The 288358-nt window shown below is 46.4% G+C and overlaps 3 protein-coding genes across 6 annotated transcripts; all 3 read left to right on the plus strand.

Annotated features, from left to right (window-relative positions):
• The first annotated feature begins 20982 nt into the window (after positions 1–20982).
• Positions 20983–95963, plus strand: C2cd2 (C2 calcium dependent domain containing 2). 3 transcript variants are annotated; one of them, XM_057765321.1, is made up of 15 exons: positions 20983–21516; positions 31589–31687; positions 48053–48172; positions 51650–51754; positions 56444–56566; positions 62958–63081; positions 64644–64752; positions 67046–67110; positions 69541–69665; positions 70409–70577; positions 71658–71771; positions 79643–79770; positions 81427–81748; positions 86339–86373; positions 91712–91846. In XM_057765321.1, exons 1-15 carry the CDS (start codon positions 21256–21258, stop codon positions 91721–91723), a joined length of 1911 nt encoding a protein of 636 aa, XP_057621304.1. In that variant the 5' UTR covers positions 20983–21255; the 3' UTR covers positions 91724–91846. The 3 variants fall into 3 exon arrangements, with proteins under 3 accessions (XP_057621304.1, XP_057621301.1, XP_057621302.1); XM_057765318.1 differs by lacking the exon at positions 86339–86373 and having other exon boundaries at positions 91712–95963; XM_057765319.1 differs by lacking the exons at positions 48053–48172; positions 86339–86373 and having other exon boundaries at positions 91712–95963.
• A 5317-nt stretch (positions 95964–101280) lies between these two features.
• Positions 101281–164656, plus strand: Prdm15 (PR/SET domain 15). 2 transcript variants are annotated; one of them, XM_057765541.1, is made up of 24 exons: positions 101281–101324; positions 112972–113017; positions 113582–113675; positions 115048–115201; positions 117515–117767; positions 123064–123165; positions 132014–132256; positions 135800–135929; positions 137087–137283; positions 137503–137597; positions 137937–138024; positions 141925–142092; positions 143285–143379; positions 147375–147506; positions 148228–148362; positions 148823–148986; positions 149756–149835; positions 150149–150268; positions 152681–152812; positions 156154–156237; positions 156572–156747; positions 158422–158502; positions 160166–160375; positions 161303–164656. In XM_057765541.1, the coding sequence occupies exons 2-24, from the start codon at positions 112981–112983 to the stop codon at positions 161777–161779; spliced, it is 3447 nt and encodes a 1148-aa protein (XP_057621524.1). In that variant the 5' UTR covers positions 101281–101324; positions 112972–112980; the 3' UTR covers positions 161780–164656. The 2 variants fall into 2 exon arrangements, with proteins under 2 accessions (XP_057621524.1, XP_057621525.1); XM_057765542.1 differs by having other exon boundaries at positions 137087–137268.
• Positions 164657–186146: 21490 nt separating this feature from the next.
• Positions 186147–210040, plus strand: Ripk4 (receptor interacting serine/threonine kinase 4). Its single transcript, XM_057764885.1, has 8 exons — positions 186147–186354; positions 194728–195019; positions 199566–199714; positions 201452–201501; positions 203756–203914; positions 204633–204736; positions 205838–206102; positions 207717–210040. Exons 1-8 carry the CDS (start codon positions 186173–186175, stop codon positions 208874–208876), a joined length of 2361 nt encoding a protein of 786 aa, XP_057620868.1. The 5' UTR covers positions 186147–186172; the 3' UTR covers positions 208877–210040.
• Positions 210041–288358: the final 78318 nt, after the last annotated feature.

A 288358-nucleotide genomic window follows, 5' to 3' on the forward strand; every position in this document is an offset into this window, starting at 1 on the left:
TGGACTCCCATGGATGTGTGTGTGTGTGTGAAGTTGGTGCATTTCTGTAGTACAAAATGAGTAGCTTTCATTCCTTCAGATTTCTTTTTTTTTCCTTTTTATTTTTTATTGAAAAAAATTCCGCCTCCTCCCCGCCTCCCATTTCCCTACCCCCTCCTCCCACTCCTCTCCCTCTCTCCCCATTCCTCTCCCTCTTTCCCCACTCCATTCCCCCTCCCTCTTGAGTCTGAAGAGCAGTCTGGATTTCCTGCCCTGTGGGAAGTCCAAGGTCCTCCCCGCTCCATCCAGGTCCAGGAAGGTAAGCATCCAAACAGGCTAGGTTCCCACAAAGCCAGTTCATGCAGTAGGATCGAAACCCAGTGCCATTGTCCTTCAGATTTCTTTATCAATCTTACATATTAGCCTTTGTTTAGAAATTCAAAGTCAGTTTGTTAATTTCTAATTTCTGATTGGTGGTTTGGGGGTAGTTGTGAAATGCATTAATGACTTAAAGTGTTCTTTAAAAATAGATTTCAGTTTGGGTGTGATGGTACGTACCTATCATCACTGTATTCTGTTTGGGAAGCTGAGCCCAGCAGTAGCATAGAGAGACTGTCTCCAAAAAACCAGTCAAAGTATCCAAGTAGGTTCCCTTGCTGTAGCTTTAGCACTTTAAGACACTGGATATTTTCATGACTTTTTTTTTTTTTAGCAAGCTCTTCAGAGCCCTCTGTGAGGACTTCAGTTGGGAAGAAGACCACTGGGGACTTTTCTCCAGGACAGGGAGCTAAACTGGGGTTCAGATTCTAGAAAAGAAAGTTAGTGTCTGATGTTTTAAAGATTCCTTTTAGAGACAGACTGTGAGGAATCCAAAGTATTTTCCTATAAATCTTTAAAATAACTAGATTCCACATTCTCGGATCATTTGTATGCTGCCTGAGTGTCTCAGAAGGTGGCCATTTATAGCTGGCTTTAATCCAAACTGCCCTGAGAGCAGTTTTTCATCAAATTCTATTTAACTGAAAGTAAGCAGGTTTTATAATTGTGTACAAATTTTGTTGTTACATGCCTTTACAGAATAGACTGCTTGGGGTTTGTTTTGTTTTTTGTTCTTTGTGTTTTTTTTTTTTTAATAATCTTTTGGGAACTGAAAATGCATAGTAAGATAGGGATGTAATGATACTCCATTGCTTATACTATCCAATTCTGTAATCTTTCCTTTGTTTAATGGTATCAACAATGGATGGGTCAGTAAAATCTGTACTGTGCTCTGCTCTGAATTGTGACACTGGTATCCTCTGTACTTTGAAAATCACCAGTGGTGTTGGTGATAGTGAAGGGAGAGTCTTCTGTCAGGATGATGGGAGCAGCACTAGAGAGTTTGGGAATACTTGATTTCCTTACCCCATCCCCACCCCTGTTCCAAGTTGCCTATGATGTTAAGTTGCTAGAGCTCTCAGTTGTGTGGGGTACCACAGTATGTAAACATTAAGACTAGATGCATGGGCATCTGTGCCTGTCTGCTTCTTGTTATTCCTGCTCAGATTCAGTGAAACCACGGTTTTCTTTACTTTCACAAGGGTGTTCTTGTGTTAGCAAGGAGGGTGTAAATACGTGACAGCACCTGAGCACCCGTCACGTTTGAGCAGAGCAGTTGATAAGCTAGTCACATTTCCTGATTATAACACTTTTGCTGTAGGAAGTCTTACAGTCAGTGGTTACCTGCCCCCTGGGGCGTGACCTCTTATCCTATATATGCTGATGTAGAACACAGGTTCAGCCTCTTTTTCCAGCCTCTCTGTTCCAGTTGCAGATTTTGGTTTCTGATCTCCGTTCAAGCAGAGGATTCTGATTTGTGAGTCTGCTCCTAAATAAATAACCATCTATTTCTCAATTCTGAGTTAGTGTGGGATTTCTTTTAAGCATCCTTCACACTTCTTACTGTAATGAGGCTCCTTCATCACAGGGATATAGTCCTACTTTATTTTTGCAAATACCTGGCTGTGGATATGTCACCAAAGTAACAGAAAGGGCACAGAGAGAACAGGCAAACTCCTCCATTGATGGATGGAGCTGCTTTCATCCCCTCCAGTGGCTTTGCTTCCCTTGCCAGCATCCAAATCTAGACTGTGTTGGGTGCATGTGCCTAGATCTTTTCAGCATACCACACCAGAGACCAAGGATGCCATTCGTTAACCTCTTTCCTCCCCCTGCTTACCCAGCTGTTCAACACAGAACCATTCCTCTTGCCAGCCACCAGCTTTCTGGGTTTAGATTTGTTGCTCTTCCGCATCCTCCACAGACCTCATCACACACAAAATCTCTTAAGTGCCGTACTGTCGAAACCCATGTCCAGTGTCTAATGGTTTCACAGAAAGAGACCACATTTTATCTTGGTTTCTTATGGATATGGGCTATAGGGGCCAGGAGAGCCAGAAGGGCCAGGAGTACTACTCATACAGGGCGTTGGAGAGTACATCCCTGTGATGCATAGTGCTTTACAGACTAGCCACCTAAGTCCCAGCTATAGCTTTGGTTTAGAGATGGTGTAACTGGGTGCCTGCCATGTCTTCCACAGTGGGGCTGTGTTAGCTCCATGTCATGACAAAGCCCTGAAACTGACTTGTTCCATGGTGTCAGAGATTGCAGTCTGTGGTGAGCTGCTCCATTGCTTTGGGCCTGTGGCAAGGCAAAGGGTCGTGGTTGGAGCACATTGTAGAGCAGAGCTGCTTGCCTTACAGCCAGGTATTTGGTCCCCTTTGAGGTACTTGAAGTTGACTTATTTCAACTAGATCTCCCTCCCAAAGACTATACTACCTCTAATGGGACTCTGGTCAAAAAGCCTTAGGAGGACATTTTAGATGGAAACATAACAGATCCCTCAGTCCATCCACTCTAGGGGATCCCAAGCCTATAATTTGCCCACTTGAGTGCCCTGAACCCTACTTGCTGTGGGTGGCATTGTGTCCTCCAGGCCTCTTCCCATTCTTTTTTTTTCCCCACCCAAAGTAGCTCTTCTCTTAAATGACCCCATAAAGCCCTGACAGCTACTCACCTCCTACTACCTTCTGTCCTGTCCATTTCTGGTCTACCTTACTAGATGAAGCAGGCCTAGGACATGGTATTGCATCTTTAGTATTCCCATGCCTGGCATAGAATGATGCCTACGAGATATCTGACAAGCAACAAATCTGGCCACAGGCAAGGGACAGTCATGTCAACTTCTGCTAGTAATAAAAACAGTGAGTTTCTACATCCAGGTATTCAGTGCAATCCAGAGTGTATTTTCATTTCTAGATGAATTGCAGCCCCAAAAGGAATGGCCAAATTTAGACAGGCAAGCTCCTCATACTTAAGTACCACTAGATGCTAACAACACAGTCACAGGTATGTGACAAGCTAGGTGCTTCTCATGCTGCAATCCAAATGAGATCATCAGTATCCTTAAGAAGAGATGTAACAGCCGACACCAGTGTTTGTAAGTCACCAGAGCAGGGCTTTCTCACTTTACTCCCATTTCCAATCTTGGGCAGTCTAGTCATAGCTGGTCTTCTCCCATGTGGATATTTCTTAACCTATGATTCTTCTAGCATTGGTCGTTTGACAATTATGAGCTGCTCCTTTGGTAAAGTCTCCCTTGATTGGATTGGCCCCTGCCATGCATATGTTTGGAGCCAGAATAACACAGAAACTATATTCTCTTCACATCCCGCCAGGGGTCATAAACATACACAACTGTAGTGTAGTTGTCCTGTTTCTAGTGTGTTCCTTTCATTCTTACGCCTGATGCAAATGCTACCCATCTTCTCTGTACTTTTCCCCCTTTGCAGCCAGAACATAATTTATAGGAGATGTTTCAAGACTCTAAAATTCTATTTCTTTTCTCAACCTTACCCTGTAGTTTTGGCTAATACTCATTGCCTAAGTTATTTATTTTTGTAGTCACTGCCAAGTAGGGATTGCCTCATCTCACCTTTGCTTCATTTATTTATGGATTTTCTTTCCTGAAAAAAAAAAAAAAACACATAGCCCCACACTCTCCCACCCTCTTATTTTGACCTACCCATCTAATCGTGTGTGCTGTGGAGTCACTGATCCCATTCTGTCCAACTGGCTATGGCCTGCTGCCTTCAGTCTTTATTTAATGCTTAAATTAATCTAAATATCCCTTCATGTATTTTGCTTCAGGGCATAAGATGTTATATAATCTTATTGCATTCTTTTCCTCCCACATATCTGAAACCAGCCATTTCCTTAGTAAGTTCAGTTACTTTGGATAAGGGTCAGAAAGCAGAAGCATGGATACTCATTTGCACTCAAATGTATCGGATACCCTAAATTCTTCAGCAACCAGACTTAAAGGGGGACAAACACATACATATGACTGAGAAGATAGCTCGGTTATCTTTCAAATATAAGAACATGAGTTTTATTCTTAGGACTTGTTTAAAAAAAATAAAGAACCCAGCGGTGGTGGCACACGCCTTTAATCCCAGCACCCGGGAGGCAGAGGCAGGCAGATCTCTGTGAGTTCGAGGCCAGCCTGATGTACAAGAGCTAGTTCCAGGACAGGCTCCAAAGCTACAGAGAACCTTGTCTAGAAAAAACAAAAAAAAAATAAAATTAAAAAAAAAATAAATAAAGCTTCGTATTGCCAGGCATGGTGGTACTCACCTTTAATTTCAGCACTTGGAGGTCAGAGACAGGAAAATAGATCTCTGTGAGTTTGCAGCCATTCTGGATACATAGTGAAGCCCTGTGTCAAAGATAATTGAATAAATAAGTACCTAAAAGCCAAGGGTGGAAGAAGTCAGATGGTGGCTTACAGTGGTAATTCTCACACCAGGGAGGCAGACAGGCAGATATTTGGGTCTTGCCAGCCAGCCAGCCCAGTCTACTTGGTGAGCTCCAGGTCAGCAAGAGACTCATCTCTACAAACAAAATAGATGGCAACTGAGAAATAACACCTGGGGCTGTCCCCCATACATGCACACCTGGGGCTGTCCCCGACACATGCAGACACACATGAAGAGGAGGATGGGGCTGAGACATGGCTCAGGGTTTAAGAGTGCATACTGACTGCTATTTCACAGAACCTAAGTTTAGTTCCCAGCACCCACACTGAGCAGCTCAAAACTGCCTGTCCTTTCATCTGCAGGGTGATGCCCTTTTCTGGCCTCTAAGGGCACCTGTACTCAGTGCATATACTCACACATAAACTCACACAGGCACATATATTTACTTAGAATAAACATCTGTAAACAAAGAAAAGGAATAGGAGAGCTAATTAGGGTGAAAGGAAAATAATGCTTCGTTATGTATGTGGTCACAGTTTTATAGAACTTGCTTGCCAAGATAAGATACTTCTAGCTTGGAAGTGACTCATGCGTATAGGGGCTTGATACTTTATTATCTTCATAGGAAACCTGAGTGAACTTGCTTTTCACTTCCAGTGGCCCTCTAAGCCATAGCCTAGAACTTGAAATTGATAACTTGACAATGGATGCCACCTTATCTTTAGGCAGCTTTTACTTACCTTTTAAAAAAATGTTGCGTGTATATGTGTGTGGGGTGTGTGTGTGTGTGTGTGTGTGTGTGAGAGAGAGAGAGAGAGAGAGAGAGAGAGAGAGAGAGAGATGCACACATACCACAGAACACAAGTGGATGTTAGAGTATAACTTTTGTTGTGCCCAGCTCCTCAGGTGCAAGGCTACACCCTAGAAGGTAGGATAGAATGATTCATCTGGGAAGAAAGTCCCTGTGGCTTCTCTCTACCTTTGGAAACAGAGGTGGTCTATAGTTAAAACAGCAAGCACACTGACCTGCCTGATGTAATGGGAACATCAGGAAGTCGGGATAGGCATCTTTTGTCTGTGCCAGTGAGAAAGGACATTTGGCATATAAGGAGACAGAGGTTTTATTCTGTGAGACTCCATGATCATTGAGATGGGTCTACAAGTTAATTCTGTAGAGTTCATCAAAGGGACTCAGTAAGTAAAATGCTTGCCTGGCATGAGGAAACCCTTGTTTTGCTCCTTAACATCACAGTCTTAGCATAGTAGCACACACTTGTAGTTCAAGCACTCAGGGAGGTGGAGGTAAGAAGATCAAAAGTCTCCCTCTGCTATATACCTAGTTGAGGTCAGCATAGACTACATGAAATATGCCTTTTTTTTTTTTTTTTTTTTCGAGACAGGGTTTCTCTGTGGTTTTGGAGCCTGTCCTGGAACTAGCTCTTGTAGACCAGGCTGGTCTCGAACTCACAGAGATCCGCCTGCCTCTGCCTCCCAAGTGCTGGGATTAAAGGCGTGCGCCACCACCGCCCGGCTCTTTTTTTTTTTTTTTTTAAAGGCATATTTCAGCCGAGCGGTGGAGGCGCACGCCTTTAATCCCAGCACTTGGGAGGCAGAGGCAGGCGGATCTCTGTGAGTTCGAGACCAGCCTGGTCTACAAGAGCTAGTTCCAGGACAGGCTCCAAAACCACAGAGAAACCCTGTCTCGAAAAAACCAAAAAAAAAAAAAAAAAAAAAAAAAAGATGATAACTTGGTAAAGGCCACCAATCCTGACACCCGGAGTTCAGTTGATCTCCAAGAGTATGGAAACAATTTGTGTTCTGACTTCGACATATGTGCCTATTCTTATACTTATACACACACACACACACACACATACACAAACAAATGTAGTATCTTTTCAAAAAAGAAAAAAAGCCTGATTGCCCTGGAGCTGTGTGTGTTGTGGGCAAAGGGACTGCTTTCTGTAGGGACCGTCTCCTTTTAAAATGGTTTTTATAAGATATACATATTCTCTCTCCTTCTGTAGTAAGGAGGCTGCGTATTCGTTCCGTCCACCGGAACCAAAGTAACCACACAGAAACTGTATTATTTAAAACACTGCTTGGCCCATTAGCTCTAGCTTCTTATTGGCTAACTCGTATATATTAATTTAACCCATTTCTATTCATCTATGTATCGCCACGAGGCTGTGGCTTACTGGGAAAAGTTCCTGCATTCCAGCATCTATGGGGGAGGGGGAGGAACTCCATGGCTTCTCTCTGACTCTGCCCTTCTTTCTCCCAGCATTCAGCTTAGTTTTCCCTGCCATAGGCTCAAAGCAGTTCTTTATTCATTAACCCCCTTCTACTCTCTCCCGTGACCCCCATGCTCCCAATTTACTCAGGAGATCTTGTCTTTTTCACCTTCCCTTGTAGATCCATGTATCTCTCTCTTAGAGTCCTCTTTGATATCTAGTTTTTCTGGGGTTGTGGCTTATAGTAGTTATTAGGGTCAGACCCTAGACCCTGACAGCCCTCACAAGCCACACTCAGCAATCTGTCCTCAATAGGCTGCTTACATGACAAATAGCAATGGAAAGCAGAGAGAGGAGATGCAGTCAGTGTAGTCACTGGTCACAAGTGCCTTGGGGGGGGGTTGTACATGAGTTTTAGGTTTCAAAAGAGGAGAAGAAACATACATAGCTAAGTACCTGATCAAGGTGTGGTCCTATCCATCACTAGATTATAATTGTCCCAACTCTTATCACTTCTGCAAGGTGGTCTGAGACAGTTGTCAGAACTGTGTGAAATCTCCTTATGGTTCCCCCTTATCCTGGCCCCAGGCTTCAGCCTTTTCCTTCTCCCAGCATAAGAGTCTGACAGCCAAAATAAGGACACAGGTGTGTATCTCTTTGAGTATCTTCATTTCTATAAGGATGCTTATACTTAGAAGATGCAGAAAGAATCTCACAGACACAGAAGTGAGCATTTGTCAGTTGCCTTCCATCTCCTGGCACCCATTAACCTATGTTTGCTCCCAAGGATAATGTACATCACTTCAAGACCTATGAATGCTACACAGCATGGCACCAGCTTCCCTCAGAGTCAGTAAAGAGACCTGAATAGGAATCAGCCCATGGTGCAGCTGAGGCAGAATGATGCCAGGGCCCATTTGGGCACAGACTTTGCCAGAGTGAGGTTGAGTCACAAGGTAGGTCAGGAGGACACCAGCATGTGGCCTCAGTCATGTAACCCCAGGCACATTGTAACTCTTCTCAGGTATGGCCCGAACATGGACTGCACACCTGGTATTTGATAGGCTATGGCCTCTAGAATACTGAATGAAGAATGAACAGGAGCAAGTGACCTTTCTTTTCTTCATGCATTCGATGACCTTCTTGGTATCCAAGGAAGGAACCACAGCTGAGTACTCAGAATCAGGCATACTTGTGGGCAGGATGAAACTGTGTGAACCAAGCATAGGACCATCCGTGGGGAGCCAGCCTTCAGAGTGCAGGTCCAGGGCCGGTCTCTCTCACTAATTCTTCCACATCTTTGACACATCCTCTACTATCAGTACCCATCAAGATGATGAAGACTATGAAGTCACCCTGATTCCTATCACATTCGTAGATGAAATCAAGGATGGAGGAATGGTAAAAACCTGCAAAGAGAACACAGACAATTAAAGAATGGTGGAGAGACAGAAAAGAGAAGACTGGAACATACATTGGTGGGAAGTGGGAAGTTAGCAGGGACCCCAGAATCCTTGCCTGACTCTGAGTCGGGTAATAATACTCTCTCCAAAGTGAGTGAGAAGCAGTATTGGGGTACAGTAAGGGAAAACTGGCCTGAACGCATGTAGGACAGGGATGCTATAGGTGTTTGGTAAAAAACTCAGACTATAAAAACAGAAGGAAACAAACGTTGACTTTATAACAAAAGATGGAAATAAGAACATGAGAAGTGAAGACAAAAGTTAAAAATTGAGCCGGGCGGTGGTGGTGCACGCCTTTAATCCCAGCACTCGGGAGGCAGAGGCAGGCGGATCTCTGTGAGTTCGAGACCAGCCTGGTCTACAAGAGCTAGTTCCAGGACAGGCTCCAAAACCACAGAGAAACCCTGTCTTGAAAAACCAAAAAAAAAGTTAAAAATTGACTCCACACACATTTTGTTTTACAAAGACATCTTATTTTGCAGAACACTGTTATGATGTCCTCTGACCCCCTTACCAGAACCCATAGTCTCCTTACTCTTTCAGGTAACAAGCAGAGACTCAGTACCCAGTGTCCAACCTCTACCATGAGCATGTGATGCCTGAGGACCCAAGGCAAGTGAGAAAGCACCAGAAAGCCCTGATACTATCTTTATCGGCACATATCCAGCCGGGTACTTAATGGCATCTCAATTGTCAACTTGATGGGATTTAGAATACTCATGGCAACAAACTTCTAGGCATGCCTGCTATAGATTTTCTATATAAGTTAATTAATATAGTACCATCTGGTGGGCTGAGCACCAGCACTTAGCACTGTCTGCTGCATGAGCATGGATACAGAGTGACCCTCCGCCTCGTGTTCCTGCTGCCTTGGCTTCCACAGTCTGATGAACTCTACGCTCCAGAACCCTTTCTTCCTTAAGCTGCCTTTGTCAAATATTTTGTCACAGTAACAATAAAGAACTAATAGACTCAGGTTTTTTGGAGACAGGCTCTTAGACTGTAGCCCAAGCTCCTCTTAGACTCACCGTGATCCTTCTTCCTCAGCCTCTCAGATGTTGGCATTATGGGCACAAGCCACCACACCTAGCTCTGGATTTTTTTTCTGTTCATACAAATCCTCATGCTTTAATTCACAGGCTTCCTCTTTCATCTGCATTCCTTAGTATGATTCTCTTTATATAAGGATATGTACTAAACAGAGTACAGACCAGAACAATTAGCATCAAAGTCAGTCAAGGGCAGACCTTGTTAGGGGATACCTGCTGAAATCAAAGGCATCTGGGAAACAGCCAAGTACAGTGACATCTTATTTGGACTGATATGGAAGGCATCTTCAACTCAGATACCATGGCTTCTATAGGACCATGTCCCCTCAAATTCTCATGCTGCAAACAATCCTTAATGCAACAGTATTGGCAATGGGCCTTGGGGGGAGGGGGGGCTAAAGCAAAGAGGATTTATGCTGAGGCTCAGGGAGTGGCTAGCTGTCCTGAGAGAGGTGAGTCATGGATGGAGCTGGCTCAAGTGTTCTGAGGTAGATCATGCCATAGGCTCAGTCCTCTTGCTGGTTCTTACTCTCTATTGCCTCACATGGTGAGGTATGAGGCCTTCACAGATACTGGAGTTATGTTCTTGGATTCTCAGCATTCGGAACCCTAAGTGCCAAATGTCTCTTCTCACTTACCCCAGATAAAGACAAAGCAGACTATTCAAAGCTAAAGGTAGAGCTTGGGGGGAGGGTGCAACTGGTAAAGTGTTTGCTAAGGACCTGAATTTGATTCCAAAATCCATATAAAAGCCAGGCAGAGTAGCCAGTGCTTGTAATCCCAGCCCTGTGGACGGGAGACTGATGGATCTCTAGTACTCACTGACCAGCCAGTCTTGCCTACTTTGTGAACTCAAGACCATTGATAGCTCCTGTCTCAAAACAAAGTAGAGGGTGAATGAGAAACAACACCTGAAGTTCACACACACACACACACACACACACACACACACACAGAGGTGGGGGGGGAGATCTGAGAAATTCTTCCTGTGTCAGTGGGTACAGCTATTTTGAATTTTGTCTTGTTTCTCCTCATAATCCAACTTAAAAGTTTTATCCCAGAAGAAAGTCCCTGGAAGCATCTCTGTGATCCTCTGCCCCACAGACAGTGCTGTAGAAGTCACTGTAGGTCACGTTTTATGTAGCATTTCCTACCAGTTTCATCTCTAGGACTCTTGGTCTGCAAGGGAGCCTATGAGGCACCTAAGGCTCAAGGCCTCCACAGGTGCCCTGTGCTCAGCAGATGCCTGAAAACTGGCACTGCCACAGCCATGACCATGCTCCTGCCACAGCCACGACCATGCTCCTGCAGTGAATGCCAGTGAGCTGGGGGACCAAGGGCATTTCTTTCTAGGCTCTTGCTCCTTCTCATGGTGCCTTGGACTCAAAAAGGCAGGGGAATTCCAACAGAGGATTCCCGTAACATCAGTGCCAGGGTTTGGCACTCCTAGGCCAAGGCTTTTCTGACTTTTTTGTTCTCCTGACAGCTGTCAGGGTCCAATGCCAACTAGCTCTTCTAGACCAGGCTGGCCTCGAACTCACAGAGATCCGCCTGCCTCGCCTCCCGAGTGCTGGGATTAAAGGCGTGCGCCACCACCGCCCGGCTTTTCAAAACACCTTTTCTTCCCCCCCTGTAAACCAAGGTGGAAACTCATTAATATTCTCTTTCCGGGGATGCAGGAGTCAGGAGAAGTACTGTCACCCCTGCAACTCAGTCACCAGCTTGGAATCCACACCTCTCTCCAGGTGATCTACATAATAACAAAAGAGAAGGAGCAATATATCCTGATGTTTGTTAGGTAACCACAGCTCATCTGGCAGGATGATTCTGCCTTGGAAGCCAAGCATGGCCAGAGAATTTGGCTGTAAATATCTCGTATGAAATATGGGCCTACAGACAGCCACCTATGGAACCTGTCCAGGTTCTCTCTCTTTCTACCCAGAATGGAACAGAAGGCAGCTTCCCTGGGTTTCTCTCAATATGAAGTGAGACTGTGACTCTTCTGACACCTGCCTCTGAGGACATGTCCATGGTTCATTACAGAGCATCATGGCTGACATCAGTGCGGATGACTATGGAAGGGCAGGGGCCACTCCTCCTTGGCAGCAGTTGAGGGGCGACTGATTCCCAAAAGCATAACAGGTGAAACCAAGGTCCTAGGACACTGTCTGCGCTGTTATTTATTACTTTGACATAAGCTAGAGTCACATGGGAAGAGGGAACCTCAACTGAAAAGATGCCTCCACCAGACTGGCCTGTGGGCAAGCCTTTGGGCCATTTTCTTGACTAACAATTGACATGGGATGTCCCAGCTCACTGTGCGTGGTTACACCCCTGGGCAGGTAGTCCTGGGTGCTTTAAGGCTGAGCAAGCCATGAGGAGCACGCCAATAATATGCACTCCTCCATTAGCCCTTGCCTCCACATTCCTATCCTTTTTCTAGTATTGCCCTGACTTCCTTTGATAAATGGACTGTGGTGTGGAACTGTAAGTAAAAGAAGCCCTTTCCTCCCCATGTTGCTTTTCTTTGTGGTGTTTTTATCACAGCGATGTAAACCCTAAGACACTGTCCTCAGAACAGGGGCTTTGTCATTGCAGCTGCTCTTTTAAAGGTGAATTTGCAGTTAATGAAGTTGAAGGACTGTTTGTGAGAAGGCAGAGAACCTCACCTGACTGTTGAGAACCACGGGATCCTTGGTTCAGCTGGATCCCTGGACTTCGTGTTCTTTACTCACAAATGAAAGATAGTAACATTTTTTTAATATGCTTTTTTCCATACCACATTGTGTTCCTAAGAGCTAAACTCAAAGTCTGCAGCGTCTGATTCCTTTAGTGTTTCTAATTCCCTTTATAGCATCTTTGGTCAGTTTATTTATGGGCTAGTCCAAAATCGATAATGTTGGCCAAAGACCTCAGTGCCAGTTTTTGCTGTGCCTGCTGGTTTTCCCTGGGATTCTATATCTGAACCTGGTTCTATGGGATACTTTACCTAAGGAGTCTCTGGGGGTACCCACAAAATTGACTTCCAGAGAGGCTTCTGACAGGGATGCCAAGGACTCTCAGTCTGACACCCCTGCATGCCTCTCTCCCCAACCCAAATACATCCATTAAAATTCCAACCTGATGTGATAAGTTGAGAAGGGGGACCTTTGGGAGTAAACTAGGTGTGGTAGTGATGGGGGTCTGATAATTAGTGCCCTTATAAAAAGGATCCCAGAGAACTGGAGATATATAACTCAGACGTAGAGCTATGCCTAGCATGCTCTAGGTACCAGTTTATATCCCCAGCACCACAAAAAAAATGTAATAAACAAATTATTAAATGTACAGGGGATCTGAAGATCTCTCTTTACCACATGAGGACATCTGAGAAGATGATCATTTACAACCAGTACTACATCATGCTGCACCCCACCCTTGGGCCTCAGGCTCCATACTACAGACATTTCATTAATCAGCCACAGGTCTCTGATATGATACTCCTACCCAAGACACTTCCTTTCATAAGACTGACAGAGTTTTGAGGTTGTCAGTTGGTGTGGGTGTGACACCAGAGCAGTACTCTTGACTGTGACCTAAGTCCCCACAGTGTTCTTTCTCTTGCTTCTCTGGGAAGGTTCTGTTGGGGTAGGGTCTCAGGTCTATCTGCCCCTCTGTGGTCTTACACACTTGCTCCTTAGTAACAAGTGACCACTGTGCCTGCTTCAGAGCAATGAGAGCACAAGCTCCCTCCCACTGTTTGCTTGTTTCCGGTTCCTTAACAAGCTCTGGGACTTAGCCAGAGGATACTGGCTGGATTCCAAGCAGCTCAGCAGGTGGGTGGGAGTACAGCTCACCCCAGGTTATACTGGCTCCCTTTGTGACCCTCAGTTACCTCTTCCCTGATGCCTGATGTTTCTGCAGCCTAGAGGAAGAGCCTGGAGATCGAAGACTGGACCACTTTCCTCCTGACACTGTCTTCCTGGATCTGTGGCGTGGAGAGTCCAGCAAACTCAGCGACAGAAACTTGGGGTGTCTTGAAGACCCAAGGACCTGCAGGTGGTGACTGATCAATAAGGCTCTTCCCTCCCCTGGGTGCATTCCAGAGGGCACATGCCTCTGTGCAGAATGATGCTCTGGAGATGTCCTTTGACTCCAAAACTCACTTGTGTGGTCACACTCCACTCTGGAGATGCCCATCAACCTCCAGGAAGATGAGGTGTCATGGGCCACCTGTATGTCTGTGCCTCAGGGGCTGCCATCTCTGCTGCACAAGGTGACACAGACTGACTTCAAGCATGAGCCTTCTCCAGACTCTTGTTTTGATTTAGTGTCCTAAGCCTCCAGCTTCTCCCTAGAGCAATGGTACTTCATACTTCTGACTGGGAGTAGGGTAATTGCAAAGTGCCATCATTATACAACATAACATAAATTTGTGATTGGTGTGTACCTTTAATTGTCAGTTCCTTCATCCATTTATTTATTTATTTAGACAGAATCTTGCTGTACAGCCTAGGCTAGTCATGGACTCAAGATCTTGCATCAGTCTCTTAATTAAGTTCTGGAATTGCAGGTGTATACCACCACAGCTCATTCTGATACTGTTCTTATTTGTTGTTGTTTGACAGTCTCACTAGAGAGCTCTGGCTGGCCTTGAACTTGCAACTATCTTCCTGCCTCTGGCTCCCCAGTGCTGGGATGAAAGATGTTCACCACTACATTTAGTATGCTTTAACTCTTAAAGAGAGTAATTTTATACCAAGAGGACGGGGAACTGGGATTGGTATGTAAAATAAAAAATAAACAAAAAGAGACTACTTCCTCTCTGGATTGTTTCTATATTCAAATAGGATTTTTTTTTTTTTAAAAAAATGCACAGAGGAAAACATTGGGTCCAGAACTGAGGACAAACATCAATTATAAGGAATGTACACTGTTCCCTGGCAAGAAATGCTGTCCCATGCCCCAAGTTGAGTGGCCGAATCTGTGCTGTCCAGGCTTTAGGAGTTGACGCCTTTCTGATAAAGCCATTAGGCTTGCCTAATAAATCCAGCCAAGGTTTTATTCTAAGGTCAACTGCTGAGATTAGGGAAGCGAGTCCAGATTGTATAAAACAGTGTTTTTCAGGCTTCCCTGGGAGACTGCATTTCACAAACTGCTCTGACTCCATTTTGAGGGAGGATGAGGACTGCAGCTCCTGGGTGGACCACAAACTGCGCTATCTGCAAGGCACTACCCGTATATCATGGACTGATAAATGACTTGTTCCTGAGACCAGAAAGGGAGTCAGCTTCCTGTTGGGTATATTGGGGTGAGGTAAGACTGTAGGGACACAGTGGGGGGTAATATCAAAATCATATCAAGAAAACCAGGCCCAAGAACTTATTAGACATGCCAGACAGAAAAAAGGAGTACAACTCCCTTGACTGGACCCCATACAAAGATGGACAGCTAGCAGAAGGATGACATACCCCCACCTACCTGACCCCAGTGTGTGTCAGGGACAGACAGATGTAGCACGATTAATAAAAACCCAGAGACAGATATTGGGGTTCAACTTGAAGGTCACAAAAGCAAAACAGCCATCACTGGCTCTTACCTCTACCACGGTCCAAAATGGCGATCCTGCCTCCAGGAACCGTTAGAATGAGACTGTGTTTGAAAGCTGTCTCTTCCCATCTCATATTCGTCTCCAGTGCTGGGTTTAAAGATGTGCACTACTACCTAGCCTCTAAGGCTGTCCACTGTAGTTGTTTTACTCTCTGATCTTCAGGCAAGCTTTATTTATTAAAATACAAATAAAATATCACCACATCAACAGACAGGAAAATCCTGACTCTCCTTGGAACTTTAGCTCACATTTGGCTCCAGCTGCTGATGTAGCTTGCCTCCCCACCGTTTGTTCACCTAATTTGGATCTGAACCCACTGTTTTACTGCTCTGGTCTGCTCTGCTCTTTCACCTTGCAGATAGCTGAATTCCACCCTGAGCCTTGCTTTCAAACCTGACTCTTGGAACTAACAGACCTCTTTAAACTAAGAGCTCCATTGCATCTTGTCTGGGTTCATGCCCATTATCTTATCTATAACAAATTTTATTAGCATTTCTATAAGCCTACTTCTTGGACCTTTTGAACTCTACTGCAGCTTTTTAAACTTGTATACATTATATAAACCACATATATGGAGATTGATGGTATGTTTATTGTAGACTTATGATATGACTTAATATTAGTAATTAATATTAGGTAAAAAGAACCTGTATCTGTCTGTGTCAGAATTGAAACCATTAAACTTGGTTATTAAATATTAAATTGATTATTATTAGTCAATTAATTAAATGTAATTGAAATAATTGTATTAAGTAAAGTCTGATATTGTGGAAAATACAACCATGCCCATCTATAGTTCTAGCATAGTATGATCACAGCATCAACCCTGGAACAGCCATGGCAGCAGGGCCACAGAGGCAGATCTAGTGGGCACTGGGAAGCCGGCCTTCAAGACCTTCCCCAACAAACACGGATGTCAGTTCCCAGGCCAGCTTCAGTTGTACATGCACAGGAGGGGCTAGTACTCCTTGGAGTTGGGAAGCCCAGAATAAAGGGACAGTTTTAGAGAATTATCTTAACATGTTGGCTTCCTGCTTTTTGCTCTTAAGGGTGTTCCCACCCAATCAAACAAGCAGTTGCTCCTGAGAACTTCTGTGGGAAGCTCATTCAAGCTATCTGCCAGAGGCTGGCTGTCACCCAGCCACATTCCTTTGTAGTTCAGCTTCAACAGAATCATGGACATTTCCTCAGTCTGCCCAGGGCAGGTGGCCCTGCTCGGATCCTGATAACACCTCAATGTTTCTGTGACTCAGGCTCATCAGTAGATATCACTTGGGTGGAAATGTGGGGGCACGTCCTGTTGTTTGATGGGTATTTGCACTAGGATGCAGACCCATCAAGATGATCATGTGATTGCCTGACCATCTCCACAGAGGTACTGGGACTGGATTCATCTAGATATTTCTCAGATCTGGCTTGAAGGCATGCAGATACTCTCTACTGTTGTTAATTGGGTTCCTGAATGACTGATCTCTCAGGTTTAAGAGCCCCCGTGTTTCATTTAGATAAGTTTCTACCTGTGATCAAGAGAAAGGGACTCCTTTACTTCCAGCTTTTGAAACTTGAAGTATAAAATTTGCTTGCCTCTGTCTTTATAAAGTAGGACAGGACGTTGGGTTTGGTCACAAAGAACCCAACGGGGTTAAACCTTAGTTCAGTCATTTTCTTGTTGTTACCTTGGACAAATTTCTCCTCCTCTCTGAACAAAGTTTCTTTGCTAACGTGGGACAATGTTTTCCTTCCAGTGTTTCCATGAGTAGAAAGTGAGTCTATAAAATCCCAGAGTCTTGGGCAGGATCTGATGGCAGCTGAGGTGACCTTCATGAGTGCCTACCAGGTGTCTCACCTAGCTGTTATATCTTTGTGACTTGGAGTACCATCCCTGTGAAAGGGGTCCTGCTTCATAATATTGCTATTTCTGTTGACCACATTCAAGGGAGATAGCTGACTGTTCTCCACCCATAAAGGCTGCACTTTTTCTTACTGAAAGTTCTGGAAACAATCGCTACCCCCAAGAAAGGCCACAGGAAAAAGGACCCAGCCACAAGCTCAGAAAGTGACATGATAAAAGAAAGGGATGTTTCTATTGGGATTGGGACTAGTTCTGATAGGAGGGGTGTGTGTATGTGTGTGTGTGTGTGTGTGTATGTGTGTGTACCTTGCCTCTTTCATTGGCTTCTTGCTTGGGCTCTACAGGCATGACAAGAAGCTGGCCTAAAGTCAACTGGAGACAGGATACTGAGCCAGATGCCTTCCCACACTCTGGTTACTACCTCAGCATAGCCCTGGGTATTGCACCACAAAGTCGGATGAAAGGAAATTCTTGGGGTGACAGGGGCATCAGAGTAGAGGCCCTGCTGGCTTAACTGGCCTGGGAGGCAACCATGATAGCTTCCCCAACAACTGCTATCTGCCAGGGTGCTGGGAACAACTTGATAATTCCAGTAGGTACGTCTAGGAGAAGAGACAAACTAGAAAGTTCCTGGAACCCGCTTTCCCTTTTGTTTAGACATTTAAGATAATTATATTGGAAATTTAACAAAAGTCCCACTCCTTTGGAAGTATGTTTATAAGTCTTTAAGTGAGCTGGGGATGTAGCACAGTTGGTAGAGTGTTTGCCTGGCATACATGAGGACCAAGGTTCCATCCCTTAGTATCACATAAAGCTGGGCATGGTGGTATACATCTATAATCCCAGCACTCAGGGGTTAGAGGCAAGAGGATCAGGAGTTCAGAATTACCTACATGGCTACATGACTAGTTAAAGGTCAGCCTGGGTTTAATGAGACTGTCTAAGAAAAAAAAATCCCCACAAAATAACTATTCAACAATAATGAATAATTTCTCATATGAATGAGGATAACTATGTACAGACACAAAACTTATAACACTAGATACGTTTATTTCTGAAAATACAGCATCCTCATATCTTCTGAATTTGAAGATGGCAAAATATGCCCAACCTTGACATGTAGATGAGGAAATTGCCTTGAAACAGTGATGTGGGATTCCCCTCTGTATGCTGTGAATACCATTGGTTAATAAGGTAACACTTGGCCGGTTGATAGGGTAAAACTTAGGTGGGGAAAACTAAACTGCATGCTGGGAGAAAGAAGGTAGAGTCAGAGAGAAGCCATGTACCCCCACTGGAGCCAGGCGGAACTTTAGCGATTAAGACACAGCCATGTGGCGATACACAGATTACTAGAAATGGGTTAAATTAAAATGTAAGAGCTAGTCAATAAGAAGTTAGAGCAAATAGGCCAAGCAGTGATTTAATTAATACAGTTTCTGTTTTATTATTTTGGGTCTGAGCTGCTGAGAAGTTGGGAACAAACTAGCAGCCTCCTCTAACAAAACAGGGTGAGTCAGCATAAAACATTCAACAGGTAACTCTTGACTGGGTGATGAGCATCTCAGAAATGTCTGGAATGAAAATTGGAACAGTGGGGCCTTTCATTCTAGCCTCTGTGGGGGGCTAGCTCTTGGAAGCATGCTGGAGAGGAATTCAGAACATGGGTCCTCTGCTTTCCTCCTCTCTGCCACTATATCCAGCACACTAATGAAGGGAGATCCAGTTTAAGTTCAGAGTGAAGCCTCTGGAAGTCCTCCTGGTAGGCAGCTGATTCTGGTGGCTCCTGTGGTTTGATGTAAAATGCTAGAAGCCCAGGCTAAGCAGCTGGGAAATGTTTCACCATCCACTAACTACCACATGGGAGAGTTGACTTGGGGGCAGCAGCCAGCACGCCTAGGGTCCTCCTCCACGTACAGACCCCTACCCCACCTACTCATAGCAACTCAGAGTCACAAACTTTTGCATTGAAGAGTATTTCCACCTGAACTAGGGAGATGGATCAGTGGGTAAGAGCACTTTCTGTGTAGGGCCTGAGTTTAAATCCCTTGAACACATGTAAAAAGCCAGATGTGGGGGAAGCCTGCCTGTAACACTGTAACACCAGAGCTGGGGGAAGGGGACAGATAGAAGAGTGCTGGAGCTTGCTGGTCAACAACCTATCTCCAGAGTCACTAAAGAGATCCTGTCTCAAGGGAGTAAGGTTGAAAGTGGAGTGGGACACCTGATGTCCTTCTCATCCTTTCCTGCTGTGTATGGGTGCATGGACCTGAAACACACATAGGCATATTACACACACACAGTGGTTAAACTCATCAAACAGCAGTCACAGCCAAATGTGACTGAAAACTAGACCTATCAAAATCCACTGAAGTGAGGCCAGGTGCTCCTCACAGAACTGTATTCTGCTCCCCAGGTCAAAGTGCGGCCTCATGGGGAGCAAAGAATGTCATGACAAGGAAGGTGTGTATTACTTTTGCCAGAAAACTAATCTCTTTATGAACTTACAAGGTGTTTCTGCTCTAGTTGCATGCATGTTTTGACTACCTGCATTGTCCCATAAGCCCATGTTGTTTATAGAAGCAGATATTGACACCCTGTATATCTGTATATCAACAGTGTCTTTGTAGACACATATGAAAATATGGCTCATCCCAGACTAGAGGTGGTGGGTAATTTGCAGTTTGTTACAAGCCTGTAGCTGTGTCAGTAGGGTGAGTAGTCCCTGAGACATGTCAGTGGAGGAATGAGACTGGTTGCACCAGTCACACAGGATGGATGAGCTCCTCTTCATCCCCACCCACACGGTAGCAGCCAGCATGCACGTGAACTCTCATGAACACACACAGGAGGACTTGGGTATGAACATGCACAGGTAGATATGGTCTAGACTTTCAGGTGCCTGATAAGACCCGCACCACTCAATTGCATAGACCTAGCTATAGGTCAGAAAATAATTGACCCTTTCTTCAAATGAGAACAGATTTCATTTACTTTTGCTTAAAATACCAGGTGTAAAGAGGGGAAATAGGAATAGGTCAGAGCCTCTGGTCTTTGGACTATACCAGTGCTCATCAGCCTATGGTAACTTACATGGTTTTTAATCCCATATCCTGACTAGGAAAGGCTCAGGTTCAACACCAGCAGCCTTTAGAGGATTCCATTCTGTTCCCACAAGTTCCCTCTGTCCAACTGCCACCCAGTCGTTCTCCTCAAAGATAGAGGTGAAGGGGACACTGATTCTAGGTTCAATTCTCCACCCCACCCCCACCCCCGTGAAGCCAGTCATTGGCTAGCAGACTTCTACATAGTAAGAGAATACTGAATGTTAGGCTCACCTTGCCCAACTTGAAATCTAGTTCCATTGACACAGCTGCAAATAACACAGCTGAACCATGTTAAGAGATAAGGCTGTGTCAGGTCTTAGAGAATCTGGCTACTCTGTTTCTGACAACTTTCTTAACATTTCTTTCTCAAATTGAGCATGAAGAAGTGTGTCACAAATACACAAAATAGACACAGGGTGCACCCCCCCCCCAAAAAAAAAAGTCAGTGATCCATCCACATCCTGAACTAGGACCTGGGTTTGACAAGCACATTCCAGGATCTAGAATTAGCACAGGCGTTGACCCCATATGGCAGCCCATAAGCCTAGTTTAGGGTGACAGCTACGTGCTGCCTTTGCTGGCTGGCCTTACAAAAACCCAGTCCCGGTGGTCGAGAAATTGTTGGAATTCTCACTTCATTGGGGCATCGCTTACCAACGCGCACGCGCGCACAGACTCCAGCCAGGGCGCCTGGCAGTAGCCCTTACGGTTGAAGGCGCCAAACGCGGCTCCCCAGGAGATCACCATCTTGCTACCACTCAGGGTTGTGGTGGGAGAGGCCCTGAGCGCTTAGCCTGTGCAGGCGCCCGGGACCTTTAAGGGGCGGAGCTGTGAAGGGAGACTCTGCTTCTGCCCGCCCCCAGGCCCGACCTCCAGCGGCTACTGCAAGCGGCCGGCTGGGAGCCCCGGGCTGGGAGCAAAGAGGAAGCGCCTGGCCCCGCACTTCCCTGCCGCGCTTGGGGAGAGGCCGCCTCTGTCCTGCATTCCAGTTCCAGGTGCGCAGTGCTCTATTCGGCACCCAGACCGGTTCCCGCCGCCCTCCTCGCGGTCTCTGCCTCTCAGCCCCCGGACCCCACGCCCCTGCGCCCCGGCGGATGTCCTGAGTCGCCACCCGTTCGCTCCGCGCCCCGGGGCCACGGCTGCTCGGGGAAGTCGGGGCGCGCGCGCCGGGTATGCGCCGTCAGCATGGGCTCGTGGCTCGGCGAGGTACAGTGGCTCATCCTGGTGTCCCTCTTCGTCGCGGCCCTGGGCACGGTGGGCCTGTACTTGGCGCAATGGACGCTGACCAGGGCGCGACCCCCGCCCCGGCGGCGGGCGGAGCCGGACGAGCGACGGCGCCGGGAGTCAGACACGCTCCTGTCCTGGATACTGACACTGGATAGCTGGGAGAGCCAGTGGCAAATGGCCTGGGTGACCGCCCTGAACTACGAGGCCCAAAGAAGAGGGGTGAGTTCCTAGGAGGGCGTGGTGTTTAAGTTTGAGGGGGGCATCAGAAAGAGCCCAATCGATTGGAGGCCGGCACAGCTCCTGACCGGCACCCAAGGAAAGGCATTCCATCCCTGAAGTTAGGACCAGGGAGAGTGCAACACCAGCAAAGGGGAATCAACAACGTGACTGTTTGATACACTGAACATCAGTGGCTGCCTAGTGTGGGCAGTTTGTGGGAGAATTGCCCAGAGGACCTGAGCCCACCCAGTTGGTCCCTGGTGGATTCTGAGTGGACATTTATTGATTTTGAACCTGATAAATGAATAACTGTGATCCAAATATGCTTCTATGTTGAATTTGTTGCACTATGCCTAGAGCTTCTCAATTCAAAAGGGCTTGCATTTCTGAACATATTGCAGAATAGTGACCATTTGTTGAGATCTCACTGCTTGACATATGTGGCCCTGGGGACTGTAAGTGCTTATTCCACTCCCAAATCAGCATGGCATCTTCACCATCATACAACAGTCTTTGGTTGTTAGACCCAGGATGTGGACCCAAAATGTGCTGACCTTACACCTTGGGCTTATTACCTAGCTCTGTGCCTCACACTCTTGTGGTTGTTTCTTTCGTTATTAATTGCTTGCTGACTTATTTTTACTTTTAAGAGATGCTAGTGTCAAGTTCCCGGCGTCTACAATTTGAAGGCATTCCACAGGGAAATTAGGAGTTTGGTGGGACAGAGCTGGCACCTGTCAGCACTGCATCTGTCCCTTGACTTCAGGTACACAGGCACCCACACTTGCTGTGCAGCCCAGTGGATACTTAGACACAGTGAATACTACAGTGTTTAGTCACTGTCGTGGCTGAGCCTGTTCACTTTTAGAATATTTCACAGTGGGCCCTGAGCCAAGATTTTGTGCCATGGCCTTGGTGCATGTGGCCACGGAACAAAAAACAAAACAAAACAAAACAAAAAAACCCAAAAAAAAGGAAGGAAAGAAGGAAGAAAAGGAAAAAAGTTTTAAGTATAAATTAGTATAAATTCAACAGTACAAGAGACTTTGCTCTGGACTCTTGGAAAAAGATTTCTGGATACAAAGGCTACAAACTTAGTTGACATCTTCTTGATACCTAGAATAGGTGCCCAGTCATCGGAGCTGGACCTTTACCCAGGGTCAGCATGCAAGCTGTGTACCTCGTATGTAGGCGTAAACACCATCCCACCATGGAGCTGCTGTCACTGACCCCCATTTGATTTGGTGTCAGAAACCTGGCTTCAACAAGAACACTGAGTTGCCTGAGCTGATGCCGGTCTTGGCCTCTTTCTCTGTAGGGTGCTATTGGGTGTTTTGGTTAATGATCTGTAGGAGGTGGACACTAGTGGCCCAGAGTCAGTGACCCTCCCTTTTGTGAATTTTGGATGTTTTATTTCCTGTCATTTCTTGTTTGACTTCGTAAAATATGATCATGTTCTCAGGGTTCTTTGTGCCTGGAGGATTGACTAGAAAGGAGAGGAAGCCCCTCCTTAGCACTGGGCTTGGTTGGGCAAGTGAATTCCCGTGGAATTAATGGCAGGTGAAGCCTCTCACCTGCAACCCTGGCCTTTGTGGTTGGGGAGGACCATGGGGAGGGGGGCTGGAAAGACACTGGCTTGTTCGCATGGTCCTGTCTCCTCTCTACTCTTCCAAATTTAGCCATTTATCCTAGGAGAGCCCCTGCCTAAAAGTACCAGTACTGTATTAGGTTCAAGCTCAAAGTAACTGGTGGCTCCTGCTGGGGTTTTGTGTGCACTTTTGCACAGGAATTGGTGTTGGAGTATCTCTTGGCACAGTCTTTGTTCTAGCTGATTGGCAGTTGCCAGGGAATGCTGCTTGATTGAATTCAAATGAAGGTTTTGCGGCAGATAGGAACTCAGTCATTTACCTCTCTACCACACCCCAGTATCTTGGGCTTTTGCTGTTGTTACAGTTATGTTACGCAGGGAACAGATGCTGGCATTTATACTAGTAAGAGCCTGACCCCAGCGGCCAACCCTGCTGGAGTTTCTCCCTGCTCTCCCCTGCCTTTGAATTCCACTAATCCCTGATTAGGGCTGATATTCCCAGACTGCTTTTGGCATAGACAGCCACAGTTTAGAGGTCCCCTACCCCTACTCTGTCCTGAAATCCCTTTGCCCTAGCCAGAGTGACAATTCATATTTGGAAGTCAACCAATACTTGCTCTGTCATTGGTGGAGAGGCACTAGGAATATTTGATCATGTCCAGCATCTCCTATGACAAGGGAAACCTTCTACCAAGGGGGAAGGAACAGTAACCTGTCCCAGTCTAGGTTTTACCCTAGATTTGTATTTGTGTGTGTGTCCTGTGTGTGCAGTTGCACATGCACAAGCATGTGTTCCTGTGGTGACCAGAAGACCACTTCAAAGACACTATTCACTTTGTTTTTGTGAGACAGAGTCTCTTATTGGCTTGGAGATCACTGATTCAGTTAGGCTGGCTGGCCAGCAAACCCCAGGAATCCACCTGTCTCCACTCTACAGTGCTGGGATCACATCCACCCTCGTCCTCCACACCTAACTGGTTCCCTGGGTTCTAGGAATCGAACTCAGATCCACATGCTTACACAGCAAGCATTTTCTTACTGAGTTATCGTCCTAACCTCATCATAATTGTTTTAAAATGGAAAGGAACTCTAAACTTTTCTGCCCAACCCCCCTCTAGAAGTAAGGAGCTGAAGCCTGGCTAGCTCAAGGTCAGCCTGGACCTTGGTCTGGCTTCTTCGTGGTCCTGTCTCACCTACTGCCATGCTTGTGGGAAATGAACTCATCCCTGAGCCCCAATTGTTTCTTCTGAATGAGGTGCAGTGAGGAGGGCCTGGGTGATGGAGCTAAATTTCTGTGATACCAGGACTAAGCCGTGACTCGTGGTGGCTTCTTTGTGCTCTTATAAGTGTAGCTGGGCCAGTTCCAACCCAGATATAGTTTATAGGGTGATTAGTTGGGTGGGAAAGAGGGGAAGCTATCATGTCCCAGACGCTGGTCAGCAGTTTTCCAGTGTATAGGGATTATGGGAGTCGTTGGAAATACCCTTGCCTGCTTCTGTATCACAGTGCCACATTCACAAGAAGGACTTGGGTTAGCTGAAGAGTAGAGAATAGGAAATACTTTCCTCACCTTGGGTGAGAAGCCACTGTGCACACCTGTCTCTAAGCCATCCGTCAGCCAGAGTTTTGCTGTGCCCAGCAACACGTCCAGTTGCTGGTTTTAATGTTAAGTCTTGCTTCTCCACCAAGTCTGATATTACAAAAACCCACACTATTGATGGGGCTGATGGAGCCAGAGGACCCAGGAAGTCTTGTATTATCTGAAGGTAGCTGCTCAGGGTAACGCTGTGGCTGACCTTCTGTCACATGAACGCTTTGGCTTGTGATAATAATCAGTTACACCGGTGATGACCCATTCCCCTACACCACCCAAGATTACCCACGGTTGCTGTTTCACAGCCCTGGCTTGGGATGCCATCATGCTGGTGACAGGAGGCCTCACCTGTGGCTGCAGTGCTTCCCTTCCACCCTGATGCTCTGTGTAGCACATGCTGGTCTCAGTCCATGTTCTGCTGCTGGTGTTATGGGCTTCTCTGGTGTTTACGTCCTGCCCTCAACTGGCAGTGACTCTAGATTAGAAAGATTCTCAGATCTGTTCATTTCTGTAATCCTTCAATCCATGATTTCTTCCAAGGAATGCTCTAACACAAGTGAGTAAGATGTCAGTTTAGTCTTTAGAGGGTGGGTAGTCAGTGTGAACTTAGAACGTGTTCTGAATAGCACTGACTTCTCTGAGATTCTGTAACTTGCATGTAAATAATAGCCAGTAACTGCAGTCTTCCCATCACCTAAGGACTTTCATGTTGTACTTACAAAAACCAATGGCAGAAGCTGTGCAAAGCAAGGCTGATAGTGAGACTCTGACAGTTACTCCAAGTAAGGGCCCTGGGTCATCTTGTTCTTTCCACTGAGAAGAAAAATGGGCTTGGGGCAACTCTGTGAACTCTGCCTTGTCCCTACACCCCAGTGTACACTCTCTTTAAACTCAGACACTAAGGCTTCTTCCCAGTTCAAGGGCCTTCTCACAGGGCATCCCAGAGTTCCTTATGTGTGCATCTCTTTTCTCCTTCTTGAAATAGCAGAAGTGCCTGAGTCCTCTTCTGTAAGGATGCTGCCCTACCCCACACACTCCGCAGTCTGTACTTATTCCCCTCTTGGTCACTTGTGCCTCCAACTGCTCTCTACATTGTGAGCCTAGGCAGAGCTTGGGTCTGTCCACACAGAGGTGGACATCATGCCTAGCTCAGAAGTGTCTGGGAGCAAGCCCTGTGCATGAACGGTGTAATGGCACCATGATGTCTGGATGCAGACCTCAGACTTGGGAGCCAAAAGGCCCCAAGAAGAACAACAGGCTGTTTAATGTGCTCTGTTGTAGCATTCTGAAGAACAGAAATGGAAAGGAAGCTAGCCTGTGACTGTGCAGTTCTCCAGAGTGAAGCCCAGGACAAGTGCCAGTGGAGCTGATCTTTATACTCGGCTGTGCTCCCAAAAGACAGGAATTCAGGAAAGAGTGGGTGTCTTATCCACACCAACCAAAATCAGCCAAAGCTAACCCCAACCCCCTTCTGGTGGCTGAGGAGGGAAGAGGGCTCCTCAACCATATGGAAGATAGGTGTGAGACACTGTTGGAGTTTGAGTCCCAACTCTGTACTCACTAGCTGTGTGATCTTGGGCAAGTCTGGTTTCTCTTTATTTCTGCAGAAGGGAGTGGCATAGAGATTCGTGAGCTTGTATGAACAATGCCTAGCATATTGAGGGTCAGGGCTGCTCTTTTGTAAGCTCTTACTTGAGAGCTGTTTGACTTGCTTTTGGATTTGTAGAAAAGTTGGAAAAATAATTGAGTTTCTATGTGTTTCTCACCCAGCCTCCCTTAACTAACAGTCAATGATTAGAGCAGAATGACTGTTGGCACAGGGTTGTTATAACTTAAAACTGGAGAAATTTAGTTAGAATAAGGTGTTAACAGTGTAACTACAACCAAACATGCAATAAAATTAACTTTGTGTAGAACAAGGTGTTAACCTGGGCACAGTTACATTACCAACTGGAACTACTGTAGCTACAACGAAAAACAAAGTGAAATTAACATTGTAACCGTACAAGACATTAACATTATCACAATCCCTTTAATAAGAAAACATAGTATTCCTTAATCTCAGCAGCTTCCTCTGTGCATCATCTTATTGCTCAAGGTCCTTGCAGGTCTCCTATGACCCTTAATTGGTACTTCTTAGTCTCCCACAGTCTGTAATGGTTTCTCATTCTATCTTGTTATTTATGAACTTGATAAGATGGAGTATTGTTGACTGTTATTTTGCTGAGTATCTGTCTGCTTTTCCCTGCTGTTGTGTTGAGGCTGTACATACAGAAACAGTACCCCATGACTGTTTAGTACTGAGAGTTCATGGTATTGGTGTAACTTGCACTGGGTCCTGTGAGATGCTTTTGTGCCTTATGTCTCCACATGTGGTTGTAGTTACCATGACTTGGGAGATGGATGTTTCTGCTCTCAATTTAGTGTCCTTAGTGTGGCTTACCAGCAACAATTGCCTCCATGGTGTTTCCTTAATAGTGATTTGCTATTTCTTCCTTTATGTTATTAACTGAACCTCTACGGAGAGAGGCAATGACCACTCCTTTATGTATATTTAACTGGTTGCATACATCACTGTGAACTTGTGTTTTGTTTGTTCTCTATATTGTTCTATGGGTCCTAACCCTGTACCATTCCTATTACTCTGCTGCCTAAATTGCTGCTGTGTTTTTTCTAGCCAGCTGTGTTCTTCATCAGTCCACACTTGTGTTTCTTTTCTTGCTTTATGGTTTCACAAGGCCGTGTGTGTGTGTGTGTGTGTGTGTATGTGTGTGTTTTGCTCATCTTGTATTTTCTCTTCCTCTGACCCTGGAAATTTCAGTTCCATTTATTGGAAAAGGATTTAGAGTTGAGGATGTAGAGTTTGGGTATGCATACCACTGCTCAGCTCTGAGTATTTTAGACCCTTCCAGTGGACAGAGCTTCAGCAGAGCAGTGAGCATGAAAGTGTGTGTTTTTTCATGTCTGTCAGTATTTGACTTCTAAGTCACGAGTGCATATCAGTACTCTGTTTTTTAGTTCAGCAGCAGGGTTCATCTTAGTCTCCTCTCTTTTGTTGTGTGGATGTATGGGTCTCCCACCCTCATGTGTATGTTTGTGAGTGCCAATGGAGAATCTCAGCTGTCACTCTTCAGATGCCATCTCCTTGTTTTTTGAGACAGAATCTATCATTGGCCTAGAACTCATTGTCAGCCTTTAGTAACTTCCTGAATCTGTTAGCCCAACCTCTCCTATTGGGATTGCGAGCAAGCATTAATACACCTGACTGCTTAGGCACTAGGGATGCAATTCAGGTACTCATTTTGCACAGCAAGTGCTTTACTCTCTGAGATATAGTTCCTTCTTCACTTTTAGTTTTTTTTTTTTTTCCGCTTGGTCAGTTATGTGATCATATTGCTAACCCACCCATTGCTAACCCTGTAGAAACACTTGTGCTGGATTACAGGTTCTGTGCACAGTCAGGATGGTCTTCTGAATGTTCTTAATATCCATCCTCCTACTCACTTTGAGTGGTTATGTAGTTCATGTGTCATGTTAGGCTTCCTTGTGAGTGTTTGTTTTTCTATCTAGTTTCTTCCACATCTTGGTTTAAATGTGCTTTTAGCTAAGTCTGCTGACTTGAGTTCAGTCACTGGAATCCACTTTGTGGAAGAGAATTAACCCTTTCAGGTTGTCCTCAGACCTCCACATGCATTCTGCTGCATGCACATACCCTCTCCTACACTATATATGAAAATAAAATACTAAGGAAAAAAATCAAACTGGAGAGAAAACTCAAGGGTGAAGATGCTTACCACCAAGCATGATGCCCAGAGTTCAACCCCTGGAACTCACATGGAGGACTTCTCCAAATGTGCTAAATTTTAAAATTAACCACCCCTCTTCCCAGGGCCTTGGGATGTTACTGTTGCCACATGCAATATTCCTATTTGAAATTCTTGGACCAGATGTTTTCTTGATGTCTGATTCTGAAATATTTTCATATGCATACTTAGATAACTTGGGGATGGGATCTGAGCCTAAATATGAGCTTCTCTTCTGTTTCATATGTACTTTAAAGAGTGTGCATGGTGTCCACACTGAAGGTAATTTGACACATATTTAAACAGTCCTGTGCTTGAAACAATACTTTATGGTGTGGCGCTTTCCACTTGTGGCCGCGTGACTGAGCGTCTACTTCAATCAGTCTGTTCTGGATTTTCCCCTCATTGCCCAGAGCCACAGTTCTAATCACCGAGGCACTGTAGCATGGGCCAGGGTCCAGGGCCACCCACCTCACTTCTCAGGTTTTTTGTTTGTTGTTTCAATATATGTGTTTGTAAGGGTATGTGTGTGAATGTGTGTTTTCTGGTAGTTTCTACATGAGGTTTTCCTCATGTGTGTTCAGAGTCTTTTTGTTCGGGGCAGATGACTGTGGTCTGGTGTTGCTAGTCTTGGGCAGAACATCAGCAGTGCAGGAATTGGTTGAAAGCTGTGAGTTCACTCTGCTCCAGAGTCCACAGGAGGCAGGTGGATTATAGGTAGAAAGGTAGTCTTCCCCATCCTTGTTTTAACTTACAATGTATGTCCTTTGTAAGGCCATACCTTGACATTAAAGATCTTTTCAAGGTTTTGCCCAAAAGGCACCACAAGAAGGAGTATCCACCCTACCTGCTCTGCTGTGGCTCTGGGGCAGTGTCTGTGTCCAGGTGGAAGGAAGGCATCCCTGTGTTTCTCGGCTTCTCTGGGATGCTCTGTTCTGCTGACTTACCTCAGCATCTCAGCACCCTGCTAATGGCACCTGCTTGGCACTGGCCTCTGTGCACAAGATCAGCTCATAGTGCAGTGGTTTCAGCAAGTTCATAGGGTCCTTAGCCAGCTGCTCCCACCAACGCCAGTTCAAACTCCAGATGCAGCCAGCACAGCCTGGATGGAGATGGTGACTTCATCCCTCCTGCAGTGTAGATTTTTACCACTTTTCATGATGTTTAAGGAGTGAGGTAGGTGCTGTTAACACAGGGTAAGGTTCTAAATCCTAAATAAAAATGAACTATGTATTTTATGCTTGATTTTGATCTCTGGGAATTCTTTTTTTTTCCCCTTTTATTTTATGTGCATTGTTGTTAAGGTGTCAGATCCCCTGCAACTGGATCTTTAGACAGTTGTGAGCTGCCATGTGGGTGCTGGGAATTGAACCCAGGTCCTCTGGAAGAGCAGTCAGTGCTCTTAACCACTGAGCCATCTCTCCAGCCCCTGATCTCTGGGAATTCTTAAGAAATAGGGAGAGAGTTATGTCACTGCTCTTCTGCACCAGGCCTGCCTGAGCACCTTTGGTCCCCTTACATGTCAGTTCTGTCTCCTGTCTTTCCTCATACTCATATAGGTAACTAGCTCACTGCCATGGAGTCCTGACTTATAGGACACACATAGGACAGCAGCTTCTTGTCCCTCACTCAGAACTTTAAACAGGAAAGACTATCTAACAGGAGAAGGTAAAGAAGGTTTCAGTCTAAGGGCATCTTGGTATGTAAGCTGGGACTTCCCAGAAATCTCATTTTAAAGAGGATAGTCCTTGGCTTGCTGTCCAAACCCATATTTACTTTTATAAAGTATTGATTTTACTGCCTTGTAGTCACATTGACTATACACACACACACACACACACACACACATATATAGACACACACAAACACATACACACATACATACATACATACACTCAAACCAGGAGAAGATGAGCTGTGTGTTTTGGAGATTTGAAAAACAAAACAAAAAACAAAATAGGGTCTCATGTAGCTCTGGCTGCCATTAAACTGAATATATAGCTAAGAATGTCCTTGAACTTTGGGTATTTCTGCCTCCAGCTCTTTTGTGCTAGGATTTCAGAGATGTAGTCCCGTGACAGTCGAATCTAAAGCTTCATGTATGCTGGATAAGAACTTTGCCAGCTGAGCTATATCCCCAGCCCTCACTTGGAAATGTTTAACTTGGAAGATTGCTCCACCCCAGAGAAAAGGAGAGTTGGCTCAGTGAATAAATTGCTTGCTGTACAAGCATGAGGATCTGAGTTTGAGTCCGCAAAACCCGTATAAAAATCGTGTGTGGTAGCATGTGTCTTTATAATCTTAGAGTGAGATAAGAGGCAGGAGAATATCCGGAAGTTCATTGGCAGCTAGCCTGGTGCGTATAGACTGTCTCAAACAAGGATGGACAAAGGTGAGGACTGACAATTCGGACTATGACTGGAATGTGCATGCATTCACATACACAGATGTTTACATACACATAATAAATATACATACCTGAAAAGAAATAAATAAAAAATAAGAGAGACACAGCCTTCACTGGAGAATGTATGACTGTGCGGCAAAGACTGAGGACACAGTCCGCAGACAGGCTCCTTTCCAGCCAGCAGTATTCTGTGCCATTTCACATCCCAGAGAGATACCAGGCCCTGGGTTTCTGCCCAGCAGTGGAAGAGGAGAAAGGAGATGGCACCTCAAGTAGCAGTGCCTCTACAACTTCACAAAGCAGAGCGGTAATTCCCTCCACCCAGAGAAGAGCACTTCCTTAGTAAGGAGGAGACATAGCTGACTCACAGCCTGCCCTGGGGCTGCACTTCTCTCCCATCCTGAGTCTCGGGACTCAGCATGATGCTTCATTGTGTTATCTTTGAGTCAGTTGTCCTCTGCATCCTTCCCTCATCACAGGGTCCTGCTTGCCTAAGTGCTGGGCAAGTCCAACATTGGCTGGTTCTCAAGGGTGTAAGCCTACTGATACTTAACCATTGCTAGCATGTTCTGTTACAGGTTGTTTTTGTTTTTTTAATTTTGTAGCAAATGTATATTTGAAAATAAACAAAACCCAGGGTTCATTTATGCATTTGTCCTCACATAGCTTCTCTCTTCCAGGACCCACTGCATCTCTCTTTCCAGCAGAACCCACAACCCCAGTCCTTGCAGCTGACAGTTAGAGAAGTCTCCAGTGTGGTCAAGTCAAACCAGGAGAAGGTGAGCTGGGTGTATGAACTATGTCATCTTTCCCTGCATGCTGAGTGAATGCCAAGCTGGAGGTGAGCCAGGTGCTTTGCTTCAGAATTACTGAAAATACAGAACCATTATTCTGGGGAGAAATGGTCAGCCTATAATGGTCTGCACATAAGAGAATATCATTCAGCAGTGAGATGGACAGAAGCACAAACACATGTGCACACCGTCAGTGAGCCTTGAAAACATGTTACTGGGGGCTGGAGATAGAGTTCAATAGGGAACATGATTGCCTAGCATACATGAAGCCCTGCGTTTGATCCCTAGCATATAAATTAGATATGGTAGTGCATACCTGTAATCCTAATACTCAGAAAGTAGGAGCAGGAAGATCAGAAGTTCAAGGTCATCTTCACCTACATAGTAAGTTCCAAGCCAAACTGGGCTCCGCAAGACCTTGTCTCAAAAGAAAACAAACGTCATGCCACATGCATCCCCGTCTTATGTGATTCCATTTATCTGAAATGCCCACAGCAGATAAGAGATGCCATGACCTGGTGTGTGGAATGACCTGGTGGGCACTGGAGTGGTTCCCAAGAGACAGAGGGTTTGTTGGTGATGATTGCTGCCCAGCTACAAATGTGTTAAAAGCATTTGAGTGTATACTCTAAAAGGCCAAATTCTATGACCTCTCAGTAAGGCTTGTGTGCGTGCGTGTGTGCCCGTGTGTACATGCATGTGTGTGAGTTTGTGCATGTGTGTGTATTTGTGCGTGCGTGCCTGTGTGCATTTATTTGTGTGTGTGTTTGTGCATGCGTACGTGTGTGTTTGTGCGTGCGTGTGTGCATGTGTTTGTGTGTGTGTTTGTGCATGCGTGCGTGTGTTTGTGTTCATGTGTGTGCGTGTGCTGTGTGTGCTTGTGTATGTGTGTGTGTAGTCAGCCATGAAAGGCAGTTTTTGAGCCAGTGAGGTATGGAATAGGATTAGTTCTATTGCTTAGAGTTTATAAGCCAGATGCACACATGAGACTGACCAGAAAGTCTAAGGAGACCTCAATATTGAGTCCAAGAAATATCAAAAATCAAAGATTAACTTTAGCCTGCTGTATTATCTTGTATTTACTGCTTTATTACTAATGATTATTATCATTAATACTATCCATTTTATATCCTTGGACCCTAAATGTGCCCCATGATAAAAATGACTTATCTGCCTAATAGTCAGCTTATCTTCCAAACTCAGAAACCTTCCCCACATGGGTAGTGGGACATCCTTGCCACTGTGGTTCCCATGGCCATCAGATGGGAAAGTCTTCTTATGAGAGGAAAAGGGACCCTATCAGTGCCATTCATTACAACTCTTCAAAGTGTACTTCTGTATACATAAAAAGAATATGGATTTGGGCTAGAGAGCTGGCTCAGCAGTTGAGAGTGCTTGCTGTTGGCAGAGGACCAAAGTTTGATCCCCAGCACTCAAACTGAGCAACTCACAACTTCCTGTAACCATAGCTCCAGGGATCTGACGCCCTTATATGGCCCCAAGGATAGGTGCACACACAAATAAAACAAAAGTAAAACAAAAAAAGAAAAACTTGTTAAAAATAAGAATCTCCTCCCTGCTGTTACCTTGGTCCCCTAAACTGTTCTAACAGTTTAGCTTATGCTTGTATGTCATATTATACACATGTGATTCTGTGTGTCTATATAAAAATCTAGGAACCACAAATTAGAGAAATAGAAATATTTATTCTTCTGAGTCTGGCTTAATGAGATTCTGTCTATTTGTGTCCATTTCCCCATAATTGATATGGCTTCATTTTTCTTTATGGCTGAAAGTAATTCCATGTGTATCTAAACGGCATTTTCTTTATGCATCCCTCTGATGTTGGACATCTAAGTTGGTTTTATGACTTAGCTATAGTGAATACTGCTGTAGAAACTTTGGTATGCAGTGTCTTTGTGACGAGAACATATTTTTTAGGCTGTGACATAGAAAGTAGTCCTGTCCTCTATCCTTGCTTCCCGCCCACAGTGGTGACCGTCCTGAATTTAGGCTGGTTTTTTCCTTCCCAGTCTTCTGGGTATTCCTCACCCCCACATGTGAAAGACCAGCATTTGCAGATCTATACTCATTTTATTTTCAAGTTTAATGTACAGGGCACATTTAGCAGACAGCTTGGAGGGAATCTCAGGTTGGAAGAGAGTGCTACCATCCCTCAGCCCCACATATCTTTGTCACCTTCACAGCAAGGATTGTTTGTATTTATTAACTTCTATAAACTTACTATGCATACTTTAGTACCCATATTTCTCTTCATGGAACTTGAAATTCATCTGATTGGTTACAGCTGTGTTTCCTTAGCTGTCATGGGTCAGGCTCTGAACAAGCTGGCTTGTATATCCTTCTTGCTTGACTGTCATTAGGGTTAGGATCTTGTAGAATCAGATTTATTTATTCCTCTTTCTTGGCTAGATAAATAGCTTGCTTTCTTTTCCCACAGGCGTGAGTGACAGATGCCCCAGGGGCCTGGTTGTTTTTCCAACTTCACAGGTGCACATTCAAGTTGTCAGGTTGGGGTTGACTAGGTGGGTCCAAGATATTCTGTTTAAAATTGGCCAGATGCTCCCCACATTGATTACTGTGGTGTTATGCCGTCAACCCAAGGAAGTTCTTATCCTTACAACCCTTGCTAATACAGAAGTCAAGTGTCCATGCTACCCCCTTGATGAGTTCAGAGAACTCTCTGGAAGATACTACAGTAGCAGTAGGAACTGAAACCTGTGGCAGACATTGGAATATAGAAGCTGACAGTCTGTGCAGTTGGTAAGGATAGAGGTAGATGACCCTGTAGCCACTTTCACAGGGTAGAAACTGAGACCTATGGAGCAGAGGGCCCAACTTTCCTGACACTTCCTTGGGAAGTGCCTGTTCCAACAGCCAGCACTGTCTCTGTCCGTGACCAATAAGGAGTGTACTTCTGGGGAGGTGGGCAGCTTGTGTTTTTGTTTTGTTTTGTTTTTCTGAAACTGCCAAGTCTGAGGGGCAGTGGAGTAGTGCTAGGAGCTGTCCTCACAGCTGAGCAGGGAAGGAGTCCAGCTTCTAAGGTCTTCACATTGCCGAAAAAGCAACTTAGGGAAGTGGGTAGGTGAAATGCACCTATTAGTCACTAGGGTGAATGTTCAACCTTTGGGTGAATAGTGTTTGTACATCCTGTTCAGAATCATGTCATTCACCATAGACAAAAGGGAAAAATGGTCCAAGCTGCGTGAATACATCAGTATGGACATAGAGTATTACTTGAGCTATAAAAGAACAAATACTATAGAGATATTAGGTGAGGCTGTGGATGTGGTCCATAGAGTCAAGGGCACAAGCAGAAAGCGAGATGGGTGTTGGAGGGGGTAGGAGGAACTGAGTACAGAGTTCGTATTTTGTGTGACAGACCTTCTAAAGAAATGGTCCACAGCGATGTGTCCAAGTGCTGTTCTCTGAGGTCAAGTGGGATGGCCAGGCAGGTAGGCAGACCTGCTCTTCACTCCCAGAGTGGTTGCCTTCTGTTGACTACTGGCTATGGGTGTAGGAAGGGTGGGACTTTGTCTTTGGGGCCCCTTAGTGACTCTTAGCTACCTTTAACCTGTGCTCGCCTATGGGAGTGTGTGTGTGTGTGTGTGTGTGTATATATAGGAGGGAAGGGGGGGCTGGAAGAGTGTGTGTACACTTATGTGTATGTGGAAGAGGTGGCTGGGATGCTGGTGTGTGTGTGTGTGTGTGTTATCTTCCTGAGCTTCTGGGAGGGTAAGACCCTTCATGTGCTTGGTTTCTGTATGTGGCATTTTCATTTTGAACAGGCGCCATGGCCAGCCATAACAAACTCACTTTTAGAAAGGTCTGGGGCCAGAAAATAAGCTTTTCTTGTAGCATGTCTCAATTTGGACATTACATAACTCCCCCAGTAGATGAAGACCTGGGATTGAGTGTAGCTTCGCTGTATTCTTCTTGACCATTCCCTGTAGGGTGCAAGTTTCCAGTGAAGTCTTTGTCAGTTTTCCCACAGTCTCCCTGCTGTGCAGAATTCTTGAGAACTTGAGGACCGCAAGTCCATGGTGTATAGAATTGAAAACGTTTGATTCCAAGAGTGTTTAAAAGCCTTTCCCTGCCAGCTTCCTCCATGACTTCCGGGGGTTTTCTTTGTTGTTTGCTTTCATCATTTTACCATGACTTTAGCCATGTTAAATCTTAACATGGCCTAAATGTTGTTAAATCTTAAATGTTATCTTGTGCTAAGAAAAAGACAGGTCCTCTTAAGCCCAACTTGTTCCATGGTTTAATATCTTCTCCCAGCTGAATAAAAGTAAGGACTGTGTACTTGTGAACTTATACAAAGGGCTTTGAGCTTGGACTTTCTCCTGCAGTCTTTTAAAAACACCTGTGTGTCACGGTTGTTGTCTTTGCAAACACCGGTTCTGCAACCCACAGTGAAATCTCTCATGGCTGCAACAGAGAAAAGTACCAAGGACAGGGGTAAGATTCAGGCCATGCCCAACCCACTGAGCTTGGAGCAGTCTGGTTCATGTAAGGCACTTTGAACATTGAACATGTGCATTTATCTTAGTGTCAAAGACTGAGTATCTTCCCATTCGGTTCTGACTCTCACAGCTAGAAGTTAATGTAACTGGCTGGATTCCTGGCTGAGGCTCACAAGCTGGGCCCTGCTGTACACCCTATTTCTGATTGGCAGGGGACAAATTGGGACTTTCCAGGACCCCTTTAGTTCAACAGATTGGAATGGCACACAACACAGGAGCACAGTTTGTGCTGTTTCCAGTTTTTAAAGCTATAGACAAGTGAAAAATGTGTACATGATGTGTGTGGAGTAGGAATAGTCCCCAGGACCCTTTGAATTTGGCTCCTCCTGGGAACCCCCTTCTTTGCCTGAACTTGGATGGAGGCTTCAGCACTCTGAATGACTGATTATTGTTTGGCTGCTCATTGATGTGAACCTCCAGTTCCCTGACTTCCCTGACCTCTTAGTCTTTCTGACGAGTCCCATCTGGAAGCTGTCTAGGGACTCCCAGCCACCACTTGTCTCATTAGCCACAAGAGACACTTGCTTATCACCCACAGCAAGCTCTGAGGAGTAGTGGCATTTTCCTGTGGTAACTCTCTTCAGGGGGCATCCTGTTAGATGAAACTTCCTTTAGGCATAAGCCTGGCCCTGCTGTCAGGCACTGGCATAGACGGCCTGTCATACAGAGATGCTTCCTGGGCCTGGGCTCTGATCTCTGCAGGCCTTCCTCCCTCCTTGGCTAGTCTCAGCATGCACCCACTGGTGATTTCTCCTAGACTTAATTACATACTTACAGAGGAACTAGTTCCTACCTACAGTCTCTTTCCTCACATCCTGGGAGAGGTCTGCTCGAGAGTGTTCCACCCAGGAGACGCAAGACTCTATTTCCATGCAAGAGTGGCCTAGATCCAGTCAGTCCTCCACAGTGCACCGTGGTCCTCCTATGTCTCTCAGCTGGAACAAAGGCTTCCCATATGTCTTGACAATCTAGGTGCAAAACTATACTTTGGCCACCCACTTAGTCACCTTCCTTTAACAGGTGGGATGGGTGTTGTTTTAAATGTTACGCAACCTCTGACAGAAGAGGAGAAATTCTAAAAAGACACTTGTATCCCTCTTGTCTACTGTCAGCCTAGTGAAACAATGAAGCCCAAAGAATTAAGACTTCTCTAGGAATCCAATGCTCAGGGAAAAGAAAGGCTGAAGCCTGGTGCCAGTTAAAGGAACTTGGCTCTTAGGAAGAGATTTCACAGTGCTGACAGGTTATCGGACTTTCTGCCAGGAGAGACTGAAGCTAAGACAGTGATGGGTCAGTGATGGATGAGATAGCACCTTGACAGTTGCTTAGCTATAACACACCCTTTGCCCTCTATTTAAACAGCACCCTCATGTCAGGACCCTGCAGATAGACTTGGGACCACTGAACCGTTTATTGGTTCCTCTTTCCAATATGGCTACAGTGGATACTTCTTTCTCTGCTTTTATCAGTATTTATCACTTTAATAGGTATATTGGGACATGCAGCTGAGCCAGGATATTAGATCTGCCAGCCCCACTTTGTACCCTGAGAACTCAATTCTGCCTTAACTTGTGTTTGGGAAACTTACGAGTGCCGGCAGTGGTCACACTTAGAACCAAACTTGGAGATTGCAGATGATGTCACCTTTCTGGATGAAGGGCCTGCTGCCCTCTGATAAACATTAATTGACTCAAGCCAAGGTTCCTGATGGTAGAAGAACCACCTTAGGCTCAAGTTTTAAATGAAAGTTTGTGTTTGCCCAGCATTCAGGAAAGACCCAGTCAGGCAGCTGGGTTTGGAGGGGGTGCTTGCTCCTCACTCCAGGCCACAGGGTCTGTGTTTGTCATTTGCAAATCCTTCCCCAGTGGGGGAAGTATTGAAAGCAGGGGCAGGATTCTATAGCGCCCCACAACATCCTTACGTGTGGTTGCCTTACGTGTGGTGAGCCTGGGTTGTGTTTCTTTTCATTTGGGCTCATGATACTCCGCTCTTAGAAGACAGGCACAGTGCCATTGGTTGGAAAGGAAACTGAGACAAGAGAGTAAGTCACTGGACCAAAGAACAGTTTCCAACTGGTGGCACCCTGGTCACTGTGCACAGTATCCTCTGTGGCTCCTGCACCCACCCACATCCATCAATAGATTTGAGAAAGGGAGATACGACAAAGAACGAGGCATTCCATGAGATTGTGAAACCATAGTAACAGTGTAGAAAGTGGGAAGGGCACAGCTACGCAGGGTGTGCAGCCAGTGTTGTGCACTTATTTTTACCTGCACGGCTGTTGTCCTTTGTGTGCTGATATCTACCCCGAGAACATCGTGGTTCTTGCTCTGTCCGGTATCCTCTAGTTTGCAGGACAGTGAATCTGGTGAATTTATCTTTATTTCTCCAACAGAAATCTCCATTGACTTTTTGTTTGCTTTGTATGACTTGAAATTCCAGTCGTGCCATTAACCTGGTATGTATGCTAAAATGCTAATAGGTTGTGCAATTGTTTTGAGGTGGGATCCTTCCCAGGGCAGGTGAAAGCTCCTGCTGGGAGGTCCCACCCTCTGAGTACCGCTGAATGAATGTGCTTGTTGGGTATTGATGTGTGGCGAAATGACCCTTGGGAGCTGCTAGATAAGTTGGTTTATTGGAATATAGACATATCATGAATAGATGATGGAATGACCTGGCCCTTAATAAGAAGTACTAAGTGCCAGCAAGGAAAAGACCCCGTTCCTTTCGGCCTTTTTTTTTTTTTTTTTTTTTTTTTTTTTTTTTTTTTTATATAGGAAACATCTTTTCCATGTCTTTATGTAGAGTCCTTGAGGGAGAAAGCTTATACACAGATGCTTCTGTGTCAAACCATATTACATAGTCACAATTCCCCCAAGCCTGTCTCCTTTTTGTTATATACTATTCTGATATGATCAAAAGCATGCTGGAGTGGGAGATGGAATCCAGATCAGAGAACCAGTGTGGTTCAGGCACACCCCATGTACCCAGCATGCCTTGGACTTGGCTGCCACCTTGTTTCCAGAATTTTTCATTTTAGCACCCTGGGAAAGTTCCTTATGAAATAAGCCTTCAGATCTCTATACTGCAATTCAGTTGGCATTCATTACTTTCCCATCAGTGTGACAGAATGCCTGACAAAGGCACCTTAAGGGAGGAAGGGCTTGTTCTACTTATAGTTCGAGGGGATATAGTTCTTCGTGTTGGGAAGGTGTGGTGGCAGGAGATTGGGCAGCTGGTCACACTATATCTGCCCTCAGGAAGTAGGTAGAGAAGAATGCTGGATCTCAGCTGGCTTTCTCCTGTTTTAGGTGCCCAGCCCATGGGATAGTGCTGACCACATTCAGATTGGGTCTTATCACCTCAATAAACCCAGTCTAAAAACTCCTTCCCGGACATACCCAGTGGCTTGTCTCCTAAGTCCTGTCAAGTTGACAGTTTGTGTTGACCGTTATACAGGGCGAATTGTGTAGATATGATGGTAGTTAACTCACGTTTGTTTTGCATTTTAAACTGAGGACCCTCTGTTTCAGAGTAGATGTTGGGTTTGATATCCTCCTCCCATTGTTAAGAATGTTTATAGAGGTGAGAATAGATTACAGAATTGGGAAAGACACCTGATTTGGGAACTGGTGCTAACTGGTCTATAATCTGGTAGGAAATATACTTTAATGAGAGAGAGATAGCCATGAACCTCCCGTACCCTAAGTAATTGCAATTTCCTGAGGATCTTATGCTGGAGAAAGAAAAGACTAAAACTCTGATGCCAGCTAGAGGAGGAACTTGCCTCCTGAAAAGGATTTCACACAATTGTCAGATTATATACTGCAGGAGAAAAGACAGCCAAGACATTATAGGGCAGTGATGGGCAAGACGCCATCTCCATTAAGACTGCGTAGTTGTGCATGCCTTTTGTCCTCTACTTGAACCTAAACCTCCTTTTAGCTCCCACTCCAGGTGCAAGACAGACTTGGGGGGTAACTGAACCTCTTTATTTTCCTCTTCACAATATGGCCACACGAATAAATCGTCTTTCTATGCTATTCTGCCATTTGTTTGGCTTATTGAAGATGCATGGTCTTAGGGCTGCCAGACTCTGCTCTCTGGCCTGACAGCCCTGGTAATTTCTTTTTATTTGGTGGCTCCTTTCTTACAACATGTGAGCCAAGTGAAAAATGCCCCCTAGTAACTCTTTAGGTGCATTTTCTCAGCTGTGCCCTAATTCCTTTAGAGGCAAAAGTAATAAATGATTTTGAGTTCTAGAATGTTTTGAGATGAGGTACACCGCAGGTGAGTTGGAAAGGAAAATGAAACAGTGGTGAGATTTTAAAGGATTTGGGGCTTCCTTGTTGGCAAGCAACAGCAGTAATTTGGGAGGACCTTTGGCGGGAGTCTGGGTTCCTGTTATACACAAGGAACATCTCCTAGCACTGTGTGTGGGTGTAAGGTCTCAAAGCCAGAGAGAAAGAAGGAAGGGAGGGAGGGAGGGAGGGGAGGGGAGGGGAGGGGAAGGGAAAGGAGGGTAGGGAGACAAAGGAAGGAGGGAAGGAAGGAAGAAAAGAAGGGAGGGAAGGAGGGAGGGAGGGAGGGGAAGGGAAAGGAGGGAAGGAAGGAAGAAAGAAAAGAAAGAATAGAAAGAAGGAAGGAAGGAAGGAAGGAAGGAAGGAAGGAAGGAAGGAAGGAAGGAAGGAAGGAAAGGGGTGAACAACAGGCTTTGGCTGCTTTTTGGGTTTTTTTGTTTGTTCGTTTGTTTTTGGACAAACTGTGTGACAGGATGGTGCCAGTAACCTATGTCTCTCTTCTTCACTCCTGGAAGCTACACTCTTTCATCCAAGAGTACCCTTGACAGATTCTTCCCCAAGCTGTCACCTGCCTACTGTAGCCGCCTTGACCATTCTTGTCCTTGAAAAGAACAGCATTTAATGGGAGGTATAGTTAGTCTTCTCTTCTGAAATGATGGTGTCATTGAGGCTTCTGTGGGCACTTTGGCGAGAAAAGATCTCAGGACTCAAGCAGATCTGTGGATTATTTTATTTTTATCTAGGAAGCCATTCCTGGGAGGCAAGTGCCGGCTTGAAAATAAATACTAGTGACATTTAACCTTTCAAAAGATACTGCTTTGCTTGGGAGATGTGACTGTTGGTAAAATGTTTGCCTTTTTTAAGCATGAGGACTCGAGTTCCATTCCCAGAATTCATATTGTTGTTTTTTGTTTTGTTTTAAATGTTAGACATGGTGGCATGTGCTTGTAATTCCAGAGCTGGAAGGTGGAGACAGGCAGGCCACTGGAACCACTTTCTGTACAGCCTTGCCTAAGGGTTGAGCCCTAAGGCTCAGTGAGAGACCTTGTTTCAAAACAGGAAATAGAAATCTTTTAATCCCAGCACTCTGGGGGCAGAGGCAGATGGATCTCTGAGAGTTCAAGGCCAGAATGGTCTATACCCAAGGACGCGTGTAGTGAGACAGTTGAGAGGTTGTCTTTAAAATCAAAACAAAACTGAAAAACCAGGGTGGGCTGGGAGATGCCTCAGTTGGAAAAGTGCCTACCGTACAATCATGAGGGCCTGAGTTTAGATCCCCAGAACCTCCATAAAAGGTGTGGGAGTGTCCATCTGTAACCCAGTGCTGGGGGCAGACGGGCAGATCCTTGGAGTTTGCTGACCAGCCAGTTCAGCAGAATTGGTGAGCTCCAGGTTCAGTGAGAGATCCTATCTTAAAAAATTGGTAGAGAAGCAATTGAGAAGGAGAGCAAGCATCAACCTCTGGCTTTCACACTTGCATGCGTAGGTTAGCACTTCTGCACATATTCATACACCCACACATGCAAGCTTGTATGTGTTTATGCACTGACATTTCAGAACACGTGCTTGGAACCCAAGCCAGAAGGACCTAAAAACTATACTTAGGTCCACATAATGCCACTGAAGGGCTAACTAGAAAGCATAGTTACCACCTAACTAGAAAGCTCTAGATTCACAACCAGGTCTCTGCTCCTCATAGGCCCTAAAGTAGGTGTCAGCTCTGTGGGCATTCTGAACCTTTAAGATGGCTGGCAAGTTGTCAGGGTCCCTCAAACATGTACGGGATCCTGCTTACTACTGTTCACTTGATAGGCCTAAAAGTGAAGCCTTCTGTGTGGGTTGGGGGAATTCATCCTTATTGTGGATCGCCATTAATATAGGTAAAGAAGATTACCAACTTAAAAATCATTTTGTAGTCCTCCATTTGACAAATGAGGCATTGTGGCTCTCGGGTGGCAGAGGTGGAACCCTGGGGAGGGGTTCAGTCCTGCTGGCTCTCTGTCCATTGAGAGCTGTTTGATTTGACTAGCGCCTCAGAATGTTGAGGTAAGCCAGGTGTGGTGACCCATGCCTGATAGCTACTCAGGTGTGTCCTGGGTTTGAGATGAGCCTGAATTACACAGTGAGCTACAAGCCATGCTGAGCTACAAAGTACTCTTAATTTTTTTTTTAAAAGGTCATGATTAAGAGAGGTGTTGTGATATGAACCTGTAATCCCAGCATTTTAGGCTGAGGCAGAAGGATGGAGAGTTCCGTTGCCTGCCTCAGCTGTGTAGAGACTTTAGGTTAGCCTGGACTACAGAGTGGGGCCCTGTCTCAAAAAAAGGGGGTGGGACAAAGTCAGTTTTCTGCTCCCACACAACTGATGGTGGGCTCAGATGGTTTGTTTATGAGCTTTGGGGATACACACTGAAGGCAATAACAAAGGCTAGTGTGCATGGCTGATGGGCCACAGTATGGCTGGGGAAGATCTGGGATGCCAGTGAAAGACCTTCCAACCTGAAGAAACCCCATTAGTAATTTGCTAGCTCTGGGGTTAGAGGAGGTGAGTGGCATCTCAGCCCCTCTTCCTCCGACAAAAACAACGTAAGGGAAAGAGGGTTTGTGTGTGGTTGTTTGGCATCTGCATTCAGAAAGCAGAGTGGCAAATCCTCTTTTCATGTTGTTCAAGACTCAAGCCAGGGGTCCCTCCTGGTCTTCTTTATAATGGGTCTTCCTGCCTCAATTAATTTAAGCACCATATCCCCACGGGCATGCCCAGGGCTAACCTAATTTAAACAATCCCTCACAAGTGTGTGGGGGATGGGGCGGAAGAAGCTTGTCTACCGTGGTGGTTCTTGATCCTGTCTAGTTTACATCTGACATTGACCATTACAAGTGGCGTATCACAAGCTTTGAGGTCTTGTGTTCTAGAAGGCCTCAGGTTCCTTGAATTTAGTTATTGGCCTGATTGCTTCCTAGCTTTACCCAAGTGCTAAGATGCTCTGTGTCCCTCAAGGGATGACTGTTGGGTAGCTTTATGTGTCCTTGGAAACCAAAGCTTCTTACGAGGTTTAAAGCACACTTTCCCTCCCCAAGCCAGTGTTCTTAGTACAGTGCTCATGGGCTCCGTGTAGAATGTTCTAGAGCCCCTTGATAGTGGTGCACCAAGCCCTTTTCTGTTTTATTGTTTTATTTCGAGCAGTAGAAGGCACAGGCCCTGGGAACAGTGACATTTCCCTGCGTCAGTCATTGGTCCGTGGAGTTTCTCTGCTATCAAAATTTCCAGAAAGGATTGTTTATAGAACATTTATTTTTAACATGAATCAGCAACATTTCTTATCCAAACATTTTTGTTTTGTTTTGTTTTGTTTTGTTTTCGTTCCAACCATCTGTGAACTCTGGGAATGGGGAAGACATAACTAGACCCTGTCATTCATCTTTTGAGAGCAGTGTCAAAGGAATGGATGAAAGAAGGTGAATCGGTTTCTTCCCGAATTGAGAAGCAAGGTGAATTTTTTATTTTAGATGAACTAGTGCTAGAGCTGTGGACTCAGGACTTTATCCCTAGATTCCAGAAGTTGCCTTAATGGGACTCAAAGCGCACCAAGGATAGGTTAGAGTATGTGTGTTCTGTGGCAGCAGAAGAGGTCTGTGTTTGGGAGGTCAAGGATGAGAAAAGAAAGAGGGTGGATGGCCTAGCTCTGAACTTTGGGCAGCAGGCCGAGCAAAGTATTTATTTTCATAATCTTTCTGATATGTGTTTTAGATTCTGAGAAATACACCAGAGAATTGAAGAATTTTCTGTCTCCTAATGTGAACCTCAGGGTTAGGGTCAGCCATTCCTTAGGGGAAGGCAGAGGTCTATGCTGTGTCATCTTCAGACTTCCAGTGACTAGATTCTGGACTGCCTAGCCACGCTATGGTGTAGTACCTAACATGCCCTGTTGCTGCAGCCCCTATATACCTGGCATCTAGCTTTGGTGTGACCTGGGCATGGCTGGAGTCTGACTTAGAAGATCTGCTCCCCCCCAAAAAAACCACTGTGATTTGGTCATAAAATCACCCCTCTGAGGTGACTTAGAACATATTAGATTGGGGTTTGGTTTATTGTTGATGTAATTACCTATCTTTCTCTTCTAGAACTTTGTTCTAAAATGCAAGTTCATTTTATATTTGAACTCAGTTATAATTCTATTTTCATTAGACTAATTTAATTTTACAATTATTTAATATGTATGTTTTAAAATTTTTTCTAACATTAAAAATAACAATATGCTAAATTATTTGTATTGGAATAATTTTTGTGTTCTGGATAAATCTGTAATATTTTTCTTTATCAATTCATGTTACATTTTTTGGATTTTTTTTTTTTTTTTTTTTTTTTTTTTTTGCTTTTTGAGACTGAGTTTCTCTGTGTAGCCCTGGGTGTCCTGGAACTCTGTCTGTAGACCAGGGTGGCCTTGAACTCAGAGATCTGCTGCCTCCTGAGTGCTGGCTTTAAAGGTATGTGTCACCACACCCAGCTAATTTTTATTTTTTTTAACTTTTAATAACTTATGACTTATTTTCTTTTTTAACCTTTTTGTTTATTCTTTGTATCTTTCATATCATGCATCTTGATCCCTTTCATTTCCCTGTCACTTTATATCCACCCTCTACCCTTGCAACCCCCACCTATAATACAATAATATAAAATTTAAGAGACCAAAAGGGAAAATCAGTCTCATCATGGAAGCTGTAGTGTGACACAGTGAATTACACGGTAAATATCCATATATCTTTACTTGCAAGTGTGTACTACAAAGAGTCATTGGTCTGGCTCAAGGCTTCTGGTTTCTACCACACTATCGATGCTGGACCCTCACTTGGACTCTTCTTGGATGTCCTGTTGTTGCCCTGTGTCATGGAAATCCTGCAGCTTTGGGTCTGTAGGACTGGCCCCTTCATGTGCTCCAGTATATCATAGATGGGTTGGGTGTTGAGGTAGGCCTACTCATTATCCTGGTTCTGGGCCTGGGTGGTTGCAGGATTGGTCAGCCTGCCATCTCACTACCGAGGTGAGCTCTCCAGCATTGTCCTGGCTAGTTTACCCCTTGCAGTGTTGAGCAAAGGGCAGAGCCAATTCTTCTGCCCTCAGGATCTAGTCCCACACTTACCCATCAGGGCCAACTCAACTGTGTTGTCCAGGTGAGGTGCACGGCCACTATCCTGAGTGCTGCAGCTGATGAGGAGCAAGGTCAGCTCTGCACTCTTATGACCTCAGAGACAGCTCCTCCACCTGCCATAGGTGGTGAAGGGTGGGGGCTCATCTCCCCTCTGTACATCCATCATATGGCAGATGAGGGAGCAGGTCCAGATCTCTCATGCTCATGTTCTCAGACAACTCATCATATACACCACACACACACACACACACACACACACACCACCCCCCCACACACACACCACCCCCCCACACACACACACACTCATAAAGGTCAGCTTTGCTGTGCAGCCCAGATAAGGTTCAGGACCCACTTGTTGTAGTGTTGCAGCTGATAAAGAGGAGGGTCAGCTCTCTTGCCAGCTGGAAGCAGTAGGGGTGAGGAGGGAGAGCATTTTTCCCTCACCCCTACTGATGGAGGAAGGTCATTGGTTAAAAAATAAAGAAACTGCTTGGCCCTCATAGGTTAGAACATAGGTGGGTGGAGTAAACAGAACAGAATGCTGGGAGGAAGAGGAAGTGAGCTCAGACTTGATAGCTCTCCTCTCTGGGGCAGATGCGATAAAGCTCTGACCCAGGATGGACGTAAGCTAGAATCTTCCCGGTAAGCGCACCTCAGGGTGCTACACACATTATTAGAAATGGGCTAGTCCAGGTGCGAGAGTTAGCCGAGAAGAGGCTAGATATAATGGGCCAAGCAGTGTTTAAAAGAATACAGTTTGTGTGTTGTTATTTTGGGGCATAAGCTAGCCAGGCGACCAGGAGCTGGGGTGGCAGGAACACAGCCCGCAGCTCCCACTACACCCTACCACTGCACCACTACACACAGAAGGAGGTGGACCAGCTCTGATCCTCTCACACCCTCAGGTCTGTCAGGTCTGGCTCACCTGTGCCCCTGTCTACAGGGTCAGCTCTACTACAGTGCCTAGGTGAGGTGCAGGACCCTCTCTCCTGAGTGCTTTAGCCAGTGAGGGTGCAGAGCAAACTCGGTACAGCCCTATCCTCACAGCCTTTGGTGGTATCAGGAGTCATGGACTTCAACACCGACTGTGGCTGTATCAGGGCCATGAACCTAGACATAGGGCCCAGCAGCAGCCCAGGCCCAGACATCACACCAGCCTACTCCTCATTGCTTCTATCTCTTCAGATATGCCTCTGTCCCCAGGACATAAACCATTCTGTCTCTTTCTCCCATTTCATATCGTACATTTATTCACCATCCGCCAGGCACCACAAGGTGCCAGGTGGGCCTGGGTTTTCTTTTCTGAGCCTGGGGCAGACCACCCTGTCGTGGCGCTGGGCAGGACCATGCTTCCTCTTTGGAGCCCAGGGCAATCCACCACATTCCCGCTTGTGGGTCTTTTTGCCCCACTCAGTCCGCCATTGGTTTGTTTTCTTTTAAAATTTTACTTTTAGCAAAAGCCAGCAAGTGGCTTTTCTCTACATGAGGGTAGAAATGTCTAGGGCTTAACAAAATAAGTTCATTTATTATTTGTGTGTGGTGTGTGTGTTTGTATTGGGGGAGTGTGGTGTGTTTGTGTGTCTGTGGTGTGTGTGTGTGTAGGTCAGAGGCAACTTGATGTGTTTTATCTAAGACTTGAGAGTCAAATGTTGGGGTGAAAACCTGATAGATAAAAAAAGTAGCAGAGGAGTGATCAGCTGACCTTCTCTCTACATTTCCCAGATTCATGAGATTCAGATTCTCTAAGTCCCTCTCTGCTCCTTTCATTGCGTCTTCTCTATCCGTATTTCTGGGTTCTCTATGTCTAATTCCAGTCTGCTAGTTGCTGGGTCTGCCGCCTGATTCAAGGTTAACTATTAACCCAGTCTCGGGGTGTCACAGTGTGATCAAATAACCTGCAACAGCAACATGTAAGATGTTGGTTCTCTGCCTACACCATGTCAGTCCCGGGTATGGAACTCATTGTTAGGCCTGGTGGTAAGTGCCTTCACATGGTGCCCCATCTCACTGGCCCTGTCTAGGGAATTTGAAAGCAGTCATTGTGAAAAAAATATGTAACAGTGTCTTTAAAAAAAAAAAAAACCTCTTCATTATATATGAAAAAATCATGACAATTAGATTTAATCAGGAAAGAATTTGGCTCTTGAGACTCCATCAGGAATCGAACATCTGAGACAGTATCTGTTGTTTTTTTATGGTATAAAAGGTGTGAATCTGAATATTTATCTGAGGTTGAGACTCGGAATTCTTTCCTTGATCACATAGAAAGTCTAGGTTATTCAGTGAAATGAAGGTGTCCATGGTAACCATTGTCCTTGCTGTCTCCTGAAGACTCCTTGTCCCTTGTCTCTCTAGATGGTGATCTGTCATGTGGTGGGCGAGACCCTTCAGTTCCTGGTCAGTGCAGGGCCTGCCTCTACCACCAGTTCAGAATGCCAGCTGTATGATGTCCAGCTTTCCCCATTTCATTTAAAGGTAAGACTGTGTAAATGCCATCGGTCACAGGAAATCCGTGGTAGATATAACCTCGTGTTCCCTGCCATAGGAGGGACACAGGGAGAATTTGTCCATGCTGAGTTACAGAGTGCTGAATCTCATGGTGTTATTAATTATGAATTAGGTCACCCATTATCTTAAACTCACCATGAATATGACTCAGAACAGCACAACACACTGTAGTAAGGTCTGTACCCAGCATGGATGATGACTCCCCAAGCTATGTAGATGGAGATCCCCCTTCTCTAGTTCCTCTCAGCCTATATACTCGCTGAGGCCATGTGGAATTAGGACAGAATTGTGTAAAACTGCTTTGGAGAAGTAAGTAGATTCTGGGTGAGGGTCCTGTGACCCACCCTGCCTCTCCAATGAGGAAATGTCATTATTCTGCAAGCCCGGCTTTGATGATCCTTTGTAAGCAGATTCAGATGATCTGATGAAAATGGTGGCAGTTTGACTCTGAAGATAGCCTTCTTCAGTAGGGTCCTTGAGGGTTGTAGGACTGTGGCGTCATGCTCTTGTTGGCTATACATTATTAAGAGCTCATATACCACCTCACTCTGCATGGTCATTGTGCCTTATTCGGCTTCAGCTCAGTCACCATGGGTGTAGTTCCCAAACCATACCTATTGTCCCGTTCTCCTGCCAGCCACCTGGAGACATAAGCTGTTCTCACCATCTTAAAGTCCAGCCCTAACCACACCTACCAAGTCCCCTTTACTATGCCTGGTCCTATATCTGAGGCTGTCCAGGATGAAGGTCTTTCCCATCTTTCCATGATTCTGCCCCATCTACGTGAGTAGGACTCTTCAAAAGCAAACCAGTTGAGGCTTCTGAAGTGGCTCAGGTGAGAGGGTACCAATCCCAGGGACATGTGAACACGGGTACTGCCCATGGCCAGCACTGAAGACAGGGTGCCCTAGGTCTCTTCGCTCCCTCCACTCTTGTTTCCCTTGATAACAGAAAGAGAAGCACAGAGCACAGTGAGTTCCTTATTTAAATAAGGGTGCACAGTGTCACTGACACTTGGCCTGGGCAGAGGAGAGGCTGGAAAAGAGTTTGGGGGGTGGGGACGTCTTCACATTCATTCTGAAAGAACATTTTAGACTGAGGGAGAAGCCGAGCCACTGTCTGTAAGAACGTGACTAAAGAAACACTCAGAGGGGCTGGAGTGGTGGCTCAGTAGTTAAAATCACATGCTGTTCTTGCAGATGACCTGGGTTTGATTTCCAGCATCCTCATGGTAGCTTACAATCTTCCATAACTCCAGGTCCAGGGGCATGTCACCTCTTCTAGTCTCCAGGGGCTCCAGGCATGCACACAGTACACTTACATACACATAGGCAACTCATACACATTATCTGAATTACTTTCCTATTGCTGTAATAACCATGACTAGAAGCAGCTTGGGGAGGGGAGGGTTCATTCTAGCTTATAATTCTCAGGTCTGAAAAAGGATTTTTCCATCTCATGGCAACAAGCCAAGGAATTTATAAGAAAATGTCCTACTTGTTCTTTGTATAACCAAACTCCACTACCTGCAGGAAGTAATCCAAAGGGTTCTCAAAGAAATGAAATTTGGAAAATGGATGTGTTTCATTTTGCAGAGTTTTTGGAAAATTAGAATATGTATACCATACCATAGGTACATATCAGATGTCTTATTGTTTGTTTGTTTGTTTGTTTTTTGTTTTGGTTTTTCGAGACAGGGTTTCTCTGTAGCTTTGGAGCCTTTCCTGGAAATGAGTTCTTGTAGACCAGGCTGGCCTCAAACTCACAGAGATCCGCCTGCCCCCGCCTCCCAAGTGCTGGGATTAAAGGCGTGCGCCACCACCGCCCAGCAATCAGATGTTTTTTATCTGCTGTTGTTCCTTCCTCAGCAGTCAAACAATTCAAGGATAACAAATACCTGTACAAATTAAGACTGAACAATGCTCCAAGATTTGTCCCTAGTAAAAAGGAACAGTTTTTTGCATATTACAACATAAAGCATATTACAGGTACGTCACACAACCCTACAGGACAAGCAGTAATAGAAAGATCTAATCACACTCCAAAAGATATGCTTAATAAACAGAAAGGACTAATAAAGACCCCCCACTGATAGATTACACAATGCTTTATTGACTTTAAATTTTTTAATGGTAATAAGAAAGGAAGAAAGAATGGTAATAAGACAGGCTGGGCCGTGGTGGCACACACCTTTAATCCCAGCACTCGGGAGGCAGAGGCAGGCGGATCTCTGTGAGTTCAAGGCCAGCCTGGTTCCAGGACAGGATTCAAAGCTACAGAGAAACTCTGTCTTTTTTTTTAAAAAAAAAAAAAAAAAAGGAGAGAGAAAGAAAGAGAGGAAGGAAGGAAGGAAGGAAGGAAGGAAAGAAGGAAGGAAAAAAAAAGGAACAACAGCTGAGAAGAGACATTAAATAATGGAAAAATGCTGAATTAAATCACTCTCTATACTTCAAAGATATATTGACTTTTAATGGAAACCAGGATATGTGTTATATTGGGGAATGGGTTTTGCCTTTGTTTCCACAGGAAAAGAAAAGCTATGGATGTCATCAAAATTTATAAAGATTCCATCTAAACTAATGTATAAGACTAACAAATGACTTTCATTTGATCAATATAACCTGCAAAAAGGAAACTCCCGGGGGCTGGAGAGATGGCTCAGTGGTTAAGAGCATTGCCTGCTCTTCCAAAGGTCCTGAGTTCAATTCCCAGCAACCACATGGTGGCTCACAACCATCTATAAAGAGGTCTGGCGCCCTCTTCTGGCCTTCAGGCATACACACAGACAGAATATTGTATACATAATAAATAAATATTAAAAAAAAAAAAAAGGAAACTCCCCAAAGTTAGGGTTAGGATGGGGTTTTGTTTTTGTCTTTCCAGAAAATAAAGGCATCCAACTAAGGAATCACACTGCATCACAGAGGAGGTCAGGGCAGGAGCTGATGCAGAGGCCATGGAGGAGTCCTGCTTACTGGCTTGCTCCCCATGGCTTTCTTGGCCTGCTTTCTCATATAACCTAGGGCTACCTACCCAGGAGGGGTAACACTGCCCATAATGAACTTTGCTCTCCCACATCAATCATTAATCAAAACCCCCACAGACTTGTAGGCTAATCTGATGGAGGCATTTCAAAGTATGTCTAGGTTTGGGTCAAGTTGACAAAAATCAACCAGCACATACATAGAATAAAAGTAAATCTTAAAAAATGAATACACAGAGAGCATCAGTACACATATACACAGCACACAGCATATACATAGAGTATGCATGCATGCCTTGTAAGACACAACACAGTGCACACGTGCAACATGCACACACATATAGCATATATACATAAAATATGCATGTACAGGCACAGATGCATGCACGTATGAGCTTATTAAGGCTTAGGTGATGAGCTCAGCCACCCAATAACTGTTTCTTGGTGGTTTGTTCTCATAGATAGAATTCCACATGGAAGAGAAGAGAGAAGACATTCAGATCAGGTGGTCTTTCACCCATGTACCAGAAACAGCCATCAAGATCCAGCCCCAGACCCCAGGGCAGGTCAGTCCGTAAGTTTTTGTTGTTTTTTTCACTGGTTTACGGATGCATGGCTAGGCATGTCTCAAACTGGGCAGCTCTAAGGTGGGTAGCCCCTGCTAGTCATTCTCCTCATGCTGGCGCTGGCCACAAGAGACAGGGCGCTGTAGGGGACGGCTTTGATGGAGAGGACACTTTCCACTTTCTGGGGCCTCAGTGTGCAAGCTGCCGTGAGTGTGTGAAAAAACCCCAACTTTTCTTTTCTGGTCAGGGAGTTCTTCCTGTGGTTTTCACAAAATTCCCTTGTAGTTCTGCTCTGTTTCAACTAGATCAGCTACTGAGGCCTCCCCACAGTAGAGATCTGTGTGGGCTTTGTAGTGTGTCTCCAGCAAGAGACTTGTCTTTTCCTCCTTTCATCTCTCTTTTGTCTTTTCCTCTCCATTTTTTCTCTGGTCCTGGGAATGGGAACCCAGGGCCCTGAACGTGCTTGTTAGTGTTCTACCCCAGTCCTGCCAATATTTTAGCCTTCGTATTTTGACATAGATGTGTGCAGTGTGAGGGTTAAGGTTTGGTTGGTTTGGCTTTGGTTTGGTTTTAGCTGGTGAGTTTCACACACACGCACACACACACACACACACACGCACATACAAATTCTGACTGAGGCAATTAACTAATATCAGATTGGTAACACAGCCATGGGGTGTGGGGGAAATGACTCAAGGAATCTTGAATACAGAATGGTCTCCTTCTCAGCAGAAGAGACTGAACATGTCAGGGCTTGTCTGTGTGGAATGAAAGTCTGGAGAAATGATGTCATTGTCTGAGAGAAACAAAGAGCAGAAGGAAGGAGAAAGAGAGAATGAATTGGGGTGGGGTAGCCCTTGCTTCTCTTTCCTTCTGCTGCTTTCTTCTTTCTGATGATGGCATAATTTATGCAGGCCTGCAGTACACACAGGGAAGCTCAGCCATGTTGAATTTCTCAATGCAAAGAAGGGCACAATTCTGTGTGATTCCTTGAGTCATTTTTCCCCATGAGTAGCTGTGTTACCAATCTGATACTGACTTATTTGTCTCAGTGTCAGGTGTAGGAGATCCCTATCTCTGTTGATTTGTATATTTATTTTATTTTTTATATAATTTATTTTTATGTGTGTGGGTTTTGCCTGCATGCATATCTGTGTATGATGTGTGTGCAGTGCTTACAGAGGCCAGAAGAGGGCACTGAATCTCCAGGGATTGAAGTTAGACAAGGTTGTGAGCTATTTTGTAGATGCTGGGAATCAAACTCAGGTCCTCTAGAAGAACAGCCAGTGTGCTCTTAACTACTGAGCCTTCTCTTCAACTCCTTGTATATAATTTTGACAATTGAAAATTTGATGGTTCTGCAGTTAAGAGCACTAGCTGCCCTTCCAGAGGTCCTGAGTTTAATTGCCAGCACCACATGGTCGCTCACAGCCACCTGTAATAGAATCTGTTGCCCTGCTCTGGCCTGCAGGTATACATGCAGAGCACTCATGCATAAAATATAAATAAATTAAATTTAAAAAATAAAGAAATTTGATCTAAAGTCAGCACCACTGACAGACTGGGAAAAAGCTCTGCTCCCTTCCATTTGGCCTTAATAATAACCTACACAAAAGTGACTTGTGTCATTTTATGACGATGATCTCATTCATTCCTCCTCCTGAAGTCAACCAGCAGCATGCTGCCTACACTGTATACTCCCTGTTCCTCATCCTCTAGGCACCCACAGATTCCCCTGTGGAGCATTCTGGGGACCACTTTGTGGCTCAGTGCAGACCCACAGCTCCCTGATGAATGAGAACAGCACTGGGGATGGGGAGAGGCTGTGAAAGGAGGTTGTCCTGGTCACTGTTCTTGAGCTTGTTAGATAACACCTGCCATCAGGTCAGAGTTCCTGTCTACTGAGTAAGAAGCAATTGTGCAGGTCAGACAGAGAAGTAAGAGCCCATCCTGAGGCACAACCATGCTGTGTGGCAGCCAGAAATGGGGTGACATGTTGGTGCATGCTGTGTCCTGATTAGCTTTGCAGATGATAAAAGAATCTTGATGCAGGAGACATAAGTGTCTGATGCAGGAGACATAAGTGTCAGTATCATGACATGTCTCGTCCAGAAAAGGCAATCCACAAAAAAGGAAAGATGGATGCCAGGAGTTAGGGATGACTCCTGATAGGGTGGAGTTGGGATTCATCTTTAGGAAGTAGTTAGAAGGTTGAGAACATATTTAGTAGTGGGTGCTTAGTACTGTGTGTGTACGAAGGAGCAGTGAAAGGTACATTTAAATAGTTATTCTATATCATATGACTTTTATTTAACTTAAAAATGAAGGCTAGGCTATCAAGGAACCATTGAGGGGATAGGTGATGGGCTCCTGGTTCAAAGCACAGACCCTTAACCGTTCTAGCCAGTGGGATTTGATTCGTGGCTCTCCTATTTATGGACTCTATGGCTCTGTGAGTGTTAATTGACTTTTCTATGTCTTCATTTTCTTATCTGTGAAGTGGAGGGAATGTGATGTGAAGATTAAACCAGTTAATACATGTGTATATGGGAGGCTGGCCCCCAGGGAGAGCCGTGGCATCAGCCTTTTGGGTTTTGGCATTTAGAGACCTTACATTTTAAAGATTCCAGTCCACTTTTAATAGATACAGGCCAAGTTCACTATAGGGAGGCCTGATCAAGCAGTGGGCAGGCAGCCATTTCTCTTACAACAATACAGATTGCTCCAATATGCTTTCTAAAGTCAGTTCCTGCTGTACAAGTTGCTAGTGTCCTATAAGCCAGTGGGAACCAGTGTCTATAAAGGCCTTGCCTATACAGTCAGATGTGGCCCTCGGTGAGGGGAAATGGCATTCAAGGTGCTTTCAAGCTGCCCACCACAGTAACTGGAACCAAGGTATTAGATCTTAGCAGAACTTGACCATCACAGCTTTTCTTCTAAAACCTCACAAGGGTAGCATGAATGCCTAGGCTGCAAGCAGAGCGAGACCCATCATCTTAGCAAATATTCACTCAGCCTTTGTGAAAACCAAATCTATAATACTGAAACAAGACTCAGAGAGACCATGTTATCCTTCACATTAATTGAGATTTTAAAAGTTTATCCTTTAAAACCAACTGTGGTGTCATAGGCCTGTATCCCAGTCTGTGGGAGACAGAAACAAGAGGATCATGAGTTTAAGGCCAACTTGGGACACACTGTGAGAATTTGTCTTAAAAACCCAAGGTCCACTGATAGAATGTTTGCCCAATATTGGCAAAACCCTGGGCTTTATTCCTAATACTGAAAAATAAAATAAAACCCAAAACCTGTGCACTAAAAACATTTATAGTGTTGGTTCTCAACCTTCCTAATGCTATGACCCTTTAATACAGTTCCTCGTGGTGTGGTGACCCCAAGCATAAAATTATTCTGTTGCTACTTCATAATTGTAAATTACTTTATAATTTTACTACTGTTATAAATCATAATGTAAATGTCTGATATGCAGAATATCTGATATGGACCCCTGTGAAAGGGTCATTCAACTCCAAAGGGGTCACCACCCACAGTTAAGAACCTCTGATTTATAGAACTCTGCTGCACAGAACCATGCACACATGAATGGGTGCCGTACCCACGCCAGTACCAAGCTAGGAATGGTGCAGGATGAGTCCCAGGAAGGTTGTTGTGGTCCCTTCACAGGCTTCAGTGGGGTACTTTCACCTTGACATCTTGAATATGGGAGCTATCTGAGCTGCAGAATGGTGACAGTTAAATCTTGATTATTTGTTTGTTTGTTTGTTTTTCAAGCAGGGTTTCTCTGTGTAGCCCTGGCTGCCTTGGAACTTGCTCAGTAGACCAAGCTGGGCTGGAACTTGGAGATCCACTTGCCTCTGTCTCCTAAGTGCTGGAACTAAAGGTATGCACCACCACCACCCAGCTAAATCTTGATTCTTAACTTGAAGGGATCTACCATCACTGTGTAAACAGACTTCCAGACAACTCATTGAGGGAGTTTCAAAGTTAGATTAATTGAGGTGGAAGACCCACCTGAATGTGAGCAACATTATCTCATAGGCTAGGGTCCCAGAATGAATAAAAAAGAGAAAGCAAATTGAGCACCGGAATTTATCTTTCTCTGCTTCCTGATATTCTCTATGATCAACTGCTTCACATCCCTGCCACCTCCCATTCCCTGTCATGAAAGATGGTTCCTTAAAACTGTGAGCCAAAATGAACCTTTTCTTCCTTAAGTTGCTTTTGTCAAAACAACAAACCAGATAGCCAAGACAGGTACAATCAATAGATCCAACAGTTGGAAGCAGGATGCGTATTGCTGTGTAGTGTCTGAGATCTGGAGTCTTTGCACACCTTGTCTGGTCCTAAACCCTGACTCTCTCTGCCTTCCATCAAGTTCTTGCCTAGACTGTGCTTCTCTGCAGCTCAGGGGCCTCTTCAACCTCACATAGTTGTTAGCACAATTGGTTCATTATGATCTGAGGTCTCCATTTCCTCACTGGCTGTGCTCCTGGAGGCTGCTGCTGTTCCTAGCCTGTCATGGGCCAGCAGGACAGTTACAGTCCCAGTGATAAGAGCCAGCATAGCCCTCACACCAAGGTTGCTTAATGTAATCTGATGTAACATCTGGCATGCCTGTCAGGTACCTGCATCTGGCGTGCAATGATCTGATGGCCTTTCCCTCTCCAGAAGCAGGTGCTTGAGGTAAACATGCTTTCTGAGGCCCTTGTGGATCTTCTGAAGTACCTAGTTGGTGTTGCCTCTCCATCTGTGTTTCTGAGCACCAAGCCTTCACGGGCCAAAGAAGCTCAGGTAAGCCCAGATCCCAGGACGTGGGGTGATTCTGACTTGTGTTTCCAGTGATTTCCCTTCTCACGGTGGGGCTGATACTGCACAGGCAGATATTGTTCTTGGTATTAGATCAGAGCCCCATGTGAGAGAGGTCGCCAGGGTGTTCTTCTCATGAGGGTATGGTCCCCTACATTCATCAGGCACTGTCAGCTGATGGTAGCGTTTGGTACTAAATTCTAGGTGACTAGGGTCACGGGGATATGAGAAGTCATCTTTCCTTTGCTTGGAGGGTGACAGGAACAGCTCAGCTAGCAGATGAAAACACGGGGTTATAAACTTCCCTCAGGCCCTCTCAGAGGGATAAGATATAAGGTGACTCCCAAATACTGGAGTCAGGGAGTCAGTCATACATCCACAGAGGTTGGAGCAAGCCCCAGCTACTGCATCTCCCGGTAATCCTGTTAACGGTAGATTCTTGAAAAGCAGAGGCGATTGGTGACCATAAATTTATATAAATTGGAGACATTCACAAAATGGTATTGTATTTTCATAATTTACAGATTGAAAAAAGGACCTATGCTATTAAATCCAATCACATTCCAAAATGAAGTTGTCCAATTTAATGAAGTACTATACCCATGACAAACCTTTCCAGAGAAATTAAGCACTTGGGCATGGGAGTGAGAGAGACTTACAAGATATATTATGGTGTTGTGACTGATACATACACAGTGTGATTCCAGCCCGTATCTGAAGCCTTGAACACCAGGAGAGTTGATGGTTTGGCCTCAGTCCAGACTGACCACAGGCTCAGAGCTCAAACCAGGAAGACCAGTGTTTCTGTTTGATTCTAAGAGCAGAAAAAGACCATGGCCTGGCTGAGGTGTTTGGAAGGAGGAATTCCTTCTCATTTGAGGGTTGCTCATTTTCCTACTCAGGCCTCACCTGATGGGGATGAAGCCCATCCTATTAGGGATAGCCATCTACTTCACTCCGTCTGCCCCAGAAACGTTGATCTCTTAGGCTACACTTTACTTTGAAGAGTGCTTGCCTAGCATGCAGCATGCATGGAGTCCTGGATTTGCTTTCTAAGACCATATACATTAAGCATGGTGGCAAATACCAGAGGCCAGAGGATCAGAAGTTCAAGGTTATCCTCCACTGAATAATGAGTTTGAGGCCAGTCTGGGTGACATCATACCCTGTCTCAGGAAAATAAAAATCTGTCCTGAACATTGAACTCATCTCAAGCCACCATCATAGAAACACCCAGAATGGTGTTTAACTGAGTTGCTGGGTATTTATGGCCCAGAAATGGAACCCTCATAGCTTAGGGGTTAAAGCACTTTTGTGCTAGTATGGAGACTGGAATTTGGATGCCTAGAACCCAAAGTAAATGCCAGGTGGACATGGTGATCTGCCTGTAATTCTAGCCTCAGAAGGCAGAAATCGGGGGTCCTGGAGTAAGCTGGCTGACTGGACTATCTGTATTGGTAAGCTTTGTGTTCAACAAAGAGACCCTGCCGCAATGAATAAGGTGGAGAGTGATTAAGGATTACACCTGCTGACAACCACAGGCTTTCATATGCATAGACATGTCCATGTTCACACACACACACACATGTAAAAACTCATGTATACATGTACACATACACAGTAATGAAAGAAAAATATAGCCACACACATACAACTGACAAATTATCAAATCTCCATCCCATCCCAGTGCTTTAGGGAAGTTTACAGTCCTTCCTGGCCTCACCTGGTTCAGAACAGTGTTTGTTGGGTGTTACCATGAGTGTCTCTGGAGATGTTAGGAAACATCCCCCAAGAAGTAGCTCAAGTCAGCAACCAGGATAGCTGCTGCATGGCTTTAACTGTCCAGCACCTCTCAGAGAACCTTAGGTTCTTGTGCTAAGTTTAAGAGCCCCTGTGAGCACCGTCATGGTAGCTAGTGCCTGGTGCCCTTCTGAGAATGCAATAAGACTGCTCCTGCCTCTTTACATAGATGTTCTTCCTGGAACGGTGGACTCTGCCTGGAGGCAAGAGATGATCACATGTAGTAGGAGCTGCGGGCCTCTTCCCACAGCCCGGCTCATGGCTGCCTGGCTAGCTTATGCCCCAAAATAACAACACACAAACTCTATTCATTTAAACACTGCCTGGCCCATTTCTATTCATGTGTGTAGCACCCCAAGATGCGCTTACCAGGAAGATTCTAGCCTACGTCCATCCTGGGTTGGAGCTTCATCGCGCCAGCTCTGGAGAGGAGAGCATGGTGTCTGTCTCTCAGAGGAGCTGCCCTGCATCTGAGCTCACTTCCTCTTCCTCCCAGCATTCTATTCTGTCTACTCCACCCACCTAAGGGATGGCCTCTCAAATGGGCCAAGGCAGTTTGTTTATTGACAAATGACCTTCCTCCATCATTTCCCCTTTTTCTGTTTAAACAAAAAAAAAAAGCTTTAACTTTAACATAGCAAAATTACATATAACAAAACAGTTATCAAGTAAAAATTAGTTACAATATTTACATCTACTTTATCTTTTTTTTTTTTTTTTTTTTTTTTTTTTTGGTTTTTTTCGAGACAGGGTTTCTCTGTGGCTTTGGAGCCTGTCCTGGAACTAGCTCCGTAGACCAGGCTGGTCTCGAACTCACAGAGATCCGCCTGCCTCGGCCTCCCGAGTGCTGGGATTAAAGGCGTGCGCCACCATCGCCCGGCCTACTTTATCTTTTATAACAAAGGAAAACTATAACTATAACTAACTATTCTTCAACTCTATCAAAGACTCCAGAAAGATACAATATTACCTAAGCAAACAAGAAATAAGCAACTTACAAAACTCTAGAAATCACAGAGACATCTCGCTGCCTGGACAGTCACCCAAAGTTCCTCTGTACTGTTGGGGCATCCATCTTCGGCCTAAAGGTTCATAGTATCCAGAGACATTTCCATGAAGCAGGAAAATTCAAAGGCAGTCAGTCACTATCTGCTGTGTCCTGCAGAATGTCTCGCAGACTCTTTCATGAATCAGGAACCCCGAAAGATCATCTCACCTTTAGGCAAGTTCAGTAGTCCTCTCTGTGGGTTCTCTGTGTCCAGTTTATACAATAGTCCAGGCAAGAGCAGTTTCTTGCCCAAATGGCTACCAAACTCCATAAGGTGCCTCTTCGATGCCCATCTTCTTTCTTCTTGAAGTAGATTGGTGCTGCCAGGAGCAGACGTGTCTCATTGTCATGAAAAACCTTAAGTTATTAAAACACTTAAAATGCCATATTTTATAATCTTTGAAAGATATGAAGAATGCCTATCTAAAATATATCTATGTACATCTAGAAAATCTAACTAACATGACTACAAGCTTGACTATTATTGATAATTATCCATTAACAACCTATATACATTACATTTTTATTTTTTATTTTATTTATTTTTTTTTTTTTTGGTTTTTCGAGACAGGGTTTCTCTGTGGTTTTTGGAGCCTGTCCTGGAACTAGCTCTTGTAGACCAGGCTGGTCTCGAACTCACAGAGATCCGCCTGTCTCTGCCTCCCGAGTGCTGGGATTAAAGGCGTGCGCCACCACCGCCCGGCTACATTACATTTTTAAATGAACTACACAATCACAATACCTTAATCAAGGTCAGAAATACATATACATATAACAAAATTGACCTTAAAATCTATAGCAATGCAAATTATTCATACCTATATCATCTCTCCCTTTAAATGTAAAAGAACATTTATAAACAATATTTGGGAATATGGACATAGTTATTTCTCTCCAAACTGCTTCCTGCTGAATGGGGGCGCTGTTATTCGGGTCTTTTATGGGATAACCTGTCTGCTAGGTTCATCACAGTCGGCAGTTGAGCAAAGTAATTTTCTGAAGGTGTTCACAGCAACCTTTCAGGAGGGCGTGGTCTATCATACCATATTGAAATAGAAGCAATACACAGGATCTCATCCTCTGTGAAAACAAAAGAAGAATCTCTTTTCCAAAGTATCATATCCTTAGATCCAAATTCTGAAGTCAAGGTATTTTGAAAATACCTATCTTGGATTAGTTCAGCAGCATTTATAAACAAATATCTTTTAGCATCTGTTGCTCCTTCCTCAGCATTCAAACAATACAAAGAGAGCACAATAGCATACAGTATCAAGATTCTTTGTGTATTTTCCATCTTTGTGCAGCTTTATTTTAACTATTTTGTTTATTTTTACTTTTGTTTTATATTCTCTGTATATATTTGTCCTGGAATAACTCTGTAGACCAGACTGTCCTTGAACTCTCAGAGATCCTTCTGTCTCTGCCTTCCAGGCATTGGGATTAAAGGCATGTGCTACCACACCTTGAAGTCACAGAGGTCAATCTCCTCTGTCTCCTAAGTGTTGGGATTAAAGGTGTGTACTACCACACCCAACTACTTTCTTCCTTTCTGTCTTTTAGCCAGCATATATTTTTTACACACTGTAAATCATTTAGAAATTTTCTTTTGTTTTGTTTTTGAGTCTCTCTTTACTGCGTATCTCTCTTTTTTTATCTGACCACATGAGCCTTCAAATTACTGAGCAATATGGGTAGGATTAAAGCCGTGGCTTTGCCAGCTAAATCCAGCCCATTCCTTAGCTTTACAGCCTCATGGCAGAGGTACCGGCTGTAGCAATGTTTATCACCACAATTCTGTGGCGTTTCAAGGTCCTTGCCAGCAAACAAGCTGCAACAGACAACACTCAAGTCCTCTCTCTGTAGCTGGCCCTCCTGCCTCAAAGAATCAGAGTTTGCCCTGGCAGGATGGCCCAGAAAGCCGGCATTTTAAAACAGCACAACTTTTTTCCTGCTACGGCCGAAAACAAACAAGCATTCGGTCAACTTTTTATCAACACTATTTAAGTGTTTCTTGACAGAACCTCTTAAGAGCTGCAGAGTTTTGCAGCTAAAGCTGAGTCAGGAAGCCTCTCTTAGATGAGAGCGCTTGCTTGCCTCTAGCAAGCAGAACAGAACCAAGAAATTGCTGCTACCAAGAAAATATGCTTTACTCTATTCTTTCCCAAGCTTTCTGTGGATTCAGTTGTCCACACGTTGGGGGCCATCTGTAGTATGAGCTGCGGGCCTCTTCCCACAGCCCGGCTCATGGCTGCCTGGCTAGCTTATGCCCCAAAATAACAACACACAAACTCTATTCATTTAAACACTGCCTGGCCCATTTCTATTCATGTGTGTAGCACCCCAAGGTGCGCTTACCGGGAAGATTCTAGCCTACGTCCATCCTGGGTTGGAGCTTCATCGCGCCAGCTCTGGAGAGGAGAGCATGGTGTCTGTCTCTCAGAGGAGCTGCCCTGCATCTGAGCTCACTTCCTCTTCCTCCCAGCATTCTATTCTGTCTACTCCACCCACCTAAGGGATGGCCTCTCAAATGGGCCAAGGCAGTTTGTTTATTGACAAATGACCTTCCTCCATCAATCACAGACTGATGGCCATTCATATCTACATATTGTCTTGTCAAGCACTGCAGCATGGAGGCCAATTCACTACCCCACCTGGGTTTAAGCATGGAACCATGTGCTGGCTAGTCTTCACTGTCCTTGGAATTAGATGACAAAGCAGAATTTGAAAAGGGACATCACATTCTGAAAGGTTCTTCAGTAGGGATAAGAAAAAGCTTACCATGGGACTGGAGAGATGGCTCAGTGGTTAAGAGCTCTTGACTACTCTTTCAGAGGTCCTGAGTTCAATTCCCAGCAACATGGCGGCTAACAACCATCTATAATGGGATATGACCCACTCTTTTGATGTGCATAAAAACAAAGCACACATATACACGAATAAGTAAATCTCTTAGGATGGAAGGAAGGAGGGAGGGAGGGAGGGAGGGAGGGAGGGAGGGAGGGAGGAAGGAAGGAAGGAAGGAAGGAAGGAAGGAAGGAAGGAAGGAAGGAAGGAAGGAAGGAAAAGGCTCACTTAAGAAGCAACAGAACCTTCTCATGAGATAGAACCGTCAAGTCTAAGTTGATCCTGGCAGTCAGATCCCCTGTTCTAGTATCCCTGAAGACACTGGTGTCAAAGATATCACCCATATAGAAGCTAGTGCCCCTGGCTGTCCTATTTCCTTATAAAAGTCAGTGCCCATCATGGGAATTCATTTAGCCAATAGCCTTTAGGGTACTGACCCATTAGGGCGTGGTCTGAGGTACTGTGTGTGGACAGGAAGCATGCTTGCTGTCTTGGGTGGTGGTCAGAGTTCTGTTTGCTGCTTCCAGTGCAGAGGATGACAGCTCTCTACCCTTGTGAGTTCTTCCCCAAATAAATATTTGTTGTCCTTTATTCTAGGCTCTCATGAACTTCCTTAATTATGCCTACATTATGGAGCCTGACCCCTCATATCTTCACAACTATTACCCTGTTTTTTTCCTACAGACCCTACAGTGCACTTCCTCCACTGCTCAGGAACCCTGCCCTCCCAAACCTCCAAGGGCTCATGAACTAAAACTGCAGGTGAAGAATATCCGAGTCTCCCTGCTAACCCACCCTGGTGCTTCAGGTGAGTGTTGAGGCCACCAGGGCTTCATGGGGCTTCCCACTGCTGTGAGAGGGACCGTCCTTGGCTTGGGCTGGTGAATCCTTGTATGGCAACCTGGTTGGGTCTGCAGTATGATCTCTGCCTTCCTTGGCAGAAATACAGTGAAAACCTTGGTTTTTGGCTAATGGGCTTGGGGTCCAGATGCCACAAACTGTAACCCCTTAACATGGTAAGCAACTGTGTTTTTCTGTGCATACCCAAAGACTTTGTGGGAAAGATTCTAAATGTTCCAGATGCAGAGAAAGGGCAGATGTTTGAAACAGTGGCAAGGCTAGTAACAGAATCTGACCATTATACAGGCTATACGTGCCTTGACTGTCATACTGCACCCCGTAAGTATGCAGATGTTATAATCTAAACTCATCTCGTGCACGTGAATGCCAAGGGAGAGCAGTGTCCTGGTTGCTCTGCTCTCAGCAACTGTTGCTAGTCTTGGCTTTCTTTTTTTAAATGAGCCAATAAATTCATGTAGAATACCTCCTAAAAAGTGGAGTATGAGGGTGGCTGATGGGGGATCAGAGGACTTAGGCTCACTGATGTCCCTGGTGCTGCTGATGGAAAGAAGGTAGCTGTGAGCCCTGGCCCTTTGCAGTGTCACTGAGCCCCATCTCCCCAAGCTTAGCAGTCTGAAGCAGGATATGACTGTCCAGTTGCAGCTTGACGTTGATGAGAATGGAAGTACAGTTCTGGTCATTGTCTAAAAATGTTAGGAATTCTGGTTACTATTTGCAAAGGTTCTTTTTCTCAGTTTACAAGGCACAAAGAGACTTCATTTGAGTTGTCTCTACAGGTACTTGCATGTTGCCTTTCACACCTGTATCAAGTAGTGGGCAAGTGGATCCCCTGCACTACCAGCCAGGGCTGGGAGTCCCAACTTTGGGGTACACATGCTATGAAACCAGATCCCATTCCCTCTCCACACTAACATGCCCACATATGGAAATGGATCAGTCTTCCCTTTCACAGGAGACTGTGAAAGTTACCCTGACCTGATGCACTGTAGTAGTTACTAACCACCAAAGACCTCAGGACTGATCTGTAAAGGAAACCTTTTCTCAGAGCATGAACGGCTGTGAGATGTCACAGTGCCTATACCAAGTACCCCAGAAGAGCTTTGGGTTAGATGAGGAATGAAAACACCTGCTTGTTGTAAGTGAGACATGGGTTGTCTGTGAGATGTGGCCACAGTTTAAGCTTAGGACCGGCTATCCTTTAGGCAGGTTGTTAGTCTCAGCACATTGCCATGCTGCTTCTGGGTGAGACTCCATACCTGAGAGTCTTGCATGCTGTCAGAGTTGATCGACTGTTGGAAGGAAGCAGTGCATTGGAGTCAGTCCAGGGCTGTTACCACCAAGGTATTGCCCAAGCTGTGAGAGTGTATAATGGCAAGTGAAAGAAAGGTCTCGTAGTTGTTGGTAAACTGAGATCCTTGTCAGTTAATTTACCATTCCTTGTGTGGGTAAGCAAAGACTTGATGCATTAAAAAATAAAAGCTAATACAGCCTTGCTTCATTTCATCACAGGCAGCATTAGCCACGTGTGTGTGGCCCAGCTGAATGAGCCTGCACAGCAGTTCATCAGCACCCTAGTGAGAAACACTACAGACCTCTCTTGGGAGGAGGAATTGACCTTGTGAGTACAGCCTGCATCCTCAGGGGCCTGGTGACCACAGCCAGGTCTGCTCAAGATGGACAGACCCTGGAGTCGTTGCATAGTACTATTTATACTAAAGATTAATTAAATGAAAGCAAGCCCTGAGTGTTTGAAAGACAGCCAGCCTTATGTCCAACATGAACTTCTTTTTAAAGGCAGTTCTGGGCATCACCTTTCTCCTCATTCCCTGTTATGATGAAGGGCCTGTTAAGGGAATCCCTGCTTCCCTTAGCAGCCAGTCACCCAGAGTGGAAGGAAATCTCCAACTAATGCCAACCTCTGGTGTGAAAAATAGAAAAAGGACATGCAAAACCACTTATAAATCACAATGTAAAGATCCTAACTAATACATGCCATCACATAAGATCCAGAATACATTAAATATTAAAATACATATGTTTGGAAGCTGTGGCTCTGGTCAAGGGCATCGGCTGCTCTTGCAAAGGGTTTGGGTTTGGTTCATTGTAACCATATGGCAGCTCATAACCATTCCAGGTGATGGATGCCCTCTTCTGGTCTCTGCAGGAGCCAAGCATGCATGTGGTATACATACATGCAGGCAAAACCTTTGAACACAAAAATCAATCTAAAAAAAAGTTTGACTAGCCATTCTAGCATAAATAAATTAATAAATCCAAGCCAGATTTGGTAGTACAATGTTTTCAATCCTAGTACCTGGAAAGTAGAGGTAGGCAGATCTCTTGAGTTCAAGGTCAGCTTGGTTTACATACTAAGTTTCAGGCAGCCAGAGCTATGTAGAGAGCCTGCCTCAAAATAAATAAATAAATAAATCTACTTGAGTTTGCACCAGAAATATAAAGGTGGCTTGATATAAGAAAATCTGCTGAGCCGGGTGGTGGTGGCGCACGCCTTTAATCCCAGCACTCGGGAGGCAGAGGCAGGCGGATCTCTGGGAGTTTGAGGCCAGCCTGGTCTACAAGAGCTAGTTCCGGGATGGGCACCAAAGCTACAGAGAAACCCTGTCTCGAAAAACCAAGAAAGAAAGAAAGAAAGAAAGAGAGAGAGAGAGAGAGAGAGAGAGAGAGAGAGAGAAAGAAAGAAAAGAAAAGAAAAGAAAATCTGTCAATAACTTCCACTTTGTCACTAGATAGATCATAGGAAGAAGTAAACTTCCTGCCTTCACATCTTCCCCAAAGACAGTTTGTAGAGTTTAATACTGGTTCCCAGTTTTAAAACACAGATCCTTCTGTAATAGGAGTTTAAAATCTCACGGTGAATGATCAGTCCCAGGAGCAGACCACTGGCATCAGGACAGGGATGGTCCAAAAGAACTGGTTAATGCACTTAAGAGAAGGAAATGACAGAAGAGATGGCAGATCTCGGAGAGGGGGACAGTGAGTAAAGACACTGCTGCCAAGCCTGACACCCTGAGTTCGATTCTCAGGACCCACTTGATGAAGAGAACCAACTCTAACTAGCTGTGCTCTGACCTCCAACTGTGTGAGGATGTTAATCTCGGCTTGTTTTCTAGAAACAACTCTAGTTTTAAATTCTATTTTTATAGTCCTCAATCTGTAAGGACTTGGCTGAATAAAATTCCTTAAGGTCAAGGCAACTGAGCACAAGCATCTGTCAGAAATGAAGTTGTTCTGCAGTCTGTGAAAATCACCTAAAGCTGTTAAAGGTGATGGTGGAAATAGCATGAGAACAGGAATACTACATGTGTCTCAAGTAAAAGGCATCTTAGAAAGGAGGAGGGAGGTTTGTTGGATATTCTGTGTTCTGTACTCACTTAATTACACATAGTCGTTGTTTTTAAATGGTAACAATGACGTCTGACTTTTAATTTAATAAAAATTAACCTAATGAAATCAAGGTCTCCATGGCTGATGTATTTATTAGCTTGTCTAATATACGTCTTGTCATGAAGGGTCTTCCATGGATCCCCTCTGAAAGGCCAGTCCCTGTACATCAGTGGCTATCTATGAACTGTCAGGCTGCAGGCAGTCTGCCTTTTAGGACTGATAACTCTGTGTTCCTTTGCATAATTAAAAATATACACTGGGCCGGGCGGTGGTGGCGCACGCCTTTAATCCCAGCACTCGGGAGGCAGAGGCAGGCGGATCTCTGTGAGTTCGAGACCAGCCTGGTCTACAAGAGCTAGTTCCAGGACAGGCTCCAAAACCACAGAGAAACCCTGTCTCGAAAAAACTTAAAAAATAAATAAATAAATAAATAAATATACACTGGAGGGGCCCAGCCTGGTAGCATTGAGCTTTGAAGTATTCACAGGGCTTTGTTCTTTCCACAGTGAACTGAACGCCAAATCTAAGGAGCTGCTCTTGCAGATCTCAGAGAATGGGTGCTCTCCAGAAGGTGGGTGGAGGATGCTCCAGACTAGCGCCCTGACCTGGACTCTGGAACGGGGAGGGGAGAAACTGCAAAGGAGGTGGCCCCCTCTGCTGAATCACAGGTCTCCCAGTGAAATGTTTGGTACACAGTCAAACGTCAATAATGGCTTTCATTTTGAGGACATGCTTGTCTGGTTTTTAAATTTTTTCCCCTTGTTTTTGTGTATAAGAGTGTTTTACGTGTATGTCTGTGCACTGTGCGCATGTGGTGCCTTCAGAGATCATAAGAAGGCGTCAGAGTCTCCAAGACAGAGTTTCAGATGTTTGTGAGCTGCCACATGGTGCCTCAGAACTGAATTTAGGTCTTCTAGAAGAGCAGCCAGTGCTCTTAGTACTGATTCATCTCTTGTGTGCCTGTTTCTTCAAATTTAGAATCTTTCTTCGATAATTTTTAGTTCAGAGGAGCAATTTTAAACCATTTTATACTTAATGGACTCCCTTCAATTTATTTATTTATTTATTTATTTATTTATTTATTTATTTATTTATTTAAGATTTCTGCCTCCTCCCTGCCACCGCCTCCCATTTCCCTCCCCCTCCCCCAATCAACTCCCCCTCCTTCAGCAGCCCGAAGAGCAGTCAGGGTTCCCTACCTTGTGGGAAATTCAAGGATCTCCCACCTCCTTCCAGGTCTAGTAAGGTGAGCATCCAAACAGCCTAGGCTCCCACAAAGCCAGTATGTGCAGTAGGATCAAAACCCAGTGCCATTGTTCTTGACTTCTCAGCAGCCCTCATTGACCGCTATGTTCAGCGAGTCCGGTTTTATCCTGTGCTTTTTTTAGACCCAGTCCAGCTGGCCTTGGTGAGTTCCCAATAGAACATCCCCATTGTCTCAGTGTGTGGGTGCACCCCTCACAGTCCTGAGTTCCTTCAATTTTAAATTAAAAAAAAAAAATAGTAACAAGCCAGGCAGTGGTGGTCACACCTTTAATCCCAGCACTCAGGAGGCAGAGGCAGGCAGATCGCTGTGGCTTTGAGGCTAGCCTGGTCTACAGATCTAGTCCAGAACAGCCAGGGCTACACAGAGAAACCCTGTCTCAAAAAACAAACAAAAAAATGAAAAGAAAAAAACTGAAACAAACTTTACCAACATAGCCATGGCAGCCCCTTTCCTAATACCTCTCTCTATAAGTTTCAGCTGTTTCCCTATAGAATAAGCCCCTTGGGCTTAATTTAAAGTATACACATGATTCAGACACAGGAAAGCAACAATTGAGGGTAAAGTCACCAACATAAACGTGGGCTTGAGTGTGCACTTTGGTATACATTGGTAGTGCCAATGTTTGCTAGATTCTTCTGTTTTTACATTTAGTGCTGTGTCTGTATAGGTCAGAGGACAACTTGCAGGAGGAGTTAGTTCTCTCCTTCCCATCTTGTGGGTCTATCAGGCATGGTGACAAGTACCTTTACCTGATGAGCCATCTCACTGGCTCTTAAATTAGTTTTTCTTTTTGTGGTGCTGGGCTTTAAGTGTTGTACTACTAAGTTACATTCTCAGACCTCTTGGGTGTTTTAAAAGCCATGTGAACATTAAAATTGGGAAGGAAGAGACCATTGGCTTATCTAGCTGTGCCACTGAGTTTCTTTGTGATCTCCTGAAGGGAAGCTGGAAGACAGGTGACTGACCAGGTGATCCTGCCCTAGTTACCTTCAAGAGGTCTGTGCAAGCCTCTTTGAGTCTGCCATCTTTAGATGCCTGCATTAGTAGTAAGAAAAACCTTCTTTGAGTGAATATATGTGAGACACCCTGCATTAGGCTGCCATTGGCTTCTCGTCCTTCCTGGTTCATGCTCCTGGTGACTTAACCCCCTCCATTCCCGGTTAGCCTGATGGAGCCTCTGAAAACTCTGCGCAGCTTTACAGATGCCGTGCAGAGTGTGCCCATGCAGCCTGTGTTTATATTCTTGTTCTGAATATTTGCCCTGTTGCCCATAATCTTTATGTTCGGTTAGCTATTGCACCCCATCTGTCTCCCTTTTCCTCCTTTCTCATCCTGTCTCTCCCTCTTTCTTACTCTTGCTTTTCACACGCAGGCACATATTTGAGAATAGGTCACTGTCGTTATGACCCTGACCCCTCCATCCTCCCATACATGCTTTGCCCAGGGCATTCAGTAGCTTCTTCATTTTTGTTGATGCCATTCCCCCTCCCATCCCCCACTGCCCCACTGTTTTCCTGTTCTTGTCAGTGGTTCAGGGATGGTTGACGCAGTTCCACACTCTGTGTGGTTTAGAAATTGCTCTGCCAAACATGGCAGAAGTTGCTCTGGAATTCCTGCAGTCTCTTTTTATTTGGTAACACTTGATTGGCACTGTGTAGTGGAGCTAACGGGACATCCCTTAGGGTGTATGACTGTGGAAACATCACCATTGCTCCTTTTTGTCTTCCACTCTAGGTCTGCTGGGAACAACAACCATTCACCTAGACTTATTTAGGAAGCAGCCTAATGGCCCACAGACGTTCAGACTGGTCAGCGGGACAGAGCCTGACAGCTTGGTGTTAGGTTCAGTCACCGCAGAGGTATGATAACATGTTCTGCTACAGTTCTGTCTCCTGCCTGCCTCAGCTCGCTGTTACTTCCATCTGACATGCTAAGCTCACCCAGGAAGCCCTCTTCTCAGCACAGCCTTCAGGCTCAGGTAGACACATCTTGCCACAACTGGCTTAATCTGGCTACTGTAGGAGATGACCTTTCCTAGTGTCATTTCAGCTAACCCAGCTGCCTTCCTTTTAAAAATTCCTCTTCTGAGTCATGCTTAGACTTTGATGAGTTTGAGCTTTGCTCTTCTGAGTCTTTGTCAGTCCGGGTTGATAAAACAAACAAAAAACCCTAAGGAACATAGGTGAAGTAGCGGAAACCAGTATACCACTGTTAAGTCAACTTGTTGCTGTTATCTTCAGAGTCTATCCATATCTGCAGGTTCAAGTTGCAGCTTGTGCCAGCCAACCTGAAAATATTTAACAACAAAAAAACCACTCAAACTGCATCATATTGAACATGTACAGACATTTTTTTCTTATCACAATCCCATGGGCAGGACAGAAAAATAGCTAGTCCCTTGCATTTGTATCATATTTAGTATGAGGAGTCCTATAGAAATCATTAATACACCAGGAAAGGAAATGGCTATTCTGTGCTCTCATGACACCATGTTCTGTGAGGGGCTCATTTGTGGGTATGGATCCAGTGAGTGTGGGAAGCAACTGTCCATGGAAGCCTTGGCTCTACTGTGTTTCAAAATAAATGTCTATCTTTGCCACAGTTTTCTTACATAGAACCTGGTGAGCCAAAGTCCTGGCCCACTCCTGTTTCTGCTGCAAAGATAGAAAAGGACCGTACGGTGATGCCATGTGGGACTGTGGTCACCACTGTTACTGCTGTGAAGACCAAGCCTCGCTTTGACACTGGGAGGGCATCCCCTCTGAGCTCAGGTGAGACCCCAGAGTGCAATCTCATTGCAGGAGATGCACAGGTTCTCATCCTCTGTGGGGTGGGTCTCATCCTGCAGCACTGAGCATTGTAAGCTGCAGCACCAAGCTTTGACATGAAAAGAAAGACATTGGGATTGAGCAGTTATTTTTATACTCTATGAAAAACAGTTGGTAACGAGCCAGGCATGATGACAAATGCCTTTAATTCCAGCAGTTAGGAAGCAGAGGCAGGTGGCTCTCTGTGAATTCCAGGATAGCCAGGGCTACAAGACCCTGTGTCAAAAGAGAAAGTGGTTAAGGGGCAGAGATGAGGTTCTGCCTGGAAGGTTCGCTAAAGATGCATGCAGTCTGGTTCTAAGACTCCAGCCACATGGGACTCATGATGGTTAAAAGTCTAGTTAGTTGAATGTAAAACACTGCTGATAAGACGACATGATGTAGGACTGAGGATGTGGCTCAGTTGGGTAGCGTTGGCCTAACATGGATGGGTCCCCAGCATTGATTGTATCAAGTAGGCATAATGGCACACATTTGTAATCGCAGCACAGGGGAAGTGGAGGTAGGAGGATCAGGAATTCAAGGTCATTCTTGCCTAATGTGAAATTTAAGGCCAGCCTAGGATATATGATGCTGTGTCTCAAAAAAAAAAAAAGAGGTAGTTTTGTTTTAATGGGAGCAGCACTGACCTTTCTATTGCAATGTAGCTGGGCATTGTTGGGAGACAGGGAGAATGAAAAACACATTTTATTGGTATATTGTTTCTGTTTGTGTAAAGGAATTATCTTCCCAAAGTAGCTCCCTTGGCACAGATCAGGGACCCACAATTCACATGAGAACTCCAGTTTCATTAAAATGGCTCTGAATTTTTACTCCAGTTTAGACTCCCAGCTGTACTTTTGCCAACATGGTAAAAGAATTCAGAGGGTATAAATCTTAAAACCCAGCCCTGGCCAGTAACAACTGCAGGGCCTCAAGGTGCAATACCTTCTAGAATCTTCTCACCTTCTAGAATCTTCTCACCTTCTAGAATCTTCTGTTGGGTGTTCGCATGCCCTTGGTGATAGAGTCTTGTTCTTACAGAGTCCCCCGTGAGGACACCCATCAAGGTGAAGGTCATTGAGAAGGACATCTCTGTCCAGGCTATTTCGTGCCACAGTGCTCCCGTCAGCAAGACGTTCTCCTCTTCAGACACAGGTAAGGTGTGATCTGTTCTCCATTTCTGCACTTCTGAGCGTTAGGAGTGAAGGTTTTCTTTACTATCTTTGGGGAGTCTTTGTTTTAGTTGCAAATAGAAAGTTAAAGAGGAGCTGGGACTGTCAGAGGAAGGAAGATGGAAGACAGAGCAGGGTCCCTGCTAGGTCTGTGGAGCACTTTAACAAAACAAGCAGGTCACGGGGCCCCACTTTGTAACTTTCTGAAAGCTATCTTTCCTATCATTTGGCACATGGGTGATGTCAGTACCATTGGATAGGCAACACAGGGAATAACATGGGCTGGACACTGTGATTGGTTTATACTGTGTGCTCAAGAACTTGAGAACAATTTCTGAGCTCTCTGGGTGTTTCTTTTAGCTATTTTTGTATAGCTGCGGTGAACAGCTGACAGGCACAGCTTCATGGTGGGAAAGATTGTTTCAGCTCCAGTTTCAATCCATCATTGTGGGGGAAGGGGGAACATGGCATTTTAAACATGTCATGGAGTCAGTATTGCTTAGCCCAGGAAGTAAAAAGATTCTAAAATCAGGGGCCAGGCTATACCCTTCAAACGCCTGTCCCTAGTGTCAAATGTCTGCCAGTGAAGCCTCCACTTTCTAAAGGTTCCACAGTCTCCCAGAATAGTGCCACTGGCTGGGGAACAAGTGTTTAGAACATGAGCCTGTGGGAGACATTTGATATCTAAGCCATAGTATTACACCCTGATTCCAAAGGTTCATAGTCGTCTTATAATGCAAAATGCATTTGGGCCAACTTCAAGAATACTCATAAACTCAATAGTTCCAACATTGTTCAAGGATCGGATGTAAGTCTAGAGTTTTGTTTTTGAGACTCAGGACAGTCCCTTAGCTGTGAGCCCCTGTAAAATCAAAAGGAAAGTCATGCATTTCTAGACTACAAAGGTACAGAGTAAATGTTCCCATTCTAGAAGGGAGAAATGGGAGGATGGAAGGAGAGATTAGACTAGAGGGAGACTGAACCTCAGCAAGGCACTGGGTGCTCTGGCCCTGTGTGGCCTGAAATGCTCGTGGTGGAATGATCTGAGTACCAACAGACACAGAGTTCCACTCCTGTGGTCTTGCCATTTGCAGCCCATGTGGCCTCTCTGGGGCTAGCTCTACCTACAGCTTTCCTTGGGAGATGCCCCATGATCCAGGGGTCTCTACTGCAGCTTAGCCTTCATCCTCGGAGACTCTGCCCTATGAGATGCTCCTTACAGGAAACACAACCCTGAATTACACGGCCTCACAAGCTTTCCTAATCTAGGCATATTTCCTTTCATATTCCATAATTCTTGTATACTGCATGTATGAAAATCTCGTACCATGTGGTCAACACTAAGTTTCACCCATTGCTTCTTACGTATCATGACCACAGTGACTTCTGAGTGTCTGTGTGGGTGACCTGTGACAACACTTCTCTAAGCAGCCCCATTCAAGCAGGGTGCCCTGCAGCTATGTCCTTTAAAGAGAACTCTTTCAAATGAGCAAGCAGTTTTATGTGCTGGAGCCTGTGATGTCTGGGGCCTCACCAAATCCCGAAATGCACTAAAAGCATCCTCTGCATCCCAGTGCAAACTATTTGACTTCTTCCTTAGATAACTATGGCAACCTGTCACACTTGCTTTGGCAGGTTGAGATGTTTTTCTTTATTGGTCAAATAGTTTATTTTCCCTATCTCGCTGCTGTGATTTTTATTCTGACTCCACAGTAAGCCTGACTAAAGCAGTCAGCCATAACCATACCATAGCCTGAATGCTGTGCTGCCTTGAATTACTTTGGAATTCAGCTTCTTTATAATTTCCAGAAATAGTTTAAATATAGGCAAATTCTGTACCAAAATATGTACATTTGTGTTCTGGCCACCCAGACCCAAATAATCACACAGAAATTATATGCTTCATGTATATGTCTAGCTAGCTCTTACATCTTAAATTAACCCATTTCTATTAATCTGTGTATCACCACAAGACTGTGACCTGCCAGTAAGATTCTGTGTTCTGGTGTCTTTCTCCTTTGGCAGCTACATGGCGTCTCTCTTACTCCACCTACTCTCTCTCTATATCTCTGTTCGGATTTCCTGCCTGGCTCTACTCTGCCAAGCCATTGGCCATAACAGCTTTATTCATCAACCAATAAAGCAACACATGTAGAGAAGGACATCATCTCCCCTTTTCTGTATAATTAAAAAGGAAGGCTTAAACTTTATAGTAAAATTACATATAACAAAACAGGTATCAAGCAAGAAATACAGTTACAGTATTTCTTTATGAGTCTAAATTTTCATATCTAATTTATCTTTTATCATAACTAAGGAAAACTATATAACTGTCTTCAACTCCAGCAAAGACCCCAGAAGGATATAATATTATCTAAGTTAACAGGAAGTGCATTGTAAGCAACTTCCAAAACTGTAGAATTGACAAGAGACATCTTACTGCCTGGACAGTCACCCAAAGTTTTTCTATAATGTTGGGGCACCTATCTTTAGCCTACAGACCCATAGTATCTGGCAGACTTTTTCACGAAGCAGGAAATTTGAAAGACTGCTCTGCCTGTATTGGCAGTTTGTCAGTCACTTTCTTCTGTGTCCTGTAGAATGCCTGGCAGTTTCCTCTGTGAAACAGGAACCCCGAAGGACCATCTTGTCTTTTGGAAAATTTAGCAGTCATTTTTCTGTAGGTCCTGCATGTCCAGTTCATACAGCATACTATCAAGCAGTCCAGGCAAGAGCAGTTTCTTGCCCAAATGGCTAGCAAACTCCATAAGGAGCCTCTTTAATGCTCATCATCCTCTTGAAGTAGGTTGGTACTACCAGGAGCAGATGTGTCTCATTGTCGTGAAAGTCCTAGGTTAACATTTAAATGCCATATTCTATAGGTCTTTGAAAGGTTTGAAGAATACCTACCCATGAAAACTAACATGACTACAAGTTTGACTGTTATAAAAGGCTATCTATTTACCTATAATTTTTAATTATACAGTACATTTTTAATGAGCTGTATAAACATGCCTTAAACAGGAGTAGAAATATGAATATAACAAAATTGACCTTAAATTGTATCAATAAACCAAAGTCCATCCCAGTGCAAAGTATTTATCTCTATATCATATCCCCCTTATTGTTTTAAAAATTGATTGTGACCATTAATCAATTATAATCAATCCTTTTAAAATAAAAATAAACATTTATAAATAGTCATTTTGGAAATTTGGGCATTGTTTTCTCCAAACTGCTTCCTGCTGTTTGTTAGGCAAAGTATTTTTAGGGTTCATGGAGACAATTCAGGTGGAATCCTGTTCCATTGAACCACATTAGCCTGGAAGGAATCCACAGGTTCTCATCTTCTGTGGAAACAAAAGCAGAACCTCTTTTCCAAAGCAATATATTCTTTTTTTAAAAGTTTTTTTAGATTTATTTATTTATTTATTTATTTATTTATTATATATGCAACATGCCAGAAGAGGGCACCAGATCTCATTCTAGATGGCTGTGAGCCACCATGTGGTTGCTGGGAATTGAACTCAGGACCTCTGGAAGAGCAGTCAGTGCTCTTAACCTCTGAGCCATCTCTCCAGCCCCCAAAGCAATATATTCTTAAATTCAAAATTTGAAGTCAAGATACCTTTATGTTGGTTTAACTTAGCAGTCCCCAGAATCAAATGTCTCTCTGCAGTCAAAAAAATCAAAGAAAACACAATAATATACATAATCCAGACTCTCTGTATATTTTCCATCTTTATGTGATTTACTATTTTACTCTATTTTTAATATTTAATTATCTTTGCTTCTTTAATCTGTTAATTTCTGTACTCTTGTCTATACTTTTTTTACTCTCTCCCAAGCCTATGTACATATTTTAAACACACTGTGACCTGTTCAGAGGTTTATTTTTGTCTAAGTCTGTCTTTATCACATATATGTAATCATTTCCTGACCAGGAGTGTCTTTTTCTTTTAATTCCTAAGTGGGTATGGCTAGGACCAACTCCATGGCCTTGCCTGTTGGCTCTGCCCCATCCAACATGGTGGAGGTATATTCATTGCTTCTGTGGGCCATGCTCACTGCCTCAGCTCCAGGAGTGCAGCAGGTCTATGTCACGATTAACTGAAACCATATCCAGCACACTGCTCACAAACCCCATTTAAGTGCAGGACCTCCCAAAAGAGCCAGAGTTCCTGCTACCAGCTTGAACAGGAATCTGGTTCTTAAAGGAGCCAGCGGTGCAGTTTTTGCTGCTAAGGCCAAGTCAGGAAGCCTTCTCTTAAAGGAATCATACCTCTGCTCACTGCCAGCAAACTGAACCTATCTGAAAAAAAATGCTGCTACCAAGAAGCTTAACTCTGTTCTTTTGTGTCTTTAATTCCTTCCCAAGCTCTCTCAGGTTTTATGTGGATGTAGCTGGTCCACATTGGTGCCATTTTGTAATCATACCAAAGAATTCCACAATATCCTGAAATGGAGTATAACAAAGGTTTATTTATTTGGGGATAAACTCAGTAAGAATAGCAATCCACAATCCTCTCTGTGCACTGGGAACTGGAGCCAAAACCAGCAGCAAAGAGAGCTGGGCACGCTTCTCGTCTGCCTTTATAGTACATGAGACCACACCCAAAGTGGGCTGGTGTCTTAAAGGCTATTGGCTGAAGGAGTTTCTACCACAAAAATGTGGCACAAATAGTCTCTAGTCCTTTCTCAGTGGAGTCCTTGTTCCTATCCCAAACAGCAGAAGCTCAGTCTCACTGACTGCATTTCTCTCAGCACTCAGATCTCCACACACCCACAGGAATGAACCCAAGGCTTACTTACAGTGTTCTAGGGCTTTTCTTCCTTTTTAAAAATTATATTTTTATTTATTTTTGATAATGTCATACTTATATACAAGATATATTGTATCTTGATCATAGCTCCCCACAGCTCCCCACTCCCCCTCTTCTCAGTTCTTCCCTAACACAAACACCTCCCACCCCCATGTCTTACTCTTTTTATAACCTACTGGGTCCCTGCATATATGGGGACATCTATCTATTGGAGCATGGGTAACCCACTAGTGACTAAAACCCCTGAAGAAAAATGACTTCCCCTCCCCCAGCAGCCATCAATTTCTAGTAGCTCTTCAGATATAAACCCACTCATCCATGTTGAATATTGTGGCTTGATCTTGTGTAAGTAATCACTGCTGCTGTGACTTAATGAGTGTGATGGCCATTTCCTATCCAGAGGACAGCATTTTATAGCACTCTTTCCTACCCTGTATCTCCTCTTTCCTCTCCTTCTTCCAGAATGTTCCCTCAGCCTTGGGGAAGTTACTTGTTCTCAGCATTTTTATTAGTTATGAGTCTCTGCTTAAAGGGGGTGGGCTTCTCTGAAAAGCAGTTGAGATTAACACTAGTCTATGGATATGAACAAATTTTTGACACCATGTCTATTTAGCAAAATAACAATAGAGGGCTCCTTCTCGTTGTTTTGTTTTTTTCTTTTACCAGTTTATACGATCAGGAGTAAATTCCTATGCAACAGACTTCAAATCCAATCAGAAGCAGTTGGGTTATTTCATAGTAGCCATGGCACTATTGTGCTAGTAGATACATCTTGCCTGTTAGGTCAGTATCATAGGGTGCAGGGTCTACTGCTGGGTAAGCCCATTGATTCTTTTTCTCCCCCAGCAGCCTGCATAGCACCTTCCAGCAGGGAGGAAGTTTTCAGGTCAGTTCCAGATTTATCTGTGTTCTAAGCGAAAGTGTGTGGTGTCTTCAGCAATAGGTCTTACCTTCTAGTTATGGTGGGCAGCAAGAGCAATGGCAGTAGCCTGTGTCATTTGGGAGCCTCTAGAGCTTCTGGAAGGGTTTTTCTAGTCCACATTTCCAAATTCTCCCATGTTTTTCCCACAAGCTATTTCCAAAGACCTAAGAACCACATATCCAGGTTTGGCAGAAGCAACAACCTCACTTCTCCGCTACCAATTTTCTGGATTAGTTATTTTGTATATTTTGTATCACTGTTACCAAGGAAGCTGACAGAAACAGTGTAATGGGGGAAAAATTGTTTTGGCTCACTGTTTCAAGAGTAAATTCATGTTAACCAGAGTGTGTAATAGAGCCTACTCACATCATGGCCCACCAGGAAGCAGAGAGGGAGCTCTGGAACCAAGGCCTGGGCCTTGACATTCAGTGGCAGTGGTTCCATCCCTGAAGATATTATAACCTCCAGAGTAGCACCCTCATCTGGGAAGCAGGCCCTTTAAACACTGTGGGGGACATTTCACATTCAAGCTGTATCAGTATCAATTCTCCAATTTTAGGATTGTTTTCATGTAATCCACATCTTGAAGATACATTTCCCTTTCTATAAGTCAGTGTGGGGACTTAAGTTTTATCTCCAACATCCACTTAAAAATCGGGAGTGGCCAAACAAGTCTATAAGCCTAGCTCTGGGGACGTAGAAAAAAAAAAGGTCCCTGGGGCTTGCTGGCAGCCAATCTGAACCAATTGGTGAGCTCCAAATTCAATGAAAAACTGTGTCTCAAAAAACAAAATGGAGATCTGTTAAGAAGAGATCCATTGTCAACTTCTGGCCCCTACCCATGTGCACAGAATTGAATGAATACATACATATGCACACACAGAGACACATGCATACACACATACAACATGCACACATACTCATACACACAAATGTGGCTTATAAACATCACAGAAAGTGTCAAGGTTTTAGGAATTTTGTGCCAGGCACTAGGCAAGACTAAGTGTGTCACTGACTGTGGAAACCAGACCCTGTGACCTGCGGCCATGGCCATTCTTAAAGCATTTTTGTTGTATTTGTTTTTTCATTTGCTTCTCTAGTCCTGGAAATCAAACCCAGGGCCTTGTGCATACTCTGTAAGTATCTATCATTGAGCTACACCACCATCCCTCTTTGTCATGTTTAATTTTGCCTTAGCAGAACAGTGTAAACTTTAAGTACACGTTTTCTGAGGGAGAGACTCCATTAAGCACCTCCACTCCGCCACCTGCCTGATAGCCTGGCATCATTTTCCTTGTCAAGTGGAGATTATTTTTTAAAAATAAAACAAAAAGAGAGAAGAACTTGCCTCACGGAACGTGCAGGCTCTGTCAGCAGTACTTGGTATATTTATGACACAGGAAGGGCCAGCTCTTAATTGCTTTTATTAGCTGCCTGTAATTAGTGTTGTGTGTCAGCTACCTTTGGGAGGGAGAGTTGTGTGCCTTTGTGAGGCAAATTTTTCCCAGTGTTTAAAGAATTTCTTCTTTTTTCTTTTACTTTCTTTTTGTTGTGTGTGTGTGTGCGTGTGTGTGTCAGTTACTGCATGCATGTGGAGGTCAAGGGGACAACCTGCAGGCATCTGTTCTCTCCTTCCCCCCACTGGGTCCCAGGGATCAAATTCAAGTTAGAGAGTCCGACATGGTGCCTTTACTCACTGTACCATCTCATCCACCTACAGTTTATTTGGTTTTTGTCTACTGGCTTTTGCCACTTTGCATAGTCTTCTTGACAAAAAGTAATCAACTCGTAAACAGTAAAACTCGAGTTTTACGCAGACACATCATTGAGTAGCTCATAACTGCGGGGAGTAGATGATGATGACCCTCCCTCGTTTCTAAAGATGAAGTTTTACAGGACCTAGACCTTGCCTATTCATTTACGTTTGGCTCCTGGCTGCTTCTGCTCTATGGAGAGATGAGTTGCAATACCTCAACCCCTTCCTTTATCCCTCTTTCTCCAAAATGTTTGACATCCTCTGCTTATAGACCATTCGTGCCCCCTCCTCTGGGAGTTCCCTCCGAGCCTTTTAATCTTGCTACTGAACTCAGTGCTTCCTTCTCCTGGCAGAGCTACTGGTGCTGAATGGCTCAGATCCTGTGGCTGAAGTTGCCATTAGGCAGCTCAGTGAATCCTCAAAGCTGAAGCTGAAGTCCCCACGGAAGAAAAGTACCATCATCATTTCAGGGGTCTCCAAGGTAGGTGAAGGCAGCACCCCAGTCCCTCATCCACCCAGATGGTCCCCTCTACAGAGTCTAATACAGTTCCTTCCCACCAGAGAGGTAGTTACTTTGGGACCACAGTAGTCATTTCTCCTGTTGACACAGGAAGGTAGCAGCCATCTGCTTAGTGATGCTCTGAGGCTTGGGAGCTTGGTAAGTCATTTCTGGAATGATTACTAAGAGAGAAAGAAAAGCACATGGTACAGGCTCTACCTCGCTGCCTCCCAAGTTCATTTTTTCCATATTACTCATTTCCAAAACATTTAAATATTTTATAATAAATATGTATATTCCTTTTCATTACTGATAGAAACAAAGATTGTTCTGCAGAATGTTCTAATTCAGCTCCCCTGCTCTTCCACTCTATGGTAACTTTTGAGGAGCAGAAGGAGGGTGTGAACTGCCTCTGTTTGCAGCCATGCCCCTGGAGCACAGAGCAGGCTAGATCTTCATTGCCAAGGGCCATGGGAGAAACTCTGGTTCTTTCTAGACATTTCCAAATGTAGATGGAGAGAGAGCACTGCAGTAAGCTACAGATTCGGTAGTTGTAGCCATGACTAGGGAGGATGGTTGGGTCTTACAAGGCAGGCAGGAGAGCATGCTGGAAATCACTCTCTTAGTTGCTGGCAGGTGCCAGTGATGAGTCATGATAGGTAGTGATATACACAGTATTGTGAGTATCCTGGATCCAGGACTTCAAAAGAAAGCTCATGATGACCTTGAACACCAAGGCAGGGGGGAGTCTCTTGGCTTCTTCAGTCGCCAGAGTATGAGGGGCAGATCTCTGGGGCCAACAAGGCCAAATAGTGGAAGCTTTTATTCAGTCTGGGTTAGTAAGCAAGACCCATGATCATCTCTCTACTTTCTGGCTTTGTCTCAGAATCATCAGATGATCTTCATATTTAATACCTGTAGGCCACTTTGATTATTAGTTTTTATTGGCATACAGAATGTTGTATTGGTATCATACCATGCACTTCTGTAAGCTGGTTCATCTGTCAGCTGTCACTTAGCAAAGCTACTTGTGTGACTGCCACCCAGGTTGAGAACAGCCTGGGTGCTGCGTCTTTCAGTCATTCCTGTTGAGCCACTGTCCCAGCTTTCCACATTACCTATTAGTTTAGTGCCTGTAACTTTACAAACAAATACAGTCCTTAAGAGGACCCATCATCTTCTGGTTAATCTCTACTTTGAGATAGAAAGGTGCTTAGTAACAAAAGTGTAAAAGACTCAATCTGCCCAAGTTTATGCTCTTTGCTGAACTATACTTTATCTACTTTGAAGAAAGTGATAGTCCTTGCCACTCACCTTCTGGGGTTCCCTTACTGATAGGTGTGCAGTAGGAAGTGTGTTAACTCTTCTCCAGCACCCTCAGCCTGTGCCCTCCAGACCACCTCTGGATGCCTTGTGGCTCTCTGTCTTGGCTAAGATGGAAACGTATTTTAGAAGCATTTACCATGTAGTACAGGGGCCTTTGGGGGCTAGCTGTCCTTGCTACTGCTTGATATTTCTAGTCAGAAAGCCTTGGGAGGCGATATTCAGGTGGTGTCAAACCCTCTTTGTCTTCCATGTGCTCTTGTTACATCCTTGGGCTGGTTTTTCATTTGCCCTGTTGTACATCTCCCCTGACAGACCTCACTGTCTCAGGACCACAGTGCTGCCCTCATGCTGAACTATGCAGCTTCTATGGACAGCACCAACCAAGGGGATGCCCCATCCACTCTGTGCCCTCAGGAGGCAGTTGTAGCCTCTTCCACCTCCCCACCTGAAGATGAGCCAGCCCAGGCCCTACCTGCCCTCAAGCCTAGAGAGGATGATCTAGACTCCTGGGACCTGGAGAAGGAAATCCCAGCAGCAGCATGGAGCGGTCCAGCCCTACAGGAACCGGATGGGGACGAACTGTCAGAGAACTCTTTGAGTGCTTCAGAGCTTGGAGCCATCAAGAAGCATAAAGGTACCCGTTCCCAAGCCCCCCAGCTTCTCGCTTGGGCTTCCCTCTCTATGTCGTTGCTCCCACACTGGCCTCCCTTCCTTTTTTCCTCTCTGAGGCTGTCCTGGCTTCATCCCCTCCCTCCCAGTATGCTCAGACACTGAGAGCTGGAAGGCAGGTAGGAAGCCTGTTTGTGAGCAGCTGGGGCTTCATCTTCTCATCTGGGGCCACTGTGTTTTCATGCCTCCAAGCACCCTCCCTGTCTGGCTCTCTCCATCTGGAAACAGCTATCTAAGGCATCAGAGTACCACCAGGAGTTAGGTGCCATAGTGTCCAGGGACAGAGCAAAGTGAGCAGAGATTGGCATCTAACCTTACTTGCTCCTCTAAGTCTCTTCCTCCAACTAGAACCAAACCAGACCTCACTACCTGGAATCAGCAAGATCTACAAGGCAAGAATCCCCCCCAGAATAACTACTCACTGACTTGATACATACATAGTAAGAAGTCATTTGCTAGCACAATCAGTTTGTTTTCCCCTTGAGCAATGAACCTTTCAGAGCCTGGCATTTCTTGGGGGTGGACACTTGGACCTAGACCTTGTCTCACCTTTGGGAACAGACTCACTGAGCTTCACCTCTAAGACCTAGAGACCATCCCTAATATCCACATCCTCAAAAAAATGAGTGCTGAAAGAGGCACCTGAGTCAACCCAGGAGCTGTGGTGGAACTCAGTATCCACTCCTAACTCTGCCTTGTATCTGGGGCTCCAAGGCCCATTTACCTCCAGCAGATTTCTCAGGACCCTCTTGGAGTTCACTGGGCAAAAAGCTTAGCCATCCCAGGTGTTAAGAATCCTGGCCAACTACTTCTGCTAGAGACAGGTGGGGTCTTCTGCTGGGCAATTTTGCCTCATGGAGGACATAGGTGATGTTTGCAGACAGCTGTGGTGTCATAGCCAGGAAAAGTAGTACTATTGGCCTCTATGGGGTAGAAGCTACAGGTACCACACTCTTTAGGGAGCATGGCACAGACACCACCACACAGTGGAACACAAATCCCAGGTGCTGAGGTTAAGCTATTGCTGTTTAGCTTCTTGCCTGTGGACTTGTGCCCTTTACCAAATGGATAGGGGGAGGAATTGAACATTAAAAGAGGAAAGAGAGAAAGAGGGTGTTCCTGGGGAAGATTTCATATCACCCCAGCCTCTGTTTCCCACAGCTTGGCCTTGGGGACCCTCGGTTGAACACTGTATCCTCTCTGGGTGAGCTGTGTCCCAGGGTATCAGGGGGACTGTCTGCTGACTACCCCATGTGCATACTCTGACCTGAACTTTGTTCTGGGATCATAGAAGCCTCTGGAAGGTTGCTGGGAAAGTCAGTGAGCAGGGGAGAACAAGGAATACTAGGGTATATCCTGTCCTCTACTTGTTTGAGTTAATAGTCTATATATTCATGTCCCTGCAGAACCCAAAGCTCCCTCTGTGCCCTCCAGGTTTCTAAGAGATGCCAAGCCTACCACCCCTGAGCATCCACCCACCACTCCTTTTCTTCCTTCAAGCCTTTCCTGCTCCTGCTACCTTTGGTATCCCTTGGGGTATCCTCCTTGCTGTGCACCTAACATCCTTCTCCCTTCACTGGCCAGACGGATGAATGCCTCTTAGGAGTCTGGATGTCTGTCACATCTTCTGGGGGCTGGAAAAGCCTCTTTGCATGAGAGCTTCCCCAGAGGCTGGGCATTGGGGGAGGTCCAAGCATGTTTGACTGATCTGGGAGCTGAGGTTGAACCTGCCCTCGGGTACTTGAAATGCCTTGACCTAAAGTTTTCTGAAAGAGAGTATTTGGCAACATATTAAAAAATTATTTTGTAGAGCTCAGGCATGGTAGCGCACGCCTTTAATACCAGCACTTGGGAGACAGAGGCAGGGGAATCTCTGAGTTTAAGGCTAACCTGGTATATATGGTGAATTCCAGGCCAACCAGAACTAAATGGTGGAACCTTGTTTTGAGTGTGTGGTGGGGGAAAGGGGGGACTAGGGAGATGCTCAGTGGGCAAAGTGTTTACTATGCAAGCATGAAGAAACAAGTTCAGATTCCCAGCACCCATGGAAAAAATATACATCCGTAATCCCAGTACTAATGGGAGACAAAGACATAAGGATCCCGGGAGCTCTCTCTAGCCAGACTAGCCAGTCAGTGAGCTGCAGGATTAGTGGGGTATTCTGTCAAAAACTGTGGTGGAGAAAAATAGAGGAAGAGACCTCATATTAACCTCTAACCCCCACACAGATGTATAGGTGACTACACCTGCAATCCCCCCCCACCACCACCACCACACACATACGCTTAGTCTTTATCCTGCAGTTTCTAGAAGTTTTGTACTTAGCCTGAGATGTTGGCAGAATGTTAAATAAGTCTAAGCTGGGTTGTCAATCCATTTCATTTCATGATATTTTTTTCAATACTGGTACTACAGGAAATGGCTTGGTGGGGTTTAGTTGTTTTTTTGTTTGTTTTTGTTTTTTAAATTTATTTTATGTGAGTGTTTTTTTAAAATTTATTTATATGGGTGTTTTGCCTGGATTTATATCTGGGTACCACTTGCATGCCTTCAGAGGTCAGAAAATAGTATCCCATTCCCTGGAATTGGAATTATAGGTGGTTGTAGGCTACCATGTGGGTGCTGGGAATGGAACCTGGGTCCTCTAGAAGAGCAGCCAGTGTTCGTAACCTCTTTTTTAAATTTTACATACCAATCCCAGTTCTCACTCCCTCCCCTCCTCCCATTTCCTTCACCTATCCCCCACCCCACCCCACCATCCATTCCTCAGAGAGGGTAAGGCACATTGCTTTGGGGAAGGTCCAAGGCCCTCCCTACTGTATCTGGGCTGAGCAAGGTATCCATTCAAAGAGAACAGGTTCCAAAAAAGCCAGTACGAGCAGTAGGGATAAATCCTGGTGCCACTGCCAGTGGCCCTGCAGTCTGCCCCAGCCATACAACTGTCACCCACATTCAGAGGACTAGTTTGGACCTATGCTGTTTCCTTCCCTGTCCGGCTGGAGTTGGTGAGTGTACTCTCTCATAAGTGGATACTAGCTGTAAAGCAAAGGACATTGAGCCTCTACAGTTCATGATCAGAGAGAAGCTAAGTAGCAAAGTGAATCCTGAAAAACATACATAGATCCACCTGGAAAGGGGAAGTAGACAAGATGGCCTGACAAAGTTGGGATATGAGGGTGGGGGAGTAGGGAGGACGGAAGGGGAAGATGAGGGGAGAAGTGGGGAAGAGAACTTGAGGGAACAGGATGGTCTAGATGGAGGAAGGGCAGAGATGTGAGCAAGGAAAGAGATATCTTGATTGAAGGAGCCATTATGTGGCTAGCAAGAAACCTGGCACTAGAGAAATTCCCAGGAATCCACAAGGATGACCCCAGCTAAGACCCTAAGCAATAGAGGAGAAGGTGCCCAAAGTGGCCTTGCCCTGTAGTCAGACTGATGAATATCTTAAATATCACCAAAGAACCTTCATCCAGCAACTGATGGGAACAGAGCAGAGACCTGCATCGGAGCACTGGACTGAGCTCCCAAAGTCCAGTTGAAGAGTGGGAGAAGTGAGAATATGAGCAAAGAGGTCAAGACCGTGATGGGTTCACCCACCGAAACAGTTTACCTGAGCTCTTAACTTCTTAGCCATCTCTACAGCCCCCAGGGATTGGTTTTAAACCAAGATTTACATATGACTTGTAAACCATCTGCATTTTCTAGTATAGTTAGGAGAGTGTTGGAGGCTTTGGATTTCCATGGAACTGGAATTCTCCTGGACTCTTGCTGAATGGGAATTTATATATTATGATATTTCCCAAATTCAATTTAAGTTTTTATTTTATTTTATTTTATTTTTATTTTCTAGACAGGTTTCCCTGTAGTTTTTGGTGCCTGTCCTGGAACTAGCTCTTGTAGAACAGGCTGGTTTCAAACTCACAGAGATCCACCTGCCTCTGCCTCCCAAGTGCGCCACCACTGCCCAGCTATTTTAGGTTCTAAAAGCACTGGCAGGACTAGAGATGTAGCTCAGTGGTACAGTGCTTTGTATGGCATGCATGAAGTCCTGGGTTTGTTCCCAGCACTTGAAAAGAAAGTACTGCTGCAGCTGTGTGATAATAAGCCCACTGGAACTGTGCAAATGGGTCTGGGTGGTAAATTTTGTCCTGTGTTCATCACAAAGGTCCTTAGAAAGATTTGAGAAAAGAAACGTTGCCAAATATCTTGGATGGCAACCTTGCATGTGTACATGTGTGTGCTTAAAAATGCATATACATGTACATGCATGTACAAATATGAGCTGACTGCCCATGTTCACATATGTATGTATATACGCATGTAATGTATGTGCATGTGTGTATGAGTCTGTGCTTGTGTGTGCATGTATACAAGTGTGAGCATGTGTGTGCATCAGTGTACTCAGGTGTGCATGTGAATGCGTGTGTGAGCATGTGTGTGCACTGTGATATAATGACTCCAAGCTCTAACTTTCATTCTGACTCTGTTCTTGCGTGCTTTTCTTTTTGCCTCTCAACATCTCTGCATCTCGTGCTCATTCCCTTTAACTTAAGAGGATCACTATGCCAACCAGAATTAATTATCTGCACAGTAAGTTATTTTTCATGTTGCATTTTTAAAACATTCTGTGTAATTGACTATGTAGAGAGTGCCAGCAAAGTGAGGGTTTCCCACTGCCTGACCTTTCCTGTGGCTGGTTTTCTGTGTTTTTGACTTCTAAGTAAATTGTCACCTTCATCAATCATCAGACAGGACACTTCCTCTGTCCTCTGATGGTGCAAAGCCACCCTGCTGTGATGGCTTCACCTGGGCAGCCTGGCTGGGATGAGGGAGCCTGGCAGAGCTTTACTGATTTCTTGTCTCTTGAGTTGTCTCTTCTATGCATGGTCTGTCTGAGACTTCTTTTGAGATCTGAGGTTGCTTTTGGACACCAGAGAACATACTTTCAGGTTGCCAGGGCCATTGTCTTCCTACATGCAGATTTTAATACAGATTCTCCCATTGGCTATTTATATCTGCCCCTCCACAGAAATAAATAGGATAAATTTAGAAATGTGACATCAGGGCTAGAATTTAGAATAATTTTCAAATTCCTTTCTGTGTCTATCCATGCTTCAGTCTTCTTGGGGGTGTTTTTAAAGGGGAGACTAACACCAGGAAGAGAATTTTCCCCAGTGCCAACTCCCCATTTAAAAACTATGTGATTTGCCTCAGATTTCACATAACTTCAAATGAAAGTTTGAAAACCCAGTGTGTGAAAGTAAAACCAGTGCAGCCAGGGCTCATGTCTCCTTAAACACAGGAGGCTTTTTAACGTATCATAGACTTATGCTAAGCAACACCCCCAGGAAGGCCAGTGTGATATTTTAGCATGTGGACACTCACATAATGACAACTCAGGAGAGTTTCCTTCTTAAGACTTTGTGCATGGAGCCTTCCTGCTCCTACACATATGCTCCTTCATATGACTTCCTGTGAACTGTGGCCATCTGATGTGCTAGAAAGCTGAAAAGCTTATCTCTGTGAGTGACCTCCCTTTATCCATTCCTCAGCTCCTAGCAGACTCTACCCTGTCTTCTGAACCCACTTCCCTCACCAGTGTCTCTGTGCCTCTCATCCTGACTGATATGTATATCTGTGGCCATGGTTCTTCCGGAATTATTTGTCTCTAATGGTAATTGTGGTGATGAGGTTTAACACATAGTAAATGTGTTAGTTAGTTCATAACTGGGAGTACGATTCTGTGGTAGAGTTTATCTGGTACCTGTTAGATGTGAGTTTGATATCCAGCACCACAAAAGAGAGACAAAGATCTTTCTCTCTCTCTCTCTCTCTCTCTCTCTCTCTCTCATACACATACACACACACACAGAGAGAGAGAGAGAGAGAGAGAGAGAGAGAGAGAGAGAGAGAGAGAGAGAGAGGAGAGAACTTATTTGAGTTATTCCTCACAGACACAAATGAACTTTCCTTGTTGGAATGTCCCATCCTCCCCACATCCTGGTATCCTTCTTTGGAGACGGGATTCTTGTCTCCACTGTGTCTGTATGCTCCTCTCTGAGACCATGAGGCACCCTTTGCTCTAGACACCTGGCAGCCATTTCTCAAGGGGTGGGTCCCATTGACATTCAAGGCCAGACCCTTCCCCTAGCAGCACAGAAAAGCTAGACCTGGGAACACTGGTTTCAGGAGCCAGTCACCTTAGGCCCACACATATGTCATTGTGGGACCCGAATAGTCACTTCTCCAACGCAGTGAAGGTTTCCCCAGACTCGAGAGTGCAAGCCTGCTGAGACAGTATCAGCACCCATATCAAAGGAATTCCCTTCAGTCTGGAAGACCATGTCATCCTCATAGAAGTCATAATTTCCAAGGTCTTACAAACCAGTGCAGGAAGATTGTCATGTCAGTGCATAGCATGGGATAGCATCCATTTCTGACGGATGCTGGAAAGTGAAGTTTAGCACACCAGCAGAGGGACTGCAGTGATCGTGAGGGAGGCTGGAAGAACAGAAAACAACATTGCTATAGGCCGCACCATGGTGTGGGACCCGAGAACAGGTGCACGTCTGCTGAATGCAGCTTAAACCTTGGACATTTGTAGAGATCACAACAAACACACACTTAAAGCCTTCCTTTTTCTTCCTTCTAAATCTGTCTGCAGTTGATCTTAGCCAAACAGCTGAGAAACAATAAAACTTAAGACCCTCAAGTCAATCATTCTTACAATCTTGTTGAAAGTCTTTGACACTTCAGGGCCGGAATTTGACTTTAGGTATTCATGTTGCAATTTCTCTTGAGGAAATTGTAGTGTTGGCCAGGAAGTGTGACGATTACCCTTTAAACCTGTTTGATAATTTAAAAAAGCTGTTTGAATATAGTCACCCTGTGCTTGTCTTCATGGTCTGACTTCCTGCCTTAACCCGGACGAATCCATGTTTGTCCCTTGTGAGTGAGGTACCTGTGTTGTCTTAAATGGTAGCTTTATGATCTTTTATTTCTATGCAAACCTGAGATTGGAGTGTCGAGTGAACTGGCTTCTTCTGAGGACAGGAGGAAGAAACTGCCCTGGCCTTTCCTAGCTTCAGGGCTTTGCAACAGTCCGTGGCCTTCCTTGCTTTATAGATATCTCTATCTTTACCTCCTGTCCTCCGCATCATTTTCCCTCTCTGTGTTTCTTCAAATTTCCCTTTCTCATAAGGCCACCAGACATCAGGAATGTCTCAGGAATTAGGCTCATCTTAATTATCACCTTTTAATTTGATCACCTCTGGAATGACTCCATTTCCAGAGGGTACATTCTGAGATTCTGGGGGCTAGGAGTTCAACACAGGAACTTGAGAACAACACAGTTCAGCTCATAGCACTATACTGATCCAAAATACAGTCCCCACCCTAGGCTAGGCTTCAGTCCAGGGACATGCAGGGTCCGTCCTACCACAAGGGTTCTGGGGTCTACAGTTGGCCCAGGGCATGGATTATTATGTTTTTTCTCTCAGGCTTCCCTTTACCCTCCAACCTCCTCTACTTCAAGTGCGAGTGCCCCAGCTGTTTGTGCTCTTTGGGAACTCCAAAGCTAATCTAGAACAAAATCTAGGAGGTGCCTGTAAGTCTGAAATCCTCACAGACCCTCCTTCCCACCTCTAGCCCAGGTAACCTAGGGCTTGGAAACCACTCAAAGCCAGGAGGGCCTATGCCTAGAGCTCGGTTCTCTGCCTGCCTCATGCTTTTGATATGACAGAATTACCCACAATAGTGTCTTTGCATTCATGCATAAACCAGCTTCAGTCATGCCCAGATGGAGGTTAGTTCCCAGCCATCCAAACACTAACTGGTGATTGGCCTCTTGCTCAGAGACAAGACTCACTCTAGGAACAATCCCTCTCACCTGTGGCAACACCAGGCTGTGGCTTGGAGCAGAGTCGTTTTCTTGACCATATTTACCTCCTTTTCCTTCTCTTTCCAGCATCCCCAGACCCTAGCAATTGTTCTGGGATAAATGTGAAACTCTGTCCTAACTGCGCTTTGTGACAAGCAATTTGTTTGTTAAAGGAGAGGTTTTTAAACATTTTCTGGCAAATTTGTGCAGATTAAATTAGCTTACTCCTCTGAGGCAGTCCAGCTTTTCTGCTTCCGCCAACAGGACAAGGCAAACTCATCACTAAGGTCAGACTGCCAAGGTGACTGTTTTTGTTTGTTTGTTTGGGGGGTTCTTTTATTTGTTTTGTTTTTGTGGTTTGTTTTTGATTCGGGGTTTCCCTTTGTAGCCCTGGCTGTCATAGAACTTGCTCTGTGTACTAGGCTAGCCTCTAACTCAGAGGTCTGCCTGCCCTTGTCTCCCTAGTACTGGGATTAAAGTACACCCCACCCACCCAAGGTGGCTTTTTAAAGTAACCAGCTTCTTTCTCCATTGTGAATATGGATGCTAAGGAGATCCCTACCAGGTCTCCTCCCCACCCTCAGATGCTAACATGTTGGCATGTGTTTTGTGTACAGAAGCACATCCAAGCACACCCTATTCATGAGGAACACAGGAGGCCAAGTATGTGTATCAGGATTGCTGAATGTGGCTCATATGCCAAACAAACCGTCAAATTTGGGACAGATCTCCCTGACTCCGTGGCCAGGCTTTTCTTTTGAACACAACTCCTTTTTTTTTTTTTTTTTTTTTTTTTTGGTTTTTCGAGACAGGGTTTCTCTGTGGCTTTGGAGCCTGTCCTGGAACTAGCTCTGTAGACCAGGCTGGTCTCGAACTCACAGAGATCCACCTGCCTCTGCCTCCCAAGTGCTGGGATTAAAGGCGTGCGCCACCACCGCCCGGCTGAACACAACTCCTTGAAGTAAACAATAATGAACTTCATGGGCTAGCCTGGTACTGCCCCTGGCCTTGCTGGGCCTGGGTTAATAGGATGCTAAACTAATTGGTGAAAAGGTGATGTTGAGCTTCCTCTCATCTGCGCTGTGCCTGCACTTGACTTTCAGGGACTGTTTTAACCCCACAAGTGCTACCACTCTTTGTTTTCTGTTTTCTGTTCCATACACCATACTCGGCATCTGTACCAAGGAGTTGAACCATACAAAATCAAGGGCTTCTTTTCATTTTGTCTTGCCCACTTCTTTTTCTTTGTTTTTACTATTTTCTTTTTTCTTTTTTTTTTTTTTTTTTTTTTTTTTTTTGGTTTTTCGAGACAGGGTTTCTCTGTGGTTTTGGAGCCTGTTCTGGAACTAGCTCTTGTAGACCAGGCTGGTCTCGAACTCACAGAGATCCGCCTGTCTCTGCCTCCCGAGTGCTGGGATTAAAGGCGTGCGCCACCACCGCCCGGCTTGTTTTTACTATTTTCATTGTTGGGTGAATGTGTGCTGGGAATTGAACCCAGGACCTTATGCACTCTGGGCAAGTACTTTACTACTAAGTTACATTCTCAGCCTAGCATGAGACTTTCTAGGTTGAAATGATCCACTAACAAGTTTCATATGGCTTAGTCTAGTGTGGGTGAGCGTATGAACAGACTGGTAGATAAAATAGATATAATATCCTTGTGCAAGTCTAAAGAATGATCTAGAGTTAATTTTTAAAAATAAACCCTATTCCTCAAAGAACAATACTGTATTAAGAACACAAGCTCCATGATTTACAGGGCTCTAAGCTTGCTGTTAGGAGCATATCCTTCATTCCTGGGCATACAGCATGGCCTTGCTTATCACAGAGTTCCTAGTAAAGGGGAGGGGTTGTAAGGGACCCCCTGCCCACCAACTCGACAGTGCAGGCTTGCCAGTCTTGCTGTTGTAAGGGTCTTACTTTAACTCTGCCTCTGTGGGAGTGCCTGGTTTTGTCACAGGTTGTACAGGTGTCTGAGAACTTTGCTTCCCCCTTGGCCTGGGTTCATTCTCCCACAGCCCTGACCACTCCTGTGCTCCCCTCTTGCAGGAGGAATTCTAAGGAAAAGTGCCAAGCTCTTCTTCCGCCGGCGACACCAGCAGAAAGACCCAGGCATGAGCCAGTCACATAACGACTTGGTATTCCTGCAGCAACCGGAGGGGAGGCAGAAGAAGGGGGCAACCCTCAGCCGGCTCCTGAACAAAAAGCTGCTTACCAGGCACAGAGGCAAACACACCGTGAATGGAGCGACCAGTGAGGCCTGCACGTAGCTCGAGTTACCCCATCATCAGAGCTGGAGAATGGGACCACAGAGACCCCCACCAGAAGAGCAGGAACCAGTCCCATCGGATGCGTGCTTTGTCTAGCTTGGGGTTTTTTTTTCTCTCTCTCAATAATCTCAGTTTTTAAAGGGAAAAAAAATCTGCCTGTTTGTCCAGGACGCTTCCCCCGAAGACGGCTGATAATGCCGTCCAGTTTGCCAGCAGATATTCAGGGCTCGAGCTGTCACCATGTAATCCAAGTGTTGAGGTGGACTATTAGATAGATATTTACATCAGTAAAGGATGTGTGCTCTGATGGACTATTGATAGTAGGCAGGAGGGAACCCAGTCCACCTACTTCTTTCTCTCTCCTTCAGGGACTATTAGGGTTCATGTCTGGACCATGTCATGAGGGAAAGGTGGGCTGTGGGCTGTTGCTATGAGCAGAATGGGCCACCTCACATATCTTGCTATTTAGAATTAAATACTGCATCTGGCCCAGGGGACAGTGGTATAGATATAGGCAGGATTTTTGAGCCATGAAGAAATTATAATAGGAAAAAGATATGCTTTGACAAGTATTAGAAGGTGTTCGCTTTTGATATTAGCCATAGAAGTTAAAAACTTATGCAAACACTAAATGTGTCTTATGCAGATTATGCCAGACACTTCCAGATTTACTTGAGCCTTCATGCAGGTAGAGGTGTAGAAATTCAGATATGTTTATTTCTTATGCTAGGGTTCTGTTTTTTCCCATGGCACAGGCAGCACACTAAGCTCAAATATGCCGAGGCTGACATTGGGAGCAATGACTGATATCTTATAGGACATGATCACAAACATATATGGTTCTTGCCAAATATAGTCAACAACCAAAACAAGGAACTTTTAGGGCAACTGAAGAAATTATTCTGTATCTTGGGTACCAGTTAGTGTTAGGCATAGAAGTTTTATAACAATGGGCCAAACTTGCAGGAATTCTTTTTATGGGCTCTTCAGAATTCTACTGTGAACAGGGACTTCTGGTCACATTTTGAGGTATCCTGGTTTTTCTTTACTGTGGGAAAATGATAAAGTTGGCACCTGGGTTCAGTATCCCCTGTATCCATAAGGTAGTGTCCCCGTCTGTGTGCCTGGCGCTGTAGATTCCCTGGGTCTCACATTCCTCCAGAGCCATTGTTCTTGGCGGTTTTGACCTGTTAATAACATCCGTTTTCTTCCTATAACAATGGAAGGGCTGACAGGAAGACCTGAGTTCTGTCACTGATATGAAGTCAGGAAGCTCTGTCTGGCCTCTTCTGTTCATTAGAAATATCAGAGCAAAGTCACTGTTGTTGACCAAAGATGTCTATGAAAGCCAAAATTATAGTAATATGTTCTTTTTTTTCTTCTTCCTGTTTTAGCAAGAGAGATTGGAAACCCGTATTAGAAATCCTTTTTCTTTCTTTCTCTTCAGTTACTTTGTTCTGGGGATTAAACCTGTGGCTTCTTGCACACTGGACAAGCCCCTCTCTACTGAACTATTTCCCTGGCCCTCTTTTTACTTTTTTATTATTATGAAGTTAGCTGGGCTGCCTTGTGATTCGCTCTGTAGCTCAGCATACCTTGCGACTCTGATCCTCCTGCCTTCATCTCTCAGGTAGCTGGAAGTACAGGCCTAAGCCACTAGGCCCAGTGAATTTTACTTCCAAATAAACATAGAATTAAAATGAATTTGAAAATTCTTGATGGGTGTGGTTGGGTAGGCCTGTAATCCCAGCATTTAGAAGGTGAAGAAAGGAGGATGTTAGCTTCTAAGCCAGCCTGGGCTACATGAGACCCCCTTCTAAAAACAGCAACAGAAATAGAAGAAAAAGAACCTGGAAGAATCTCAGGTGGTTTTCAGGTGACTTTGAAGAGACACTTTAGTATATTTTCACCTTTTGTTAAGTCACTGCAAATTTCCAGAATGGAGCCATCAGTACCAAATTGGTTCCCAAAGCCAGTAACCCTCAGTACTCTTTTTGGGAATGGATGTGACTTAAATGCTGTGCTTTACTTGAAGTGTTGATATTCCGTACAATGCACAGAATTGTGACACATAGCTGTCCATTTTCAGAGACTGGTGTGTCAGGAATTCTGATTTTGATGCTGTATTTTCAGTGTGGAGTTGTAGCCCTCATCTAACATGCGTGGGGCTAGAGGAATTTGAGACACCTTTTGGATCTGGGAATATCTTGATAAGTCTTTACCATCTGAGCATCCCTGAATCCCACATATAAAATTTTCAGAAATATGAAGCTCTTTGGACACTATGGTACACACAGAGTTTTGCGGTTTAGACTTTTGTGTTAGGGATGCTCAGCTTATGCAGATTTTGTTGGTTTGATTGGTTTTGATATTTATGTTCAGTTTTTCTTTTTTTTTTTTTTTTTTTTGGTTTTTTCGAGACAGGGTTTCTCTGTGGTTTTGGAGCCTGTCCTGGAACTAACTCTTGTAGACCAGGCTGGTCTCGAACTCAGAGAAATCCGCCTGCCTCTGCCTCCCGAGTGCTGAGATTAAAGGCGTGCGCCACCACCGCCCGGCCTTATGTTCAGTTTTTCAAGTGTGAAGGCATCAGAATTTTAGGTTATACTTCCTCTGTCAGCAATGACAATAAAAAAGAACAAATGGTTTTTAGCCATCCTAGCCTCCAGATGACCCTGTGAGTATCCTGCTCCCGGCACCCTACCCACAGCTCAGACCTGTCCTGTAGGGGCTCCATTGAGCAGCCTTTGCTAATTGAGAACACCATCACAGCAGAGGGTGCAGAGATGGGGGACACAAACAGGTGGCTTCAGGACCTTCCTTGTACTGTGAAGTCTCTTCTCCAAGCTGTTTATCCTCTTCTGTTTCTTCATGGTATAGGGCTGAGCTGAACGTCCTAAGATTATGTACCAATTGCCCACAGCACACATGTGTAAGTCACCTCTCTCCTACTATCTCCACTGCATTCTTTTGTGGCTTCAGGTTCTGTCTTGATTTTTGGCAGAGTCCTGGTTTTAAAGAAATTTCTCATGAACACTAATTCAGGTGTCTGTAAATGTAGAAGCAGATCTCAGGTTGGCTGGAGTGAGCTGGCCACATTTCCCCTGTCCTCATGCAGGGACTAAATAGAGGTGTTTGTGTGTGATGTTGGTGTAGCAGTAACAAAACTAGGGCTCTCTTGCTCTGGTTGAAAACCTACTATGAGCAAGAGGATTTAGACAAAGCACTTTATTTTAAATTTTAGTTTCACAAGTTCAAAACCAGCCCTGCTTCCTGGCTATGGAAGGAAGCCAGCTATTTACTGCTGACCAGTTCCAAATCAGATTTTTGCTTGGGTTTTCCCTGGCCACATTTACAGAAAAGAGTTGCAAATGTTCTTCTCAAGCAGAAAGGGAAAGATTAATTCATATTGCTGCCACCCAAAGTGGTTTTTGTTTTTTTTTTTTTTTTGGTTAATAAGCTCAGGGCTGACAATCTTCAACTTTCAAAATACAAGTTGATAGATGGTGGAAGGAAAACGTGTCTCTGTCACACAGAAACAGGTGTGGGTACTGACCCTGATGACAGGCACTGTCCCCACCATCTCAACAGGCCAAGACCTGAGGACCAAAGCACCTGCATGGAGACAAAGACACTGTTCAAACCAGCAGTACAAGCTCCCTTCACCTCTGGCTATTTATGTAAAATGTCCCTGTTCTGTGTATAAATAAGTATTGGAATCACCAAGCTGCCTGGTTCACTTTGCTGATGGTGGAGAGGAGATGTGATTATCCCCTGGGCTGTAAGCCATAGTTTGCTGCCCACTGTCATGTCAAACCTCTACTGCAAAGAGAATAAAAGTAAAGGCTTCCCAGGTGTGCGGTGAGCCTGATGCTGGTGAGTAGCAACTGGCATCTGTGACAATGATTGTATTTGTTGCAGCACTTTGGATGTGGTTGTCACCCTGCACCACCCTCGGCAGCGAGACATGGCTGCACCTGTACTGACCTCTCAAGAAATAAATGTGCTCATGGAAAACATTGAGCTGAGTGGTTTCCAAGTCCTGGGTTGTCCTGAGAGTACCAGGGGCTTCTCTAATATTTGAATTGCTACCGTCCTTTGTCCCTTTGTATGACTGGCAATTGCAGCCAACTGACTGAAAATACACACGGATACCTTCTTTGACCCTCATTCCTGTCAATGGACTTTTCATCCTCGTGTTCCTATATTTTGTGTGCTATTGAGTTCCACCAAGGCTGGGGTTAAAATTTACTGTAGGATTTTAGCGGCTTCAGAAACCTTCTGGGGAGTGATGAATTGTGGGTGCTGCAAGCCAGGATCTGTCTTGGGCCAGGTCCCCCAAAGCAGTGCCTGTGAGACACATGTTTGGGGAGTGAAGGCTGGGGAGCGTTCATCAGTCTGGGTCCCTGCTATCGATATCCCAGATGAGAGCAGAGGGAATAGGCAACAGTTTAGCCATGGGTATGTGACAGCATTTATGCATGCACAGGATCTGGCAATGGTTTCTGGAGTGGGATTGAGGCAGCCTTGTCCCCTGCTGCAGGCATCTCATCCCCTTTGTGTTCTTCAGTTTCTGTGGTCTCCTTCACTTTGCCCTGCCACATGCACAAACAAAAGCATTGTCTTTGGAGCTGTGCTGCACTGAGGAACCACCAGGGAAACCACAGGTCCCACTCTCAGAAGCCCTCACTCTTCAGCTCTACTTTCAGCCTGCTTGTCTATGGGACAGCACGTGAGGTAGCCAGCCACTCCTGAGCCAAGCCCCATCCATTTTCTGCATCAAAGGGGGCTTCTACTGTGGAGATGTCGCTGAATACCTTGACAAAAAATACCTTGACAAAAAACAGTTTAGGGACGAAAGGGTTTATTTTGGCTCATAGTTCCAGAGGGATGATAGTCCATTATGGCGGGGAAGGCATCGTGGGCAGGAGTGTGAAGTTAGCCGATCACATTTTTATTCAAAATCTGAACAGGAAGTGGGGCAAGGCTATAAACCCTGAAAGCCCAGTGGAGTACTTCCTTTAGCAGGGCTGTACCTCTTAAAGCAGTGGTTCTCAACGTGTTAGTCACAACCCCTTTGGGGGTTGAATGACCCTTTCACAGGGGTTGCCTGAGACCATTAGAAAACAGATATTTACATTATGATCCATAAAAATGGCAAAATTAGTTATGAAGTAGCAACAAAAACAATTTTATGTCTGGGGTCACAATAACATGAGGAACTGTATTAAAGAGTTGCAGCATTAGGAAGGCTGAGAACCTCAGTCTTAAAGGTTCCATAGCCTTCCCAAACAGCAGCATCAACTGGAGATCAAGGGTTCAAATACTCCAAAGTCTACAGAAAACTTTTTCAAACTAAGGTCTGTTTTGTGATTACATTCCAAGAGAGGACTAGGGGACCAACTGTCCAGGCTTATCTCTGCTGGCACCTCCAGAGGAATTCTGGGTTCCTGACAGTCCATCTTCCCTGCCTGGGTTAACCCATACCAGCTACCCTTGGCCACTCTAGAATGCACACCTTCGGGCCCTGACTTCATGAAAGGCTACCAAGGGCCCACAAGGACAGCTGCCTACCATGGCTAGTCCCCCATCTATCAGGCTCTACTGCTGTGACTCATCTCTCTTCCCATCAAAAATATCACTGGCATGAGGATGGGCATCAGCTGGCGGCTTCCACCCATCTTGTCTCATTCACCTCATGTCAGGACTGAGATGCTGGAGGGAATGTAGGTAACATATTGTTTAGGCATCAGACATACCTACAAGTGCAGGGTGCTGGAGGTATATCAACCAGTGCTTCATAAAAAAGGAGCATGCAGGGTGACTCACAGGCTCAACACCAAAGTGAATAACCACATAGTAACCTTGAAGAGAAGGCACCAGGCCAGACTCTTACGGGTTTATCCTCTGACCACAGCACAGCACAGCTCTAACATTTCCAAGTCATCCTGCATGCGACAGATTCAAAAGTGTGGCCTCTCTATATTGGTGCCATTGACATACTATGGCCTCCAGTCCCCAACTCTGCCTGTGTTAAATGCAGAGATTAAGGACTATAGTTTAATCTGGCTTTTCTTGCACTCTAATCTTGCCTTTTAGCTATGGATGCTATCATGTGGAATTCAGTTGGAATTACCTTACTTCTTGATTAGATTTCCCTCTTTATCTGTATAAAAGTATCCTGATGTGTCTACATACGTGTTCTTCTTGCTTGTGTTCATGGAGACCAAAAGAGCATGCTGATGTCCGCTATCACTTTCCACTGTATTCCCTTGAGACAGGGTCTTACTGAACCTAGTCCTGGGATGGACAACAAGCCCCAGTGTTCCTGTCTCCATCCTGCCCCATACACGGCTCTAGTGCTGGGGCTGCAGGCATGCACAGCCCTGTTTGTGTGTTTTTACATGGATGCTGGAATTCAAACTTCTGCCCCATGTTTGCACAGCAAGCACTTCCCCAGAGTCATCTCCACAGCCCCTGATCAGAGAGGTGGCTGGGATGATTGTAATGCCTTGCAATGAAGGATATACACACACACACACACACACACACACACACACACACACACACACACATGTATATGTATGCATGTTTGATTTTTTGAGATAAGGTTCTCTGTGTAACAACCTTGGCTGTCCTGGAACTCACTCTGTAGACCAGGCTGACCTTGAACTCACAGAGATCTACCCGCCTCTGCCTCTCAAGCCCTGAGATTAAAGGCATGTGCCACCACGTCCAACTAAGAGTTTTACATTTATATTAACACAAAAACCAGAACTGAGGAGGTATGTTTTCTGGGAAAACATATATCTCAGGTGTTGTGTTAGCCTTTGTTACTGTGACAAAATGCCTAACAAAGATACTGGGCCGGGGGGGGGGGGGCGAGAAAAGGGATAAGTGATGTTTTGGGCTTACTCATACAGGTTCCATCCATGGTCACTTGTTTCTGAGCCAGTGTTGAGGGTAGTATATCATGGGACATGAAACACAGGAAGAAACCTGGGACCAGATATAACCTTCAGAGGCACACCTCCAGTGAGGCTCCACATCCCAAAGTTCCCACTATCTCCTAAAAATGGCATTGTCAACTTGGCACCAGGCATTTGGCACAGGAACCTGGGAGGGCAACTCATGTTTGTCTTGGTTGGTATTTTTGTTCACTTGACACAAGCTAGAGTTATCTGAGAAGAGGAAACCACAATTAAGAAAATCTTCATAAGATTTACCTGTAGATAAACTTGTGGAGATTTTCTTAATCAGTGGTTGATGTGGAAGGCTTTGGCCCAGTGGTTCTCAACCTTCCTAATGCTGTGACCCTTTAAAACAATTCATGTTGTGGTGACTCCCCCAATCATAAAATTTTCATTGTTACTATTATGAATCATAATGCAAATATTTGTGGTTTTGATAGTTTTAGGCAATCCCTGTGAAAGGGTTGACCCCAAAGGGTTTGTGACCCACAGGTTGAGAACTGTTGCTTTAGGCTATTGTGGGCCAGGCCATCCCTGGGTAGATGGTCCTGAGTGGTATAAGCCATGAGGAGCAAGCCACTAGGCAGCATTTCTCCATAGCTTCTGCTTTAGTTCCTATCTCCAGGTTCCAACCCTGACTTCCTCAGCGATCCAGTGTGATCTGAGAGTTATAAACTGGAGTATATCCTTTCCTCCCTAAGTTGGTTTTGGCCATGGTGTTTTATCAAACAATAGAAAAGTAACTAATACAGTATTTAGTATTTAATCCTTAATGTCCTATCTCTGAACCCTTGGGCATCTTCTTAATGGAAAATACATTTAGTCGACCTTGGGAGTCCCAGATATCTTGGTTTAGGTTTAAAGTTTCTTCTAAGACTCAAATGCAAAGTCTTAGCTGTAATCCCATTCCAGAGGAATGGATGCAGAGAAAGCAAGGATGGGATCAAACCAAGACCAAAGCTCAGCAGAATAGACATGAAGTTCTGTAGATCCATGCTTCTACATCCCATTGTGGAGCTACGTGAGCCCCAATGGGCTTACACAGCCATGTTGCTCTCTGGGCTTAACTTGCTGAATGTAGCTATTTTAGCAGGTATTCCCACACTCTGGGCATCTCTAACTTCCCAGCCCCTTCAGCTTTTACTCTGCTGGCTTCAAACATTAATCATCCACTCAGGGGCTCCCCACAATTATTTTGATCCTATGACATATCATTTGGTCTCCAAGATATTCCTCTGAAATTTGGGTGACCCCATAACTTTTGTATCTTGCATGTGTGCAAAACCAGTATCATGTGGATACCACCAAGGACTCTTGCCAGCTCAAAAAAATAATAGAATAAATAAATAAATAAATAATAAAAAGCTGGCTTATTGGGTCACCACTGACAGTGGCCTGAGTGCCTAGGCAGCTAAATATGATGAAAACAATCATGAGGTCAGGAGCAGGGTAGGTCATGAGGGTAGGAGCAGAGGACCCTGGCAATGAGAGCTCTCTTCTCAGTGTAAAGTCTTTCAAGTAATTTTGCTTTCATAACTTTGCTCCAAGGCAAAGTTCATAGCTTAGTAATCAATAATCCATTCCACTTCCATGTCTTCCTTAGCCCCAAATTTACAATGGCTTTTCTTGCTGTGACCGGTCACTCCCCCCCCGCCCCCCCCCCCCCCCCCCCCCCCGTAAACTGCCTGGTTTTATTTAGTCCTATTCATGTGTAGAGGCCCAGAGAACTGACCCTTTGGGCACTTTGGAATGAGTAAAATCAATGAAAGTGGTGTATGGGATGGTGGGGTTGTGTTTTAAAGGTGTCTTGAAGGTCAGAGATGCTCTTTGTCTACCTACTCATATCACTCCCTTATTCACACACAGCCTGTCTGCCTAGCTCCTCAGTCCATACACTGTCTGGCCAACTCTCATAGACCACACAAGCCCCTCTCCCCAGCTTTCCCGTCTACTCAGTCCCTTCCCCTGGATCCTCATAGCCTGCTCCACAAACTCTCCATACTTTATTGCCTCTCCTGTTCCCCATCCACACGGCCAGTTAGTTACCCGCTCCCCGTGCAGGAAGGCAATCATCCTCCATCTCTGCAACCACGCATCTCTGTCCCCGGGTGCTTCAATACACGCAGTCGTTTCCTACTCTCACTGTCCACAAAACCCCTGCCAGCTACCACTCCACACAGTCCGTCCCAGGTTCCCCTACTAAGCCGCCAATTATCCCTGATTCTCTGTCTGTGAAGCCGGTAGTCTCCAGCTCCAGGTCCCAGCAGCCGGGAGTCCTAGGCCCGCCCCGTCTGCCCGCGCTGCGCACTACAACTCCCACGATGCCGCGCCACCGCCCCCCCGGCTTCCGGTGCTGCGCAGTTTCCGGAGCGGATCGCAACCCGGAGTCCGGATCCGACCCCGCTCTGCACATTCCACAGGCAGGTAAAGCCCCGGGCCCGGGCCCGCCGCGGTCCCACCGCGTGCCTCCCGCCGCGCCCCGCGCCCCACGCCCGGCCCAGGCTCGGCCTTCACCCGCGCCCCCCGCGTCCGCCCCGGTCCGGCCGCCGCGCCGCCTGTTCTTTGTTACAGTCGCGGGCGCCGTGGGCGATCGGAGTCAAAACCCGGCTGGATTCCGGAGCCGCTCCGGGATCGCCCTGCGCCCGCCGGGTTCCGCCGCCGCGGGCTTGGCCTCCGCCCTGGGTGCCCGACCTCGGTCCCGCGCACACGGCCCGCGCCAACTGCCCGCCACGAGTCCGGCCCACGCCAGCCCGCGCCCGGCCGCCCACTCGCTGGCTCGGCGCCCCCCGCCCGGCCCAGGCTTGAGCGATGCGCCCCCGTTGCGCCAAAAGTCAGGCCCGGCGTGGCTGCGGGCTCAGGTCCCTACAGTCCCTTCCCAGCCACCCGGCCGCCTTACCCGGTTTTCGGGCGCAGCCCAGGGAGGGGCCTTGTTCTCCAGCCCCTTTGGCGTTTAAGAAAGTCCGAGGCTGCGCCACGGCTCCGAGGCCCAGGCGTTTTACTTGTCGCTACCTTTTGGTGGCCTAGGAACCACAGTGGAAAGAAAGGCTGGAGACGTGCCCGCCTCCTATTTGGGAAGAGGGTGGACAGGAGGGGCCCAGGGTCAGGTGGAGCCTGAGTGCTCCAGAGGTGAGTTTTGAGAGGTCAGAGTTAGAACACCAGCTCGTGGTGGGTAGCTCGTGCGCACTTGTCCAGCCGAGCCCTTCTTGCAGTGGATGGAGAGCCTCTTCACACATGCTCACAAGCGTCCCCCTCCTCTGAGGTGGATTAAAATGGTAGAAGCAAGTGTGTGAACTGAAGACACGTGGACCTGTGCCTGAATTTAAAGCTGCCAACGCTTCTTTCAAAAACATATGCTAGAGCCAGTCAGAACCCTCAAATGGAGGTGCTAGTGCAGAACCCCACTGGCCTGAAGGCGATTTAAGGGTAAAACCTGAAGAAGTCTCTGACTCTGTGGGAACCTCTCAGAGGTGGCAGGGACATTACTCCCTGGAGACTGCAATGATGTAGTTGCTGAGATATGATCCCCTACACACCCTGACCATATTTTGCTTCAAACCTATAGGCTTTCCACATCTTACCTGCTGCAACCTCTTTCTCAGACTTCCCCTGAAATCACTGTCTTACTCCGAAATAAAACCTATAGATCAGATTATTCAAGGGAAAAGTGTTAAATTTTCTCCTTACTTTTTTTTTTTTATTTCTGTGATTTGTGTTTTTACACAAATGTCAGCAAAGAATATACTAATTGTTCTCTTTGGGGAGCAGACAGGGTAGTTTATTTCTCCAGGAGACAAATGAGTAAATTAAAACATAACCACAGCTAGGCTGATGGCAAGTGCTATGATCCCAGCACCCAGGAGGCTGAGACAGGAGGATCTTGAGGTGCAGAGAAGCCTGGGCCTCTTAGTGAGACCCTGTCTAAAAACAATGGCTATCTTAGTGTGATTACCTTTGAAAATTACCTTTGTTACCATATCCTCCTGTCTTTTTCCCCTCTCTATGGTTATCTGTGCAGAAGGCAGGGAAGACACTGCTGCATTTTGCAGGTGTGATGGAGCTTAAAACTGGTCACCAGCTGTGGCTTAAAAGGCTGTCCAGACTCAGTTTATCATTTGTAGGCTGATACTTGTTTAGGGTGCCTTACCCAGGCACATTTACCAGGCCATTTCTGTGGTAAATGTTGCATCACCCAGGGAGCCATGGAAGAGGTGCAGGAGGCAGTGTAGACCATAGGAAACGCCCGTTAGGAGTGGTTAGGACATGAAGGAGGCAGGCGGCTGGCTGGGTGTGCAGAGGTTGGCACACTCAGAACCGGGTCAAGAACCATCTGTCTAGGAAGTGGTGGTTGGGTGAAAGACCAGTGCTGTGAGGGAGTCTAGCCTCTGTAGAGCAGAGTGGGCTCAGGTAGACAGGCAGATAGTGTACAGTGGCCTGGGTGGGCACATAGTTGGGATCTCAAGCTGGGGAAGGCCAATGGATCGTGGTGGAAAAGCAGCAGGAAGATACAGAGAGATTTGATCAGGGATGACACAAGGTCCCTGTCCTTAGAGCTGAACCTGTGGCTGCCGCCTTGCAGAGCCAGGGCATCACACAAGTACAGGCCAGAGTAGACAGAAACACTGAGACGGTGATCCAGCCGTGAAGGATGTCACTAAAAAGCACATAGCTGCTGTCCTGGAGGCACCAGCTGGCCCTACCGTCTAGGCATCCTCAGCTGTTCTTCAGAGAGGCCATGGGCATGGGTGGGACCTGGCTGACTAGCCCAGGGCAGGAGACCATATTGATCCATCCATCCTCTGACTTAGTATAGTTATGGCCCTAGAGAATGGGTGTTTTCTTCCACAGGTATGGGAGATACAAAGTCACTGTGGGTGGCCACTCTCCACAACTTGAAGCCCTCCCTAACTGGCAGTTTCACCTCTTAACTCAGAAGGATAGGCATGAGGCCCTGCTGTTTCCAGCCTGTGCTCCATCTCCTCACCCGTGTAACTCTGTTCTCGTCTCCCAGGAGAAGAGCCACAGTGGTCATTTATCCTCAGCAGGATAAATGCCCTGTGTACTTCCCTGAACCAGCTTCTCAAAACTAGACCTTTTTTGGTGCTCAGTGACAGTTCAGTGAAGGCTGCCACAGATCACTCAGAAGAAATGAACGCAGCCTGTGGTCCTGTGAAATCATGTCTGATTCAATGGATAGACATACTTGTTGCGAGAAGTTACGACAGGGGCGTCAGGAGAGCAATTGCAGGCAGCAGTGTGTAATGGACAGTTTAGGATCTCCAGGGAAGGAGGCAGGAGCATACAGAGAAGAGGCGGGATCAGCTTGCTGATGCTTAAAGAGAAGCTGATTTCTGTGAGTTGGAGGTGACTGAGGCCATTCCATCATGGGGCTTAAATTTTAATAGCTGTATTTACAAGAGTGACATCAGGATCTGTTTTAGAGGTCAGTGGTACTTTCATATCTTGCTGTTCTTTAAAACCAGGCCTGGTCAGGTAAGCTGGTACTGAAGTACGGGGAATGGAGAATGGTAAAAACACTTTTGTGGGGATGTTGGCAGAGAGAGTGCTGGGCCTGGTGACAAGCATTAAGTAGCTTCAAAGTTGGGTCCAGGTCTAGGGAGGTGTGATCCTGGCTTAGAGGTGGCTTTCTACTTTGTGCCAAATCTAGGGGAGGGGGGATGGCCAAGGAGACACTGCAGGGCCACTGCATGCGGACAGAGGTACAGACATACAGATGTCACAGTGAGAGAAGCAAAGCAGGATCTGGAGTGGAGGGGGATGTAGGCAACAGAGAGAGACCTGGGGAGCTGTGTGCTGTGCAGCTGGCTCGCCCATTCCAGAGCCCATAGAAGTAGTTCTCAACTAGTGGGTTTCAACCCTTTTATCCTGCATAAGATATTTACATTATGATTCATAATAGTAGCAGAATTACAGTTATGAAATAGCAACATAGTAATTCCATGGTTGGGGGTCACCACAACATGAGCAACTGAATTAAAGGTTGCGGCATTAGAAGGATTGAGAACCACTGCCCCAGGAGGTGAGGAAGCCAGCAGTTTTCCCAGGACTTATACAGGGGGAGGAAAGAGAAGTCACATGGGTGACCTCCAGGCAGAGTCCTTTTATTTCAGTGAGTTCTGGGTGTCCATAGATGCTGCCAGAAGAGGTGCAATAGGAAGAGTTTCCGGGGGAAAGTGGGGAGGCATCTTTTCAGTGTGTGGTACTTTCTGTTGTGAACTTGCAAGGAGAGCCGTGTTAGGACAGACCTTAAACAGTAGGTAGGAATTTGACATTGGGGGGAAGGTTTCTGACTTAGTCTGTTTGCTGGTAAGATGACAGAATTCCCCAGACGATGTAATATATAAAGAGCGAGACCATATGGAGGCTGTCCCCAGCTGGGTTAGAGGGCACCGGGAACCCCATAGACGGGGTATCCTCAGGTTACCTTTCCGGGTTCATGAGACTGGGCGATGGGGCCTTACGTTTAGGCACCGGCCATCTTGCGGTGTCATGTGGGAGAGCATCAGTAATGAGGAAGTGGGGGAGGACCATGTATATAGGTCCACGAGAAGGGATAGCATCTTGTGACCCACCCACTCACCTCCTGATAACGTCACAGTGACAGCCATGTCACAGCCAGAGTTTTGAGACCACATAGCAACTGGTGACATGGAGGCTGGGAAGGGAACCTGGGTAAATCCTTAGGAAACCTGTACAGGTGAATGCCTTGCTGAAGTCCCTTATCTTCCAACCTCTGTCACATGGGGTGGGAGCAGGCACTGAGCCCGTGGGATCTAATGAGCTTTATTGTGTAAATTAGACCCAGAGTGCTTTAAAGACCCCACAACCCTGCTTCCCTCTGCTGAGATATCCCCTGGTCCAGGCTCTGTTTGATAGGAAGTGTCAATATCACAGGATCCCTTGGATGAATGGCATGGCCCGAGGGATAGTACTGAAGCCAACTGTGTCCTAAGTTCTTGGCAGTGCCAGGGGTGTGCAGGGGTTGACTTTCATGGCCTTCTGACTGGGAAGAAGGGATCATACCTACTGTGTCAAGAGACTGCCTTTGAGTCTACAGATGTGTGCAGACTCACCACATACAGTTGAGAGGCTGCCTTTGAGAAACATATCCCTGTATCCAGTTCCCTCTGCAGGTCTTTGACATTTTGTAAGTTTGATGAACACATGCTAGTTAGTTATGGCAAGTTTGCCTTTTACCGAGATGGTTCACAGTGCTGCTTAGCTTAGCGCAGTGTTAGGCAAGATTCTTCTAGAACTCCTTCCTCACAGGCTGCCACATTCCTGCTGTCATGACTGGCTGAGCTAGGATCTTCAAGTTAAACACACTGCCTCAGTTTCTGTTTTTATGGACTAGGCTGTACACCTCTTTTGGCCAGAAACCCCTTTGCAAGAATCAGAAGTGAACATTGGAAATAAAACCTAACCGTAGATGAGCTAGGAAGGGTGTAGAAGTTAGGAAAGAAAAAAATCTAAGCAACTTCAGAGCCAAGGACTCCAAGCTACCAGAGTGGCAGGCCCAACCCTAAGAACTCAGATACAGGGGCTAGACCAGACTTGGAGGGTTCTGAAGATGGAAGTTGCATACAAGTACATTGATTGCTGGAAAGAAATCAGACATGGTGATGCTTGCTGGAAGCTGTAGGCCAGAAGGGTTCTATCTCGCATTCTGAGTGAGATTGCCATGCCCTGGCAGCTTGCTATGCTTCAGGGTTCCAGTAGGCACACTCAGACCAGAACCAGAACCAGGCTTTCCAGGGAAGCTGCGGTGGGGGGCGGGGCAGGAAGTGAGTAGAAACACAGGAAACAATGCCCGTAAGAGCAAAGCAAGATGTCAATGCTGGGAAGATTTGGAACATGCAGGCATCTGAGAAGGGGGTCAGTGAAATGGGTGGACGTGGGGCCCAACTCATTCATTTACCTTTCTAAACAGCTAGCTGAAGCCGTGGAGAACGTGGGAGTGTGCGGCCTCCCCTCCTGCAGCAGCAGGATCTCCACGTAGGTATACTGGTAGCAAACCCTACACACGCTCAAAACAAGAGAATCAGGTGGAGGAGCAGTATCCAGTCACAAGCCCTGTCTTGCAGGTTGTGAAGTTAGGCCAGGTAAGGGCTGCAGGAGCTGATGTGGGAGTGGAGCTGGTGAGCAGAAAGTGTTGTATGAAGACAGTAGGCTGTGGGGTCCTTGAGGCTCAGAGGACACAGGCCCAGCAAGACACCCGTGTGCCTTGGAATCAGGCCTGGGTGTCTGTGGTGGTAAGCGCAGGACCTTCTGCAGAGCAGTCGTTCAGCAGGGAGGAAGCTATAGCTTGGCTACTGTGGTCCTCTGTTTGCATTGAGCATTTTCTCCTGTAAAGGGTCGGGTTGGTGACACTGTCTTCAACTCTGTGCGGGTCCTGCTGTCCACTGCTCTGTGGTACAGGAGAACAGTCTGAATTTTAAAGATGGGTGGAGAGAGTGGGATTAACAGGGTGGTGAGCCCGGGCTGAGAGCAGAGTGCTGAGTGTAGAAGGCAGGCACAGTGTGGTGGCTAAAATTAACTGTCAGCCTGACGGAATGAAGGGGCACCTGGGAGGGGCCTCTGGGCAAGCCTGGGGGGGCTCGTCTTGATTGTACTTAATGATTTGGGCATATCTTGACTGTGTAAAATGGAGGAAGTCAGCTGAACATTGGGAAGTATTTATCACTATCTGCTTCCGGACTGGCCCCTTCAAGCTCCTACTGCCTTGACTAGACTACCAAGACTGAACTATGAACCAAAATAAACCCTTTCTTAAGTTACTTTTGTCAGAGTATTTTATCCCAGCATCAGGAAAAGACACTAAATAAGCAGGTAGTTCAGAAAAGAACAATCATTTAATGGTAGAAAGCATCGCGCTTCATAGGAAACAATCTTAGGAATAGCTCACAGACCAAAAAGCCAGATATGGGAGCTAGAGCTCAGGTGACCAAGAGGTCTAAGTAAGGGGTCCCTTCTGGGTTGGTGGTCGTGCTGATCTTCTGGCATGGACGGCATGCTGGAACCATTCTGCATCTGCATCTAGGTATGCACCTGCCCTCAGGTGTCTGTCTTCACACAGGAATAGGCATGGGAGGACAAGGTGATAGGACTAAGGGTGGGAAGACCCTGCAGGCAGTTGTTTGGAGCAGACCAGAAAGGAACTAAGAGTGTATAGTCCATTGAGGAAACCAAGGTCCAGGAAAGGGTGATGATCACCTGCAGCGTCGCAGTGGCAAATACACTGGAATCTGGCATCTAGCCCTCCTGTACTAGTGCAGGACTGATGCACTAGTGACTCTTCAGCCTGTCCATCACAGAGGGAAGTTCCCTCTACCCAGCTAGGCTGATGAGCTGCTGCTGGCCAGGCGATCTTTTCTTTTCTTTTCTTTTTTTTTTTTTTTTTTTTTTTTTTGGTTTTTCGAGACAGGGTTTCTCTGTGGTTTTGGAGCCAGTCCTGGAACTAGCTCTTGTAGACCAGGCTGGTCTCGAACTCACAGAGATCCACCTGCCTCTGCCTCCCGAGTGCTGGGATTAAAGGCGTGCGCCACCACTGCCTGGCCCAGCCGATCTTTTCTGAGAGATTCCCCAGACCTCCAATGCCTGATGTGTATCTTGAGTGGAGTTTGTAGTGCTCACGAGTGTTAGCTCAAGATTCTCTCTGCCAACGCCCGGCTCCTTTCTGACCTATCAAACCTAGATCCCAGTACAGAGTTTAAGAAACTGTTCATTTGCTTTTTCCCTATTGAGGTTTCTCCCCTATTGCTATTAATATAGCCCTAAAAGCTTGTGCCAGTGGGCCTTTTGTTTAAACAGAAATCCCTAGGGCCTCTAAATCGAGATGACTTTCAAATCCGTGAGCTGTAACTATTCAAGCTAAGGTCCATTGTAAGTGAAGAACATAACTAGATCTCCAAGACTTAATGTGAGAAAGTTCCTTAAACGTGAATTACGTACATGAGGATCCTTGGGGTATGAGAGTAAGCAAAGGGCAGCTAAGACTATGTGTTTGAATCTTCCAAGAACTTTTCACAGCTGTGAACAGGGTTGTCCTAAAGTTTCTATGGAGAAGCCCAGCATGGGAATGCATGCCTTGAATCCAACACTCAAGTCTTGAGTCCAAGACCAGCTTGGTTTACACAGCAAGTTTCAGGGACACATAGTCAGACCCTGTCTCAACAAAACAATGCAAAAAAAAAAAAAAATAGGACGAAGAGAAATTCTGTGGCGAGGCAAAGGAACTGGAAAGACTAAGGCTGGAAGTCATGAAGCCTCACAGTAAGGCTGAAGTGGCGGGCTGTTGAGTGCCCTTCTCATGTGTGCTGTCAGCAGCCATCAGAACAGAATCCTTAAGAATCCTGAAATAGCCATGTGGACACGTCAACAGATTTAATGGTTTATGTTGAAACAGGGTCCTCTATATAGCCACAGCTGACCTGGAGCATGTGATTCTCCTTCCTCAGCCTTGTTATCCTGGGATTATCTGCTCACCACACCAGTTGTACTATTTTTTTAGTAAGATGTGGGGTCAGAGTTAATTTTTTGCATGTGGATGTCCAGCCATCCTAGTACCATTTGAGGGAACAAGGCCCTCCCTCTTCTTAACCACTTCTGTCATTGTGGAAACTCGACCGGGTGTGTGTGGGTCTGTGTCTGTTGAGCTCTTTTCTGCCCAGATCTCCATCACCGTAGCTTCATGGTTAAACTTGGGGTAGGTAGACTGAATGCTCCCATTAACATGCTTGTCTTATTTAATTTTTCCTATTGCTGCAATAAAATACCACACAAAAGTAACTTACAGGAAAAAAAAGCTTATTTGACGGAATACAGTCCAACAGTGGGAAAAGTGTAATAGCAGGAGCATGAGGGAGATGAACACATTGTATCCTCATTCCAGAAGCAGAGAGTGAGGAACGCTGATACTCAGCTTGCTTTCTCTTTTTTACTCAGTCCAGGACCCCAGCCCACGGAATGGTGCTGCCCACAGTTAAGGTGGGTTTTCTTCCTTTAGTTATCCCAATCTAGATAACCATGGACACGCCCAGAGGTTAGCCTAATCTACACAGTCCCCTCAATGATTGTAGATCCTGTCCCTTTGAGAGTGAATATTACGATTACACTTGTCACCTGGTGCAAACTGTGTCTGCTAGGGAACATATGCCCGGAGTCCACCCTCACTTGTATCACCAACCAGTTAGATTCAAGAGTTCCTTGACAGACTCTCCTAGACACTGAAAATGCATTTGGTTTCCTGATAATCCACAGTGGCCCTTTGCCACTGTAGCCAAGTTTAATTGGTGTGCTGTAGGCATGGACCAGGTTTGGGCTACAGCTGAGTCAGCTGAAGGGCACAGAAAACCTGCTGGGCCCTAGCCAACTGCTGGGCGGGTGTTTGAGCATCCAGTAAGCATTCAGTACTGGTGCTGCCTCCTGGTCCATGGAACATACTTTGAAACACTGGAGAGAGGCAACCTTTCCCCTTCTTCTTTTGCACTAGATAGTACTTTATAATTCCTTCTTTGGGGATTTCCTTCTCACTTTTGGTTTTTAGACAAGCTATCCCTGTATAGCCCCAACTTGCCTTGAGCTCAGTTTTTCTGCTTTAGTCTGCTTTGTGTGTGTGTGTGGGGGGGGGTCATAGATGTATGTTACTACACCAACACTGTTCTGTTAATGTGGGAGAGTCATAGAAATCTGAGGACAGAACTTGGCTTCTACAGCCAAGCACATTAATGGATGTGAGCAAATTTTGAGAACGTGCGCCATCACTTCACGTGACCCCGGCTTGGAAGAAGAGTCTAGAAGCTGTGCTTTGGAGACCAGATACTACTAATAAAGAATGCCCAGGATTCCTATGTTGAGCTCTATGAAAGTGACCAACCTCACAACATTTCCTGTGCTCTCACTTTCTACAACAACATCTAAAGCCTCCTGGCTCAGGGTTCCTGTCCTTGTACTGCTGGGAGGGGTAGAACTGGAGCCTAGGCTGCTACCCTAGGGAGAAGCACCCTACCACACCTCTGTGTACAGATTCTAGTTCCAAAGCAAGCAGAACAGAATAGATTCTTTTTCCTCTGCTCTGCTCTGATGAGCTTTGTGGGCTGTGTCCTGCTGGGATCTAGCCATGGCTTGGGGTAGCCTCCTGTTACCTGTTCTGGTTACAGAGCCCTCTGATTTGCGTGTAACTGGTGTGTAGAGTTGGTTTCTGCTGTAGTACACAGACCCTCAAGCTCTTATGACACGAGTGTGACCCTGATGCTTCTTGTTACGGTTGTGACTCTTACGCCCACCTGCCCACCTGAAGTTTGTAGATTACAAGCTTGGACTCCAGCTGATGGTGCTAGTGGGTGATGGCATAACCTTTAGGAGGAGGAACCTAGTGGAAGAAAGTTAGGTCATTAGGGAAATGCCCCTCCCTGAAGACATTTGCTTCTCAGCTGCCATGAAGAAGGTAGCTTTGCTCATCTTGCATGCCCCTCTGTGATGCTCTGTTTCCCATAGGCCTCTAGCCAGAAGCACTAACCACAGAATGATTCCCTGGAACTAAGCCAATCCCTCCTTGCCTTCTGCTCAGTGACCAGCCACTATCCCCATCCTGGGTTGGTACCCACTCCACATGGTACCCACCTGCCAGGAGTTTTGAGGCCAGACGGAGGCGTAGAACTGGGTTAGAGTTAGTAGGCCCTTGAGCCAGCTTAGATACTGATTCAAGAAAAGGAAAATGTTATGCTGAGTTTGGGGATTAATGTGCCTAGTTTCTTTTAGCATTTTAAGGCAGTGTGGAAACCTTGAAAACTGGGAATTCATCTGCCTGGATTGTGTATAGCTCCCATCCTGATGTTCTCAACCCTTCCCTTCTTTGCTCAGTAATAGCTTGTTCAGCTGCTCTGATTTTTCACTGGAGTGTTAAGCTACCTGTGTTCTAATCTTCAAGTTGCTGGGGTTGGGATGGGTTTGGAGAGCAAGAGAGACTAGCGTTCAGGAGGTGCGTATCAGCTTGCATCCTTTCCTGAGATGATGATCAGCAGTGCGCACCAGAGAGGCAGAGTGATCAGGTAGCAGGAAGGATATGAAGTGGGGAGGATTATTGGGTGGGACATGCTGAGGACCCCCCACTGTGTTTCTCTCCAAACTGCATGGAGTTGATGTTTTTATATCTATCTTAGAGCTTAGGCATCTGATATCCCAGAATGAACAACACCTGCATCACTCTGTCTGAAACACATGTCTGTGCTTAACTGTCCACTATAGAGATGGCTTTTGAGACAACCTTCAAAGGATGCATGGGAAATAGAAGTAGCTTGACAAAGGTCTATGTGGGAGCAGGAGAACCCACCGTGCTATGTGTCAGACACTACTTTTTACCCACTCAGGATGATGAGATCATTGGCACGAGCTAGATACTGAAGGACAGATTGCAGTAGAAATGCCTCTGTGCAGAATCAGCGGCAGCAAGAAAAGTGGATTCTAAAATACAGTGTATATTTTATAAATGACAGCTGCTGCAAAACAATGGAGATCTGAGTTCATTACGGCCCCCTTGTCATGAAGGCATTCAAATCCATTGCTCTTCCTAAGAAACAGTATTACTGTAGGTGAGAAAAGTTAGAAGTAGGGATTCCAGTGTTTGTTCTCTTGAAAGCATCGTGTTATATCCCTGCACAGGACCAAGGAGCCTTAGAAGAGATTATCTAAAAACTGTTAGTGATCTGAGGAGATGCTCACTAAGTGCTTTCCAGGCAAGCATGAGGACCTGGGGTCGATACCCAGTACCTACATTTTAAAAGTTGGGCTTGTGGCATGTACTTGTAATTCCTGCACTGGGGAGGCAGTGACAGAATCCCTGCTCCTCCTTGGCCATCCTTGGCCTCACTGGCAGACCCTAGGCCCCAGGGAACGTCCATATCTTAGAGAACTAGGTGGATAACTCCAGAAGATTGGCATCTAACAGTGACTTTGACCTTCACACACCTGCACACATAGGTGTATGTGCACCTGTACACATAGGGAAACCCACACATAAACTATGTTGTAATTGATCGCTCTTGTATCTTGACAGGTGTTAACAATGGCTGAAGATGGCAATGAGGAGATCATGTTTATCTGTAAGTGACCCATAGACCTCTCTGTGGCTAGTATGATGTCATAGAATGCAGATGGGATTGACTCTTCCTGTCTAGGGAAAGCTACAGCCACATTTTGTTTGTATAGCACGACATGCACTTCTATAATTTGTTCAATTGCTTTGAGAGCCTGGGTATTACCTGTCTGCTACAGTGCTGTGGCCTCAGATCACTTCTCTTCAGTACTCCGTTAGGGGCACATGACTGGCTGACCTTTAACTCAGAAAATCACCCAAGGTTTAGAAAGAGTGAGGAGTATGAGATTTAGGGTAATGGGTTAGTACTATCCTAGATTCTGGTTTTCCTAACCATGGAGATGATGTGTGGGGTTTGAAAGTGCCATCGACTGGGGCTCTTGCTTGACATTCTGTGCTTTTAGCAGCACTAAGAGGTAACTTCTGTGACCAGGCCTCCTGTATCTACTGTACCCTTGCTTGTCTTTGTGTTAGCACATGTCTCATGAACTTCATTGCATTAGAGTCCCCTTTTCCAGGTTTGTGATCTTTGGGTTTCTCTTTCTCTGAACATTCAGTGTCTGTTTTACAGGGTGTGAAGACTGTAGCCAGTACCACGACTCAGAGTGTCCTGAACTGGGTCCTGTGGTCATGGTCAAGGACTCCTTTGTACTGAGCAGGGCAAGGTGAGTGATTGCCTAAGCTTTCACAGCAGTTCTGTCTGTGAAGAAGGGCTCTTTACATGTCTGCTGTGGCCATGGTGCAGAGGCCCCAAATGTCTACAGATAGAAGGAGGCTTGAGAGTCAAAGTGAAAGACTGTGTGTTGGGGGGGTGGGCAATCCCCAAGAGGCTGGGATGAGTCCTAAGAGTTTCAAAGCATGAGGATGTGTTTCCTTGGTATGGTCAGGAACCTTGGCATCTGGGCTCTGTCAGCCTGGACTTCATCAGTTTATGCATTGAGCAAAAGTGGCTAAATTCACCAGGTAGTGATGGTGCATATTTTTGATCTCAGCACTCAGGAAGTACAGGCAGGGTGATCTCTGTGAGTTTGAGGCCAGCCTGGCCTACAAAGTGAGTTCCAGGACAGCCAGGGCTATACAGAGAAACCCTGTCTCAGGCGGGGGATGGACAAATTATTGCCTATTGGGTTTCGTCTGTGTTCTGAATCTAGGCCTCTGTGAACAGGTATGCACTGTGGACAGAATAAGCTCAGTCGGGTAAGGGTTCTGGGTAGGTAATCCAGGGAACAGGTCAAGCTTCTGTAGCTACCAGGAAAAACAAACCTTGCAGATGTACCGAGACAGCTTAGTAGCCAGGTATTGTTCTGCACGCCCTTGTTTTCCTGTGAGGTCTGTGCCTTCAGAGATCTAGGGTAAGGGCCCATAAGCTACTAAGTAGCTTGAGACTTGGAGAACCTCAGTTACCCCTCTGAGGCTCTGATGGTGCCTGATTTGGTCTGATGCTAAACTAAAATACTCAGTGTCTCATCACTGTTTCTAGAAATCTCCCAGCTGGTATGTACCCCCATTTATTCATCTTTATTTGTGGCTTAAGTTTTCAAAATATTTTTGCCCAAAGTAGAGAGCTGATCAGATCTTTTGTGGGGGTGAGGTGCCAGCTGCCCATCAAAATCCAGCTGAAGACATTGAGTGCAGAGCCATTGACTCTCCCAGCATCTGCTCATCCCCAAGGAGGATGGTCTATCTCTGTCTGCTTCTCGACATGTCTCCCACTAGCCCAACCTGAGGTCCCAGCTCCACGACTTCCTTTCCCATCATTTTCTTTGACCTTATAGTCTGGCTAATAAGGCACATCCTCAGTGAAGCTGATCCAACCCTCCCAGACCGAAGCCCCCTTTGTTCTCCAGCCTGACATGCTCTGTGCCCCTCTCTTTCTCCCTTCCTCCACCTTCTCTACAACCTGGAAGGTCATAGCCTTGTCTGATTTAGTTCTTATATACCAGCCCCCACATTGGAGCATGATGGGGGCTTGTAGGCACTGCGCTGCTCTGATCAGTGGGTAAGGTGGCATGACCTCTTTGAAACTTCTGCTTTCAGGTCCTCCCTCCCCTCTAACCTGGAGATCAGACGCCTGGATGATGGGGCTGAAGGTGTGTTTGCAGTAACCCAGCTAGTCAAGCGCACACAGTTTGGTCCATTTGAGTCCAGGAGGGTCGCGAAGTGGGAGAAAGAGTCTGCGTTTCCACTGAAGGTAAAGTTGCATGAGCAGGGACTTTGTGGCTCCCTCAGAACCCGGGGCTGCATGACTCCTGATGGGAATGGAATGAGGACATCTGAGGGGTGGTGATTTGTAAATCTTTTCTTCACTTCAGTTTGCGTTATACCTCAGAGTGTGAGGGTTAAGACAATGCCTACTAACTTGTAGGCCTTTAGGGAGTACATTTAAGAGCACACAGGAGTGACCCCATGCTGGTGTGACCCTTGTCCACCCCAGCAGGTGCTGTGGCTGCAGCATAGCAATGATCTCTGTAGCTTCCTACACCAGTGTGGCAATCTTACTCATGTATGAGTTGCAGGAGGCTCTCTGAGACTTGAGTAACTGCATGGGGCTAGGTGGCTGCACAGAGCATATCTGGCTGAGGGAGAGTGGGTATCTCCAACTTGGATATAACACCAAGAGAAACAAACTGGACGTCAGTTACAGGGATGACTGAGGATCTAAAGTAAACCCCAGGAAGCCTTCTGAGACTGAGGAGGCTCACACATAGGGCAAACCTTCAGAAATAGTTAGGACCTAAACAAATGAGGGCTGAGCTGCTCCTCAGCAGTCCTAAAGACAGTGTGCTTCTTCTGAGACCGGAGAGAAGCAGCCACCAACCTTAGGTGTTATAGCCTCAGAGTTTGGCACTCCTGGGATATTGAGCTTATGGGACAGACTTCAGCCAAAGAGGAAAGACAAATTCCTGATGGCAGATACTTTAAAAAAAAAAATGTGTAAGGAAAGTATAAAGAAAGATTCTGTGCTAAAGAATGATTGGAAAGGCCTAAATCTGAGCCCAGAAAGGCAGATAGCTTAGTGCCTTCTGTGGGCCCAGGTTATGGGTACACACTGGTGTCATCACATGGCTGGGGAAACTCCTTCATGCCTGTTCGACTTCTTTTCACCTCCTCAATTCTAAAGGTTATTTTCAGGTGCCAACTTGTTCTTAGCTCTGAGCACCTTTGTGTCCCAAGGGAAGCCCTGTATCCCTGAGAGAGGGTGGAAATGTGCCTTCCACACCCACTAGGGGTCACTGAGCAGCTGGTGGCCTCCAGGTTTTTCCCTGCATTTCTGAGGGTCTCAAACTTAGAGGGTCTGTTCAGGAAAAGCTTGGCAATGGAACGGGGTCCCTAAGGAAGCAATCATCATTCCACAGGTAGAGAACAGACCCTGCACTTGTGCTAACTCAAACTTAAAGTCACTAAGGGCTCTTTCTGCCTGCTCTCAATTAACCCTGAAGCCGTACTGATGCTGCAGACCAGGGACAGCTTACCTGAACTGAAGAACTCGGCTGATGCCGTGCTTGGAGCAGAACCAGGAGGAGAATTCCAATTTCTGGATATCTACCTGAGCCATGGGGAGAACTCAGGTGTCCCATTCCCAATGAGGCTGGGAGAAAATCTCATTGTTATGCTGGACAGGAGGAGAGCTCGGGGTCTTCATGATGTCTGCACAGAAGGAGAGCTCAGGGTCCCCTTTATATCTACACAGGAAGAGAGCTCAGGGTCCCCTTGATATCTGCACAGGAGGAGAGCTCAGGGTCCCCTTGATATCTGCACAGGAGGAGAACTCAGGGTCCCCTTGACGTCTGCACAGGAGGAGAGCTCAGGTTCCCCTTGACGTCTGCACAGGAGGAGAGCTCAGGATCCCCTGGATGTCTGCACAGGAGGAGAGCTCAGGGTCCCCTGGATGTCTGCACAGGAGGAGAGCTCAGGGTCCCCTCGATGTCTGCACAGGAGGAGAGCTCAGGGTCCTCTCGATGTTTGCACAGGAGGAGAGCTCAGGGTCCCCACAACATCTGCACAGGAGGAGAGCTCAGGATCCCCACAACATCTGCACAGGAGGAGAATTCAGGGTCCTCTCAACTTCTGCACAGGAGGAGAGCTCAGGGTCCCCACAACATCTGCACAGGAGGAGAGCTCAGGATCCCCACAACATCTGCACAGGAGGAGAATTCAGGGTCCTCTCAACTTCTGCACAGGAGGAGAGCTCAGGGTCCCCTTTATATCTACACAGGAGAACTCAGGGTCTCCTCAATGTCTGCACAGGAGAGAGCTCAAGTGTCTTCTTCCCCATCTGGGTCACAAAAGTACTCAGATACTCCAACGAGGAGGGACCTGCTGCATGTCTTCAACTTCTTTGCTGTGCCTACCACCTGAGCCATCTAAGCCACAAAATCTTTCTCTGATCCCCTGACTGTGGCAAACAGCTCGTCAGCAGGTCCTATCAGAAGCAGTGTTGTCTCCCCACGGTCCTATGCCACACTGATAGAATGGTCAGTAACGTCTATGATCCTCCCCTCAGGTATTCCAGAAGGACGGACATCCTGTGTGCTTTGACACTTCCAACGAAGACGATTGCAATTGGATGATGCTGGTGCGACCAGCACTAGAGCCTGGGCACCAGAACCTGACAGCCTACCAGCACGGCAGTGATGTGTATTTCACCACCTCGAGGGATATTCCTGCAGGCACTGAACTTCGTGTGTGGTATGCTGCCTTTTATGCCAAGAAGATGGACAAGCCCATGCTGAAGCAGGCCTGCTCTAGCATCCAGGGTACATCTTATTTTCTTCACTGTGGTTGGGCCCCTTGCCAGAGATGCTAATGAAGGTGCCAGCAGCTGAGATGGGGGCAGTGGGATGGAATCAGTACAGTGCTTGGCCCCCATGCCTGGGCCTATGGGGTGACAGAGACAGTGTCTCTCTGTCTTTAGGTGATTTGAGGCACTTGGGTATAAAACAGGTTGGCACTTGCTTTGGTCTCAGGGCTCCCACAGTGGCACACCCTCCTGGCGCTGTGAGGAAGCACAGAGGCCCAGGGATGGCCAAATGAAGGTGAGGTCCAGGACAGGCTGAGTGACAGTGCAGAACAGCAGTTCTCAACCTTCCTAATGCTTTGACTCTTCGGAACAGTTCTTCATGTTGTAACCCCAACCATAAGATTATTTTTATTGCTACTTCATAACTATTTTTGCTACTGTTATAAATTATAATGTAAATATTTGGTTTTGAGTGGTCTTAGGCAACTCCTGTAAAAGGGTTGTTCAAATCCCCCCCACCCAAGGGTTTGTGACCCACAGATTGAGAAGTGCTGGTGTAGAAGGTGAGGGAACCAGGGACAGTATAGAAGGTGAGGCTCAGAAAGCAGCCACATCACAATGTAGAAGGTGAAGGAACCAGGACTGGAACAACAGATCTGGCTGCTGTGCTGTCAGTGTGCTGGTACTGCCACTGTGTACTGGATAGCCACTCCTCCCCAAGTCATGTGTGTACCCAGGCAAAAGTGTGGGATGTCTAGACAGATGCCTTGGTGTGTGCATGTGTTTGTTTTAAGCTGCAGAGCACATGCTCTTGTGTAGTAACAGATGCACAGTGCCTTTGTGTGTTTACAGATGTGTGTGTGCAGGCGCACCAATCTGTGCATTTGTCAGCATGTATGCAATTCACAGTACACATTTTGTATTCTTCTAGATGTATAGGTTTGTATATGTGTTAGAGTGTATGAATCGATGGGACTACATACATGTGTTAATATATGTAGTCATTTAGAAGTACATATATGTATACAGATGCACAGGTATGTACCTATATTAGCATTGTGTAGATTTATAGGTCTGTGCCTGTATATGCTCAGATGTACAGATGTGTGCATATGCTTGTCTGTAAGTACAGATGTACAGGATTGTATGTATATACATATACAGAGGTATATGTATGTGTTTGTGTGTGTCTTGTCCATATGCATTCAAGAAATGTAGTTCTGCATGGAGGAATTATTTCGGTGAGCCACTAGGTTCAGGATCTCCTGATGGAGAAGCCAGTCACAGTGCTTGCCCTATTAACCTGCATCTCCCAGGGCAGCAGCCTTGCTCATTGTTGTTACTAAGGGTTTTCAACATCCAAGTGGTTTCTTCCTGTGGTGGGATAGAAAGGCTTCACGGGGCAGTTCAAGATCTTACAGGTGGAGGTTCATAAATCAAGAGCTCTGTCCTGTCCTGTGTTTCTAGTCATTTGTGGTTTAGATGAATGGAAGAGCCTAGGTGCATGTCTTGGGCCCTGCCTCATAAAGCAGCACAAAAGGAGCCAAGCACAGATATGGCTTCTCCCAGCTCTGGAATCTAGAGACACTTCACTGTGTGTTGGAACAACTTGTAAGTGGTGCAGGTCACTGGCTACTGTCACCCAGATGGCAGCTTGAATCTTTGTCTTTCTATCTTTGGAGCACTTATTTGGCTCTTCCAGGCTGGCTGCTGCTAGCATATGCTCCCCTGGGCTTCCCCACTGACAGTTTAAGTGGCAACTTCCATCACACCTTGCCACCTACCTCTCTGGCCACCGATCTGTCCTTTCCCTAAGTCCCTCTCCGCATTACCCTCACAGAGCTTGGGCTATGTACCGAATGCATCCCCCCTGCAGAAACCATGCATTGCAGCCCTCCTTGCCCACGTCTCAAAAGCCCACAGAGAGCAAGGCCTCTGAAGACAGGAGGGAAGCATCTACAAAGGAGTACTGATTGATTAGTTCCCTGGTTGGACCTGAGAGGGATGGACTTTTCATTCTTCTTAGCGCTAGTCCTTGTGTGTGTACCAGAGAGTTTGTCACCCCAAGGTGGAGTGAGTAAGTCTTGTGGACATCACTTTGTCCTCTCCCTAGGTGGGTGAGATCTCAGGAGCTGTACTGTGGGCCACGCTTTGGCCTGGAAAGCTCATTTTATTCTCTTCCTGCCCCTTTCAGATTTCACCCTGGATGGGTGTCTTTGTTGCACAAATCAGTTTGTAGACCTCTAAAATCAGGTCCTAAATATGGATGGACTCCAGCTTCTGATGGTTCAATTTAATGATTTTTTTTTTTTTTTTTTTTATGATGGATGGCATGGGTGGAGAACATTGACTAGAAAATCTCTACTATAAGCTATAAGCTTTGGTCTTACCTCACCCTGTGATGGGTAGGTGGTAGGATTCTCTCGAGGCTGGGCAACTGCAGCTCTCAGTGGCCACATGACCACCAGGAGAACAGCCACACTATTCACTGTCACAGCGGGGGTGCAGTAGGCTTGGTATTTACACTTAACAGCAACTTCACCAGGCAGCTCTGTGAGTTTAGGAACATCTGCTTAAAGAACACAGGTTTCAACCCAGATGTGGAGGCTCGCACCTTTAATCCCAGCACTCGGGAGGCAGAAACAAGCAGATCTCTGTGTGTTCAATGCCAAGCTGGTCTACAGAGTGAGTTCCAGGACAGCCATAGAGAAACCCTGTCTCGGGGAAAAAAAAAAAAAAAGGCAAGAAAAAGAAGAGAGAGAGAGAGAGAAGTTATACAGGTTTCATCCTGCTTCAGCTATGATGCCCCTGAAAATGGACTTGGATTCTTTGTTCTGCTATTCTGGGTTCATGTTTCCCTGAGCCCACATTGAGTGGCTTGCTTTCCTCCAAAGGGCATGAACAGGTAGGTGCAGTGGGGAGCATGGGCTCAAAATCACCCTTCTGTTGGGAAAGACAGAGGGTAACATCTTCTAGTCCCTGGGAAGCCGTGTTATGCCTGCAGTCTGGCCTGCTTGTCTGTCTGTCTGTCTCCCTCTCTCTCTCTGCCTCTGGCTTTGTGATTAGTGTTTTCTAATTTTCAAACCAGTTTCAATGTATTCAGTTGAACTCAACGTGTTGAGTACTCACTTCAGGGGCTTTCAGTAGGTGTATGCAAGTGTGTGACTCTGCCACAGTCTCCTGTAGATTAGCTCATCCTCCCCTCCTGATTTCACCCTCAGTGACCCTCTGCCCCAAGCTGAGCTGCTGTGTATCCTGCTGGACTTTTCACAGTTGGCCTGTGCCTGCCCTTCTGTTACTTGGTTTTAACTGTGCTCACACCTGAAACTTCTCTTCTTATGCTGTCCATGTTGCTGTAAACTTTGTGACTGTGTCACACTGTTTGGCTGAGCAATTTCCCTATGTTAGGAAATGTCAGGTGGTACTTAGGGACTCATCTGCTGGCTATTGCCTCTTGGTTTTTTTTCTTAGAGAATGTTTTTATCTTGTAAAGTTACCTTTGGGCAAATCTTCTGTCATGACTGCCTGGTTCTTTCAATGAGAAGTCTTCACTCAGTGCCAGAGCAGCAGGTAGCCAAGATTAGGGGCCTGTTTGGGGCAGCATAAATTCTCTTGTGTGATTATTGTAGGAGATGATGTGCCTCTTAGACGAAAGGAATCCCAGCCCAGTGTCCCAAGGGCTCCTTTTAAAAAACTATTTGTGTGTGTGTGTGTGTATGTGTGTGTGCACACTATGGGGCTAGAGTCAGCTTGTGGGATTTGGTTCTTTCCTTCATCTCATGGGTCCCATTGAACTCAGGTCATTGGGGTTGGTGGCATGTGCCTTTTCCTGCTGAGCTCTTGCTGGACCCCAATGATTCCTTTTTTGAACCCCTTCTTGGGAACCTCTGTATGTTTGGGAACCTGGATGAGAAGTGGGAATTTGACTCATTTCTATTTGTTCCCAATTTCCTGGGAGTCCCTAACCAGCAGAACCCTAGAAAGTGGCAAAGAAGAGTTCAGACGTAGGGTGGGACATTCAGGATGCAGTTCCTACCTGCCACCTCTTTGTTATCTTTTTCTATCTCTGATTTCAGTCTGACAGGTTCCACATTGCATATGCTTCTTCCCCAGCTGTGATTGTCTGCATCCCCATCTCTATTCTTTGTGTTCTTGGCACTAGCTTAGGATGCAGAGAGACGGAATGTTCTCTTTCCTGGTGCATGGTGGGTATATAGTTGAAGATCTGGGAGACTGTCTGGACTCAGGCACTTCCTCTGTCCGAGTGGCCTCTGGTGTGTTAAGCTACATGGTGATGGGTCTGGATATAACAGGCAAGAAGGGTAGCTGTAAGCTGGCCGCATGGACAGACTGGCTAAGCCAGATCTTGAGGAGCGCCCAGTGCAGGTCCCAGGAGAATGCCTGTGACTTGGAAAGGAGCCTGCAGTCCCCTCCCCATCTGCATCGCCAAGGTCAGTCTGTGTTCCTTGTCCTTGTCCCTCCTTGGGTTCCTAGTGTCATTGGAGGACTAGAGACACTGTCCGGGTGGTAGCCTTCTGCCCCAGGTGGGGATTATTTTTAATTGAACATTTTAAAGTTTACTCCTGCCCAGGTACCAGGCTTCCCTGTCACACAACAGTTATCACAACTCTTATCACAAAAATCTCCATGGGATATGTTGGGCTAGGACCACAGCCATTTCAGTCTCCAGCACTGTGAGGTGTCTGTTTTAGGTCCCACATACACTGTTATGTGAGCCACTGAAGATTTAAACATGAGTTGTGTATGCGTGTGTGTGTGTGTTGCTATAGAAAGAACACAGGTAAAGTATTCTGCTTCTGAGCTACACACCCAGCCCCCCTTTAAAGCAAAACAAAACTTTGAGACAGGGTCTCACGAAATGGCCAAGTTGTCTTTGAATTTGTTCTGTGACCAGAGTGGGGGCCTTGGACTTCTGGTCATCTTGTTCAGCCTAAGTAGCTGGTATTACAGGTCATCACAATGAGGCCCAGCTCAAGTGTGGGTCCTGAAGGCTTGTTTTTCTCTCAGAGAATCTGAAGGACTCTGCTCCCACAAGGCTAGTGATTGGGGGGGGGGGGGCACATTATGCGTCTGGTGACAGGGCTGACCCTGTGGTAGTCACAGGGATACCACATCTGCCCAGATTCCTCATCTGTAAAATGGGATGAACGTGGTCAGTGTGTGTGAAACTGAGGACAGTGCCTAGAATATATGTGCTCATGAGTCTGGGCATCTCTGTCCTTGTCATCATCACCTAGGGATCAGACCTTACTCAGCTGCAGTAGCTAACCCTTCTGTCTTGTGTCTTGCAGCTACAGGCACCCCTGAGCCCAGTGTCCCCGCAGAACCTGAGCGTGGCCAGTGGGTGTGTAAGGTGTGTTCCAGCACCTTCCTGGAGCTTCAGCTCCTGAATGGTAAGGAGAAAGTGGCAAATGGGGGTTACCCAAGGTGGACAGACTGTTGCATTGAGCTCGCTCTTTTTTTCTTCTTTCTCTTTTTTTATTTCTTTTTGTTGTTGTTGTTTGTTCATTTTTTGGTTTTTCTTTTTTGTTTTGGTTTTTAAAAATTGTCTTTATTATATATATATTGGGATTTTTGCCTATGTTTATGAGAGTGTCAAATCCCCTGGAACAAGAGTTACAGACAGTTGTGAGCTGTAATGTGGATGCTGAGAATTGAACCTGGGTCCTCTGGGAAAGTAGCCAATGCTCTTAATTGCTTAGCTATCTCTCCAGCCCATGTGCTGAGCTTTTTCATTCATGTTGACTCATGCCCATGGTTGTCAGGATGTCCCAGGCTTAGTATTGTCTGTTCCCATGGCCCACAATGGTGGAGCTGCTGCTCAGAGCTCCTTCACTTGGCCTGACCCTCCCTACTGTTCTACTGACCAAGCTCTGGATATGGTGGACACAAGCAAGGGCCAGAAACCATGATGACTTGCCTCTTGTAGTCCTGCCAGGTTTCTGTATCTGACGGTTCTTCCCCCTGTGTGGTGACAGGGCAGACCCTGTGGTAGTCACAGGGATACCACATCTGTTCATCTTCCTCATCTGTAAAATGGGATGAACTTGGTCAGTGTTTGTGAAACTGAGAACAGTTTCAGGGAATCCCATTACCTCAGGCTCCCTTACTAATTGAAGGTGACAGGGAAAATTTGACTCCATCCCCTAGTTACCTAGTTGTACTGTATCCAGGGAACCTCTCTGGTGGGCAGTAGAGAAAGATGCCAGTCACAGAAGCTACAAGGATGCTAGGTATGAATGCTGTGACTTTTATCACATACAGAACATGCTTGAGAGCCAAACCTCAAGGGGGCACTGCTTTCTAAGTTCTGAACAAGTCTGTGATTGGAATGTTCTGGAATCTATGAGAACGTTCTTTCTAGGCAGATTTTAGCAACAGAAAGGCTAATGGAAGCATTTCTGGAAAATATCTTGGGCAGTCCTTGTTCTTCTAAGGAGTGAGGCTGTTCTTATGTGCCTGGGCCATCCTCCTAATCTTGTCCTTAAGACTTTTGCCCTCTGCCTGGGGAAAATCACCTGTGTTCATCACAGATAGGAGCAGAGAGCACCTGCCAGTTTCTTCTTCCTTCTCCTCCTCTTTGTATTTATTTTTATGTGTGTTATTGTTTTGGTTGCATGCATGTCTGTGCACCACATGTGTGCAGTGTAGAGACCAGAAGAGGGCATTGGAGCCCCTGGAACTGGAGATGCAGAGGGTTGTAAATGAACATGTAGGTGCAGAGACATGAACCTTGGTCTCTGGAAGAGCAGCAAGAACTCCTAGCCAGTGAGGCATCTCTCTAGCCCCATCTTCTGCTGTTGCCAGGTTTGTGAAAAACATGCCCCCTAGATGAGGGCAAGGCCCATCTGTGGAAACCAGAGGGTGGGGACATCATACAGATATGGTCACTCAGCCCCAATCAAGAAAGGCTGTTTGGTTTGCTAGGTCATTTTCTTTGGTGACTAGTTTTAGTTGAGGGAAAAGCTTCCCCTCACTTTGGTAGTAGAGCTAGGCCAGTGTTCCCAGGGGGTGAAGGAACTCTTCTTTCTGCTGCAACCCTTGTGTGGGTGTCTGGTGGGTAACCTGATAGTTACCCTAGGTCAAAACTGATTTGAGACACACACACACACACACAGAGAGAGAGAGAGAGAGAGAGACAGACAGACAGACAGACAGACAGACAGAGAACCGAGAGCTGGGTCTCTATGAAAGTAGGCTACAGGGCAGGGGTGCCTTTTGTCACCCCCCACATACATACACACAGACTGGCTTTCAGGGCATCTCAGGGCCACATGACATGGCTGCGATACACAGATCTATGGAGAGCAGGCTTCATTGGGTAATACTTTGTCCAGTAGGAGAATGTTAATCAGTGATCCCTCGTCTTAATTATGCTCACACTGTGCCTGAAGCTGCCTTCTGTAGAGTTTGTCTGACAGGCTTGCCTCAAGCAGAAAGGCTCTGCTCTCTCAACCATGTTACTACCATTGGAAGTAATACTCGGTCATTTTGTTTCTGGTATCTGCTGGTGTGTGGTGTACCGAATTCCCCCAGCAGATAGTAGTAATAAAATGACCAAGGATAGCAATCTGTGTGTTACTTCCATTGGCAGTAACATGATTGAGAGAGTGTCTGGCCTGACTGTGGTTGGCTGAATTCTAATCAGATGAGTCCTTTGAACTTGAACTTACTTCATGCATTTATTTGTGACTGAGCATAGAACATAATATAAACTGTGGCCAGGTAAGAGTCAACCTGTACCTTTTAAAGTCAGGCTCACCACTCAGAGCATCAAGAGACAGCTGAGGTTGTTGGATAACATGGGAAGCACAGGTTGTTCTTCTTGACCTTTGACCTGATGCTCTCATTTTCTGTGTCCCCTTAGGGAACCCTGCTTCTGTCTCAGGAGGCCACTTAGGAGTATCTGATTAAACATGAGGCAACAGTGAATGTCCTGGCCTTGGTGCCCTCCTGGAATTCTGCTCCATGTAAATGCAAAGACAGGGAAAAGTGGGGAGCACTGAGCAAGGTTAAAAAGATGCCAGGATGTGTTTGCAGCAGCATTAACCCAAGCATGCCAGAGAAGCTGAAGCCAGCAGTGGGATACCCAGGAAACATGTCTGCTCCTGCAGAGCTTAGAAAGTACAGGGAAGTACAGACTGGTGGCCTGCTTAGAGCCCTGGTCTCTTGGTCTGCCCCTGCCCTGCCCGGGCCCCACCCACCTACATTTCTGCTCCATCAGCAGAATGTTGGGTCTCTTGGGAGAGACTTGAGACTGAGGACAGGGACTCAAGAGTCAGGTGTTGGAATCTGGGCAACTTCAGACTTCTTCATTTCTTCTTAGAGTGGTGGAACTGGCTCAGGCCCCAGATAGGGAGGATGGATTTCTCTATAGAAACTAACCAGGGAGAGCAAGGACCCAGCAGTGGGACTGCTCAGCCCTTAACATCCTGTACAGTGAGGCTCTAGATGCTGGAAGAAAACTGAATGTGAGCAAGAGACCAAACAACTTGTCTGAGGAATCTGAAAACAACCCCCCCCCAAAAGAAAAAAAAAACCCTCCAGGCTGAAGTCTCACTCAGGTACTCAGGTGAGAGATGGCAGCACGGCAATGCGTCCTTCAGTAAGAGCAGGTCATCGTTGAAGATATCAGAGGACAGTAGTTACTAAAAATGAAAGCTGGTAGCAGACATAAAGTTACTAGGAAAGTTTTCCATATAGAGGAGCATATGGAGGACACAAACAGAAGAGATATGGGAACTGGAGGATGGTCTGAGACTCTGCAGGTGTCTAGGAGTATTCTGTAGGGAAAAGGGAGAGGACTGCGCATGTAGCTCAGTTGATAGGATGATTGCCTAGCGTCACAAGCTCTGAGGTCAATTCCCACCATCCCTAAAACAGACATGGTAGCGCATTCCTGTCATCCCAGTCTTCAAGAGGCAGAGGCAGGAGGACCAGGAGTTCAGAGTTATCCTCAACTGCATGGCAAGTTTGAGTGTACCTTGGGTAACACAAGATCCTATCTCAAAAACAAACCAGACAGATAAATAGCAAGGACATACTAAAGGATGCAGGTTTACAACCCAGACGGGCCCAGCAGGCCACCAGTATGACAAATCCACAGATGCACCTGTACCATCATGAGCCCTAATCACATGAATTACAAGAAAGAAAAAAAAACTGTGGGAGGATAAGCCATTAGGGCATTGTTAAGACAGGAAGGCAAACTTAGCCATCAGATTTTTCACTGTCAGTAACCTTGTGAAGATATTTAACAAATCCAGAAATTTCCAAGCAGGACCAAAAAATCTAGTGAGGAGAACCCTGGAGTATGCAAGCTGTCCCCATCAGACCACTTGACGAAGACTTTGCCAACCACACAACACTGGACTCCAGAGCTCAAATGCGTGGCTTCTGAGATCCCAGCACCTCTATTGAGTTTTACAGTGTTGGCCTGCCCAAAGCAGTGTGCCTGTTCTCTACACATAGGGAACGGGAAGAGGGTCCTTTGTGGGGAAGGAAAGAAGATTACGCAGGTCACCAGCCCAAAGTAGTGAGAGCAGAGAGCACTGGGAAGAACAGGTGCCAAAGGAGAGAAATCAGAAAGTAACTGAGAGGAGCCAGGCAGGAGACATGGGACAGCGACTAATGGAAGGAAAGGCTGTAATTAACTCCAAAGGAAAATGCTAGCCACAACTTCATGGCCAAGATCTTGCACCAAAATGTGATCTGAGTCTGTTGGTGGGATTTAGAGGAGTGTGAGGTCTGAAAGGAAGCAGCATGTATAAGCAAGTAGAACCCTTTTGTTTCATTTTAAGTCGTCAGTAGGCACTGTCTAATATAGTCAGACCTTTTTATCCATGGCACCCTCATGCCAGCTTTTAAACAGCCACGTACCAAAAATGATTTGGAAATCATGAGTCTTTATGAACTATATACAGTATTTTTTTCTTGCTATTATTCCCTGAATATAGAGCAGTAACCTTTTGCATAGCATTTTTACTGCATTTTTATATTTTGAGTGATAATATGTATGGTATGTGTGTAGGTAGCCTTGGCTTCCTGGAATTATCCTCTGTAGTTGTGGATGGGTGACTGGAGAATACAGAGGAATGGATAGGCAGAGTGGGGCAGGAGACTGCTGTTTTCTGTTATGAGTCAATTACAAAGTTATTTGTACCTTTCTCATTGGATTTTTTTTTAAAAAACAACATTGTGAGTCTTTTCAAGGCAGCAACTTTGGGCTTCACTTATTTCGTACTGCATTTTTATTTTGAAAAATAAACTTCTGCTTATTTATCATTTCTTTTTGGGCTTTGGAACAGGGTTTCATGTACCCCGGGCTGGTTCTGCACTTGCCTGTAGCTGAGGACGACCTTGACTTCTGCTTCACTTCCTAAGTGGTCTCCACGCCTGGCCCCTTTTTATGCTTTGTTTGTTTTGTTCTTTTCTCAGCTTGAGTTGAAGGCTTCACTCAGTCATTATTAATTTTTTTTTTTAATGGAAGCATTGACTTTTTCCTGAAGAGCTGTGTTAGCTTCCTTCCGTGTTTTATTCTACATTGCATCTAAATTCATATGCACACCATAACATAGTCTAGAAATTCATAAAGCAAAGACTGACTGCTGTATGAGGAGAAATCGTACTACCTCCTCTGACTGTAGAATACTTCTACCATAAGCAGTTAGTTAATAAATCAAGAACAGATTTGAGGAGCGTGCTGGGCAGACTTCGTGGCCTGTGTGAGTGCAGCGTCAGAGTTGGTGTGCTTCTCTCATGCAGTTTTTAAATGATATATTTATTTTTATTTTATGTTCATTGGTGTTTTGCCTACATGTATTTCTATGTGACGGTATCATGGACTGGAATTAGTTGTCATCTGTCGTGTGAATATTGGAAATCAAACTCTGGTACTCTAGAAGAGCAGCCAGTGCTCTTAACCGCTGGGCATTAATTTACTGATTTCTGAGACAGGGTCTCACCTTGAATCTGAACTCTTGTCCGTCTGCTTTACCCGTCTGAGTTCTGGGATTACACACGTGACATCGCATTGTTTGTGCTGGGCATCAGACGCAGGGCTTCATGTGATCAAGGCAAACTCTCAGCGGCTGCACTTACTCCTAGCTCTTGCTCTCCTTTTATTTACTCTCCTTATTTTGGACTTTGGACCTGAGGAATCACAGCTTCTATCTACTGTGGGTGACTCTGGCTGTGTCTAACACGTTGCTTCCCTCTGCTTTCTATTCTCCCTGTGAGAACTCTGAAAACCTCCTTTAGACCATTTTCTAGTGTTACGCCCACATCTCCTGCCCTCCCTCTCCTGTTTTTAGGTCCTTGTCACTTGTCCATTTTGGGGGTTTCTACTTAAAAGATTCCTTTTTCAATAGTGTCTAAGTCATGTTTTTAATTTGTATCTATGAGTCTTAGTCTTATAAAAGATTTTTTGCTTACTTTTCTTACTTGTTTGCTATTTTTCAGTCATCTTAGTCTTTTTCCCAAACTTTTTTTTCTCTACTTGGTTATATCTGCCCCTTCACTCCAGTTTGTCCTTAGCTTGTGCTGTGATTTTGGAATTCCAGTCATCTGGTTTTTATGTCAGCTGATACCCTAACATGATACCCTAACAGTTGTTTTGTTGCTAAGCTTTCTCGGGTGTGGTGGGTCACTACTTTGGGTTCTGTTGCTTTGATGATGTGCTTAGCAAGAATTCTTCCCTTTTTCCTCTCCATTGTGTGCTTTTCCCATTGCCTGGGAAAGTGTTAGTATAGAGTATAGGGTGCTTTTTTAATTTTATTTATTTTTTCTTTTCTGAACTTCATAGTTGAGGTTTTATTTCTTATAGGACGTGAAGGCTTTGGCTTCAAGGGGTTTGGTTTGTTTAGCTTGTTTAGCTTGACTGGTGTGTATTTGTGTTATATACCCCCCCTACTGGGGCTTTGGTTCCTTATGGGAGTCATTTTATACCACCTGCTCTTCCTCTCTAACACCTCAAGGTGACAATAGTTGCCCTAGCAGGTAAAGTTGCTTGCTTCCAAGCCTGACCTCCTGAGTTCCATCCCTGGGACCCATGTGGTGGAAAGAGAGGACCAGCTCCCACAGTTGTCCTCTGATCTCCACTTGCGTGCCATGACCCAAGCACACCTGCACACACAATAAATAAATAAGCATGAAAGTAAATAAATGGATGATGAGACCATTGCAGAGAACAGCTTTCTTTCTGTTTCCCTGGGTCACTTAAGCCCAGAGGAATCTTGATGAAAACCAGGCTTTATTGACAGTCCCAGAGCCTAAGCCATATGTAATATTCAATCTCCGTTGTGCCAATACATGAGCCTAGTGTAGAATGAATCCATGTCTCCTATCCAGACTCCATGTAAATTCTATGTTGCTCTTTGCCTGGATTTAGTGTAGACCCAAGTCTGTCTCTCAGTCCCCAGACCCTGTGATGACTTGTGTTCCTGTCTTTACAACCAATGACCTGAGAGACCCCAGGGCCTCAACTTTCCCTCTTGTATGTCCTTCCCTTCCTTTTTAAGTTCCCTCTGTGTAGTTGGCAGAGTCTTCTTTGCTTTCTTTTAATACTGCTCAGCTTGTATTATCCGGGTGTGTGTTCTGTTTTGTCTCACCTTCCCCCATTCATTTTTAGTCAGTGGGCTTGGTGTAAGCTTGTTCTGCTAGGTACCAGATCATGTCAGCCTTGGGGCCACCCACCTAGCATAGAGTCTCTAATGAAGGACAAGTCAGGAATAATGGCTACTGGGCTTGATACTGGTGCTGAATCAACTTACATTTGCAGAGAAAGGAACCACCAACTCCAGGCACAGTGGTACTTTTGTCATATGTGTGCTTAGTTACCCACTTCCTCTTCCCGTCACCTGGTACCTGTGACCTAGCCATATTTGTCTACTATCTCCCAAACTTGACATTCCATGTGGTACCTGCCTGTCTGTTCCCAACATCTGTCTCCATTACCTTTTCATGGGTGGTCTTGGAGACTTTCTGTTAGCTATAAATAAGCAAAGCATTTTGCTTTAGTGTAGGGTTTATAAAGAAATGTTTAGCTGTGCAGTGGTGGTGTACGCCTTTAATCACAATACTTGGGAGGCAGACACAGGTGGATCAAGACCAGTCTGGTCTACAGAGAAAGTTCTAAGACAGGCAGGGCTACACAGAGAAACCCTGTCTTAAGGAAGGAAGTTAGTTTACTGTGAGTGCTCTGGAGGTGCTTCTCTGTCTTAGTGTGTCACATTCTATGGGAAAGTTAGAAAATACAAACTATCATGGAAGCAAGTCAGAGTTGCCCATAGTTTCATCAAGCACTGCACCAGGGTGTGGACATTGCCTCATGCACTTCTGGATTTACAGACTGCCTCATAGTAACACCATGTCCTGCCTGTGTCTCATTTACTTCAAGCAGAGTTCCAGGGGGATGTGGCCCAGGTGGCAAGAGGATGTCTGGTATGCAGGAAGCCCTGGGTTTGAGCTGCAGCACTGCATAAAACTGGGCATGGTGGCTTTGCTTAGTTTTAACACTTGAAGGTGGAAGCAGAAGGATCAGAAGTTGAGGACAGTCTGCCAACACGGTTTAAGCTGACAGCCCAGGGGGCTGGAGAGATGGCTCAGTGGTTAAGAGCATTGCCTGCTCTTCCAAAGGTCCTGAGTTCAATTCCCGACAAGCACACGGTGGCTCACAACCATCTGTAATGAGGTCTGGTGCCCTCTTCTGGCCTGAAGACATACACACAGGCAGAATATTGTATGCATAATAAATAAATATTTTTTTAAAAAAAGCTGACAGCCCAATTTAAAAGTTCAAAATCTGGCCAGGCAATGGTGGCACACAACTGTAATCCCAGGATGCAGAGGCAGGCAAATCTCTGTGAGTTCAAGGCCAGCCTGATCTACAGGGTGAGTTCCAGGACATCTGGAGATACACAGAGAAACCTTGTCTCAGAGAGAGAGGGAGGGAGGGAGGGAGAGACAGTTTAAAATCTGAAGCACTAAAAATTTCTAAAATCACAGTCCACCATGATCCAGAACCATCTAATCTTAAACATGTCAGATGAGAGATACTTATTCTAAAGCTCTATGCATGTGGTAGAGCCATTTCTCTTTTAAAACAGTGACGATAAAGTTTTTTACCTGTGCAGAGAGAGGCCACACTCAAAAAATACAACAAAGAAAGCCAACACTGGGGAAGGTGCTGAGCAGGCAGGTGCATGACTCCTACTGTCATCAGCAGCCCTCTTCCTCTTGCAGAGCATCTCCTGGGCCACCTGGAGCAAACCAAAAGCCTTCCTGCAGGAGGCCAGCAGCATGAGGCAGCTTCTGAGAAGGAGTCTGATACACCCAGAAGGGAGCCTCCCACCGCAGCTGAGAGCAAGAGCATCCAGAGTGTCGTGGCCACCAAAGAGCCAAAGAAAAAGCCTCGAAGAGGGAGGAAACCAAAAGCATCCAAGGTTGAGCAGCCTCTGGTCATTATCAAAGACAAGGAGCCTGCAGGTGAGAAGCTGATGGGCTATGTGCCAGGGTGGGAGGTATGTACCTCATCATCTCTTAGTTTTCTGAGTGGCCATGTTGGCAGGGAGGGCTCATGAGATAAGGCCTTATCTCCTCCACAGTCCCTCAGAGTGGGATTATCTTGCAGAATATTTCACACTAGAATTCAGAACGCAGATTTTAAAAATAGACATCTGACTAGGCTTTATCGCATCAGTCTGTTTTTGTTCGTTTTGTTTTGTTTTGTTTTTCTTTCTTTTGATATATTTTGGGGGGAGGGGGAAAGCTTTGTTTCCTGACAGTCTTGCTATGGCTGACTTCAAGCTCAGTATGTAACCCAGGCTGACTTTGAACTCTCAATCCTACCCACTTAGCCTTTTGAGCTGGGATGGCATGCCTGTGCTACCATACATGGCTTGTGTCTGTGTGCTTCACTGTCTCAGGTGTACGCCTTGTACATGCCATGCTTGCCGGGCCCAGCTCTTCTGTTTGTCCAGCAGGACTTAGTCCTTCATGTGAGTTCCCAGTATTTGTTGCCCACTGCTTATGGGTGGACATGTTGCTGGTCATGGCCCTGGCTATTTCTGTTTTGTGTGTGTGTGTGTCATATACAAAAGCCAGAGGATAATTTTGTAGTTCTCTTTCACCTCTGTAAGGGCTCCAGGGATGGAACTCAGGGTTCTGGCTTGCACAGTAGGTATCTTTACCACTAAAAATTCAGTCTTTTTTAAAATCCAAAGTGTCTGTAAAATTCCAAAATCTCTTTAAAAATCCTCTGAACTGTGGGAGCCCATAAAATCAAAATTAAGGCCGGGCAGTGGTGGTGCACGCCTTTAATCCCAGCACTCGGGAGGCAGAGGCAGGCGGATCTCTGGGAGTTCGAGGCCAGCCTGGTCTACAAGAGCTAGTTCCGGGACAGGCACCAAAGCTACAGAGAAACCCTGTCTCGAAAAAACAAAACAAAAAAAAAACAAAAACAAAAATAAAAAATCAAAATTTAGTTAAATACTTCCTTGCTTTGAAAGGGAAGAGCCAGGGCACAGTCATAATCTGAACAAAGCAAAACTAAACTCTAACAGTATAAATAGTTCAATGTCCAATATCTGGGGTTCACTCACAGTCTTTTGGTCTCCTCCAAAGGTCTTGAGTAATTTCTCTGCTCTACCCTCTGCAGCCTGTCTTCCTGCTTCTAGCAGGCTCCACTCTATGGCTATTATTCTTGCATCTCCAATTTGCTGGGTCTCTTGCTGCAACTGGGCCACACTTTCACCAATAACCTCTCCCAGGCTCTCGTCATGTTGGCAAGCCTCATCTTCTCTTCCTGGCCCCTTCAGTTCTGGGGCTTCAACCACTGCTGAGGCTGCACCGTCACCAATGGTGTTTCCTGGTCTCTTACAGTGCCAAGCCTCAACTATTCTCCATGACTCCTTCATATCTTCAAAACCAGTGTCTCACACTACCCAAGTTTGACTGATAACAGGAAATACAACCTTGCCTATCTCTGAAACACAGCTTCTGTGTCCTGACTCTGAGGGATACTTCCCAGATTTCCCCTCAGTGATGCCCGTTTCTTCCTTCTCGTCCTTGTTTCATTGCTCCAGCTGACTACCATCAGTTGTCCCAGTAAAGGCAAAGATTTTACTTCAGTGACTCTGATCCCTGATACAATTTTTAAGGGACTTTCAAACTTCCTCCAGGAACTCTCAAGCCAGTCGTCCATCCTCGGCTTCTCTCTCAACATTCTTCCAAGTTCCCACAGAAAAGCTCACCAATCTCTGAACGCTCAATGACTTTTCTAGCCCAACGTTCCAAGGTCCTTCCACAACCCTCCCCCAGACAACATGGTCAGGTCTGTCACAGTATTACCCCATGATCCTGATATCAGTTTATGTCCTAGTTAGGGTTACTATTGCTGTGATGAAACACCATGACCAAAGCAATCTGTGTGTGTGTGTGGGGGGGGGTATTTGACTTATTCTTCTGTATCACTGTCAATCACTGAAAGAAGTCAGGACAGGAAGTCAAACAGGGCAGGAAACCAGAGGCAGGGACTGATGCAGAGGCCACGGACGAGTGCTGCTTATTGGCTTGCTCCCTATGACTTGCTCAGCCAGCTTTCTTAGAGAACCAGGACCACCAGCCCAGGAATAGCACCACCTACAGTGGGCTGGGCCCTCCCTCATCAATCACGACTTAAGAAAGTACTCTACAGCAGGATCTTATGGAGGCATTTTCTCAAATGAGGGTTCCCTACTCTAGCTTATGTCAAGTTGACATGAAACTAGCTAGCGTGCTGCTTTGAGCCATTTCATGAGCCTGAACTTGTTCTTTGACTGTGCAGAACCCTCAGCTGAGTTTGACGGGATCCACTCCATAGCATTAACATGTCTCTGGAAAACCACTGTCTCTGTGGTCCTCATGTAACTCCCTGTCCCAGCTGCCCGCCCCTCTGCTGCTAGGTCCACCTCACATTCAGGATAAGGTGTAGTGCTCAGATGTCTCCCCCTTCTGCCTGCGTTACTGGCACCGGATGCTCTTGTCATTGTGGAAATGAGAAGCAAGCTTGAAATGAAAGGGAATAGAAGAGCAGCTTCCGTGGAGCATTCCCCCCACATTTCCTGTTTCCTACTCTCTGGTCTCTAAACCATGTGGGAAATACTTGCACATGAGCAGGAGTGGTTTGAGCTCCCTCTGGGACTTCCCTGCATCTACAGACAGAAAGGGACAGGAGGAACTACTTCCTGGCTGTCACTTGCAATTGATGATAGTAGATGAAACAATAGAAACCAGTGACTCCAATTATCACAGAGAGGCTCCTGCCGGCAACTGATGGGAGCAGATGCAGAGACCCGCAAGCTAAACATTATAGTGGGTGAAGAGAGAGCCTGAATTGGAGAGCTCCATTGGGTCCCTCCCCTTGGTACCAGGGGAACCCCGAGGAAGAGGAGGAGGAAGAATTGTAGGAGCCAGAGGGATCGAGGATACCAGGAAAACACAGCCCACAGAATCATGGCTAGAATTTTAGCTCTTGGGAGATAGAAGGATTAAATATCTTACATAGTAAATTCAAGGGCAGTCATGGCTACATGAGACCCTATTTCAAACAACAACAAAACTCACAATGGCTGAAATTTTCTTCTGTATGATCTTCCTGTGTGTGTATTTTTATCCCATTTCCGGCATGGCCCTGAATAGAATGTTTACTCACCTTTGGATATCCTCAAGATGACTTGTCATACTTGTAAATCTCTGCCAGAGCTTAGTTAGTAAGCTTCACGGTCTGGCTGCATACCCATCTGCTGTATGTCAGTAGTGTCCCGGGCAGGGTCGGGAGACGCTTGGGCTTTGCAGACGTGGCCTGTAACTTTGGCTTCCATTAAAAGCATACTTTCTTTGTATATAGATAAACACTTAAATTCTGAAATGCTCTGTTTTTATCCCTGTTGCACCCACACTCAGGATGTGCGGCCAGGGGCAGTGCTTCTCCTGGATTTGTCACAATCTGTCCCTACGCTGGTGGTGACCCTTTTGTCATACCCTTCACAGAGCACGTGGCAGAGATCATTACCGAAATACCCCCCGATGAGCCTGTGAATGCAACGCCAGATGAACGGATAATGGAGTTAGTCTTGGGGAAGCTGGCCACCCCCACAAATGAAGTCAGCTCAGTGCCAAAGTAAGTCCCGCTTGTGTGTGGCTGGTGCTTGGGGACGGAGCACAGGGAACAACTAATTGGTACTGCAGGGAGAGCGCCTCCCACCTCTAATCCCCACAGATGCCGCGCTTCATCTTTTCAGGCCAGCAGAGTGTGTTCTGGAGCCCGAGGGTTTCATAGTTCATTCACTGTGAAAACTTTTTTTTGTCTTAAAACACACATGACAGAAAATTTGCCATCACAGCTCTTTTTAATGGCATGGTACAGAGACATCCCCCAAGCCTTTATCTACCCAAACTGGAACAGCTCCCAGTGCCCACCATTCTGCCTGCATTCATTCCTAGTCTGTGTCCCCCATGTCAGTAGGGCACACAGTGCTTGCCTTCTGTGAATGGCATATTTTATTCAGCACATGCTCTTTCGTGTCAGTGCGTATCCAGATCTGTGAGGCTGACTGATGCATGCACCTGCTTTGTCTGCTCCCCCACGGGGGCTCCTGGCAGCTTTGCCCCAGCAGTGTGAGCGGTGCTCCTATGGTTCAGCAGTGGCTTGTGTTTGAATTTTAGTCAGTTTCACACCTTGCTCTACTTTCTTTTTTGTGAGCAAGGGAAAGAAATGTTTATGCCACAGTTATGATTCTCTGGTGAGTTTTTACCCTGAATTTGACTCAGCTGCTGGTGTTTTCTGTGTCCTTTGGAGTTAGTAGAATTCACCTGATGAACCTGTGAAAATGTGGACGTGTTTATTATTTCTTTTCTGTGTTACTGCCCAGAGGATTTCAAGCACTTAACAGAAAAAGCACACTTTTTTCTGTGGCATGAAGAAATAGTTAGAAATCAGGTTCAGAGTCAACGTAAAACAGTAGAATTGAGACCAACTAAGGGCGAGAGCCAAAGTCAGTACTGCCTAGTTTGGGACAAATGGAGCTCAGGCTTCCTGGCTGAAGCAGATGAGCTGCACTGCTGTTAGATGGCACTGAAGCTACCATTCATGTGCTCAGAGTGTCTGTGCTACCTGGGAGCGGGTGACGTCAGGTTCTGCCTTCCTTCTCTTTTTCCTCATGGACCAAGTGTAGCTGGGAAATGACCAAGGAACTTCCCAGGTGACTGTGATCAGAAACTTTCACTCTGAGAACTCAGCCACCACTCTCCTTGACCCTCTGTCCATCTCCTGGACAGGTTCACACATCATCCAAGCAGCGCCATTGCCCTCAAGAGGGGCTTGGTTCTGTCCAGCAGACACGGCGTCAGGCGGAAGCTCGTACGGCAGCTGGGTGAGCATAAACGAATCCATCAGTGTGGCACCTGCAGCAAGGTCTTCCAGAACAGCAGCAACCTGAGCCGGCACGTGCGCTCGCACGGTGAGTGCGTGCACGGTGAGTGCCTGCCCAGCCCAGAGGGCAAGGCCAGGAGAGAGCATGGCCACTGCTGGGTCCTTGCTGCAGAGCTGCTGCAAGGGATAGCCCTGTGGCTGCCGGTGCTCTTCAGCATTGGGGGCACCCAGCCCAGGCAGAGGTCTTATGTTTCAAAGATGGGTGCAGCTTTCTGAGAAAGGCCAAAGCAGTGAATCTGCCTTCTGCTGGCTGATTACTTAGGTGACAAGCTGTTTAAATGTGAGGAATGTTCGAAGCTGTTCAGCCGTAAGGAAAGTCTAAAGCAACATGTCTCCTACAAGCACAGCCGGAATGAGGTAAGTGGGCACCTAGACAGCTGGCTGAACAGCTGTTTCCTAGAGGAGGCGCCATGGGGGACGTCCTGTCGTGCCCCCCAATGCATTCTTAGCCCAGCTTAGGCCAATGCTTACAGAAGCAGTTGGGAGAACATAGGTGACTGGCATTTGGGGTGCACTTACCTGAGTGTGGGGTTCTCTTTCTCAGGCAGTTGGACAGCAGGAATTTTTCTACTAGAACGGGGGGGGGGGGACTGTGGCGCAGCTACCTCTAGAAGTTCCTAGAACAGTACACACCAGGGGGGCCTCTATGATGAACTCATGCAGTCTTCCTTGCTGACAGTGTGCCCCTTTGAGCAGGTGGATGGTGAGTACCGTTATCGCTGTGGCAGCTGTGGGAAGACCTTCCGCATGGAGAGTGCCTTGGAGTTCCACAACTGTAGGACAGGTGAGGCCCCACCCCCAGCCACCTGCCCTGCATTTTGTGCGGAAGGGTCCCATTGAGCAGACAGCTGCCTTGGCTGGCTTCTCCCTGATCCTCTTGCCTCCAGGACTGTGAAGAATAAAATGGTTCAGCCGTTAGAGAAGACTTAAGCAAGTTTCCGTTAGTCAGGAAGGGATGGGTCGTCTCATGTCCGTTATGCATTCTCAGACCCTGCCTGAGGGGGACCTTCATCCTTGCTGACAGGGTGAGCAGCAGTGTTGGGTTTGTTCTCGAAGCATGTGAGAGAAAAATGCAGCAGCATGGCTTAAAATGGGAAAGCCTTTCCTCCCACATAAGCACCCAGACAGGTTATTACATCCTGAGCCTGCTTCCATCTGCCACTCTCCAAAAGGAAAGTGGAAGCCATCTTTGTACGAAGCCAGAAGCTGCTGTGTTTTGAACTGTCTGTCTTGGCGAGACAGCTGTGGTTGTAGAGCCCAGGGTGCTCTCAGACACTGTCTCTTGCACAGTTTATAGTTGGCAAGTGTAAGTGAGCAAGCAGCAAGTTGGCCAAGGGGGGAAGCTCCCTGAGGCCTGGATGCCCTGTGCTCCAGAGAGGGAGTCCTAGGTCCACTAGTTCCCATGCAGCCAAATCACCAGAGGAGGGTAGAGGGAAGATCACCAGTGCCTTCGTGTTCTCCCTCTTTCTAGGACTTAATAAATCAAGCAGTAGAGACCTAAAAAGTCAGCCTGTGACACTCTCCACTCCTGCGGTCGTGTGTCTGTCCATGCTTTTGCTCCCTTGTGGATATCAGAGTGTCTATCAAAATTGGTTCCATGTCTGACTGGTTTCTTCTGTCTTCAGCGTGATGCCTTGCTTACTATGACAAGGCTGTTGTGAAGGCCAGGCCAGGCCAGGCAGGTTTCTGGAGGACACTTGTCAGTGACATGTACCACCTAACCAGTTCCTAAGCAGCATCGGTAGTGTGCCTATGAGAATCTGGGCATACTCCTAGCTGTTTCCATTTGGTGCAGCCTCAGGCATACTCTTTGTTAACTGGGATTAGCGCCACCTTCCTATTGTTCCTCAAGGAGATGCAGAGTGGGTGAGAGTTAGACCAGCTTGATATTAGGTTGCATTAGAAACCGAAAAGCACTTGTTACATCTAAGTTAATGATTCTTTTTTTCTAAACGAGTAGAACAGAAAATGAAGAAGCACTTGCTGTGTGTTGGTTAGAACTGTCACATCAGACGCTTGTCTCTGCTAGGTGGTCGTGGCAGTGATGAACGCAAGCAGCTTCTCTCCTGAGACAGATTTCAGGGCTGAGAGACCCCATGGCGGCCTGTTTACATACGCTCATGCCTTTTGTGGTATGAAGTTCGTAGAAGGATTTATACAGCCGGGGCTGGGTACTTCAAGTGTGCAGTGGGCAGACATTTCTCCAGCCCATTCTGTCAAGCCTGTTTCTGTGCCCCCAGTGCATTGGTATCTCTCTCATTCACATGTTTGCTGTGCTACCATTGACCCTAAAGAGGGTCCCAGCAGTCTGGCTCCCCAGCAGTCCACTCTTGTCCTCTCAGTACAGGAGCCTGTTGTTTTCTTTAACACAATCGCAATTGTTCAATTTTACCAATAAAGACTTGTGAGACAAGTCTTCCTGGGGTGAAAACTTGCCAGCTCAGAGAGACAGAGAAAGCCCTACCTGACCCTCTCCACCAGCATCCCAGAAGCTCTGTTTCTACTCCATATCTGTCCTCCCGATTCCCTCTTACTCTCTCTGTTTTGTTTTGTTTTTTTCTTAATAATCTTATGTTGACTTCCTGTCAGCTGGTTGCTCCACCACTTGACCTTTAATTAACTTTAAGCTCTTGGACTAAAGGTGTGTGCTAGGGCTGAACAACACAACAACTAGAAACAGGTTTTTCCAGTAAATAATGCAATCTCAGGGTTCACAGTGTGGTCAAGTATTCCACAACATTAGTCCCTCGTCCTTTACCAGATTCCGAAGCACTACCTTCGGGCCTTTGGTGTCACTACATACCTCCATAGTGACTGGATTACTGGGGGAAAGAGGGGACTAGATGTCTGGGTTCTTGCACCTCAGAATGTTATTGAGGTGTGTGTGATGGATCATCTTAGTTGACTGTGTAGGCGGTCAGCACAGAAAACAGTTGGAAGTATGGTGTGGAGGGGCTTATAGGGAGAACATGAGAGCCCAAGCCAGCAGTGCTGCTTTCCATGGTTACACGTGTTGTTCAGAACCTATAAGAAGGCTCACCTGTGATGTTCAGAGATGCAATTGTACTGTGAGCACCTTCCCGGAAGGGAGGCCCATTTCACCTGTGCTGCAGACCTAACTACTCTGTAATTCAGCCAAACAAATGAGAAAGAGGGTTGGATCTTATGAATAACATTTCACCTTGGGAAATTGAGTTGCATAGTAGGATTGCCAGAAACAGGTCCAGGTCTCCTGAGACTTACATAGGATTTCTGGTCCATGCCTTTGCAAGAGGAACCAGCATGCTGTGGAGGAAGCTATAGCTAGGACACTGCTTCCTGGGCTGTGCTGCCCTGTCCCCACTAAGGCCTTGATTCCTTCTCCCACCCCTCCCTGCGCAGAGGCCAGCATATGGCCCTGCCCTGTGTCTTTCTTACCCTAGTAGGAAGAGATAAAGATGGCTGATTTTCTTCAGAATTTAGGTGGGTTGACCTCTAGCTAGCTACACATGGAATATGCTGAGTGGGGCTAGAGACTTCCTGCAGCCGTAGAGACTCACTTCAGTAATTCTACTAGTGGACCTCAGCTTCAAGGGGCATTGGCTTCTCTCGGCCACATCTTGGTTATCAAGGGTAGAATCTAGGAGAATGTATGGAGTCCTGGGATATAACCCCCTGGGTCTAGGCAGCTCCTAAGCAGAGTGACTTGCTCAGATGTCAACAAAAAATGCTTGATAAGTGAGGTCCCAAGGTATCTGTAGGGACTTCTTTCCACAGACAGGAGGACCAGTGGTGGATGTGTAATGGGTAGTGGCTATGGATACTAAGGGCTTTATAGGAAAACATTTGCTGGGTCTAGAGGCATTCTAACCTGGGGCCTTTGCTCCTCAGAGAAGTAATGACACATTTGTCATCTGCTATCATACACGTCTACATTCATGATTCAGGAAAGAGCAGGTGATTTTAAGAGGCAAGGTACTAGTGGGTGTGGAGCAGGGGCTGCGGACACCACACAGAGGGGACGGGGCAGATGGTAGAGTGGACTTCCAGAGGCAAGAACTGCAACTTGCCTGGTGCCTTTCAGAGGTACTTGAAGTGGGGCTAGGATGCAGGGATGCTGACTTCTTGCAATGTGAACATGTGTGTTTGTGTGCTGTGTGTTGAATAGGGATGGAAATGGGTGTGAATGCAGTGTGTGTACATGTGTATGCATACATATGCATGTATATTTGTGTTGTATGTGTTGAATGAATGGCGAGCATATGCTTCTGTTGTTGAGTAAGAATGAAATGTGTGTCCACTAAAGGGAGGCCTAGGCCCAAGACAGTTCTTCTGGAATAGAGAAGCTGGGAGTGTTGCTGTAGAGGATGCTATCAGAGGTAATTGGGCATAGAAGAGGCGGGGCAGCCAGTGACACTGTGCTGGAGGAGCAGGTGAGCATGCTGAGGACACCAGGAGGAAGCTTGTAGTGTGCATAGAGAGAGAGGAGCCTGGAGAGCTGCCCAGGCCCTTTTACCCAGTGAGGAACTGGCACACCGGTGTACATTTATGTCTAGCTGAGCACACACAGCAGATGAGCTCTGGGCCACAGTGCCCTGCTGGTCTCCTGCCTTGACTCCACTTTTTACTGTGCTGAGGCACACTTGCTGGAGCCTGGTCAGGGGTGATTTACCGCACATTGTGTATTTGTTTACTCTCTGGACAGATGACAAGACGTTCCAATGTGAGATGTGTTTCAGATTCTTCTCCACCAACAGCAACCTCTCCAAGCACAAGAAGAAACACGGGGACAAGAAGTTTGCCTGTGAGGTCTGCAGTAAGATGTTCTACCGCAAGGACGTCATGCTGGACCACCAGAGGCGACACCTGGATGGTGAGCCTGAGATGCCTTCCTTCTGACCTGGTGACCTTCTTCCCAATCCCGGGGGTTCTGGGGTGCTGTTAACAGTGCCATGAGCAGCAGGAAGTGGTAGGAACAGTGGGGAACAAATACGCACAGCTAGACTGCTCTTGAGTGCTGGCTGTTAGGAAGTTATTTGAAGTATTTCTTTAGAGAACTTTTGAATCCTCGAAGAATGATTTTAGTGTGATGGAGTGTAAGAAAGGCAATGTGTTGTCATGTATGCCGCAGGCTCAGTCATGTAAACAGTGGAGTGTGCTGGTGTGTACTGTGGGTGGGGGCCATCCGTCTACACAGTCTGAGGTCAGCTCTCTCCACACACGTGAGGCAGAAGCCAGGGCAGAATGAGAAGTGGAACAGAGGTTAAAAATCAGCATTCTGACTGAGGCTGTCCTTGTTTTCCCCGCTAAGAGTCAGTAGCACTCACTGATGCAAACACTCTTTGGTAGTGTTTGAGAACACCATTTACAGAACGAATTCAGGCTGTGTGGAAAACTTAACTGCTAGATATATGGACATGAGTTTGTGGAAACAAGACCCAAGACCCGTCACATCTCTTCTAAGTTCCTGCACTTTGCTTCCCCCTGCCCTTTGGTTTGTAAAAACCTACAACATGGTCCCATGAGATTCTTAGGAGGGTACTCTGGGCCCCACTGAGAACCATGGACAAATCACTACACCTTAGTTCTCCTGCTTATATAGTGGTGGTGATAATTGTTTCTTTTGAAGTCAGTGTCATAGTTGGACCTGACCTTGCCATGAGGTTTCTTCAGGCCCAACACAGAGCAGTTGCTCAGAACCAAGGATGCTCACAGCTCTGCTTAAGCCACTGCTTTCTGTGATGCATCTATCTGGACTAGGGTTACCATTCACATTTGTTGTTTATTTGTTTGTTGTTTTTGGGGGGGTGGCTTTGGTTTTTGGTTTTTCAAGATAGGGTTTCTCTGTGTAATAGCTCTGACTGTCCTGAAACTCACTTTGTAGGCCAGGCTCAGGATTAGACCACCACCATGAGCCTTGCTATGTTGCACATGAGCTCAAACAATCCACCACCAGCTTCCTGCATATCTGGTACCACAATACTTTTCAGCATAGTTCCCAAGCAGGTCTAGGACCTGACCCGTACCATGTGACTTCACACTTCCTGTTTGATCTGGGATTTCAGGTGTGCGGCGAGTGAAGAGAGAAGACCTGGAAGCCAGTGGGGAAAGCCTGGTTCGTTATAAAAAAGAGCCTTCTGGATGCCCAGTGTGTGGCAAGGTAATGTTCCGCAGTTACTGTTGGTGTTGTATGGCATGTACCCACTCTCTAAGCTCAACCTCAGAGCTACAGACAGGGAGCTTGTAGGCATTTCCAGCCTACAGCCCACAGTCCCCTTGCACTCCCAGATAGCTGTAAATGCAGCCCAGTACAAAATTAGACATTTAAGGCATAACACATGTCCTAGTTAGGTTTCTGTTGCTGTGGTAAACTGTGACCAAAAGCAACTGAAGTGGAAAGAGCTGCTTAGAGTCCATCATTGAAGGGAGATCAGGGAAGGAACTCAGTCAGGAACTGGAGGCAGGAACTGAGGCAGAGGCCATGAATAAGTGTTGCTTACTGGCTTGCTCTCCATGTCTTGCCCAGCTTGCTTTCTTGTAGCACCCAGGACCACTAACCATCAGTAATTAAGAAAAAAATGACCCACAGACTTGCTTACGAGTCAGTCAGATGGAGGTATTTCTCAGCTGATGCTCCCTCCTCAGAGTTGGCTCTTGCTTATGTCAAATTGACCAGAAAACTAGCCAGCACAAAAAGATCTGTTTTTTGACTTTCAGTTCTTCTGTACAGTTCTTAAGTGTGAACTTTGTAGACAATAACCATCTTTCTGTGTCAGAAGGTTAGATACATCTGCTAGGGCAACAGTGATAAGGTACATAAGACAGGTTATGTACCACCTGTCTTTAACTAAGTGTCCCTCAGGGTGCACATTTGGAGTTTTGCTCTCTGGGATGGGTTTCCAATAAATCTGTGGAGAGTTTTTTGTTTTTGTTTTTTGGCCCTTCCACTCTGTGAGACATGTCCTCTTTAGTGTCTGGAACTTGTCTTCATATCCACATTGAAGAGGCAAGATGCCCTGGGACTTTATGCTGTCCATTCTGGCCACCTCTGCTCAGTGTCCAGGTAGTATTTGCTAAGTTAGGGGTAGCCCATCCCATGATGGCCGAGGTTAGTTTGGAGATGCTAAGTATTCTTGCCTGGACAGCCTGTGCTACTGTGCAGGTGCCTCGATATGATGTACCCTGGCCTTGGCCATGTCTCTAGTGTAGACATCTAAGACTCCCAGCCCTGTCCTGACTGCCACATACACATTGCCCCATTCTTCACACATGAACACCTGTTCCTAACTGGAAATGCCATTGCTTGTTCATCAGACTCAGCTCTGACAACTCAAGTAACAGGAGGTACAAGCTATATCCCCAGAGGACTAGAATTGTGTCCCTTACTGCATAGAGTACATACTGGGGATACAGGTTCTTGAGAGGCTCCTGTGTATGTGGCCCAAGCAGCCTCTGGTGTTGCTGAGCCTGGCAGAGCTACACAGGGAGCTCCTGGCATAGAGTAGCACTGGCTCCTGGGCACCACCACACTGGGAACCCAGCCCCACATGGCTGGCCACTCCTGACTGAACATGTGGCAGCACTGCCGGATCCAGAGATGCCTTCAAGAGGAAATGAAAAGCTCTGCTTTTATGATATTTCCTGGTTTCTTTGAACCCACAGAGCCAGCCAAAGCCTGTGGATCAGTGAAGCCATGTGCAGCCATTGACCTTAAACTGTAGATTTGGAAGCAAGATGGTGCAGGGACAGGGAGGTGCAGCCCATGGGAATAGACAAGTAGGTTCCAGGGCCCTCACCTGCAGAAAGTCCTGCCTTTGGATGCTCCATGATCAGTGGGGCTCCTGGGACACTGGTGATTGTTGCTTATCTGCCTTGTAGACTCCATGTTCCTAGCCCCAGCTCAGGGTTGACTGGTAAGTGGTTCTTGGAAGACTAGTGTGGATGCTTGAGTGAATCTACACCCATCCCTCCAGACTGGAAATAGAAAGCAGCATGAAACGGTGCTCAAACTGGATTGGGTGTCTTCTTTGGTATTTACTTTGAGAAAAACTGCAGGTGTATCTGCATGGCTTCCCAGTAGGCTCTGTGCCAGTGAGCTGTTTAACTCAGCGTAAGCACTCTGCTATACTCTCATTGCAGCAGAGACTGGAAACAGTGTCCTGTATTGTGGTGTGAGTGGGTGTCTAAATCACCATAAGTTTAGCCAGGTGTTGGTGGTGCATGCCTTTAATCCCAGTACTTGGAAGGCAGAGGCAGGTGGATCTCTATGAGTTTGAGGCCATCCTGGTCTGCAGATCAAGATCCAGGACAACCACTGCAGTTACAAAGAGAAACCCTGTCTCAAAAATGAAAGAAGGAGGCCGGGCGATGGTGGCTTAGCCTTTAATCCCAGCACATGGGAGGCAGAGTCAGCTGGATTTCTGTGAGTTTGAGCCAGCCTGGTTTACAAGAACTAGTTCCAGGACAGGCTCCAAAGCTACAGAGAAACCCTGTTTCGAAAAACCAAAAAAGAAAAAAATTAAAGAAGAAAGGGAAGGAAGGAAGGAAGGAAGGAAGGAAGGAAGGAAGGAAGGAAGGAAGGAAGGAGAAAAAGAAGAAAAGGAAGGGAGGGAGAAAGGAAGGAAAGGAAGGGAGGGAAGGAAGGAGGGAGGGAGGGAAAGTGGAGACTGCACTTTTGCTTTCCGGCCATTCAGATCCTGAAGCATGATTAATAAAAACTCAGGGTCAGAAATTGGGGTTCCACCTGAATATTCGAAAAGCAAAACAGCCCCACTGGCTCTTACCTCGACCTCAGTCTGAATTGGCGACACTGCCTCCAGGAACCTCAGAATGAGACTGAGAGTCCGAGAGTTGTTCCTCCCATTTTACAGTTCTGTCTGGGGCTGGGATTAAAGGCGTGCACCACCGTCATTAAAGGCATGCCCTGCTCAGTTTCTGGGGCAGCCAGTGTGGCTACTGGGATTAAAGGTGTGTATTATTATAGTTACTGATATCAAAGGTGTGTGTCATTATGACTATTGAGATTAAAGGTGTGTGCTACCATAAACTGGTCTGTAGGGCTGACGAGTGGGACCGTTTTACTCTCAGATCTTTAGGCGGTCTTTATTTATTAAAATACAGTTGAAATGCCACTACAAGACCCAAATAATCACACAAAATTACAACACTGTTTGGCCAATGGCTCAGGCATATTCCTAGCTGGTTTTTGTTTTGTTTTGTTTTGTTTTGTTTTTTTTTGGGGTTTTTTGAGACAGGGTTTCTCTGTGGTTTTGGAGCCTGTCCTGGAACTAGCTATTGTAGACCAGGCTGGTCTCGAACTCACAGAGATCCGCCTGCCTCTGCCTCCTAAGTGCTGGGATTAAAGGTGTGCGCCACCACCACCCGGCCCTAGCTAACTCTTATATCTTAAAATAACCTATTTCTGTTATTTTATATTTTACCATGAGGCTTTTGGTTTGTTACCTCACATCTTGCTTCTCGGGTGGCTACATGGCAACACCTGGCATCTCCCAGACTCTGCCTTCTTTCTTCCTGAATTGTTGCTTGGATTTCCTGCCTGGCTATTGGCCAAATTAGCTTCTTTATTAACCAATGGTTGTAGGCAGAGACCTCTCATTTGTTCCCGGCTGCCTAAACCCAAAATAATCACATAGAAACTATATTAATTAAAACACTGCTTGGCCTATTAGCTTAGGCTTCTTATTACCTATCTCTTACATATTAAATTAACCCATTCCTATTATTTTTATGTTTTATCATGAGGCTCATGGTTTACTGGTAAGGTTCTGGTCATCTGTCTCCATCAGCAGCTACATGGTGTCTCTCTGATTCTGCCTTCCTTCTCCCAGCATTCAGTTTAGTTTTTCCACCTAGCTCTATTCTGCTGTGCCACAGGCCAAAGTGCTTCTTAATTAACTAAGGATTATAAAACGTATTCACAGCATACAGAGGGGAATCCCACATCAAATGGTAATAAATCATATTCACAGCATATAGGGAGATATCCACATCAAGGAAGGGAGGAGGAAGGCAAGCACCATAAGTCTAGAAGAACAACTACTAGATGTTTAGGCCTGGTGGTAGCTTGTCCTGTAGGCCACAGGATTTGGCTCCCTGTATGTCCTAGCCCTCACTGCTCTGGCTCCCTGTCGCCAGGTGTTCTCTTGCCGGAGCAACATGAACAAACACCTGCTGACCCATGGTGACAAGAAATACACCTGCGAGATCTGCGGGCGCAAGTTCTTCCGAGTGGACGTACTCAGGGACCACATCCACGTCCACTTTAAGGTGCAGGCTCCACGTGGGTGACACTTAGTGACCTGGCCCACCCAGTGTCATAGATGAGGCACTCACCAACAGTAGACCAGATTTCACAGTTCTGGTGCTAGAAGGTTCCGTATCTGTTGAGGGCTTCCTCATTCATACATCTCCTTGCTGTGTGCTCACATGGGGGAAAGATGAGGAAGTTTCTGGGATCTGTCTTTTAAAGACTCTAATCCTACTGATGGCACCCCACTATCGGACCTTGTCATTCCCCAGAGGCCCTCCTTCCTCACACTGTCACCTTAGGTGAAGTTCTAGCACATGGGCACTGGCATTCAGATTGCTGACATGTCCTTCCATAGCTGTCAGCATGCTCGTTGGCAGGCTTTTCATACAGACTCCCACTGACACGCCTGCTGCAGGGCCCAAACAGATCTCCCCGTGTAAGGAGGGTGGCGTTCTGCTGTTTCCCTGCCTTTAGGGAGAGGAGCTGTGCAGGAGCCCCAGGTGGAGAAAACTGGGTATGAGGGCCGGTGGGAGAAGCGCCTGTCTGAGTCAGAGGCCCAGAGCAGTGCTGCAGCAGCGGGGTGTCCTCCAGGACTCCGCCTGAGCGTAGGTGGGATTGCCTATGCCACAGGATGGCCAAACCCAGCGCCTTCCAAAGGGACATAGGTATAGCTCGCTAGGCAGACAAATGATTCCCCAATATACTGCAGTAAAGGCGGGGTTTGTGACTGTCCTGCAGGACATCGCACTGATGGACGACCACCAGCGGGAGGAGTTCATTGGCAAGATTGGGATCTCCTCAGAGGAGAACGACGACAACTCTGACGAGAGTGCAGACTCCGAGCCGCACAAGTACAGCTGCAAGAGGTGCCAGGTACTCAGCACTGCCTGTGAGCACGGGCGCGGGTGGAATTGGTGACCATGGGGCGGAGAGGATCTTACAGCACAGTGTTGTCAGTCTCCTTCACTAAGGAAGCTTGTCCTGTATCACTTGGGCTTAGGGATGGTAGCTGTGGGACTCACCCATCAGAACCCACTCGTGACTTGGTGTGCACATAAGCAGGACAGCTGATGGTGGTGGGGCCTGTGTCCTGGAAACTGGCCTAAGACTGGGGATGCTTGGCCCCAGCCAGCCTGAAGCTGGTCCATACTACACAAGGCAGGGTGCATGCTTTCAGGAAAGCAGCTCATGGCCTGAGTTTCCAGCAGCCTCTCCTATAAGTCACCACTCCCCCATGAGGAACTGGCCCTCCCGTGGCGTCTGGTGATAGAAGTGCAACAGAGATGCCCAGAGATGGCAGTGAGTCATCAGCTTTCACCCTGTGTGCCTATAGCTCACCTTCGGCCGTGGGAAGGAATACCTGAAGCACATCATGGAGGTCCACAAGGAGAAAGGCCATGGCTGCAGCATCTGCCACCGACGCTTTGCGCTCAAGGCCACCTACCATGCCCACATGGTCATCCACCGAGAGAATCTGCCTGACCCCAACGTGCAGAAGTAAGAATCCAGGGTTGTGAGGAAGAGAGGGACTCTGCAAAGCCACAGTGCTTTTTTTTATTTTTCCACAGTGCTTTTTCTAGCAAGTCACAATCACTGGGTCATCTTTTGTCAGATATTTGAGGCACCTGGCCTCTAAGCCTCATTTCTTACCATAATTTTTTTCTCTACAGGATCCTAAAGTATGTTGGCCTACTTGACAAGCCAACACAACGTTTCTGCTATAGCTAGGTTTTGTCAATGCTGCCCATGTCAAAGGTCAGCCCATAACCAGAGCTATGTTGTGAGCAACTAGATGACTGAATTCATTGTGACCAAATACCTCATACTTCATAGTCCTAGAGCCTGGGATCCCATATCAGTTATATCAATCAGGGTTGGCTCCTTCTAAATTCTCCTTGACTAGCCATGGCATCCTCAGTGCCCTCAAAGGCTCAGCCTTCTCTACATGTTTAACTCTTCTCTCATCTTAAGGATTTGGGTCACCACAATGACTTCATTTTACCTTGATTTGCTCTGTAAATGCCTGTCTTCGTAAACAGCTGCATTCTGGGTTAAGACTCCAACAGTTTGAGGGACACAGTCAACCTATTACAGAAGCTGAGATATGTAACATCGTCTTGCCTCACCTCCATTGATAAAGGAGCTTTCACACATGCCCTCCACAGCTGAACAGACCCTCACAGCAGATGAAGCCTTCTCTGTGGATGAGCCCCTCAGATGGTAAACCCCCTAGAGGGGGCTCCTGAAGAGTTGTCTCTACTTTCAGGTACATTCATCCCTGTGAGATCTGTGGGCGGATCTTCAACAGCATCGGGAACTTGGAGCGCCACAAACTCATCCACACAGGTAGCGTGCTCCTGCTTGCATCTCACCACCCACCCAGCAGCAGGAATCTGCATCACTCTCCCTGGCTCCGTGCACAGATAGCCATGCCTTGGCTCCTCACACTGCATCCCTGCTTCTCCCCCTTTCCTCCAGGCCTCCCCTGCCACCTGCAGCACATCCCTTCCCATACCTATGTCCAGCTCAGGTTCTCAGGGCCTTCTCATGCCAAAGACTCCCATGGAACACACTGGAAAAGCACCCCACGGTATCACTGTGCTTCTAGCTGAGACCCTTGCTAGCTAAGGCTTTCAAGCACTGCTGTGTTTGTTTGCAGGTGTGAAAAGCCATGCTTGTGAGCAGTGTGGAAAGTCCTTTGCCAGGAAAGATATGCTGAAGGAGCACATGCGTGTGCATGACAACATCCGAGAGTACCTGTGTGCCGAGTGTGGGAAAGGTGAGTGTGTGTCTGGAGCCCCAGGGGGTCTCTCGTAGTCACAGGGTATTCTGGAGCGGTGAGTGTGTGTCTGGAGCCCCAGGGGGTCTCTCGTAGTCACAGGGTATTCTGGAGCCATGGGACATCCGAGCATGTTCAGTCAGGCATCCTGCTTGCCTCTGATCACTAAAATGTAGACCTGAACCTAGACATAGTCTGTGCCCATGACAGTGGGGGCTGCTGGGAATCATGAGTTTTCTTGGCAAACAGGGGCCAAAATCACATCATGTATCACAAAATTATCCTTTAAGACTTCTCTATAGCCAGGTGGTGGTGGCGCACGCCTTTAATCCCAGCACTTGGGAGGCAGAGGCAGGCGGATCTCTGTGAGTTCGAGACCAGCCTGGTCTACAAGAGCTAGTTCCAGAACAGGCTCCAAAACCACAGAGAAACCCTGTCTCGAAAAACCAAAAAAAAAAAAAGAAAAAAAAGAAAATAGTAAAAACAAAGAAAAAGAAGTGGGCAAGACAAAATGAAAAGAAGCCTGGTCTACAAGAGCTAGTTCCAGAACAGGCTCCAAAACCACAGAGAAACCCTGTCTCAAAAAAAAAAAAAAAAAAAAAAAACCTCTATAGCCTAAAAAAAACTGGATGTTTCAACTTCTATTATTTGAGACAGGGTCCATGTAGCCCAGGCTGGCCCCCTGCTCAGTGTGTAACCAAGGGTGACCTTCCATACAACCTCTCTCCCCGAGCCCCTTCCTGCCAGGTTCTGCCTCTCTGTTCTCATTCCACACACTATGTAGGTTCTCTTACCCCCCAGTCTCACTTAGAACAGAAGTCCTATGAAGCCGAGGGCTCTGTCTAGCATACCACCTCGTCCCTAATGCCTGGCACTTAAATAGTCAAAGCATAGCAGTTATGAGAGTGACCGAAAGAGACGATGAATAGGTGTTGGAACTGCAAGGGTGAGGTTTGTACCAACTGGGTTCAGTCCTTTGCAAGAAAGACAAGCAGGAGCAGACAGCAGTACTGGGTAACACTGTTTTGAGTAGAGCCTAGATGTGATAAGCCAGAGAGAGATCAAGAACAGGCCAGTTACCTAAAGAATGCTGGGTGGCCAAGCATTGACTGGATCTCTTATCACCTGTGGTTTTTGTCCCTGGATGGTGGGGGTATACAACATTTTTATTTGGAGGGTTGGGAAGAGAGGGAAATTAAGGTAAAATTGTTCTTCCATAGTCAGAAAGGCCTGGCACTTTGCTCAGCCAGGGACTGACAGCCGAGAGACTCGGGGTGGAACTTGTGTGCCCTCTGCTGTCTGACTTGATGGGCCCTATGGCCCAGCTGGGTTGTCACTGAGATGGGTGAAGATGGGTAGTGACAAGGTGGGACTGGGGGAGCTGTTGTCCAGCTGAGGTTAGAGCTCTGAACCCTCTGAACTTGCTTAACATGGCACCACTGCTGGTTTGTCCACTGGGGGCTGTGGGAGGGTGGCCCAAGGACTGCAGTCTGCCTGCACTGGTGTGTGAGCACTCTGGGCAGACCATGCTGCTGCCACTGCCACCCACCCAGCTGGGCCTTGACTGGTGAGGGTGCTTCACCACTTCCCTCATTGAGTCCTCAGTCACAGCTTTGGATTATTTCAGACCTAAGATTGGCAGCAGTAAGTTAAAACTTGTGGTCTGACAAGGTGGCGTGGCGAGTAGAGGTCTTTGCACATGGTTGTAATGACCTGAGTGTGATCCCTGCATCCTGCAGTGTGACAGGAACTGACTCTGGGGAGTTACCCTCTGATTGTACATGCTCCTGCACTCACTTTCTCTGAATCTCTCTGTCTCTCTGTCTCTCTCTCTCTCTTTCTTTCACATACGCACACACAAACATACAAAATATTTTTTTTAAGAATGGCTTTTTTTGTTTGTTTTCATTTTTGTTTTTCGAGACAGGGTTTCTTCATGTAACTCTAGCTGTCATGGAACTAGCTCTTTAGACCAGGATAGCCTCAGACTCACAGAAATCCACCTGCCTCTGCCTCCGTAGTGCTAGGATTAAAGGTGTGTGCCATCCCCCCACGGCAAGAATGGCTTTTTTAAAAAAATAAGCATAGATCTGGTGTCCTCATCTTAGTTGCCGTCTTGTCATCAAGACAGACGGGAAGCCCTAGTCACCCTGTCCATCTCATTACATCATCTCAGATGCTGTTGTTGACATGCTGCCATCTGAACGTCACAGTAAATCTCTAGTGGCCTCCTGAGGTGTTAATTTTGTGGGCCTTTCACCATCTGAGGTGAGGCCCTAGCCTCTTTCTCCCAAACACATTCTGTGTCTGTGTCCACTGGGTTCAGAAGGGCGCTTCAGGGGAGTGGATGGGACACAAATGCCTGGGCAAGTTCTGGTGAGTCTGGCACTCATGCGGATCTGCCTCCTCTAGGCATGAAGACGAAGCATGCACTGCGCCACCACATGAAGCTGCATAAGGGTATCAAGGAGTACGAGTGCAAAGAGTGTCACCGCAAGTTCGCCCAGAAGGTCAACATGCTGAAGCACTACAAACGGCACACAGGTGTGTCAAGTCCCCGTTCTGCCAGGTCTGCGAAACCAAACGGCCCTAGTGTGGGTGGTGAAGATCGGTGCCAGGCACCTTCTTATGAGTCCCTGGAAATCAGAGCCACTTACAGAGGTTCCCTGTGTCTGCCAAGGATCACAAGTCCATCCCACCACCAGTGTCAGATCTTTGTTTTCCATATCTCTCTAGTGTTTTGTTTTTGTTGTTTCGGTTTGGTTTTAGTTTTAGAGACATGGTTTCACTGTGTAGCCCTTGCTGTCCTAGAAGTCACTCTATCCAGGCTGGCTTCAAACTTGCAGAGATCCACCTGCGTCTCAAGTGGTGGGATTAAAGGCAGGAGCGACCACTGCCCAGTATGTTTTTTATTTTTAATAATAGTCATAACTAGGGTGAGATGGCTCCTTATTGGACTGTTGGTTTTCAGGTCCACGGTGGCCAATGATAGTGACCACTTTTCATGTATTTGTGTCTATTCTGACCAGTTCTGGTTTTAGCTGTGTTGTTTATTTCTAAATAAAGTTTTGGTTCATTATACATTGTTCGTATTAACCTTCCATCTCATGACTCACTGACGGGTGTCTCTTTCATTGTATCTGTTGTCTCTTTGCTCTGTGAGCTGTTTCCTTTGTTCTGGAGAAGTCTCATGGTTTGATGTGCAGGTTTTTTTGTTTGTTTTTTGGACTTCAAGGATCATTTCAAAGCCATTGCTGTAGTGTTTCTCCTAGGTTTTCTTTTAGTACCAAGGTCTTATATTTAATCTTTGACCCGTTCTAAGTTGGTTTTTGTAGAGATAAAGGTCAAGTTTGAAACTTCTGAATGTAGACATGCAGTTTTCCTGGCACCTTTGTTGAGATTCAGTTGACTGTACGTGCATGTTTTTATTTTAGGATCTGTTCTGTGGATGTGTGAGTTTGTTTCTCATGCCAGTACCGTTGTGGTTTTGTGCCTGTGACTCTGGTACCTGCAGCTCTGCATTCTGTTCCAGGTCACTTCTGCTGCCCTTCAAGATTGTTTTCCTGGCTCTGTGAAGAAGTCATTGGTGTGCTGTACTGAATCTGTAACTCACTTTGTGTTGACATTTTAACATTCTTAAAGTCCATGAATATGGAACATCTCTCCACCATTTGGTGTCCTCAGTGGCTTTATGATTTTCATTGTAGGAACATTTCCCAGCTTTTATTGTATCTATTCGAGGTTTTTTTTTTTTTTTTTTTTGTAGTTATTGCGTCTAGAATAGCTTTCATGATTCTTAAATTAAAATATACTTTAAGCCAGTCAACACTGGCGCTCACCTTTAATCCCAGCACTTGGGAGGCAGAGCAGTTGGATCTCTGTGAGTTTGAGGCCAGCCTGGTATACAGAGTGAGTTCTAGGACATCCAGGGCTACACAGAGAAACCCTGTCTCAAAAAAACCAAAAAATGAAATAGACTTTAAAGACTTCCTTTTAAATAAAAATGACTTGTATTTTGTAATCTGAGGCTGTGGTGTCATCAGTCTTCCCAGCGTGTTCCACAGGCTTCAGCAGCCAGTACTCTAAGACTCCAGTGCCTCTGGGGCACATGACGGATGACTCTGTTCAAAATCCCTGCGGCAGCTCCATGGCCTGGGCTCTATCAGGTGTTTGACTACTTTCAATTTAGTATTACCTGAAGGGATGTTCTTGTGAATTTGAGGGCCATGTCCTTCCACTAGTTCCAGCTTCTTGATTGTATCTTTTTCCCAGTATTGATACCTTTTTTGTACTAATTATTCTGGTAACAGTGTGTAGCTCATGTGGGCACCAGGGATCCCCACCATATTTTTCATATCTTCAGGTGATTTAGAAGTCTTAATTTGGTAAATTTATGGTGAATGCAGTGTGTGCCAATGAGAGATTGTACACCATTCATCGTGATCTGTTGTATATCTGAAGACTGAACAACAGCACAGAATCCTTGTCCTGAACGGGGAAATTCTTAGTTTTAGAAGCGCCTGCTAAAAGTCTGACCTGAACTTTCTACTGACTGTCAGGATTTGTTTTTTAACTTTACAAAATGACAGGCTTCATAACGTTTTCCTGCATGTAGGTGATGTATATTTTCATGATTTCCTCCCCAACAGATAAATATTAATGGGGTGTGTGTGTGTGTGTGTGTGTGTGTTTCTCCCCTCCTCCTCCAGAGGTTGGTCTTGAACTAGTTGTGTAGCTAAAGGTGACCTAGAACTCTTGGATCCTCCTGTCTCTGCTGAGTGCTAGATTACAGGTGTACACTGCCACACCTGGTTCATGCAGTACACAGGTCATACCCAGGGCTTTGTGCATGCCAGGTGAGCACTCTGCTCACTGAAACATCCTCATCTTCAGTTCTTTGTGCATTTCTGTGTGTTGGGTATTTTTGTGTTACGTAATTCTAATTCTTACCAGTTCAGATCTTGGTGGCGTCTTCTTGTTTCCCCACATGAAGTTATGCTTTGTACAAATAGAGATGATTTGACTTCCACTCTTCCTGCATGCTTGTGTTTTGCTTCTCTCTTGCCTAATGGCCATGCTAAAACTTGAGGTGCTATCTTGACTACCAGCATGGGAACTGACACCTTGTCTCCTTTCAGACTGTAGTAGAGACTGCTTTAGTGTCTCCCTTTTGGTATAGTTGCTGGCTCTGGGTTTGCCATGCATAACCTCATGCTGAGGTATGATCCTTCTGCACCTGGTTTGTTAACATTTTATTTTGAAGGGACATTTGTTTATCAAATGCTTTTTCTGCATCTATTTGAAATGATTGTGAGATTCTCTGTCTGCTGATACTTTGGCCCTTTTTTATATTGATGTACCATATCACATGTGCCAATTTATACAGATTGAACCATCCTTGCTTCCTGGGATGGATTCTGATTTATCTTGTTCATCCTGTGGATAGTGGGAAAAAAAAATCCCTGGTGTTTGTGTGACCACAGCTGCTCTGCTGTCTCTCCTTGTCCTGACTTTCTCTTGCTGTTTAATCTCTTAATCCATGTCTCAGGAGCTAGCCTTTTGAGGCTAAGAAGGGATTTAGGTGAATAACCCTGCTTTGAGAAACTGTTGATTTCTCTACCCATGGGTCTCTTCTCTACATCTGTGTTTTCAGGCCTTCCCAATCTCTTCATTTTAAAAAATATGAAATGTCATATAGTGGGCTGTTTTTGAGGCCACAGTTTTCTAGGTAAATCTGAGAATAAATACAAATTTTGTCAAACTGTCTTCTGACTATTTACCATTCCCCTGACGTGCTATAAATCCTGAAGCATGAGACATCCTCTGTATATACTTAAACTGAAAACCCACTAAGTATGTGACATTGAACTTGACTTTTCCTGCAGGAATTAAAGACTTCATGTGCGAATTGTGTGGGAAGACATTCAGCGAGAGGAACACCATGGAGACCCACAAGCTCATACACACAGGTAACTGCGGCCCAAGGATGGTTCAGGCTGTCCAAGTGTGTAGGGATGAGAGCACCAGCCCAGTTATAAACACTTGCAGAATAAAACTCCCTGGTTTAATGCAGCCCGTTGGCCCCTAAACCCCACTGTACCTTTCCAGTGTGTATTCTTCAAGGACGAAGGCCAGTTGTTCTTGCTAGTCTTAGGCATTGGTGTCCAACTGGTCTGCCCAGGTAATGGCTCTCTAGAGGAGCAGAGGGAATGGCAGGTGCTTGGCTTGGGAGATGACTTAAGCATTAATGGCTGTCTGCTGACTTGCATTTCTCTTTTCTACCCCATTTATGTGTGTGCGAAGTGGGCAAGCAGTGGACTTGTTCCGTGTGTGACAAGAAGTATGTCACAGAGTACATGCTGCAGAAACATGTTCAGCTTACCCACGACAAGGTGGAAGCACAGAGCTGCCAGCTGTGTGGCACCAAGGTGTCCACCCGGGCCTCCATGAGCAGACATATGCGGCGCAAGCACCCTGAGGTCAGCCTGGGGCTCATTCCCATCTCTCCATAGCATAGCCTGGCCCCACCGTGGGACTGGAGTACCTGTTCTGCTCTGAGACCCTTTGTTTGGTGCAGTGTGAGTTTAAGGTCGAGCCCTGGTCTTATGTCGAAACTATATCATCTTTTTTATTTCCTTCCTAAGGCAGGTCATGTGTAGCCCAGACTGGCCTAGAACTCACTATATATCTGAGTAATGTTTTGAACTTGGGGTCCTTCTACTACTTCTCTGAGTGCTGGGATTGCAGACATGCTTCACCACATGCAGGTTTATGTGGTTCTGAACCTTGAACCCAGGGCTTCATGAATGCTAGGCAGGTACTCAGTCAACTGAGCCCCAGCCCAACCATCTTCTTCTCACGACAACAAAACTAGACAAATAGTTACTAGACCCCTAAGAAGAGAGACTTTCTGAGCACAAGGGTCACAAAAGAAGTTGTACCCAAAATATTACTAGGTCTGAGCAGGGAAGCTCTTGGGATTTCTGTAGGTTTATAAAGTGAGGGGGGGGGGCGTGTAAACTGAACAGCTTTGTGAGCTGTATTCCCTTTAACAGATACAGACTTAGTGTCAGCTGTAACAGTGGGAAAACCCAGTGTGTAGGGAAAGAGAATTCATGGGAGAAGAAATACATACAAGTATAAGAAACACCAGGAAGACTTCTACTTTCCTCTGGGTCCCTGAAGTGCTAATGTGAGCAGGAGACGCAGTCCTCAGAGGCCCATTAATGTTCTGTTGGCTCAAGCATGGTTCAGAAAAGGGCACAGAATGGGCTTTTGTCTAGAGATCCAAAGATGGAGCTCCCTGACACCCCCACGAATAGTGTACATTTTTCCACTTCAGATTTAAGGGCCATTGGGGCGAGGTCAGATGTGTAACCTTCCGCAGTCTTACAGTTTCTCTACACCTTGTTTCTTTGGCAGCTCACCTTTCTTACACCTTCCCAGTGCATTCATTTCCTCCCTGTGCTTGTGTCTATTGCCTTACGTAGGACTTAGTCACCAGTTACGAGATAAGCAGTGAGTGTAAGCGGCTGACTAGTGTTGCTCACCATGGTGGGAGGCTGTTTGGGCTCATAGGACAGGTCATGGAGTGAGTGTTGCATGCTCAGGACCCTTGTGAGTGGGGCTGAGAAAGGAAAGGCAGGACTAGGCGGACATGCACATAGCTGCATGCCTTAGGCCAAAGGGTACAGTGTTAGACCCACAGAAACCTCCATTGGTGGTTCCTGTAGGACAGGCGTATTGCTCTGTGTCTCAGCTCCCTGAGCTCCCTGTGATGACAGAGGGCACACTGATAGCTCACTGAGAGCACGTGCCATGGAGGCCACAGAAGGAGGACGTAGCCTCCATCTAAGGACAAGAGCCACAAGATGACAGACAGGTACCAGATGTCCCCACCAGGCCAGACAGCAGTGTAGAGACTCGAGATGGGGGTCAGAAAAAAGGGTTCGAGCATCCTCTGGAGAGCATTTTAGAAATAGTTTCAGAGTCAGACCTGACCTAGGAGTCAGAAGCAGAGGTGAGTTTGTCAGTTAGCTGCCAGTCTCTGACAGCAGTGGCCCTTGCACAGTGAATTTGGGCTCCTAGTGCATGATCAGGGCAGCCATTGGGTGGCCACAGCAACCCTGTATACTGCCCTCTGCCCCTTTCAGGTCCTCGCTGTGCGGATTGATGATCTCGACCACCTCCCTGAGACCACCACCATCGATGCCTCCTCCATTGGCATTGTCCAGGTGAGCAGCACAGAACGTATGCACAGGGCTGGGGTGGGGTGGGGGGCAGACGACTCCAGACACACACCATTGACCATGCCTTACACTTCACAGAACGTACGCACAGGGCGGGAGTGTGAGGGGGGCAGAGGACTCCAGACACGCACCATTGACCACGCCTTACACATCACAGAACGTACACACAGGGCAGGGGTGTGAGGGGGGCAGACTCCACATGTAGGAACCGACTCCAGACACACACCATTGACCACACCTTACACATCACAGAACGTACGCACAGGGCTGGGGTGTGAGGAGGGCAGACTCCACATGTGACATGCACCGTTGACCACGCCTTACACATCACAGAACGTACACACAGGGCGGGAGTATGAGGGGAACAGACCTCCACATGTAGGAACAGACCACGCCTTACACATCACAGAACGTACGCACAGGGCAGGGGTGTGAGGGGGGCAGACTCCACATGTAGGAACCGACTCCAGACACACACCATTGACCACGCCTTACACATCACAGAACGTACACACAGGGCAGGAGTATGAGGGAGCAGACTCTACAGACACGCACCGTTGACCACGCCTTACACATCAGCACAGTCTCACTGGGATTTGGTTGGCATTTATTATGATTAAATTATCTTAAGCAAAATTAACAATGTTAGGCAAACATAGAATTTTTTTTTTCCTTTTGAGACAGGACCTTGCTATGTGTACCTGGCTATCCTGGAACTCTGTGTAGACCACACTGGCCTTGAACTCACAGAGCTCCACCTGCCTCTGCCTCCCCAGTGCTGGGATTAAAATGTGTACCACCATACCAGGCTAAATCTAGATTTTAAAGGAACTTTTACTCAATTCTTTTTTGTTGTTGTTGTTGTTTGAGATAGGATCTCATATAGTCTAGGTTGATCTTGAGCCTGCTGTATAGCAAAGACTAGCCTTGAACTCCTGCCTCTGCCTCTCAAATGCTAAAATCCCAGGCATGCACCATCATGTCTGGATGTACTGAATATTTTTATGACGCTTTTTTATTTTTAGTCACAGAGTATGTTACGCTGTGTTTAGGATATCTGTACCCAAGTGCTTTGACTTGTGTGATGAGTGTCCTGTGAGTTCAGGTGGCCATGTCTTATGGAATGTATAGAATCCACATCTAGCCCCTCTATAAGCCATTTATGTGCTTGGCAATTCACATGTGAGGGTGAGGAAAAATCCCTCCATCATTTACTCTGACCAGTTCCTGGTATGTCTGGCTGCCCCAGGACCACACAGGGGCACTGAGTACCAGTGACAGGACAAAGCCGTACAGCCACTGTGCCCCTGACTTCCAGCCATGCTGGCCACGGCCCATCATGCTGACACTCTCAGAGCTCTGTAAGGGAAAGGATAAGCCTGAACAGAAGGGAGCAGAAAATGCCTGCATAGTTTTAATCAAGCATTTACGTCCAGTGTTGTTCCTGCTGTCGATAGTGGCTCACAAGCCCTTTCTTTGAGCTGAACTCCCCACAAGCGAAATACTTCTCCTCTAACGATGTTTCTGTTTGAACACAAAATAGCCACTTCCTGTGACAGTTTGATGCCCCGTGGGTTGTAAAGGAGTAAATGATCCATCCAGACATAACCCACTGTCCTGGTGGTTACTAACGTCAATCTCCTTACAGCCTGCACTGGGCCTGGAGCAGGAGGAGCTGGCAGAAGGGAAACATGGGAAGGCTGCCAAGCGCAGCCACAAGAGAAAGCAGAAACCAGATGAGGAGGCTGGGGCTCCAGTGCCCGAGGACACCACCTTCAGCGAATACCCCGAAAAGGAGCCAGAGTTCACAGGCAGTGTGGGTGATGAGACAAATTCTGCTGTGCAGAGTATCCAACAGGTTGGTTGGTGCCTTTGTGTATAGGGTGACAGCCACCTCTGCAGGGGCAGCTCCTCTGGGTATGTGGGTGTGCACCGTGGTTCCAACTCTCACTTTCCATGTAGGCGTTGTCTCGAGAAGCTGTGCCACCTGTGGCCTCCAGACCACACATGCCATGTCAATAACAGTGTGACACTTTAGCAGTAAGAGCCTGAGACTTGGTTCCCAATTGGGTGTCCCAGGGGGCCTGTCAAGGAGCAGGAACTGGACAGCCGCGAGCCACTGAGCTGGCCTTTCTGTGCTTATCTTCGGTCCCTTTGTCTGCTGAGACCCCACTTCTGCCTCGTATTTGTGGGTGGTGAGTCTGCAGTAAGCCTGCTTGCGTCTGTCTCGCCTTTCAGCACTAGGTATGAGGAAGCCACAACTGTGGCGCCTCCATAGCTATACAGGTTTTACTGGGCCACAAGACAGGCAGGTCAGAGGGTAGATGAAGGTAAAGTGTTGACTTCCTGGATTTTCAGACTTGTTTTACTCACTATATTGTGATCTGACTCTTGTCTCTGCTGCTGCACCTGGCTTTCATGTTGGTACTGGGGTAGCATGCAGGTCCTCATGAATCAGCAGCCAGCCCTTTATCAACTGAACCGTCCTCCTCAACTCTGGGCACACTTCACTCTTTGTTCTGGCCAGTGACATTCACTTGATTTTTCCATCCCAGCATTGCCTCTGAGAACTGTCCATATTTCCTTTCTCTTTTCCACTGGTATAATTCTCCGAGGATGCTGTGTTCTGCTTTTCCCAGTGGAGGCCTTGCTCTAGTTCTTTTGCCTGAGCATGCAATTCCATCACAGACCGTGGCCTCCAGCAGGAAGGTACTGTGGGGCTTTCTGCCTTCCTCCTTTTTTGCAGAAATAATTCATTGTCTCTTTTTCTATGTGACTCTTGCAGGTGGTGGTGACCCTAGGGGACCCCAATGTGACTACTCCATCGAGCTCTGTTGGCCTGACCAACATCACCGTGACCCCCATCACCACTACAGCTGGGACTCAGTTTACCAGTCTACAGCCAGTGGCTGTTGGACACCTTACCAACCCTGAACGCCAGCTACAGCTGGACAACTCCATCTTGACTGTGACCTTTGACACAGTCAGTGGCTCCGCCATGTTGCACAACCGCCAAAATGATGTCCAGATCCACCCACAGCCAGAAGCCTCAAACCCTCAGTCAGTGGCCCACTTCATCAACCTTACCACACTGGTGAACTCCATCACACCCCTGGGGAACCAACTTAGTGAGCAGCATCCACTCACATGGCGGGCCGTGCCCCAGACGGACGTGTTGCAGCCACCACAGGCTCCTGCAGCCCCGCCACAGGCAGTGCAACCCCAGGTACAAAATGAACAGCAACAGATGTACAGCTACTGATCATGCAGCTGCAGAGCTGGCTGAGCTTCAGGGAGGGCTCTGCAGCCTAGAGGTTTATTTGCTGGGTACCAAACAGGAAGAGTATGCACATGACAGGATCACTGAGGTTGTGCTAGCGTTGCAAAGTTACCACCTCAGCTGGTGACATGGCCTTTAACCGGCAGGAGCTTAAAGCACTCTGGAGTTACACCATGTGCTTCCCCTAGGTGGTGCTGTCTGGCCAGACCACAGTGTCACCCTCAGAGGTCTGCAGTTGTCATGGGGCTCAGGGACACAGATAGAAGGGTCCTAGAAGTAGGTGTGATATCCCGAGGACCAGGGAGATTTGATCTGTTTTCTTTAGCACTCCAGTGATGATACAGAAACATGGGTAGCCTTCTCAGGCAGCACACAGAAGTAAACCCAGGTTTCTCCTTGCTCCCGAATTCACAAGCAGGGAAAAAGAAGTCAAGTAGTTCTTCCTCTGAAGTCTCAATTTGTTTGTCACAAGGCTGTGACCTGAGGCCTTGTATGAGAAGTTTCATGACCTTCATGGGAGGCCCCTAGGTCAGGCACAAAGAGCATCTTGGGAACAGTCTGTTCATTTTATTTCATAACCACTTTATGTATTATGGCCCTCTTGTGGCCAATATTGATTTATTTTAATATGATAAAGTCGTTTGCACTGTAGGGTGTTGGTCCCTGTCTTGTGCACAGGTGCCTTGTGTGAGGGCACACACAATTGTGTGCAAAGTGAACCCTCATGCTCAAATCCTAATGCTCCTCAGAGCCATCTCAGGATTCTGCCATCCAAACATACGTATTACATTGCAGCTTAGCCACACCCCTGAATGGAGGATGGGGAGTGAACTCATGTTTTCTTTCTGTGTAAGCCTTAATTCCAAAGGTGTTTGTGTCTGACGACCAATTTCCTATGAAATGGAGGAGTTCAGCTCTTCAGGAGAGAAGTGTAGCTAGTGATTTAAGAACCCCAGTGAAGGTAAGCTGGCCACACCCAGCTCTGGGAAGACATGGCAGCACCTGTACCATCCTGGGCAATAGGCCAGGCTGTCATCATGGTGTCCACAGTCCCAGCACAGGGACGCAAAGAGACAAGGTGAGAGGAGAGGAGTCTGGTCTTGCTCTTCTTACCAGTTTTTAATATCATACAAAAGAAGAGGTTGAAGACAAACTTGCCTTACTTTGTCCTTGGTCCCGTGTTTCCTGGTTATAGCCGGATGTGGGCAGCTGCCCTGCAGAGACCCTGGCAGCTAACCAGCAGGGCAAAGGAAGCTGCAGTCAGCCTGGTGTCAGACGAGATGCTACTTTCTCAGCATCTCCTTCCATAGAGCAAGCTTTGAGGATAGGGCTGGCGCTTGTGTTATACAGTTGGAGCCTAAGGAAGAGATGGCACTCAGACGGGTCCTGCAGGTCTGTGGATTACTTGGCCCACACCCTCTCCATCACACAGGCCAGTCTCACCGCTCAGTTGTTGGTGTGGTGGGAGATTCTTGGACTGCTTAATTTATGACAGTTATTTTTATGTTATTTATGTGTGTAATTAACTGCTTTGTATACAGTACCCTTATCAGATGAACTTGGGCGAGGGGTAGACTGTTTTCTAAAGTATTGCCTTCATTTCCCAAATAAATGTAACTAGTGTAGGAACCACGGAAGCAGTGGGCAGTCCACAGTTCCTCTTTGCCTTTACAGCCTCTCAAAGATGAACAAGCTGAGCCCAAACGACCGTTGAACTTAGTCAGACACTTACTAACATTTGGCTTTTATTCTCTTCCCTCTGAAATAAACACTTTTAAAATCACATTTTTATTTTATAAAGATGTGTTTTTGTGCCTCCAGTCAGGCTGTCAAATCTTGTTGAAAGACAGAGCTTAGGTTGCGTAGTCTCCCCTGCTGCCACTGTTTAAACACACGGAGGCATCTACTTCTGCTGTTGTAAGCAGGAGCTCAGATAAAACCAGCCTTGTGACACATGGTCTTACCAGAGTCACTGACTGGGGCAAGCAGGTTGTCTTAGCATGGTTACAGCTACTCTGCAGACTGAACTGTAAAACAAAGGCATCTCCACACTCCAGCTGCCCCACATACATCATAAACATTGTTGATTGGTGAGAAGTCTTTTTATTTTAAACTGGTCTAAGGTGGGCAGGTGCATAGTTATGTGTTCAACAAGCCCTGTGACTGTCTGGGTTCACATAAATAAATGTATAATGGGAATTTGCTTAAACCTTGTGAATGGTAATGTTGTAGGTAATGTCATGACAGGATAAAACTCACAGTTGGAGCACAGAGCTCCCACCCTCTAGGATGGTGTCAGCAAGTGATATGGTCTCAGGAAAAGGGTCTGTAGCATGAAAGCCCTCTGCAGAATGCCCCCTCGTGGAAGGCAGATCTTTTGTCCTTCACACCATTCTCATTCAGTATACAGAGTCAGAAGCAACACCTGTGGCTCCCATAGGTTTTGAGGGCCGTGAAGACCATTCTGCAACTCGACGGGTGTTTCACGTCACATCTGTTTATGATGGTGAATAAAGGTGCTGTGACCTGTGTTTTTCAATTGCTGGCCCTCTGCTCTCCTGCCTGTGAAGAAGCTGTGCCTGGTAACCGTTGAGAATGGCTCTAATTCCTGTTGTAGGTGATGTTCTCATTTCCCTGCAGGCCTGAGAATATGTTTGGACCATTTGAAATACTCTGAGATACTGAGTGTTGGAAACTTCCCCAAGAGTTACAGATGGCAACAGAGAAAGTACATATGAGCTTCTTTGTAAAGCTGAGATCAGAAGATGGGCACCAGGCAGTACTTGGCAAAGCTTTTCCGTGGGCCTGTGATCTCAGATGGTTCCTTACTGATACTGATCAAATATTAGATGGTGTGTTCTAATTTGTCCCTGTGGGTTTTATGTTTGTTTTGAGGCAGAGTCTCATGTAGCCCAGGCTGGCTTTAAACTCTGAACCTTCAGTCCCCCTGTGTGTACCTCCATATACTATAATTATAGGCATGCACCACCGTATCGAGTTCTTTTAAAGCCGTGAAATGCCTTTATTTTCAGTCCTCTAAGGAGCTGAACCATCAGGACTACGTTTCACGTATCTTAGCATCTGGTAGCAGCTAGCTCCCCGCTGGTAAGACTTGTGGATCCAAGCCTGTATATCCTTTTACATTCAGAGCAGACTTTGGATATACCAGTAGGAGAGATAAAGAAGCCTTTATTATTTTCACAGCTGACGCACTAGCACCATGAGGTACCACACGGTGCTCTGCTATCAGACACATGATCTGAAGATACCTGACAGAAGAACTTAAAGGAGGGCTTACCTGAGTTCCCGGTTTCACATGACACAGTCCCTCTTGTCAGAGAAGGTTGGGTGGCCGGAGCAACTCCATCTGTAGTGTTAGGAACTTACGATAGTAGTTTTTCCCATGAGTCTGTGGGAGACTGCAGATTTGAACCGTAGCATTTGTGTTCCTGGTCCCCTTCCACTCTTGAGTACCTCATAAATGCAACTACATTCAACTATCAGAGTCCCGGATCTTCACAACTTCACTGTTGCAAAGTGTCTACTGAGATTCAAGGCAACCTCTTTGATTTGAAAGAGTAAAGGTGCATTGTAACAGGTCTTTCTCTGTCCCCCAACCAGCTCCCAATAACGACACAGATCCGTCATTAATTATAAAAGCTTGGCCTTATCTTGGACAGAATTACCTGGGAGATAGCAAGGACATAGCAGACCAGAGGGTAAATGTTAACCCCTGTAGCATATGGGGCTTACGAGGACATCACCTGTGTGCCAGTGGCTGGAATAGCTCCTGCTTTATTTGCAGCTTCTTCACCCAGCCGGGACCTGTGGCTCTTCTGGGAGGATATCTTGTTTTCTTGGAATTTCCAACATCCAGGTCTCTCCATTGGAACTGAGATTTCATCTTCACAGATTTCTTGCTTGGGAACTCCCTGAAGGAAACACAGTCCTGCTATGCATTGCCTGACTCCCTTGCTTTCCTTTTTATTATTATTTTTTTACTTTTTTTTTTTTTTTTTTTTTTTACCAATTTAAAACCAGTAGCATGAGGTGTGTTCCCTTGAACTATGGCTACAGAAGCCTCTGAGTACTGTGTGGCCAGACCTTAGCTGTTGGGGGGTTGTGGATACTTAATACACAAATCTTTACATGCATATCTGTTAATTCTCGTTCCACATGCAATAAAAACTAGACCCCAAAGAAAAAGAATGAACTGGGTCATTGGCTTCTCTCACCAGTTTCTATATGACTTGAGTACATCAGGCACCCCAGATCTGCAATGACAGGTTAAAATGAACATGCTGGTCTGGCTGAAACCAGCCTTGCATCCCATTCCCATTTCAGGGACTGACTCTCCTGAGACTGAACCCTGGTAACATGGGAGTGCCTAAGCTGCCTCAGACCCCAGCAACTTGCTCCTCCCTGCTGACATGCTCACTCTCACTTCCACGGACGTATGAGCGAGCACCCTTTTCCGCAACACAGACCCACCAGTGTCTCCAGAGGCTCCTTGAAGAAAACAAGCTTCGAAACCCAAGAACTGCTTCTTTAGGCATAGCTTGTTTCACGCAGGTGGGATTTGAATCCATCCCAAAACTGGTAGTTGTTCACTTGTATGAAGCCTGGAGCTTAGCTCGCAGATAAACCCTTCCTTTCAGAAGGAAATGAAGCTGCTGGCCAGCCTAGGAGCTATCTTCTAATATACCATGGGTAGATCATTATGATATAGATCCATCTTGGATATTGCAGTCACAGGAAACCTGATACAGTGGCATTTCAAATGTATTTTAATAAATACTGTCTGAAGATCTGAGTAAAACAGTCCCACTGGTCAGCCTTACAGACCAGATTATGGTAACACACACCTTTAATCTCAGTAGCCACCTTAGTTGCCATAGAGATTGGGTGGCACATGCCTTTAATCCCAGTGGTGCACACCTTTGACCCCAGCCCTAGAGAGGGATATAAGATGGGGCAAGACAGCTCTCAGAGACGATCTCGTTATGAGATTCTGGAAGGCAGGATCACCATTTCAGACTGAGGTCAAGGTAAGAGCCAGTGGCTGGCTGTTTTGCTTTTCAGATCTTCAGATCAAACCCCAGTTTCTGACCCTGAGTTTTTATTAATCGTGCTTCAGTGTGGGATCTGTGTTTTGCTGTTCTTCATTGGATTAAGGACTGATCTATCCCCACACAGACCTTGCCCTCTAGCCACTGTCCTCACACTCAGACATCAGTGTGGCCCTTTATTCTTCAATGTACAGCTGAGCTCCTAGCATCATCTTAGACCAAGACCTATTTCTTACATGACATCTTGAGCGGTGTACATGGAGACTGCTTGTTCATTCCTAACCACCCAAGACGTAACTAATCATGCAGAAACTATATTAATTACAACAGTGTTTGGCCAATGACTCTAGCTTATTCCTAGCTAGCTCTTATATCTTAAACTAACCCATTTCTATTCATCTGTGTATCAGCACAAGGACTAGTAAGGGTCTGGCATCTTTCTCCTTGAGCAGCTACATGGCATCATCTTTGACTCTGCCTACTTTCTCTATTTCTGTTTGGATTTCCTGACTGGCTTTACTCTACTAAACCATTGGCCAAAACAATTTCTTTAATAACCAGTGGTAATAAAAACATATTCATAGCATATAGAGGGGAATCCCAAATCATCTCCCCTTCTATGTCTATAGAAAAAAAGAAAGTTTTAACTTTAGCATAGTAAAATTAAATATAACAAAACAGAGCCAGTTACCTAGGCCAGAGCAGGCCTGAGGCAGCAAACTCCACGGGAGCAGAACTGAGTCAGTGAATCATAAACACTTTCAGTAATATAGCAGAATACAAGATTAACTCAAAAAAAATTAGTAGCCCTCCTGTACACAGATGATAAATGGGCTGAGAAAAAAAATCAGAGAAACATCACCCTTCACAATAGCCACAAATAGAATAAATTATCTCAAAGTAACTAACCAAACAAATGGCAGTATTGTATGACAAGAACTTTAAATCTTTGAAGAAAGAAATTGATGAAGACACCAGAAAGTAGAAAGATCTCCCATGCTCTTGGGTAGGTAGAATTAACATAGTAAAAATGGCAATCTTAACAAAAGCCATCTATAGATTCAATGCAATGCCCATCAAAATCCCAGCAAAATTCTTCACAAACCTCAAAAGAATGGTACTCAACTTCATATGGAAAAACAAAAAACCCAAGATAGCCAAAACAATTCTGAACAATAGAAGAATTTCTGGAGGCATCACAATCCCTGACTTCAAACTCTACTACAGAGCTACAGTACTGTCTGGTATTGACATAAAAACAGGAGGACCAATGGAACAGAATTGAAGACCGAGATATTAATTCACATACACCTGATTTTGACAGAAAAGAAAAGAAATATCAAATGGGGCTGGAGAGATGGCTCAGAGGGTAAGACCACTGATTGTTCTTCCAGAGGTCCTGAGTTCAATTCCCAGCAACCACATGGTGACTCACAACCATCTGTAAAGAAATCTGGTGCCCTCTTCTGGCCTGCAGGCACACATGCAGACAGAACACTGTAAACAAAATAAACCTTTAAAAAACAAAAAAATCAAATGGAAAAAAGAACGCATATTCAACAAGTGGTGCTGGCATAACTGGATATGAACATGTAGAAGAATGAAAGTAGATTCATATTTATCACCTTGCACAAACTCAAGTCCAAATGGATCAAAGACTTAAACATAAAGCCAGTCACATTGATCCTCACAGAAGAAAAACTGGGAAGTACACTTGAATACATTGGCACAGGAGACCACTTCCTAAATATAACTCCAGTAGTACAGACACTGGAGAAACAATAAATGGGACCTCCTAAAACTGAAAAACTTCTGTAAAGCAAAGGACATGATCAACAAGACAAAATGACAGCCTACAGAATGGGAAAAGATCTTCACCAACCCCACATCAGACAGAGGTCTGATCTCCAAAATATACAAAGAACTCAAGAAATTGGCCATCAAAAGAACAAATAATCCAATAGAACAATGTACAGACCTAAACAGAGAACTCTCAACAGAGGAATCTAAAATGGCTGAAAGACACTTAAGTAAACGCTCAACATCCTTAGTCATCAGAGAAATGCAAATCAAAACAACTCTGAGATTCCATCTTGGACTGGTAAGAATGGCCAAGATCAAAAACACTGATGACAACATATGCTGGAGAGGTTGTAGGGTAAAGGGAACACTTCTGCATTGCTGGTGGGAAAGCAAACTGGTACAGCCCCTTTGTATCAGTATGGTGATTTCTCAGAAAATTAGGAAACAACCTTCCTCAAGACCCAGCAATACCACTTTTGGGTATATATCCAAAGGATGGCCAACCGTGCCACAAGGCCATGTGCTCAACTATGTTCATAGCAGCATTCTTTGTCATAGCCAGAATGTGGAAAAACCTAAATTCCCCTAAACCAAAGAATGAATAAGAAAAATGTGGTACATTTACACAGTGGAATACTACACAGCAGAAAAAATAATGACATATTGCAATTTGCAGACAAATGGATGGAACTAGAAAATATCATTTTGAGTGAGGTAACCCAGACCCAGAAAAACAATTACCATATTACTCACTCATAAGTGGTTTTTAAATATAAAGCAAAGAAAACCAGCCTACAAATCACAATCCCAGAAAACCTAGACAACAATGAGGACTCTAAGAGAGACATACATGGAGCTAATCTACATAGAAAGTAGAAAAAGACAAGATCTCCTGAGTAAATTGGGAGCATGGGGACCATGGGAGAGAGTTAAAGAGGAGGGGAGGGGAAGGGAGGGGAGCAGAGAAAAATGTAAAGCTCAATAAAAATAAAAAATAAAAAAGTTGATTCTTCAAGATCTCACATCAACATTTAAAGGAGACCATAAGTATGAAGACACAGGCTTTTGACAACTGTTTTAATAAGGAAATAGATGAATAAAGTATATTCAAAGTTAATAAATATAATAAAACAGGTATCAAGCAAGAATTATAGTTACAATATTTAGTCCATTTACATTTAGAAAATTAAGGAAAATATTTTATCATTTATCCTATCTTTGTGAGTCTAAAGTTTCATCATATCTAATTTATCTTTTGTCATACTAAGGAAACTTATAACTATCTGTCTTCAACTTTTCAAAGACTCCAGAAGGATATAATATTATCTAAGTAAACAAGAAGTGCATTGTAATCACCTTCCAAAACTCTAGAATTGACAGAGACATCTTGCTACTTGGATAGTCATCCAAAGTTCTTCTGTAACATTGGGGCATCCATCTTTAGCCTACAGGACCATAGTATCTTGCAGACTTTTTCATGAAGCAGGAAATTTCAAAGACTGTTTTGCCTATATTGGCAGTTTGTCAGTCATTTTCTTCTGTGTCCTGAAGAATGTCTGGCAGACTCTTTCATTACGCAGGAACCCTAAAAGTCTGTCTCACCTTCTTTAGGCAAGTTCAGCAATTACTTTTCTGTGGGTCCTGCATGTTCAGTTTATACAGCAAACCATCAAGCGGTCCAAGCAAGAGCAGTTTCTTGCCCAAATGGCTAACAAACTCCATAAGGAGCCTCTTTGATGCCCATTGTCTCTTGAAGTAGATTGGTACTGCCAGGAGATGTGCCTGATTGTCATGAAAAGTCTAAGTTCTTAAAATGTTTTAAATGCCATATTCTGTAGGTCTTTGAAGTGTTGAAGATTATTGGTCTAACTGAAATATATCTCTGTATATCTAGGAAACCTAACTAACATGACTACAAGTTTGACTATTATAAATGACTACCTATTAATCTGCAAATTTTAATTATACATTACATTTTTAAATTATCTATACAAACAATACCTTAATCAAGGGCAGAAATATACATAAAACAAAATTGACCTTAAATTTGTGTCAATAAACCATACCAATGCAAAGTATTCATCTCTATAACATATCCCCCTTTAAATGTAAACAAACATATATAAACAATCATTTATGGAATTTGGGGGTTGTTCTTTAGACTACTTCCTGCCGATTGGGGGCACTGTTAATCAGGTCTGTCATGGGATATCCTGTGTGGTAGGTCCATTTCAGCCAGCAGTCCTGAAGCTGTCATGGATTTTGGACCATTTGTGCCATTGCTTCAGGGGGTCTTGTTTGATCAAACCATATTAGCCAGTAAGAAATCAACAGCTTTCTTTCCACTGTGGAAACAAAAGCAGAACCTCTCTTCCAAACAGCATATTCTTCTTTTGTTTTGTTTTGTTTTGTTTTGTTTTGTTTTGTTTTGTTTTTCGAGACAGTGTTTCTCTGTTGCTTTGGAGCCTGTCCTGGAACTAGCTCTTGTAGACCAGGCTGGCCTTGAACTCACAAAGATCTGCCTGCCTCTGCCTCCAGAGTGCTGGGATTAAAGCTGTGTGCCACCACTGCCCAGCCCAAACAACATATTCTTAGACCCAAATTCTGAAGTCAAGATAACTTTAAAATATGTGTGTTGGTTAAGCTTAGCAGCCTATACAATGAAATGTCCCTCTATACTTATTCATAGTAAAAAATTCAAAGAAAACAAAATAATATATATAATTCAGATTCTCTGTATATTTTCCATCTTTACATGGCTTATTTTTCTTTATTCTTTTAATCTATGACTATCTATATTCTGTTTCTTTTAAAGACTTTGTTTTATTTTTTAAAACCTTTTATAACTGTGTATAATCTTTTTCTTCTTTCTCTCAAGCCTATGTATATTTTTAAACACTATGACTCGTCAGAGGTTCATTTCTGTCTGAATCTGTCTTTATCGCTTACCTGTCATCATTTTCTGACTAGGAGCGCTTTCAAAATGGTAAGCAGGTTGTTTGCAGCAGCCCTGGATGCTGGCTTTGTCTCTCAGCCTTTTAATATGGCAGAGGTACCTTTACCACCAGCTCTGGGACCCCAGGGTGGGAGCCATCTTCACCACCCCAACTCTGGGAAGCAGTTGGCCCATGCTGCCACCAAGTAACTTGCAACATGCTGCCCACAAACCCCATTCCATTGTTTGGCCTCCTGAAAGAGCCAGAGCTGTTCCTGCAACTAGCACAAACCAGGAAGCCTTCTTAAAGGAGCCATGCAGTTTTTGTTGCTACCACTGAGTTAGAAAACCTTCTCTTAAAGGAATTGTGCTTCTGCTAGCTTCTAGCAAACAGAGCCTACCTAACAAAATGCTACTACCATAAAGCTGTGCTTAACTCTGTTTTGTTTTGTTTTTGTTTTTGTTTCTAGAATTCCTTTCCAAGCTCTCTCAGGATTTATGTGGATATAGCTGGCCCACATTGATGCACCATTATGTGAGTTCCACTGATCATTTCTTCCTGGCTGCCCAAGACCCAAATAATCACACATAAACCGTATTAATTACAACACTGGCCAATGACTCTAGTGTGTTCTTCGCTAGCTCTTACATCTTAAATTAACCCATTTCTATCAATCTGTTTATTGGCACACAGCTGTGACTTACTAGTAAGGGTCTGGCAAATTTCTCCATTGGCAGCTTCATGGTATTTCTTTGATTCCGCCTACTTTTCTCTCTGTATCTCTGTTCACATTTCCTGCCTGGCTTTACTCTACTAAACCATTAGCCAAAAAGAGCTTCTTTAATAACCAGTGGTGATAAAACATATTCATAGCATACAGAGGGGAATCCCACATCATTGTGGGTTTGGAAATGGCCAGGTTTGCCCATCTTTCCACATTCCCCTAGTTCATATCTTTAGCTCTCACCTCACCTCCAGAAATCCATCAAGTTCCTCATCCTTCCCCAGACACTTTATCACTGTGTTGTCCGTGGCACTCAAAAATAGTTTATTCCATTACGGCACCTACAACCAAGACCAGTACCTCCTGTGAGGCCCTCAGTGCCATGTGACTGCCACCAGATCCCCCCAGACCCCAAGGCTGTGAAGAAGGCTCTGGGGGTGTTCAGAATGTGTCTGGTGGCATTCTGGACTCTAGGTGACCTCTGAATGTCAGCAGTGCCTCTCCATAGCCCAGGGTGCTCAGGATCTGCCTGCTTTCCTCCCACTGGTGGCTCATGCTGTTCTAGCTTTGAACCCACTATCCACACTGAGCACTGGCCCTTGTCTCTCCCCTCAGTTGATGCCTGTGCACCTCTCACATCATGGCTCAAATACCTCTTACGGTAATCTTCTAGAAGCTCTCGTTTCCCACTCGGACAGTGGCCTGTCTTTTATCACAGCACTCAAGACTATATATATAGTCACACCCTGTGTCAGAACAAAACATGACAAAATTTTCCAGGGATAGCCAGCCTGTGGACGTGGCACTAATAATATATACCTGCAAAGAAGAAAGGGGAAAAAAAAGCACTCTTCCTTTTTAATTTGAGAGATACCAACACAGATTTCAGAGAGGTGTCAGACCAGGAGTCACCTCAGTCAATAAACAACTTGTCATGCAAGCATAGAGACCTGAGTTTAAGAAACCTGAACATGAGAGTGCATGCTTGTAATTCCAGAGTCAGAGAAGCAGAGTCAGGAAGTCCCTGACTATCCAGGCTAACCAAATCCATGAGCTCCAGGACAGTGTCTTAACAAATACGATGGAAGCTGGGCGGTGGTGGCGCACGCCTTTAATCCCAGCACTTGGGAGGCAGAGGCAGGCGGATCTCTGGGAATTCGAGGCCAGCCTGGTCTACAAGAGCTAGTTCCAGGACAGGCACCAAAGCTACAGAGAAACCCTGTCTCGAAAAATCAAAAAAAAAAAAAAACTGTATATATGGAGGCAGAGGCAGGCGGATCTCTGTGAGTTTGAGGCCAGCCTGGTCTACAAGAGCTAGTTCCAGGACAGGCACCAAAGCTACAGAGAAACCCTGTCTCGAAAAAATCAAAAAAAAAAAAAAAAAAACAAACAAACAAAAAAACCAAATACGATGGAAAACAACTGAGAAAAACACAGTGTCTATCTCTGGTCTCCAAACAAGATGGATACTTGTGTACACACATACCCTATCCGTCAACACACACACACACACACACACACACACATACACAAATAGGAGGACACACGAAAGAAGGAAAAGAAAGAAAGAAAAATGTCGCAGGCTCCTGTACCTGACTGGTGGTGATGATACCACAATCCAGCATTCCCAATGGGGTGCAGTTCGCTGCCTCTACCACACCTGCCTTCAGATGGAGTCAGAGATCACATATTTTAACTGATTCATCAGACAAAGTCAGGCTTCTTACTCTGAGGCTTAGCATATTGTTTTGTAATACAGTCTGTGTGAGAACGTCTCTCGGGTGGACAGCTCATGCCACCTGCACTGACTTATGGCTGAGCCTACCCTACCATCTTTGCCTTCAGCTAAGAACAAATCACATTTTTTTACAGCCCTCTGCTATAATTTGAGGGCCATTATTTGAAGCCAAGAACGGAGACATGGCTGAACTACCCCAGACATAATTTATTCTATCATGAAGGGAGCAGATAGAATGGATTTCTCAACGTCCAATCCTCCCACGGCATTTCTTCCCCCAAAGCAGCCTGGTGTCAGATAATTGGCGGCACCCACTCTTGTTCTTGGTCATGGTCAAGATCAAGAAGAGCTGATTATAGCCTTCTGCCTAATAGCCTTTCACTTCTTAGACCCCTAGGCTATCTCAGCAGCAGCCAGTGCTTCTCAGACATTTTCTCCCCTCTGAAATGCTAGCGGGAAGGGCGGTAGGGCGAGGGCTCTTCTGAGCATGCTCAATGTAGTCTCTGGAAGGACTATATGAGATCAGAAGCTAGTGACCCTAAGACTCCAGAGCATCATATTTCATTTGCATATGACTCAAGTTTACAGGGATCTTCTAGAATGTATTGTCTTGTCCATTTTTATCAGTAGAATGTAGAGAAATTCAGAGATACTGTTTTTTTAATACAGTCAGGTTTGGAGCAGTTCCAAGTTATGTAAGGAAATGGCACATGTACACACACACACACACACACCTGTTGGATGACTTGGGTTCAGGTATAATAGCAAGTAAAGAATTCAGGGGCTGGAGAGATAGTTCAGTGTTTACCAGGACATAATCCTCTTGCAGAGGACCCATGCACACATGTCAAGTGGCTACAACCACCTATAACTTCAGCTTTAGGGGAGCCGCTGGCCTCTGCAGGCACCTACACTCATGTGGACATACCCCAACACAGACATATTACATATAATTAAAAATAACAAAAAATCTTTTTTAAAAAAGAGTTGTTTATTTATATGAATGGGTGTTTTGCCTACAAGTACATCTGTGTAACACACATGTGACTGTTGCCCCTGGAGATCAAAAGAGGGAACTGGATTTCCTGGAACTGGAGCTACCTGTTGTGAGCCATCTTGTAGGTGTAGGAACTGAACCCTGGTCCTCTATAAGAGCAGGAAGTGTCATTCACCACTGAGCAGTCTCTCCAGCCCCTGAAAATACAATCTTTGCAGAAATAAAAATTAAAAAGTCAGCACTGTCTTCAGAAGCATTCAACCCATGCATCATAGAGGGGCCAAACGACAACCTTCAAGGGTTGGTTCTTTTCCATGGTAGATTCCAGGGACTGAATTCCAGGCCTGCTACACCATCTAATTTGCCCCAGTTCTTAGGAACCTGAGTTTTGCAAGTGTGCGGGGAGTTCAGGACTCTTACACCATAAACTAAGGCCTGGGTTGTCACTGTCTGCTTTAATTAGCACAGGCTGTGTGGCCTTGGGTTCTGTTTCTGCAGAGAAGCAGACATTTGAGAACATCGCAAGACTGAGCTGTGTGTGCTGACTCCTAACCTGTAATGTGTGCTTACAGACAAACTATCAAGCTCTCATAAGTGGTTGGAATAAATGTTTTATTTTCCCCCTCTCCTTGTTGTGTGTGTGTCCGTCCTTGTACATCTCAAGCTTAAGGGTTCAAAGTAGATTTTATCTTTGATATTGACTTTGCCTTTCCAGGTGAATGCCAGGTGTTCATAACTAATCCAGGTTGAAGTGTACTGGGTAGTGTTTTTCAGAAGTTTTGTTTGCTGAGTGTTCTTAGGTTTTAAGCAGGTCTTTCTTACATGTTCTGGATCTTCACTGGGTCTGTAGATATCACTCTTATTTTTATCTTACATAGATTATCCAGGGAATGTATACCAGATTTTTATTTATTTATTTATTAAAGATTTCTGCCTCCTCCCCGCCACCGCCTCTCATTTCCCTCCCCCTCCCCTGATCAAGTCCCCCTCCCTCGTCAGCCCAAAGAGCAATCAGGGTTCCCTGCCCTGTGGGAAGTCCAAGGACCCCCCACCTCCATCCAGGTCTAGTAATGTATACCAGATTTTTTTAAACTATTTTACCCAGCCACAGGGTTGTCCTTAGCTCCGAAACAACAAACAAGCAAACAAACAAACAAAACACCAACAATGCTTATGGATAGAAATAAGTGATCAGCATGGGGGAAGAGGCTAAGTAACCAGATGTGACATACCTTCAACGGACTGAGTTCAATTCCTAGCACCGAGAATTAGGTGGCTCACAACCCTGTGTAAGTCCAGCTCCAATGTCTTTGGCCTCCAGAGGCACATGCATTCTCAAGCACACCCACACAGGTATACATAATTATATATATATATATATATAAATATATATATTTAATAAACATTATGCATATATAAAAGCTCAAACAGTGGAGACAGAAGAATCTCCCAGAAGCTCGAAGGCCAACTAGCCCAGAGTATATGTGTAGCAGCAGAAAGACTACCTCAAAAACATGGTGGAAGGAAAGAACTGCATCCCTAAAGTTGTTCTCTGACTTCCACATGCTGTGTCATGAGAGATACCCTCACTTACGTACACATCAAACACACACACACTAATAAAAAATCAACTGGGAAGATCACAGAGACAAAAGCTGTGCCAACAGATGTATAAATTGTATTTCTGAGGAAAGACACAGGATGAATGAGCCATGACTTTTTCAGACATGAAGCTGTCTTATTTCTTGGGTCTCCACATAAGAGCAAGCCTATGAGATAAAGTGGGAATTTAGCACCAAAGTAGACAGCTGGGCCTTCTCAGCTCCACATTGATGGGGGCCTAACAAGCTACCAATGAAGTCCTGTGGAGAGAGAAAGCTGGGTACTGAAGCTGTGATAGTTTTTTTCCCCTAGAGATGTGTCCAACTCAGCCAGCTGTAGTTAGCAAGGATTCTGTTTGGCTTGATCCTTGTCCTGGGGCTGCAACACCATAGACTGAGTGTTTTATAAACAGTAGGAGTTGGTCTGGCAGGATGGCTCAGAGGGTGAAAGCATTTGCCTTATAAGTTAGAGAACATGAGTTCGAGATTGACACCTGAAAGATGTCATCTAACCTCCACACAGGTGCCATGGTATCCATGGACCTGCACTCACGCCCACACACACACACATACACACACACACATACACACACACATCATAGATCAAAAACGAAAATTAAAAACAACCAAAAGTAACAGTCTATTTGCCTCAGTCCAGAATGGAAGGGTCACATCTGCTGAGGGCCTCTGGCTGCTTCCTAACATAGTAAAAAGCATCATACAATGGGGTGAGACCCTGGTGTAACAAATCCACTGAGCGGGGCTGGAGAGATGGCTCAGTGGTTCCAGAGGATCCCAGTTCTATTCTCGGCACCCACGTGGCACCTCACAACTGTCTGTAGGTCCAGTTCCAGGGGATCCAACACTAGACATACATGCAGGTGAAACACCAATGCATATAAAATTTAAAATGAATAAATTTTAAAGAAAAGAATGAAAACCAAATCTACTCAGTTATGACGGTATCCATCTGTTCCAGAGGGCAGAGTTCTCCTGATCTGGTCATCTCATAAAGGCTCTGCCCCTCAACACCATTGCCAAGCCAAAGAGATTTTCTACATAAGTTTAGAAGGAACATTCACACCCTTGTTGTGACATACTAGATTAATGTGGCCTTGTCAGGGGCTCCATCCTTATAAGAAGAGGGAAGCTGGGACACAGATGGGCCCATGGGATAAGCTAAGTGCTGGAGAGATAGACTGGAGAAGTGCAAGTATAAGTATTTTTTTAAGATTTTTTAAATTGATTTTAATTGAGCTCTACAAGTATAAAGTATTTTTAAGGACTTGGGAGCCAATAGGAAATCCCAGGACCCAAAATGCCTGGGTTTCAACCAGAGATTACCAGACATATGAGAGGCTAAAAGAGACACAAAACAAGGAGGAAAAAAAAAATCTATTCCCGGCAACACATGAACTATGTGATGGTACACAGCTGCAGACTCAACACTCAAGAGGCAGAGATCAGAAGCCCAAAGTCACATTTAAAGATGCATTTCATAAGCAGTCCAAATGCAGGGCTGTCACACTGCAGGGCAGACTGCCCCCACAGATATCACAACACTGAATTCTGCAAAGTAGGGATGTGTTCTGTTCCCGCTTACAGCTGGGTTCCAGCGTTGTTACTGAGGCACAGAGGAGAGACCCAGAGACAGCAACGAGGCCACCACCAGCAGGAGCCGGGGTCTTTTGTTTGGTGAATGAGAACTCTGGCTGGAGTTTGGTGGGCTCTTTAGGCCACTGTGCAGAAGGCCAAGCAGCCAGTCTGCATTTCTCAGCACAGCCGGCAGGTGGTGCCCAGTGGGAGGACTAGAAACTGGCACAGCTGTGTGGGTTGTGCATGAGAAACAGAACCCTGAGAGCCTTCTTTTCCAAACAGAGGGAGAAAAGTCTTGGCCATCGGTGTGTGATTGAGCATTGATATGAAGGACCCCTCTGGCAGAGCCACTGTGCTGAGGACTCAGCAGGGTGACTCACGCTGGGGCAGGCAGACAGCCTCCTTTCCTCAGAACAGCAGTGGGCTCGGGAGAGGAACAGCACACCTAGTCTCGCTCCTGCAAGGCGGTTCTTCTCTTGATTACCAAGGTTGGAAGACCTCTGTACTTGTGCGCACGTTGTACTGCTGCAGCGAGGCTTTTACTGGGGCTTGTAAATGGATTTCCAAATTCAAGGAAAAACTGATGGAGGAAGGTCATTGGTTAAAAAAATAAACTTCTTGGCCCTCATAGGTTAGAACATAGGTGGGTGGAGTAAACAGAACAGAATGCTGGGAGGAAGAGGAAGTGAGCTAAGGCGCCATTTTCTCTCCTCTCTGGGGCAGACGCCATGCCACTGTGCTCCAGAGCAGACGCGATGCAGCCAGCCGCCAGGTCAGACATGCTGAATCTTTCCCGGTAAGACTGGTGCTACACAGATTATTAGAGATGGGTTGATTGGGATATGAGAATTAGCCAGTAAGGGCTAGAGCTAATGGGCCAAGCAGTGTTTAAAGGAATACAGTTTGTGTGTTGTTATTTCAGGGCATAAGCTAGCCAGACGACCAGGAGCTGGGGCAGCAGTAATACAGCCTGCAGCTCCCCACAACAAAAAAACAGTCACAAAACAGGCTGCAAAGGAGTAAACTTAACTATTGGAAGGAAGTAATGGCTCCATCCCTAGCATCCTATAAAATGGGCATTCAGGAGGTAGAGACAACAGAATCAGAAGTTCAAGTCATCTTTGGTACTTCTTTAGAGGTTGCCAGCCAGTCTGGGCTACACAAAAACAGCCTCCCACCCCAGATACAAATGAGTCTAATCAGTTCAGGGAATAAAAGGCTCTTTTGGTTCTAGAAATTGTGGTCCAAGCAAAACAAAACCCTCAAGATCCCATGTTCGCTGGGGCTCTCTAGAGAAACAGAACCAATAGGAGATGTGCCTATGGAACACGTACATATCACACATGCTCCTGACTTACTGTGAGAATGTTCCAGGGAAAGCACAGGAAGTTGAAAAATACCATACATGTTGCAAGTGTATTGAATACACCCTCCCAACCTTCCTAGCTTAGCCTTGTCTTAAACATGCTCTACACTTAAATCAGCCTACAGCCAGGTAGAGTTATCCAACACAAAAAGCCTGCTGGACGGTGAGTGTGCAATATTTCATGTTATTGAACAGTGTCTCTCCCTGTACTCAGGGACAAACAGGTGCACTGCTGTGTGCTTGATTCTGTTCTGTGATCTTACCAGGTCCCCCATCCCATTCCCATCAAAACCAGTTTAAGGCCCATAGAAACAGCTTGCCACTCAATTCTCTCCTGTATTCCCATCTGGTCAGTCATCAGAACACCAAGGAGGCAACTAGGAAGGCACATGGTTACCTCCTGTGCTGCCAGCTCCCAGGAGTAGGGTCAGCCATCTTTAGAGGACACATGACCTTAGAACTCTACACTAGTGAAGAGAAACCAGGCTCACTAGACCACTCGAGATTGGACCCAATGAACCTGCCCCTTGTACCTGCCTGAAGTCTTCATGCAGTACTGGCTGGCCCACTGGGTTAGATTCTGGACCCTGTGCTGGACTGCTCCAGTTGGAGATAGAACTGCAACCCTTTCTTGGCCACTAAGAACACCTTTGATGGTAGACTCAGACCCGTTCCCCACTACCCAGGGTGGTTCCCTGAAAAGTAAAGGGGCTTCTAGGGAACTTCTGTGGGTGTGTGAGGGGAAGGTCTCACATACCCCTTATTTGCCCTGTTTTGATTCCCCTCACATGTAGGTAGTAGGCCCATCATCAGTCATATTAGCTATTGCCACCGCTAAAACCTTCTTGTTCCCCTTTCTCCTTCTTTCAAAGTAATAGCAGCCGATGTTGAAAGCCTGTGTCATTTCTCCTCTGTTCATCTTGGTATCACACACACTGGGATGAGGTTTCCAGGGTTTTCTCCATATTTTCACTGATGCCCTGCAAGTGCCCCGTGCTTCTCTGTCTGTCTATGGAGCCATGCTACAGCTTTCATGGTTTGTGTTCCTGCTCTGGAAATGCTAGACCCTGTTCCCTGAATGGGCCCTGAGCATCCTGTGTGACGCCAGTGGAGGTGAGTATCATGGCCTGTCCTCTGCTGCCACGGTGAGAGTGGGTGTTCGGAAGTATGAGAAAGCCTTCAGGGCACACGATCATCCTTCCAGAAGTGTGTGTCTTTGGGAAGCAATTGGTCAGGTATTTACAAAATCACTTGAAAAAGTGACAACAAAGAGAGGAAGGAGAAGCTGCAACCATGCAATCAAACAGTGTTTAAGGATACATTTGAGCATTGGCTTGGTAGTCAACTGAGTCATACAGGCAGATGAGGACAGCCCAGACTTGCGATGAACAGCAGCACAGAGAACTCACATTGAAGTAGTGGGAGAGTTCAAATCTGGGAGAGAGTCAGTTATGCATGCTAGAAACATATAAACTTGGCACTTTCAATGTTAGGTTGAGATAATTTCTTGTTTGGTTTGGGTTTGTTTGTTTGTATATTTATTTGGTTTTGAAGATGAGGTCTTGCCCTATTGCCCTGTCTGATCTTCCTGCTTCCATCTTCTGAGAGCTGGGATGCTAGGATTGCAGGCATGCCCCACCATGTCAGGCAGTATTAACGAATTCCTTTTGATGATGTCATCTCTTTGCATAGTTGGGTTTTCAGAGATTGCTGTGATACAGAATGAGTGCAAACTAGTGTGGGGTAAGAACAGGCCCAGTGTGGTTCCCACGCTGGGAGAAAGTATGCCTGCAGCTCTCTCGCTATGAAGCCCTGTCTGGACTAGAGCTTGCTGTGTAGATCAGGCTGGCTTTGAACTTGCAGTCATCTTCCTGCCTCTTCTTCCGTGCTGAGATCACGTGTATCATCTGCCCTACTGAAAAAATATTAATTACCAAGTTTTTTATTTTTTTAGACAAAGTCTCACGTGGACTGGACTGGGGCCCAAACTCACAGCACAGCTAAGGTGGCCTTGAACTCCTGATCTTCCTAGGGCTAGGAGATAAGTATGCACCACACGGGATTATTTTTTTCTTCTTTTCAGGGTTAGAGATGGACTCCAGAGTTGAACACAAACAAGTCAAGTACGCTCACACTGAGTTGCACACAGCTCTTCCTTTAAGTTATATGCATTAATTTTGTGACGCCCTACTAAGTGGTTAAAGTGTAATTTTATTTTAGTAGTGGTAAAATTCACAGAATACAAAATTAACTAATCAAAAATGAGCAACATCTGGTGAATTCAGAGATGTACAACTATCACACTCTCAAATTCCTTTTCCTTGTTGTTGCTTTTCAAGGTAGAGTTTCTCCGTGTGGCCCTGGCTGTCCTGGAACTTGCTCTATTGACCAGGCTGGCCTTGATCTCAGAGACCCATCTGCCTCTGCCTCTCAAGTACTAGGATTAAAGGTGTGCACCATCACTGCCCGGCTATGCTCTCTAAAACACGGTTATAGATATAAAGGAAATCTCACTCCTCCTAAGAAGCAATTCTCCACTCCTAACAGAGCTTACTTCCTGCCCCTATGAACCCATCTACTGTGAACATGTTATCTGAATTGGTCATGCAAATCATGTGTGTGTGTGTGTGTGTGTGAGAGAGAGAGAGAGAGAGAGAGAGAGAGAGAGAGAGAGAGACTCCTGTCACCTCATTTCTTTGAGGGTCACCTGTATGGCATACATTAGAACTTTAAACTTTTTAAATTAATTAACGCATGTGTATGTATGCGTGTGTGCGTGAGAGTGTGTGTGTGTGTGCATGTGTGTGCACGTGCGTGCGCGCACACGTGTGTGTGTGTGTGTGTGTACATCGTTGTGCCGTGGCACTGGCATGGAAGTCACAGGACTACTGTTGGGAATCGGTTCTGTCCTTTCATTTTGCTTTTGAGGCAGGGTCTCTCTTGTTTCTGTGCTGTGTGCTCTGGCCTAACTAGTCCAGGAGCTTCTGTGAGATTTTCCTGTCTCTGCCATTTACTTACTGGGAATACAGATGCAGGTCACATCTCGGCTTTTATGTGAGTTCCGAGGTCTAACTCAAGCTGTTAGGCACTACCTAGGAAGCCTTCTAGTCAGCCCCAGAATTTACCTCTTTTAGTAGCTGTGTAGTTATTTCAGTGTGGAGATAAGGCAGTTGGTTTATTCACCCAAGCATTGTTGGACATGGAGGTAGTTTCTACTCTATGCTGCTATGGATAATATTGTTGTAAACATTATATTCATATTTTTGTTTTGGGGAACTATCTCACATAGCCTAGGCTGGCCTCTAGTTTGTTATGTAGTTGAAATGGACTTCTGATACTCTAGTGTGGAGGAATTGGTTTATATAGATCTGGGGGCTCCATCCTTGAATTTTATACACATGTTAGCACTCTACCTGCTAGGTTTCTTCCCTAGACCTGGGATGAGGACTTTAAAAAACCCATCTTTAAGGAGGCATAGGTGCGAAAGAGGCTGAGGAGTGGGACATTGTCGGCATGGCTATAGCTTCACACCACCCCGTGCAGGAGACTGCAAACTCCTAGGAGAGCCAGGCTGTCTTCTGGGGTTAAGGCTCTGGGGCAGGGAATGAATGAAAGTTCTCTAGAAGATCGTGGGAAAGACAGATGGGAGTGGTGGTGATCTGGGGCCAATGAGGGTGGAGTCTCTGAGGGGGGAGTGTTTGTGTAAACAGAAAGTATTTGCTTGACAAAGAAGTGGGGTGTCCAAGAGGGTAGTCTCAGTGCTTAGCCCCAGGGGGGGCTCCTGGACACCTACCCAGACCTCTCCCAACCCAGGTCTTTAGAATTAAGCAGACAGAAACCCTGCCAAGAACAGGCTGGATTCTTTTAGAAATACCATACTGCTCAAAGCAAGCCTAGAAGTCTCAAAGACAACCTTGCAAGTTGTGGCAGGAAGGGAGCTAGGGGTGGGGTGGCTTCAGGATGCTTCTTTAGCTCCAGGATCCTGGGTTTTCAAGACTAACTGCATCCCAGAGCTGTGATCACTCTAGAGAGCCTGAAGTTCACAAAGTTGAAAATTACTGTTTAAAGCCCCTTAGCCCAGATATACACCAGGAGTAGGAAATGACTGCCACTGTTTAGCTGCCATCTGGTTGTGCTGGTGTTCAAACTATCATCTCAGGGCTACATGTAGACCTATCCTGAAGCAGGTGCTATTCTCCCACATCTGAGTATCTGAGGGGTGTGGTCATTCTGTTGCTGTAACATTCTTGGGACCCTATTCCAGGTAGGATGGCCACAAGCCCAGAATTTTTTGCTCCACTACCCTGGACCTGGAAAGCTTAATTGTGTCCTTCCAGGAATGATGCTAAAGGCAACTCCCTGTCCTCTTCAGGATCCTCTGCCTGCCTCATTGGTTTGGGCATAGTGATAAATGGTCCAGATGAAGCAGAGCTCACATTGAGACATGTCACCCACTTTGGCAACTAAAGGGTAGGATAAGCATTGGGAGGGAGGGGGAACTTTAAAACGTGGGCAGCACCCGCACCTCAAGTGCCTCATTGGTGAGCAAACTCTCCTCTGAACATGGTTCTGTCCATATCAGATTCATTAATGTTTCAGAAATCCTTCAGCCGCCTCCCAGTTCTGGAGCACAGAACTCGCATTATTGCTCCCTGAGTATTTTTCTTCTAATCTGTGCATTTGTCTTCAGACCCACAGTGTATTTAACTCACAACTTTACCTTCCCACTTGGAGATGTCAACTTCACCTTCTGGTGAGTGTTCCTCCAGCAGGATCTAGGCCCTGCCTTCCAGAGACAGTCCCCTTTTACAAATTAGCAGACTGTCAGAAGGGAGGGCTAAACCTAGTGACATATCTGGAAGAGGGAGGATCCGAAGCCAGTTCCATGCTGTGATCTAGGTCCTGGTGGGGGCTGGCTGTTTTGGTCTCCCTGGGTTCCAGTTTCCATATGCAGCCTGCAGCAGGCACTCCATAAATATTTGTTGAGTGATGCACACAGATGATTAAATAAATGAAATTGGAGTGTTTTATTACTTGACTGCTATGGGCTGTTAGTCACCCCCTCCCTGGTGTTGAGAAGGCAGGGTGAGACTAGCAACTCGGGGAGAAAGGCACCCAGGGTTGTACCCCGGAAATGGGTGCCATGACTCATTTTCTAGTCAATTCTTTTTTTCTCACGAAAATAATGACTATGTTTACTTCCAAGTTATTTTTATCTGTTAAAAAATTATTCTTAAAGAGTTAGCTTAAACATACTTGTATTTGCTACAGATGAGTTTAAAATAGCGATCTGCTGCCTTGGATTCAGAAATTTGTGGAGAAGGAAGGCTGTGTCTGTAGCTCCCAGGAGACCCATCCCCACCCCCAAGCAAGCATGTGGTGCTAGGGCTGTGGGCTCTTCCACTGGGAAGCCAGATGCGAGGTGGGGATCAGGGGAGAAGGCTCAGTCATCAGCTATAACTTGGGGCGGCCTCCCTCTCAGATGAGATTCTCCAGCATCATGTCCTTGTAACGCCCCCTCTTCTCTTCCTGTGAGGCCATTATTCATCTGCTTTGGTGAGGAATAGCATGAGTGTTGCTGAAGGTGGGGAAGTCACGGGCACTTCCACCTCTGACCCAGCGTCTCCCCAAAACTGAGACTTTTCCTGAAGGTGAACAAGTCTATACTAGCCTTCCTTTCCCAAGCCATCTGTTTACCTTTAAAAAGTCACTTTTTTCCATAATGAACTTTCTGTATTTGAAATGGAGAATTATTTCGTACATTTGTGTGTGGTGTGTGTGTGTGTTTAAACCAAGGTCTCACTCTGCAGCCCAGATTGATCTCAAACTCGAGGTGATCCTCCTACCTCAACCTCTTCAGTACTGTGATTACAAGCTTGAGCTATAGGGTAGGGATGATTGAATTTTAAGGAGCCAGTTGCCTCCTAAGAGGAGTTCTATGAAAAAGCAAGACGCAAGTGGAGTGGAAAACCAATTCAAAAGGTTGGGTACTATATAACTCTTTAATATAAACAAATGCTTTCTAAAAGAAAGAAAGAAAAATAAAAAAGAGGAGGGAAAGAAAAGGAAAGGAAAGAAAGATTAGTGATCATCAGGGACTAAGACTGCAGTTACAAAAGGTCCCCAGAAGGGCACCGAATGCCCTCTTTCTCGACTGGTGTCGGGTACACGAACTGAACAAGACGGTAACACTGTGTAGGGCTCAGCGTTCGCAAACGAAGACACACACAACCGTGGAAACCTGAGCAAGCTCGGCGATCGGATCTAAGTCCACGTCCCAGTTAGAGACTCTATTTTCTTCTTTGCCGTGTTTCACGGAGTGGCAGCACTGTGACTAGCGAACTCCGTACGTACTGTACTACACCTTCCGTGAAAAGCCGGCCAGCCGCAGCACCCGGCGCCGGGTCCCGGGAGGGCGTCGGGGGTGGACCCAGACCCGGCGGGGCGGGACGGGGACGAGCGTCGGAAATGACGTCAACGGGCGGGGCGCGCACCTGAGCACCTGGGCGGTCGCGTTAGAGCCAGGCAGCGGCGATCCGCACGCGATGGAGGGCGAGGGCCGGGGCCGGTGGGCTCTGGGGCTGCTGCGCACCTTCGACGCGGGCGAGTTCGCAGGCTGGGAGAAGGTGGGCTCAGGCGGCTTCGGGCAGGTGTACAAGGTGCGCCACGTGCACTGGAAGACGTGGCTTGCGATCAAGTGCTCGCCCAGCCTGCACGTCGACGACAGGTCAGCGGCCGGGTGGGGCCGGGCTGGATGGGGGGCTGCGCGCTACGCGAGGATCCGGGGAGAAGAATTCGCGGCCCTCAGGCCACCGGCACCTCGCAGCTCCGGAGGTTCTGGGATCCGGAGCTGGCCCGGCGTGGTGGCCCCGAGCCCTGCGAGGCGCGTCGGGCTCTCCCGGGACCCACCTAGGCGCTGCGGTCCGCGCCCGGCTTAGAGAAATTGCCGTGTGGGCCTCCGCGCTTTGTGAATGAGTTAGATTTAGTTCCACTTACTAATTTTCGTTGGAGAACAAATTGATGTAAGACCGTAATTATTTCAATCGGAAGCACCGGCTGGGCTCGTGTGAGGCATCCGCAGCGCGCAGCCGCTTCCAAGGGCTCCAGGTCCATTTTGGGTCCGGGATCTGATTCCGCCCACCGCTTTTCTCCGCAAACCTTCGTTTTAGGGGACTTCGGGTGGAAGCCGAGGGAGGACGTCTTGCTTTGACACTGGCAGTTGCTCCCCCTCCGCCCCCGGCACCCTGGACCTTTGTCCCTCCTAGCGGATTGTAAAGCGATTGTAAAGGACTCAGAGTTGAGCCCGGTAAACCCGACGGCTATTGTGGTCTGTGCGTGAATTCGGAGATGAGGTGCGAGGCAGATTCTTCAAAAGCATTTTCCCCAGATTGCACTGCTTACGTTGGGTGTTGATAGTTTATCTATGAGCCACAAAACAGCACATTTTAAATGGCTTATTTTTTAACCAAGCTGACATGGACGTAGTATTTGCATTTTACCAGTTTAAGATCCCTTCTAAACCCCATTGAGCCGTGACTGTCTGCAGGACCTGCCTTAAACCACAGGAACTCTGGACTCCAGCTTTACTGCGGAGTGGTGACCATGGCAGTACCCGAGTGACACTAAGGAGGATGGTTTATTATCGGTATATTACTCCATTTACACCTTATCCCTCTCCCGACTGTGTCAGAAAGCTCTTGGGCGTTTTGTTGTGTGCTTGTTTGCTTTTTGCTATAAGCCAGTTTTTCTTAGAAACTGGTACAGTGAGGACTAGTGTCTTAAATCACCGTGTACTTTGCCATGCTGTGTAAACCTTCCTCCAACCCAGCCTTTGGGACCTTCAGGCCAGGAGAGACCCTGTGGTTATTTTGGTGAAATCCAAACCGTTTTGAATAGCAGCCAACAGTTACTTTCTCAAAGGTGAAATAAAAGAACTCTTCAGGGGTGATTTTTATGCCCTTAGAACTTGTGGGGAATTGTGTTTTCTAGGCAGAGTAAATATTATTCACCGTCAGAGACAACACAGATTTTGGATATTGCAGGGTAAAGTTGAACCACCCCAGGTATCAATGTACTGTGCAGTCATCCAGTCCTCAGGTCTTGCTTGTCTTTTGGGTGGCCAGGTTGCAGGGAGGGTTTTTCCACTTGCAGAGAGACTGTGTTGAACTGTGTGTCCTTTAACTGCAAACGCCTTTCTTCCCTGCCTGTGGTTGCTTGTTCGCAGCACCCAGCAGGAAGTACTCGGCCACCACCAGGTCGGGCTGGCTGCTTTGCGCTTTTGTTATGTGGAGTTGACTTCTCCCACCCAGGCCACATTTAGGTGTTTAAGCTCCTGTGGTGTGAGGAACTCACATCAATTCCCAGGCTGGGAAATGTTAAGGAATTCACTTGGTTCTGAGCGACCTGTTTTGCCTTGCAAGCTAGCCAGCCTGTATTTGAAGCTTGAAACAGCTGTTGAGAGAGGCTAACTTTCCCTGGGCCGTTGTGGTGTATAGTCCTGCTTTTGTAAAGCGTTACCGAGAGGAAGAAACAGAGTTTTCCTAGGGGCTTTGTGTGCAGCCCCCAGCCAGTGAACACAGCGTCTTCTCTGCAAGATCTTAAGCTCAGAGATAAGAGGATATAAACATGGCCTTGGAGGATAATTTTATTGAAGTTTGAGAGAAGAAAACAACAGGACCAACAAGCGTCCATCTGTCTGGCAGCTTAGACAAACAGAAAGTCCTGCTCTCTGAATTAAGAGGTCATGCGGGCAGGCTCCGCAGTGGACCTCCATAGTGGGACCACTTCCTGGGCAAGGGGTGAGAGGGGAAGGACTTCAGATGGAGAGTGGGAAGGTGGCCAGCATGTCAGCACGAGCAGGCTTAGTATATTAGGATGCCAGGGAAAAAAAAAGAAAAACTGGAAGGCACCCAGTGAGGACCTACAGGCAGCTGCCCCAAAGGAGGGGTTTCCTGGGCATCACATCCATCTCATTAAGGGGGTAATTATTTCCCTCGTCTCCTTAACATGCTTTCAGGTGTCTCGTGTTTCTTAAAGTTAAAGCTTTCTGAGGGATCTTTTTCTGTCCAGATGCTTGACAGGCCCTTTTGGGTTAATTCTAAAGGGAAGGACAATAGTTTGTATTTGCAGTCTTGTATTCTTTTGGTCATTTAGCAAGCGTCTACGGACAGGTAGAACTTAGGTACAGTTCTTTTGAACAGAGTAAACTGAAAAGAATTAAAGAACCTGGCCGTGGTGGCGCACGCCTTTAATCTCAGCACTCAAGAGGCAGAGGCAGGAGGACCTCTGTAAGTTCAAGGCCAGCCTGGTCTACATAGTTCCAGGACTCTGTACAGCAGTGGTTCTCAATCTTAATGCTGTGACCCTTTAATACAGTTCCTTGTGTTGGTGACCTCCACTCATAAAATTATTCCGTTGCTACTTCTTGATTGTAATTTTGCTACTGTTATGAATCGAGTGTAACTATCTGATATGCGGGATCTCTGATAAGCAACTCCAAAGGGGCCTTGACCCATTGGATGACAAACGCTGATACAGAAAGACCATGTTGTTGTTGTTGTTGTTGTTTTTAAAGTTAAAGAAAAATACAATGTAAACCAGCCATAGCTGCCAAGAGGAAACAGCTTTTTTTCCCCCTCTGTGGGTCTCAACAAAGCTCTGCTTACTTTGCTTCTAAGGAGTGGCTGTTGTACCTCCCCAGGGGTACTGGAGGTGGTGTCCAAAGCTGATTGAGGGACAGGGTCCATCCACAGTCACCTTCAAGCCAGCTAACATCTACCTCTGCTGCATAGTGTATAGCTGGGAGTCATTTATGTCCTTTACCTGCTGCTTGGGGGTGAGGGGGTCACTTTAGCCACAGCTGTGGGCCAGTCCTGTTTTCACTGGCCAAGGCTGTTCACCCTGCAGGATGACTGCGAGTCTCTTGGCCCTTAGCAGCTGCCCAGGCAGGTCCCAGCCTTTACCCGTTCTGTGGTTCGTGACCCTCCATTTCTGTTCTGGGAAGGTGGGGCTTTAATCAGGTCTGGGACACTCATAAAGCCTCTTGTGAAATTTCTGCCAAGGCAGAGACATTTAGAGGACCTTGACACAATTCATGAGTGACCTCCCACTGATCAGATTTCTCCTCTTGGGAGAAAGTCCCATTGTTTGGCTTTGGGGAGAGGGCTGTCTTCACTTGCTGACTATCACTTGTGAGGTCACAAGTACCGGGAAGCAGGCCTGCTGGCACCCTTAGAACAAAATGATCCAGAGGCCCCATGCGTCTCTCTGATCCCAGCTAAGGAGCTCAGAATAACAAAGTCCCTGGCACAGGGGCCCAGGAGCTGCTAAGGCAGAGTTGGGCCTCAGCTAGTTAGGGCGAGCCCGAGCAAACCCCAGCTCTGTAACTACAGAGCTGACAATTGGACAAGCCTGATTCTTGTCAGTTTTAAAAATAGCAGTGTGGGAACCCCTCTGAGGCTCCTGGGAACGTAATTGGAGTGGTGTGCAGGAGCCTAGCAGAGAGGCTGAAATACTGTTCTCCCAGTAAAGCTTCCCAGGTTCCCTGGCAGCTGTTACTGAATCCTCCTCTACTCCCCTGTTCCCTGAAGGCATCAAGCTCATTCATGGCTGGTCTTAGGTTCGCTTTCCCTTTTTCAGTAATGGAATACTCCCCTCTTACCATCCCAGGGTCTTTGGAATTTCTTACTGAGCTGGGAGGCAGAGGTATGGCTTCTGTAGAACTCCTAGAAATGATGGGTGTCTGCTATCATTGACTTTCTTCTGTACTCTGATTCTGTCTCTTGGTGGGAGACCACATTATGCTATTATGCTATGTGTACATGGGATGTGGGAGAATTATTGTAAATGCTTTTAAAAAGTTTCTTGGGCTGTAATCTTAGTAATCAGGAAACTGAGATGTGAGAATTGCCATGAGTTCAAGGTCAGCCTGAGCAAAAAAAGAAACTTGTGGGGGAAGCTGGGACTACCACTTTCTGGTTAAGTCCTTACCTGGCCATGTGAGCTTCTGGATTTAGGAACCAGTGCTGCCCCCCAAAAAGTGTCTTTAGAGATTGTAACTCTAACCTGGTCCTGTTTGTGCCGAGGTTTTCTAAGTAGAACCCCCAGATGGGTGAGAGTGGGGCAGAGGTGCCCTTCTCTTTCCTCTCAGAGACCGAATTAGCGCCCCTCTCCCAGGGACAAAAGAGATGAGGATGTAACCCCAGCCTTCCTGCACCATGTAGAAGCAAAGATCAAGTTGTGTTTTAAAGAACCTGGCGTTAGTGGGTTCCTTGGCCCAGAAACATTTTGTTCACTGTGAGCAGAAAGAAGAGAATGTAACAGAATGGCGACCAGGAGCAGGCCCTGGACTTGCCATCCATGATCTCTGCCCCACCCAGGCATCCAGGCTACGACAAGCTGGAAAATCCCTCCAGGTTTTAAAACAATGGTAACAATTACAAATGTACAGTTCCTTCTGTGTTATCAATACTAGTCAGAAATACTCCTTATGAGAAAGATGTATTTTAAATGATAAGAACCAATAACACAAAAATGATGAATTCTAAAGAGTCCTTTGGCCTCTCCCAGGCTAGGAGCTTATGGAGTGGCAGGTGCTCCTGATAACACGTAAAGGCTGGAGCTTCCTGCCCCAAGTGGTGGCCCAGGTGGCATGTTGGTGTTTGAGTTCAGAAGACATTAGATAATAAATGCTTTGAAAAGTTTTTCTGGATATCCCAGGACTCTGCCTCAGTGCTAGGCTCTGATTTTTGTCCCAGCAAACAGTGGCCATTTTCCAGTGAAGCACTCTGAGGCATGTAGCCCCGGTCCAGGGTGTGTGTGTGTGTGGGGGGGGGGGTGATGTCACGAGTTCCTTCCAGCCTTCTGTGTAGACTTAAGTGTGTAAATACAGCAGGGGTCAGCTGATTCTCTAGCAGACCTATGGCCCTTGTTCTTTTTAAAGTGAGGCTTGTGTTCTGGAAAGGGCCTGGGCAGAGAGGGAGAACTTGTTGGATGTTGAGTGGTGGGAAGGGTAGTACTAGCTGCTGGGAGTTGATTCTAAGAGCTACCAGCAGAAGCTGCTGTGTGTATTAAATCCTTTGGGCAAATAAAGACATTGGTTAGGTTGACTGAGTAAGGCTGCCCACTGGAGGGAAAGTGGCCCATGCTGCAGCCAACCTGCAGACATGAATACTGCCAGCTCCTTAGACTGGGGATGGACAGGTGTACCTCTTCGTATCACTTGCTGGTGGTTCCCTATACTCAGAAGTGCCGTTGTCTGGGCAGGAAGGACACACCAGAAGGTGCAGACTGTCTACTTTATAGAATAAAATGAAAGTAGTGGGGTGATGGGGAGGGTCACAAATTATAACTTTCATCCCCCCCACATCCTGAGACAGGGTTTCTCTGTGTGTAGCCCTGACTGCCTTAGAACATCTTATGTAGACCATGCTGACCACGAACTCAACAGAGATCTTCCTGTCTCTGCCTCCCTGGTGCTGGGTTTAAAGGTGTGTACCACCACTGCACCGTTTATAACTTTCTTTCTTAGCACAAAAGAGAGCAAAAGCAGTTGCTGATAGCAGGTCTCAGTTGTTTGTGGGACTGACCAGCCCAGTCCTTAGGAGTTCAGCTGTCTTTTCCTTCAAGTACCAGCTTTATTTCGATAATGCTTGACCAGAGCATCTAACTTTTCAGGGGCCAGTTTTTCAGATTCTTATGGAGTATAGGAATAGGACTGCGAGTTTCCCACCGTTTTAAACTGTTAGTGTTAGGAGTCTGCCTCCTGTTGGGGTTGGACCCTTGAAATCTTCCAACAAAGAAGGGAGCAGTGGACAAGATCCTAGTGCGAGATCAGTGTATCCACCCAGCTCAGGGGCTCATGGGCTGGCCCTGCACACCTGTACTAGTTACTTTGGGCAATGTCTCCAGAAGACCGGACAGCACGCCATGTTAGACTCTGTTCCGAAGCCATTTAGTGACTCATTCGAGATGCTTCATTAAAGCCAGAGGTCTGCCGCCTGCCACCCCAGCATAGGCTCAGAGTGGGTGCTCATGGGGACTAAGATCTGCCTGTAGGATTGACACTGGTTGGCAAAAGGCTGAGCTCTTCAGCCCTTAGAACTTGTGGCAATTTCCCCTGCCAGAGTGCAATGCTCAGAGGAGCTGCTTTTTGCTGTGGTTTTTTGTGCCCACCGCTCTGCCTGCCCTTGTCCTCCCCCCCCCCAGAAGCCTGGGAGACCCCCTACAGTTTCAAGGGGGAGGCCAGGTTAGGAAGTGACTTTTTAGCACCATTCTGGATCTTCCAGCAGGCTCCTGGTGATTTCCCAACAGGCACTTTAGACCCAGAAGAGCCCCTTTGGGGGAGTAATGAAAACCCAGCTAGTCTCAGGTTACAGGTAGGACTTTGTGCTAAACTACCTTCTGGGGAGGCCCCAGGGCACCTCAGCCCTTCCAGGCCTATGTGTGGACACTCGCAGCTCCAACGTGTCTCTCTGGAAATGGTTCTGGAAGCTTCCTTTAAGGAACTCTTTATTTCTAGAAAGCAGATTTCCTGGCATGGGAACCTCTTCCCAGCTTCCTTGGTGCTTTCTTGTGTGTATTTGGAGAGACACTGACCCAGATCCTATGTAGCTTGGTCACACCCTCTTGGGATGGCACTTTTTACCCTGAGCGCACTGAGACTTTTGACCCTTGTTGCTGGCACAGACTATTACACAGCAATTCGCATCTGTACAAACATCAAGAATTGACCTTTGGCTGTGGCTGGTGAATACAGTGAGTGCTTCAGCTGTCTCTGTGTGAGGAACCAGGAAACAGCACTGCAGCCTCTCTGGACATTAGGCATAGACCTGCCACATGATCTAGCAACTCTGCTTCTGGGCAGATACCCGGAAGAACTCATACAAGGGCTCTCTAGACATTTTTCCCTGAAGGTGTAGCATTATTTTCAGGAGTCAGCAGGTAGGAACAGTGTCTTAGTTTGCTTTCTGTTGCTGTGATAAAACACTGACCGAAAGCAATTTGTAGAGGAAGGGTTTATTTCATCTTACAGGTTACAGTTTGTCCTAAAGGGAAGTCAAGGCAAGACAAGGACCAGGACACAGAAACTGAAGCTGTGGAGGAGTATTGCTTCCAAGCTTGCTTCCTATGTTTTACTCAATGTGCTTTCTTATGAAACCCAGTACTGTCTGCCACACTGTCCTTGAGCCCCCTACACATTAATTGTAAATTAAAAAAACACCCCCACATGTACACACAGGCGCATACGCCTACAGGGCATTTTCCTAATTGAGGTTCTTTTTCAGATGACTCCAGATTATGTCAAGTTAACAAAACAGAAACAAACAAAAAACAAAAACAAAAAAAGCTAATCAGTACAAGCAGTCTTGGCCATAGCCATATGGCTGAATTAGCAAAATGCATATATTCCCACACCATTCTTGGCCACACAAATGCAACTTGGTTGTGTGCAACAATATAAATGAGTTTTGGAAACTCCTCATGAAGAAAGGCAGACATAGAAGGGTGATGGAGATGATTCCACCCATTTGGGGCACCTGGATTCAGAAACAGAAGGATGTGGGGGCCTGGTGGGTGTTTAATGGGTGCAGTTTGTTGGGGATGATAAAAATATCCTGGGCGTAAAGGTGATGGTTACATATGGAATGTCTTGTTGTCCACTCATGGGTAGTTAGAGGAATATAGACAAGCTCAGTGTAACCAGTGTGACCAGTTGTTCGTGCCCTTGGCCAATCTCTGTTAGATTCAATTCTGTTAAGTGTGAGATTAGATCGAGGAGTGATTGAGCCAGTAAAAGAGTTGGACTTAGAACATAAGGTGAGGGTGGGTTCTTGGATAGTTTATAGCAGTTTTCCATCCTGACAAGGGATGTGATGTTGCTCCTAGGTATCCAGATAACTGCTAGGCTCTGTCCTCACAGTGACCCCATTGCAGAGGCGGGTGTGAACAGCATAGGACTACAAGCTCTGGAAGGCCCAGTGTTTAATTATGTGACAGTGAACTTTGCACACGTGTGCATTTATCACTTGTATCCTGGCCAGTGGCTCTGTGTCCTGCTAGGTGACAGCTGCATGCTCTCACACCTGTGGATTTTTTTCAGGGAGCGCATGGAACTTCTGGAGGAAGCGAAGAAGATGGAGATGGCCAAATTCCGCTACATCCTGCCTGTGTATGGCATATGCCAGGAACCTGTTGGTTTGGTCATGGAGTACATGGAGACGGGCTCCCTGGAGAAACTGCTAGCCTCCGAGCCACTGCCTTGGGACCTGCGCTTCCGCATCGTGCATGAGACAGCTGTGGGTATGAACTTCCTGCATTGCATGTCTCCACCACTGCTGCATCTAGACCTAAAGCCAGCAAACATCCTGCTGGATGCCCACTACCATGTCAAGGTAAGGGCAGCGCGTGCCCTGGGGAGTGAAACAAAGTGGTTGTCCCTGGATCAGAAAGCTTGAAGCCAGGGCCTTTCTTACTTGTAAGACCTACTAGAGTGCCCAGCTGGTTACACTTGATCCGGAAGGGTGACCCTTATAAACCCATGGGATTCTCCCCATATCCTGGCATGTCCTAGGTTCTGAGCACCCTGAAGCAGACCAGGGACTTAGAGGTCCCAGGTCTTATAGTCTTGTGAAATCAGAAGTTGGGCTGTGAACTAGAGAGACCTTGTGTTCTTTGATAAAGGAACGTGTCTTTCCTCAGTGGTCTGGGACTCCATAGTGGTGGGGTCTGCTGTGATCCTGACAGTCTGTGAAGAGGACTCTTTTACCTGTTTGTCCTGTTAGGAAGCTGTGGGCAGTAATATTGATTTGAGGCCTATAGGGTTTGCTTCTTTTTAAGTTGATAAAATACAGTATGAAGAATGAATGACACAGGAAACACGTGCCATATGCCTGGAAAGTTTTGTCAGTTTACACTAGGTTGTATGGCTTTGGACATGTTTTTTCCTCTCGATACCTCTGTCTCAACACCAGGGGCAACACATCTGTCAGGGCCTTTTTCTCATATGACATGCACATGACCTGGGCAGCCCAGGCCATGGACCCACAGTATTGGGCACAACCGCCTTTTCTCTCGATGCAAGAAAGTAGATGGGCGTGAGCGAGGGAATGGGACCGAGCACCCTGGATCAAGCAGTGTTCATACAAGGAACAGTGTCCCCAGCCTATGTCACTGTGGTAGGTCTGATTGCCTGACACTTCCAGATCCAATCTGCTGGCCTGTCCTTTAGGAGGCTCAGCGTACCACTGGGCTTCTCAGTACACAGTGGCCTGTGGAGCATGTGTTGAGGGTATTTGTAGCACTCAGACTCAGCCAGGCAGAGAAACTGATTTCCACTCTGGGCAACAGCTATGGGTTGTGGCTTAGATAGACGTTGCTCAGTCATGGCCTTTACATCCTGAAAAGTGAGACAGGATATCACACAACTTAGCATGAGCCAACTCCAAGGTGGCTTCCAGCATCTTCTTGTGATCTGAGTTTCCTGGCCTTTGTTTGCTTGTGGCTGGCAGGAATTGGCTTCCATTTTTCCTGGGCAGAACAGGACCTGTGGGCTCAGGCACATTCTTAAGATTGTGGCTGTCCTGTATGTAACCTATACCAGAAAAAGAAAACAATAACAACAAGCCTCTTACCTTGGACCGGGACCTCACCACAGAGCAGAGGTGTAGTACAGTCACTTGGTGGCCACAGAGTGGTTAGATTACTCTAGCTGTGGTTGGGAGCAGAGGTTGAAATGATGGCCTCCAGAGATCTTGGCTCGACCCACTGCCATCCATTCATGACAGTGTTCAGGAAACCTGCTTATTGACATACCACTGTCCCAGGAGGCCAGAGTGGTTTGTGAAGAGTGGTCGGGTATGCAGACAGCCCTTGGATACGTGGGACTGGCCTTCACAGGGGCAGGCTCTGCTTCTGTATGCAGTAGGGAGGGTAGCCTTTAGGTGGAAGAAAGAGCTCAGAAATCGTATAAAAACTCTGGGCGTTTGAGAAGAGGTAAGGAAAATAGCAGGCAGTGCTGGATGGTGTATGAAAACTTCTGTGTCTTCAAGAACTACTGAATGGGAGCTGCCTGACACGTAGTCTTCCCTAGGCCCTTGGGGTCATGAGTCTGGTATAGCCCCCAAGTCATTCTACCCAGGGTCTCTGCAGAGTCCCTCAGCTACCCCAGGTACAGCCAATGTTTCCATCTCGTTCCCTTGCATGCTGCCCTCCTCTCCTGACAGGGATGTGGGTGTCTGAGAGAGCTGTGGTGTGCTTCTGGGGTGGGGGGGCACAGTACTGTTCTTTTCCAAATGTCATCCTTGTCAGCCAGGAGCTGGGACAAGGACACAGCTCCCCAGCTCTGTCACTTTGCTGAGAGGTATGGTAAGGAGACACTTCACTTCTGGGTTGTCATCTGGATCAGTGAGAGTGAGTGTTCACACAGTGCACCTCTGGGAGTACAAAGTGATGCCCCAGTTGTCACGAGTAGGTTGTCCTTTGTAGGTCTGCGTGCTGACTTCTCTTAATGCTTTCCCATTGAAGAAGTAAGCTGTCTTTGACAAATTCTGTGCTAGCATTCCCTTATAGGCCATTGTCCCCTCAGCCTGATGACGGTTGTAGTTCTTACAATGTCAGCTGGATGACTGGACTGGAAGCTGTGGAGTCATGATGAGAAGGTGTTTGTTTGTTTGGTTTTGTTTTTTAGAGATAGAGTTTCTCTGTATAACAGCCCTGGCTGTCCTGGAACTCTCTTTGTAGACCAGGCTGACCTTGAACTCATAGTCATCCACCTGCCTCTGCCTCCCAAGTGCTGGGATTAAAGGCATGCGCCACCATGACTGACTGAGAAGGTGTTTCTTTAGCATGAAGGGATGCTGTCCCAAAGCTGGGATGCTGAGGCCTCCCCCTAACCTGTGCCACCCCACCCTGAAAGGCTCTGCAAAAGCTGCTTTTGGGTGATGCCAGGCTGTTATCACAGAAGTTAGCCACTGACAAAAAGCTGAAAACAAACAGAAATGTTCTTATACAATACAGTTTCTTTATCATGTACAAACAACCTCCCAGGAGGAGCCTGTGGTGCTGAGGGTTCTGCACCTCCTGCGCATGTTGGGACCCCGAGGCAGGGCCCGCCTCATTCCCTGTGTCTGGAAAGGCACCGCTGCCCTGAGCCTGTGCTCAGTGTGAGTACTACTGATGCTTCACAGCCTGATTGTGCTGATGCCTGGGGTCAAGTCCATTAAATTATTTCCTATGTCACTCTCTGTTAGTATGCTAAATATCCAAGTTAGAACCAGCTCCAGATATTCCCAGACCCCTTATTCATTGCTAGAAAGGTTCTTCCTGCTGCTGCGTCTAAAGAAGCCTTTCTGAGATAGCAAGAGGCCTTTGGTAGCTTGGTGTAACTATTCTGAATTAGAGGGGCTATGATCCTGTACACTCTGAGCTTTGGGGTACTGAGTCAGGTGCCGGTGTCAGGGCATCATGAGACCTTGGGTGTCCACTGTTGAAAGCTGGGGGAGGAGGCCACCTTGTCCTGGGCAGGAGGATAAGAGAGAAAATTCCCTCACTCAACTCCCGAGTACCTCACCTTGGTGTGCCTTCACTGCCAGGCTTTCTACAGTACTGTTTTTCTTGAAATGAATTTTGAAGCTGTGCCCAGTGTTCATGAGAGAAAAAGAAATGGCTCAGTGCTAAGGTTCCCCAAATCTCTCAGCATTTCAGGTGCTCTCCTTGAATTTTTTTGAGAGGTACAATGCATGAGCCCTGTCTCCCAACTCTAAGCGGCATGAACAACCTGCGGGACTTTGCCGTTGTTGCTGGCAGCTTTTCCAGAGTTCTTGTTTCTCCTGAAGCCATGGAGTCTTTCAAAGTGGGCAGACCTGAAGGGCCCTAAAGGCCTGTTGAGCCTGAACACTGGCTTAGTGTGAGCAGAGACAGACAGAGGGCCATGCCAGCTCTGAAACATCCATAGCCAGCACCAGTCTTCTGCCGTTAGGTGTTAAGCATCGATGACACCAGGCCTGTGGGCTCCCTTCATGGGCATGGCCAGTCTGGAAACAAGAGTCCTGACTCAGCCCATTTCCTGTTGCTACCTGGGTGTGTTTGAAGACGAGCCCAGGAGTGAATTAAAAGGCTTAAAACCACATCAGCCTTGGAGGAGACTAGAAAGGAGCCTTTTCTCTGTACACTGGAGACTGTTTAGTGCTGAATTGGGGCTTATGTACACAGTGCTTCAAAGGGTCTGGTTTGCACCGGGATGTAGTGCCAAAGGCAGAAAAGGGAGACTCCCAGAGATGGCTGCCAAGTTTACAGTAGTGGTGTGAGCTACAAGGACACCTTCGCCACTGGGGGACCTGTGAACTCTGGAAACAGAGATGGGGGTTCCTTGCAGTGACATCATCATCAAGGGAGGGGACTCCATATCTGGAGTAGACCGGTGAGCCCGGAAGGTGATGAGGCGTGTGTTTTGCTCACTTTAAATCCCTCTGAAGGTGTGTTGTGCTTTAAAGGACCTGCTGGCACTTGTAGCTGCCCCAGCTGGAAGGTTGCATAACCGGACTGACTGTGCATGATAAACGCCCCAGCCCCAGCCTGTCACGTGGCTCCCTTTGCCTGAAAGCTGAAGGCTGTTTTTCCCTTCATGCTGACTGTGACCATCAGCTACCAGGGCAGACATGAAGCCTTACAGTCATAGGGCCGGCTGTCATTTCTGAGTTCTGTCTCGAAGTAAATTCCATCAAGTTTATACTGATAGGGCATCCAGGCCTGACCCTTTATATCCCTATGCTTCCCGCCTTACTGGAGACAGGGCTGCCTGGTGCTCGGCCTCTCTGTTTGGGGGTGAGCCCCTATAGCATGTGTTGGGGAACCATCATCTGTTATGACAGAGGGAGACATGCCATAACCTCTTCTGGCTCCCTTTAAGGCTGACATGCTTCCTTTGGATTGCTTTTACAGATTTCCGACTTTGGGCTGGCCAAGTGCAATGGTATGTCCCACTCCCATGACCTCAGCATGGATGGCCTCTTTGGCACAATCGCCTACCTCCCTCCAGAGCGCATCCGTGAGAAGAGTCGGTTGTTTGACACCAAACATGATGTATACAGGTGTGTGACATGCCACCATGCCCTCTGTGCAGGCAGGGAGCTCTGTCCTGTCCTGAACAGCAGTTTCCAGTACCATTCAGCCATGGAGTTTGGTCCACATGCAAATGGTGTGTGCCTGTTGGACTTGAGGGTTTTAGCTGGTGGCTACCTGCTCCCCGGGCACAGGAAAGACTTCCCTTTCCTGTGGGTGGTGCTGGCTGAGAAAGAGGCTGTTCTTGGCTGGTGCTAGGCAGAGGCAGTTAGAAAAAAGTTTCCAGCTCAGTGTTGTACATGATGAGTTATTTCCGTAAAATGGGATTTTATTACTTGTCTGACAGAAGAACCTGCTTTGAGTAGTCCACAGATCCATAAGTGGGTGGGTGGGTTTGGGCTCTTAAAGCTCACAATCCTCTGAATCCCAAAGTGAGCAGCTCACACGTATGGTTTACTTGCCTCTGAAGGAGGACATCGACTTCTTCCTAAGTCACCAGTGTACAAGCTGACAACATGATTGCTCCATGGTCTGGTTAAGGAGAAGATTTTTATTATAGATATGAGAGAGAACAGCCAGAGGCATCTGGAAGATTCCAGAGCAGAGAAAGAAAATAGTAGACTGAGCATGGCCAGCAGACTGGACCTGGCCAGAAGAGAAGAAGCAAGAACAGAGCAGAGGAAAAGTGGGAGAGAGAGAGAAAGAGAGAGAGAGAGAGAGAGAGAGAGAGGGAGAGGGAGAGGGAGAGGGAGAGGGAGAGGGAGAGAGGGAGGAAGACAAAGTACAGGCAAAAAGGAAGATTAGAACCAGGTTATAAGGAGAATGGGTAGCTGCAGGGAAAGGAGTCCGTCCGTGAGCTGGAGAAGTTTAGGGTGTGGGGAGAGGCAAGAACTGAGAAGAGCTAGGATGCCAGCATGGACTTTGAAATATGTAGCAGGTACTCGTGATACTGCATGAGCTTTGGTATGCTAATAGGCACCATGACAGCCACTTTCTTCTTCCAGTGATGGGGGAAATGGCTTCTTCTGGTAGAGGGGCACTGATTCCACAAGTTCCTGAGGAATGCTGGCTTTTCTAACCATCAGAATTTGGGGAAATGGAGTTTCCTTTGGACCTGATATCCTTCAGGATCTGAGTACCTGCCTCCTTTTCCTCCTCAGATTGTGAGGGCTGCATTTCAGCCAGCTCAGTCCTTTGTCACCAGGCCCAGCTGACTGGTTTGACAGAAGCAGTGAGTCCGCTGGGAATGGCCCTCTGGGGACTAGTCAGGGCTTGTAGAGTCTGGGGAGACTCCAGTACTTTATTTTAAAGTTGGCTTTAACTTTCGAACCTGCATTTTCCAGTTGATGAGTTAAGCTCAGTTTTTAGTCTTTATTTTTTTCTTTTCTTCTCTCTCTCTCTTTCTTTTTTAATTAGATAAATTGGGCTATTTCAGTGTATCTAGAATAATTTATCTAAACATATGTCCCCAGTAGCTAAGAGAGGCTTCTGGGCTCAGCTGGTTGCTTTTTACTACTTCCTGTACATTTTCTTTAGCTACTCTGATGAAACCTTCAAGGGCCTTTTAGAGCATCTTAGTCAGAACCCAACTTAGATTTGAAGGACTGAAGCCACAGCAGAGAAGAACAGGGTTGAAAGTGCCCGTAGATGTCTGAGGACTTGACCTGCGCCCCTGTGAGACAGCGGCTCAGAGCTCAAGAATGCTTAAGAACTCTACCAAACCCGAGGCTCCAACACCAACTGATACCTCACCATTTCTCTTTCAGTTTTGCCATTGTCATCTGGGGCGTGCTCACACAGAAGAAGCCCTTTGCAGGTAAGTGGCTCTGCCTGGAAACAATGGGCATGTCCTTGAACGTTCCCAGCCCTTCCACAGTGCCTCTGGTTCATGCTTGAGACTCCCAGGGCTTCAGAGCCAACCCTCTGGTAGACCCGTTACACATTAGAGGCCACAGCCAGCTTACCTTGCAGGTGGCTTACATACAGGACAGATCAATTGTGGGACCATCAGACTGTGCCTTGTTCTTTGATGCCACTTAGTGTTTTGTCCTGGTAAAAGTCTACATCTACACCAGTTTTTTGTTTTGTTTTTTGAGACAGAGTGTCTCTGTATAGCAGCCCTGGCTGTCCTGGAACTCACTTTGTAGACCAGGCTGGTCTCAAACTCACCGAGATCTGCCAGCCTCTGCCTCCCAAGTGCTGGGACTAAAGGTGCATGCCACCACTGCCCAGGCAAGGCACCGGTTTTAACATTTAAAGTACCTATCTCCTTGAATTCAGTGCATTCTCCTTACCACCCCAGAGGATCTCTGTCTCCATTAGCTTTTCCTATCATCCAACCATTAATTTCTTCTGCTCTCCCTCCACCTTCCTTTCTCTTTTTCAAAAGCAAATGTTATAAAACATACGTGACAGAATCTACTGTGTTAAGCTAACCATTCTAAACACACTGAGCAGCAGTAAAAACGTTCATGTGTTTGTCCTCCCTAGAACTTATACCACATCAACTCAAGTTCATAAAATTTATTTAAAAAGTTGACTGGGCGGTGGTGGCGCACGCCTTTAATCCTAGCACTCGGGAGGCAGAGGCAGGCAGATCTCTGTGAGTTCGAGACCAGCCTGGTCTACAAGAGCTAGTTCCAGGACAGGCTCCAAAACCACAGAGAAACCCTGTCTCGAAAAACCAAAAATAAATAAATAAATAAATAAATAAATAAATAAATAAATAAATAAAAAATAAAAAGTTTATAAAATTTGAGTCACTTTTTAGCTGCATTGGTAAGAGGAGTCTCTTTGCTTTTGTGGCGTTTCTGGATAACCACACTGTGGGAAGTGACCAAAGATATTTGAAAATATAGACCATGCTTGGTATATATAGGCTCTGGGTTCAGTCTTCAGCACCAAACAGACAGATATCAGTGAGTGAGAGCCCCTTGCTGCCTCAATCACACACTCAGGCCAGGCATGGGGAAGGTTAAGGGTAGAGACAAGATTCTCCAAGCAAAACTTCGGCTATGCTGGGAGCTTATTGAACACTTAGCAGAGTGGTTTTCTTATGTTTCTGTCCTCCATTGTTTGTTCTTTTAAAAAATATATTTTATGTATATATGTGTGTGCCTGATTGAGAACATGTGTGCAGGAGTCTGTGGAGGTCAGAGGAGGGCATTGGATCTTCTGCAGCTAGTGTTACAAGCAGTTGTGAGCTGCCATGTGGGTTCTGGGAACTGAATCAGGGTTATCTGAAAGAGCAGCCAGTGTTCTTAACCACTGAGCCGTCCCTCCATTCATCCCACCTGCCCCCACTGCTCGCTCTTCCAACTGTGTCCCCCTCCCCAATGGAGGTCCACCATGGAGGTGTAACAGTCTGCCTGTTGGATGTGAAATTGTCTGATAGCAGTGACTCAAGTCGGGTGTGTGGTGTGTAAAAGATCAGGCACTCAGGTTTAGTTGTCTCTTAGGTAGGAGAATCAAGGTGCAGGATGTCTTGTAGGCTCCATCTGGCTGGCTTTGCCATCCGAAAACCTTTTAGGTGTTTTCTTGACTTTTGTTGCATTTGGAAGGCTTGCTGGGTTTGGAAGGCTGGATTATCGTGGAAATAACCTGCAGATACTGAAGAGATAGGCATTGCCCAAGACTTAACGGGAAAGCGAACAAAGCGTCAGTGTGGAACCCTGGCAGCCGGTGGTGACTGTGGGCCAATTTTCCATACCTGCCAATCGGCTCCTGCTGCTCCGCAGGGTGTGCTTGGAATGCAGGGGTGGGGAAAAGCCCATGGGAACCAGCGGCTGATGGGCCGCATGGTATAAGATGAACAGAAGATAACCCACTGAGAGTCGCCTTGAAGCCCTTCCTGTGCAGGGCTGGTAATAACAAATAATGGCAGTCTGTGCTGTGCTCATGAGACAGTTTTTAAAACTTGTAGAAACAAGGATATGGGTTAAATAAAGCTCCAGGGTTAGAAAGGGAAATGGTATTGTCCCAGGTGATAGGCATGCCACAGCGTGTCCCAAGCACTTGTCCGTACATATCTCCTGCTCCTCAAAGTCCTGACGTGTGCCTCTCCTTTGCAGATGAGAAGAACATTCTGCACATCATGGTGAAAGTGGTGAAGGGCCACCGCCCAGAGCTCCCACCTGTCTGCAGACCTCGGCCGCGCGCCTGTGCCAACCTGATAGGGCTCATGCAGAGGTGCTGGCATGCAGACCCACAGGTGCGGCCCACCTTCCAAGGTGAGTGCCCCTGCCTGTTTCCCTGTCTCATCATTACCACGTATTGGGGCTTCCAGTGACACGGGCCATAGAGTCAGTGCCCATGGCAGGGTTGAGGGCCAAGCTCAGGTGGGGAAAATGTGCGTAAAGACAGGGATGAAACAAGCCCATCATCCCCTACTTTGGGGGCCCGACACGAGCAGTGTTTGGGTTTGATGGCTTGTTAGAACTATGGTTAGAACCAATGTCCACCTCTGCTCTCAGCAGGCTCCATTTGCCTCCAGGTAGCTTGGAATCCTAGATTTCAAGTTCAAGTACAATGGTATAGCTTTAGATAGCTAGGGGTGGCTAGTGGCCTGCAACCTTTCTTTTAGGGTCTTGTTCTCATGGACAGATGTACCTTTGGGATAAAAAAGTGAACCTGATAGATTGCTTTTCAATGAACCTAGGGAGACATGAGTGGCCTGGAGCTCACCTGCCAGTCCTGATAGTTTTAACCCTTTGGGTCTGGTAGGTTACTGAGAACCCATTTTGATCCTAATGAGACCTTACAGATGACTGCTCACTCAGGATGGTGGTTGGGTTGCCTTCTGGTGATGCCTGGGGTTTTCCTACGAACCAGCACTGATATTGGGCATGTCCTCCACTGGTTAGAAACTGGGGTGTCTCTGTTTCTGTCCCCATAGAATTATGTAGGAGTCATATCTAGGTGATAACTCTCTATTTTCTCCCCTCAAAGAAATTACCTCTGAAACTGAAGTCCTTTGTGAAAAACCTGAAGAAGAAGTGAAAGACCTGGCTCACGAGTCAGGTGAGAAGACTTCTCCAGAACCCAAGAGTGAGGTAAGCATCTCTAACAGGCCTCCTCAGGTCTCCGATCTGTGGTAGGATTTTCCAGTCCAACCTCTTTTCTGAAAATTCCTCCCCATTTCCCTCTGAGCCTGTTCTACACACCTCCTTCCAGAAATATAGGCCCCATAGGGGTCCCCCACCTGCCCAGCACACTGGAGATCATGGAAGGGCAGATGGCCCCAGATAGATGGTCTGGCTTGAGAATCTGAGTAATCTATCTTTTCATATATGATTTGAGTTACAAGTACCACACAGTTACTAAGAGGTGGTGAGACACTCCAAAGGCCAGTGCTAACTGAATGCATGAGGGTAATGGCTGAAGCTAAGCCTGGGGGTCAGGGAACTGTTAAGAGGGTTGGGAGTGATGGTGGTGGTTCATCTGGCACTGGACAGCTTCTCCTCAGGAGAATAACTATGGGACAGGTGAGAGCTGGGGACAAAGGTGATCCTGACAGCAGGAAAGGGGCAGAGCCAACTCTGATATGCTAGTGGCCATCAAGTAGACATGATATAGTACACAGGTGACAAACTTAGTAAGGCCAGTGGTTCCCAAAGGGAGGAGGAACTCAGAGCTGTGAGCAATCCTCATTCTTAGTCGCTGGAAATCTGATTTTCTTGCACCAGCAGGACCTGTAAAAGCCCCCTATTTTTCTTGTTCACACAGCCCCAAGCCAGCCTGACATATTTGAGAAGTCTGAAGCTTTGTTAGAGCTGTGGAGATCCCCAGCCTGACTCTTCTTTGCTTTTTGTTGGGCTGCCTGTTATGGGTGAACTTGGCCTAGCCTGTTCTGTGCCCTCACAGCTTACCCATGGACTGCCTTTGGTCCTTACACATGGACAGTGCCCCTGAGTGAGAGGCAATATCGTGCAAATTTTTCTATTTTTGTGAAGGTGTTGGAGGCCCATGAGGTTTCCTTGCAGCCCTGAGTTTCAGGGTTTCTTGGTGCTGTTTGTCTATGGTAATGCACAGCTATGGGACCTCCACCTCTGCTCTGTGGTCAGTAGTTTCTTGTCCCCTTTTCTTATTCTCTGTACCCTGACATGAAGGCTGGAGGAGCAGAGTCCTCACCACAATCCTCTCCATCTTTGCAGGCCAGGCCCGAGTCCTCGCGCCTCAAGCGTGCCTCTGCTCCCCCCTTCGATAATGACTGCAGTCTTTCTGAGTTGCTGTCACAGTTGGATTCTGGGATCTCCCAGACTCTTGAAGGCCCTGAGGAGCTCAGCCGGAGTTCCTCTGAGTGCAAGCTGCCATCCTCCAGCAGTGGCAAGAGGCTCTCTGGGGTGTCCTCGGTGGACTCAGCCTTCTCTTCCAGAGGATCACTGTCACTGTCATTTGAGCGGGAATCTTCAACAGGCGGTGAGTGGCTGTGCGCACTGGTGAGCTTGCACACAACTCTTTGTGCGTTACGTTAGCTTCTGAGCAGTTGATGCATCCGGTTCTTTGCCCTGATGATTCCTGTGTTCTTTCTGTTTTCTCTCATGAGTTTTTGGCATCATCAGCATAGTTGGTGCTCAGAGCACAAATCCAGAAATTCCCACATCAGTAGTGTGGTTCTGCTGGGCATTATGTAGCATGCAGGGAAGACAGGCCACATCATCTGGCTGAGCCAACACTGGGACAGATGCTGGCCTCAAGCCTGCAACCTGGAAAGGCCAAGTTAGATCCAGTGGACCTAGTGACAATGGGAACTTTATTTGTGCCAGCCATGTGCCCCGTACTCAGACACTTCCAGATAATCCCTGTCCCAAGCTTTTGTGTTTATGGGCCCCCTCGGTTACTCTTGCATAGCCTGACATCAGTCTTGGTTGACTGTCCTGGGAGGTGGTGACACTTGAATGCTGTGGCTCCTTTGTAAAGCACAGCCATTCCAATCTAGGTTCTAGCATGAGGGAGTCGAGTTCAGGTCGCTGTGCCAAAGATCTTACTAGCCTTCAGGGATGTTTCCAGTAGCATGTTGGGTAACAGAGCATTGAAGGTTAAGGAAATGTCTTGCAAAGATGGGTAGGGAGAACAGAATCCAAGTCGTGGACAACAGAGTCAAAAAGGACAGTCAGGACTAATTTCACAGCAGCCATAGAAGTATCACTATTTGCCCCAGAGAGGTATATTTCTAAATCTTTTCTTCAGATTTAGCTGTCTCTGGTGATGTCATGCCTGAGAGATGGTACCATCTTATAAGATGGCATGGTGGTTCATGTCTTTAATTCCAACACTTGGAAGGATCTCTTTGAGTCTGAGACCAGCCTGGTCTACAAAGCAAGTTCCCGGATAGCTAGGGCTACACAGAGAGAGACCCTGTCTTAAAACAACAGAAGAATGCAGTTTGTACCACCTATACCCACACTGCTGTATAGAACAACTGGAGAATGTTCTACCTGCAGAGGGAGAGTCTTTTCATGGGACTCAGGACTCGCAGTAATGGCAGTGGACTTTTAGGTTCAATAAAAAGTTCCATTGCAAATACCTAATAGTGTGTCCTGAGAAACCCAGTATTGAGGATCCTTCCTGAAACCCCCTATGTGATGTTTCCTTGAATCCTCTTCACGTTCCAGAAACCAGCTCTACAGACCAGTAGAGCCCCAGGAGGAGAGTCTTGGAGTCTCTCTAAGTCTTCAGGCAGATTGTTTTCCTGTCTGGCTTTCATTTTTTGGTGTACCTTTTTAAAAATGATTTTCAGCAATCCTCCTGCTGCTGGGGGAGGAATGTGGTCACTCGCCTTTTCCAACCTTGGAAAAGCCAGATTGGTTTTATTCTGCAAATTGGCAGAGGAACATTGGAAACATTAACTGCACTGCCCAAGGTCTCCCTAGATTAGATCTGAAATAAGCACACAGGGTGAATGCTTAAAGGCCTGAAAGTAAAGGATGTACCCTGAATGTCCTTCAGCATCCCTGAAGATGTGGTCCACCTGACTGTCCTGCAATAGTGGCCTTGCTCAGACCTCTGACATTGCACCCCCTCTCCCTGCAGATCTGGGCCCCACGGATATCCAGAAGAAGAAGCTAGTGGATGCCATCATGTCAGGGGACACCAGCAAGTTGATGAAGATTCTGCAGCCTCAGGATGTGGACCTGGTTCTGGATAGCAGTGCCAGCCTGCTGCACCTGGCTGTGGAGGCAGGACAGGAGGAGTGTGTCAAGTGGCTGCTGCTTAACAACGCCAACCCCAACCTGACCAACAGGAAGGGCTCCACACCACTGCATATGGCTGTGGAACGGAGGGTACGGGGAATCGTGGAGCTCCTGCTGGCCCGGAAGATCAGCGTCAATGCCAAGGATGAAGACCAGTGGACTGCCCTGCACTTTGCGGCCCAGAATGGGGATGAGGCCAGCATGAGGCTGCTACTGGAGAAGAATGCTTCTGTCAACGAGGTGGACTTTGAGGGCCGAACACCCATGCATGTGGCCTGCCAGCACGGACAGGAGAACATTGTACGCACCCTGCTACGCCGTGGTGTGGACGTGGGCCTGCAGGGGAAGGATGCCTGGCTGCCTCTGCACTATGCTGCCTGGCAGGGCCATCTGCCCATCGTCAAGCTGCTAGCCAAGCAGCCTGGGGTGAGTGTGAATGCCCAGACACTGGACGGGAGGACACCCCTGCACCTGGCAGCTCAGAGGGGTCACTACCGTGTGGCCCGCATCCTTATTGACATGTGCTCTGACATCAACATCTGCAGTCTGCAGGCACAAACACCTCTGCATGTCGCTGCAGAGACTGGACACACGAGTACTGCTAGGCTGCTCTTGCATCGTGGTGCTGACAAGGAGGCTTTGACCTCAGAGGGCTGTACTGCCTTGCACCTCGCAGCCCAGAATGGACACCTGGCCACTGTCAAGCTGCTGGTAGAGGAGAAGGCTGACGTGCTGGCTCGGGGGCCCCTGAATCAGACAGCACTGCACCTGGCTGCGGCCCATGGGCACTCGGAGGTGGTGGAAGAGCTTGTCAGTGCTGACCTCATTGACCTGTCTGATGAGCAAGGCCTCAGTGCACTGCACCTGGCTGCCCAGGGCAGGCATTCACAGACTGTGGAGACGCTGCTCAAACATGGAGCCCACATCAACTTGCAAAGCCTCAAGTTCCAAGGAGGCCAGAGCCCCACAGCCACACTGCTCCGACGCAGCAAGACCTAGCTTGCCTCTTGCAGAACCAGGGCTCCCTGTTGGCTTCTGGTCCATCCTTGTGTCCCTCATGGGAACAGAATGGTCCTGGGACACTCTGTGCACCCTGTTGGTGGCCTGCCTATAACACTGACCAAGCAAAGGCTAACGGACAAGGCAATAGTAGCTGTGTCAAGGCAGAGGCTGCCACTGGCCACTGTGGCCGGCCATGGTGTCTAATGTCAGATGGGACTAGGTCAGTGTCATTTCATTGTGATCTTGATTGGCGGCTGATGCGGGTCGTTCATGACAAAGCCTATATAAGGATAGCTGTTCTGTCTCAGAGCAAGTCACCTCTACTTTGGTAGAGGCGTGAAAGGGGCAGTGTCCTTCGACTTCTCACTATGTGGGCAGAGCATCTTGTCTTTGGAGACATAGTGGATTTTTATATGAGTGACATGCTAGCTTTGCTTGAGACCTGTGAGATTATAACTGGCACTGGCCGATGGAGTCTAGAAAGGGAACGATTATAAAAATCATAAAGCTGGTCTTAACATTAAACAGCCTTACCAGCATTGAACCGCTGTTTTGTTTGTTTTGTTTTTGTTTTTTTGCTTTTTTTTTTTTTGGTGATGTCTAGGTTACCACATCTCTTCCTGACAGTTGCTGAGTTCTCACCTAAAATGTCAGAGCCACATCTCTAAAAGTTAATGGAAAATCCTTTATAAATAGGTTTTATACTAAAAATCGTTTAATCAAACAAATCTCTCTTTCAGGCTCTTGTCTTTTGGTGAGGTGGTGGTTTGCGCCAAGGGCTCTGCTGGTGTGCCCTTTGGGGACTCCCGCTGGTTCCAGCCTCAGCAGTTGAATGTGGCCTGGAGATGGTTGTACTCCGGAGGTTTGATGGCCTCATTGTTATACCTCTCCCATTCGCATTCTGAGTATCGTCTCTGTAGACATGTGTTGCAGAGGTGCCGGCCCTGTGTGCAAACACATGCTGTAGCGTGGTGTGTGGCACGAGTGTCATTTATGTACTGTGTACTTTGACATGAATCACGGGCAGGATCGTTTTCTGTGACAGGAAGTGGTGGAACTGGCTATGTTTTAATATGCCTCAGTTTGCCTTCACTGTCTTCCTCCCCTGTTATGTAAAACACAGAGACCATAGGAGATCTGTGTGATGTCAATAAAGGACTCGCCTACTTTTGGAATTCACTAAGACTGTTTGTTTGTTTTTTTAAAATTGGTAAACTCTAATCATCTGGTCCTTGAAAATCAGAGATCTGAGACAGTAACATGGCATTTGGAGATGTTAACTTACCGAAACAACTCAGGGCCTGGGAAATGTGGGAAGCAGAGGATGGCCACAGGCCAGATCCGGAGGGGAGAAGCTCTCAACATCAATGTTTGCATTTTTAAATTGTTAATCTCATGTTAACTTTACATCTGAAATAATTTCAGTTATGATAACTTCACATTGTCTCTGGGCTTCTTTTTCATTTACATTTCACCTATTTTCCTGACCATTCTTTTTTAGCCACTGCCTTTCCATCCAACTGTGTCCATCAACCCACCATCCACCACTATACCTATCCTTAGCCGTCCACTTGTCTACCCAGCTGTTAATCCTCCCTGCCTGTCCACCCACCCCTGCACTTGTCTGCCTTCCTCTCTGATGACCTCCCGCATACCCTGTTACTTCTCAGTCACTCAGTGTGTACTTCCCCCAAACCAAGGACTTTAATTTCCTAACAGCCGGAAGTTAGCGTTGACATGATGCTATCTAGTCTGTAAGTGCTGACCTCAGAGAGCAGAAGAGACTCCTCCTACCTAACCTTGGGGTCCCGGATTCCATCTAATTCCCTACATTTAGCTGTCTCATCTCCAGTTCTCTGTGCTCAATTCCAGCTTCTCTGTCTCACACAACCTTTACATTTTGTGATGCATGTAGCACTGCAGGTTTGCCTGACTACCCATGATAACTTAGGTTCACCCATTTTAACCAGCACACAACAGACTCGATATTGTGTTCCCATCTCCGTTTAATTTTCTTTTTTTTCTTTTTTTTTATTAATTAATTTATTTAATTATTAAAGATTTCTGCCTCTTCCCCGCCACCACCTCCCATTCCCTCCCCCTCCCTCTGTTTAATTTTCATTGGTGTTGATACACAGTCACATATTACTGTATAGCCAATGGGTCAAATTCCATTATTCCTTAATGCTCAGTGATCCCCAAGTTGACCAGCTTGAAGCCCTCTGTGCCCATTGGCTATACGAGGGAGGACTTACTGCTTTGACTGAGGCAGTACAGGTTTGCCATATGTGCAGCCCTCCTGCTGGGAGCAGTCTATGTTTGCTGGAGTGTCTCATTGCTAGACCCTCAGCAGAGAGATCGGGAAGGGTGTTTTGTGGACTCCCATCTGTGTCATAGGTGGATTTATGAATCTTGCTTTTGCCAACAGTGCATCCACTTATAGTCCTAGTTCTCCTGATGGCTAGAGCTTTCATGTCCTCTCTCACAGCCTCAGGGTTCCCTACTGCTCAGTTCAGTGGAGAACCTTTCCTGCCTCAGCCTATTACACTCAGACTGCTACACCCAGCCTGCTCAGCAGCCCAGAGCCTTCATCTTGTCTTTATTCAGGCGTGAAGGCCAGTGAGCTTGTCTTCCCAACACTACCCTTTGTCTTGAAACCTCACCCTTCCTCTGGGGCACGTACACAGTTCTCTTCCTATCTTTAGGTTGGAATAACGCACCTGGTTGATCATACTTGCTCCTGCTTTTCCTCCACGTTCCCTCTGGCCCTGCTCTTTGCTCTGGAATGGTTTCCTGGTCTAAGGATTACTTAGACTTTCTACTTTAGAAGTGACCCCTGGTGTCTCAGAGCTCTGAGTTGCTCCGGGCAATATCCCTCAGGATGCTTCAGCTAATCCTCCCAGATCCCCAGCCAGGCAAAGGGCTTCTGGCTCAGTGAGCAATCCTGTCTCAAGACAGTAAGGTGGAGAGTGGAGGAAACCATCTGATGGCCTCCTCTACCTTCTGCATGTGTGCACATCTGTGAGCATGTGCAAGCACCACACAGATCACACGTAATGCACAGATATACAACATACAACACACTACATTTGCAATATACTATACACACATACTTAATATACCACACATACATACCACATACACCCCACAACACACCATATACACTATACATGCATCACCCGAAGTACCCCACATACAAACAGACCAATAGATACAGACTACCTATCACATTTATACCATACACACAAAATGACTCCACCCACTGAATTCTGCCTGATGGGGTGACATGGGGGCTGGCATAAACAGAATTGTGATGAACAAACCTCACACTCTGAGTGACCACTACAGCTGGATCTTGAAGTGAAAACACTCTGGAGCTTGCTGGGTAGTTGTCCTGGGCCACTATGAGGGTAGTAAGTTGTGAATTATTCTCTGGTCAACGGCAATTGTTGCCACGGTAAAAATATCTGCACTGAAACAAGGTTTTACTTGAACAAAGCCCTTCTGTTACTGGATTAAGGAGAAGGCTGCAGGTGGGTATTTTCTCTGCTCACTGTCATAGGGTTTATATGTAATGAATGGTATATGCCTGTTGCTGAGGGGCTAACTCTTTGGGAAGATTCCCCACAGTGTGAACTGACCCTGAGTGTAGAATTCTGGGTGAAGGGAAAGAGTCCCTGCCCCAGAGGTTTTACATTGTAATGTCTGATGTTGCCTTTTGGAACAGAGCCTGGAGATTTCAGCAAGCCTTGTCCTTTATGGCAACCCAGAAAAGAGAGGTCTTGTCATGGTCTCTTTCTGTGGCTTCAGCTCCTCTTCCTCCTGGAGTCACTGCCAGGAACAGCTGAGGCAGTGGAAAAACAAGGTTCAGTGAGGTGGCAGCTGGGCCGCAGGTGTGGCTGGTATGACAGGTGTGGCTGATGGGAAGTGGCCCTTGGGGAACAGGGCAGTAAGCTTCCTCCACGGCTGCAGGCTGAGCTGTCCTTCACTTCCTTCTCTACCTTCTTCCCTGGGGGCTGAAAGAGAACCCCTGCCTTCTCTGCATTGAGAGGAACAAATAAGGACCCCATTTTTGCTTCAAGGAAAGGACAAATTAAGAAGTGGGGGCGGTGCTGGCACTATCAGTGACAGAAGGTGGCCATGTGCTAACCACGCACCCAGGCACAGCATCTCTGAGTTTGGGGACCCAGCCAGGTCCAGATTTTCTGAAGGGTCAGCTGCGCTTGTCTTCCTAAAGAGATGGAGAAGGTAGATGGAGGAGAGACAGGTGATGGAAGCTGACTATGAGAAGGGAGATGGGAGGAGGAAAGGGTTCTATCTAGAGAAGACATGGGAAATGCCTTCACTGATGGTAGAAGGAGACCAGCTTGTCATGGCTTCCTTCCGTTGACAAAGTACCCAGACAAAAGCAATTTATAGGAGAAAGGATTTATTTTAGTTCATAATTGCAGGATAAGATCCATCATTGCAGGAAAGTCAAAGCAGGACTTGAAACAGCTGGTCATGGCGCATCCACAGTCAAGAGCAGAGAGAAATGTAGGAATACATGCATGCTGTGCTCACACACACACACACACACACACACACACACACGCCCCTTCTCATACAGTTAAGGACAAAACCCAGGAAATAGTGTGATTCCCTTTTAGGCTGGGTCTTCACGGATGAAGTGATGTAAACAAGACTGTCTCTCACAAACATGCCCAAAGGTCAACCTGATCCAAACAATCCCTTGATGAGACTCTTCCCAGGTGATTCTAGATTGTGTCAATTTGACAAGGTGCAAGCTAGCCATCACAGCTGGTATCTAGTGTCTGTCTCCCTTTAACTAATAAATGACCAGGCAGGGATGTATGATTGGACAAACCACATGGTCTCTCTCAGGAGATACTTTTCAACCTGTAGGAGCAACATCTGGAGGCTACCTTTGAACCTGTCATGGGCTTGATACAGACCATGTGTGGGTCAGGTTGAGGCTGAGGCTATGGGAACTTTCCCTTGTACACAGAAAATCCATAGCAGTTACAATGAGGCTATGTCTGCTGACTGTAACACTCACCCATGTCAATCAAGAAGGCATCAGACACAGGGGAACAGTCAGAGTGGGACAAGAAAACTGAAGGTCTCCACCAGGAACAGTGTGACTCTCCATCAGTAGACAGGAAAAGTTTGGACCACTTGTGCCTGGACCTCAGGACCCCAGGCAACCTGGAATGTTCCTGGGAGAAAGAGCTAGGGGAAAGAAGACTAGCTAACTAGCTACTTAAAGTGCAGCCTGTTCCACCACACTTGTCCAGCCTCTCCCTTCTCTCAGCACCAAAAACGTGTGTGGACCTAACATTTAGGTCTATCATCTTACAATGACAACCACTGATAAACCCACTCATGCACATGGGTCTTCAAATACCTGTCACTAACTCACTGTGCAGAATGAACTGAACCCACCAGACAGAATGTCTGTGTTTCCCACTGGGAAGACAAACCCCACAGTTTCCCCAGTCAAGCCAAGAAGCAGGTTTTAAAAAGCAGAAGAAACAGAATGTCAGCAAGATGCCCCAGCTGGTAAAGATGCCTGCTACCAAGTCTAATGACCTGAGTTGAATCCCTGGGACCCAAACGGAGAAGGCAAGAATTGACTTCTACAAATTAACCTCTGACTTCCAATAGCACACCATGGCATACGTGTACTCATGTATGTGCTTCCAGACACATGAATAAATTTAATCTTTAATCTCAGCACTTGGGAGGCAGAGGCAGGCAGATCTCTATGAGTTCAAAGCCAATCTAGTCCTATAAAGTGAGTTTCAGGACAGCCAGGGATGTACAGAACCCTGACTCAATCAATTAATCAATCAATCAGTCAATCAATCAATCAATCAATCAAACAAACCTAGAGAAAGCAAAGTTTTAATCATAAAGCTTTCAAAAGTCTACAGTTATCTCAGATTTTAAGTAGAGTGTGTAGAGTAATGATATGAAACTCTCCAAAGAAGAAAATAAGCTTTGAACATTACCATGAAATTGTCACAGAGACTGATAAGATGGCTCAGTTGGTAAAAGTGCTTGCTGGGCAAGCCTGGAGCCAGGGCCCAATCCCTAGAACTCACAGTAGAGAACTGGCTCTTGAAAGTTGTCCTCTGAAGTCACATGCACACAGAGGTACGCCCGGGTGTCCCCCATCCATGCTAATAATAATAATAAATAAAATGTTTTTAAAGAAAGTCATTTTCACAGAAAATATAAACAAAAAAAGGTAGAATTTGGAAGAGGGGAGATGAGAAAATGGGAGTTCTGTCAGAATCCAAATATTTGCAATACGGAGCTACGGAAAGAAGAGATTGCTCCCCAAGCTGAAGGTTAATGCGGGGTTGTGAGAACACCCACTCAACGCAATCTTGGGGATCTTGGGAGGGTGCTAACATGGGAATCCAATATATCAGTTTTTTAGAACAACACAAAAGCCAGGAGATAAGAGATCATCACCTTCAACACTAAGGAAAATGATTTTCAGCACAGAACTCCTTTGAATATGGACTTGCTGTCCCTAGTCTCACTTTCTGGTCCCTGTGGTCTCCCTCTCAACAGGAACTGTCCATTCTAGTTGCCGAGCTGTCCTGGCTCTAGTGAAAATGAGGCTGCATCTACTCTGCCGTAAACGTATCTGCTGAGATTTTTATTTCACTCACTTTTTTTCCCCTCCTCTTCAAAAGTTATCCATTCTTCCCAAGCATGTCTTGTTTTTACAGTACTGTCTGGAGTTTATTTGTTCTTTATGACTGTAGTAATTTAAACAGGTATGCCCTTCCCTATTACCTCAGGTTCTCAGGGAAATTAATTCCTTGGTTTGTTGGGTCTGCTGGTAGATTGCTTTCCTGCCTGTCTTATCTTCATGGACTCATTTTCAATATTGTTCTATCCATGGAAATCTTTTATGCCTGGGAGGGATTTTTTTTTTTTTGTGAGATCCACAGCTGGGCTGCCAACCTATGATTAGTTTTATGCTCTCTTCAGGGTTCTATGGATCACTCTGTTAGTATGATTTCAGACGGCAAGAGCCAAGAATGCAGAGGCTTGACATGGTGCTATTCAGGGGCATTTTAATTTCTCCCCCAGCACAGGCTGAGATACACTTTCAGGTCATCCCCCTTTGCAGGTAGATGGGATGTTTTCCCCCAGAGGCGGCTTCAGGATTTCCTTCTTAACAACTGCATCACATGGGCCTCTGGCCTTCCTTCTGGTCTCTGAGTGATTTTACCTACACCCCTTGGTGCTGAGTTTAGCATAGTCCTTATTTCAGTCCAGGGACAGCTTGTGTCAGCCACAATTGTCTTCATTCCTTTAGCTCTGGCCCTGGAGTTTTGTCCCCTCTCCTTGTCTACTTACAGTCACTTGCAAGGGTTCTGGTTCTTTGGCCCACAGTCCAGCTATGTGACAAGGCTATTGCCAAAAATGAATATATCTCCAAGCCAGGGGTCAATGTCTCACCAAATCAGCAATGAGGGGTGGGTCTAATGACCGTGGCCTAGTCATAATGATGTCTAAACAGTGAATTTGGATTCCAAGGACAACAGTGACACAACCGTAACCGCCCTGTGGGTGTGAGAGGGTTGTTGTGTAAGAAGCAGCTCTGCATGCTGTACAGCTGGAAATTCATTCGTTAGCAGAAAAAGCAAAAGGTAGAGAGAGCATGGGACAGGTGGACACGGGAAGCCAGGCCTCTGATGGGCCCTAGCTGGGGTAGGGGACGGGACAGAGAAGCTGTTACGGTTTGTTTTCTCCATGTGAGTCTTTCAGTTTTTACATTACAGCATTTTTACTGTGTTAGTTTAAAAACGGACAAATTAACATGGAAAAGACTGAAGATACTGTCTATGCTTGTGCGCAGGCAGGAGGGTCTTGGGTGGCTCAGCACAGGAGCACAGAGTCTGACTCTGATGGGCCTTCCTTGGAATCACAGGAACTGAGAGCTTCCCCTTCTCATGGTAGTGGCCTGGAGTTCTAAGGTGGGTTTCTACAGCACCATGTTTTCAGTCCCCAGGGGCCAGTGAGTGGCCCAGGAGGCTTGACAGCCTCCTGAGGCAGAGGGGGGAGATACAGAGGTGAGACAAGGAACCTGGTGGGCGGGCAAAGCTGCCCTGGACTTAGCACTCACCAATTGGTTTTCTCAATACTTCACATCGGGCCTTTTTTTTCCCCCCTTGCAGCCAGCCTGCAGAGGCACCAGTGGCTTCCCAGGGATGGAGAGACAGTGCTCTGAGATCTTCCCTGCCCACTGCTTTGGGCCCCAGTGAGAACATTCCATGTTTCCTCTGTTTCCTCGTCTGAGTAACTGGGCAGAACAACTCTGAGGAGCTTGTTTCTCCTGCTTGGCTCCTTCCACCCAGCCTCCTATTTAGCCTCTAGAGGATGTCGAGGCCTCTGACCCTGGGTGGTTCCCACCCTGATCTTGCTTCCAGGCCCTAGCCAGGTGCCCTGCAGCTGCCTCATGTGTGGGCGAATGTGCTGCTCTGGAAGGTGACTGAGGCCTGCTTTCAGCAACACTATGTGAGCCTGGCCTGGTTGGTGTTGCCCAACCTAGAATGGAAAATGAACTTACTCTATCGCCAGGATGATTGCAGTAGAAAGAGCAGAGAGGAGTGGGTCAGGCCTAACCGTGTTGTCCTGCCAGAATGTGCTTGGTCAAAATTGATGCCGAAAACTGAGGGAGAGGGGATGTAGACCATGACAAGGTGTCCTAGTTTGTGTTCTGTTGCTGTGATAAACAACAGTATCAAAAGGAACTTAAGGAGTAAAGGGTTTGTTTGGCTTACAGATCACAGTTCATCACCAGGAGAAACCAAGACAGGAACTCAAGGCAGGTACTGAAGTAGAGACCAAACAGGAACATTGCTTACTGAATCGCTCAACTTGCTTTCTTATATAGCTCAGGACCACATGCCCGGGGGATAACACCACTCTTCTGGGCGCTGGGCCCTTCTGTAAGAATCATCAATCAAGAAAATTCCCCACAGACTTGCCTAGAGGTCATTTTCTCAATTGAGTTTCCCTCAATTGAGAAAGTTGCGTTAAGTTGACAAAACTCACAAACACAAAGGGGTGGCAAAGCCATATCCCCTTTTCCTCCCCACTACACTTGGGACTCACTTTGAGCCGTACAAGCATTGTGGACACTACTTAGCATACAGAGGAGTCCAGAGGAACCGGCTGTGACATATTTCTCAGGATGCAGGAGTCTCAGTGGCCCCACACAGGGCTGGGCCATACTCAGGAGGCAAGGGGGTTAGTGCAGGGTCTGTGCAGTCCTCATAGGCTGCCAAGCCACCAAGAGCCACTTTAACTCATCGGGGAACATTTTTCCTTCATTTCTCAAAGCCAACAGCAGCTTGTTGGGACCTGCCACCGGAAATCATTACCTGCCAATCTGCACTGGGTGGGGCCTTGTGTTCTGGGTGGATCCATCCATTGTCCATGAAGTAGACTGTCCTTTGTCTTAGACACAGGGGAGGGCTGCAACCTCCCACCATCTGGCCAGGGGAAACTGGCAAGGGGAGTAAAGATGACAGCCAGAGTGAGCAGCTTCTCAGAGGGAATGCACAAGTGTTCCCAAAGAGCATGGGGGGGGGGGGGAAGGGTCCAGAATCCTTTGAAGGGTTTGTAAACGGTGCGTCCATCAGGGTCAGGTGTGAGCAGGTCTAGAGTCCTTGGCCTTTGCTTCTTTCAGCTCTTGGATGCAGAGCTATTGCCAAGGACTTGGTGTGGGAGGGACTGGATCTGAGTCTGGGTCTGTGGGGGGCACTTTGTGTCTGCAGGCCAGGTGCTCAGGGTCCCAAGTCACTGTCAACTGTGAATGTCAAGATTGTCTCACCTATCTTCCCAGTCCTGCTTAGGCTCTCTTGCCTCTGACCATAGCACTAAACCTCCAGCCCCTGGCTAGAAAACCTGGGTCTTCTTGGACTCTCCAGGGTCTTGCTCTACCTGAATTTGCTGCCCCCAACTCCTTCTAGAACAGGCCTTTCACTCTTTGTCCTTCCCATGTCTCTGAGTCCACCTCTACTAAAGAACATCTCCTGGGACCTCATAGAGCCGTACTATGTGTTGTTGGCTGTCTGAGTACATCTGTGAACAGCTGTCCATGCATCTTATACCCTGTGGTGGGACCATAGCCATGCATCACCAGGTTGAGGAAGCTGTGTAGCAGGTTCAGCCGGGGAAAGTGCAGGATGACCCCACCTGATTACTAGCCAGTGTAACCAGCCAGCTACGTGCAAAACACCAGGCTGGGCAGCCCCTGCCAGAGTGTACAGAACCCTCCACAAGGATGCCCTACTTCTGCCACACCCTTTCCAGAAGCAAAAGGCTATGAGGGCAACCCTGGATTTATCCTGTTTCCATGTTATTTATGATGCCTTCAAGAAGAACTAACTGAGCTGGGCAGTGGTGGCCCATGCCTTTAATCCCAGCACTCGGGAGGCAGAGACAGGTGGATTCCTGTGAGGTGGAGACCAGCCTGGTCTACAGAGCAAGTTCCAGGACAGCCAGAGGTACACAGAGAAACTCTATTTGAAAAACAAACAAACAAACAAAGAAAAGAAGAACTAACTGGCTAGGCATGGTAATGCATAACTTAATTGCAGCACACAGGAGGAAGAAGCCAAGCATATCACTGCAAGTGTAAGTCTAGCCTGGTCTACATAATAAATTCTAGGCCAGAACTACCTAGGAAATCTGTCTCAAAACAAACAAACAAACAAACATACAACAACAAAAATAATCCCCAAACTGTAACTTCTCTGCAGGAGTGTGAGGAGAAATTGTATATGGGAGAGAGATGAAGCTTCCTCTAGCTTCTCACGCAGAGAATGAGACTAGGGCTGCAACAGAGGCGGGTTGTATTTTGAGCATGGTTGGGCTGAACTTTCATTTAAATTTGCAGAGTAAATAGAATCCAAGATGGCCCGTGAATTTCAGATACATATTGAATCAGTTTTCAGTGCATATTCCAAATACTGAATGAATTATACACCATATATCTTATTATATTTTAATATAATTTAGTTTTGAGATAAGGTCTCACTCTACAGCCCAGTCTGTCTTGGGATTTACTATGTACCCCAGGCTGCCCTCAAACTTGTGACCAATTTACCTACCTAATCTGCCTCATGCTAAACAATCATGCCAGGCCCATATTTTATTGTTGTTGTTTTGGTTGGGGTTTTTTTTTTTTTTTTTTTTTAAAGATTTTATTTTGTATACAATGTTCTGCCTGCATGTATGCCTGCAGGCCAGAAGAGGGCACCAGGTGTCACGATGAGATGGTTGTGAGCCACCATGTGGTTGCTGGGAATTGAACTCAGGTCCTCTGGAAGAGCAGCCGGTGCTCTTAACCTCTGAGCCATCTCTCCAGTCCTTGGTTGGGGTTTTTGAGACAGGGTTTTGCTGTGTAGCCCTGGTTGTCCTGGAACTTGTTCTGTAGACCAGGTTCATTTAACCCAGGCTGAAGAGTGCCTGATCTTTTGCCTCCAACTCCTAAATTCTGGGATTTCAGGCATGCATTCCAATGCCTGACTATGAATTACCTCTTTTTCTTGATCTTCAGTATCAGCAAAGCACTTGTATCTTATCCAGCAGCTCTTTTGGCTTCTAGCCTTTCTTGACCATACAATTCTATTTTTAAATGTTCCTGAATTTGGAGTTCTTCACAAATAATCTCCTCTGATTTTGTGCCCACAGACACTGTAATTGTTAGTGGGGAGGACCTTACTTGCTTTTCAGAGCAAAGCTAGGTGCATTTGGGAGCATGCAGGAGGTTCCCACAAAATGGCAAATTGCCTACTTCAAATTGTCATAGCCACCACTGGTGAACCAGCTAAGGGATGTTGTGTGGTGACCCTTCCCAGCTTGCAGGAGCTTACAGTTCCTCAATGAGCCCGGAGACAGGTGGCCGAGGTCATGAAGAGGCCTGTGTCAGGCATCCAGTGTATGCAGCCCCACATTGCTCAGTTCAGTGTGATGTGGATCCCACAAGCTTGGCTAGTACTGACCACAGAGGGTGTGGCGGGATCAGGAGAGGTTGGATGACTAATGTGAAGACAAGCATCTGGCACATGGGCCACTCTCCTTGGTAAGCCACTGGTGTAGGGTGTGTCTCCTGGCCCGAGGGATCACCAGCCTCCTCCTATTAGTCTGGATTAACTGGTGAGGTTGGTGTCAGCCTTTGGTAAGGACTGGGATTTTCCTCCGAGGCAGAGGGAGCTTGGAGGCAGGGATGCAGGAAGGAAGCTGCTGCTTTCTCTGGGTCCCAGAGAGTTTGCAGAATGCAGGCAGTAGAGTCACCTGCAACAGTGAAGAGGAGGATCTGAGTGCTGAGCAGCCCCACAGGGAGCCGAGCATCTTGGCTCTGGGAAGCAGAGGGAGGTATTTTGGCACCTGAACCAGCTGAGCCTGGGTCCTCAGGCTCTGGCAGGCTTTGCTACCCTCAAGGTTAAGCAAATGTAGAGATGCCATTCCCCAGCCCCAGGACAAAGCTGAATTTATGATCCTCAGAGTAGACTGGCTTCTTTCCTGGTTCCCCAGACCCGAATCCCCTTCTTGTGTTACACAGTGCAAATGGCTCTGATGGACTTTGGGTCCTAATTTGAGTTCACCCTGTTAGAGGAAGCAGATGATCTGTGGGAGTCACTTTCAATTTTCTTTACATTTAATTATTTTGTGTGTGCCACAAATAGATAGATAGATAGATAGATAGATAGATAGATGATAGATAGATAGATAGAGAGATGATAGATATAATTTAAAAAAGAAAGAAAATTCAGTGAGTGATTGACTATTGTTCTTACTCAGAGATTCCTCTTTCAAGAGGCTAAAATGCAGAACAGAAGTCACATGTATGCTAGGTACTCAGAGACCCCCAGGACCCCTAAATCAAGCAGTAGAATGGGGAGGACTCTGTTCTTTGACACCTCTAACAGATTTTCCTCTAGCAGAGCCCTTCCTCTGTCATAAATCTGAGTGGGGATAGGGCAGTTGCCCTCCCCTTGACCTCTCAGCCTCTCCAGATCTAACCAAGTCCTGGATTCTCTCTCTAGCTCTTCCAAATCCAGCACCTGACCCTGCTTCCCTCATCTTGAGGGATGCTCTATAGGTGAGACTCTCTGGGATCCTGTATCTGGCTCTCCCTTGCTTTTCTCTACGGTAAACGGGGGCTCTAAGTGGCCCCTAGGCTCCCAGGTCCCAAGTGCTGTAGGCAGTCAAGACCTCCTCCAGGGGCCTGGCTGTCTGATACCTTGGCCTGCCTATCCTTCTGTTCCTAGGTTTTACTCACTCCTTGCCTCTGAGCCCACATGCAGATTTAACACACTGGCCTGTGGTGCCTGAGACAATACCCTGAGACACATGGCTGAAACTTCCAGTAGGACTGACCCCAGGAGGCATCATCCAAACCGCCAAAGAGGGTCCCATCATGGTTGACACCTCTCATCAGGGGAAGGTCTTGTTTTTCTCGGGAACTTTCCAGGTAGAGCTATACAACAGGCTAGAGAATTGGGGGGTGTTGGAGAAAAGGAGGAAGAAGAAGTGCTGAGAGCAGGACCTGGACAGTAAGGACTGGGTTAAGGTTCAGGCATTCAGTCCACATGGGTTGGTCTAACTCATTGAAAATGAGAAGGTATGTGGAGAGTGTTGTACATGTTTCTGTTCCTGACCCCATCTTTCCAAAGTCAAGAGCGAACTGCATCTATCTGGAGTCTAAATCTCACCTTGGTCTTTCTGTACTGAGGTTGGAGGTTGGGCAAGGCAGAGTGGATGCTGCCTCTCTTCCCTCTGTGCGTCCAGCCTGGGAGCCAGGCTTGCCTGTGGTCCATACCCTGGGATCTGTGAAACAAGGCCCAATGAAGGTGCAGCCCAAAGATTTCTGATATGCCCTTGAGATTTCTGTCCCCGTAGCACATGCAACCTTCTCCCAGACAGTCAAACAAGAGCCACTTCTGCAGGCTGTACCTGCTAGACTTTGGGGAACGAAAGGGGAGGAGGTTCTACAGAGAGAAACCAAGTTGAAAGTCCTTCAGACAAGAGCTTCATTAATGACACCAGCTTTGTAATAAGAGGTCTGAGGGGTGTTTTAGCACCTCATGACACAACAAAGTATCTTTAAAAAGTTTCTGAGGTAGAAGGAGGTCTTGCTTCTAGAAGAAGTGTGGTGAGTTAATGTGTGACCTGTGCTACATGACCAAGGCAGAGCAGGGGGTCATGCTACGTGACCGGGGTCAGTCTTTCTCTAGGTACGGGAGAGGAATTTGGTTAATGTGTGAGTTATGCAATGTGACAGAACTCAAGATGCCTCTTTTCCCCAGACACAGGGAGTCCTGGTTATCTGGAGGGCCTGGGTTTACCCACAGTGTTGAAAAGATCTCCGTCTCAGCCTGGTGAAAGAGAAAGGGGCGGTCATAGCAGGGGCTGAGTCTGATGCAGGGCAGGATCTCTTTCCATGAGGAGGAGGAAGACAAATCTTCAGCATGAGAGTTCAGGCTGCAAGTGAACAGAGTCCAAAGGCAGTCACAGTAGTTGGAGGAGATGGATGAGTGGGTAAAGTGCTTGCCAAGCAGGTGTAAGGACCTGAATTTGGATTCCCAGAACCTATGTAAAGCCAGGTGCAGGAGAGCATCTGAAATTCTAGTATTCTTGTGGTGAGACGGGGCATGAAGACAGGAGAATCCCTGGAATCTCGAAGGCCAGACAGCCTGGGGTATTGGAGAAGGTGGTAAGCAGTCGGAGGAGACCCTGTCTCAAACAAGGTGGAAGGAGGGACTACCCCCAAGGCCGTCCTCTAACCACCACACATGTGTCATGGCACATACATGCCTGCTCACACTTAGGAATGCACACACACACACACACACACACACACACACATCTTTCACAAATGCCTAAAGGTTGTTTTTGTTTGTTTGTTTGGTTTTTAAGAAAACAGACTTATGGTGTCAGTCTGTTAAGCCTCAACCAAATGAATAAGTAGCCAAAGGGGAGTGTGAAGGAGAGGGTCTCAGATACATGTGCCTGATACCAAGAACATTACTCACGATCACGAGGACCAGTCCTGTTCCAGTGTCACCGTAACTCCCGCAGAAAACAGTCTAGAAGGACACCTGGCGGCTGACTGTCCACCTTCTGACTGACCCTGTGGCTGAGGAGGACCCTCTCGTGGAGGCCGCTTGTGCACCGGCTTCATTCAGTCTTTGCAAACTTCCCAGCCACCATCTCCTTGAACACATCACCATATGCTCTCCCATTGCAAGGTTCTACCAGCTCCAGATGAGCTTGCTCTAATCCCTCTCCCTGCCCAGTGCAAATCCTGGCAGTGGATGACAGGGGGCACAGCTGTGCTTGGGGCAACCTTCCATCTCGTTTCAGCCGAACCATGTTGTTAGTCTGTGTTGGTGTGGAAGTGGCTTGCCTAGGCTTCCAGGGCAGCTACTTCTATTACCTTTTCTGGATAGTCAGTTGAGCCAAGTTTGTACTGTATTCTCAGGCAGAGTTTGCTGAGATGGACAGAATAATGGCCCCTGCAAAGACGTCGGCATCTTTTCCATTTTCAGAGAAGCTGGGTAGTAGGTGGGGCTAATGAGGGAATGCTAATAAAGAGAAAGAGTGTTCGTTTACAGTGTACGTAGTAGGTGCTTCACGAGTGCTTCTGCCTGTCTGGTTCCATTTAGAACTTCTGCCCAGGTCTGATCTTTTCAGAGGGCGAGACCATTTCCCCATGAGCTCTGCCTTGCCAGTCCTGGGCTTGCTGAGTAAGAGCCCTGCCTCTGCCCTGGGGACAGCTTGGCAGTGGCCTGAAGGTTCCTAGGAGCTGAGACACGTGCAGGGGTGGGAAAGGCAAGGCTTGTAAAGACAAGGAAGGTGACCTGGGGCAGGTCTGTCTCCTGTCCTTAGGGAATAATTAATAAGTAAACCATTGTGTGAGAACGATAATAATTAGTTTATTAGGAAGGACCCAATCTGCCCTCTCCACTCCCTGCCCCAGGGTTGGGCCCTGGACCCACCTGACAATTTACCTCTACTGTAGGTGTCTGGTCTCCATGGAAACTGGGAGTCATTTCACAAACAGAAGATTAGGCCTCGTGGGAACTGGGAGGTGTGGAAATCTCAAGGGGCAGAGTTTTCATTTACAGTGTTATGAAGTGAAGGTGTCAGGCCAAGGTCTCTAGCCAAAGTCTACTCACTGACTAAGGGCAGAGCACAGAGCACAAAGGCTGGTTTTCTGGCCCTCTTCCTGCGAGCAGGATGACTCCGCACTGGGTTTATGTGACACCAGAGATCAGACCCAGGTCTTCATGTGTGCTAGGCGAGCTCACTTAAGTAACAGAGGGAGTTCATGGCAGAAATGTTAGGCTCCTCTTGTCAGAGTTTTCCCAGGGAAAACCAACATTTCTTCTGCCTGAAAATGCAAATGATTAAATTACCAGGAGGGCTGTAATGTGGCTCAGGTGGCAGAGTGCTGGGTTCCGTCTCTAGCCCTGCGTAAGTGAATGTGATAGAGCAGGCCTGTAATTCTGGTGTCTAAAGGAAGAGTATCAGAAGTTCAAGGTCGTCCTTGGCTACCTGGTGAGCTCAAGGTTAGCCTGTGCTACCTGAGGCCTTGTCTCAAAACAAACAACCCCAACTTAAACAGCCTGTAGGTTTCTTGCTCTGATGATAAAGCATCCCCAGGTGAGTGAGTGGTGGGCTCTAGCAGAACCAACTCTGGGATCAATGGAATTGGCTCTCCCTTGGCCCAGCCTGGCACAAATTCAAAACTGACATGCAAGAGAATCCTTAAGAAAGCACTGAGCTGTCCAGTGGGTGGAAGTTTCCTTCCAGCAGGGCAGGACCCCAGCCGATTAATCCCACAACGCAGTACAGTGAGGGACAGACAATAACCCCAGAGAGAAAAAAATGTCTCCTTTTAGGTCCTCAGGTTCTCCAGCATCCTAAAAGTTACTACACACCCTGTATTGGTGGTGACCATTTCTACTTGGGTAAAGGCAAGTATGTGCATCAAACCCACAACCCAGCAGCTCAGATAAGCTATGGTCTAGGTGGTGCTAGACAGGCACTTGGTTTGAGTGAGTGGCTATCAGGATGACTGATGCCTTGCTGGTCTGAAAGGTTTTAAAGGCTGAGCAAACAGAAAGTCTTCTGGAGACTTCAAGCCCTCACAGGAGCATGCCTGGTGGCTCTCTGGGATCAGAAGCAAACTAAAAAACTCTCGTGGGAACTAAAAAACTCTTGTGAGACTGGTTTGGATACCACAGTCTGTTCAGTGGTTCCTGATGGTTTAGAGGTTCCCTGGATGCTGGCAAGGCAAGTTCTAGTTCTGCTGCCAAGAGGCACATCTCCATCATGCCTTCAGTGGTTTCAGTGTGACCACTCCAGGGTCAAGGGCCTGCTCCTGATTTAGATCTTTGCCAAGATAGACAGCTGAACTGAGGTTAGAAGGAGGAGCTGTTCAGAAATCCATAGAAAGATGGCCTCTCTATCTTGTAGCTCCATTGCTACTTTAAAGAGCTCTTGACCTGAGCTTGCTGTCCTGTGTTCTGCTGTCTAGTAGGTTTTCTGGTACAAAATACCTCAAGGTAATTCAGCTATCTGGAAACAGTTTCCCCTCCTTCTTCATCCCTCCTCTCTTTCCTCCTTCCTTTATTCTCCCTCCATCCTCCCTATCCCTGCCATCCCTCAGGAGATGCCTGATTTCAGAAGTTCAATTTCTGGGACTGTCACAGGGTCACTCTGTTGTTTAGAAAACCCAGCCCATAACAGTTTGTCAGCACTGCCCTAATAGACTAAAACAGGGAGTCAAGGTCCACATAAACGGGGAAAAAATCATTTCAAGTTCTGTTCAGAGCAAGGGGCCACATTATACCACCCACCTACCTGTCTCCTGTGTGAAGTGGCCCGACAGTGGTGGAAACTTAAGTGATGTTTCCATTTTGAGTAAAATGTGAGCTCGCTCATGGCTTCTTTTGCAAAATGAAGAATATAGGGTGGGCCATGCTTGCTGGTATACACCTTTAATTCCCGGAAATATGGAGGTAAGGACAGGTAGATCTCTGTGAGCTTGAAGTCTACATAGTGAGTTCCAGGACAGCCAGGGCTATGTAGAAAGACCCCAGACAACAAGAATATGTGGTAGGCCATATTTATAGATTTTTTTTTTAAAAAAAAGATAGGGTTTCATATAGCCCAGGATGGTCTTGAACTTACTATGTAGTAGAGGATGACCTTGAACTCCTGATCCTCCAGTGGTCTCCACATCTCTAGTGCTAGGATTAAAGACATGCACTATATTACACATGGTTTGTGTGGTGCTAGGACTAAACCCAAGGTATCATGCACGATAAGGAAGCACTCTACCAACTGATCTACATTCCCAACCCATATTTATGGACTTCTTTTTATTAACACCAATGCCTCTCAATTGCTGTGTTGTAGGGGCCATGGATCTCATTGTCTCAGGATCTGAAAGCCCTTGTTGGGCCAGTTCCTTTTCAGAGTATATTGCTACCATGCTTCCATTGCACCTACCCTCAGAAAAAGTGTGGAGCCCAGAAAGTTCCCAGTGCCCACCATTCAATTTTCAGATTTCCCAGGATCCATAATTGAGTTTGTAAAGCTTCGCTGGCTACTTCTGCTTCAGGAGCAGTGGGAGCCATAATAGACTCCATTGTCACTGGGCTAGTGCCTGGAAAGAATGACATCAGACTCTGGCTGAAAGTTAGGGCTATTTTTAGCAGCTTATTGGTTGTCAGAAGGCTAGCAGCCTGGGTTTAAGGTGAGGCAGAGGTGGGGCCCTGAGATTCCAGTCTGGCAGAGCAAGAGATGCCAGCCCTGTACAGTGGCCTCCTTTCTTCCCAGCTTGAGTTCCAGGTATGGCTCTCCTGGGAACCAGCATCCACAGAGCTGGGCTTGGCAGCAACTGAATGTACTGATATAAATACCCTACCCTGTCTGACTGCAAGGGCAACCCTGACAAGGATGGTTCTGTACTGCCTGGTATGGGCCCCTTCCCCAAGTCATGTGGAAGTAACATCACAGTGACTTAGAGGGGTCTTGTACAATTCAAGGGGAAATGGGCATCATACTCAACCCACCAGGACACATTGCCCAGCACCAACCTCTTTGAAGGTGACTGAGGCTATCAGGGCTTTAGCCTTCTAGCTGCTCTCAGGCCCCCAGGGTCCTTGGACTTCGGTCAGGCTGAAGTTACCTGTGGGAGTTACCTTTCTGGGATCGTAAAGTACTGTAGTCAATGTGTGCAAAGGGAGAAGAGACCACTCCCTCCTCAGAGAAACCTCAGGCAGATTCAAATAAGCCTCACCTGAGCCCTCAGAGAGGCCAAACAGCCTCAAGATCAGACGGTACAGAGGGGTTCAAGATAGTCCCTCTGGATAGCTGTCAAAGCCTGTTCCTTGGAAAGCTTTAGAGCAAGAATTATATTGGATAAGTGAACTGCAGGACTTCTCAGTCCTGATTAAGGTCCCTGATTAAGCCTAATCCTCAGGGACTCTGTGAACAGGGCCATGGGGTTCAGCATTTCCTGGGCTTGTTGGACTGCAACCTTTATTTTAAAAGTCAGGTTCCTTGTACTGGGATGTGGCTCAGTGGTAGAGTATTTGCCTGCACAAGACCCTAGATTTCCTAAGCTGCATCCCCATCACAGCAGCAGCCACAATAATAATATGATAGGTTTAAAAGGTGAAGCTTTCTGAGATAGAATGGGGTACACTGTGAACTCACACTTACTTGGGCAGCTACCACCGTAGTGCATACAAGGATGCACAGGGAACCCCAAACTGCCCTCACTTCCCTTGGCATCCACATCATCCTCCTTCCCCAAACTCCTTTCCATCTTTATACTTTTGCCTTTTCCAGAATGCTGTACCCCGAAACCCCTGGAAGGAAGTCATTCCCTTCTTCCCAGGAGTTCCTGTGTTGGCTTCTGGTAATGATGGACTGTAGCCTGTAAACCAGATAGCTCTTATCCTCCTTCAAGATCGCGTTGGTCAGAATGTTTTATCATAACAACATAAAGCAAACTAAAACTAGGGGTTTGACAAAGTTTTAATTATTGAAGTTTTAATTATTAAGAAAGTACTTAAGTAACAGCAGCAATAAAAAAGCAACAGTCAACTCCAGGAAAAATAAAATGTTGCACAAAAATAACCATAGCATCCTAAGTGTTTTAGTTGAGACAACATTTATAGGTCATAATGACACTAAAAGCAAACATGAATTTGGTCACAGGTTGTGATAATTGTCATGATAATGAGTAGGGTATTATGTAGTGAGGGTATATGGAGATTTATATGGTATACATGAGGAGAAAACTAAAAAACAACAAGAAATAATATTATTACTAATAGCAATGTGAAAACAAAAAAAAATCAAGAAGTAGCTGGGAGGGTCGATAGCAGGTGACTCCATGAAAGGGAGCCAGAGGTGGGGAGGGAGTGGAGTGCCCATGCATCGTGCTACAGCCTTGAGGAACCATGAACTTTCTAAACAATGCCATAAAAATCACACTTCCAAAAGGAAAAGAATCTGGCCAAAGACGTGACCCAAAATACCATCCTGAGCCTACCAGGTAACATGCTTGCCAACAAGCTTGACAACCCGAGTGCAACCCTTGGAGCCCGCATGATGGACAGAGAGAACTTATTCTTGCAAAGTGTTCTCTGAATTCCACATGTGCACTGTATCATTTATGGACCTACACATGTACACATATTAAAAATAAATGTAAGGGAGTTTTTAAACAATAATAACAAACTGTCATCTTAGTGACCATCTAATCCTCACACAGCTGTTCAGAGCTTCCTGCCCTGGGGTATGTTCAGGTGGTGTGGTTGCAGGTGGAACCCCTCTCTTCAGTCAATCCTGAGGCCCCGTTGTTGCATCTTCTTCCCTTGGCACCAAACTTCTGGAAAAGTCTTCACACTTCAGCTTTCCCTGACACGGCCTCTCCCCATCCCTGCTGTTCTACCTACATTTTCTGAAAGTTCTCCAGCAAAACTTTCTCTTATTCTTGGCCCTTCTCACCCACAGTAGTTTCTGAGAATGCCCCTTGCTCCAGCTTTGCTACCATCTCAGGAGAACCTGCTGCTCCCTCCTTCCTCAGGCAGCCATAACCACTGCTTGGGAAGAAAGCACCCAGTCTTTGACAAGACTTTTCACCCCATTTTGTGACTCCACGCTTGCCTGAGTCTTTGGAGGGAGGCAGAGCATCAATCACAGTTTTGTATGCAGCCTGGCCATTGGTGCAAGCAAGTCTGAACCTCAGACTTCCTGGGCCGTGCTGCAAAGACACAGTACTTCTCTGCTACTGCAGCCTCGGTTCTGCTATCAATTCCTGCCGCCCCTTATCTCTTCCCTGCAGCAAGAGCCTATCTGCCTGGCCTTCTTTCCCTGACATGGGCAGATGAATGCTATTGATCTTCCCTCACCTGCACCCACTGTGCCTTGGGAGCCACTTTCAAAATGACTTTCCCAGACTCAGCCCTCGCCTGGAGCTGTGGCTTTGCCTCTGTTAGGCTGGTGGATGAAAGACTGCCCCCAGAACTCAGTGCAGCTAGCAGTGACCACCTGCATTGTTCAAATCCTGTGAGATGGGAACACCAGATCCATTCTGATAAAGAGGGGGAGCCCCTGGAAGACGCTGTGGACTTAAGTCTGAATCCAGTGTCCCAGCTTGTGAAACAACTCTGCCTCACTGCCAAGCTGTTGCTGCTTCTAGCTCCCCAGTACATCTGCCTCTTCTCTGTGTTATTTTTTCCCATGTGAGGGTGGAAGGGGAGGGAGGAGGGGATCCTAACCAATCAGTTCCATAGCCCCCAAGCAGGGCAGCCCTATCAGGAAGAGCCTGGACTGCACAGAACAGCATCCTATCTGCATGTGGAATAGGTTAAGGTCCTCTAAGTGAGAAAAACAGGTTATTTTATTTGCTAGAGCAATGCAGCCGGGCCCTTTGCTTGTCTTTGCAGGTGAGGAGAAAATTTTGTCATGGACAGAAGGCACCAGGTGTGTCTTGGTGAAGATTGTCATCCTGGGGAGGGAGGAAGGGTTTCTAGAAGTAGGTGTGGCCTTCTCTGGTTGACCCTAAGTGAGACAGAAGCAGGGATGAGAAAAAGCAAGGATGTTTGTCTCCACAAGCGTCAGTGATGGGCAATCTTTATCCGTCACAGGAGAGGATTGAATGTATGCACCACCAAGTCCAGTCAACTTTAAACTTCTTCTAATCCTCTTGCCTCCGTCTCCTGAGTGTTGGGATTATAGCTGGGCACCACCCATGGTATATTAGGTGCTGGGGATCAAACCCAAAGAATCAGGCATGGTGGGCAAGCACTCTCCTCTCAGAAAGGATTGTGGGTGTGGCACTTCCTGGGAATGCTCTTCATGGTCTTAATCCCAGCATCTAGTGAGACCCTGTCTGAGAGAAAGAGGGGAGAGAGAGAGAGAGAGAGACAGAGAGACAGAGAGACAGAGAGACAGAGAGACAGAGACAGAGACACAGAGAGACAGACAGAGAGAGAGAGAGAGAGAAAAGAAAAAGTTGTTCAATGTTATCTTTGATTGAATAGTGGAATTTGAGGCCAACCTGGGCTATGTAGTTCTTTGTCACAAAACAAAACAATCTAAGCTTCCTGTGCTAGACCTGTGACCCAAGTTGTAGTACCTTAAAAACTCCAACCCTCTCCATGAAGCTCAACTCTGTGCTCTCACCTAGGTTCTTAGCAGCCTTCTGAGTTTAACTGCAGGACACACGCACATACACACACACAGACACACATAGAAAAAGAAAGAAAAGGAAGGAAGGAAGGAGGGAGGGAGGGAGGGAGGGAGGGAGGAAGGAAGGAAGGAAGGAAGGAAGAAAGAAAGAAAGAAAGAAAGAAAGAAAGAAAGAAAGAAAGAAATCGTGAAAAGGAAAGAGAGTAGCAGTCAGGGTTGCAGGAATGAGCTGAACTCACCGTGACCCTTCCACATTCAAAATACCTTGAAATACCTTGGCGTGTTAGCAGAGGCCAGGGGACAAGAGGTTACTATAACACCAGATAGAGCATTTCAAACATGAAAAACAAAAGAGTGAGGTGATCTGGAGCCTCAGAGTTTAATAGGCAGCCTCATAGAAACACGTGTGTGTATGTGTGTGTGGGGAGAGGTTGGGGGAGCCCTCTTCATGTATGTTGGCATCTTCCAGGTCTGAATGAACCAAGATCAAATACAAATGTGTTCCAGGCTGACAGAGGAGTTCTGTTCCCACTGTCTAAAGGTCACCCTGCTTGTCAAGAGGTGACCTTGCTCACTTGACCCAAGAGTGAGCCCCTTCTGTCCTCACCTGGTCTCTAGATGAGTAGCAACTGCCCCCACAAGGTTAAAGGAGGACACTGAGATGTACAAAGTTAACAACATGTGGCACAGCCAGAGTGGGTCCTAGGTGTGACAGTTTTTGTCAACTTGACACACTTAAAGTAATGGGAGAAGAGGGGCTACAAATAAATGCACTAGGCCTCTGGACACATCCGCGGGATGTGGATGATTGATGTGGGAGGGCCATAGAACATATGAGCAGTGCCGTCTGTGGTAGGTGGTCATGGGTTGTATAAGAAAGCAGGCTGAGCAGGCATGGAAAGTTAGCCAGTAAGCCATGTTCCTGTGTGGTTCTGCTTTGGTTCCTGCCTTGGCTTCCCTGAATGATGTACCATAAACTGTGAGCAGAAATAAACCCTTAGTTACTTTTGGTTACTTTTCTGTTGCTTCCATAGAATACCATGACCAAGGCAACTTACAGAGAGAAGGGTTTATTTAGGTCTTAAGATTCCAGAGGGTTAGGGTCAGTAATAACCAAGCAGATTGGTGGTGGCAGGAACAGCTGATCACTCACATCTCGAACCACAAACAGGAATCCGAGAGTGCCCTAGAAGTGGCACAAAGCTTGTCCCCAGTGACACACTTCCTCCAGCAAGGCCATACTTCCTAAGCCTCCCTCAAAACACCAACAGCTGGGAACCAAGTATGCAAATGTTCAAAATTTATAAGGGACTTCCTTTTCAATCACCATACTCCCCAAGTTGCTTTTGAACATGGATGGTGTTTACCACAGCAATAGAAATCAAATCAGGGCACCGAGCATCCCCACTTCAGAGTACCTGTGCTTCACTGCTGTGCCACCTGCTCTCAAAGATCCTAGCAGATTTGTCTGGCTTGTGCCCTGTGGGCTGTATGTGGCCTCATGTGGTCCAGGATAGCTACAAACAGGGCTCAACACAAAGCTGTAATCTTAAGATATGAGGTTCCCTCCCTGCCAATTGTTTTGATAACTTGATTGTGTGGTCTTCAATGTGAACTTTTATTTTTTTAGCAATGTTAATGAGCTGCTGGGTCTTGGACACCTCCTCATGTGGTGCATGGACAGCCATTGCCTACACATTGAAGACAACTTTCCAGGGGCTCCAGCCAAGCAGTAAAAGCTTTTATGACCCATAACTCCTGCTGAGGTTCTGACAAAACTCCATGAGATTAATATTGAAGATCTAGAGACTGACAAAGATGCTGGGAGAGGACTGTAGATGAGGGTCAGGTGGAATATTCTAGGCAGGGGTAGAGGAGGTTCAGAAAAATCAGTTGTAAAGCCCAGGCTGGCCCATCAGGTCTGGTGACCTTACTGAGTCCTGGGAACTCAGTGGTACTTTGACAACCACTGCAGGTTCCCCATCTCTCTCCAACATGATCCTTCGGGGACACATACTGGGGTCCTGAGTATAGAAGTAGCCTGATCTATGACGGCTCAAAGGGGGGTTCCCTATGCTCACATGATAAAAAGCAATACACAGTTGGTAAAAAATGAACTTAGCACTTTGCCTCTGCAGTTTCCCTGGACTAGTCATAGATGGTGCCAGGTTTGCTGGAGTCATGGGGCAGTGGTAGCAACTGCAGCCCCAGTCAGCCCCAGATCATGAGGAAAAGCTCTGCAGTACTGTGTGGCTAAGCCACAGTGTTAGGTGGGTCAGGTGAGTTACACACTTTTTACCTACACTATGTTCAACCTACCAAGGATTTTTATGAAACATGACACCATCTTGGGTGGAGAGGCATCTATCTAGTGATTATCACTGTTATTGGATCAACTGTCATGTAATTATTATCCCAAATAAGTTTCCTGTGGGTCTTCTTGGCAAATGTGTCCCCAGAGTGCTAACACAAAGTGTTTCATGCCTCTCACTCTCCCTGGTCCTTGTCTAGGGAGGTGCCACCTTCTCTTTGAGCCCCAGGTCATAGGACCTTCAGGCTCTGGCTGGCCCGACCTGCCTCCCCGCATTCCTTTTCATTTACATTCTGAAAACAGCATCTTTCATGGCTGGTGCCCTGACAGGCTGGTGCAGGCTGTCTCAGCATAAAGATGCATTACAATTCTAGTCCGAAAGGTTTAGGGTGTCACTGGGGCTCAGAGAAGGGTTGATCAGACCCTGGAGCTCAGAGGTGCCCTGGGCAGAGAGAGGTACTATGACATGTGTAGTGACTGCAAATAGGGAGCTTGGGATGTGTAGCCTGGCAGATGACTCCATTGATCCAGCCTCAGCTTCCTCATCTGCTTCTCACGGGGAGAGTGGACATTAGCTTGGCACAGCACAGTATCCCTGAGGACAGAGATTATAAAGCAGTGTGACCTGGTCTCATCTGGGGCACTGCCCCAGCCTAGGTGCTGCCTGACCCTTCCTGAAGGGATCTGTTTACAGTCCTGGATCAGCTCAGCCTAAATGTTGCTTCACCTGGGAACCTTCCCTTACCAGGATGGTAGACACATCTGACACCTCCCACGCTTCCTTTCTCCTCCCTTTCCTTCCACACCCTTTTCTGTCCAGCAAGGTTAGAAAAGATGTAAAAGCCTGTATTGTTGACTAGGAGGAGAATTGAGCTAGAGGGCACCGATCAGAGAGATATTTTCATCTTTTGTATTCGGTTCAAACTGTTCCCTGAGTCCTCTCTGTTAAATGGCCACAAAGTCCTTTAGTAACCACTCACAAAAAAAAGCCAAGGCTATTGTTTATACACTCCTCAGCTTAATCCTGTCCTCCTCCTGTGCTATTTTTGCTTTTGGAGAAACTCTGACCTTTTCTGAATGTTAGATCCATCTTCTCAAAGCCAGGCATGGACTCACCACACACCCGAGGCACCTGCTTGCCGCCAGTGTCTGGCCTTCCACAGGGCACTGCTGGGCTCTGGATCCTGGTCCAGGTTGAAATGTGGTATCTACATGCAGAACATGGCTCTGGCTCTGTCTATGTGTTTATCGATGGTGCTGGGGATTGAACCTAGGGCTGCATGTATACATGGTAATTGTTCTACCGCTGAGATACATCTCCAGCTTTAGCCTCTGGGTTCTGAGCACACTGAGCCTGGAAAGTGCATTCCAGGAGTCAGGAAGATGATTCATTGGTGTCTGGATTGGATGGTAGAGTTGAATGGCTTTCCCTCCTCCACTCTTGCAGTAAGTGTGTGTTAAAGTTCTGGTGAGTACCTTGGTTCATCCTGATCAATAACAAAAACCAGGCTCGACTCTGGGTGACTGTATGTACAGCAGGAGTCTCTCAGGCCACAGAAGAGGAGGACCATGGGAAACTCGGTAACCACCAGAAACTGGGGGAAACTTCTGTCATTCTGGAGTCTAGAATCTGAAATCCAGGTACTGGCAGGTTCAGTGTCTGGGGAGGACTTCTGGTTCAAACATGGCACCTTCTGTTATCCGATGGAAGAGGGAGAAATCTCACCTTTCTAGGTTCCAACAAGGATATGAGGCCCACTCCTAAGGGCTCCCCTTCAAGACTCGATCATCCTACTCTCTGTCTCTGTCTCTGAAAAGGCCCTACCCCTACCACCATCCCCTTAGGTATTAGGATTTAAGGCATACCTTGGGGGTAGACGCCTAGACGCTCTACTGCAGCAATGGGCTTTAAAGTTATTAGAACTTATTGTGCCTCTCTGCCTTGCTTCTCATGTATTGCGTACTGTGTGAGGCTGTAGGCCCTAGTTCTGGGGACTCAGACACATGAAGACAACTCTCTGCCTTTCTGATGCCCTACCCCATGCCCACCTGTCCCATAGCAGACACACAGCAAATTGCATACAGAAAGTCTAATAAGCAAACCTGTCCTGATGGGCAGAGAATACTCAGTGCTGCCCCAAGAGCTGGTTGGTTGTAGGTTGGCCCTTGAGATGATGTTTGAAGGCTCAGAATCCTGTCTTCTACTGATGGCATCAAACATGCTTTCCCTCCCCTTTGGGGACACAGTCATGGCAGCTGGCTCAGACAGGTTTGTGCTTCCAGAGAAAGTAGTTCCATGCTGGTGAAAACAATGTCAAACCATTGCCTCACCTCCCACCTGCCGGCTTCTAATTACTGATGGGCAGACAGGGAGAAGCTGGTTAACACCTGCCAAGCCTAGGCTCTGCTGCACCTTTCGTGGGCTAATGGTGGGGCACAGGGAAGGTGGGTCCCCTGTGAGTGAAGAGAAAGAGGCGCCCTACTGACAGGAACCCAGCTCTGCCCCCATTGCTGTCTCCTCTCCCAGGAAAACGGTCAGACTGTGGGAGCCATGTGTGTGTGCCAGAGACCCTGATGCAGAGGAGAAAAGCCTAGCAATAGTCTTGTTAGTAGGAAAGTCCTAGAGAGGTGTTGGGGCCATGCTAGTAGCTGACCAAAGCAAGACTCAATAGGAGGCAAGGAGGAAACTCTCCTGAAGGAGCGGGGCTTTGGAGACGCTTAAAGGGAGCACACACCTAGCTGGAACTCAGAGGTAGGTTACAACTTTTATAAAGCCCTGATCATCCTTAGAGGGTCGGGTAACAAGGAGTTCCAGTCTGGGAAATCAGGGGTGCCAGGTACTGGGGACATACTAGAGACAATCTGGGAATAGGATCATATAGGGGAGAAGAAAAGTCTGAAGAAACATGTAGACACCACTGGACATGGAGCCACTGGGCAGTCTTCTCATCCCAATTCAAGCCTGACTTCTGAAGTCTCCAAAAGAATGATTCCCTGGGGCAACATCACACTGGGACAGTCTAAATTTACAATTTCCTCAACTCAGGGCTCTGGCTCTACTCACTGTGATTGGCTTCTCCCCCACATCTCCTCCCCTCTCCTATTGCTCCACCCCTTGCAGAGGGAGAATAAGCTAGAACAACCTTGCCTGGACACCCATCCACCCTCTCTGTCTGTTGATGAGTGTCCTTACTGAAGGAACATTTTCTTTATTTTATTATTATTACTCATTATTATTTTGATGTGTATTATATGTTCATGCATGTTCCTGTGTGCACATAAGTGTGCATACTGAGACCAGAGGATGGCCTGCCTTGAGGGAATTCCCCAGGGAATGGTCCATGTTCTAGAGAGTTCTTCAGCTGCTCTGGTGTGTTTTGAAGGATATGTATGAGAAGGTCTTATGCAGCAGATGGCAAGATATATCTGGGTCAGGAAGGGCCTTGAATCTCCAAAGGAAGCACAATGTCAGGAGGATGCAAGTGTTTCTAGAGAAAGGCTGGACTCTCTGTCTTTGTTTCTAGGGACTTCCAGCTGAGAACTCAGACTTCTAGGAAGGACTTGTTCAGCCCTTTCCTGGCAGTCTCTGGTTTGAATCCATGATACAGAAAGGTACAGAAGTTGGGTACTGGCCTCTTCTGAAAGCAGAGCACCTCCTAAGCTGTTTTCCTAACCTTTCAAATGAGCTAGGAACTGGCTCTTCAGGTTCTGTGAGTCCAGGCCCCTGAGCTGGGTAAGGAGTCTAAATTTGACCTGACATTCATTTGTATTGGGGATACAGGGCTTGGGACACACAGAGAGAGCCCAGAGCAGGGTCCAGGCCAAACTACACTTAGCCTGGTGGAGGGGGACAAGAGAAGCGTGGGGCACAAGGCAGTGGGAGAGGTCCACTCTGTTCTTTGCTAGCCCATCCTTATGGTTTAAACAAAACTGATCTAGGCTTAGTGGTTCATGTTTATAATCCTAGCATTCAGAAGACCGAGGTAGGAGGATTGCCTCAAGTTTAAGAGAGCAGCCCGGGCTACAGAGTAAGATCTTGTCTCAACAAAATAACAAAACAAAACACACCAGCAATATTAAATGCTGATGTGACCTTTGCTCATTCTGTTTTGCATACGAGGAAGCTGAGACAGAAGCCGTCGATGGTCAGCAAGTGGCCACACAAGACCATCAGATACTGGACACCAAGTTGGTGCTTCTCAAAGAGGCTGTTGCTTGGCTGAAGCTCAAGGGAAAGCTATTCCCAGAGCCTTGGAATTTGGGTGGACTCAGCTGTCTGAATGGTAAGGAGTCAACATCAGGACTCTGACCCAGGTCCAGGAGGGCCACCTTTGCTCGGCCCCTCTCTTCTATGTAAGCCACTGTATAGGATGGTGCTAAAGACACAGGTGACCAGGAAAACACCAGTCATATCCTCACCTTCTTTGAGCATGAAATGAGTCTCCAGAGGACCTGGAGATAAAAGCCTCCTTTGGTCTCTGGGCTGTTTCAGCCAGAGAAAGAACCCTGTAACCATGATCCCTATTCTCGAGTGGAGCCCAAAGAGCCACAGAGAGCTATAAGGAACTTCCAGAAACAGTGGTTAAAGGGAGTGAACAAGATTCACAGAGATAGGTTGTGTTTCTAGTTGGAATCTTGTAACCAACTGAGCAAGCCTGCAGACACTCTTGTTTATGTTTTCTAGTACCTTCCTCAGATTTGAAGATTGGCAGGGTGTTGTCCCAGGGACACATGCCTGTGGTCCTGAGCTCTTCTCTGGAGGCTGATGTGGAACATTGCTTGAGACTAGAGTTGGAGACCAACCCACATATTACGGTGAGATCTACCTTCAAAAGAAAAACCTACTGGAGGCTAACAGGGGCAATTTTGAAGATTTTGTTCCTTGAGCTTTTGTTTCAGGAGATTAATGGTGACAGTTTTGAAAGATTTGTGCCTTGTGCCTTTGTCTCAGTCTCAGCCTTCTCGCTACTAATGGGTGTTTTGAATTCTAGTGGCTGAAAACTTCAACATATGCAGGAGTCTGGAAAGCAGCACTGCCCTCCTGATAGCAAATGTGATGTCCACTTGTTGATAACACAGGATTTTTAGGCTGATTCTACTTCTCCTTCACAGTTTAGGCAGGATGACACAAGCCCCAAATGAAAATGTAGACATCACCTATGGGACAAAATAAAACAGAAAAGAAGGTGGAGCCACTTAAGGAAAAGCACATGAAAATTATCTAAGGATAAATAAACAAGCTTCCCAGATGTACGAGCTGCCCAGAAGAGATTAATCCAAGTCCAGCCTGCCTGTACCACCTCACCCCTCACTGTGTACCTTGAATACACTAAGTTCTGGGATTCTGCAAACTGGAGTGGGTTATCCCTTAGAAAAGCGAATGTGTGGTCATACTGAGTAACCCCAAAACACTTGTGGAGCAGGGTGTCCCCCACTGCCAGTATTGGCCTCCCATGGACTCAGAACACAGGCTCTTGACGCTCCCAATGTCTCAGAAGGGTCATGACCTTTTCTAGAAACTCTCCTGTGTGAGAAGGGCATGAGGGTCCTTGGGCCAAGACCAGGCCTTCAGGCTAAGCTCCCAGGTCTCCTTGGGGACATGACATTTTATTCCTCAGGTTCTGCTCCTTACCCTCTTCTGGAGGACACGCCAAGTCTCAGAAGCTGAGTGATGTTACGTGTACAGCGTCTTACTGGCTGCTAAAGCCACAGGCCTGCCTAGACTTCAGATACGTCTCAGATTCGACCTCTTGAGGAGAGCGCTGCAAGGCCATGTACTAAAGAGGCATGGTAAGTCTCCTGCATCTATTGTAAGAGGATTGTTGCATTTAATCCTCAAAGCAGCCCCAGTGTCATGGAACCCTGGGCACAGAGGGGTGAAGATCCTCGTGCTCTCCAAGGCCTAGATTCTCATCTCCTTGCCTGCCATCAGGGCCAAAGATGGGGATTCTAAGTCGTGGTGCTCAATTCTCAATAGTCATGTTTATCCTCAGAGCCTGGGAATGGTGGCAGATGGGGAAAACTCCTGACTTGCATTCAATTTGGCCACCTCGGCCATCCAGAGAAATGCCTTTCCTTCTGCTTGACTTGGAAATGAAGTGGAGGCCTTATCCCAACACCCCCAACCCCCAACCCCACACCAGTATTAGGGCTTCAGGTTACATATAGGCTGTTCCCTTAGTGGCCTTCATGGGAACTCCACCAGCATGTGTGTTAGACTCATGAATAATTCACTTTGGAAAGGATCCAGGGGGGCAGCTAAGAGTCAGAGCTCCCAGCCGGGCAGGCTGAAGCAAGGAGGTAAGTGATGCTGCAGGTAGAGGCAGGAAGCAAGAATTTGGAGAGGGTGCCAGCTCTGCAGACAGCTTTCTTGCTATTCCCTGTCATTCTAGCTGAACTCTGACCATACCAGTCTTGCAAAAGCTGCAAGGCTGGTCCTAAGGGGCTCAGTATGGCAACCAGAGACCAACCTGGTCACCATCCCAACACTCTGTTCTCTTACCTATTCTGGAGGGTGAGAAGTTTCTTAGATCTGTTCTGGTCTCTACTGCTATGAGAGAGGTACCTCAGTCAGACCTCGGCAGTCAACCATGACCTCAAGAAATGATCCAGGTCTTGCTGAGATGCTGGCTCTGATAACTATAATGCTTCCAGCAGGGACTCAACACTGAGTTTCTCGCAAAGGAAAAATGGCAGTCCCTACTTGTCTGAGGCATGTCACTTCAGTCTTGTCTGCCCAAGAGATAATAGTACCTGGCAGGAGCCTGACCTGTCTTTTCTCCTCACTCCAACACAGCAAAGCACTAGGTTAATGTACATTTGCCTTCCAGAACCTCTGGAAACTGCCTTAATGGCTTTCTGTTGAGTTTATTTCCTAGGCTACTAGAATCTTCCATCTGGAAGTAGAGCAATTTCCTTGTCATTGACCCATATGGCCTTTGAGAAAAGTGGGGAAAGATGAAAGAAATCAATCTGCCAAGTGATGCATCTCCTTGAAGGTCATACCTGCACCAGACACTGGTAGTTCTTACCCCATATCTTTTGACACTTAGGTTAAGATTTTTGGTACTGTTAGTATTATTCAAAGCCTGTCTCCTCCAGTAGATGCCTGGATCTACTTTGCAGAGATAACAGGTTCTCCCAGCCTGACTGCATTGGTCCAGGGTGTGTGTGGTGTGTGTGAAAACTGTAGTGTGAGTCCAGGCAAGTGGACAGGGATGACAAGTGACTAAGAGGAGGCAGGCGAGTAGAGTTCTTACTTGATAGGCTGCTGGGAGGACCCTGGAGCACATGCATGCTGTCACTAAGTGCTTGGAGAATTTCCTTTGCCAGTGACCCAGCCTGCTTCTGTGTCTTCCCTTGTACCCTCTTTGATGTAAAGCTTACCTGTACTTGCTCTTCTGCTTGCCCAGCTCCCAACACTTAGTCCCCTGCCCGGAACACAACTCTTTTGGGGCAGCCAGATCCCTCCTTCTCTTTCTTCTCTCTTGATTGTTCATCCATTCATTTATTCACTACTATATCCGTATGTACCAAATCCCTCTGGATGCCAGGAAATCACCTGCCCTCATTGTAGACTCCTGTGTTCCAGGGGATATGGGATGGCCCATCTTCATCCTTGGTTGAAGGCCAGCAGCAGCCCCACAGCACAGCCAAACCCACTCAGATCCATCCCACCACGGCCCTCTGCCTCATGTGATGTGATAGACTCCATATAACAGACCCCCTCTCACAGCCAGAGAACTCCAGAGTTATCTCTCTAGAAGAATTTGTGATCTGGGCCCTGGGCCTTCTGTCCAAGGATACATGATGAAAAGAGGACAGACACAAGAGAGTCAGTACCAAACATCACAGAGAACAATACTGTGGTGTTGAACTTCTTGTTCTGAGACAGGCTACGGCACCTGCCACTTTTATGATTTCCAAGGGAAGTCTGGAGAGGCTCAATAGGATCACCCTGTGGAGGGTCCCACATGCTCATGTCTGCAAGGCTGAGACTCTGGGTTTCTATTCAGCTGCTCTTGTTGGTGGCTGGTCTCTCTGCTCAGAGTGTTGTCCTTGACACCTGTCTCCAAAGCAGGATTGTAGTTCCGAACTGGCGTCATGACCAGGGTGGCTGCCTGGTCCACTTCCTGAAAGTAACGGACTTCTTCACTGCTGAGTCTGAAGCTGCGGAGTGAATCTACAGGCCTTGTCAGTAGGTAGAGCAGCCAATGATCTCATCTGACACTGCTTGATATTGTAGGGCAAGAGGATAGTGAGGGGTGGGAACAGGAGAGGAGAGGGGTGCGGGCAGGGGGAGAAAAAGGTGGTGAAAGGGGAGGAAATGCAGGTAAGATCTTTACAATGAATGTATGTGTACGCATATATGAATATACATACTGGATGGACATACACTGAAATTTTCCTTCCACCTCTCTCCATGGCCACACTCAATGCTTTTCTTGTTTGCGAGTCCCACTGGACAGAAGACAGAAAGACAAGATGCATAGAAAAGAATAAAGATCCAGAAATAGAGCAACAAGTATTTAGTTCTGCTTCAGAATTTCTCCTGGGGGGAGCTGGAGAGATGGCTCAGTGGTTAAGAGCACTGGCTGCTCTTCCAGAGATCCTGAGTTCAATTCCCAGCAACCACATGATGGCTCACAACCATCCATAATGAGATCTGGTGCCCTCTTCTGGCCTGCAGGCATACATGTAGACAGAACACTGTATACTAAATAAATAAATAAACTTAAAAAAAAAAAAAAGAATTTCTCCTGGGACTACAAACAACATGAACTCAAAATGGATTGTATATATTAAAACACAAAACTTAAGGAAAATGGAGCTGGAGATATAGTTCAGTGGTTAACAGCAGTGGCTGCTCCTTTTAAAAAAATACCCTGATTCAGTTCCCAGTACCCACAAAGTGGCTCACAATTATCTGTAAGTCTTGTTTCCCAGACGCAGCACTGAAAGCATGACTTGTACAAGGAATGAAACTGGTGATGGTGGCCATTACAAAACCGAGAACCCCTTTCATCAGGCTGTGTGAGCTTAACGTTAATTCATTTTATTGGATATGAAGAATTCAGTGAAGTTGGAGAAAAAAAATCACTTTCTTCAATAAGTCTTGGCATATGGGAGTAAAGGGGACATACTGTGATATACAGCATGTCATTTAAAAATGATTACATTATTATAATTATCATATTATTATTATATTATATTTTCCAAGGTGGGGTTTCTCTGTATAGCCCTGGCTGCCCTGCAACTCGCTCTGTAGATCAGGTTGTCCTATAACACAGAAATCTGCCTGCCTCTTCCTCCTGAGTTCGGGATTAAAGGTGTGTCCCATCACTACCTGGCTATTAAATTTTATTATTTTTATATGGATGTTTCATCTGCTTGCAGGTCTATGTATCATGTACATGCAGTGCCCATAGAAGTCAGAAGATCCCCCCGGGATTGGAGTTACAGAAAGTTGTGATCTGCCATGTTGGTGCTGGGAATTGAACCTGGATCCCATGGAAGAACAATCAGTGCTTTTAACCATTGAGCCATCTGTACAGCCCCTAGAGTGAAATGGTGTGTGTGTTGTGCAGTCACAGGTATGCACACTCATATGCTCCCAAAAGTCAGAGGAAGACGTTGTGTGCTTTGCCCTCACTTTCTACCTTATTCCCTTGAGACAGGGTCTCTCACAGGACCTGGAGCTAATCTAGCAGCCAGCAATCCTCAGCCCCAGTCCCTTAGAGCCCTGTAGTTACAGGCATGCTCAACCATGCCTAGTTCTTTACGTGGTTGAGAGGGATTTGAACCTGGGTCCTCATGCTTTTGAAAGAAGTGCTCTTACTCACTGGACACCCACGCCAGCTAAAATAAAATATATATTGACAGGAAAACAGAAATCCTTCTAAAAAAAATAAAAATAACATTTTCTATCGTTAAACAAAACACAAATATACTGCATTTGCATTGATTGTCTGGATATTAAGAAGCAAGTATAAACTGAATAGTAATTTCAATATTTACATTCTTTAATATTTTAGTTTTATTTGCGCCTAGTGGCATGTAGATAGTATTCCCCAGAAGGAACATGATCTTGAGGTTTATATTTTAATTTTAAAACTTCTGTGTTTGAATGTTTGCCTGCCTGCTTTATGTCTTCAGCTGGAACCTCTCCAGCTCGCTCCTGCTTGATCCAGAAAGCACCACTCTTCTCTCTCCACACCCCACTCTGTAAGAGAATCTCCAAAAAAGAAAAGGCGCCAAAAAGCCCGGTTCCTCATTCTTGGTGGCTGAGACAGTTCCACCCCTGAAGTTAGTAGTCACCTAAAGCGGTCACCATTTGACCTTTCTTGGGCGCAAACCCAGATTGTGAAGGACACATCACGTCTCACCTACAGGGTATATAAGTGGCCTGCTTTAGTTTGGTTGCTTCTCAGGCCCGATTTCTAGACTGGAGGACTCACCTGGGAGTTGCTTTGCTCAAATAAACCTATTCTTTTGCTTTTTCAGTTCGGCTTGTTCCGGCTTACGGCACTGGTGGAAAAACTTATTATCAAGTTACAGAAAACCTATTATCTTGGTGCCAAAAACCCCGGAGGAGTTGAGCCTTCCCGCTGGGTGAACCGGGTCCTCCAGCCACATGGGGGGCACTCGTCTCTCTTTATCTTTCTCTCCACCGGATGTGATAGACTTTCAATTTGGGGAAAGTTACCCATTTCTGAACCACTGCCTACAGAGGTACCCGACACCTCTTCCGGGTCCAGACCTCTTCTGGGTCAAAGACCCCCAGAATCCTCTGCCAAGCCATGGCCACTGCAGGGCAAGCCCGATCCATTCTTTTCTGGATCAAAGACAGTCTTTGCTCCCAGGGACTTTTTTGTTTGGAGACATCCTTCCCTAAGGCTACTCTCACCCCCAGGGCTCGACCCCAGGCTGTTGTGGGAGCTGCTTTGCTCGCCCTAGTTTTAAGTCTCCAGTACAGGCTTGGGAATGGGCAATGCTGAGTCTAACCTCAATCCTCAGTCACCCCGGGGATGTCTGCTGCAAAATTTATCCAAACTGAGACTGTCTCACACCATATGCCCCAAACACCTGGTTTTGTTTTGCTAATTCTGCCGGTGTGCAGACAGTTTGAGCTCCCTTATCCAGGGTTTTTGAACTCTACACTCCTCCCCTCCCTTTGTAGCCAGTGCTCAAGGGCCCAGGTTTTGGCTGGGGTTGTGGTGGCTCCAGGATTGACCCTGAGCTCTATACCCAGGTCAGGCTGCCCAAGTCTCTGACACCCCCACCTCTCTTCTATCTCTTGTTTCTTCCCTGTTCTGTCTGTCTGTCTACCGGCTCCTCTCAGGTTTCCTCGCAGAGATGGCCTTTCATTGTTTCACTCTCCCCATCCCCCAATAAACCTCTTCCACTAACTCTGTTGTCTGTGGTGTGTTAAATAGTGGTGTACCTAGGCAGGCCTGCCACTGGTTAGGCTCTTGAGTTTGGTCTGGCCCTGCCCGCCCACTCCACCTGCAACAGATTCTATCTCCCTGTTTGTTTCTGTTCTTCCACCCTATCACGCTGGGATCCTGCCTGCCTGCTCTACCCACCTTGATCCAGCCTCTCCCGCTGGAGTCACTGGTCCTGGATATTCATTTCATTTCACAGTCATTTCTAGACATAAGGAAGAAACAAAACAAAACAACAGGCTGAGGCTGTTCCCTAAACCTCCATACAGGAATTAGTAAACATGGTTCTTTTAGGTTTTAAACACCCAAGAGGAGACAGCTGAGTCTTCCCAGCAGACTATGCTCCAAGCTCACACCTGGGCAGCTGCCCTGAGGCCATCAGCACCCCCGCAATGGGAACAAGGGAAGCCCACAAGGCTCCATCTGGCTGGAGCCCAGCCAAAGTTAACTCCTCCAAGGACCTACTTCAAACGAGGTCAGGAAGGTCATTGGTCCCAATGCTGCCCTAAACCTCTGCCAATAAGGGTATGATGATGGCTTGAATGACATTTGCTCTGTAGACTGTGGCATGATCATGTATCCAAGGAAGTCTGATCCAGTCAGTTCTGTAGAGAGAAGGGAAGGCTTTTGCTGTCACTGTTATCAAAGTGACAACATTTCACCCAGATATTTTCACAGATTCTGTTTCCCAGAGATTTTCTCTGTGGATCTCATTCTAAGATCCACAGGCTTCTTGAATCTCATTCTACTCTGATACTTAGTATACACATAGTCAATTAAAATACAAGCTATGTGGAACATTTGGCCACGAACTCACCTCTTCCTAAGAACAATCAGAGTTCTGAAGCTCCTCCTACTCTGGACTGGAGTCATTTATGCTGCTGGACTCTTTTGTCCTGTGGGCATCGACAAATTTAAATGGTGTGCAATTGCATTTTCAATAGTTGTGATAATTTGCTAACAGCTTCAAAAGAAGAAGATTTTGGTTACCTGTTGACTGATGGAAATTTTTACTTGGGAACAAAATACAAGTCCAATTTGGAGGACTCAGTTGCAGTATGTGTAGATATGCACATACACATGCATACCCATGTACAAGCATGTGCGCTCGCGCACACACACACACACCCACCCAGCATCACTGCAAGTGATTAAGAGGACTTAGCAAACTGCTGTCCTCAAAACTACACAAATCTGAAGTCTGACTCGAGATGGGCCACACCCTGCCCCATTAAGTAAGTGGATGGCTACTAGGGTTGTAGACGTAAAACATTTTTGTAAATTCTGCCATCAGCGGCTTTTTACCTCGGTTAAAGTTACGTTGCCCCATACATCAACTCAATAATAGGACATTTTACCATAATCCCCCGTGGCTCCACCATTAAAGATTGTATCAGCCTTGCTGAAGATTTAACTGAATTTATATTCACACCTTGCATTCTCAAAAACAACAAATGACATGGGCTTCATCGAATGAGTGTTCAAAGCTTTGCTGTTACTTAGTGACTTGAATAAAAACTGAGCCATTATTTAAATTACCTTAATTGGCTTTTCTGTTTGAAGCATCTGATAACAGGCATATTAAACTGGCCATACTTCAACTGTGAGGTTTGGCTCTTGGGAGGAGCATCCTGAAAGCTTTCTTCATCACTCAAATTTACAAGAAACAATGAAATTGAAAATGCATGTTGAATTAGAAGTGACTCTTGAACCCCACAAAGTTGCACCTCACCCCAGAAAGCCACACTCAGTGTGGAGGGGGCAGGGTTTGGCCTCAGAATGGCTCCTTTTGAAGAAGATGCCCCTGGCTGCTCAGCAGATCTGAAGCCTCTATGACATCATTGCATGTGTGTGCTTTGGATGTGGCCATGGTGCTGGAACCTTTAAGGGATAAGGTAGACTGAGAGACCATGGTGGGTGTCCTTGGTTGGGGTTAATGTAGTTCTGTGGGACCCTGCGTTAGTTCTCAGGAGAACTAGCGTGACCTCTGCCCTCTTCCTGACCCATCTCATCATGTGATCACGTTCTCACACACATGTTCACTGTGATGTCATCACCTTGACATGATAGGGCTAGGGGCTCCTCACTAGGGTCAGCAATGCTGCCTTAACATTCAGCCTGCAAAACTGAGCTAAATACATCCATTTTCTTTTCAAATGCTCAGCCTAATGTAGTTTGTCACTGCAGAAGAAAATTGACTCAAACTGTGGATGACTGAATTTCCACAAGTATTTTGTGCACGTTAGAATTTGTGGTCACTTCCTTTGTGTAGTGGTTAGCACTCTCGACTCTCAAATTACTGTCATTTTTGGTTTTATTTTTGAGAAATAGAAATTTAATAACTAAATTTTTTGATTTAGCATGCACTTTTATTTTATTAATTTTGGCTCACCGTAGCCCAAATTAAGAGTTTGTTTCAAGTATACACATGTTTGGCCAAACAATGTGATAATAGTTATACTGTACAATACCTAGGTCATGGACACCTGTCCTGTGCACTGTTTCACGGTTTGGTCTCCATGTCCTACACAAATATCCCAGGAACCAACCAACAGTTCCACCGGCTCTCTCTGACCTGGGCAGCTGCTGTCTCCTGGTTTCTACAGCTTTCTGCTCCCAGTTTTGACTAATGTTCAGTTAGTAGACCTGCATACCAGATGGGCCCTGGGAATGGCCATCACACACTTCAGATTGAGTGACTCCTGCCCCATCTACACGTCTGGGTGTGTTGTTTTGTCAGGCAGCTTTTATTGTGTTGTCTTTAAGTATTGCTTAAATTACATTAATTTAATAATTTTGTGATGGCAGGGAGCAGATGTGGCAGGCAGGGGACAACTTGTGGCAGTCAATCTTCTCCTTCTACCATGTGCCCTATAGGGTAGTGCTCAGGTGAGAGATGGCTTGGCATGGGTACCTTTACTTGCCTTTTCCCACTGGGCCATCTTGCTGAGCTGTGGGACATCTGCAGGGGATTGTAAAGGGGGAGATTTCTTCAACCGAAGCACTAGCAGGGTTCTTATCTGAGATCCCAAAGGGTTCCCAGTCAGCCTCATAGGCTACATAAATGGTAGGATGAACAGGCCAGCACAACACACTCAGGGGCTTGGAGAGGAAGAGTGCTTGTCACCCTCTGAGAACACCAGCTCCTCCATGATTCAGCTTTCCTTGGTGCAGACCCAGAAGGCAGCAATGGATTTCCACAGCCCTACCTGACTCTGGCCAGAGGCCATCTTTCAGATCTCAGTGCAGGACTGCCACACTAGAGGAAGGGCTCGTTTTCTGCAGCCAGGTGCTGAGGTGGATTTCAGCGTGCCGGTTCTGGATAACGCAGACCACTCATGAAGCAGGACTCACAGAGAGATTCGACAGCATCTGCTAGCACTGCCTCTGAAGGAAGGATTTCATTGACATGAAGGATCAGTGGCTTTTTAATGTCCCAGCTCAGATTATCTAGCAGTCAGATGAGATGCTGACTCCATGCTTTCCAGCAAGAGAGACCACACAGGGGTTGGTACGCAATCCAGGACTCTGGTCAATAGGCAGAGTCCACTGTAGAGGCCACTTTCTCACCTATCACTTGGTGGAGTCACCCACTGGGTCATGCTTTCTCCCCATAATGTCAGTCTTCCATTTCTTCCACACTGATCAACCTGATGTCCTTGTAAGAATGATTGATTCTCATCAGTCAGGATGGCAATGTGGGAAGACAGAAACCCTGGCCATTAGTTCTTCAAACTACTGGACTATAAAAAGTTCTCATTGTGGGCACTGTGCTGTGGTGCAGGGCTCTGAGGAGATCAATTATGGTGGGTGGAGGCTGGGGTTGTCCACAGGCCTATGCTGAGGTGAGTGCCAAGGCTGAGCCTAGAAGGTCTGTTAGTCACATCTCTATCTTACAAAGGTACAGGGCCACAGCACACTGGTGTGTGTGTGTGTGTGTGTGTATGTGTGTGTGGTTTGTGTGCCTCTGTGCCTGTGGGTAGCCGGCTCTGTGATGTCCTCATCTTCCCCATGTGTCAGGAAGTCTTTTTGATCTAGGATAAATGATGGTGACCCTTGGAGAGCTCATTCTATTCCCAGTTCATAATGCTGGGCCTCTGCACCCTTTGCACATGTCCTTCTTTCTGCTGCTCTGGGTACCACTGTCTTAACTTTTCAGGTCGTCTGGACCAGGCCTGTCTTCCCACAGTGCCCCCACTACCAGGGGCATGCCCCACATTCTGCCTGCCCTGCAGAGTGACAGGGCCCTGGGTAGGCAGCAGGGCCTCAGATCACACCAGGGTCAGTACAGCAGAAATCCCTGTTCTTTTTTGTTGTAGAGAGGGGCTTTCATCTATGGTTCCCTGATGCTCATCACCATTATCTTTTGTCTTCGTGGAGCCTGGCTCTGATGTATACTGTCATCTCCAGTCTCTTACACATCCTTATGCTGTTGGCTGCCTTTAAGACCATATAATTAGACAATGGCAGGCTCTGGATCAGAGGAGAGGGTAGGAGAACAAACTGAGGACTGACGGACAAGCCACCACATGACCTCACTCCTGGTGAGTGGGGCTGGCCCAAGAGCTGTCAGACATCCGTAGAGCATGGGCTGCTGCTGTTTCCAAGGCTTCTGTGTCTGGGCCCCTACCTACACTTCTCATTCCTTGTCCTTTGCCCAAATTCTCTTCTGTAAATGATACATCCAGGCCCCGGGATGCATGATGGGACCCTGATTTAATCTGAGATACATTGTGCTGCTTTAACCTCTTCATGCCCTGAGCAATCTACTTGTTCCTCAGTTTCCTCAACACCAATAGCCAATTAATCCCCGGCCTCCTCTGCAAACCTCAACAGGATTTGGCTTGAGAACTAAGCATTCCTGGGAGTTGAACACCCCATAAATCCAAGCTGTCATTACAATAAACCTAATTACAGACCCATCAGAGGCTGAGGAGGGCCCCCCACAAAAATTAGGGGATGTGTACCTTGGGAAAGGGGGGTCACTATCTATGGGTACTGGCTCCTTACCTGCCCAGGTTGGTCCTGGATTTGACTTGGGGCTTGCATTCCTTTGAGAGGCACTTCGTGTATGGGCTGCAGACCTGGATACCCATGCACCTGTGGCATCCCTTTGTCTCCACTGCTTTGGGGTTTGGTTTGATAATGTTCCACCCCAAAGAAAAGGTGTTTTTTTTTCTAGAAGGAAAAGGAATAAGGCCATCTACCCAAAGTCTAGTCATGGTGGAGCTTTACCAAATCTTCCATCCCTGCAGCCTGTACCAGTTGACACTGCTTGAACCTAGCTGAGGAAACCTGGTGTCCCACTGCAGCAAGCAGCTGCAGCATCTGCACCTCTCACCAGTGCTACCTTTTACACATTTGAGTCAAAACCCCCACTATGATAGATGCCTGTTTCCTTCACAGACACCCGTGAAGGAGCCACATGATCTGGGAACTGCCTTCTTGCCTGTCAAGGCCCATTTCAATCTGTGACTTCATAAAAACTGAAAAAGAAAAGAAAAGAAAAAGGAAAAAAAAAAAAACACAAGGAAAACCCACCTCATTTGACTCTCCAAACCCATGCAGAAAAATGGTTAGCCTGAAGGTTTCCTGGCCCAGTTCTTACACGATGGTCCTGTTCATTCTCTTCTTCCCTTTCTTCTTCGTGGTCCTGATATGAGTTATCTACATGTCCCTTCTGATCTGAGATCCAGCCTAGCCCTGTGTCACGGGCCTCATCCAGCGGGATGTTAGGTCCTTTCTGGGCTTGCTACTGCCCTGAGCCTCTGTGCAGTCCCCGGGATGTCCCAATCCTGCCACAGAGTTGTAATTTCACCAGTTCCTTCCCTCCTGGTTGCAGGCTTAGTTCAATTTGAGCAGCACTGCCTTGGACTGAGGACTGAAGACTATTCTGAAGCCACTCTGAGAGCAAAGAACAATTAGTTACAGTACTCCGCTCTTCTCACCATGCTCCCTGTCCATTTGGAAGGAGAGGTTGGAAAAAGCATGAACTCTTTTTTTTTTTTTTTTTTTGATTTTTCGAGACAGGGTTTCTCCGTAGCTTTTTTTTTTGGTTCCTGTCCTGGAACTAGCTCTTGTAGACCAGACTGGCCTTGAACTCACAGAGATCCGCCTGCCTCTGCCTCCCGAGTGTTGGGATTAAAGATGTGCGCCACCACCAGCATGAACTCTTAACTCCTAGCCCCATCTTGTCCACTACCCCTCAGGAGAGGGATGAGCAGTCTCCATATTGCTGGTATTTATAGCTGATTTGGTTTTTGTAACTAAGGCCATACTGAGCACCTCACATCTATCAATACCCGTGTCTGTCTCCTAGTTGCCCATGCTAGAGTAGCCAACCACCTACACAAGACAGCTGAGAATGTCCCCAGACATTGCTAATATCCTTTAAGAGGCAAAAGCAATCCCCACTTGAGCTCACCTATGAGTCTTCTGCTCCCGTTCAACAGAAGTGGGGAGGGATACCAACCCTTGTATGAATATCTTAGGATGTGTTAGAACATTCCATAAGGATGATGAATACCCTAGAAAGATATACCAGACCTTGAAGATATAACTTCAAGAGACATCAGTGTAAGATCCCTTTACCAACAGGGCAACTGGCTGTAGCAGGGTTGTGCTCTGAGGCCACAGAGGGCCTGGTCACCTGTACATGCAAAGATGTGCCATTTCCCTTTTTTATGTCAGGTGTGGAAAGTCCTTCTGTCTATGTGTTGCTTTTATTGGTTAATGAGTAAATCTGTTTCGGCCAGTGGCTTAGCAGAAATAGAGCTAGATTGTAAAACTAAACTGAATGCTGGGAGAAAAAAGGCAGAGTCAGTGAGAATCGTATAGCCCTGCCGGAGACAGATGCTGGAACTTTACCTGTAAGCCACAGCCTTGTGGCGATACACAGATTAACAGAGATGGATTGATTTAAGATATGAGTTATCCTGAAATACACTTAAGCTATTGGCCAAACAGTATTGCAAATAATATGATTTTTGTGTGATTATTTCGGGGCTGAGCAGCTGGGAATAAACATGCAGCCTCGCTACAACACCTGTCCTCCTCTCCTATCGTCTGTTGTTCTTCAGTGTGGGCAATTACCAGCTTGGCTTGCACCTTCTTGGTGCTGGGAAATACCTAGGCAACCATGCTGGCTGGTCAGGTTGGGGGTGGGGATGGGGGCTGAGACATTCAAAATAGAATTCAGGGCTCCCAAAATGTGGGAGAAAAATGGAAAATCAAATGGAAGACAGGATCACAGCATTTCATGATGGAGATAGAGGGTTCCTACAGTGTGAGGCCTTAATCTTTTATGATGGTGACCTAGCTCCCAACATGGGCCCAGCATCCTTGGAAGATTGGATTTGGGGAACAGGTTCTTATGGAGATAATTAAAGCTAAATCAGGTCACTAGAGTAGTCTTAACCCAACATGAATGACACCTTGTAAGAAAAGGTGATCATGACATAGACATACACAGAGAAAGCCTGGTGAGGACAAAGGGAAAAGACACCAGGGGACCCAGCCGGGCTATATCTTGACTTTGCACTTCCAGCCTTCAAGAATGAGAGGAGTTCCATCTCCTTTAAGCTGCTGGCCTGTGGTGTTTTGTCCCAGGAACACTCACATAGGAATGGGCTTTTCATTCTGAAGGGGTCTCAGGCCTTAGGAGACGGTCATGTTCAGAGGGACAGGTGGGAGGGGGGATGTTTAAGGCCTCCAAAGAATTTGAACTTCCCTCATAGGAGATATGTTTTCCACTGAGAAATGCTTGAAAGACACTTGGACATGCCAGTGAGAGGGTTTCCAGACCCTGGAGTCACAGAAGGCCACAAGCACCTTTCTCCTGGGCTGGACTGCATTGTGGCCAGGCTGGGCTCAAGGGAAAGTTCTCTGTGGAGCTAGAGAGGACATCACCTTAAATCCTTTGAAGTGAGAACTGAAATTGAGAAGACCCTCAGTACAGCACCTAGTGTCAGGACAGGCCAGGCCTAGGTGAGGCCAGTGACTGCAGTTATATAGTACACCAGCCCTTCACAGACATACCTGGTGGGAGCTCAGCTGTGTGAGGTCATTAATCTCATTAATTACCTTCCTTGTGAGGTAAATGCTGGACTAGACAGGTGGGAATACTGCCATTAAGACCATGGGGTCCTTCACTTAGGTAAACCCAGAGGAGCAGCGAGGGGACTTTGTAGCCTAGAGTCTGGTTGGCCTACAGATATGATGGAAGGGGGCAGAGGTAGGAACTCGGGAGCCCACTTCTCCACCCTCATGTCCCAATGATCCAACATGCCACCTTGATATATTTTGGAGGCCCTTGGGTATTACATGCAGTGTTGGAGGATAAGGGGTTATGAGGACATAGGTGGGCACACCCTCCCCCCAGTCCACCTGTGTTTTGGTAGGGCCACCATCCTTCATGTCACAGCGCTCAGCCAGGTTCCTGGTCACCTCACGACTTCTCAGACTTTAAGCCTTCTCAAGGTCTACTGACTGCATCTGTCCATAAAATTAGGAGAAAAATATTAGGGCAAAGCAGCTACAGCTTGATTTTTCCGACCTGTAGGGGTAGACTAGAAGTTTCTTCTGTTGGAATGGAGAACACCCACAAGATCAGCAATCAATCCTGCTCCCTCTGGGAGTCACACACGTCCGAGCTGCCATCCAGTTGTTGTCTGTACGACACTTTGTCCCTTCCTGCTCTCCAAAGGGGGTAGGTGACTGTCACCAGACCCCATGCCTGTGTTAACACAGAAGACTCTCATGAATAAGAACACACGGAAGCCAAATTCAACCTGCCTTTTAACATTCTGAGATCTCTATCAACATCATTATCATTATTATTGTTGTTATTATTATAATGAATCACAGTATTACATTAAAAAAACAATTATTATGTGTGTCTCTGTGTGTGTGTGCCCATGTGCCATGCTGCTTGTGTGAAGGTCAGAGGACCTGTTTGTGGAATCTGCTTTCCTTCCACCCTCCCCTGGTCTCTGGGAATTGAACTCAGGTCAGGACTGTGTGACAAGCTCTGCTGAACCATCTCCCTGGCCTCTGCAACATCTTACCTTGACCTTCCTTCAGGATCCTAATTGTGTTACTGTCAAATAATCTGAGCAGCACCCACTGTGGCAGAAGTTAAGCACAGAAGCTGGATCTGTAACAAGACCACCTCAGTCTCCCACCCCCGGAGAAGCTCCTTAGTGTGGCTGACTTTTGTTCTCTCTGGATTCTCCTTCTCCAGAGCTTAGACAGTACACTGCTTCCTGACCCGGTCACAACACTGGCCAAAGGCACACACAGAGCCCTGCACATTACAAAGGTTCCCTTAGCTCCCAAATCAAGGACCACCCTGAGCCCACAGATCCGGTGTCTGTCTCAGGCCTATATCAATGCTATCAACAGTGAACACAGCACCAAGCAAGCTTCCTGAGAGGGTCTGTAGTCTGGGATTTCTCTCCTCAAAAATGTCCTTCTAGGAGGCCCGGCCCTTGTTTTCTTGGCTCCCATGTGGTGTTGAGGTGAGGTCACTCCTGGAGCTTCCAGGAGGGGCTCTCTTATCAGATCCTTTTTCCTAGGATTTGGACAGAGTCCACAGGCCCAACCCACACAGAGCCCCACCTTAGGGGCAGTGGAAGGGACAGTGCCAGGGTACCTCCCTCTGAGAACCAGTCCTAGAGGAGAACTCCCGATGTATCTGTGAGGGGGAGGGGAAACCCCACGTGTCTTGTGTCCTGTTACTGCTCCCAGATAGGTGGGTGTGACGTCTTTCCAGGAGAAGCTTTGGTGTCTGTGGTTCTCCACTCTCCAGCTCCAGAATGGCCCATTTCTTAACACCTCAGGTGCCATTTTCCCTACTGTGACAAGTGGCTGAGGCCCTGCTTTGTGGGTTAGGAGTACACACTTCATGCTCATTCCAGCATGGGCCTGCCTCAGTTCTGAGTTGAGCCTGGTGGAAGGTGGAGAGGGACATTGCCATCCAAGGGCCCCAGAAAATGTAAGGCTGAGCTCTCCTTTTCCTGCCTTCTGGGGCTTGGCTGTGGGGACAGCTTTGGCTGTGACCATTGGTTATCAGGTTCAGGTAGAGACTCTTAGAGTTAGGGACAATTAACCCTCTGTCTCACCCTTTGTGTGTAGCTTTGCCCTGAAATCATTAAGGGCCTGCTCATGAACAGGGCTAACTTCTTGTAGGGACCACCATTCCATGTCAGCAGCTACCTGGTAGCTTTTATCTATGTGTCAGCTTCTAACAGGTCCTTGGCATGGTGTTTCTCACAGGACAGCCCTCTAATATGGAGGGAAGTATGCTGTCTGTAAGTACTATGCTGTCCCAGCATTAAAGGATGACGGGGTGGAACCCTCCAGGGAAAGGCAAGGGAGAGCAGGGGATGAGGGCTTCCACTGGCGACAGGGCTGTGCTTACCAGTAACATCAACGTAGTTGGCTGAATGTTAGGATGTGACGTCCCAGTGGCCATTGGTGTACAAGAGTCTGCAGGCTGACGATTGGTTGCTGTTTAACTGCACCCAGCAGAACAACACTCTCTTTTCTTAGCACAGTCTCTGAAGATGCAGAGCAAATTGCAAGGTGATTCACTTCAGCTCCATGGCTGTGAGGCAAGTTCTCCATCACATCCTGCCCCAGCACCTGCACCAGGTTCTCAATGGAAGCTGATTAACCCTGTTATCTGGGCTGGTTACTGCCCAGTCTGCATATGACATCTTTCCCATTGGAGTGGTGGAGTCCTAGTAATAGTTGCCCTCCACTGAGAGCTCTCAGGATGCTCACTAACAGTCCCTTTGCAGGCTCTTTACTGATCTCTGCTCAAGAAGCCTGCATCCCACAGGGAAACCAGAACAAGTATCCTCTGTCTTCTGCCATTCTTATTTCCCCATACAGACATGGGAAGTAGAAAAAGACAAGCTCTCCTGAGTAAATTGGGAGCATGGGGCCCATGGGAGAAGGTAGAAGGGAAGGGAAGAGGAAGGGAGAGAAGCAGAGAAATTAAAAAATCAGTTTTTTCAGCTGGAGAGCCTGCTTGGGATCAAATTAGGCCCTCTGAATGTGGGTGACAGTGTGTGACTTGGTTTGCTTGTGGGATCCCTGTGTGGGACCAGAATTTATCCTTGGTACATGAGCTGACTTTTTGGAACCCATTCACTATACTGAAACACCTTGCTGAGATTTGATACAGCAGGGAGAGATTTGGTCCTGCCTCAACTTGACATGCCGGGCTTAGTTGAGTCCCCATGGGAGGCCTTAACCTCTCTGGATGGGGGTAGGGGTGAGATTGGGGAAATGGGAGGAGAGGATGGAAGGGGAACTGTGGTTGATATGTAAAATGAATTTTTTACAAAATAAAAAATTTAGTCTTCTTTTAAAATCCAAAGTCTCTTAACTCCAGGCTCCTATAAAATAAAAAATACTTTCTTACTACAAGAGGGAAGAAAAGGGCACAGTCACAATCTCAATAAAGCAAAACCAAACTCTAGAAGTATAAATAACTTAATGCCAAATTATCTGGAATTGATTCTCAATCTTCTGAGCTCCTCCAAAGGGCTTGAGTCTGTTCACTGGCTCCACACTCTGCAGCACACAGCTGTTCTGGGTGACACTGGCATCTCCAAAATGCTGACACCTCCTGCTGTAATTGGGCTGCAGTTTCACCAATAGTCTCTCCCAGGCTCTCTCAGGGACTCTGGGCCTGCCACACAGTGTCAAACAACTGGTACCACCTGGGTGTCTCTTACCTCACCAGGTTCAGCAGTCAGTATGAGGTACAAACTTGGCCACTTTTGCACCACAGTTTCTGAATGCTGACCCTGAAGAAACACTTCCCAGGAGATTCCACCTCAATGATTCTGGTCTCAATCACAGTTGATTCTTCAGCCCCAGATGACCAGCATCCAATGTCCTCCATCAATGACTAATTAAGAAATGCCCTACAAGCGGGATCTTTTTTAAAAAATTTTTTTAAATGATTTTATTTAGCTCTCCATTTTTCTCTGCTCCCTTCCCTCTCTCTCCCCTCCCTTTCAACCCTCCCCAAGGTCCCCTTGTTCCCAATTTACTCAGGAGATCTTGTCTTTTTCTACTTCCCATGTAGATTAGATCTATGTATGTCTCTCTTGGGGTCCTCATTATTGTCTAGGTTCTCTGGGATTGTGATTTGTAGTCTGGTTTTCTTTGCTTTATGTTTAAAAAACAGTTATGAATGAGTGCATATGATAATTGTCTTTCTGGGTTTGGGTTACCTCACTCAAAATGATGTTTTCTAGCTCCATCCATTTGCCTGTAAATTTCAAGATGTCGTTATTTTTTTCTGTTGTGTAGTACTCCACTGTGTACATGTACCAGATTTTCCTTAGCCATTCTTCGGTCAAGGGGCATTTAGGTTGTTTTCAGGTTCTGGCTATGACAAACAATGCTGTTATGAACATAGTTGAGCACATGTCTTTGTGGCACAATTGAGCATCCTTTGGACATATACCAAAAGTGGTATTGATGGATCTTGAGGAAGGTTGAAACAATTAATAAATGGGACCTCCTGAAACTGAAGAGCTTCTGTAAAGCAAAGGATACAGTCAACAAGACAAAATGACAGCCTACAGAATGGGAAAAGATCTTCACCAACCCCACATCAAACAGAGGTCTGATCTCCAAAATATACAAAGAACTCAAGAAATTGGTCACCAAAAGATCAAATAACCCAATAAAAAAGTGGAGTACAGACCTAAACAGAGAACTCTCAACATAGGAATCTAAAATGGCTGAAAGATACTTAAGGAAATGCTCAACATCCTTAGTAAACAGAGAAATGCAAATCAAAACAACTCTGAGATTCCATTTTACACCCGCCAGAATGGCCAAGATCAAAAACACTAATGACAACTTATGCTGGAGAGTTGTGGGGTAAAGGGAACACTTCTGTATTGCTGGTGGGAATGCAAGCTGGTATAACCCCTTTGTATATCAGTGTGGTGATTTCTCAGAAAATTTGGAAACAAGTGGGATCTTATGGAGGCATTTTCTCAGGTGAGGCTCCCTCTTTTTGGATACCTACAGTCTGTGTCAAGTTGAAACAAAACCAGCCAGCACGGGGCAGACTGAGGGGCCACTGGCAGTGGCACTGGGATTATCTCTACTGCATGTACTGGCTTTTTGGGATCCTATTCTCTTTGGATGTATACCTTGCTCAGCTTAGATGTAGTAGGGAGGACCTTGGACCAACCACAAAGCAATGTTACTTACCCTCTCTTAGGATTAGATGGGGGTGGGGTGGGAGAGTATATGGAGGGAATGGGAGGAAGAGAAGGAGTGGGAATTTGGATGGGTATTTTTTTTAAAAAATCTAATTAAAATAAAACAAAATAACAAAACCAGCCAGCACATTGAGTACAATGAACTATACAGTCTGTAGGATGTATATATTCGGGTCAAATCAAAGACCCGAATATTAATCCACAAACCTATGAACACCTGATTTTTGACAAAGAAGCTAAAATATATAATGGGGAAAAAAGAAAGTATCTTCAAGAAATGGTGCTGGCATAACTGGCTGTCAACATGTAGAAGAATGAAAATAGATCTGTATCTATTACCATACATAAAACTCAAGTCCAAATGGACTAAAGACCTCAATATAAATCTGACCACACTGAACCTGGTAGAAGAGAAAGTGAGAAGTAGCCTGCAATGCATGGGCACAGGAGACCACTTCCTAAATATAGCACCAGTAGTACAGACACTGAGAGCAACAATAAATAAATGGAACCTCCTAAAACTGAGAGGCTTCTGTAAGGCAAAGGACACAGTCAATAAGACAAAAAGGCAGCCTATTGAATGGGAAAAGATCTTCACAAACCCCATATCAGACAGAAGACTGATCTCCAAAATATATAAAGAACTCAAGAAATTAGACATCAAAATTCTAAATAACCCAATTTTAAAAAATGGGGTACAGAACTAAACAGAGAATTTTCAACAGAAGAATCTCAAATAACTGAAAGAAACTTAAGAAAATGTTCAACATCCTTAGCCATCAGGGAAATGCAAATCAAAACAACTCTATGATCCCGTCTTACACCTGTCAGAATGGCTAAGATCAAAAACATCAATGATAGCTTATTCTGGAGAGGATGTGGAGTAAGGGGAACACTCATCCATTGCTGGTGGGAATGCAAACTTGTACAACACTTTGGAAATCAGTATGGCATTTTCTCAGAAAATTGGAGCCAACCTACCTTAGGACCCAGCAATACCACTCTTGTACATATACCCAAAAGATGCTTAGTCATGCTACAACTATGTTCATAGCAGCATTATTTGTATTAGCCAGAACCTGGAAACAACCTAGATGCCCCTCAACCAAAGAATGGATAAAGAAAATAAAAAAAATTGTTACATTTACATATTTACTCAGTGTTAAAAATCAATGACATCTTGAAATTTGCATGCAAGTGGATGGAACTAGAAAAAAAACATCCTGAGTGAGGTAACCCAGACTCAGAAAGATGAACATGTTGTGTGCTCACTCAAAAGTGGATACTAGCTATAAAGCAAAGGATATTGAGCCTATAGTTCATGATCTTAGAGAAACTATGTAACAAGGTGAATCCTAAGGGAAAAAAAATATAGATTCACCTTTATATATAGACAAGATCGCCTGACAAAATTGGGAGCATGGGGGTATGTAACATGAGGGCCTGCTTGTTGGGGTTTCTGTCCTCCCACCAGGTCCCACAGCTGGATGGTCCCAAAGAAAATCATACAGAGAGTCTATATTAATGATGAACTGATTGGCCTATTTGCTCAGGCTTCTTATTAATTCTTGTAACTTATATTAACCCATTATTTTTATCTATGTTAGCCACATGGCTCAGAACCTTTTTCAGTGGGGCAGGTCACATCCTGCTTCTTCGGTATCTGGACAGAACTGGGGAGGAATGGGCTTCCTCCTTCCCAGAATTCTCCTGTTCTCTTTGACCCACCTCTACTTCCTGTCTGTTTGTCTCACCTATACTTCCTGCCTAGCTACTGACCAATCAGCTTTTATTTAAAACATAATTGACAGAATACAGAATTGTCCTGCACAAGGGGTGGGGGATTAGGGAGGGGGTAAGAGGAAGATGAGGGGAAAAGGAGTTGAGAGGAGAAGTTGAGGGAACAGAATAGTAGAGATGGAGGAAGAATGGAGATTAGAGCAAGGAAACATAATTTGATTGAGGGAGTCATTATGGGGTTAGCAAAAGACCTGGCACTAGAGAAATTCTCAGGCATTCACAAAGATGACTACAGCTACAACCTTAAGCAATAGAGGAGAAGGTGCCCAAACTGGCCTTGCCTATAGTCAGACTGATGAATATCTTAAATATCACCAAAGAATCTTCATCCAGCAACTGATGGAAACAGAAGCAGACTCCTGCATTAGAGCACTGGGCTGAGCTCCCAAAGTTCAGATGAAGAGTGGGAGGAGTGAGAATATAAACAAAGAGGTCAAGATTGTGATGGGAACACCCACTGAAACAGTTTACCTGAGCTAATGGAAGCTCATCAACTCCAGCCGGACAGGGAAGGAACAAGCATAGGTCCAAACTAGACCCTCTGAATGTGGGTGACTGTTGTGTGGCTGGGAAGACTGGGGCTGCTGACAGTGGCACCAGGATTTATCCCTACTTCTTGTACTGACTTTTTTGGAACCTGTTCTCTTTGGATGGATACCTTGCTCAGCCCAGATATAGTAGGGAGGGCTTTGGACCTTCCCCAAAGCAATGTGCCTTACCTTCTCTGAGGAGTGGATGGGGGTAGGGTAAGGGGGTAAGTGGAGGAAATGGGAGGAGGGGAGGAAGTAGGAACTGGGATTGGTATGTAAAATGAAAAAAAGATAGTTTGTTTTCTTTTTAAAACAAATAAATAAACAAAAACAAAACAAACAAACCAAGTGAGGGATAAATAGAGCTGGAGTCTTTGCTGCAAGGGCTCCATGAATGAATGAATTTATTTATTTTATTCAATGTGTATGAGTGTTTCACCCCATGAACATATGTGTGCCTCATATGTATCTGGTGTGCACAGAGACAGAAGCTGGTGTCAGATCCCCTACAACTGGAATTATGAATGGTTGTTATGATGGCACTGGGAGCCAAACCTGGTCCTCTGCAAGAGCAAGTGCTCCTAATTGCTGTACCATTTTGTTATCTTATCTCTCCAACCCCTTACATTAATTTTCAAACAGTACATTTTTACTTCTAAAGTTTAAGTTTTAGTAATTACAAGTGAATTTTATACAAATTCTCTCACATAGTACATAAAATTGTGTCATTCTTGTATGCCACAGCATTTTTCTCTTGTTCAATATTCTTCTCAATTATTTTAGTAGCTGTGAAATATTCTATTTTATGGGCTTATGGTAATTTATTTAATCTTTTCCCTGTTGTTGGTTTTTTCAGTTGTTTGTATTTGTTTATTTTTGTGTGTGTGTGCACTTGTGTGCATGTGCGCGTAGGTACATGTGTACCATGGTGTGGAGATGAGACAGTAACTTTTGAGAGTTGGTTCTCTCCTATGTTGTTTTGAGTCAGGATCTCTCGTTTCTGCTGCTCTGTTGCATAAAAGAGCTTCTGCTCAATTCTGTCTCTGTCTGTCATTTCTTCTCAGGAGAGCAGGATTACAGATGTCACCAGTGCCTTCAACTTTTCACACAGGTTCTGGGGTCCAACTCAGGCTGTCAGGCTTGCTCAGTTAGTGCTTTCTTGCTGATCCATCTTGCTTGTCCAACGTATAGCTCAGATGGCCTTAAACTCGTAATCCTTCTGCCTGCACCTCTTCAGCATTTCCTACTGGTGCACCAATACAACCTACCTACATACAATTTTTTTTAGGTTTTTTTTTTTTTTTTGTAGTTTTGGAGTCTATCCTGGAACTAGCTCTTGTAGACCAGGCTGGCCTCAAACTCACAGAGATCCAACTGCCTCTACCTCCCCAGTTCTGGGATTAAAGGCGTGCGCCACCACCTGCCAGCTCCTCCATACAATTTTTAAAGTTGTGAAATCACTTACTTATGCCATTCTTGAATGAGGTCTTTAACTCGGAGCTTTTGAAAAACAGACATTTGGGGAAAAGCATCTGTGTTTGCAGTGAACTGGAGATGTGATTAAATAGTGCCCTGGCCGTGCATGTGGCTGTGTGACTAACATCTGATGCTCACAGGGCACATCTGGTCTTGTAGATTTTGTTGAGTTTCCAATCACACCTGGGGACACTGGGTCACAGGACGGACAGAAAAGGCCTGGCCCGGAATGCCTTACTTTTCAGTTCTGGACCTCCTCTCTGAGTCCCTTCACCTTCCGGGAATGGGGGGCTTTTTCCTTTCTGTACCTCAGCAGTTTTCTTGCTGTGCCTTCATTGCTGAAGTTTATGATCTCTAGGCACTGCGTACTCACAGTGGTTCCAGCTGTGCCTTTGGAATCAGTGTACCTGGTGTAGGAGTTCCTTCTGTTTGTGTGTTGCTTTCATTGGTTAATGAATAAAGAAACTGCCTTGGCCTAGTTGATAGGGCAGAACTTAGGTAGGCAGAGTAGAGAGAACTGAATGCTGGGAAAAAGGGCAGATTGGGAGCCGCCATGGATCTCCTGCCTGAGACAGACACTGGTTAGAATCTTGCCAGTAAGTAAGTACTGCCACAGTCACGTGGCGATACACAGATTAACAGAAATGGGTTAAATTAAGATGTAAGAGTTAGCCTATAAGTTTCTGTGTGGTTATTTCAGGTGTAAACTAGCCGGGCGGCTGGGACGACAAGCAGCCCACGCCTGTTACATGTACCTATGCCTTTGTTGTTATCTTGACATTATTTTTGGAAGAGTGGAGCTTAATGTAACTCTGAGAATGTGCAGGACCCAGGGCAGGGGAGCTGTAGGCAAGCAGGTACAGTATGGTGGCCCCGATGGACAGAAGGGAATGAAGATGGCTTGTTCTTTGATTCTTGCCAGTAGTTCATTTCCAGGAGATCCAGCATACTCTTATGATCTCTTTGGTCATCAACATACATGGCGCACATACATACATGTATGTGGCAAAACACTTATACACACATGCAACAGAAATTAAAAATTTTAAAAGAATGTCACACCTGGAATAAGAATCTAGAGGGTCCTGGGCCTATGGTCACTCTGACCCCTAGAGTAACACACCTCAGCTGCCTGCACACCAGAGAGTCAAGCCTGGTATTTACTTTAAAACCATTCAGCTAATATGACACCTCTGTTCCCTAGGGACCCAGCCAGCATGACTTAGAGGGATGTCTCTCCTTCCATTGGCCAGAGTTTTCCAACCCTGGGATAGCTTGGAATTAAATACCAAATGCTGTAGCAACTCTATTCACAAGCATTCACACCATTGGATTAAGTTAGGTTGAATATACCTGGTTTGGGAGGTACTTGGAGTTTGAAATACAGAGAAAACAGGGCACACTACAGGAAGGGCCTGGCAGGTCAGCCCTGCAGTCTGGTGCTGCTACTAAGACATTGTTTTCAAACCGTGATTTCTTCCATCAATGGGCAGGGGCAGGTTTCTGACTGCATAGAGGGGGCAGTCAGGCACACGAGATACTCAGCTGGTTTACACTTCTTTTTCTAGAGTCAGTGGTCTAACTTAAGTATGGGAGACGCTTTGTTATTTAAAGGGTGATGAGTTTGATTTACAAAGGCAGTCTAGAGTTTTGAGGGGACCTGATGGATCTGGCTTGTGAATGTGACTGTTACAGAATTCAGTAGTTCAAACCCTTCAGTTCCAACAGTAATCAAGTTAAGCTCCTCTGGCAATGATACAAAAATTCCTAGCATTCTGAAAAGAATGACTCAATTTGTAGAGCAAATTTAGAACCTAAAGGGAATGAGATGTTAAGCTGTGAAACGTAATACACTCCATGATAATCTAAAACAAAGAAACTTCAAACAGTCTTTTGTGTGATAAAAGCTGCTTTCAAGGCCACCAAAAATCTCACGTTTACTCTGTCCTGCTCTTCTGCCTCAACCCACAAAAGGATCCCTTCATCCCATCCTAATCATGCCTTTTCTGATGCCTCTCATTCTCCCATTCCTTCTCCCATTCCCCTGCACCAGAGATGCCCTATGCAGTGGGGCTACCCACCGATGTAAGACAGCTCTGCAGCTCTTAACTCTTTTTATCTTGGTGGAGCTGCTTTTACCAAATATGTTTCCTTCAGAAAGTCTAGCTAGTGACAGAAGCATCCGGCAGCTCTGTTGCTTTGTGCTGACATGTATCTCAGATCAGGAGGGTGGATTCTTGAAGCTCATCTCCAACTCCCAAAGGGATTCGTGTCTGAAGAATCATTGTTGATGTTGAAGCCCATGCAGTTATCTGCAAGCAGGGAAGCTTAGCCCTAAACCTTAAGTACTTCTCATGGAACGTGTTCCTCTTCTCATGGGCAATGTTTAGCACTTGGGACCTGTATGTGAATATGTAAAAAAGAAAGTGGAACAAATGTGACCTCCGTGCCAGATGCAGCATGTGACTCGTGGGTACCACCTGAGCATTCCCAGGGAACTGAACCAAAGGACTCCTTGTTTTTAAAGCCCCTGGGGTGTTAAACCCTGGCTCCCCCAGGAAACTGACAGGGTAGGACCCTCTTGTCCTTGGTGGTGTATCTCTGGCCCTTCCCCTATCCACTCTTACAGGGCCTCTGGGACTCTTCATTTTCTTCATGTGTCTTTGTTACTTTCCTGAAAAGAAGATTCAAAAGAAAATCCTGCCTGGCCATTTCACCCAAATCTCAGCCTCTCCCTTATCAAGGGAATCCACGGAGCTTCTTCCCTTTTACTTTCCTGTTCTCCTCTTTGTGAGCAAGACTTGAAGGAGGGGAGTTTTATTTTGGATCACAATTTGTTATGTCATCCACCATGGAGGGAAAGCGTGGCAATCTCAGGAAACAGGGAGAGCAGGACCAGAACCACAGGTGGGTTAAATTCCTCCAAGCCCCACCCCCATTATTCAACTTCTCCAGGCAAAGTTCCACCTCCTAAAGCAGCTGTTTTCAAACTGTGGGTCGTGACCCCATGGGGAATCAAATGACCCCTTCATAGGAGTCACATGTCAGATGCCCTGGATATCAGGAATGTGGCAGGAGCTCTGCTGTGCAGCTCATGGGGCTGAGTATCAGAGATGGCCAGCCTTTATCCTGAGGACTCTGAGGTTCTCCACAGGGCCAGCTTGCTCCAAAAGTGTCACGACAGAACTCTAGAGAATCTGCTGTGGGGAGCAAAGTCCTGAGAGAGAATTACAGGAAGAACCAGGCTACCCAAGTGGCCAGGCTGTTTACATGTCATATGAAGGACACCAGGATGACCACAGAAGAGTCACCTGACTGAGCCCAACCCAGACTCACAGCTCATGAGGAAATATGCGTAATGGCTGTTTTCCCTGTGAGGTTCTAGGGTCGCTGTCTCCTGTGCTTTCTCTCTAATGTACTGTCAAATGCTGTTCTCTGCAGTCCTTCATTCTACCCTGCCGGCCTCTCATTGCTGCTCAAACTGTGTGTGATTCACAAGTGGGACCTTTCTCAGTGTCTGGAGCACAGGTGGAATGCTATAGACACTAGGGGGAAAGTCTTAGGAAGGAGGGATACAGGGAGTGAGGAATAAAGCAGACAAGAAGAGATGCTGGAAGCAGGTTGTTTTGTAAGGCATCTGTAAATGGCTGGGCTGGAGCTCAGTGTAGAGCACTTGCCTGACTTGAAGGAGGCTCTGGGTTTTATCTCCAGCACCTCAGACAACAACAACCAACCAAACACTTGGCAAGCTGCGCAACACATCACAGAAGACTCATAAAATAAAGTTCACATTCCAGAAATGCCCTTTGTGGTGAGCAAGGCTGGTGTGTGAGAATAGAGGTGGAAGGGCAGATGGATCCACCCACTTGGGAGTTTGTCTTCATGGGCTGGTCTGGCTCTAATCTGAGGTGTTCTTACAAGGGAAAGGGAAGATGACCTTTGGACATCCCAAAGTCTCTTCTGTTTTTCCATGGTCCAGATTGAGAGCAAGAAGAGAAACCCTGCTCCTCTCCATCCTAGCAAGAATACTATAGCAAGGCTATGGCACTGCTGGGTTCAGGCCTTGAGAGCGTCCTAGGAGGAAACTCACACCACACTTTATTTATTTATTTATTTATTTATTTATTTATTTATTTATTTATTTTTAGCTGAGTTTCTCGTACAAGGTGCTGGAGAACACTGGGAATTGGTTCATGCCCAGATTCAGGCCCAGTCTTAATCAGACTCAAAACACCCAATGGGAACGTGCATGTGTCAGCTGGCCCTTTCAAGTCTGATACTGGTAGTTCCAGGACCACCCTGTGTAAGCTGCTTTCTGGGAACCTGTCTGTTCTCAGACCCTGTGCTTGTCAAAGATGATGAAAGGGATTGCCCTGGGAGTCAGTCAGTGATTTCATTTTCAGAAAGCTGCCCACCTTGGTCTCTTTCCCCCATGTACCGAGTGCATTATGATCCCCTAGACAACGACTCCCAGGATTCATGAGGCTAGAGTGCATGACAGGGTCTTTAGGGTCTCTTCCTGCCTCTACCTTTACCCCCACAGAGGAGCACAGTGTAAAGGGCCGGGGATGAAGAAGGACTCACAGAGTTTCATAGACCAGGGCAAGGGATCCCGTGAAGAGCCTGTGTGCTGGACTGCATTTGTCCTGCTAGGTGAATGCTTGGCTGAGAAACACTGGCAGGGCTAGGATTTGCTTCTCAGTGTCTCTTGAGCTAACAGAGGCATGGCAGAGCCAGCCCTGGGTGAACCGGTAGATGGATGAGTGGTTAGGTGGATGGCTAATGATTTAATGGAAGGATGGAAGAGTAGATAGATAGAGGATAGAGTGAGTAGATACATGGGCAGATACTAATCAGATGAATGGAAGATGGAGGGATTGATGAGTGAATAGGCAGATGGAAAATGGGAGTAGGTTATGGATGGGTGGCTGAATGAAGAGTCCTCAACTCTGGGGTCTGAGGTTTAGATTCAGTGCCCACATCCTGCCGGTCCCTCACTGTGGTAGTAAAATGCCTGGTGAAGAGTGTTAGATGGGGGCTGGAGAGATGGCTCAGAGGTTAAGAGCATTGCCTGCTCTTCCAAAGGTCCTGAGTTCAATTCCCAGCAACTACATGGTGACTCACAACCATCTGTAATGAGGTCTGGTACCCTCTTCTGGCCTGCAGGAATGCATACAGACAGAATATTGTATACATAGATGGGAGGATTTAGTGAGAGAAAGTGGATGTGAGGGGTGGGATGAGGAGGAGGATGTGAGGGGCGGGAAGAAGGAACAAAAGCATGGTAGAGAGGGACAAGACACGGACACAGGAGAAGGAAAGCGGCTGAAGTAAACTGAGTCCAGTCACTTTGAAGTTTTCCCTGCTGTAAGCCCAATTACATCTAATAACAGCTTGCAACAGCTTGGCGCCTTTCTCCTGGAGCGAAAGCCTTCACTGACATTCCTCAGAGAGAGGAGAAGGTGTGTTATTATCGTCACTGCTTAATACTAAGTAAATGAGATCCAGTGAGGTAGAGGGCCTTGCCCAAAGTTACAGGCTACTGGGTCAGGGAAGGGACTAGGCAGGAAGAACACATCTCCCTACATCCTGAGCATTGCCAGACCTTCTGAGTTGCCTACTTGCCTTCTCTGAGTTTTCCCAGGGCCTATGAGAGGATCAGAATTTGTAAGTCTCAGATTCCCATGACGGGTTTGCAGATATGACAGGGTTTTTCACACTGAGGACGTCTTGGCAGGACAAGCCAAGTGACTCCTCCCAAGCCATTGGTTGCAGCAAGGCTGGAACAGTCTGAGGGTGAATTTGGAGTTCAGAGGCCAAGGTTAATTTTTGGGATGTAGCCAATGTTCACAAAGCCTAATAAGGCTCCTAGGAGCCTACGGGATTCTCTTCCTTTCCTGCAGTTACACAGGGCTTGTTTCAAGAAGCTTGGCTCCTCTGATCTCAGTTTCTCATCTTGTCCCTCCCTCTGACGAGTGGGTTCCACTCTTCCACAAGACCCACCCCTTCCCAGTCTGCTCTCCCTTATCTCTCTTCTCTGCAAACTCTTAACCGTAGTCCCCTAGTCACCAGGTCAGGGGCTGTGGGTTCTACAGGACAGAGGTAGCAGGTTGGCATTCCTGGGGCCTGAATCACAGGTAAACTGTCAAGGCAGCACCCAGGGCTGCCCTGCTCCCTCCCCCTCCCTGTGAAAAACAACCAGAACCAGGCAGCCAAGAATGTTCCTGAAGGGCCAGCTTAAGGGTGTTGTTTCTTGGCTTCCTTTCCAGAAGCACTCTTTGTATCTTTATTGAAATGAGAAAAATGTAGAGTGTTATTGATCTTCGGTGGCTGCAGGGAAGTCTTGTGTAGACTGGAACAAGGCAGCTGATCATCTCTGCCTGGGGCAGGAGTCTCTGAGGGCTCCGTGCTGGGTGTTCCCAGGCTCTGCTGCTGAGCACAGGCTACTGACATGCAAACTGTAAGCAGAGGGTGAGGTGTTGGGTGGACCCCATGAGGTACTTTGCTCTTTCTTGCTTCAGCAGTGGCCTGGAGCCCCATGGAAAGACCCCATGCTCTAGAAATGAGCACTGCAGGGCTTGGTACTTGTCTATGAGACCTACAGGTAGTAGGCTAACGACTGACTCAGGAAGATGGTGGGTGGGTGATGGACGGCTGATGAGTCGATGATCAGATGGAGGAAAGGATGCACAGAGTTACAAGATCCTGGGTCATAAAGACGAGATTTGCGATTTTACCAAATTCTCCTTTGTAGCAGAATGTTCGAAGACGTGCTTAAAAAGGTCAAGCTTCAGTATGAAATGTATAAGGAATAGCACATTCTTCTTTCTGCTCAGCCATCTACCCAGCACCTGGGTGTGACAGACAGACAACAGAGCAGGTGACATAGGTGGCCAAGGGAAGAAGGGTACTCAGAAGGATGGGCAGGCTGAGAGCAGGGCAGTGTGGTCTTTGGCTCCCTGGCTCTACTTGCTTCTCATGCCAGCATCACCAGCCAGACTGGCATTCCTGGAGTCTAACCTGGGCCACAGCCCTGCTACGTTGGCAGGGGCTTCAGGTGGCCCCATTACACCTGTCCTTTCACTGGGTACCTTTCATCCAGTTGCAGAGGGCTACGATTACGGTCCCATCTAAAAGTGGTGAAACCAAGGCATCCAGGACCGGGCCTTTCAAACTGCGCTGACTTCATGAGCTTCCAGGAAAGGTTTAGGGCCAGGATAGGAAGGGCTGGAAGGGGCCCCAGCTCTGTTTCTCTGGAGTGGGCAGCCAGTAAAGGCGGAAGAGAAGGCACTCAGTGCACCCTGTCAGCCAGGCCCCCGAGCCTTCCCATGTGGTTTCTGACACCCTCAGGGCCTGCAGTGACACTCCCTGTTAGAAGTTAGGGAGGCCTCTGCTTATAAGAGAATGAATAGAAGCTTGAAGCCCCCAACCGGCTTGGCATCTGCAAGTCCCTGGAGCTTCTGGAAGCTGTAGAGTGTTTCAGGTGCACAGGGCATCAATATTCTGCCACAATTAGGAGGCCAGATAGCTATCCACAGCACAGAGGGAGGACCTGAATTCCCAATGTCTGATTACCTTGGGTGCTTTGTTCATATTCTAAGTGGGAACTGACATCTGGGTCTTAATTTAACTTAACCTTTTCCTTCTCTTAAAAAGAGAATCCTTAATTCGGTGTTTGATCTTGATTCCTAGAATGTTTACACCTGGATAGAAAAAAAAACTAGAAGGAAAACCCAGCCAAGTGTTTGGGCCTATCCCTTCATATCTGGAGCTCCTCAGGGTCAGGTTTTTCACCTGGGCTCTGACTATACAGACTCCCAAAGTGGACTGCAGGCCTAGGTGGCCCCAGTAGGCTTCTATAGTGAGCTTAAAAAAGTTCCTGCCCCAACCCTCAGGGGTGGTTGCTCTGTGTCCTGGTTCAGAGGCCTGCTGCACAGTAGAAACACACTACACAGTCACACTTGCTCTCTAGCAAGGCCTGCTCGGGAGCATCACACCTCATTGCTTCAGTCCTGGACCCCCACAGCACACTGGAGAGGAGCCCACTTGCTGCCCATCTCCTGTATCTCCATGCCAACTCCATACCCAGCTACTCTCAAGAAAGAACATAATCCACATTCCCTTCAAGAGGTCGCAGAGTGCCAGGATTGCAAACACCGTCCCTCTCAGAGACATCATCCCAGGGGTCTGATGTGCAGCGCTTGTGCCCAAAGTGAGCAAGTTGTTTTATGTGGGGTGTTCTCCCTCTGCTCCCCCCAGGATCCCATGCAGACCTGTCAGCCTGTCCCCACTCTGCCTTCCTTTTGTGTAATGGTTGAATTGTGTCCCCCAAAGTCATGTTCAAGTCATAAGCCTAGTTCCAGGCAGTGGATATCTGCAAGCCAAGTCTTTATAGATATAATCAAAGTCAGATGAGGTTGTGCCGAACCTGATGAATCTTACTTACTTTAAAGGAAAATGTCCTTTTAAGATCAGGGAAGGTCACATAGAGATCCGGAGGTCCAGAGAGGATTAGACCGTGTGAAGAATAGGCCAGAGATAGGAGTGATATAGCCATGGGCTACAAAATGCCATGGGGTGTTGGTGTTTCAGAAGCTGGGAGCAAGAACATAAGCAAAATGCTCCTAGGAGTCCCTAAAATTCTGTTATTTGGTGAGCCAATGAAATGCTGCCATCTGAAGTCACCCAGTTTGAGGTCTGTTGAGACAGGAGCTCTGACAAGCTGAGATCAATGATATATCCAGATAGACAGGAAAGCAGTGTCCAGCAGTCAGTGGTAGCCAAGCCTCATCCCTTTTTTTTCTTTCCTACCTCATAAGCCACCTCTTTTGAGGATAGGGTTGCAAATGGGACAAGAAGAAGGAAAGGGAAAGCCATGTGGTTGTATACCATCTACCTAGAGAAGGAGGTGTCCCAAGTGCATTCACCATCTGAAGGGGAGACTCACCTCAACTACAGCCATGACGTGGCATGGCAAGGGAGAGAGCCATAAACAGAAATAAAGGAACAACTTTAGGGCTGGGTAGGTAGCTCACTCAGTAGAGTGCTTGCCGTGTAAGCAAGAGGACCGAAGTTCTATACCCAACACCTCCACTCTGCAGAGGAGACAGATGGGTCATTGGCCAGCCAGCCTAATCAAATCAGTGAGCCCTGGGTCCTAGAGAGAGAGCCCATCTCAAAAGCAGAGCAAAACAGCAACAACAAACCAATAAGGTGGGGACCAAAAGACAGCTCAGAGGGTAAAGGCATCTCCAAGCCCAATAACCTGAATTTGATCCCCAGGACCTACATGATGGAGGAGAGAACCCGAAAAGTTGTCTTTTGGCAGCCTCCCCCTCCCTCTCTCACATACACACACACACACACACACACACACACACACACACACACAAGGGAGAGACAGAGACAGACAGAGAGACAGAGGGGGGCTATCCATGTAGCTTTAGGGACAATGATTTCTATCTTCAACATTGCACATGTGGGAATTGACAAACTCTTATCTGAAAGGATAACTTCTGGACACTGACTACACAATGGCTGCAATCTCTAGAAAGGGGCTGGCAGAGATCTGTGTAACATGACCCAAAACCCGTTGTCTTGTGGCAGCTCTGGCATTGTACGATGGAGCCCTGGTTTATCCCTTTAATCACAGCCTGAGTTGCTCATCTCTACTTCAACAGTCTGTAGAAGGCAAATATGTTGCCTCATCAGTTCCCTTGTGCAGAGCCTCGTGAGTCACTCTAGGGCTTTTAAAGATGAATGGATGGTGAGCCTGCTTCTCAGGGAGATTACTGACAAGTCACGGCCCACTTGCCAGGCCTGGCTGGAGCTGACTCAGGTGGGCCAGGGTGTGGTGGCAAGATACACAGATGACACAGGATTGCAGATGTGACTTCCTCCATGGACACATGGCCACTCATGTTGGACGGTTTCTTCACCATGTTATTTCTTTGTGTTGTGCGTAGATGCTATATAAACAGGTATATCTGATACATTTTGTTGTGGGTTGAATGTGAAATGCCTGCTACCAACTCCTGTTTGAACACTGACTCCCAGCTATTCATATGTTTCAGGAGGCCCAGGAACTAGGACAGGGAAGCCTAGAATCTGAATGTTGGGAAAGAGACAGACCGTGGATGTCAGGCTTGTGAAGTTTCAGAGGTGAACTCGGATTTGAGTAGTGACTTTTCTGTGATCAAGCATCCAATGAGAAGCAGGCTAAGGAAAGTTGTATTCTGGCTCACAGTTTGAGGACACAGACCACTGAGGCAGGGAAGGCACAGTAGCAGGAGTATGAGGTAGCTGCTCATACTGTATCTGCGGTGGGGAAGCAGAGAAGGGCGATACTGATGCTCAGCTCACTTTCTCCTCATTCAGTCCAGGACTACAGCCCATAGAATGGAGACACCCACAGTTAAGGTGGTTCTTCCCATTCCAATCACACTGTTCTAGAAACTCCCCCACAGACATGCCCAGAGGCTTATCTCCCTGGTGATGCTTGGTCCTCTCAGGTTGTCAATCAGTATTGACTTTCACAGACTGTACTGCCAATTGGGTTGCAAGCCAACTATGTGATGTGCTGGCAAAGAACTTGGTTATGCTTTGTCCATGCCTTGAAAACAGAAAGAAGCTGAATTTAAAAACAATGGGCTAATTTATTTGGTGAAAGACATTTCAAGACAGTACAGCCTCCAGGCTACAGCATGGTTGCTGCTAACTACCTGTAGCAAAGTGTACAATGAGAAGTCTGATCAAAAATGGGACAGAAAGATATGAAGAATGTGCAGTTTAGCAAAGAAAGGGGCAGAAGAGTGTTTAAAGTTTGGATTAAGCAAGGTGACTGACAATGTAAAAGAGGTAAGTGTCACCAAAGAGAAGTCTTCACTTCATACCAGGACAGTATCAAAGTTATCTTTAGAGCAAGATCTCACTTACTGAAGACTCTAGGGTATAAAAACACAAAATAAGTTAAAAGGGGAGTTACTAAGAAGATAGAGCCCAAAGGGACCTTGCTCAAACACAGCACACTATGGCTGGGCACTGACTAGGGAATGTTTTTCATGTTTCGTCTGCCCAGGCATCAGGCATCCAGAGGCTGCTGCACTTTGGCCCAGGGGTTGTCAGACTATGTTAACCACATGGTGTTGGTTTTCCAGGTAAGTAAAATTTAAGAAGTGTGAGCTGTGATTGGAACCAGTTATGCTTCAACCTTCCACCTCCAAAGACCAGGCATGGTGCCATCTAAATCACACAACAGTGAGCCCAAACAAACCTTTCTTCTTTTAGTTTTTTTTTTTTAAACGAGGGTCTGTCTCATGTAACTCAGGTTGGTTTCAAACTCACTGCATAGCCCAGGATGACCTTGAAATCCAAGCATCCTGTCTCCACTTTCTAATGATTTGGTGTCATGGACGGACATGCAACACATTGTTCATGACAATCTTTAAAATCTCTAAAGGTGGAAGCCCTTCTAATTGTGAACTGGGACAGGCTCGGAAGAGAATACACAAAACAAGGTAGACACAGAACAACCACAAAGGAGCCTTCTGCGTCCTCAGAGACACTCCTTGAAGGGCTCCTCCTACATATCCTAAAGAGTCAGTGGGCTGTGGGAAGAAATCTCAGCCTCCACTGAGGGAGATGCTTTGGTGGCAGCACTAACGGGAAGGAAAGAAATCATGTATTTGAAAAATATGAACAAAGCCTGCTGGACCCAGACCTCCCCTTGCATTCTATACCTGCCTGGAGTCTGTGCATCAGGCCTGCATTCTCTCTGTGGTGTGAATGTATATGGTGTCTCTGTTCAGTTGCTAGCACATTTCCTGATCATTTGCAGGTTTGAGCGGTTATTAATGAGTTGCCATGAGCATGTTATATTTATCTGACTGGGATTGCCTATTTTCCTCCCTCTCTGGGGTCTCTGTCTGGTGACTTACATTACTGTGGTTGTCCAGGAATACTATGGGTAGCAATCAAGCAAATTTCAATAAAACTTTATTTATAAGAATAGGCAGTGGGGCTTCCTAGTCCCTAGTGTGAAAGGTTGGAAGGACTGGCTGACTTTCGGATCAGCTAGAGGAGAAACACAGCAGTAGTCTCTTGTCTGAGGGTCACCAGCAGCTGAAGATTGAGACGGATCAGGGCTGATACATAAGCTAGAGGGTCTTGGAGTTTTTTTTTTTTTAAAAAAAACTTTTAAAACATTTTTGTGTGTCTGCATGTTCTATCTGCATGCATATCTACTTATTGTGTGAGCACAGTGCCTACAAAGGTCAGAAGAAGACATCAGATACCCTGGCACTAGAGTTGTGAACTGCCATGTGGGTACTGGGAATTGAACCAGATCATCTGCCAAAGCAGTCAGTGCTCTTAATGGCTGGACCATCTCTCCAGCCTCCAAAAAAAGCTTCTTTGAAAGATGCTGGCCCTGATCACCTGGGAAATTGTGCTGCGTTCCCTGGCAGAGAACACAGACATTGTCCACTGTGAATTCTTCAGGTAGCGTGTAAGTCTTCTGTCTGGGGAACCTATGGTGGTGTTGAGAAGGTCAGCTGAGGAAAACCTCATCTTTCATTTTGTAGAAGAAGCAATGCAGACATTATCTTAGAGAACGTGAGGCCACCAGGACAGAAAGGAGAGATTCATGAGATACCAGATCTTGGTGAACTTTCCCTTTCTGAGTGGTCCAGGAGGGGAGGGACTGGGGGGCCTGTGGGGGAGAAGATTCCGTTCATGGATCATACACCATGTGTCAGGCTGTGCTTTGGCATTGTCCAGCTTTTCACAGAATAAATGAAGATCAAGCATGGTGTTCAGAAAATCGATAGCATTAGGATTGTACAGCCCAGCCACTGACCGTTATGTCTGCAAGGTGCGTGTTGTTATTAATAGATACACTGTCATATGTGAATTTCATTACCGTGTACATCACTGACCATACCGACTTGCTTGGGGAAGGAGTATCTGTGGCCTGTACTTCCAGAGTACAGTCCACTGAAAGTCAGAAGAGAAGCCTGGACGATGGGATCATGGAGGAATGCTGCTTGCTAGCTCCCTTTGGCTTGCTCAGCTTCCTTTCTTATATAACCAAGCTCGCTTGCCTAGGCATGGCACTGCCCACGTGGGCCGGGCCTTCCTACTTTAATTAGCAGTTTTAAAAATGCCCCACTGGATATGCCCAAGGGTCAGTATGATGGAGATAATTCCTCAATTGAGGTGCCCTCTTCCTCGGTGACTCTAGCTTGTGCCAAGTTGGCGGAAACCAGCCAGCACATGTGCCTTGTTATGGGAACGTCGGTTTCTCATTTTACCATGGTCAGGAACAATAATGTGAACCAGTCATGTTTCAGGTGATGCTCTGGCATGGCAGCTTTGTCAGGATTACTGAGTGATGTGAGGGCAGTGTGGGGTCTGTCTTTGCTTTTAAAGTTGTTGTCAAATGTTTGTGTCTTTGTGCATGACCATTGATGGGAATGTATGTGTGTGTGTCTGCTGACTCAGCCCCACAGAGAGACACCCTGGGATGAACTGCATATGGATGTCAGAGGGAGTTTCCCTAATTCTGAGTCAGCTGAGACACTAGGGATGGGCTAAGGAAAGGGAGCATCATGCATCAGACAGTCAGAGTCCAGGCAGAGCAAATTCACACACTGAACACTTTGGCCTTGGAGGCACCACTGATCCTGCCAAGCCAGGATGGACAAGAGGCCACCACAGAGCCTCTTACACAATGGGTACTCCACACACATTGATAATGAGATCAGTGTTTCTGGGACATGTGTGCCTCCTGTCTTTATTCCCTGGTGTGCACATCAGCTCAGTAGTGTCTACCCAAATTCAGGGTTACCTATAACTTAACTGAAAACGAAGTCTTTACAGATATGATTAAAGGGAGATCATGATGCATTAGGATGACATGTCCAAATCTAATGTCTGCTTCTTTACATAGTAAAACATGACACACACACACACACACGCATGAACACCTACACACACACACATAACACGCATGCACAAACACACTCACACACACTCACATGCACGCGCACACACATAACACACATGCACACACACACAAAAGCCACACCAGAGCAGTCAGGCTATAACTGGAGCAAAGGACACCTGTTGGAAGGAAGAGGAAGGACCCTTCAGAGGGGGCAAGGCCCTGTTGACAACTTGATTTTGGAGTCCGGTTCCAAGAGCTGTGGGAAAATAAATCTTTGTTGACTTAAGTCATACAGTTTGTAGTACAGTAATGTCACACAGCACAGAATTCAGGCTTCCTTAGGGCCCAAAACTGCAGGCAGTGACCAAGTGTGTGTGTGTGTATGTTGGGGGGAGGCATGGAAGAAACCATGGTAACCTCACATGACAGGCTCACTGCCCGTCTTGAATCCACAGGCCCATGTGTCACAAAAACTAAGGAAGTTGAAGAACTCCTGTGCAAAACTAGATGTCACAGCTGGGCCATCACACTGGGAAGTCTTCCCCAGGGCACCTCTGCCTTGGCCAGTCCCAGGTATCTGTGTATAGGGGAATGAACCACAGAGTATGGGCTTGTGAAACATGTAGTATGTGGTATGTAGTGGGTGTGGCTGTGAAGTATGAAGTGTGCAGTGTGTATGTGTGATAAATGTGCTTGATTTGTGAGGTAGGCAAGGTATATATGTTTATGTACATATACATGGTATATAGCATATATATTGTGTGTGGTGTGTGCAGTGTGTGGTGTCATATAATGTGTGAAGTGTGAGGTGTGAGTGAGGTGTGTAGTATGTGTGTGGTCTGTGTGGTATGTATGATGTCTGAAGTATGAGGTGTGTGCTGTATGAGATGTGGTGGTGCGGGGGAGGTGTGTAGTGTGTGAGGTGTATGAGGTATGAGTTACATGAGGTGTGAAGTGTGTTCGTGGCATGTGAGGTACATGGTGTGAGGTATGGAGTATGTGAAGGATGAGGTGTGTGGTGTGGTGTGTCAGGTGTGAGGTGTGAGGCATGTGTGGTGTGAAGTGTACAGACTGGGGGTATGTGTAGTATGTGGCATATAGCTCCACCACATGTGTGAACTGTGAGGTCTGTAGTGTGTATGTGGTATGAGGTATGTTAGGTGTATGTGGTGTGAGGTATGTGAAGTGTGTGGTGTGAAGTAGACAGAGTGTGTATGTTATGTGCAGTGTGTGTAGTGTGTAAAATATAGCTCCATAGCATGTGGGAGTTGTGAGATGCGTAGTGTGTATGCACACAGTATATATGGTGTGTGAAGCGTGTGGTATGTGGTGTATGGCCCTTTGTCCTCAGTGGCTTCCATCCATCCTCCCTGCTGTCACCTGAGTTCTCTGCCTGGAGCTCTCTTTCTCTTCCTGTAGTCATGGTTCTTCTTCCTCTTCCTATTCTGCCTTCTCAGATGTCCCTGTGTGTTGCTGCTATAGACAATTTTGCATCTGCCTGGGACATTCAAGCATAGAACACGGCCCAGGAAAGGGTGGGTGATGTCTCCACCCTGGAAACCTGATCGCTGCCCTCTTGACGGAACTAGAAGCCCTGAAGCCAGATGGTAATGTGGTCATTTTGCCACCGGTTGTTTTTTTATCTACATTGACACAGAATAGTGTTTCAACACTTACCATCTCTAGGTTGTTATAGCTTAAGTGTGAATTGTCCCCACAGGTGCATGTTTGATAATTCTGTTTGGGGACCCAATGGGGCTTAGTGGGAGGAAGGGAGGCACTCAGGGAAAGACTCTGAGGCTTATTTATGTATAGCCTGTTTCCTGCATGTTCTGCTTCCTGTTCTGCCTAGATGTTCCACTCTCCTGTTGCTATGACTACACCCTCAAACTGTGACTCAGAATTAGCCTCTCCTTCCCAATGTCATCTCTTGTCAAATATTTGGTCACAGTGAAGAAGAAATATCTGATTCAGTGACCCAGAAGGCCGTGTCCATTGCAGAGGGAAGAACTATGGGCTCCTGAGGGATGTGTCCCAGTGCCTAAGCTGGTTCAAGCCTCTTAGGACTCTTCGGTCATTGCCACAGGCAAGCTGAGTTCCTGTGAGCTTGTCCAGGCTCTTCTGTGCTCATGATAATGGCAACAGCTGCTTCTCACCTGGTCACTGACCCGTTTTGTTCTCTTTACTGGACACACATGTGCAAAACTGGCCTCCAGCTAAGGGGGCTGATGTTTTTGTTCTCACTAAAGTGTATTGAAAATAATTGTTATGGACTTGGTGTTGTTTATAGATTCTGGTGACATTTTACTTGAAAAGAATTGTTGTTACATTTTTTATTTATTTGGGTGATGGTGGTGCATGCTTTTAACCACAGCACTCGAGGCAGAGACAGGTGGATTTCTGTGGTTCAAGACCAGCCTGGTCTATAGAGTGAGTTCCAGGACAGCCAGGGCTGTTAAACAGAGAAATTCTGTCTCAAAAAATAAAAAAACAAGAAACAAAACAAGCAAAGAAACAAACAAACAAAAACCAAATTTAAAAGCCAAAAACATTTATCAATTTGTCATTCATTTATTTATTTGTTTGTTTATTGCATTGGGGATACATGTGTTCCATGGGAAATGTGGAGGCCAGAGGAAAATCTGTGGAGTCCCATTCCACCATCTTTGTCATGAGATTGAATTCAGGTTGTTAGGCTTGGTCGCAACTGCCTTTACCTGCTGCACTATCTTGCTGTTTTCTGGTTGGGTTTTTGTTTTTGTTCTGTTTTGTTTCTTAGACAGGATTTCTCTGTGTAGCCTCGGCTATCCTGGAACTCACTCTGTAGCCCACACTGGCCTCGAACTCACAGAGTCTATGTCTATCTCCCTAGAGCTGGGATTAAAGGTGAGCACCACCACAGCCCAGCTGCTGTCCTCTGCTTTTGTTTCTGAAGTCTCATTCTATTTTAGGTTAAAAGTTACTGGAATCACCATACGGATTTCCAAAGCAGCTGTGCAAGTTTGCACTCCTACAAGCAATGGACAAGTGTTCCCCTTACTCCACATCCTCGCCAGCATAAGCTGTTGACCCAGCAATATCGCTGTTGGGTATATACTCAAAGGATGTTCAATCATACCACAAGGACATGTGCTCAACTGTGTTCATAGCAGTATTATTTGTAATAGTCAGAACCTAGAAACAACCTAGTTGCCCTTCAACCAAAGAACGAATAAAGAAAATGTGGTACATTTACATAATGGAGTACTACACAGCAGAAAAAAATAATGACGTCTTGAAATTTGCAGGCAAATGGATCTAGAAAAAACCATATTGAGTGAGGTAACCTAGACCCAGAAAGACAAATATATATATTCACTCATAAGTGGCTTCTAGACATAAAGCAAAGGAAAAAAAACAACCTATAGTCCACAAGCCCAGACAACCTAGACAACAAAGAGGACCCTAAGAGAGACATACATGGATATACATATGTAGGAAGGAGAAAAAGACAAGATCTGAGTAAATTATGAGCATGGGGGTCACGGGAGAGAGCAGAAGGGAAGGGGGAGGAAGAGAGGGGAGTGGAGAAAAATATATAGCTCAATAAAAACAATTTAAAAAAGAAGAAAATCACTGGAAAATAGCAAAGTATTTTAGTTTGTCTCCAACAAATTACATCATTGAGTACTAACCTAATGCAGAGCCCAGCACAAGGACATTCCCTCAGCCTTGCTAAAGGTAAATATGATCTTATGTGCACATCTCAGGAGGATGGGATAGAGGAGATTCTTTCTGCACAAGCATGAAGACCCAAGATCAGATCCCCAGAGTCCACAGAAAGCCATCATGGCAGGGTGTGCCTGTAATCCCTTTGCTCCTAAAGAGAGATGGTAGGAACAGGAGACTCTCTGGAAGCTGGAGGCCAGCCTAGTGTACACAGAGGCAAAAAACAAGGCAGAAGGTGAGGCCCAACACCCAAGTTTATTCTCCTACTGCCACAGGCATGTTAAAACACATGCATGCTCCTCACAGGTGTGTTTTAAAGATTTCTGTATTCATCTTAAGGTGTATGTGTGATTGTCTACATTTAGCATGTATGCGAAACATGTGTGTTCAGGAGCCCACAGAGACCAGAAGAGAGCACTGGATTGATCCCTTGGAATCTGAGCTTCAGGTGTGAGCCACATGATGTAGGTACTGGGAACTCTGCAGGAATAGCGGTACTCTTAACCACTGAGCCTTTTCTCCAGCCCAGAGATATATTTTTTAAAGTTTACACATTTTGTTCCTTTGGATTGGTAGCAGTTACTTGGTGTGCGAATGGCTCCTGCCTTGTCTCTGAAGGCCCTAGGTGGGGTGAGCCAGACCTTCCTACCCAGTGGCTCTTTACATGGTGTCTACTGGAAGAGCATTCTCTGTTGCTGTTCTTTCTGTTTGAGGGTTCAGCAGTTCCACCTGGCAAGGACAGATGGAGTCCTTCGTGGTTCCTTCTGAACTCAAGTTCAATTCCCAATGCTGCCAATTCTATGCATGTCTCCCGAACCCATACTGGGTCCAGGAGGCAGTGACTGCATCTGTCTGTGCCCACTACAAAGTTTTACTTGCTTATCTTTCTACAGTCCACTTGGTCAGTAAGATTGCTGACAATCTTTGTGAAGTCAAGGTTTTGGGTTTCTTTGTTTTGTTTTTGTTTTTGTTTTCATGACACAAAGTCTCTCGTAGCTCAGGTTGTTCTTGAGGTCTCCATGTAGCTGAGGGTAACCTTGAACTCCTGATCTTGCCTCTACCTCCTGAGTCCTGAAATTGCAGATATGAACTACCATACCCAACTTATACTGTGCTGTGGGCTGAACCCAGGGCTTTGCATATGCTAAGAAGGACATTATCAACTAAGCTACATCACCAGCCCTGCATGCTACATTTTGATGGTACATTTTAGCTCTCCCAGTATAAGGAATCAAGAGACCACATGCCCGATTATAGAGGCCAGGAGGCTCCACCCACACTTATCACATACTGTGTGGGATGGCTATGCCTTTGGAAAAGCTCCATGCATCTCTTCCTACCCATGGTTTATCTTGTCATGTGAGCATGGGTTTCAAGTGCTATCAATACAGAACCTAATAATCCATCCATCTCATGAGAACCTAGTCCTGAGGTAGGCATGAAGGATGAATGCCAGATGTGTTGTTGATTGATTGATTAAATGAATGAATAAATAAAAGCCACTGGTTGATTCATGCCAAGTGAAGGGAAAGTCAAGGAAGCATCCATTCTGCAGCGCCATGGACACCCATAAAGTCTTCCAGCATGTCCATGCCAAAAGCAGGCATGTGTGCAGCAGAAGAGGCCTGCCTCTTCCTTTTCTGGAACCCATTCTCACAGGGCCTCCTGCCTCTCATCCCTGCTGGGTTGCCTGGGCTTGTTTCCAGGCCAGGCAACAATCTTCCCACACTGGCTCCAGGATCCCATCCTGGCAGCTGCATCAAAGCTCTGTCTAGCCCCCGGGGCTAAAGTTGCTGGAGGTGGCTACACATTCCTGTGGGTCTTGGCAGGGAGGTGTTCTACAGAGTGCAGGTGAGGAGTCTGAAGGCTGCAAGATGCATTCTGAACCTGTGTGCAGGGCTGTGGATACTGTTAGCTTTGGCGGCCAGTGTCTATTGGCACTACTTCTGAGCAATGAGGTTTATACTTCCCACCTGCCCTCCTCAACCCATCTCTAGAGAATACCTTCAAGACATGTTTGGCTGAACTTTTGTCACTATTTGGGAAGTTCTGGAAAGCAGATCTGAGCAGCACAACTCAAGATTGTACTTTAGGACCTGCTTTTGCTAAAGCAAAAGAAAATGCCCTGTATTGTTGCAAAGCCCACAATGAAAAATGATGATGTCACCTTCCTGGATGGCCAGGGATTCTGTGTATATGTTTACAAACGAGCAAGAGAAGTCCATTGCCTATCCCGCCACACTTGTGGCCATATATGGCTGTCTTCCTAACAACTCTTTGGTGTTGAAGATGTGGCTACCTAGCTAAGATGAGGATAGGGCTCCCTCCGCTGGAAGCTGTGGATCTGAACCAAGGTGACTATTCCTGCTCAAGTTCAGCTAGATTCCACCCAGCAAGCAGAACAGTGACCCTGTTCTTCCTCTTGGGGTGTGGCGTTGCTGCTACATCTTTCTAACCCATAACATGTATGTGACAAAGGCCAGTTGCTAGGCTGCATCTGTTTGTCTCCAGAGCTTATGTTTGCTGCCAAATCTGAAGGACTGAGAAGCTACCTGGGAGGGCTTGTGTCTCCACTTGTTGCTGACCTTCCTGCCTAGGATCAAGGCCCACAAGCCTACAATATCCCTTGGACACAGAATTCAGTCTTATTTCTACCATCCAGGACCTACACTCCCGTAGCCAGCAGCTTACTGCGAGGCTGTGCCGTCTTTGACTGTATCTGTGCTCCTGTAGTGGAAAGTGTTTTATTGCACTTCCCTCATTTCTAACAAAAACTGGAGGCCATTTAAAAATTAAGGTGCTATAAAATACGATGTAATAAAAACCAAGGACTAAAGCTTAACTCACAAGGGACAAATGTGGCCATCCCTAGGAAGAAGAAGCCATCTGGTATCATCAGCAGATGGCTCAACGCTGTGTTCCAGTAACCAGCGCTACTGCTTGGGAGAAACAAACATAGGTGATGGAGAAATAAGACATCTCACTTGAGAGACTTGAGGATGAGTAAGAATTAGCAGCTATATTTTTTTTTGTAGCAAACTTTTTATTGAAGTCAACGGTTAGCACCATAGTACCCAGAGATTTGCAACTATCAGTTTATCATTCACAGTCTAGAATGGAGGTGAGATTCAGAACTTATAGTCACACATCTGTAGCCCTTTCATCTTCACATTCCTGACATTTCTTTGCTTGATATTTGTCTAATTGTTTTAGAAAGTCTTTAGAAACTATTTCAGTAAGAACTGAGGTAAGTCTAGTGTCTAAGAGGATATTTGTACTAAATAGCATGTTTTTTTTTTTTTTGTTGTTCAACAGTGACTATCAAACAACCTTTTAAGCAAGACTGTTAGGTGCCACAGTGTTCTTCACAAGGGACAACTGCAGCAGGATGTCTGAGGCCCCATCTGGATCTGCCCATGCATCTACCTCTCCATCATTGTTTTCTTCATTAGAGACTAGAATCCCTGTAACCACATACTACTTCTTTCTTCATTTATTGTTACTGTATCCTTATGACGACTCTTTTCAAAGTGCTGACAGGATTCGTTACAACTTGTTTTAAATCTGTCTGTACAGAAATAAGAGAATTCTTCAACAAAAGGATCAAAACACCAAGCACAAACTAAGAGAAGTATCTGAGTTGAGCAGCTACATTTTTGAAACTGTGTGGAACTGATGTGTTTCTTGCTTTGGAATAGTCTGTTCAGGAAATGGGAGCTGCTTCCTCGCATAGCTGGTGGAGCCTCAGTCTACTTCACACCCTGAAGAAAGACAGGCTGGGAAGGGAAGGGAGCCATTACTTTTCAAAGGCACACTTGCAATACTGATGAGAGTCATTAAAAATAACCAATGTAGATAAACTTAGAAGTCAGATATATCTCTGAAATGCTCCTGCTGTGCCTGACCTATTTCACCTGTGTGCGGAGTTTGAATTACTCAAACAACAGCTTTTGCAGCTCAGTGTTCATTCAGAAGGCTGTTGAGCATGCAAGCAGGAGCTGCACTTTAACACCACCTCCCCAAAGATTAATAGAGAAAAGAAGTGGGTGCCTGAAGATAGGGAAGTGACGTCTCTGGTGTTCTGAGTGCAAATCAGCTGTCCTCATGGTTCTTCATAAGATTCACACTCAGAACATGGCAGTGGCACTGTGATCTCAGTGGGAGGAATATATTTAACAACATCAGCTCTTGATGTCGAATAGATCACTATCAGACACCTGCCAGGCCCAAGGAAAGGGTTGGTGGTTTCAAGAAAAGTGGCCTTCAACTATTGAGAAGTAACCCAGGTAACCCAGCCATTTTATTGCCTTGGTCAGTAGGAGAGAGGTGTCACCCACAGTAGATCTGTGGGAAACCAATGGCAGACTGTTGATGGAGCGGCGGTGGGCTGCTTTCCAGCTGCCCGGCTAGCTTTACCTGAAATAATTACACAGAAACTGTATTCTTTAAAACAATGCTTGGCCCATTAGTTTTAACCTCTTATTGGCTAGCTCTTACATATTGATCTAACCCATTTCAAATATTCTGTGTAGCACCACGAGCTGGCTTACCAGGAAAGATCTTAACCTGCATCTGTCTGGAGTGGGAGAATCATGGCGACTCACTGACTCGGCTTTTTTCTCCCAGCATTTTGTTCTGTCTACTCTGCCTACCTAATTTTCTGTCCTATCAAAGGTCAAGCAGTTTCTTTATTAGTTAACCAATGAAAGCAACAGATAGATACAAGACCCACCTCCATCAGCAGACCACTAGCTATACGACATCCAAAGCTGGTGATTTTTAAGATTAACCAAAATGACAAGGGTTGGGGTGGTAGCTGGGTGGGAGAGTGTTGCCTAGCATGCAAGAAGCTGTGGGTTCAATCCCCAGGACCATGGAAACAAGTGACTATAAGCCAGTGTAGGAGCCGGAGAGATGGAATAGTGGTTAGGAGAACAGAGGTCCTGAATTTAGTTCCCAGCACCCATGCCAGTTGGCTCACAACTGCCTGTAACTCTAGCTCAAGTGGACTCAACCCCTCTGGCCTCCTCAGGCACCTGTATACACCATGTATACACTTGGCACATATGCAACTGATTGTCAGTAGAGCATAAGACTCTTAATCTCAGGGTCATGGGTTCGAGCCCCACGTTGGGCGCCAAATGTATTGGCGTAAATGAAGGCAGACAGAAATTATAACAATATTTTCAGCTTTATTTAGGGAAAAACTCACAGAATGCATGGTTCCAGCGGAGAACGGGAAAGCAGAAGGGCCAGAGGAGAGCACACCAGCAATATTTATTAGTAAAAAATATCCTCAGGCGACCCCACCCTACAAGCCAGGTGATTGGCTGGGGCTACCCCTACATCTGATAATAAATCTTAAGAAATAAAAGCAAGTGCAGCTAGGGAGTTTGTCCAGAGTCTATTGTTGGACTTCAAAGATATTTCTACAAGTCCCAGCTGAAATTCATTCCAACACAAGAAGTGTGAGCCATTTCTTCCCCACAAGCCCATTCTGACCAATAGGACTATTCTTAGAATCCTTTTCAAGAAGGGCTGGGGACAGCATACTGTCCTTGTGTGTTTTACCGTGGCTCCCTCCTCTAAGCATGAGCCCCACTGTTTTCTTGAGGCTCCTGACATGCCCTATCTTTTTTTTTGCCAGCAATGACTCCACTATTCAAGCTGGTACCCACCTCTGGGAACACCCCAGACCTACCACAGGAGTACAGCTCTGTTCATTTCCACGTAGGGCATCAACCCCTTTAAGAAACATAGGATTTAAATCACCTTGCATCTTGCAGCCCCTCCTTCACCTACAATGGTCTCCGAAGAAATGGCCACAAACTTCTACCTTCAAAACACCACCAGAGATTCCTCAATGCTCTTTGGTCTTGGTGCTATGATTAACGAGAGCTGTCAATTTGTCATTACTCAAGCCACACCCCTAGGAGAGGAGACAGGTGCAGGTTCCCTTCTGGCCAGAAGGTGTCAGCTTCTTATTTCTGCTCTGCTATTGGCATGGAAGACAACTGCTCTACCACTGATTCACACCCCTGGCTTTCCTTTTACTTTCTATTTTTGAGATAGCATCTCTCCAAATTGACAGGTCCATCCCTGTGGTTCCTAGAATCTAAACTCTCATTCCTCTTGCCTCCAGCTCCTGAGTAGCCGAGACCACAGGCCAGCATGCACCACAAGATGCTGCTCAGCTGCACTTTGCTATAGAAAACCAAAGTCCCCTCCAGTCGATGCCCTCAAGGATCTCCTCCTGCAGATGGAGACATCTCCAGTGTGCAGGTGAGAGCTGACTGCCTCAGCCTACTTCAGTGTCTGAGCACACGATCATGTCACCTCGTGCCATCACCCACATACAGCACTGATAGCATCAGGGAAAGAAATGAGCAGCTAGATTGAGAGAAAGTCTTCACCCTGCTACGTCATGCCTTTCCTGGCCTCTCTGTGTTCCTGGCTTTCATGGTGTCTAGGGTCACCCCAGTATCCTCCATGAGTTTAGATATGCACAGCTGCCATCCTTGCCTGCAGGGAACCTGAGTCCAATGGAAATGACATATACAAGGACAACTCTTGAGCACCTCAGGGAAATACCTGCAGAAGGGTACCTCCCAGATACCTCAGGTTTCGAGACTTTTTGGAGGAGGCCACAGTGACAGAGGATAAAATATAGGTCAGAAGGGGAGAGTACATGAGGGTTTGCTACATCCTGGCTGGACAGGTATTCCAGATACCAACAGGAAGTAGATAAAGAGAGATGAACCCTCAGTATGGCTAGAATGGACACCCACTGGGGATTTTTCTGGAATCAAAGTGGGTGGAGTTGGACTCCTATATGAATATGAACTTTCTCTATAGCCATTGGCAGGTGGGTAGCATCCTGAAATGGTGTCAAGGAAGGCCTGGCTTCACTAGACTGTGCGTCTAAAGGAGGCAGCCTTTGAAACTTGACAAAGCTCCCGTCTGTCTGGCCATGGAGGTGGCCTGGGAATGAAACCATAGCTAGGTAGGGGCCACCTGTTCCAAGAGTTTCATGATCACCTGCGGTAAGAAGAGGGCCAGGAGCAGCCACGGGGGCTGGGCTCAGCTCCTGCTATGCAATGTGGGATGCTGCCTGCACCCTCACAGGAAGTCTTCATTAGACATGGAAGATGGCTCAGGAGTGAGACCTAGGACAGGGACTGATGGAGTGAGTGGAAAGCCTGCAAGTCCCTTCCAGGAGGCTGCATGGCCTTTACTTCCACCCTCCAACTCCTTGATGCCAGCCCCACCTAAATATACCACCCAAGGTAACTGCAAGTTCACTTTGCCTCTTTCCTCTGCTTCTAGAGGGGCCTGCAATGTCAGTGCTAGCCAAATGAGGCTGTAGACAGGCAGCTTCCAATACAGAGCTGGGTTTTCTTGCAGTTGTGGATGTGGGAAATCTGAGACCACGGTGGATTTGGTTCTTGTTCCTCTCTCACCGCTATGTTGCTCTCAGTGTCCCTGGCTTGGAACAATACCATGATAGTCTTTGTCTCCTCTGCACACAGCCTCTGCGCACTTTCCGTCTGACCTCACTTCAGTCTGACCTCATCTAGTATCGACCCCATCCTACTTCCAGATGAGGTCACCTCCGCAGGCACAGGGGTTAGAGCACAAGCCTGAATGGTGGGACAGGAGCAGCACTTACCTCTCTTCACCTGTGTAGCCATTTGCTGAATCAAGAAAGTTTCCTTGGAGAAAGGCAAGCCATCCCTGAGATGGTGAGGGGGTAAGCTGTGAAACCTCAGAGTCTCTGTTGTCCTTAACTGCAGACAGCAAGAAACCCCAAGTCTCTTGACGCCTATTCTTGTGGGACCCAGGCTGCAGGCTCACCAAGGAGCCAGCTGCTGTCTTGCCTGGGGCCACCATTCCACACAGGGAAAGGTGTGGTAAGTCTCTGCAGGGGATCACCAGTCCAACTTTGACTCTCGTGGACCCTACAGCAGGCCACCAGCCCCGTCTCTAAGAAGGGATCACATGCCACCCCCTTCAAGGGTTGTGGAGGGTTAAGTGGCAATGCTCTGGTTCTCAAGAACAAACACATAACTTTGTGTTGTTCTTGGCTTGGCTCTGCTCATTTGCAACTTCAGTAAGCAATACCTTTGAGATCCCTTTCAGGTATTTGAAACTATTTGTCACCTGCTCAAACATTTATGCAGCCTCTCTAAACCAAGAGATAGAGTTTGTCTTGCACCCCTGGGGAGCACCTTAGTCCCCAAGGCTC

Source organism: Chionomys nivalis, chromosome 3 (assembly GCF_950005125.1).
Source record: "Chionomys nivalis chromosome 3, mChiNiv1.1, whole genome shotgun sequence".
Lineage (NCBI taxonomy): Eukaryota > Metazoa > Chordata > Mammalia > Rodentia > Cricetidae > Chionomys > Chionomys nivalis.

Coding starts and splice junctions, on each gene's coding strand:
- Prdm15 (XM_057765541.1), top strand. CDS start 112,981: ATGGCTGAAGATGGCAATGAGGAGATCATGTTTATCT. Junction 115,202..117,514: donor AGTCTGCGTTTCCACTGAAG/GTAAAGTTGCAT, acceptor TCCTCCCCTCAG/GTATTCCAGAAGGACGGACA. Junction 156,238..156,571: donor CCACAAGCTCATACACACAG/GTAACTGCGGCC, acceptor GTGTGTGCGAAG/TGGGCAAGCAGTGGACTTGT.
- Ripk4 (XM_057764885.1), top strand. CDS start 186,173: ATGGAGGGCGAGGGCCGGGGCCGGTGGGCTCTGGGGCTGCTGCGCACC. Junction 195,020..199,565: donor ATGCCCACTACCATGTCAAG/GTAAGGGCAGCG, acceptor TTGCTTTTACAG/ATTTCCGACTTTGGGCTGGC. Junction 206,103..207,716: donor GCGGGAATCTTCAACAGGCG/GTGAGTGGCTGT, acceptor CTCTCCCTGCAG/ATCTGGGCCCCACGGATATC.
- C2cd2 (XM_057765318.1), top strand. CDS start 21,256: ATGGGCTCGTGGCTCGGCGAGGTACAGTGGCTCATCCTGGTGTCCCTC. Junction 48,173..51,649: donor TTTCCCCATTTCATTTAAAG/GTAAGACTGTGT, acceptor TTGTTCTCATAG/ATAGAATTCCACATGGAAGA. Junction 51,755..56,443: donor AGCCCCAGACCCCAGGGCAG/GTCAGTCCGTAA, acceptor TTCCCTCTCCAG/AAGCAGGTGCTTGAGGTAAA.